General features: G+C 39.8%; 1 protein-coding gene, 1 long non-coding RNA gene and 1 pseudogene across 9 annotated transcripts; all 3 read right to left on the bottom strand.

Annotated features, from left to right (window-relative positions):
- Nucleotides 1-30,411: 30,411 nt before the first annotated feature.
- Nucleotides 30,412-40,731, bottom strand: LOC144582890 (uncharacterized). 2 transcript variants are annotated; one of them, XR_013536425.1, is made up of 3 exons: nucleotides 40,578-40,731; nucleotides 37,392-37,512; nucleotides 30,412-34,307 (listed from the first exon to the last, which is right to left on the bottom strand). It is a non-coding gene; the product is annotated as an uncharacterized LOC144582890 (long non-coding RNA). The 2 variants fall into 2 exon arrangements; XR_013536426.1 differs by lacking the exon at nucleotides 40,578-40,731 and adding an exon at nucleotides 39,844-39,904.
- Nucleotides 40,732-117,867: 77,136 nt separating this feature from the next.
- CDK8 (cyclin dependent kinase 8) lies at nucleotides 117,868-265,953 on the bottom strand. 7 transcript variants are annotated; one of them, XM_035302394.3, is made up of 13 exons: nucleotides 265,310-265,953; nucleotides 181,955-182,030; nucleotides 169,923-170,033; nucleotides 164,916-165,056; nucleotides 140,467-140,524; nucleotides 138,010-138,141; nucleotides 129,374-129,517; nucleotides 126,882-126,951; nucleotides 126,006-126,078; nucleotides 122,574-122,671; nucleotides 121,771-121,849; nucleotides 121,494-121,652; nucleotides 117,868-119,151 (listed from the first exon to the last, which is right to left on the bottom strand). In XM_035302394.3, exons 1-13 carry the CDS (start codon nucleotides 265,435-265,437, stop codon nucleotides 119,026-119,028), a joined length of 1,395 nt encoding a protein of 464 aa, XP_035158285.1. In that variant the 5' UTR covers nucleotides 265,438-265,953; the 3' UTR covers nucleotides 117,868-119,025. The 7 variants fall into 7 exon arrangements, with proteins under 7 accessions (XP_035158285.1, XP_035158286.1, XP_078231332.1 ...); XM_035302395.3 differs by having other exon boundaries at nucleotides 121,494-121,649; XM_078375206.1 differs by lacking the exon at nucleotides 129,374-129,517.
- Nucleotides 265,954-281,117: 15,164 nt separating this feature from the next.
- Nucleotides 281,118-286,293, bottom strand: LOC144582761 (52 kDa repressor of the inhibitor of the protein kinase pseudogene; annotated as a pseudogene).
- Nucleotides 286,294-288,358: the final 2,065 nt, after the last annotated feature.

Raw genomic sequence — 288,358 nt, 5'->3', positions numbered from 1 at the left:
TTTTATTTGACAAGTTCAAGGTTGCTTGGAAACAACTCGCAGAAGAAATGGAAAGCCCATATCACGTTTTTCAAAAATCCAAAAATCTAATTGAATTTATTACTCATATAGGAATGCTGGTTTTAAAATTCTATTTTTAGATAGCCTTCAGAAAGTTAGCTCCACTTCACTTGAACTAATGAAACTTACTGGAAATGACTTTGTCAATCTGCAAGTGTCTCAGAGGTCTCCTTAATTTTTCTGTTCAGCAGACAATGCCAGGAAGGAAACACGGGACATCATCCTTCCCTCGAGGTGCTTCTTATCTAGTTGGGATTGCTGGTACCATCACTAAACAAGAGTTAGTAGATGAAAAGAGCCCAGGAAGAAGTGAGTTAGGGGGTATGGACAGGCACACACAGGGATGTGAGCACATATTGACCACCACCTGATGGCTGGTGGGAAACTCAGGATGGGTGAGGGGCTGAATAGATGGATGGAAGAGCCAAGGTCATCGCAGACAAAGGAAATGCATGAGCTCATAAGCACCAGTGAGTGGGGTGGGGACGAAAGTGGAGGCTGAGGACAAGAAGTTTGGGTTGGCCTGGGAGGTTCCTAAAGGAAAGTAGAAAGTACGCTTGGAATGTCATACCAGGACAAGTGATGGCATGTCAAACAAACACCTGGGGTTTTCACTGACCAGGCACAGTGCAGAGCCCTGGAAAGTTTCTTGGAATGCTACATGATCAGATGGCTTATGCTGGAGTGGACCATGAGGAGGCCATTGGGCCAGAATGTCAGAGTAGTCAGTGAGCCGGACCAAGGAAAGAGCAATGAGAACAAAAAGAGGCAGGGAGATTGAGACACAGTGGCAACTGCTACCATGCGTTACCGGCTAAGGCTGCTGCAAGGCCCTGTTCAGGAAATCTCTGGGGTTCACTCGGGTTTGGGAAAACCTGAGACAGTCCTCTCAGACAGAAAAGGAGGTGAAGAACCAGAAAATAACCAGGACAGAAGGAAACAGAGCTTTTCCAGACATGGATTCTGCCATTTTGGACACTTCTTAGCCCCTCCTGCCTCTTCATCTTTAACTTCAAGCATACCATCCATCCATCCCTTGAGCCTGTCAGTGAATAAATATGTAGTAAGGGTCCAAAACAAGACAGAAGCCGTCCTGGCCTGTCTGAGCCACTTCACTGACTGACGTTTCCTCTGCAGCTCCTCCTCGGATCCTGCCCTTCTCTTGCCAAGGCTGGCATCTGAGGCTTAATTCCGAGGGCTTTTCTACTTTGTGTTGATCCTGGCTTTCTTATATAGTTATTTGTGTGATTCTCATCACCGTCAACTTGAAAGGAATTTTCAGGGCTAATTCTCAGGGCCACAAGCTTTGAGGATTGGCCACAGCAGGCTGAGTATCCCCCCAGCTTGGTGACCTGTCCCACTTCTGTTCCACCTGGTGGAAGGAATCATCCTTCTAAAGCAACCACCAAGGCTGTTTCTCTTTGTAGCTGCCTCAATAGTTCACAGCGGCCTCTCACAGTAGTTTGTAGTTTGTTATTAAAGGTTTAGACTATGTCAGCAGTTCTGCCTCTTGGGTGTTCTTCTGTACACACACTTATCCTGGTTCCATGGGTGGTTAACTTCCAACATCATCCATAGCTTCCATTCGGGGTTTACCTCCAAGGTGCCTGATCTGATGCTAGATGCTTTACTTTATTTGCAGGTATCAGCACAACGAAGGAAATGGCAGAGCAAGAATTTTAATCCACTGCCCCCCATTTTTTTTTTTTTTTTTGATATGGAGTCTCGCTCTGTTGCCTAGGCTGGAGTGCAGTGGCACAGTCTCAGCTCACTGCACTCACTACACCCTCACCTCCTTGGTTCAAGTGATTATTCTCTCTCAGCCTCCTGAGTAGCTGGGATTACAGGCATGTGCCACCATGCCTGGCTAATTTTTTTTATTTTTAGTAGAGGTGGGGTTTCAACATGTTGGTCAGGCTGGTCTCCAACTGCTGACCTCATGTGATCTGTCTGCCTCGGCCTCCCAAAGTGCTGGGATTATAGGCATGAGCCACCACACTCAGCCTAATCCACCATTTTAAGGGTGCTCTTGTAACCAGAGGATGGGAGCAGGTTGCAGGGATGTTCCAAAGACATTCACTGTTCCCCAATTGGATGTGTTTTCCTGAGTCCCTGGGCATCACTCACCCAAGAATGGGGAGAGAGCCCTGGTGGCATGGTGACCTTGTTCAAGTAAGTATTGGACCCAGAGAGTTTTGCAGAAAAGTGATTTATTAGGCAGAGAGAGAGAAAGCGAAAGAGAGAGAGAGAGAGTGAGAGAGAGATAGAGAGAGAGAAAGAGAGAGAGAGACAGAGAGAAGGCTCCCACTCTGCTGTGGGAGGGGATCGCAGAGAGGGAAATCTGTATAGGTAAGGGAGTAGGGGGAATTTAACCCTGGAGTTGCTTCCACCCCATTTAAGTTCTCGTCCAGTTAAAGGAGTTCTTCCAAACTTCCACTGGAGTGATTGATCTTTGACTCTGATGCTGGATTGGCTGCCTGGCTTGCAAAAGAGACCCTCCTTCCAGGGCTTTTGGTGGGCTCTGGAAGGAAGCTCACCTGGGCTGTCTACCCTTCCTGTGTGTGTGAAAGTCAGACAAAGAACTCTAGTTCCCGGATGGGGACATGAATGAAGGCAAGTTGGGCATGTCTCTGGGAAATTTCTGCCTTTGAAACCAAGCCCCTTGTGGACCTGGGAAGAGAAGTTAACACAGTCCCTCACCCTCTTCTCATTTACCTCTAAGTCATCAGTTACACCAGTTTTCAGCCGAGAATATCCCTGAAACTCTTGAGCGAAATGTTCCTGTCACTGCTCACATTTCATTTCTTCCTTGACGTCTTCCTATGAGGAAACAATGTCAGCGAATCAGGAAATGACCTGGAATCAGAACCTTTTTAGTTGGAAGGAACCTTAAAGATCATCTCTTTTCACCCACTCTTTTCACAAATGGGGAAACTGAAGCCTCCAAAATTAATTTGCTTTTTTCCAAGGCCACCAGCTATTGGGTGATGAAAGGGGCACTAGACGCCCATACCCCTGCCTCTGCCCCTGGAGAGAAGCAGATGCCGACCTCTCATCAGAGGCAGTTGGGGGCTGGGGCAGACCCTGTGAGATCTACCCATTCTTCCCACCTCCCTGATCGCTTGGCATTATTTATGTCTGATTTCCCAGCTAGTGCTTGTTGGTTGTGAGAATAAGTTTAAACGAGGTTTTCTGCCCAACTGCAATCTGGCTGACCTTTCTGCAACTTGCCTTCTCCAGATCCAGAAAATCTTTGAAGGAAAATTTACAATGAAGTTGACGTCTTTTAAAGGTTAGAACCTTGATTTTAGTTCCAAATCATTGCCATTTTATCTCAGCTTTGAAAATTTTCCAGATTTTCCATTTTATGAATACACTGCTGTCAAAACTACATAAAGAACCTAGAAATTGGTGTTAGAATTAGTCTGTATAACAACTAATGGAAATACTATGTATGTTCACACCAAGATATCTGCAAAGATGAGCGAAGACAACGCCCTGAACAGGGATTTTTTCCCATCTTCTCTGTAATTTGAGGTTGCGTGGTTAAATACTAAACAACCCACAGCTGCAAAAAGGAAGTTGAAGATAGTCTATAATTTTGCATGAAACACAACTCCAGAAAGGTTTGTGATTTTCGATAACAGCATTGTGACTCTGATTCTTTCCTTCTGTTGTGCTCTCCCTTTAACACAAGTCATAAAGGAGTCCGTGTTTTGAGGAATCAGAACCTCCAATGCAAGAACCGAAGAATGTTTTACTTGTCCACAGGCTGCAATTTTGCCATTTTAGATGCCTAAGACATTATCACCAAATGCTTCAGCAATAGCCTTAAATTAAGCCAAGGTGAGAAGGATATATTTTTGGTGGTCTTTCACTATCAGTAAATGTGCTTATATAATCAAAAAATTGTGTGGGCAGAAAGGTGGTCTGAAATGTATCAGGGCACAAAAGAACTTGGCATTTAAAAAATACCCAAACAGGCCAGGCGCAGCGGAGTGGCTCATGCCTATAATCCCAGCACTTGGTGAGGCTGAGGTGGCAGGATCACTTGAGGTCAGGAGTTTGAGACCAGCCTGGTCAACATGGTGAAACGCCATCTCTAATAAATATACAAAAATTAGCCAGACATGGTGGTGGTGCACACCTGTAATTCCAGCTACTCAGGAGGTTAAGACACGAGAATCCTTTGAACCTGGAGGCAGAGGTTGCAGTGAGCTGAGATTGCACCACTGCACTCCAGCCTGGGCAACGGGAGTAAGACTCTGTCACAAAAATAAATAAATAAATAAATAAAAATGAAGGAAATTTTATGGCCTAGAGTTTCTAATGGAAAAGACGCCAACAGTTAAAGAGGTTTCAAAATGTTTCCTTCACTTTGAAATTCCAGGGTTAGGCTCCACTACAGCTGCCGGAGATGACTTGGCATAGGTGACTGAATTGAGGAGCTGAGCCATCAAGGGCTAATGATGCTTCGCGCATGCATGTGCGTGAAGGTGGAGGCTAGAGACGGGTCACACGGCTTCCCTGAGCCAAGGACAGAGACTAACCCCTCAGGGGTTAGAGATGCTGTGGCAAGCACAAGGGAGTGCATGTTTTTCTTCCAAACTTCCTTGAGATTCTGATATATCTTGAAAGGGAAAAATCCTAAAAAGGTGGAGGAAATGAAACTGCAGAGAGTGAGCTCAGGGAAGCAAGAGAGAGCCGTCCTCCTCGAGTCCCTGCTCTCGGCTAAAGATCATATGAGTCCTGCGAGCTGGCCATGAAGGGCAGATGAGAAAGCCTGGCGGAACTCTCAGGAGGCACGAGGGATGCCTGGGAAGGCTCCTTTGAAACTAGAGACCCAGGGAGTTGCATTTCAAGATGAAAAAAATTCTCTTCCTCCATTCATCTTTTTAAAAAGAATATCAAATCACCCACCACCACCCCAGACAGTCCAGAGCCAATTAAGCTGCTTTTCTTCCTCTTCAAAGCCCAGGAGGAAAGAGACCTTGAATTTAAATATCTGTCATTTCTTCCCCTTTTATTCAGATGAGTTAAAAAAAGAAAACCCTGCTTTAGCCAAAATGATAGGGAATTCCCCAGACAAGAGGGTCTAGTTCATGTTTATATTTTAAAAGCCTATGCTATTATAATAGAACAAAACTCTTTAATCTGGTCTTCAAACTGCAAGAAGCCTTATTTTAGGAAGTTCATCATGTAAAATTTCTAGTGGCGGAGGTTTCTATTAGTCTAGGGGCTGCAGTAACAAAGTACTGCTACCGGGCGGCTTAGGTCAATTTATTAGCTCACAGTCTGGAGGCTGGAAGTCCAAAACTAAGGTGTCTGCAGGGTCTTGCTTCCTCTGACACCCTCAGGGGAGGATCTCTTCATGTCTCTTTGCTAGTTTGTGGGAGCTTCAGGTATCTTCTGGCATTCTCCGTGTGTGTGGTGTGTATGTGTGTCCATCCTTGTGTGTGTGTGTGTGTGTGTGTGTGTGTGTGTGTGTTTGAGACAAGGTCTCACTCTGTTGCCCAGGATGGAGTGCATTGCCATGAACATGAAAGGAATTTCCAAGGCTAATTCTCAGGACCACTACAGTCTTGATCTCCCAGATTCAAGTGATCCCCTGCCTCAGTCTCCCAAGTGGCTGGAACTACAGGCGTTCACCACCGTGCCCGGCTAATTTTTAAATTTTCTGTAGAGTCAAGGTCTCCCTATGTTGCCCAGGCTGGTCTCAAACTCCTGGCTTCAAGAGATCCTCCTGCTTTGGCCTCCCAAAGTGCTTAGATTATAGGCGTGAGCCACCATACCCAGCCTCTCCCTGTGTTTTCACTCTGTCTTCCCTCTCATGTTTGTGTCCACATATCCCCTTTCATAAGAATGCGTTGTTTAGGATTAGAGTCTACCCTAATGACCTCATTGTAACTTGATTACCTCTTTAAAGACCCTACCTATCTCCAAATGAGACTACACTCTGAAGAATAGGGGTGTGGAACCCAGTCCAGCCCCTCACAGTATGTTTCTGAGCCTGTAGATGGGGAGTCTAATACTGCAGGCTGCCACCCTAGCTGAGAAGTCCTAGCTGCCCCGAAGGTGGACCCTGAGCATTTCTGGAAGCACTGCTAAATCACCCCAGACCGAAAGCTTCAGGAGGCCCTGGGTCTGTCCACATCTAACCCTTGCTCACAAGGTTTGAACTCAACCTATGGAGGGTTGCTTTCTCTTCCTAGGGAATCCATATTCAATGTTAAGAGAAAAATTAGTAAAAAAAGAAAATGGTGCTCATTACCTTCTACTTGAATATGGCACATTAAGCACCATCTAGTTTTAATCCCTTCTTTTCCCCCAACGCCACTCAGATGACAGTAAGGTAACTTAAAATATTTAAAAATCATTCATTAAGAATCCAACTGTCTGCCATTCTTGAAAAGGAAAAACTCTAGAGACAGTAAAAGGATCAGTGTTGCCAGGGTTTGGGAAGGAAAGAATTAGTGAACAGGCAGCTTACAGAAGATTTTTAGGGCAGGGAAACAACTCTGTATAATGTTACAATGGTGGGTATGTGTCAATATACGTTTGTCCAACCCCAGAGAATACACAACACCAACAGTGCACCCTCATGCCAACTGTGGACTGTGGGTGATGATGACATGGCACTGTCGGTTCACCAATGGTAACAAACGCACCACTTTGTAGAATGTGGATAACTTGGAGGCTACTGGGAGCTCAAGGGTATATGGGAACTTTCTGTTTAATTTTGCTGCTAACCTAAAACTGCTCTAAGAAATAGTCTAGGCCGGGTGCGGTGGCTCATGCCTGTAATCCCAGCACTTTGGGAGGCCAAGGTGGGCACATCACAAGGTCAAGAGATCAAGAGCATCCTGACCAACATGGTGAAATCCCATCTCTAATAAAAATACTAAAATTAGCTAGGCATGGTAGTGTGTGCCTGTAGTCCCAGCTGCTTGGGAGGCTGAGGCAGGAGAATTGCTTGAACCCGGGAGGCGGAAGTTGCAGTGAGCCGAGATTGCACCACTGCACTCCAGTCTCCCAACAGAGTGAGACTTCTTCTCAAAAAAAAAAAAAAGAAATACTCTATTAATTTAAAAATATTAATTAACTCCAAAGGCAAGGAGGGAAATGTCAAAAGACATCTTTTTTATTTTTATTTTTTTCGTGACAGAGTTTCACTCTGTTGCCCAGGCCAGAGTGCAGGGGTGTGATCTCAGCTCACTGCAGCCTCTGCCTCCTGAGTTCGAGTGATTCTCATGCCTCAGCCTCCCAAGTAGCTGGGATTAGAGATGTGTACCACCACACCCAGCTAATTTTCTATTTTTAGTAGAGACAGGGTTTCACCATGTTGGCCAGGCTGGTCTCGAACTCCTGACCTCAAGTGATCCACCCGCCTTGGCCTCCAAAGTGCTGGGATTACAGGTGTGAGCCACTGCCACCAGCCTCAAACAATATCTTGAAGGCTCAAAGTAGATGGAGGATTGTCAAGTGAGGGAAATTGGTGATGTAGGACATTTCAGCCTAACTGTAGGGGGCAGGGATGCTGACAGAAGTCTCTGCCTGTCTGCTTCCCCCCAGTGCAAGGGGAATGGTGACAGCACTCACTCTACCTTAGGATGTAAGGAGTCTGTCTGCATGGAGCATTTGGAGAAGGGCCTGGCATGGAGGCAGCTCTCATGCATGCTATAGCTGTTTTACCAAACTGGAACTTTCTCTCCCTCTCCTGAGGCCTTTTCTCAGTCTCTCCTGCTATCCCTCCTGGAGATGGGGCAGGACAGGCATAAGCCTGGCTTCCCAGAGCCCTGATTGCTGAGCCGGGGGCAGAGGCTAGAGATGGGTTCTCATCATTTCATCAGTTGACACTCACTTCTAACATCACTTCATCCCACCCCGAGTGGCACTTGGTGTCCCTGAGATCCCATGTCCATCTTGGGCTCTCTGGAAGGTGAGGGAAAAGGGAGCTAGAGCATAACTCTCATTGTGTGAACTTTCCACGAACCACCTGCTCTCGACCCCAACACTAACACTCCTTGCCTTTCAAGGGACCTGAAGAGGCCCCCCCAAATCCTGGCCTTCTCTGCACTCTGGATTGCGCAGCCAGAATCATCCTGCCTCTTCAGCTGCCTTTCCCCCTCGAAACTCTTCATTTGGTGAATAAACCATCACCTGCATATATCAAAAACCCACAGACACTAAGAAGGTGCCTCTCTGGAGATGCTTTGGCCTTGCTGCCACCCCAGACCCTCATCTCCTCATCCCCTGCACGGAACTGTTAGGTCGGATTTTGCTTCTTCTTGGTCTGTTCTGTTCCCTCAGTTGCCTTCAGAGGGAGTGAGGTTTCAGATTTTCCCACTCTGCTAGATTTGTGTCTACTCAGCTCATCTTCCAAATCTTGGTTGAAGTATTTTGTCTTCTCCTTCTGCCGTGTTCCCTTCTTCTGCATTTGTACTTAAAAAAATCGTTTTCACGATTTTTGTTGCTTGGTAAAGTTTTGCAAAGGAATGGAGAAAAATGTTTGTCAAACCAAACGTGAGTCTGCTCACCCAGTGATCAGAAAAAGCCAAACACAGGCACTAGGATTTGTGGCAAGAGAAAGTGAGGAACTTCTTAGCACATGTTTGGTCTCAGTCTGAGGTCTGTGCAACTGTGGTCGGCATTTTCCATTGGGCGAGGCTCCTGGTTTTTGTAAAACAACTCCAGGACATACATCAAGATGTTATCTTTAGTTTCTATAAGGAACCAAATGTATTGGGACTGACTTATGTGAGTGGTTATTGTTTAAGTTATGATTATCTTCTTGTTTAGCAGGTTATTAATTTGCTTCTCTAACTGCTGGTTGCAGGGTTAGCCTGGAATTTCCCTTAGAAATTTAAAATCTTTTCTTTATTTCCATGCTGGGGTGGAGGGAAGCCCAGCAGGCCCCTAGGAAGGAATCCCTGCTCCATGTCAAATTTCCTGGAGATTTCATTCTTGCTCTTTCATTTTCTCTTGAAGGCCTCATAAATGATAAAATATAACTTACTGAAACATACACAAAGCGTGTGTGTATAGTTCACACCTGTATGTGTATAGCCCAAACACCCAATGAATCATCATACAGGTCCCAATGCAGAACACAGTTGGTCTTCCGGGGTCCCCCATTGTCCCTGGCTAGTCACAGCTGCCTCCCACTAGGAGGCACCTCTGGAAGGAAGCCACTGATGGGCACATAGGACTCTGAACTACTCTTCTTTTTTTTTTTTTGAGACTGAGTCTTGCTCTGTCATTGAAGCGCAATGGCGTGATCTCGGTGTACCACCACCTCCGTCTCCTGGGTTCAAGCAATTTTCCTGCCTCAGCCTCCCTAGTAGCTGGGATTACAGGTGTGTGCCACCACGCCTGGATAATTTTTGTATTTTTAGAAGAGTCAAGATATCACCATGTTCGCCAGGATGGTCTTGAACCCCTGACCTCAAGTGATCCACCTGCCTCTGTCTCCCAAAGTGTTGGGATTACAGGTGTAAGCCACTGCACCTGGCCGACTCTGATCTACTCTTATAATTTCATGTACATTTATAATTATTCCAAAATATATGTACGTAATATGTGACATGCGCCTTGAAATGTGATTTGACTTTTATACTCTTAGTGAGAGTTAAAACATAGCAGTCCCTCTTATCCTGGGTGGGTTGCAGGGAGATGCTTCAAGGCTCCCATTGGATGCTTGAAACCACAGACAGTACTGAACCCTATGTGTCCTCTGCATGAATCTCTTTTTCCTTCTTCACAATTTCACGGATAGAAGATCTGTTCTTATTGTAGATCTTAGCAACCGCAGCATAGGATTTTTTTCTTGCCTTATTAAGTTGAGAATTTTTAACTTTTCCCTTAAAGGAAGCACTTTATGGCTTCTCTTAGGCATGAATTTGCCAACATCATCACTCTTGTGCTTTCAGGCCATTATTAAGTAAAATAAGGGTTTCTCAACACCAGCAATGTGATATTGCAACAGTTGATCCTAAATGACTCACAGGCAGGGAGTATAGCCGGCGTGGATCTGCTGGACAAAGGGAGCCATGTCCCATGAGGGATGGAGTGAGATTTCGTCACGCCATTCAGAATGGTGTGAAATTAAAAACTTGTAAGTTGTCTATTTCTGGGATTTTCCATTTAATATTTTCAGACTGAGGTAGATCACAGGGAACTAAAACATGGAAAGCGAAACTGAGGATAAAGGAGGCTCCTGTAAATTCACCAATCAGAAGAGTCATTTGGAAAGGCAAGTGTGTCCTTTGTGCTTCTTCTTTGGAAAATATGATCACCATAGGTTTGTTTTCTTTCTTTTTTATGGACTCGCAGTCTGTTGCAGTGGCATGATCTTGGCTCACTACAACCTCTGCCTCCTAGGATCAAGCGATTCTCCTGCCTCAGCCTCCCAAGTAGCTGGGATTACAGGTGTGCACCACCATGCCTGGCTAATTTTAGAATTTTTCATAGAGACGGGGTTTCACCAGGTTGGGCAAGCTAGTCTCAAACTCCTGACCTCAGGTGATCCACCCACCTTAGCCTCCCAAAGTGCTAGGATTACAGGAATGAGCCACCATGACCAGCCTCACCATAGCTTTTTAAGAAAAGTAGGCAGACAAGGAAAGGAAAGGAAGATAATTCAAAAAGTATTTTAAAATTGTATAATTAATAAAAAGCCCTATAATGTAAGTACTATAATTATCTCCATTTTAGTGATGAGAATATAGAAGCATTCTGAGAGTTGCCCAAGTCCCACAGCACATGGGTGGGGAGGTGGCCTTTGTTCCCTTGCTATTACTCAAATGGTGGCACCTGATCACTTCCTCAGAGATGCTTTGCCTCTTGACCCATCTAAAACCGCCTTCTCCTTTCCTTTTCTTTCTCCTTAGCCTGACTTATATTCCTCCCTGTGTTTATTAGCAACTGACATTGTATCATACAATTACTATGTTCTTTTTATTGGTTATCTCCCTCTCACCAAGTATAAGCTCCATATTTTGTCTGCCTTATTTATCTCTGATTCCTAGTGCCCAGAAAAACACCTGACATTTAGCAGGCACTCAATAAGTTCTGAGTTAATACATCAATAATAAAACGTATTTTAAAAACGAATGTGCCAGGCACAGTGGCTCATGCCTATAATCCCAGCACTTTGGGAGGCTGAGGATCACTAGGTCAGGGGTTCAAGACCAACCTGGCAAAGATGGTGAAACCCTGACTCTACTAAAAATACAAAAATTAGCCAGGCTCAGTGGCAGGCACCTGTAATCCGAGGTACTTGGGAGGCTGAGGCAAGAGAATTGCTTGAACCTGGGGGACGGAATTTGCAGTGAGCCGAGATCACACCACTACACTCCAGCCTGGATGACAGAGTGAGACTCTGTCCAAAAAAACAAAACAAGACAAAAACCAACAAACAAAATCAAAGGAATGCACGTAACCCTTAAGGGAAAAACAGCTCTACGAGAGTGTCCTAAATAGAATACCTTCCCACTTAATTTAACACTATGGCCAGGAAATAAGTTATCTTCCTAATTATTTTTTTCAAAAGATGAGAAAACAATAAAATTGTGGCAGGCAACATAATATTAACAGTGCATCTAGCATTTCCTGTTAGATTCATGCCCTTAAGAAGTCAGTAATTTAATAAGTGTAACAGTTGTCATGAAAATTACACTCCCTGTGAACACTCAGCATCTGACTCTGCGTATTAGAATCCGCTCCAGCCTTTGGAGACTGTGGTCTCCCGTGTTCCAGCACTGTCAATGTGCCTCCTGCCACAAACCCCGAGAACATGGCACACACTTTGGGAAATGTATTTAGCAGTTATCTCGGTTGGTTAGAACATTCCCAAAGTGTGGTACAGGTAAGAAAATCTATTACTTTAAAAGAAATATATTATCTGTACTCTAAGAAATGTACCTGGCATTGTCGTGAGTTGGCCCATGGAAGCCTGCGGATGTCACATTGAGAGCATCTGTAGGATAAGGCAACACGGAAAGTCGTTTAGAAGTAATCAATTTTTCAAGTAGTACTGAACTTTGAAGTCATTCTTTTCACACCCCAATCCTTCTAACACCTCCCACCTCACTGCAGCAGAGTGAGAGGAGTCATTTCCAGACAGCAGTTGCCACAGAACGGCACTGTGCTTGTGCAGTGTGGGCCTCTTGAAGCTCCCACTCCAGAGGGGCTAATCTAACCTAGTGCGGCAGAGCGAGGACCCTCTGTCGGTCTCTTGGGACAAGTTGCTCAGCGTCTTTGTTCCTCCATTTCCTCATTGTGAAATGCAGATAATGGCAAGTACTTACCCAGTGGGGTTGAGATGAGTATTACATAAGTCAATCTCTGCAGACACCAAATAAACATTAACTGGAATGGAAGCTTCCTGAAGGCAACGATTTTGTCTCTTCTGTGTACTATAGTAGCTCAGTGCCTAGATCGGGGCTGGCATGTGGTAGGTGCTCATTTAAATATTTGTGGCATGAATGAATGAAACATTCTAGCATAGCATGGATTTGTGCAGCCACAGCATAGAAAGAGCAGCAGTTATATTTATAGAAATAATGAGGAGAAATTAACAGGTGATATCTCAATTTAGGCAATCACAAAGGAGGAATTCTGCCTACAATTGGCAAAGCAATCCTGTTATAAAGGAGTTAGCGTTCCATTGCCAACTGGCACAGGATTGGAATAATGCACAGCACATAAGAGAACCAGAAGCAGGGAGACAAATAGAGAAGACAACCAGGCAAAAACCTTTCTTCTGGTCACTCCTGGATGAAGCTACTGACTTCTTGGTGATGAGGGATGAAATGTTAAGGCCAACGTAAGGTTCCAGTTTCCCTAATATTTGAGGACAACCAGCATGCCATTGCTTCATCTTCGTTTTCCAATCTGCTTGCGCCGTCTCCTTCAGCCAGTCCACGTGATGTGATTTTCAGAGTTCTCGCTACCCATGACATCTCATCCTTATCTACTTCCTGGCTGTCTTAACATACAGTTCTGAATGGGAAAGTCAGCATGCTACCCAGCCAGTGCAGGAAACAGCAGGAGTTCTAGAAACTGTGCTTTTGTTCATACCCCCTAGCATGCAGTAGCTGTTACAGCAACCGCTTCACACGATTCACACTGAGCTCCTCATCAGCAACTTGCCCTGAGTCAACTGAACTACCAAATCCTCTGCACGTGGGCTTCTTTCATGTCAGAGAGCTGCCTGCCAGGTCCAGGAGAACTAAGTATCTTAGTGAATCAGTACAACATTTTTTATTTGGAAAGTCACATTCATATTTTTCCATTATAAGAATATAATTATGTAACTGAAAATTTTGAAAATAAAGAAAAAAATTATCTATGACCCTGCCAGCCTATACAGTCACTGTTAATAGCATTTGATTTTATATTCTGATTTTTTTGATTTTTTTCTTTTTGAGATGGAGTCTCGCTCTGTCACCTGGGCTGGAGTGCAATGGCACGATCGTGGCTCACTGCAACCTCTGCCTCCCAGGTTCAAGCAATTTTTCTGCCTCCGCCTCCTGATTAGCTGGGACTACAGGCGTGCGCCACCACACCCAGCTAATTTTTGTATTTTTAGCAGAGACGTGGTTTCACCATGTTGGCCAGGATGCCCTCGATCCCTGGACCTGTGATCCACCCACCTCAGCCTCCCAAAATCCTGGGATTACAGGAATGAGCCACCTTGCCCGGTCAATATATCCTGATTGTTTTTAGTAATTTTGACATTTTCTCATTATTTGTTTTTAATTTAATTTTATTTTTTGAGACAGTTTCACTCTGTCACCCAGGTTGGAGTGCAGTGGCATGATCTCCTTGCAACTTCCGCCTTCTGGGTTCAAGCAATTCTCATGTCTCAGCCTCCTGAGTAGCTGGAAGTACAGGCACCCACCACCACACTTGGCTAATTTTTTTATATTTTTACCATGATGTAAAGGATGTTTCACCATATTTGCCAGGCTAGTCTTGAAATCCTGGTCCCAAGTAATCTGCCAGCCTCAGCCTCCCAAAGTGCTGGGGTTACAGGTGTGAACCACCATTCCTGGCCTTCTCATCTTTTGTCATGGCTGAATAATATTCCCTGCCATGTAATTCACCATTATCCCATCGTTGAATACTGAAAGTGTTTACCGTCTTTTATGTTAAAGAGTAGTGCTATAATAGACATAGCCATGAAGGTAGATTTTTCAGAATTTAGGTTGATTTACTTTGGTAAATTCCCAAAGGCTTACATACCCTGGAGTAAGGAAGAGATACACCTTTTTACTAGAGACCAACAGGCTTAGCTGTTTGCTGAGAAAATCAAGTTACCCGCTTCCAAACAAGCCCTAAAGTAATTCTTACTATTTAAAAGTGTTTTTAAATAGCGAACATTCTTAGAAAAGCTAACGATCAGGCAGCATTAAACAAATGTGAAAGCCAAGCTCTGTGGCTGCTTGTTTGAGTAGGCTGCTGTCTCCATGCCTGCCTCCCAGTGAATGGAGTGAGGGAATTGAAGTGCCCTTTTCCGTCATACACTCTGAGATCTATGATCTATATTTCATGTCAAGTAGCAGAGGAAGTAGAATTGATAGATCCTATAGGTCTGGCTCCCTACGTAGCCCTCCCCTGCTTTATTATAGAAAGCCCATTTAAATGACTGTCAGCATAATTGATGAAGGATGGGATTGTTGTGGACACTGTTTTGCCTGCAGAGGCATGAAAGGCCTGGGAGTGCCCTTTCCCTGACCCGTACGGTTCTCCCAGATAGTTCAAGAGGTCAAGAGGCAGGATGCTCATGAGCCCTCACCCCACATGGGTTGGTGGGAAAGCTGGGCTGCCTGGAAATGCTCATTCCTCCCAACGCCAACATCAGGAATGGTTTATAATGACTTGGGAATTCCTTCACTGAATGGCTATGGAAATAAATGTGCCAAGATCAAGGTTGGGGAACGAACTCAGCATGGTTTGTTCATCTAAGAATAGGAACCCGCCAGCTCCCTTCTCCCTCCCAGTCAGGCCTTTCATCTGGGGCATCTAGTGCCTCCTTCCCCCAAACCTCTTGAGCTCCTTGACACTGGTCCCTTTGCAGATATCTGTTTTCATGGGAGGAAATGGCTGGGCCTCCCAGTCACAGAGGTCAAGCACCCTGGGCTCAGAAAGCTCTGAAAGAGGCTGGCGGGATGGGCTGCACGTGGGCAGCCTTCAGGCACCAGAAAACCTGAGCGCCTCAGGATGTACAGACCACTGGCAGCGCTGTCTGCTATCCTGCAAACTGTCCTGCCCTTTGCATTTCCCGTCTCTTGAGTTAGGAGCAAAGAAAGGCAGGCCGGAAGCTGGCACAAGGCACAGCCACAGGATAGAAGGCTGAATTCTTCCAGCTGGGCAGCTGTGTACAGTGCAGCCCAGATACTTCCTGCTCTTTCACATCCTCCTGACAAGGGCCTTACCATGGAGCCAGGGCTAAGGGGAAGGATGCTCAGGCCAGGACCCCACCCTTCTGATATCCATGTTCTATCCTCACCCAGGGCTCCTTCTCTCTGAGCCAAGGGGCCTGCTCCTCTCCAGGCAAGTCAGCCACCCCAGACTGCCACACTGGAAAGCAGCTGACCCCCAGGGCGTCTGTTTGGGTATCTTCTAGAAGGGGAATGGCATCCAGTCAGCCAGAATGACTAGAGGATCCGGTGATTCCCAATCTGCATGCTAGGCATACAAGGAGGGAGCATAAGACCGGTCCGCATATCTTGCCTGCCATCCTGCCTGCCTGCAGCCACTTCTGTGGGGTCAAGGCATCAGCTGTGACCACCAGAGGCTGTGAATCTCACCTCTGCTGAACTGCCAGGCACTTCTCCCCCTGCCCTGGGCAAGGCCTGACACAGGGAAGCAGTGTAGAGGTGTGGGGCAAGCTGGCGAACTTTCTTAGCCAAACGGCCACTTCACTCACTTCATGGGACAGTATGTGTCCTAAAAAGACACTCTACATCATTTGCAGCAGAAAAACCTTTAAAAAAATTTTTTTTTTTAAACTTTTTTTTCTTTTGAGATAAGGTATCTTTCTCTTGCCCAGACTGGAGTGCAATGATGCCATCTTGGCTCACCGCAACCTCTGCCTCCCAGGTTCAAGCGACTCCCCTGCCGCAACCTCCCAAGTAGCTGGGATTACAGACGTGTGCCACTACCACCTAGCTAATTTTTGTATTTTTAGTAGAGACAGGGTTTCACCATATTGGCCAGGTGGGTCTAGAACTCCTGACCTCAAATGATCCACCCACTTCGGCCTCCCAAAGTGCTGGGATTATCTTTGCTGCATCTTCTTAACATAAAATAAAGGTGCAAATCAGAATAAGACAGATTGAGCACTAAAGTGAGCGTGTTATTGTATTTCTCTTCTTGTAGGTGAAGTAAGCACTAAATGCGCTAAACATGCTTGTGTGCAAAGTACACGCTCTCAGGTCTCACTGACACATACAGAGTGCTCACCGTGGGCTGTGCATGCTTGTGCATGAATAGCTCATTCAGCCTTCAGGAAGGCCCAGGGAGGGGCATATTACTGTTCCTGCTTAAAGATGAGGACATGGGAAGATGGGATAATTGGCCGGTGTCACATAGTTGGTGATTAGTTGAGCTAGGATTCCAACCCAAAGTGTCCAAAGACTTTTTGACACTCAGGTTCTGGGCTTACTGCACAGGTATCACCAGGAAGTGTGCAGCCTGCGCCCTTCCAGCAGCGTTGGGAGGTGGCAGGGAACCAAGGGTAGCAGGTTGGACTAGAAAATTCAGTTCCTCTTTGCTTTTAACCTGCCAGCAGTTTTTTTTGGGAAAATCACTCAGGCCCTCTGGTTTGAATTGCATTGTCTGTGAAACGCATTTCAGGCCCTCTGGTTTGAATTGCATTGTCTGTGAAACGCATTTCATAGAGCATTGGCCTTAAAGTTCTTTTCTAGCTGTAACAGCCTGCGAGTCTGCAAAACCAGTCGTTAACTGCATGACAGACTGACTCCTAGAGAATGTGCACGGCCCAGCAGCTCAGACGGTTACTATGGAAAGAAAGAAAAACAGCATGGCTGCTGCTTCCTGCTCCTGACCGTGAGTCTCAGTTAATGTTATTATAATAACAGAGCTGTCAATTCCACACCTCTGTGGACTGTCGTGTCTACTGTCAGGGGTGCTGAAAGACTCTGGTGATGTAGTCACTCCTTGTGGGGGGTCCTTCCCCAGGGAACACCCATCAAAGAAAAACACTGCGTTTCACTCAGCTGCTATTAATATTTACAGCTTGAGGCCCTCTCTCCCTAAGGCTCCTTGCTTTCGAGATTCTGCTTGCATTCGACAGACATTACAAGTTCCCAGCAGAGAGGAAATGCAAGGCGCCTGCTGCACTCATTACACTAGGGCCATGCTGGGAGGGCAGATGGGCTCTCATCCCCAGAGGACCTGAGGTCCAGCAGCACGTAGGGGCCTGAGCTAGCTGGCACCGGCACCCCCTCCAACCCCCACTTGGGCTAGTCAGGTCTAGAAATGGCATCTGCCTTCCAGTTGGAAGAAGCAAATGTGTGCCGGCATTGCCCCATGTCACTTTGGGATACATTGATACATTGACAAGTCTTCTAGAAAAGTTATATTCTGTTGTGGATGCAGGGCAAGTGAACGGATGCAACTTTGATTTCAAAAGTGGCTCCACTTTTGGAAAAGTGCTATCAATTTTCACTCAGTTCTTGCCACCAGAGGGGAAAGGCCCAGCCTCCAGAGCTCCACGAATTCTGCTGCCTGTTAAGTTACTCACAAATTGGCGGGCTATCAGGGGAGAGTTGGGGTTTAAAGCATCTCTTATTGGCTGCCAGCCACAGTTTCACATACAATTGGAATTCAATATTAGCAATGACTTCTTGGAGACAGGAAGTGTCTGAAATTGCTCTGTCTAGAAAAATGAGAGTCGATGGATTTCTTAATAAATATGTAGAGTGAGGACTTCTGTGAATCCATGCGGACTAACACTGAACGGTACTTACATCGAATGTGTTCTTGGTTTTCCAAAGCTAATTTAGATCAACTTGTAAACCCGATGTTTTCTCGTGAGAGGTGGAATTGCCAGGGCTTGCCAGAGCCAGCTCTTGCTGGGAAGCAAGCTAGTGCAGCTCTCAAACTCACCCACTTTCTCCCCAGAGCCACTTGGTTATCTTGGAGACAAAACTAAAGCTTCTGGTGGGAATTGGATTTTATTTATTTAAGACTAGTGGAGGACCAAGATTGGAGGGTGTGTGGCCAGATTGAGTTCCTGTTCTATTGCAGGTACTGGTACCCCTTCGACTTAGTTCAGAGATGGCACTAGAGTGTTGTCATTACCATCCTGCCAAGTGTCCTGGGGGGTCTTGGAGACAGGGTCCTGGAAAGAAGTGGATGATGTCTAAGGGATGTAGATGACGATCTCTGTGGGATGTAGACTGTCCTTGGGTGATGAAGGTGAAGGAGTTCACACCTCAGGCAGAAGAAACGGCATACTCAAAGGGTCAAACACAGGACACAGCACAAAAGGAGTGGGCAAGCGATGAACGGGTGTGAGTTGGGGAGGAGGGGTTGGCTGCAGGCGGAGGTGGTTGATAGAGCAGGAGTAAGGCAATGGAGATCTTGGAAGCTGTATGAGAGTCTGGACTTTATTCTAGAGCAGAGTTTCTTGGCTTTGGCACTACTGACATCTGGGGCTGGATAATTGTTTGCTGTGAGGCAGGCAGGACGTTGTCCTGTGCATTATGTGATGTTCTGCAGCATTTCTGCCTGGGCCTTCCACGTGCCAGTGGCACCTGCCAGTCATGACAATCAAAAACATCTCCAGTCACTGCCCGGTGTCTCCTGGGTGATGAGGTTGCCCCCTGTTGAGAATCATTGCTCAGGGACAATGGGGAGCCACTGAGGGGGTTTGAGCCACTAATAGCAGGAACTCCGAAGTCTTTGTTGCTACAGCCATTTCCTCTTCTCCTTTGTCTGAGCTTCTCATGAGCATCAAAAGTTGTGGGTATTTTTCAGAAACTGGAACTATAAAACTCCTCTTCTGATGAATTGGTATGTTTACTTTCATAATATAAAAAACCCTATCCATTTCCCTCTTTGCTTTGGTGGCTAGAGAGCTTAGAACTACTGTTTCTACTCAGTTACATGGGCCTCTGGATTGGTGTGAGGCTGAGTTGCCTACCCAGTCCCAGCAGTTTGCAGACATCAGTCAAGTGGGGGTGGGAGGCGAAGTCAGATGCCACAGCGCCTGGAGGCTGCACCTCTCTGTCTTCCCTCCAGAGGGCAGCAGGTCCTCAGCTCCCACTGTGGGGCCACTGTAGAATCTGGATTGTTCAAACAACACAAGAAATCCAGATTTCTATGTAAAACCTCCCAAGTTTATATACAGGCAGTAAATTCAAATGTTCAAATGTCTGTAAGACAAGGACCAGGCCAAATCAAATTGTCTTGATTTTCTGCTCAAGGGCCAATTTGTGACCTCTTTTTTCTTTTCTTTTTTTTTTTTTTTGGACACAGAGCCACTCTGTCACCCAAGCTGGAGTGCAGTGGCACAATCTCAGCTCACTGCAACCTCCATCACCTGGGTTCAAGCAATTCTCATGCCTCAGCCTCCCAAGTAGCTGGGACTACTGGTGCCCATCACAACATCCAGCTAATATCTGTATTTTTAGTAGAGATGGGATTTCATCATGTTGACCAGGCTAGTCTTGAACTCCTGACCTCAGGTGATCCACCTGCCTTGGCCTCTCAAAGTGCTGGGATTACAGGCGTGAGCCACCGCTCCCGGCCTCCTGTATGTGGTCTCTTGATGGGTGTTGTTTCGATTTTTTAAAAATCACACACACACACACACACACACACACACACACACACACACACACACATAATTTCATTTATGGCTTTGATTTTTTCTGGTTTGCTTTTGTTTTCATTGTTTTAATTTCATTTTGGGGGAGGAGTAGGGGATTGTGCTAGGGTATCTTCTATTCACTTCCCCAGATCCTTCTTGCATCTTCCTCCACTATGCTCTCTGTGTCCTGGGAACAATCAGGCTCTCACTCTGGGACTTATGTGGAGAGGCCCTGCCAGCCTTCATGGGTGGGAAGTAAGTGGGGCTGGAATACAGATTCCCCAGCTCTCTCCCTGCTGGTCCTTCTGCAGGTCCTGGCTCAGGGCAGATAGCCTTGCCTCCAGCCATCCTCTCCAAGCCCTGGAGTCTGCTCCTGCTCCTGGTCCTTCTAGGGTGGGTGAGCTGCGGAGCTGCGGCATCTTCATCCTCACCCTGTCGGTTTTCCTCAACCTTGTCTGGATCTTTATGCAGAGCCCTTTTATTAAACTTCCCTCGATTATCTAACTTGAGGGTTTTGTTAGCTTCCTACCAGGGCCCATGGTTACTAAAAATAAGTAATGCAGTGCAGAACACAGGAAAGCTGGAGGGTTGTTTATGTGAGCAAAACATAAATAATAGACTGGTCTCAGAAGATGTGTATTGGCTGTAACAATGGGAACCATAACTGTATCAACAGGGAAAATGCCTAGATTCCCATTCATCAGATCAGACCTGCTTCACGTGACATGAATTCGAACCCTTGACTTAAAGTAGCTCATGCCATTTTCATGTAAAAGTATATTTATCCTGCAGAAAAAACAACATGGAAAGTGTGCCCTAGAGGTGAGGAATGTCTCAGGAGCCTCACTTGCCTGTGCTCATGATTGCTGATTTTCTGTCTCTTTTGCTGGCTTCTCTTTGGCCTCTGGCTCATGGAGTGCAGTCTGAATATTTCTAGGCAGCACAAAGTAGGGGTTAAGAGCAATTGCGTTTAAGTTAACATTTGTGCTGCATCTCACCTCTTATCATTTTTCCTGTATAGCTGTATAATTCCTTCTAAGTTTCAATGCCCTCAAAATGCAATCTCCCAGGGTGGCAGAAAGGATGAAAAAAGCATATGTAAGGAAAATACTTATTGCTCGTGGCACAGGGGGTGCCCAGTAACTGGCAGAGATTATTAACACATCAAGCCCTGTTGCCCAGAAAGCTGTTAATTGTTAACAGTTTGTGTGTTAACGTGAACATCTGCCCATTTACGGTATGCAGTGAGCTTCATTTGGTGCAATGACCTTGAAGCAATGCAAAATTCTAATTTGTTCTCTGGATCCTCAGAGAAAGATGGGGTTAAATTCAATCTGGTGTTGAGTGTATTCTTATTGTTGAAAATTCCTATCCTATTATCCATCCTCAGTCCTTTGCACTCCTCCCACGTCACGTTTCTTGGAGATTGCTGATAGGGGTTCTGAGACGACATTTGCAAATCCCATCAGCAGTCTGCGATTACAATCCCTCTGCATCTGGAGACCAAAACTCATTTAAAGCAGCGTGTTGCTTCCTCTTATCCTTTTCATTGATTTGGGGCTTCAGTTTTTATTTTATGTGCCAGTTTCAGTGAGAAGCTCATTCTCCCAATATACTCTTAACTTGCCAGGATAACAAATTTCACCTTAAAATCAGTATATCACTTGCTGGGATCAGAGGGCCAAATGTGCTGAGTCAGAAAAAAGGAAGACCCAATAAAGCCAATGCAGAGTAAAGGGAAAAAATATCCAACCCTCTCTCGGTAGCCATTGCTAACTTTGTATCCAGTGTGAGACTCGATTCTCTCTTAAAACTTGGATCATGCACTCTTCCTGCAAATATGAATAACTCTATCCTTTAGCCTCTTATTCAGGGGCAAGTTGGTACAGTCACAAACCCGGATTCTAGGCTGCCACTCTGTCGTTACATGGTGCTCAGTTCCTCAACTGTGTGACTAGTAAGCAATATCTTAGCTGGCATTTGTTGCATATTTAGTACACGTCAGCACTTTACGAAGATTGTCATGCAATCCCCAAACAAACCCATGAGATGGAAGCTCTTGTTATTGTCACTTTACTGAGTGTGGCCGGGATGGAATCCAACAGTCCCAGCAGTGTCTGATGAGCAAAGTCCCCTCTGCATTGTCTTCTTTTTTTTTTTTTTTTGAGACAGAGTTTCGATCTTGTTGCCCAGGCTGGAGTGCAGTGGCACAATCTTGACTCACCATAACCTCCGCCTCCCAGGTTCAAGCGATTCTCCTGCCTCAGCCTCCTGAGTAGCTGGGATTGCAGGCAGGTACCACCACACTCAGCTAATTTTTGTATTTTTAGTAGAGACAGGGTTTCTCCGTGTTGGACAGGCTGGTCTCAAACTCCCAACCTCAGGTGATCCACCCGCCTCAGCCTCCCAAAGTGCTGGGATTACAGGCCCGAGCCACCGTGCCTGGCTTGTATTGTCTTCTTGGAGAGACAGAGCATGGCCTGGAGAAGGGCTTGACAGTCAAATCAGCACCCTGCTGACCCGCAAGGAGCAATGTGTAGGCTCAAGGGAGGTGGTTCTTGATGGAAAACACAAGACACCAAGCCAGGTGCAGCAGGACAGGAAAAGAGGGAATGAGCATAAGATGTGGGGGAAGGGTGCTCCCACCTCCCCGGGGCCCTACCCCACCTCTGATGACCAGGAGTCTACTTTCCAACTCTTGAGTTCAATTGTGTCCATGTTTAGTTCCCCCATATGAGTGATGGTTAATGAGTGCAAAAATATACTTAGAATGAATAAGATCTATACTTTATATCACAACAGGGTGTGGATAGTTAACCACAATTTATTGTATATTTAAAAATAACTAAAAGGCCCAGCACAGTGGCTCATGCCTATAATACAAACATTTTGGGAGGCCAAAGCATGTAGATCGCTTGAGTCGAGGAGTTTGAGACCAGCCTGGGCAACATGATGAAACCCCGTCGCTACAAAAATGCAAAAATTAGTCATGCATGGTGGTGTATGTCTGTGGTCCCAGCTACTCAGGAGGCTGAGGCAGGAGGATTGCTTGAGCGCAGGAGGCAGAGGTTGCAGTGAGTTGAGATCACACCACTGCACTCCAGCCTGGGTGAGAGAGTGAGATCTCATCTCAAAAAAAAAAAGAAAAGAAATGATAAATGCTTGAGGTGATGGACACTCCAATTGCCTGTTGTGATTATTATGCATTGTATGCCTATATCAGAACAATTGCATGTACCCCATGAGTGTATACCCCTATTATGTACCCATAACAGTTAAAAAATTTTAAAAGAGTATTCCCAGTAAGTGAGCCGCATGCACAAAGACCTGCAGGTGAGAATGACACGTCCAAGACTTCAAGAAGCCTGGCATGGCTGGATCTAAGTGAGTGAGTTAGGCCATGAGATAAGAGAAATTGGCAAGGGCTGGTCTTTGCGTGTTTTGGTCCTTGGTCAAGATTTCTGATTTTAATCTGAGTGTGATAGCAAGTCATTAAGATTTTGAGATAAAGAGTTATATGATAAGGTTGGTATGTTTAAAAGGTGATTCTAGCTGCTGCATCGTGGAGATCTGTCTGCAGGTGGCGGGGGGTGGGGACGGGGGGAGTGGGGAGGCACTCGGAAGCACCATCGCAGACAGTGAGAGAGGATGATGGCTTGGACCGCGTGCCATTGTCCGAATCAGCATCTGAGAGTCGCGCAGGCAGAACCTGCTGATGGATAATGTGATGGTTAGTATTGTCAAGTTGATTGGATTGAAGGATGCAAAATATTGTTCCTGGGTGTGTCTGTGAGGGTGTTGCCAAAGGAGATTAACATTTGAGTCAGTGGGCTGGGAGAGGCGGACCCACCCTCAATCTGTGTGGGCACCATCTAATCAGCTGCCAATCCGCAACGAGGATAAAAGCAGGCAGAGAAGAGTGTGGAAGGATTAGACCGGCCAAGTCTTCCCAGCTTCATCTTTCTCCCATGCTGGTTGGATGTAGTTTCCTGCCCTCAAACACTGGACTCCCAGTTCTTCAGCTTTTGAACTCTTGGACTTACACCAATGGTTTGCCAGGGACTCTGGGCCTTCAGCCCGAAGGCTGCACTGGTAGCTTCCCTACTTTTAAGGTTTAGGGACTCAAACTGGTTTCCTTGCTCCTCAGCTTGCAGGCAGCCTATTGTGGGGCCTCACCTTGTGATTGTGTGAGTCAATTCTCCTTAATAAAAACCCCTTCATATATATATATATATATATATATACGTGTGTGTGTATGTATATATCCTATTAGTCCCGTCCCTCTAGAAAACGCTAATACAGACAGGATATGAGATATGAGGGAAGAAAATGATCAGTGGGGATCTCAGGGCTTGGGCTGAGCAACTTGGTGACTGAGGGTATTATGCACCAAGGTGGGGAGGAGCACTTGTGGGGGCAACAGCAAAAGAGTTCTGTTTGGAAAATGTGAAGTTTACAATGGCCATTAGACGCTCAAGTGGACCTGTGTGAACTTTATATGTCAGCCTGGCTGGGTCATGGTGCCCAGATATCTGGTCAAACACCATTCTGGATGTGGCTGGGAAGGTAATTGTTCAAAGATGAGATTAACATTTGAGTCAACAGATTTCGAGTAAACCAGATGGCAGTCTGTAAAGTGAACGGGTCTTATCCGATTAGTTGAAGGCCTTAAGAGAAAATGACCAAGGTCTCCCAAGAAAGAAAGAATTCTGCCAGCAGGCTCCCTCCAGACTCCAGCAATGTCACCTCTTTCCTGAGTCTGCAGGCTGCTGGCCTGCCCTCAAAATTTCAGATGTGCCAGCCCTCATAATCATATGAACAAATTCCTTAGAATAAATGTCTCTCCACACACACATGGACACACACACACACACACACACACACACACACACAATTAGTTCTGTTTCTCCAGAGAACCCTGATTAGTACAACATTCTAAAACCCAGAGATAAGAGGCTAGAGTTAGGAAATTTAGGATTCATCACCATATAGACTAGAGATAGTTTAAAAATTTCCAGCAGCCCTGTTTTAAAGAGTAGAAAGAATCAAGAGACATTAATTTTAACATATTCTACTTAGCCTAAAATGTTAACACTTCAGCATGTAATTAATACAAAACCATTACTATTTTACATTATTTTCCCATTTGAAGCTGCCAACGTTGGGTGTGTTTTCACAGTGACAGCACGTCTCAGCTGGACCAGCCTCATTTTAAGCGCTCAGTAGCTAAATGTGACTGGCAGCTGCCATATTGGATAGCTCAGAGCCAGATGGTGTTGAACCTCTGGGGCTGGGCAGGAGCATTGCAAATGCGTGTGTGGGTAAAGGAGAGCAGAGAACAGAGCCAAGACTGAGCCTAGAACTCTCAAATGTCTAGAGGCTAAGAAGAGAAGGAGGATCCAGCACAAGAGCCTGAGACCAGTGTCCAATGAGGCAAATGAGGAATGAGAGTATGGAGCCTAAAAGCTGAGAGAATGCATAGCACCAGCGGCCTATGAGATGCAGGTAAGAAGTGGCCATTGGATGTGACTACCTAGAGGTCACTGGTGACCTTGACAAGAGCAATTCAATCGAATAATGAGATGAAAATCTGATGAAGAGAAGGGTGGATAAGGACATGGAAAGCAAGACGGCAGCCAGCTCCCTGGAGTAGAGGGGACTGTCGTGGAACGGAGCAGAGCGGGAGTCCATGGCTGGAGGGAGGGGGGACTTGAACATGGTGGGGGCTTTTTTTGTTGTTGTTGTTGTTGTTTTTTTCGAGACAGAGTCTCACTCTGTTGCCAGGCTGGAGTGCAGTAGCCCAATCTCGGCTCACTGCAAGCTCTGCCTCCCGGCTTCAAGCAATTCTCCTGCCTCAGCCTCCTGAATAGCTGGGACTACAGACATGTACCACCACGCCCAGCTAGTTTTTGTATTTTTAGTAGAGATGGGGTTTCGCCACGTTGGCCAGGATGGTCTCAATCTCCTGACCCTGTGATCTGCTGGCCTCAGCCTCCCAAAGTGCTGGGATTACAGGTGTGAACCACAGCGCCTGGCCATTTTTTGGAGATGGAGTCTCATTCTGTCACCCAGGCTGGAGTGCAATGGTGTGTTCTCAGCTCACTGCAACCTCCACCTCCCGGTTCAAGCAATTCTCCTCCCTCAGCCTCCTGAGTAGCTGGGACTACAGGCATGTGCCATTAAACCCAGATAGCTAATTTTGATATTTTTATTACAGAGAGGGTTTCGCCACATTGACCAGGCTGGTCTCAAATTCCTGACCTCAGGTGATCCACCCGCTTCAGCTTCCCAGAGTGCTGGGATTACAGACGTGAGCCACTGTGCCGGGCTGGACACGGTGTTTTAAACAAGAGGTCCTGTTGCACTGTTAGAGAGGAATTCAGTCCGGAAGGAGAAATGAATGGTGCAGGCAAGAGAAAGGATCAAGAGTGGAAGAGAAGCCCCACTTAGGCTTAAGCTGGTGTTGAGGTGAGATCCAGGACAGTGCTTGGGTATGAGAGCTGGTGTGTCCACGTGGTGCTGGGAGGATGGGGCAATGCTCTCCTGAGGGGTGAGCATTCGGAAAGGGAAGGGAGGGAAGAAAGGTGTGATCCAATCTTCCAGAAGGTGGCAAAGAGAAGTTATTCAGTGAGATGGTTCTTGAACCTGGACACCTGTTAGAATTTCCTGGGGAGCTCTTACAATATATGAAAGCCTGGGCCCTACCACAGACCAACTGAAGCAGGATCTCTTGGGTTAGGTTTTTAGGAAACTGTAGGGTGACCAGCTGCACTGTATGAAATTGAACCTGATGCCAATGAAGTGTTTTCTACTGAAATTAACATAACAATCTCCAGGAGACAGAGCTTTGGACAAAAATCCCTCTGGTCCAGACCAATTGAAGGAGAGGCCATGGTGGCCCCGGCATTCAGATCTACAGAGATAATTATTTCCATCATGTGAGGTATAGAATAGAGGCAAAAACAGTATCATCATTGTAGCCTCTAAGGGTTACCATTCGCCCTGCTGTGAGGAACCCAAATCAGGAGAGGAGGGAATAAATTCAGAAGTAACATTCCCACACTGTGCCTAGGAAACTCTGCTAAAGGCTATTCCTGGGAAGAGGGGGCTGTGTATTAGCAAGAGCCTGAGGACCAAAGGGAAGGAGATTAAGGAGTGGTTACCTGGTAGACTAGGTATTCCTCTACTCATATGTTCACTCAACATTCGGGGTGTGTTTATTGAGCACTCACTTACCATGTATCGGGGGCAGTTCTTATGAAATGCGAGAGTTTTTCAGCATGGGGCAGTCCCTGTGTGTGTCAGCTGTTCAGCATTCGCCATCAGAAGAAAATTGTCAGGGACTCTCCAAGGAAAGATGAGAAGGTATCGTGGGCGGAAACAGCATAGACAGATAAGAGCGGAGCTGCAGTATCTTCATCCCGATCTGAAGTGGAATCAAATCATCCTCGGAGATCTCAGTCTGCCCACCCATAGGGAAAGGAGCGAGAATGGCCAGGAACCCATGCTGGGGATGCTCCGGCCTCTTCACTCCTCCATAGCGCCATGTCTACTGTGTGCCAGGTATGTGCCAGGATTGGAAACATGAAGCGGACATGGAGCTTCAAGGAGCTCCACCCTTCAAGGAGCTCACAGCTTAGTAGGAAGAGAGCCAAAGAGGAGCTGCATCTCAGACAGCAGTTAGGTAGATTCTCAAGTCAACATTAAGGAGAAAATCAAGTCTAACCAAAATTACCTTGGGGAGAAAGAATTCCCCAGGGGGACGGGAGGCTGGCATCTGAAATACAGCCTCTCGTAAACACAGCGCAGCCAGTTTTCCTGCAGCACTGGGACAGATGGCCGTCTCTGTGGCTGAGCACCAGAGGAAGCACTCCGCCTGGCTTGCGTTTCGAGGTCATGTTGTATGAAAAAGATGTATTGTCACTCTAAACACTGGTGTTCGAGATGCTCACACCTCGGAGAGACTCAGAACTGGATGCAAACGTTGGCAGATCCGCTCTCTGGGGCATATGCTTATTGTGGGGAAGGGCTGGCAGAACCACACACTTTATTTACAGTGTTTTTCATTTAAAGTTTTCTCTGAGCACCTACAGTTAAATTCGCATAAGGCAAATGTGCATGTAACGGGACTCAATGGAGAAAAGGCAATTAGGAGGACACTGGGAGTGTGACATCCTTGCAGAAGGAGGTGAGACTTAGGACGGGAAGATGCCACAGGGGCCAGCCATGTGTGTGAACACTGAAGCAAGAGGAATAGCCCCACCTGACTTCTCCCTCATCCTCTGCAGAAGACCCCACCCCATGAGGACCCTCTAGCGATCTTGTGAGGAGGGAGAGGAGGCAGAGCCCCTTCAAAAAAGGGGCTGGGCGCAGTGGCTCACACCTGTAACCCCAGCACTTTGGGAGGCTGAGGCAGGTGGATCACAAGGTCAGGAGATCGAGACCATCCTGGCTAACACAGTGAAACCCCATCTCTACTAAAAATACAAAAATCAGCTGGACGTGGTGGTGCATGCCTGTAGTCCCAGCTACTTGGAAGACTGAGTCAGGAGAATCACTTGAACCGAGAGGCAGAGGTTTCAGTGAGCTGAGATTGCACCAGTACACTCCAGCCTGGGTGACAGAGTGAGACTCTGTTGTTGTTGTTGTTTAAAAAAAAAAAAAAAAGGTCTCAGGGCCCTGCCTCTGCATTCTCTGTATGGTCTCCTTCCCTGGAGACCTCACAGAAGACTTAGCCCTGGGCCTCTTCCTAAAGTGAAACCAGATGCACTGCAGGGAGGTCCCAGGTGGAGCGTTGCCCTCATCAGTTCTGTCCTGGGTCCTGGAAAGGGCTGGGCCTGCCTGTGCGATTCATGAGGGCCTGTCATCGCTGCTCCCTGCTTATCTTCTGAGCTTCCCCCTCTGACAAGCCATTCCCTCCCAGCCCAAGCCTGGAGTCGCCTGCTGGCCTGGTCAGCCTCATCTAACTTTTTTGCCGAAGAAGAGGATAAAGAGATTCCAGCGGCCGGCTGGTTTCCCAGGCTGTGGCAGGCCTTGTCCATTTGGAGGACATCTTGCCTTGTTTGCCCACTGGGGCCCTCACGTAGACAGACCCTTGCTTGGGTTTGTAGTGAGGTGGACTTCCAGGAACACGTCACTGCCCAGCTAAGGCACCAGAAGTCCTACAGGTGGAGAGAGACTCCTGGGATGGCTGAGGATGCTCACAGCCCACCTGACTTCTCCCTCATCCTCTGCAGAAGACCCCACCCCAGGAGGACCCTCTAGTGATCTTGCAAGGAAGGAGAGGAGGCAGAGTCCCTTCAAAAAAGGTCTCGGGGCTGGGCGCCGTGGCTCAAGAGTTATGACACTCTGGGGGCTTACTTCTCTACACCAACCACCCTACACCATGTGCTCACGAGGAGAGAGAGGTTTACTCTTTATGGCTGCTCTCAACCTCGAGTAGTCTCATGTCACTGCCCATTCTTGCAGTGACCTCCACTTAAGAGGAGGGGGCAGAACACAGCCCACCTCCCATCCTAGGGAAGCAGGGGCCGTCTACAGCCTGCCCATGGTCCAGACTATCCAGGTGGCACAGACCCTTTCTTGTGCTTGTTTGTATCTGATTTTCATGTTTTCGTGCCTGACAAGGGGAAGTGGTATGTATATAAGTGGCACATCAAACCGTCTGGTAATTCTTTCTAAATGGAACTTTCCGACCATTTTTACTTCCGGAAGTCCCATGGATCCAAACAGACAAACAACAGAAGAGCAAAGGGAAATAAATGGCTATGAGTGTCGTCATACAAGGACAAAGTACAAAGCTCCTTGAAAAGTCCTCGAGGCTTCCTGCCTCAGACCTTCCCCGGCTCTGTCCCCACACATCATCCGCTGATGCAGAAGTCACCCTGCCTGTCTTTAGAAAGAGAGAAATCAGGATCAGCACTCATCCACCTTCTCTGCTAAGCCCCTAACCTCCTGCTCCTCACTTTTTCTCTCTTTGGCCTGTGCCTCATGTTTTATTAATTTTTATTAAATGTCATTTCTGGTTCCCATCACCTCTGGAAGCTTGCTTTTGTCTGGCCACCACCAGAACAAGCCAGGGAGGGAGGCATCCTGTTCCCACAGCAGCACCAGGTTATCCGTTGAATGAATGAATTCAAGTATGCTGCGTGCCTGGGTTAATAGTCATTGCCCTGGGGAGGAGCATGAGCACGTCAGTCCTCAGAGATTGAGATTGTGGCTGAGGTGGTGGAAGCTGTGTAATGCGGAGCCAGAGTGCAGCTGGCTGCGGTTAGAGATCCCTGCCCTGGACCTCACTCCCAGCCTGCACTCCCTCCCCATCCTCTCACCCTGGACACGCACATGTTGCCTGTGTCTTACAAGCCAGAGCAAAAAGAGAAAGCAGATATTAACCCAACTAAGAAACTAAAAGGAACAGCAACAAGAAAAGACATTAAGAAGAACCAAATGTAAGAAGATTTTAGAGGGTAGAAATTTGTTTTTATGAATAAATGTATTCAGGTAGGTAAAAACTCAGATGTAGATGATAAAGGGTGTCAGCTGCAAGAAACTGCAATGATTTATAAGTCACACTGAAAGGAATGAGGAGAATTTTAAAGACAGAAGACAGAAAGTTAAGGGAAAAATTCTAGACAGCGACAGGAAGGAATTTAAGGCAGTTAAAAATGGATCAAGTACAGGCCAGAGGTCTTAAAGAATTAGAAAACTAAGTAAAGTCAGCAACTTTCTATGTAAACTAATAAAATATTTTTAAACAGTGTAGAAAAGGAAGGCTCTGAAGGCTATTAACCCAGGCAGGCGACATACTTGGAAGGTCACTGCAAATAAGATGTTGATACATTACAAGCCAGCAGTAGGGGATCCTGGAGCCTCCTCAGGCTGAGGTCACTGTGGTGGAGGGTCCCTAGCAGGCCTCAGCAGAGCCCAGGTCCCCGACCTTACACCTTGCCTCAAGCAGGAGGACACTGTTGTCTCTGCTCCTTCTGAAGTGCTGGTGAGGCCTGGGGGTCCCTGTCTTCAAAAAGTGCTGCCCTTCCAGAGCCTGGCTCAACCCTCAGAGCTTGTGAGACTCATGCTGGAAGTGAGAGCTTCTCCCCTCCTGTGACACCCTCTGCTCCCTCCCACTGTGGCACAAGATGTGTGACCACACACGGGTTTCCGCACACTCCTCGTTTGGGGCACAAACAAGGTAGAAGGCTCTTAGGGGCTTCAGAAAAGAGTAAGAGGAAAAAAAAAACAGATGACAGAAGACAGAAAGAACATTTCTGTATGAATATTTCAAACTACTCACAAGCTACTAGCCCACTCGGTTGGCAATAGCAGTGTGTCCATCGTACAGCGAGGAACCCTGAGGCCTGTGACCCATTTCCCACCCGCTTTACCCGCCACAGTACCGCGCGCTGTGCTGGCTTCCGTGCGTTCGCATCTGATTCTCAGTTTTCTTTTTTTCATTGAAGCCATATTTGTTTTCTCTTCAGCCTGCTGATTTCTGGCCCATCATCAATTCTGACTGGTGCTCAGCTCAGCTTTCCTCTTGATATGTGTGTGTTTCACAGACTCTCTGTATCCCAAACAATAGAGGGATGGAATCTCCAGCATGAGATTTTAAGTGCTGCTTCCATTTTGTCCACCAAACAGTAAGAAAGTCACACAAACAAAGACTTCAGTGGCTTTCCCAGGAGACGGCAATCTCCATAGATGTAACTGCACAGTCGTTTCCATGAGTGGGAACAAAGACACTAAGTCCCTAGTTCCCTGATGATTTTTCAAGAGACAAAGTACATACCTTCCCGGCAGAGAGCAGAGAAACCACTAAGTCAGTCCGTGGGGTTATGTACATCATCAGCGCTTTGGCAGATACTCACAGCCTTCTAGACCATGGCTCCTGCCCTGTGGAGGCTGTCATTGGATCAGGTAGATCACACGAGGTGGCTGACCAGTGGGTGCAGAGATGCCGAAGCAATGAGTCCAGGGGAAGATCGAGACTCACCTGTGACCATGGGCGCAGGTGCCTGAATGCCTGCTCCTCACTCATAAACCAGAATTCATCATGACACCCACCTCTGAGGGGACATGTGTGTGTTCACTGGGCTCATCTATGTCAAGCATGACTGGCACATGGTGTTCACCCAATGAAGGAGGGGTGTGCAGAAACCCACGTGATGTTACTAAACAGCACAATGTTCTCTATTTCCAACAATTGTTTATTTAGTGAAACTGCTTAGGTTATAAAGGGTTAAAAATCAAGGCTCATAAAAGTCCTAAGGACCGAATTTTCAAATAAACACTTTAGAAGTTTGCCCTCTGGTGGACATAGGGGAAAATGCAAACAAAGTCAGGGAAATGGGATGGTCTAAGTCACATTTCCTGTTTGTCTGAGGTTCTTCTCACCCAGAAAAGAGGGAAGCCACTATTGTGGGCTGGACTGTGTCCCTCAAAGCTTCATGTGTTGAAGCCCTAACCCCTAGTTCCTCACAATGTGACTGTATTTGCAGGTAAGGCCTTTAAAGAGGTGACTACATTAAAATGAGTCTGTGAGGGTATGTGGGCCTTGATCCAATCTGACTGGTGTCTTTTTTTTCTGAGATTGAGTTTCGGTTTTTGTTGCCCAGGCTGAAGTGCAGTGGCGCGATCTCAGCTCACTGCAACCTCCACCTCCCGGGTTCAAGTGATTCTCCTCTCTCAACCTCCCGAGTAGCTGGGATTACAGGTGCCCACCACCATGCCTGGCTAATTTTTGTATTTGTAGTAGAGACGGGGTTTCACCAGGTTGGTCAGGCTGGTCTCAAACTCCTGACCTCAGGTGATCTGCCTACCTCGGCCTCCCAAAGTGCTGGGATTACAGGTGTGAGCCACTGCATCCGGCCTGACTGGTATCTTTATTAGAAGAGATTATGGCCAGGTGCGGTGGCTCACGCCTGTAATCCCAGCACTTTGGGAGGTCAAGGCAGGTGGATCCTTGAATTCAGGAGTTGGAGACCAACCTGGCCAACTTAGTGAAACCCCAACTCTACTAAAAATACAAAAATTAGCCAGGCATGGTGGCATGCACCTGTAATCCCAGCTACTCGGGAGGCTGAGACAGGAGATTCACTTGAACCCAGGAGGCGGAGGTTGCAGTGAGCTGAGATCATACCACTGCACTCCAGCCTGGGCAACAGAGTGAGAATCTGTCTCAAAAAAAAAAAAAAGAATTACATAGAGACCCCAGGGGCCTGTGCACAGGAGAAACGTGAGGATGCAGTGAGACGGCAGCCGTCTGTCAGGCAAGAGTGAGGCCTCAGAAGAGACCAACGCTGCAGACTCCTCGATCTTGGACGTCCAGCCTCCAGCACTGGGAGACAATCGATGTCTATTACTGAAGCCCCCAGGCGGTGGCACTGTGTCATGCGAGCCCTAGTGGACTAATGCAGCCACCACTCAGGAACAAGCTTTCCAATGACAAGGAAGTTAAGCATTCAGTGCATCATCAAGCATCTATTCTTTAAACTTGCATCTAATCCATGAAGGGGCCTCTTTGCGGTTAACCGCAGTCTAATTGAGATGAAACGCACACTATGCATCCATGTGAAAGGGACGGGGCCTCATCATGGAGCTTATTAGTAGCACACTGTTGATTCAAAATGAGCATTTGATCACCTGTCTGCCCCCTCTGGATTCCTAGTAGGACGTCTTTATTTGTTAAAAATTTTAGTTAAAAAAATTTTAAAGCTGTCATTTGTTTCTTATTGCAAAACTTATATACAAATGTAGAAAATGTAGACCAGGAAATAAGAAAATGAAATCTAATGCGTCTCCTGCAATCAGAGCCGATCATGTTAACATTTGTTATTTCTTATTCACAGTGCGGTATCTTTTTTCTTTCTGTGACTATAGATGTATAGTTTTGGTTCATCTACAAAAATGGGACTGTCTTATACATATTGGTTTTAACTTTTTCTCCCCAATAATCTGTCACAAACAACTCTCTACATCATCAAATATTGCTCTACAGCACCATTTGTATGCCTTTTAATCTCATATTGCAAGAATACATCTTAATCCTCTATAGATGGATATTTAGTGCTTTTCTAATTTTTATTACTATCATTGCTATTGCAGAAGACAGTGTCACGATGAACAAGTTGGCAGTCTTTGCTTATATCCATGATTATTTTCTTGGAATACTAAATTTTGATTTTTCATATTTAAGTTTTATCACTGGTAAATGAGGAGAAATCCGTATATTCCCAAGCAATACATGATCTAAACCAGACAGTTAGCAGAAACAGAGCGATCGTTGGCGAGGTCTGAAAGTATTCGCCTTTTAGACTGAATTGTGAGGATGATGGTGATTCATGGAGGATGGCCGGGATCGGCAGGGAGGACGTCCACGCCTTTCCATAGCTCGGCTGAAAATGAGCTGCCAGAAAACAAGCAAGGACATATAAAGTAAAGAGAGCTAAGGAGTGGAGAATATGCTTGTTAAAAGGAGTGAGAAGGCCGTGTTTTGAAAGCTGCTATGACTGGCACGCAGAGCGCTCCCGCTCCCAGCAAGGCTGGCTGGCATGCCTGCTGTCCACCGTGTGCTGTGTATTTGGAATATTTGGCTGGTTTGCCACCATTGCCCAGAGCCCCTGCCACTGATACATTGCAGGAAAATAAGAAGTCTAACACTAGACTTGGCAAAGCATGAAAAGGAGGCAGAGCTGCCGACAGAAGAAAATTCCTCACACTGTACAAAGTAAAACAAATAAATTCGAGTGTTCTGTTTCCATCTCTGATCGCTTCATTAACATGGAAAATTCAAATTTATCTGTAATGAACATATATCCAGGGTGCCCAGCCTAGGACATTTTTTTATCTACCACTTTTGCCAGAGAGGAGTCTGTGTCTGTGTGTGTGTGTGCATGTGCACATGTGTGCTTTAACTGTATTCACTCTTAGAAGAGTGAAGCTTTTTGTATCAGAACTGGGCCAAGACTTCTATAGTGAAGATCACACAAGTGATTAGAAAAGTTTCTTAGGTATGCAAAGCAAGCACATTCTAGGAGAAGGTTTCAAACCACCCATCCCGGGGCCTGCCTTACTGGCCTGGTCCCAAGCCTCTTCTAGCATGATGCCCCTCAACACTTCCTTGCCAGCCTCTGTGTCTGTCTGTGAACCCTTTTGGCGACTTGTGGTAAACTTTTGGCCCCTGACACTTCCCTCCCCAACTCTGAACACAAGCCTCTAGCACCTACTTGCTTATGGGAGCCTGTGTGGGTCCTGTTGTCCCTGGGCCCTGGCCCCACACCACTCTGGCACGGTAGACCAGCAGACAGGTTTACAGTGCAAGAAACACAATCCTCAGAATTGGATTGGCCCTGAATCCAATTTTAAGAGATTGATGTTGCTCTATAATCCCTCCATGGCATTCAGGATTTTGGACATCAGGTGGGGAATGTAATGGTGAGCACAGAGATGTTTCCTTGAAAGGAAGGACTCTTGCCTGAGAAGGAAAGCCTGTGTGGCTGCCTCTGACCCAGCTGGTCATCTTGGGATGGGTGCTGTGGTCCCAGGAGGCTACGTGGAGCAGGTCACCACCACCATCATCATCATGGAAGACTTTGGTGACATGAAGCTCAAGTCCACAGCTCAACGGGGACCTGTGATGAGATTGGATACCCACGAAGAGCGAGAAGCAAATTAAAGCCATGACGAGATACTAGGACACACTCGCCAGGATGTCTAAATAAAAGTCACGGGACCAAGTGCTGGCAAGGATGTGGAGCAATAGGAAGCCTCATAAATTGCTGATGGGAATGTATCGAAAGGAATGGCAAAAATCACTATTACTTTTGCACCAACCCAGTAAGTCAATACAACCATTTTGGAAAACTTGTTGGCAGTGTTTATCGACAGCTGATTGTATGCATATTCCACGACTTAGCAATTCCACTCCTAGGACACACCCATGTAAAGTGCATGCATTGTGCACCGAAAGACATGTACAAAATTGTTTGCAGAAGCACAGTATATAATTGTCCAAACCTAGAAACCCATTTGCCCATGAAAATTTGAATCAGCCAATAAAAGGCAGGATAGTCTCATAATGGAATGCTATTCATCTGTGGTTCTCAAAAGTGTGGCATCAGCCAGCCTGGGCAACATGGTGAAACCCTGTCTCTAGAGAAAATATGAACATTAGCCTAAAGTGGTGGCATGCACTGATAGTATCAGCTCCTCAGGAGGCTGAGATGGGAGAATTGTTTGAGTCTGGGAGGTCGAGAATGTGATGAATCATGATTGCACCACTACACTCCAGCCTGAGCAACAGAGCAAGACCCTGTCTCAAAAAATGAAATGTGCATCAGCGTCACAGGGCAATCTGTTAGCATACCCTGGGATTTCATCTCAGAACTCCTGGCTCGGAAATTCTGGGGCTGGGGCCAGCAATCTTGCATTTCAGCCAGCTCTCAGGTGATTTTGGTGCAGGCTAAAGTTTGAGAACCTGCTATATAGAAACAAGACTGAAGAAACTAAAACTCCAAGCAATAATATGAATCTCTGCCATAATGTTGAGCAAGAGATGTTAGACTCAGAAGAGTGCACATTGGAAGATTCCGTTTATACGAAGCTCAAAAACAGGCAGAACTCTTGGTGCTTCTAGAAGTCAGTTATGGGTCAGGCCTGTGAGGTGCCTAGAGAAAAATGCAAGGGGCTAGATGTGCTTGACCTTAAGAGGGGAGGCCTCCTAAACTGTGCACCCCAGGTGCGTCACCTTGTCCCAACCTTGGTCAGAGTGGTGATTATTCTGGATGGTGTGGGCTAAAGACTTCATACACACTTGATGGTGAGCCAGCCAGGGTAATTCGTGAGGACATCCAGGCATTACTATTGTTCTGTGTCTCCATCTGGGTGCTGTGTGCACCAGGTAAATATTCTTCAACCTGTACACATATGGCTGGTGCACTTTCTGTATATAAATACAGAGTAAACTTTCAATAAGATTAAATACATATCCAATGGAATGATGCCCTTATGCCCTTATTTCAGTGATGAATGGCCTTGGAGTCATTGCTTTCAGGCCATCATGGGTCGTGTGTGTGTGTGTGTGTGTGTGTGTGTGTGTGTGTGTGTGTTTTAATGGGCTTAGAAAATAGAAAAAATAATTCAGGGTCAAATCTGGTAGATTATATATAAGATTTTTTTCTTTTTCTAAAAAATGACATGGGATTTTCAATGTGACTTAAATGGAATCTAAAGGCCATTGCCAAGAGAAGGGAGTTTCAAATGTGCTCTGATTGTGGGAAAAGCTTTGGAATGAGAGTATAACCTCCCAAGGGGCTTCTCTGAGGGGCCCCTCCATGAAGCCTGAGATTTCTGGCACAGGCACTAATAGACCAGCCAGTGAAATGTCCCCACCCAGTACCACCTGCATTCTCAGAAAGTGGTGGTTTCTATTTGACTCAGTACTTTTATTGGACTTCATGCCTTGGTCAGCTGTATGGATGGCTTGTCTTACCTGTGTCGTTGAATGCAAAGGGAAACGTCTCCCAGGCCGTGCTGTGAGCAGCTGGGCTGGAGTCAGTGACAACACACAGAGGAAGCCAGATCTCGGGAATCCAAAGCATTCTGTGCAGACTCTGAAGGAAACAGGAACAGATAATTCTAGCACCTCCCCGCTGAATGTGGGGATGACTGTGATGGAGGAGAGGGCTGTTGGCCAGAACAAGCTTCTGCTGACCCCTGACACTGGCCCCGGGGCAGGCAGTGGTTGATTTCTGAAAATAGTTGCCTCTGGAAGCAGAGCGACAAATGGCTCCCGAGCTCTGACTCTGAATGAAAAAGCCTGAGTGGCACAGCAAAGCACCACAGTGTCCTGTATGATGGAAGAGGGCTGGAAGGAAGAAAGCTCAGCCCAGCCTGCCCGCTACCCTCCCTAGGTTCTCACCTACCCTGGGACAGCCCCCACCCGTGACCCCGCTGCTGACCCCACCAAGGCCAGCAGGGACGTGGTGACCCAGTGCTCCTGCACAGGAAATATAATGACCTAACCAGGCCTGGCAGAAGGACTGGTCAATTTGGTGAGTGGCCAATGGAGAATAGCTCTGTCTCTCTCAGCATTACTTCACTGTCTAAACTCCCCTGGAATTCTACTGGATACCTAAGTATTTCAACAAATGTGCTATCTGCCTCTTCCTCTAAAGAAAGTGACTGCTGTCATTCAGTTCAGCTTCCAGCTGCTTATATGAGGAGTCAGCCATGGTTGCTCTGTCTGCCAGTCTGTGTAGCAGGGGCTACCTCCCTCCACCCACGGATCTTCATCCTCACCCAAGCCCCACCCCTCCCCTGGGGTGTGGCCACAGCCTCCTTTGTTCCCCTCCTTGCCCCCTTCCCATCCCACCTCTCCTCCAAGAGAAACCAGAGCTCCACCAACACAGCAGCTGGATAACGGCCCTCTTGAGCCCATGCCTCCTGAGCCCAGCCCTGCAGCTCCTGTCACCTCTCCGTTAACCATGTGTTTATGATGCTTTGGCCCCTTAGGCTCTGCTGACCCTAGAGAGGCTGCCTCTCCCCAGTTAGCCAGGTCCTACAAAGAGCAAATGACAGTGCAAGCACCTTTCATATGCAAAGCATTTCAGCCAGAGCTCACACTCCGCCACCCCACTGGGCTCCTGGCCACTGTCCCCTTGCCCTAATCACCCCAGGGCCAGGTACCAGACAAGTAGAAATGTTAGATGCCCAAGGCCTGCCGAAATTACTCAGACCAGCCAATCCTAAACTTGCTTACGATGCCTTGCCTATTGTTTTCTGTGAAAATCACAATCGAAGCTCCCACCCATGTTTCCTTTTACTCCCTCGGTCTCCTAACCCACCTTGGTGCTTCCCCAGGGACCCCTACGGTGTGGAGGGTCCCAGCTGACTTTTCTTTGACAGTCATCTATCTGTTGGTCTTGCCGTTCTGAATAATAATGAAACCTACATTATGAAACATCCTCAGAAGGGAAAGCCAAGGTCTTCATGTGATCTCGGCTCTGCTGCCCACTCCAGAAGCCACTGGTCACATGTGGCTATTGAGCATTTGAAATGTGGCTGGTCAAAACCGAGACGTGCTTTGAGTGCAAAATACACCCTGAATTGACCAGGTGTGGTGGTTTACACCTGTAATCCCAGCACTTTGGGAAGCTGAGGTAGACGGATCACACGGTCAGGAGTTCAAGGCCAATCTGGCCAACATAGTGAAACTCCGTCTCTACTAAAAATACAAAAAATTAGCCAGGCATGGTGCTGTGTGCCTGTAATTCCAGCTACTCGGGAGGCTGAGGCAGGAGAATCACGTGAACCTGGGAGGCAGAGGTTGCAGTGAGCCGAGATTGAGCCATTGCACTCCTGCACGGCTGACAGTGGGAGGCTATGTCTCAAAAAATAAATACATACATATATAAACACACTGGATTTTGAAGACTTAACACAAAATAAAAAATAATGCAAAATAGCACATCAATTAGTTTTTATATCAACCACATGTTGAAATAATAATATTCTAGCTATATTGGGTTAAGCAAAACACATTAAAATTAATTTGTTTCCTTGATTGTTTTTTAGTACAGCTACTAAAAAATTGAAAATGACTCATGTGGCTCCTATTCTTTATTTTTTTTTTGAAGCTTACTCTGTCTCCCAGGCTTTGGCTCACTGCAACTTCCGCCTCCTGGGTTCAAGCCTTCTCCTGCCTCAGCCTTCCAAGTAGCTTGGACTATAGGCACCTGCCACCATGCCTGGTTAACTTTTTGTATTTTAGTAAAGATGGGGTTTCACCATGTTGCCCAGGCTGATCTCAAACTCCTGAGATCAGGCAATCTGCCCACTTTAGCCTCCCAAAGTGCTGGGATTACAGGCACAAGCTGCCGTGTCTGACGTTCCCATTCTATTTCCGCTGGACACTGCTGGTCTAAGCATCCTCCCCGACTCACCCTGCTGCCTTTCTGTCTCCTCGTCCCTGCTCCGTCTCTCTCACTCCATCTGCTGCACACTGCCTTTTTTGCTGTGCCTTGCATTCCAAGGCAGCTACTGTCTCGGGACTTCTACCTGAGCCCTTCTCTCCAGCTGGAGTGAAACTCCAGATTTCAGCGAGGCTGGCTGCCTCCCTCCCCTCCTGTCTTCACCGCACCGTCACCTCCTCAGCAAAGCCTGCCCTGGCTTACCACTCTAAAGAGTCCATATCGCCCACATTCCTTGCTGTCTCTCTGCTTTATTTTTCATGCTTAAAATGTATCTCTAGCTAATATTTGCTCATTTATCAAATTATCTGTGTCTCCACCAGCATGAAAGCTCACAAAGGCAGGGATTTTTGCCTCTTTTGTTCTCTGCTGCATCCTCTGTGCCTAGAAAGAACAGTGCTTTACACACGGTCACACTCAATAAATATTTGTTGAATGAATGAATGCAGAATACAGGCTTTTACCATCAGAGTGCTCATTTCAAGTAAAAGAAGTCAAATATATGTGACAGATAAAAACAGTGCCGGAGGCATTGGAAAGCAGGTGAGTAGCCTTCAGGGAGTAGAGAACCAGGCCAGTGGAGCAGGACAGCCACAGCAGAGAGGCCCTCAGACCCAGTCTGACCTGCTGCAGTCAGCAGAGGTAGGAGGAGAGCAAAGCAGGCTGCAAAGAAGAGAAGAGAGCATTTTCATTTTCTTACAGCTTACCAGAAAGTGTGTGGGACTTGCTTCCTGAACTCAACCCTTGGTACTGTGGCTTGATTCTACGAGTGGGATTTGATGCAGTGATGAAGAATCGGCCTGACTTGCAGGCCAAGTGGCCCAGAGGATTCCTGCAGAGTCTTAGGCCCAGTCCCGGAATGACTGATTAAAATTTGCATTTTAACTACATTCCTGACAAATCCCACGCACGCTGCATACCAAATTGTAGTGCGTGCCATCAAATAGAGGAACAGAAAGACAAAATGCGGTATATGCATATAATGGAATATGACAGAAAATTTTTCTTCTTTTTTTTTTTTTTGTGAGACAGAGCCTTACTTTATCACCCACGTTGGAGTGCAATGGTGGGATCATGGCTCACTGCAATCTCAACCTCCCAGGCTCAGGCAATCCTCCACCTTAGCCTCATGAGTAGCTGGGAAGGAAATTCTGCCACACACTAACTTTGAGGGTATTGTGCTAAGTGAAATAACCCAATGCAAAGGACAACTTTTGTACATTTTCACTTAGATGTTGGAACTAAGCTGGCAAATGCATAGGGACAGAAAGTAGAATGCCGGTTGTCAGGAGCTGGAGGGGTTAGGGTGAATGGAGGATTGCTATTTAATGGATTCCAAATTTCAGTCTGGGAGGATGAAAAGAATTCTGTAGTTGGATGGTGGTGATGGCTGCACAACAGTGTGAATGTACTTAATGCCACTGAAGTGAACACTTAATGGGTAAGATAGGAAGATTTATGTTACACACACACACACACACACACACATTTTTGAGATGAAGTTTCACTTGTTGCCCAGGCTGGAGTGCAATGGTGCAATCTCAGCTCACTGCAACCTCCACCTCCTGAGTTCAAGCGATTCTCCTGCCTCAACCTCCCAAGTAGCTGAGATTACAGGTATGCGCCACCATGCCTGGCTAATTTTGTATTTTTAGTAGAAACAGTTTCACCACATTGGCCAGCTGACCTTGACCTCCTGACCTCAGGTGATTCACCTGCCTCCCAAAGTGCTGGGATTATAGGTGTGAGCCACCACACCCGGCCATGTTATATATATTTTACCATGATAATAAAAAGTGTGCTCACAAGTCTCCTGTGCTGTGGCCTGAGAATCTGCATTGCTGAAAGGTTTCTGAGTGGTGCTGGTGTTGCTGGTCCCAGGGTCACTGCATAGCAGACTCAGGTCAGTACTTCCACCTCACAGCATTGGGATCCATTGTCAGGCCAAGGTGAAACTTCGTGTCTTCTGTTCCCACAAGCTCATTGTTCTCAGTTAATACCAGCTTGGACCATAAACACCAGGACCTCCTGCGCTCTACCCTCCACTGGATGAGTGACCTCTCTTCCTTGAAGGCTCCGTTGAGTTAACCTGACTTCAGCAGCACCTCCACCCGGGTGCCCACACAGGGATTTGTCGGCCGCATGAAAGGGAATATTCCCTGAGCAGAGGTTTGCAGAGCTTACGATATAGAATGCTCATACAGGTCAATGAAGAATGAGAAACACCCTAATGTGAAAACGGCTAAGAGGAGTAATAAAGAAGCATTTAATAAAATAAGAAATACAGGCTGGATGCGGTGGCTTATGACTGGAATTCCAGCACTTAGGGATGCCAAGGTGGGAGGATCACTTGAAGCCAAGAGTTTGAGACCAATAGGGCAACAAAAAGTAAAAAAAAAAAAAAAAAAAAATTAAACTTCTTTTTACTTTTTGTAGAGTAAATACTTTTTTTACTCTACAAAAAGTAAAAAATTAGCCAGGCATGATGGCACGTGCCTGTAGCCCCACCTACTGGGGAGGCTGAGGCAGGAGGATCACTTGATTCCAGAAGGTTGAGGCTGCAGTGAGCCATGATTGTGCCACTGCACGTCAGCCAGGGCAACAGAGTGAGAACTTGCCTCCAAAAAAGAAAAAAGAAAAAGAAAAGAAAAGAAAATGGCCAATAAATGTCAAAAATGAAAACTAATTAGTAATGAAACATGGAAGAAAATAGTAAGAATGCATTTTTTACAGAGTGGGTTGGAAAACAAAATAGAAAGAATTGTAACCAGTGCCAACTTCAGTATGAAGGAAGTGATGCCAATTCTCAGATTAAATGGACCCTAGATCAGTACATGTGTGGAATGATTTGGTAATATGTATCAAGAGCCTTAAAAAGATAGGTACTCTTCAAATAATTCCACTTCCAGCAGTTTGTTCTTTGGAAACAAGCAGACACGTGCACAAAGACACATGCACAAGATCACTCGCTGCAATGTTGCTTATAGTCGCAAAACGAATCTTAGCTTCCTAGTTAGTAAACTTACTATAACTCTGTAAAAGAATATTAGACAGCCATTTTAAATGATTCTGTGGATGAACATTCTGTCTGTACTTATTTGGAATAGTTCATGTTTGAGCTGAAAAAGCAGTTTAAAGAGCCATTTGTTGCCGTCTTCATGTCCAGGAGTACACTCCAGGAGTACCCAATGTTTAGCTCCCACTTAAAAGCAAAAACAGACAGTATTTGGTGTTCTGTTCATGGGTTAATTCTCTTAGGGTAATGTCCTCCAATGGCTTCCATGTGGCTGCATAGGACATGATTTCTTTCTTTCTTTTTTATGGCTGGATAGGATTCCATGGTGTCTATGTCTCACGTTTTCTTTATCCAATCCACCATTGATGGATTGGAAAAATTCATAGTTACAAATGGAGAATAAATCCACCGTTGATGGCATCTATGTTGATTCCATGTCTTTGCTCTTGTGCTGTGACAAACTTGCCATACATGTGTCTTTTTGGTAGAACTATGTGTTTTCTTGTACATATATATCTACTTTTAGGGGAGGAAAGGAGGGAGCAAGGGTTCCAAAACTAACTGTTGGGTACTAAGCTGACTACCTGAGTGATGGAACATTTATAGCCCAAACCTCAGCCTCACATGTTATACCCAGGTCTGGCACATGTACCCCCTGAATCTAAAATAAAAGTTCAAAAATAAAATAAACAGAACCATTCATATATATGAACTAAATTTGTTCTAAAAGGATAGATGACACATATTTTTACATAGGGAAAAGTCTGGAATCTATGTCACAGTGATTGTCTTTGGGTAGAAAGATTGGGAGTTATTTTAGGTCTATTTCTGTTTGTTGCTTATCCACCATTACCTAATTTTTCTACAATGATTATGCATTACTAGAGTTTGGTTTCTTTAAAACAATATATCCCACATTGGCTCATGAAAAGAGCATGCAGAAGAAACCATAGTTACCAAGAGGAAATATGTGTATCAGGCTGAGGTCTTGTGTAACATGGGATCATGCAGGTAAACCAAAAAGACAATGATTGGACTGAATGGCAAGGGAAGAACCATTCAGGGAAGCAGCAATACTTTGGAAGTAGAGGCCCCGTGTTTACCAAGCTCCAGGCACCACATGCGAGCGAGGACTCAATGAATTTGCAAACAGCACACTGCTGTCGGCAGAAAGCTGGCTTCCCTTCTGCCAGGCGATGCTATCATTTCATCGACACTGGCCAGGCAGCAGCTGCGGGGCTCAGCACTGGACCATGTTCTCTCATCTAACCCCAGTGATAACCCTGAGAGATGAGCATGGTACCCTGTGGCACAGGCTGGCTAGTGGGTGCCCGAGCCTCTATTTGAGATTTTCAAGAATACAAAGCATTGTTATTAGCTCTAGTCACCGTGCTGTGCAATAGGTCTCTTGAAATTACTCCTCCAAGGTGAACTGAAATGTTGTACCCTTTAACCAATGTCTCTCCAACCCCTGACCTACCGCCTCTAGCAACCATTGCTCTATTCTCTCCTTTTATCAATTCCGTTTTTTAAAACTCCACGAGTGAGATTATGTGGTATTTGTTTCTATTCCTGGCTTATTTCACTTAGCGTGATGTCCTCCAGGTTCATCTATATTGTCACAAATGGCAAGTTTTTTTTTTTTTAAGACTAAGTAGCTGAGCACCATGGCTCACACTTGTAATCACAGCACTTTGTGAAGTTGAGGCAGGTGGATCACTTGAGGTCAGGAGTTCGAGATCAGCCTGGCCAACAAGGTGAACCCTGTCTCTACTAAAAATGCAAAATTAGCCGGGTACAGTGGTGCATGCCTGTAACCCCAGCTACTTGGGAGGCTGAGGCCAGAGAATTACTTGAACCCAGGAAGTGGAGGTTGCAGTGAGCTGGGACCATGTCACTGCACTCCAGCCTAGGCAACAAGAGCAAAACTCTGCCTAAAACCAAACCAAAACAAACCAAAACAAACAAAAACTCCATTGTGTATATACACAACCGTTATTTATCCATTCGTCTGCAGGTGGTCCCTTAGGTTGATTTCCAATCGCAGCCACGGTGAACAGTGCTGCAGTGAGCATGGATGTGCAGACAGCTTTTTTACAAACTTATTTTCCTTTGCTTTGGGTATACTGTTTACCCAGTAAAGGGATTGCTCGATCAGAAGCCTGAATTTGAATCTTGTCTTCTTGATTGCAAAGACTTCCTCTCCCCAAGACCCTTCACTCCCTCTCCTACCTCCCTGTGTGAGCAGAGCCTCCTCAAATAAGAGAGGGGCACCTTCTCCTGGCAACAGGCACACAGCAGGACACTGACCCTTCCAGGCCCTTTGTCCCTTTGCCTTAGGGGCCATCGAAACAGGAACTTGTCCCTGTAGATCTTGTTTATTTTTGCCACAATCAAAAGGGTTTGATTTTGACAGTAGAGCCCCCAAATGTTCCCACAGCAACCTGGCCACATCCCAGCAATGTTGTGAGAGAGCCACAGTCCAGCCAGGGGTGAGGTCATGGTCACAAGGTGGACACCTGTGGGCGGGAAGCTTGGCGGGCACAGGTTTCCTGCAGGGATCTGTGTGATCCCCGCCTGCCCTGCCAGCCACACAGCCCTTCAACCAGAAACAATGGGAATGCCAGGAAGTAATTGAGAGCAATACTGATGTGCATTTCTTTTATATGTATATATATATATATTCTTTTTTAATTGTGTTTTAGGTTTTGGGGTACATGTGAAGAACATGCAGGATTGTTGCATAGGTACATACACAGCAATGTGGTTTGCTGCCTTTCTCCCCATCACCTATATCTGGCATTTCTCCCCATGTTATCCCTCCCCAACTCCCCACCCCCTGCTGTCCCTCCCCTAGCTCCCCCCCACAGACCCCAGAGTGTGATGCTTCCCTCCCTGTATCTATGTGTTCTCCTTGTTTAACACGCACCTATGAGTGAGAACATGCGGTGTTTGATTTTCTGTTCTTGTGTCAGTTTGCTGAGAATAATGGTTTCCAGTTTCATCTGTGTCCTACAAAGGACACGAACTCATTGTTTTTTATGGCTGCATAGTATTCCATGGTGTATATGTGCCACATTTTCCCTATCCAGTGTACCGTCAATGGGCATTTGGGTTGGCTCCAAGCCTGCTATTGTAAACAGTGCTGCAATGAACATTTGTGTGCATGTGTCCTTATAGTAGAACGATTTATAATCCTTTGGATATATGCCCAGTAATGGAATTGCTGGGTCAAATGGAATTTCTATTTCTAGGTCCTTGAGGAATCGCCACAGTGTCTTCCACAATGGTTGAACTAATTTACACTCCCACCAACAGTGTAAAAGTGTTCCTATTTCTCCACATCCTCTCCAGCATCTGTTGTCTCTGGATTTTTTAATGGTCACCATTCTAACTGGCGTAGATGGTATCTCAATGTGGTTTTGATTTGCATTTCTCTAATGACCAGTGATGATGAGCATTTTTTCACGTTTGTTGGCCTCATGTGTGCATTTCTTCAGTGTGGAGTTCAGAACATCCGGGGTCTCAGTGCAGGCCTGTGCAGTGGCTACCCCTGAGCTCCTGGGTGTGGTTTCATAGGGTGCAATGAGAAGGCCTATAAGGCCCTGACTCCCTCCAACCACCCTCTGCAGGAAAACTAGAATAATCTATTTGGAACCCAAACAACAGCTCGTAGTATCCAGAACTCAGTTTTTTTGAGTAACCTCAACAATGTTGAACGCAACCAAGAGCTAGATCCGAAGCAGAGAAACAGATTTTCTGGTTTTTTTTTTAAAGTAACTTTATAAAGTGATGAATGTGTTAATTGATGGTGGTAATTAGCTGTTTATTTATTTTTGTTTTTATTTTTTTTGAGATGAAATCTCACTCTATTGCAATCTTGGCTCACTGCAACCTCTTCCTCCCAGGTTCAAGCAATTCTTCTGCCTCAGCCTCCCTAGTAGCTGGGATTACAGGCGTCTGCCACCACGTCTGGCTGATTTTTTGTGTTTTTAGTAGAGACAGGGTTTCACCAGGTTGGTCAGGCTGGTCTTGAACTCCTGACCTCAAGTGATCCACCCACCTTGGCCTCTCACAGTGCTGGAATTATAGGCATGAGTCACCACATCTGGCCAGTAATTATTTCTCATTGTAGACACATATGAAACATCACATTGTACACCTTAAAAACATATAATTTTTGTCAATTATATGTCAATAGAGCTGGAAAAAAACATTTAAAAATTAAAATTAAAAATATTACTCACTGGCAAGTGAATCAGTCTCTCAGAGCCATTTGCTCTTCTCTGTTACACCCTCCAAGTCAGTCTGGTTACCTGGTGTGACAGTCAATTTTATGTGTCAACTTTCCTGGACCAGGGAGTGCACAGATATCTTGTGAAACATTATTTCTGTGTCTGTGAAAGGACGTCTTTTTGGATGAGATTGACAATTGACTTGGTGGACCCAGTAGAGCAGACTGTCCTCTCCAATGTGTTGGTCTATTCTTATGCTGCTAATACAGACATACCTGAGATGGGGTAATTTATAAAGAAAAGAAATTCAATGGACTCACAGTTCCACGTGGCTAAGGAGGCCTCACAATCATGGTGGAAGATGAAGGAAGAGCAAAGGGATGTCTTACATGGCAGCAGGCAATAGAACGTATGCAGAGGAACTCCCATTTATAAAACCATCAGATCTCGTGAGACTTACTCACTATCATGAGAACAGCACAGGAAAAACCCACCCCATGATTCAATTGTCTCCCACTACGGGGTTCCTCCCACGCCACGTGGGAATTATGGGAGCTACAATCCAAGATGTGATATGGGTGGGGATGCAGCCAAATCCTATCAGTGGACATCATCCAATCCATTGAGCATCTGAGTCAAAGAAAAGATGGAGGAAGGAGGAAGTCACTCCTGCTTTTCTGCCTGACTACCTGAGCTGGGACATCTCATCTCATCTTTGCCCTCAAACTGGGGCTCACACCATTGGCTCCCCAGGTTTTCAGGCCTTTAGACTCAGACTGGATGACACCATAGCTTTTCTGAGTCTCCAGCTTGCAGATGGCAGATTGTGATTGCGTGAGCCAATTTCTCACAATAAATCTCTCTCTCTCTCTTACACATGTAGCTCCTATTAGTTCTTTCTTTGAAGAACCCTCACTAATACATCTGCTTTCCCAGCCAACAGAAGGTAAGAAGATCTTGTGAGCAAAGTGGATGGCTCTCCCAGCCCCCTCCTATGGGGCCTGTGCACCTGTCCCTTATGCCCTTGCTCCTTGGAATATTGGCTGTTAGACACTCACAATGCCCCCTTCTCAGAGAATTGTCCTTGGCAGAACAAAATATAATTTGCCCAAAGGATACAAGCAGCCCCATCCCCACCCCAGAGAAGCTTGCAGCCAGGGACTGACAGGGAACGAAAGCTCGGCTGCCTGACTTAAGGGGAGTCAACTGTGGATGCAATTCATGGTCCCAAGCTCCGGGTGCCACCCGCCCCCAGCTGAGATGCATGCTTGAGGAGGTTTCCCCTGTCTGGCCTTTCTCCTGAGAACATGTCCTCAATCAACCATGGGCATCAGAATTCTCATCTCGGCTCTGCTTCTAGGAAGCCTGAGCTGGAGTGGAGGGGTTGAAGGAGAGATGTCCATGCACCATTAGCAGAGGCACCACCACCAACTGTTTCCACGTTGGCTGCTGAGTGATCCAGCCTGCACTCACACCAGACAGCAGGTCCACCCCAGAGCCCACCAACCAGCTCCTCATCTTGAGTTGGCCCACTGGCCTCCATCCCATGAACAGCAGCTGCCGTCGGCCACCCTGGTTTCCCATGGCTCCTGCTGGTCCTGCTGTGCTCTCTCCAACATACTCTCTTCAAGTCCCCAGAGAAAGCACATGGAACACGTCACTGCCTGGCTCAAACTGCCCAGTGACTTCCAACCGATTTGGAATGCAGTCCTGCTTGACTCACGGACACAAATCGGCATGCCAGGCCCCTGCCCACCTCACACTCTCACCTCCCTGCCATCTTCCCCTGCATCCTTCCTGGCAGCCCCATACCCTCACCACTCTGTGGGCATCTAGAACCATCCCAAGAGTGTCTTGAATAGTGTGGATCTCGGATACCCCAGGCATGCTGCCTGGAAAGCTCCCTGTCCATTCTTCGGGGTGTGGTTGGGCATCGTGTCCCACTAGAAGCACCCTGGGTCTCTCTGTGTGCCTCCTGGTGGCTCACGTCCTCAGTCAGAACAAGCAGTTGAATCCTCAGCATCCCCAAGCCCAAGAGGGCAAGAGTCCGAATGCTTCTTTCATAGCTGCATAATGGGTGCTCAGTAATAATGTGTATGACACAGGAACAAACTGACAGCTCAGGGCCTGATATCAAGTACTCAGAAAGAGTCGCCGTCTGGGGCCACCTCGTGTAGGACAAAGAGCCCTGGCCACTTGCTCCCATGGCTCCTAAAAGCTGTGCTGCTGCAGCATCCAGAACTATCTATTCTGACACAGAAAAGGAGAAACTAGCAGGTTTTCTGGGAAAGGCAGATTTTAACTGGACATGTTCCAACTCCCTGTTGTGGTTGCTCTGGCCTCTTTAAACAAGCAGGGAGGTCGTACCTCAAGCTGATGGTTCCCTCTGTCTGAGACACCCCTTCCAGGCACCTGCATGGCCTGGGCCCTCACTTCCCTTGCCTTTGAGGTGACTCAGATGCCTCTCAGTAGGACCTTCTCAGCCACACTATTTAACATCTCCACTCTCCTGTCCGATGCTCTGCAGCACCTGATCCACTTCTCTGCTCTGTTCTCCTGCACGGCGGTTCTCCTCCTCCAACGCAAATGTTATTTGACTTATTTGTCTTGTTTGCCGTCTGTTTCCTGGTAGGGTATCCACTCCAGGGCCTAGAGCTTGTGTTTTCTGTATTGTTCAGTGCTGTATCCCCCCTCAGCCGAGTGTCTGGTACACAGCAGGTGCTCAGTAACTGTGTGTTGAATGAATGTATAAATGGAAGCAGTGACATCTAGCTGAGGACATACAGTCAGGGTAATGCAAATGTTCAGGCTAGATTCAGGAAGTATGCGGCCCAGAAGCAGAAGCGTGGAAGCTGTGCTGGGCAGGTGGCCTGATGACGGGGAGAGCTTCATGAAGACAGAACCACACAGTCCTGGCCTGCTGCCTTTGCCTTCTCTCTCAATGAAAATGACCCTAAAACCAGAAGTGGAGTAAGACCTCAGTAATGGTATCAATTAGTTCTGACTCACTCATGAGGGAAGATAAGTCATATTTTTTTTATTTTTCACAATCCCACTTGTTCAAGAGTTAGCAGGAAATCCAGTCTCCATGATTTGGGAAAGGCCTCTTCCCCACGGCATCATTCTAGAGTCCCTGGAGGGTGGTGCATAGCAGCGCCCTGCAGGCCACTTAACAATGTCTCCTTGTCCTGACTCAAGCCAGCCATGAAACAGCGTGGGGCTCCCCAGGCAAACCTCTCACTGTCTTCCGGCCCTGGCCAGAGAGGCCAATCTTGAGTCCTGGATATCTGGAAGGTGTGGTTCAAAAAGAAGGAGGAGACAGAGTGGCCTGGGAGTGCTCCATCAGTTCAGACAGGCGGGCCCATGCAGGATCTCCTGGGCAACTGGGAGGCTTGCTGGAGGCACAGGGGCATGGCAAGGGGTTTGTGAGGTATCCCAGGGAATGGTTTGAGGCAAAAGTAATGTGAATATTCAAAGGGAGAAGGAGTAGAGAAGAAGGAGGATACCAAAAACCACAGAACAATGAAAATGACCTTGAGTCCTTACAAAAGTCTGGATTATATTAACCAAAACATGGCATATTATCAAATATTAACATCATGTTTCATATATAAGGAAAGGAATGAATGATTCTGGGAAATTAACTTGTATTCGATTGATGTCACACCTCATTCCATTTCTTGCTAGCCTAAAATGCAGCATAAAAGAGAGTACCCTAATTTTGGCAAGAAGATTTTCACCTTCTAGATATTTGCCACTGTAGAGAAGTTGTGGAAATGTGCCACATACGTCACACTTGCCGCACACCAACTGCGTTTGGCTAGACACTGGAGTCACGAATATGAATAAAACATGGACCTTCCTTAGAGAACCTCAGCCTGGTGAGTGAGACAGCTATATAAAAAGGTAATTAGGATACACTTTGATAAATGCTGTAATTGAGTCATTTAGAAAGTGCTATGTGTGGTGAGACAACCGGGTGACTTTGTAGCTGGTTGAGGAACATTAATTATTCAACATCAAGGTGGAAGAAAATCTCTACTCCCTCACCACAAAGCTTTATATCAGTTCTGTGTTGTGCAAATCCCTTTGAAGACTTAGATGAAGATACCAAAGTCATGTTGATCAAATTTGCCAGTGATGCCAACTTGTGAGGATAGCTCATACATTGACCATGCATCAAGATGCAGGAAGAACTCCGAAACCTAGAAAAGGTATGTCAACATTAAAAGGTAACGTTTGTTAAGGAAAAATGTAAAGTCATCACTTACTTTCAGATATGATTTTTGGAGAAGTTCTGGAAAGGGTTCTAGAGGATTTAGACGTCTGCAAGTTCAACATAACCCAATCTGATTAAAGGACTACTAAATGGTGGAGGAGCCACCTTGGGGCTGCTATAACAATGTGATGTCCAGAACAAAGAGGGTGTTAGTTCTGTGTTAGCCGCACTCTGTTCTGCACTGATTGGATGGCTTCTGGATTCGTTACTAACTGAAGGCACTCCATTTGGGTGGCAAAGTCCAGAGACCACAAAAATGGAGAAGCAATTAAAGCCCCAACAATCGGGGGCCATCCGGCTCCATCTGGCAGCAAAGGAGAAGCATCAAGTGAGATCTGTCCCTCTGTCACTCCCCTGCTCCTCCCCAGAACCGAGGGGACTGTGCTGATGACAGCCCTTGCCCACAAACTAGTGGGATCTAGAAAGTTTCCACAGCTCTGTGGTAAGGGTTCTATGCCATACTCTGGCACTGTGGTCAGAACTCCCTTTCTTCCCTCTATGATAAGGACTGGTTGGCTTCCTTTTGCAAGTCTCTTGGGTATTTTAAGGTTTCCCTGATGTCAGCTAGTGCCTGGTGCTGGCTTCTTGCCCTTCCCTTCCAGTCCCCCATCTCTGAAGATGTGGCTCTGTGCCTCCATCAGTCGCAACACTGATGGAGTCCCTTGGACAAGCTGGCCATGCACCAGGAGTGCTCTGTTTCTGCACACCTGTCCTTTTCCACCTGCCCCAATCTCTGCTTCCCTTGGTTCTTGATGGCTACTGGATGAGATATGTCAGCTTTCATTTGATCTCTAAATGGCCGTTTCCCTCCTGCCTTGTACTTGCTCCAGCCAGTGCCCCAACACATGAGAGCATGTGTGAAATATACATACACCCACACATGCATGCACAAACACACTGATTCCCCTGCCCTGGTCTGTAGTCCTAGCCCCTCAAATCCAGAGGGCTTTGATTTGCTGTGCCAGTGCATAAACCAGGGCAGACAGGTAATCATTGCTCTGTGGCAATATTCAGCTTTGTAAGAGAAAGGATTAATGTTAAGACTCCTTGGCTCAGGAATATTGTGGGAGGGATTTCTATGTTTGTAGGGAGATGGACCAGGACAGCATCCCCAAATCTGGATGTTACATCATCTGGTTTAAATGTAGATCCCAGGGTCCACTCCAGACCTGCTGTTATGGTTTGGCTCTGTGTCCCCACCCAAATCTCATCTTGTAGCTCTCATAATTTATGGGAGGGACCTGGTGGGAAATAACTGAATCATGGGGGCAGGTCTTTTCCATGCTGTTCTCGTGATAGTGAATAAGTCTCATGAGATCTGATGGTTTTAAAAATGGGAGTTTCCCTACACAAGCTCTCTCTTTGCCTGCTGCCATACATGTAAGATATGACTTGCTCCTCCTTGGCTTCCACCATAATTGTGAGGCCTCCCAACCCTGTGGAACTATAAGTCCACTAAACCTCTTTCTTTTGTAAATTGCCCAGTCTCGGGTATGTCTTTATCAGCAGCGTGAAAACACTCTGATACACCTACTTATGTGAGAATTCAGAATGGTGGGCAGGAATCTGTATGCTCAGCAAGGTTACCAGATTTTTTGATGCAGTTGGTCATGAGACTGGCATCTCAGATCCACTGGATTAGAGGATCTTGCCTCTAAAGTAAAGATCACATTTGTGCTTTTCATTATGATGATTCTAAGAGGTTGAGAAACTGTTCAAAATATTAGAGTTTAAAGGGCTAAGTTTCAAAACTCATTCCTCAACACCAAGTCAGGACTGCACTGTTCCTCAGATTCTAGGATGTGGCTGCTGCTAGGGACTACTTCCTGCTCCAGCTGGAAGGTCAAGTGCACAAGCCAGGTCTTTCTCAAGCCTGAGTTCTCAGAGCATTTCAGGCTGAATTCCCTGGAGCACTCGCATGGTCTTGCCTTGTGACGCACGCTGGGCAATTGGCCTCTGCAGATGTCTGGGAACAGCTGTGAGCATCTGCCTTCCTTTGTGACCTGGTGAGGTCCGAGGTGAACCCCTGGTGTCAGGCCAAGAGCCAGCACATGGCTAAAGGACTGTGATTGTGCCGGAGACTGGACCTCATTTCCTTTGGGAACTCAGCCTGTTCTCCTCTCTCTCAGTGTCTGGCCTCAGTTTTCTTCTCCCTAAAGCAGAGACTTTGGATTCCCATTATTAAGTACTTGACATTAGCATCTCTCCATATTTACAGATGTAATACGTAAATATCTTACATATTTAAAATTATCAATAATGTGTACCAATATAATGTGCACAAGTGTGTGTGTGTATATATATCATTTATCTATCTACCTCTCTATCTGCAATGTCTGACATTTATCTATCAATTCCTAACTCTTCTATCACGGGTGTGGACTCTCTCTGAATATATCACCTTGACACACATGAAATGTTTCTCACATCTAAAAAGTGGCTAATAATAATTAGCATGATCTGTAGTCACTGTAGAGCAACTGTACTTTCTAATATTACATTTCATCTCATGATACACTGATAAGATACAAATAAATGTATGCAAATAAGCCAGAACACATTTTATTAATGCTGGATTAAAAGGGACAGTCTTTTACTGAATGAGCCCAGAGCAATTGCAGCAATAGCTGCAGTAACCTACAATTTGGGACACAAAGAGGACAGGCAGAGGAGGAGGCATCCAAGAGCTTAGATGTCCCTGGAGCACTTCATGGGAATGAATGTGCATTCAGAAGTTCAGAAATACCACAGCAGCTGCTCAGAACTATTGATGCCCATGAAATTCATCCACCATAAATCCAGGGCCTTGAGAGGATTTGTGCATGAATTTGGAGGTCAAACGAGGATTTTCTAATATCAAAGGAACTCACCAAGTGAGTCAGAGACTCTCTGGCGTTTGTGAAAAAGCAAAAACAAGTGCAGGGTCCTGCCAGTTCACCATCTGCGGGACAGTGAACACCCTGCCAAGAGCTCTGGGGTCCCAGGGGCCTCCTTGTCAACAGACAAGATTACATTCTCTTCTCTCCCTGCTTCCACCAAAGAGATGGTGTGTCATAGGATGGATCGGTGTGACATTCTGTCAAAGGCATCACTTATAGATGAGGAGTCAGAAGAGTAGAATCCCTGGCCCAGCTTGTCTTTGAGGCTCCTTGGCTGGCTTTGACAACCATTCCCTCAGCCCAGGGCAGTGCCCAGCCCCACCCAGGTTATCTCACCCTTATTCTTCAGGAAAATCAGGTTTATATTTGTCACCAGTTTGTGAGTCATATCTCATATCAGATGGTTAACAGGGTCAGCAATGAGAGTGTGGCACTTCATGACTGCACATTAAATGGGGTGTGTTAGGGATGTGGAGAGATGGGTGTGGACAGAGCCAGCCATCTAGTTACTGCCTTGGTCCCCCCACAAGGTGCAATAGGAGGATCCTCAGAAAAGATCCTGCCCCTAAAATATCTTTCCCAACAGGGGACTATGGTGCCTGAGTTCCCACCATTACTTACTTTTTTTTTCAGTTAAATTACTTCATAAAGCTATGGATCAACTGGGAGGAGTAAGGAATTCCATGAACAGTTGTCTAGTCCCAATTAGTTTATAAGATTAGTTAAGCAGATCTAGCAGAGGCGGAGGACAGTTCAGCTTATGGGGGAGGGAGTCCGGACCAGAGTGTGGCTTGCAGGGCAGCCCTGTGCCCATGCAGAACAAGGGCATTGGCAACTAGCTGGGGATGGGGGAGTGTGGAACTGGTCAAAATAGTCTACAGGTCTCCACAATGAATAATTGTCATAATGAGTGATGCCAAAGTCAACTCTACTTCAAGTTCTGTCCTTTAAAATGAGGTGAAGGAAATAAATGCAAGCAGAATTGGTCCAAAAAGCAGCACAAAATCATCCTGAAAAACAACTTATTCTCATCACCGGAAATCATTTGCTGATTTTTAGGCTCAGGATCTGGACACAAACATTCCACAGATTCAATCTCTGCCTCCCCAAAGCCTGTCAATCTAAGAGAAACACAGAAGTAGGACACAGAGAGCAGGAAAAAGCATCAAGATATGAATGGGCGGTGAGATATTTACAGCCAGGGTAACTCTGGAATGCACAGCTGCAATCCTCAGTGCAGCTGGGAAATGGAACTGGGGAGGTCCATCCATCAATCCCTCCTTCGTTCGGTCCGCAGTGCTCACTGAGTGCCAGCCATGTGCCAAACCCTGCACTGAGAATGTGAGGTGTGGGAAAATGAAAAACAAGATCCTTACTCTCAAGGAGGTTACCATGCAGAGGGAAGCTAAGGCGTGCACACGCGCACACACACATGTGCATGGAGAGGTAAGAGCACAGCAATGGAGTTAGACAGGCTACCAACAGAATCCAATTTCAAGATGCCACTCTGAGCCAACATTTCCTCTTCTGTAATAAGGGGGTAGTATCATGCACCTCACTGGGTCATATAAACACTGAAGTTGATAATAAAAAGTCCTAGTGCAAGAATGGACCTAATCAGTGTTCATTCCCCTCCTTTCTTCCACAGATGACTGCGATGCAAGGAAGAAGCTGATGGGTCACAATGCACGTCAGTGATCTGAAAGTTTAAAGAATGGAGGTGCAATTCTTTACAGCTGAGAGAGGCGGGGCCTCAGGAAAGAGTTCACAGAAGAGGTGGCATTTGAACTTGGCTTTGAAGATGAGCAAATCTGGATGTGTAGAAACAGAAGAGGTGGAGTGACAGGCAATGCTGGGAGGCGATGAGAGATCATGCAGGGGGGAGGGGGGCCTGGAGTGCCAGGCTAATGTGGGACTTCAAGTGTAAGCAAAGGGGTTTCACCAGGAAGATAACAGTCAAGCAATACTTTAATATACACATCTTATAGCTGGTTTCTTACCTATTGAAGAATTCTGAGCAATTCTAGAGTCCGGCAGGTGTGACAATAGGCAATGATAATCTACACTATGGTGATGAAGATGGAACAAAAGGTATATGGAGAGGCACCAAGGAGGATGTGTGGGTGAGAGCATAGAGAGTTAGTTGCTCTGTGTAGCCTTAGTGACAGGAAGAATGGTGGCCTCTGTAGACAGAAACAGGGAAAATACAGATGACAAAGATGATACTGAAGGTCATGCTGGCAGATTCTATCCTGGGTTACTCAGACTTCTGAGAAGAGAGCGCCTGCAGGCAACTGAGGATCTAACTGGAGCTCAGAGGAGAGATTCCCATGCAGAAAGGCTTGTGAGTCATCAAGGTGGATGGAGAGATGGAGAGAAGAAAGAGGGCTGAGGACAGAGCTCTGGGACATGGACATTGTTGGGTGGAGGAGGAAGTGGGAGAGGAGGGGACAAAGAAGCTGTAATGAGAGAGCCAGGAAGACTGGAGAACACAGTGTTGTGGAAGCCAAAGAAGGAGGAGCTCCTGGCAGAAGGAGGAGGTGGCTTAGGGACCAACATGCAGAGAAGTTAGAGAAAAGGAGGAGCACATGTGTAGTTTTGCAATTCAAGGTCTATGGATGATACCTCTCTTACATTCTTATTCATTTTTGTCCTTGAAAGTTTGTTTTTGCTTTTGCGTTTTTGCATGGATTATTTCTGCAATAACGATGACAAGATTACTAATGACCTTGCAGAGCTAAAAACCAGATTGTAAATGTCTCAGGGGAGATTGCAAGGTTAGGAAGTATAAGCAATGATTGTAGATTGCTCTTGAAGAAGTTGCACAACAAAGAAGACAAAGATAAGTAGTGGTAAGCCAAGGGAAGATTTCAGTCGATAATGTGCTAGAAGCTGCCTGCCTTTGAGAAAACTGATTATGAAATTTCCAGGAATTCTATGAGCTACTTGTTAAACTGGCTTGAAATATGCCCATGATTGGAGTGTTTTCACTACAGAAATTGGCAAGTGCTACAGCCACCTCCCCCTCATGCCTAGGCAGTTGTTACACACTTACCAGCACATCACTGTTTCTAGGCTGGGTGGTTGAATACCATGGACTGGAAGGGATTGAAAGGTGGATGGAGATAGAGGGATATGAGGTTGGGAGAGGGGAAGGGAAAAAGTTCCAAGGTTCAGAAAGTGCCAGATGTCACTGTGTCAGGTGGGGATACTGAGGTTGGGGAGCATAAGTGATTGTGAGGGCAGGATGTGGAAAGCATCATTGCATGGGCTCGGGTGATGGAGTTATTAACCCACCTGCCTCAATTGAGCAACAACTCCACATCTCAGTAGCAGAAAGAAATTAGGTCAGAACTAAAGAAAATTATGCTTGAAGAAAAATAAACTTTTAATCACTTTATCGAGGTATGACTGGCATACAGAAAGCTGTAGACATTTAATGTATACAACTTACTGTGTTGGAGATAATTATACACCATGAAACCATCAAACTGTCACCACTATGGATACCATAAACATATCCGTCAACTCCAAAAGTTTCCTCCCATCGTCTTTGTTTTTCTTTTTCAACTTTTTTGGTAAGAGCACTTAATATGAGATCTACCCTCTTAGAAAGATTTTAAGTATACAACACAGTATTTCTAATCATAGACCTTATAAAATAGATCTCTGTATCTTATTTATTTTGCATAACTGAAACTTTTTATCCTTTGACCAACACCTCCCATCCCCTTATGACCACCATTCTACTCTCTGCTTCTATGTGTTTGTCCATTTTAGATTCCACGTATAAGTGAGACCATGCAGTATTTGTTTTCTATATCTGGCTTACTTAGCATGTCTCCAGGCTCACCCATGTTGTCCTGAATGTCAGGGTTTCCTTCTTTTTAAAGGCCAAATAATATTCCATTGTGTTTGTGAGTGTCTCTGTATATATATACATATATATACACCACATTTTCTTTATCCATTCATCTGTCAATGGATATTAACATTGATTCCATGTCTTGGCTATTGTGAATAGCGCTGCAATGAATATGGGAATGCAGATGGCTCTTTAACATTCTGCTTTTGTATCCTTTAGATATATACCCAGAAGTGGGACTGATAGATCAAATGGTAATCCTATTTTAAATTTTTTTGGATGCAGAGTAGGTGTATATGTTTATGGAGTATACAGGGTATTCTGATACAGGCATACAATGTACAACAATCACATCAAGGTAAATGGGGTATCCATCACCTCAAGCATTTATCTTCTTTGTGTTACAAATAATCCAATTATACTCTTTTGGTTATTTAAAAATGTACAATAAATTATTGTTGACTAGTCATGCTATTGTTCTATCAAAATACTAGATCTTATTCAAACTATATTTTCTATCCATTAATCATCTCACTCCCCACCCCTTCCCTCCACTACCTTTCCCAGCCTCTGGTAACTGTCATCTACTCTCTATCTGCATGAGTTCAATCGTGTTAATTTTTGGCTCCCACAAATAAATGAAAACATGTGAAGTTTGTCTTCCTGTGACTGGCTTTTTTCACTTAACATCATGTCCTCCAGTTCCATCCATGTTGTTACAAATAACAGGATCTCATTCTTTTTATGGCAGAATAGTATTCCATTGTGTATATACCACATTTTCTTTATCCATTCATCTGTTGATGGACACTGCAGTTGCTTCCAAATCTTGGCTATTGTGAATAGGCAGCAATAAACATGGGAGTACAGATATCTCTTTGATACAGTGATTTCCTTTTTGGGGGGTATGCACTTCCCTTTCCTTGGGGTATGTTCTTAGCATGTACTTTAGTATGTATTTTGATATTGCTGGATCATATGGTAGCTGTATTTTTAGTTTTTGAGGAACCTCTCAACTGTTCTCCATGGTGGTTGTAATGATTTACATTTTACTACAGTATACACGGGCTCTCTTTTCTCCACATCCTCACCAGCATTTGTTGTTGTCTGACTTTTGGATATAAGCCATTTTAACTGGGTGAGATGGTATCTATCTCATTGTAGTTTTAATTTGCATTTCTCTCATGAGCAATGATGTTGACTACCTTTTCATGCCATTTGTATGTCTTCTTTTGGAAATATTTATTCAGATCTTTTTCCCATTTTTTGATTGGATTATTAGACTTTTTCCCATAGAGTTGTTTGATCTCCTTATATATTCTGATTATTATTTCCTTGTCAGATGGGTGGCTTGCAAATATTTTCTCCCATTCTGTGGGTTTCTTCATTATGTTGATTGTTTCCTTTGCTGTTCAGAAGCTTTTTAACTTTATGTGATCACATTTGCTTTGGTTGCCAGTGCTTCCAAGGTATTACTCAAGAAATCTTTGCCCATTCCAATGTCCTGGAAAGTTTCGCTAATGTTTTCTTGTAGTAGTTTCACAGTTTGTGATCTTAGATTTTAAGACTTTAACCCATTTTAGTTTAATTTTTTTATGTGATGAGAGATAGGGGTCTAGTTTCATTCTTCTGCATATGAATATTCTGTTATTGCAGCACCATTTATTAAAGAGATTATTTCTACTCTAATGCATGTTCTTAGCACCTTTGTCAAAAATGAGTACATTGTAGATGTATGGATTTATTTCTGGGTTCTCTATTCTGTTCCACTGGTCTATGTGTCTGTTTTTATGCCAGTACCATGATGTTTTGGTTACAATAGCTCTGAAGTATAATTTGAAGTAAGGTAATGTGATTTCATCAGTCTTCTTCTCCTTCTCCTTCTCCTTCTCCTTATTCTTTTTTCAGGATGGCCTTGGGTATTCTGGGTCTCTTGTGGTTCCCTATACATTTTAGGCTTTCTTTTTTTCTATTTCTGTGAAGAATGCCATTGGTATTTCAACAGAGACTTCTTTGAATCTGCAGATTACTTCGAGTAATAGAGACATTTAAACAATATTGTTTCTTCCAATCTATGAACATGGAATATCTTTTGTGTCTTCTTTTGTGTTTTCTTCAATTTCTTGCATCAGTGTTTCATAGTTTTCATTGTAGAGATCTTTCACTCCTTTGGTTAAGTTAATTCATGTTTATTTTATTTTATTTGTGGAAATTTAAATGACATTACTTTATTGATTTCTTTTTCAGATTGCTCACTGTAGACATGTAGAAATGCTACTGATTTTTGTATGTTGATTTTGTGTCCTGCAACTTTACTGAACATGTTTATCAGTTCTAGTAGTTTTTTGTGGAGTCTTTAGGTTTTCCCAAATAGAAGATAATACCATCTACAAACAAGGATAATCTGATTTCTTCCTTTTCAGTTTGGATGACTTTTCTATCTTTCTCTTGTCTGATTGCTGTAGTTAGGACTTCCACTACTATGTTAAATAACAATAGTGAAAGTGAACATCCTTGTCTTTTTCCAGATCTTAGAGGAAAGGCTTTCAGTTTTTCCCCATTTTGTATGATACTAGCTGTGTGTGTGTCATATATGACTTTTATTATGTTGAGGTATGTTCCTTTTATACTCAGTTTTTTGAGAGTTTTTTTTTTTCATGAAGGGATGTTGAATTTTATCAAATGCTTTTTCAGCATCAATTGAAATGATCTTATGGCTTTTGCCTTTCATTCTGTTAATATGATTTCTCACATTAATTGATTTGCATGTGTTGAACCATCCATGTATCCATGGGATAAATCCCATTTGGTCATTATGAATGATCTTTTTAATGTGTTGCTGAATTTGGTTTGCCAATATTTTGTTGGGAGTTTTTGCATAACTGTTCATCAGGAATAATGACCTGTGGTTTTCTTTTTCTTTTTTTGATGTGTCTTGTCTGGTTTTGGTATCAGGGTGATACTGGCCGCATAGGATGAGTTTGGGAGTATTCCCTCTTTCTCTATTTCTCAGAATAGTTTGAGTAGTATTGGTATTAGTTCTTCTTTAAATGTTTGGAAAAATTAATCTGTGAAGTCATCAAGTCCTGGGCTTTTCTTCACTGGGAGACTTACTATGGCTTCAAATCTTGTTACTTGTTATTGGTTTGTTCAGGTTTTGGATTTCTTCATTGTTCAATCTTGGTATGTTGTACATGTCTAGAAATTTATCCACCTCTTCTAGGTTTTCCAATTCATTTGACATAGTTGCTCATAGTAGCCTCTAATGAGCCTTTGAATTTCTGCAGTCTTGGCTATAATGCTTCCTTTCTCTTCTCTGATTATTTGTCTCTTATCTTTTTTTTTCATAGTTCACTTAAAGGTTTGTCAAATTCGTTTATCTTTTCAAAAAACCAACTTTCATTTTCTTGATCATTTGTATTGTTTTTCATTGCAATTTTATTAATTTCTGTTTAGACCTTTAAAAAAATTTTTTTTCAACTGTTATTTACAGGGAATACAAATGCAGGTTTATTACATGGGTACCCTGCACTTGGGCAGTGTGCATAGTGCCCAAAAGCTAGTTTTTTTGTTTCGTTTTGTTTGTTTGTTTCTTTGAGACAGAGCTTTGCTCTTGTTGCCCAGGCTGGAGTGCAATCGGCTCACTGCAATCTCTGCCTCCCGAGTTCAAGCAATTCTCCTGCCTCAGCCTCCTGAGTAGCTGGGATTACAGGCATATGCCACCATGCCCAGCTAATTTTGTTGTTGTTGTCGTTGTTGTTAGTAGAGACAGGGTTTCTCTATTTTGGTCAGGCTGGTCTTGAACTGCCAACCTCAGGTGATCTGCCCACCTCGGCCTCCCAAAGTGCTGGGATTACAGGCATGAGCCAAAAGCTAGTTTTTTGCCCCATACCCCTCTCGCTCCCTCCCTGCTCTAGAAGACCATCATGTCCATGGTTCCCATGTTTATGTTCGTGAGACACAATGTTTAGCTGTCGCTTATAAATGAGAACACGCAGTATTTGATTTTCTGTTCCTGCATTAATTTGCTTAGGATTATGCCCTCCAGCTCCATTCATGTTGTTGCAAAACATAATTTAATTCATTTTTATAGCTGCATAGCATTCCATGGTATATATGTACCACATTTTCTTTATCCAGTCCACAACTAATGGGCACCTAGGTTTATTCCATGTCTTAGCTATTGTGAATAGTGTAGTGATGAACATATGAGTACATGTGTCATTTTGGTATCATGATCTATTTTCCTCTGTGCTCTGGTCTTTATTATTTTTCTTCTACTAATTTTGCTTTTCTAGTCCTTGAAGATGTATCATTCAGTTTATTTGAAGCTTTTTTTCTTTTTTAACTTTATTGATGTAGGCATTTATTACTATAAGCTTTCCTCTTCATACTGCTTTCGCTGTATCCCAGAGGTTTTGGTATGTTGTGTTCCTGTTTCCCTTTGCTTCAAGAAGTTTTTTAATTTTCTTCTTAATTTCTTTGTTGACCCACTTGTCATTCAGGAGCATATTGTTTAGTCTCTATGTGTCTGTGTATGTTCCAAAATTCACCCTGTCGTTGATTTTTTGGTCTATCCATTGTGATCAAAGAAGATACTTAAAATAATTTCAAATTTTTCAGATGTTGTGTGGTCTATCCTTGAGAATAACCTGTGTGCTGAGGAGAAGAATGTGTATTCTGCAGCTGCTGAATGAAATGTTCTGTAAATATCTAGTAGGTCCGTTTGGTAGAGAGTGCAGATTTTTTTTTTAAATTTGTTGATTTTCTGTCTGGATAATCTGTCCAATGCTGAAAGTGGGGTGTTGAAGTCTCCAGTTATAATTGTATTGGAATCTAGCTCTCTCTTTAGCTTTAAAACTATTTGCTTTATATATCTGGGTGCTTCAGTTTTGGGTGCATATATATTTACAATTGTTATATCCTCTTGATGAATTTATCCCTTTATCATCATGTAATGACCTTCTTTGTCTCTTTTAATCATTTTTGTTTTGAAATCTATTTTGTCTTACATAAGAGTAGCTACTTCCACATTTTTGCTTTCCATTTTCATGAAATACCTTTTTCTATTCCTTTATTTTCAGTCTACGTGTGTCTTTATAGAGGAGGTGTGTTTCTTGTAGGCAATAGATCAATGGATCTTTTTTACAAACCCATTCAGACACTTACTCTGTCTTTTGTTTGGAGAATTTAGTCTATTTACATTCAATGTCATTATTGACAAGTAAGGACTTATTCCTGCTATTTTGTTATTTGTTTTCTGGTTGCTTTGTGGTCTCCTCTTCCTTTTTTCCTTTCTTCCTGTCTTCCTTTCAGTCAAGGTTATTTCCTCTGGTAGTGTGTTCTACTTTCTTGTTTTTATTTTTTGTGTATCTATTGTATGCTTTTTAATTTGAGGTTGCCGTGAGGAGTGCAAATAATATGACCTGTTTTTTTAAGTTAAGGAAGATTTAATGCTGACTGCATAAACAAACAAATAAGCAAAGATAGAACTAATAAAAGCTACATTTTAACTCACCCCCCTACTTTTCCTCTTTTTGTTATTTCTATTTATATTTTATTACACTGTTTATGTCTTGAAAAGTTGTTGTAGATATTATTTTTAGTAGGTTCATCTTTTCAACTATCTACTCAGTATATGAGTAGTTTACACACCACCATTACAGTGTTATAATATTTTGTGTTTTTTCTGTGTATTTACTATTATCATTGAGTTTTGAACCTTCAGATGATTTCTTATTGCTCATTAATGTTCTTCTCTTTCATATAAAAGAACTCCATTCAGCATTTCTTGTAGGACAAGTTGATGCTGATGAAATTGCTCAGCTTTAGTTTTTCTGAAAAAGTATTTATTTCTTTTTCATATTTGAAGGATATTTTTGCTGGTTATACTATTCTAGGATAAAAAAGTTTTATTCCTTCAGCACTTTAAATATGTCATACCACTCTGAGATACTCCACTGTGAAGTCTGCTTCCAGATGTACTGGAGCTCCTTTGTATGTTTTTTGTTTCTTTTCCCTCATCACTTTTAGATTCTTTATCTTTAACCTTTGGGAGTTTGATTATTAAATGTCTTGAGGTAATATTATTTGAGTTAAATCTGCTTGGTGTTGTATCACCTTCTTCTATCTGAATATAGATATCTTTCTCTAGGTTTGGGAAGTTCTCTGTTATTATCCCTTTGAATGAACTTGCTACCCTTATTTATCTCTCCGCCTCCTCTTTAAGACCAGTAACTCCTATATTTGCCCTTTTGAGGCTATTTTCTAGATCTTATAGGCATGCTTCATTCTTTTTTATTATGTATTCTTTTGCTGCCTCTGACTGTGCATTTTCAAATAGCCTGTCTTCAAGCTCTTCTGTTTGATCAACTCTGCTATTAAGAGATTCTGATGCATTCCTCAATCTGTGATTTGCATTTATCAGCTCCAGAATTTCTGCTTGTTTTAATCTCTTTGTTAACTTTATCTGATAGAATTCTGAATTCTTTCTCCATGTTATCTTGGATTTTATTGACCATTCTCAAAACAGCTATTTTGAAATTTCTGTTGAAAGGTCTGCATTGTTCTGTCTTTGGGACTGATCACTGTGCCTTATTTAGTTCATTTGGTGAGGTCATGTGTTCCCGGATGGTCCTGATGCCCAGGTATTTACTGTAGTCTTTGCAGTCTGGGCTTGTTTGGACCTGTCCTTCTTGGGAAGACTTTCCAAGTAACTGAAGGGATTTGGGTGTTTTGATCTAAGTATTTGGTCAATGCAGCTATGCCTGCATTACGGGGAAACCTAAGCCCAACAATTCTGTGGCTCTTGCAGACTCACAGAGGCACCGCATTGGTGGTCTTTTGTGTAAGCTATGTGAGAGTTGTCTGGATTACCAGGCAGAGACTCTTGTTCTCTTCCCTAACTTTCTCCCAAATGGGTTCTCTGTCTCTGTACTGAGCTGCCTGGATCTGGGAGAGGGGTAACACGATCATCTCTGTGGGCATCACCAATGGGACTATACTGAATCCGACCTGAAGCCAGCACAGTACTGGTCTCACCCAAGGCCCACAGTGACCACTGCCTGGCTACCACCTACACCCACTAAAGGCCCATGGGCTCCACAGTCAGCAAGTGGCAAGCTCAGCCAGTCTTGTGTCCTTCCCTTCAGGATAGCAAGCTCCTCCCATCCTCAGATGGGTCCAGAGATGATATTCAAGATCCAGAGCCTGGAGTCAGGAACCTTAGGAATCCACCTGCTGCTCTATTCTACTATGATTGAGTTGCAAGATAAAGTTCTTCCCACTTTTTCTTCCCCTTTCCTCCAGCAGAGGAGTCTCTCTCTATTGGCACCACCGCCCTGGCCCACAGCAAGCAAGTACTGCCTACCTACCACTGATGTTCACCGAAGGCCAGGGGCTTTCCAGTCACCTTGTGGTGAATGTCGTTGTGCCTTGATCGCTCCCTTTAGGGCGGTGGACTTTTGGCCTAGGGAAGATACAGAATGGCCATCCAGGAGCCAAGGCCTAGAACTAGGGACTCTAGGAACCTGCCTGGTGCTCTACCCCACTGTGGCCAAACTGGTACCCGAGCTGCAAAACAAAGTCCCCTTTATGATGTCCTTTCTTTAAGCAGAAGGAGTCTCTCCCCATAACCACCACAGCTAGGAATGTGCTGGGTCACACCTGAAGCCAGCATGGCTCTGAATCTCACCAAACATCCATGGCGAGTACTGCTTAGCTAACATTGCTGATTATTCAGGGCCCAGGGACCCTTTCTTTGGTCAGCAGATAATGAATCCTGACAGGACTGGGTCCTTCCCTTCAAGCCAGCAGGTTCTCTTCTGACCCAGGGTGTGTCTAGAAATGTCCTGAAATGACCTAGAAAAGGGGCCTAAGGACTCTGCCCAGTGCCCTATTCTACTGTGGCTAAGTTGGTATCCAAAATGCAAAACAAAGCCTTCTTCACTCTCCCTTCTCCTCTCCTCAAGTAGAAGGAAAGCATCTCTTCTGCAGCTGTGAGCTGCACTGCCTGGGGTCAGGGGAGGGGTGCAGCAGAGCTGGTGCCTCACTAGTTCATGTGCATCTCAAGTCCACTGGTTCCAAGCCCAGCACAGTACAAGGACTTGTCCAGGAGTTGCAGTCCTTGTGGCTTATTCTGCCTTTCAAGTTTATTTAGGGCCCCAGAGCACTTTAGTCCATGGTGATGGGGCTTGCTGGAACTCAGTTTCTGACTGCTGGGATGGGCAATTCCCCTCTGACTAGAACTGGTCTAAATGCTCCCTCCATGGACATCAGCTGGGTTCTGCCCAGTGTCGCTTTGCACTGTGACTGGGCAGCACTGATTTCCATTGCAAAGCTCCATAATCACTGTGCCTCAAGAACACACACTCTCTCTCTGCACCACGCAGCTACTGCCAGGAGATGGAAGAGGTAGGTGCAGGCAATCCAAGATTGTCTTTCGTACCCATTGTAAACCAGGTAATGTGATGACTCACCTGATTTTTGGTTCTCATGAAGGTGCTTTTTTGAATGGATAGTTGTTCAATTTGGTGATCCTGTGAGGAGGGAATGATCGGTATCCCATCATCTTGCTCTGCCTTCACCTAGAGATCCCGATTTTTAAGCTTTTGAGGAAGCTTCAAGTTAATTTCTATCATGGCTGTACCAACTTATGTTTCCACCAACAGCGTACAAGGGTTCCCTTTGCTCCACTTCCTTGCTACTTCCTGTTGTCCCTTGTTTTTTTCATCAATGGGGTGTTACCTTGTTGTGGTTTTAATTTGCATTTCCCTCATGAGTAGTAATATCAAGCACCTTTTCACGTACATATTGGCCATTTGCATGTCATCTTTGGACCTTCACCCATTTTAAAATCAGGTTTCTTCTTGCTACTGAGCTTCAGGAGCTCCTTATCTATTTGTGATATTAACCTTAACCGATATATGGTTGTGAATATTTTCTGCCATTCTCCAGGCTGCCCTTTCAACTTGCTAACTGCTCCCTTTGTTGTGCAGGTCTTTTTAGTTTTATGCCATCCCATTTACCTATTTTGGTTTCTGTAGCCTGTATTTTCGATGTCATGTCCTAGAAATCATCGTTCAGTTCAATGTCTACAAAAAGCTTTTTGCCCATGTTTTCTTCGAAGAGGAGGAAAAGTGATTTTCAATGTAGCTAGCAAACCAAGCCTTCATTACAGCGTGATATTTCTTTGGATTGTTGTGCTTAATGCCTTAGAAAGTTCTCCATTGCCAATGTCAAGGCTTGATGGGTGATGACTCACAATGTTACTAAAACCACCCAGTTTATCACCCAGCAGAATAGTTCAATCATCCAAAATGAAGACTGGACAAGAGGACACATCAAGAGTGTGAGCAAATGAGACCCTTAAATATAACACACTCTATTTTCTTATGTAGGAGAAAATGAACAGTCCAGCTAGACATAGCCACACGCATCTGAATGGGAGGTTAAGATTTGAAGCTTAGTTCCGGGGAGACTATAACCCTAAAACCATATTTAAAGCTTATTTTATCAAACAAGATACATGAGATTTGCTCTTTCCTGATACTTCTATGCCAGGCTTTCAGGATTTTTATGTAATTGTATAAAGAGTTACAATAAAAGTTCATTTAATTCCAAATTAAACACTTCAAATTGTTGCTTTAATTTGAGTATCTGTGGAGGTTCACACACACACAAGAAGAGAAAATACAAGGAAAGGTAGGAGAAAAAGAAAAAAGAAAAAGAGAGAAATACATAGAAAGAAGGACAGCAGAGAATATGTTTGACTAATTCTGGGGCCAGGATCCAGGTTTGCTTCAAGAGCATTCTGTGATTACCCACTCAGGTCTTGCCATTGGACACAAGGATTTTCACATCAATTCAGGGTTGCTGTAAGAGAGGGCTCCCAGCTGGTTCCTATGGTTAAGACAGCAGTCCCACAGCGTCCTTTGTAAATATCAGAAATGTAAGACCTACTCCCAGACAGACACCTCAGGAAAGCCATCTAAGGGCGGCTGAGGACACTTGCTGCCATTCCCTTTCCATCAATAGCGTCTTTGACTAACTTGTTTGGCCCTCTGCTGCTGAGATTTCCAGCAGGAAACTCTTTGCAACTCTATATAATACCTCATCTTCCCCCTAAATAAAAACCTGCTTTTCTTTCCTTTAAGGATAAACAGTAACATCAGTGAACAGGGGGAGGGATTACAGTCCCCAAAGTAAAACAGAGCCCAAGATCTTGGACTCAAGGTCAGAGAAGGGCTAAGCTTTTTGATTGAAGGTTCCAAATAAGGAGATTTTCACTGCTATAGCTCAAAGTAAATTGACTTGGAAATGTGATATGCCATGAAAAGAAACTAAAATGACATTAGAAGGAGAGGAGTAATCATCTCATCAGAAGCTAAAATAATGGGAGGTGGGTAATGAGAATTTCTCAGTATGGCCCAGGCACTGTCCCAAGGGAGGAGGTAGGGAGAGTAACATAGTGTCTGGTCTGCCTGGCACACTTACTGTGAACTATTAATTTGGTATTCTGGTTTATAAAGTGGTGTGAATCGCATCACAAGAATTTGAATAGCTTGAGATTATAAGAGCCATTTCTGAACCTATTTAAAAACAACCCAGCAACAAAAGTGATCGTTAAGCTATACTGAGTCTTGACTGCGTGCTGGGCTCTGTGGGAAGAGCTTTGTATACATGATCTCACTTAAACTTCAGAACAGCACTATTTACACCATCCCCACCCCCACACCCATCTCCATTTCATAAACAATGAACTCAAGGCTTAAAGAAGTTAAGCAACTTTAGCAATAGTAAGTGGCAGAGCTGGGATTTGAGTCCGGGATTCATCTGGCTCCAGAAAACACTCATTTAATCACTGACTGAGACAGTGGAAGTGGCTGAGATGCTGAGACTCAAAAGAGCTGAGTCAGTAGAAGCAAGAGACCTTCACAGGCCAGGGTTTGGAGCCCCCTTCAGCAAACGAGGCTCTGTGTGACCTGGGACAAGCATTTATTTTTTCTGAGCCTTGGTTTCCTTGTATGTAAAGTAAGCGTAACTAACAGTATCTAACTCAAAGGTTATCAGGAGGATTAAACAGAACAGTACATGTAGGGTGCCTGCTCCTATGAAGCTGGGCTGGCAGAGCTCACTGGGTCTTCCCAGCAGTCCCTGGGATTAACTTGAAGGAAGGCGGATCTCTTCCTAAGTCCTTTCAAGAGCATCTAATTTTTTTCCACAATCTTTTACTTCTCTTTTGCAGGTAAATCATCTCATTTAAGTATTTATCCAATTTAATCTATAAATATGAACATGATGACTATCTTAGTTTCCTGGGGCGTGCATAACACAGTCCCACAAACTTGGTGACTTTAAACAACACAGATTTACTGACCGATGGTTCCAGAGGCCAGAAGTACTAACTCAGTGTCACTGGGCTGAGATCAACGTGTCCGCTGAGCCAAGGGCCTTCTAAGATTCTAAAGGAAAGTTGTGCCTTAGGCTGAACCAGCATACCTTGGCTTGTGGCCCCATTACTCCAAGCTTGGCTTCTGTGGTCACATTGTCTTCTCTTCTGGTGTGTGTGTATCTAAGCTCCTTCCACCTCTCTCTTATAAGGACACAAGAAATGGCATTTAAGGAGCACCCAGATAATTCAGGATAATCTCCTCATCCCAACAGCCTAAACTGGATCACATCAGCAAAGACTTTTTATTCCATGTAAAGTAACGTTTACGGGTTCTGGGGGTCACGGGCTGATATCTTTGGCCATGATTCAGTCTGCTACAGTGATTTACATATGCCCTGCTTCTCCTGGGATAAGGAGGCCGAGAATCTGAAATCAGCATCTCCTTAAGTATTTATACAAAGCCCAGCAGTGCCCAGTGTTTGGGGTTACACAACACAAACAAGGGATCCAGCCCTTGTATTTGAAAGCTTGAAGATGAGATGAAGACATAAAATAGCTCCAGAAAAATTCTGTAGCAATCTACGAATCAGGTGGCAGAAATTAAGTCCAGACTTAATTCAAAAGTGTAGAAGAAAATCAGTGCAAGAAAGAAAGACCATGATGCACAGGGGGAACAAGAATATTTAAATGAGAAGGCCAGTTTTTAGCTAAACTTGCAAGGATCGGATGTCAATTGTTTAAGAGGAGTGGAAAAAATATTCGAATGAGAGAGATTATCAATGACAGAAGTTGAGAAAGAAGTAGAATAACCTAGCTGTAGGACAGTGAACAGTGAAAGGAGAAACTGACCAGCTACTGTGAAGCTCGTTCATAGAAAGCCTTGACCATGAGGATAAATAATTTAGATTTTAATCAAAAGGCAACAGGGGCCACCTTTGGTGGCTCACACCTGTAATCCCAGCACTTTGGGAGGCTGAGGTGGATGGATCACTTGAGGACAGGAGTTTGAGACCAGCCTGGCCAGCATGGTAAAACCCACTCTCTAGTAAAAATACAAAAATTAGCTTGGTGCAGTGGCATATGCCTGTGATCCCAGCTACTTGGGAGGCTGAGGCAGGAGAATTGCTTGAACCCAGGAGGCAGAGGCTACAGTGAGCCGAGATTGTGCCACTGCACTCCAGCCTGGGTGACAGAGCAAGACCATGCCTAAAAAGAAAAAAAGGCACAGGGATCCATGGCAAGTTACTGAGCTGTTACATGCTCTGCAGTAGAGAGACTGGAGTCAAGAAAGCCATTAGGAGACTTTTTGACACGATCCAAACCCAGGTAAGGGTAGTAAAGACAGAAACAATGGAAAAGGTAGAATCCGAGATACAATTTACAGAAAGTGTCAGAATAAAAGATTAACAGAGCCAGAAGGATGACAATGCATCTGGGGAGGAAAGGTAAGGAATGAGGCTGCTCTCTCCAGGAAGAGCCAGTATTTCCCGTTCCAGACACTCCTTTCACATTACCAAACTCTGGGAACTTTGGAAGTAACACAATGGCTACAACGTATCCTGTGGCAACTCTGGGACAGGGAGTTTATAGACTTTTTTCCCAATTATGGAATGCATTCTTGTGGGCTTTGTATAGGTAATAAATTGCCTAATTTGCTCTAAGTCAGAAAACAATGAATTCTAGAATAAAGACACGAGTCCCAGGCTGTTTGACCCCAAAATGTCTCTCCACTACTCATTCTCTTGTTTGTTCATTTCCCCCTTCCTCCCTTCCACCCTCCCTCCCTCCCTCCCTCCCTCCCTCCCTCCCTCCCTCCCTCCCTCCCTTCCTTCCTTCCTTCCTTCCTTCCTTCCTTCCTTCCTTCCTTCCTTCCTTCCTTCCTGTTTCAACTAGTAATTGAGAACGTGCAATGCTCTTGTCACTATTTTAGGAGCTAAGGCTATAATGTGAAAAGGCTCAGTTCTTAACTTCAAGAGTTTACAGTCTAGTGAAGAGACAGGTGGGCAATTCTACGGGGATAAGATCATTGCTTTAAAGAAAGTATGAGACAACATAGTAGGAATGTAGCAGAAGGAGCCCCTAAGTATGCCTGGGAGAGCCAGGAAGAGCTTAAGGAGGAACATTTGGCTTTGCCTGACACTTGAAAAATGAGTAGGAGTTAGTCAGACAGAAGTGGGGAAGATTCCTTCCAAAAAAAGAGATAGCATGTGTGGAAAGGTATGAAAGAGTCAGACACATGTAGGGAAGTAGGTTCACAGGAACTTGCTAAAGGGCAACCCTTGCGGCAGTGACGGGAGGGGGTCAGGAGGAGCTGGGACAGAGACAAGGGCCTGAGCGTGGAGCTCACTATAAGGTGCAGACTCCATCCCATCAGTCCTTTCATTCTGAAGTTCTGTTATTTCACAAATAACTGACGTGCTCAACTCTTTATCTCAATGCAGTTGAACAAGTATCTATTCAGAGACATTTTGGGATAATTTTTGCCCTTTAAAGAAAGTCTGTAGGTAAAACCTTTGTCCTTCAACTAACCACAAGCAATTGCTAATTCCACCAAGTGACAAATGTCCTAAGAATGCTCTTCAGCCTCCCAGGCAGGAATCTTTTCCAGGCAAGATCTGTGTATAGAGGCTCTGGTTCTTCCTCCCCCAAGGCATTGGCAAAACTCATCACACTCTTTTGCATCTGAGACTCCTGTGCCGCCACATTTAGTTGCCTATAGCCTTGAGGCCAACAAACTCCACCTGTACCTCAGCCCTGCCATCTTCAATTACCAGCCAAGATGTTGGCCTCATGCTGTCCTCACGTCCCCAGTCCATGCCATGCTTCCTTCTCCCCAGTTTCCCAGAAGCAGCACCCTCCCTCCCTCCCTCCCCATCTGGGCCCTGTTATAACCCAGATCGATTATGCCATCATCTTTAAACACTTTCACCTCCTACTCTTGCTGGAAACCCGGCCAAGCCCCAAGAACATCTCCCACCCTGTTTCTCAAGTGAGCACCCCATTTTCCTTTATGCCCCAAGCATCTTTGAACCCTCTGCTGCCAGCAGCATACTTGCTCCCTGTTGCTTTGTTCAGGTCATTACTCTGCTACTCTTTGGCACAAGCCTCTCCTTTGAAGTCCAGGCCACACTCACCATACATACAGCTGATGTCTTGTGATCTTCTTGTCTTCCTTTCCCCATTTACTGAAGACTTTGACATGTTGTTCACAATACTCCTCTTTTTTTTTTTTTTTTAGATGAAGTCTCACTCTGTCGCCAGGCTGGAGTGCTGTGGCGTGAGTTTGGCTCATTGCAACCTCCACCTCCTGGGTTCAAGTGATTCTCCTGCCTCAGCCTCCCGAGTAGCTGGGACTACAGGTGCTCGCCACCATGCCCAGCTAATTTTTGTGTTTTTAGTAGAGATGGGGTTCCACCATGTTGTCCAGGATAGTCTTGATCTCTTGATGTCGTGATCTGCCCGCCTAGGCCTCCCAAAGTGCCAGGATAACAGGTGTGAGCCACCACGCCCGGCCAGTGCTACTCTTTACCTGCATCATCTTGGGGACTTTAACATTTATGGGAAGACTCATGCACTGTCCTGTCCTGGCCACCATGACTTTCCCTCTCCTTCACTTCACGCCCCAGTCCCATGGCCATAGTTTAGATGTTGGCATCGCCTAGAACCTCGTCCCTCTTACAACTTATACTTGAGCGTCCTACTCTTGATCACAACCTTATATCAGCCTGCTCTGTCAATCCATCTGCTCATCATGCTCACAGAGAGCCCTGTGCCTCTGGTCTCTGTCTCTCTCCCATCAATTCTATCACCATGACTCCACCTTCTCTTCATGCAGCTCAGTTCCTGGAGCTCCTCATTTTTCTCCACTGTGTTATAAATCTGGAGGGGTCTCATCACCTGGCGTTGTATCAAATTTATGTCGTACATTGTGATGTTTCAATATATACAATGTGTAGTGATCAATCAGGATAATTAGCATATCTATTATCTCAAACATTTATCATTTATTTGTGTTGGGAACATTCAGCATCCTCTCTCCTAGCCATTTGAAATATATTCTGTATTATTGTGAACTATAGTCACTCTACAGTGCTATAAGACACTGTAACTTATTCCTCCTATCTAGCTATCATTTTGTATCATCTAACAAATCTTTCCCATCCTCCCTTCCCCCTACCCATCCCAGACTCTAGATACTCTTCAATGAGATCAACGTTTTTAGCTTCTATGTATGAATCAGAACAGGCAGTGTTTAGCTTACTGCTCCTGACATTTCACTTAACATAATATCCTTCAGGCTCATCCATGTTACTACAAATGACAAGATTTCAGTCTTTTTTAATGGCTGAATAGTATTCCGTTGTGTGTATATTCCACATTTTCTTTATCTGTTCATCAGTTGTTGCACACATTCCATATCATGGCTAACGTGAATAGTGCTGTAATAAACATGGGGTGGAGATATCTCTTTGGCATCTGACTTCCTATTTTTGGATAAATGCCAAGTAGTAGGATTGCTGGATCATCACGTAGTTCTATTTGCAGTTTTTGGAGGAGCCTCCAGTCTGTTCTACATAATGACTGTACTAGTATACATTCTCGACAGTGCCTAAGAATTCCCTTTCCTAGGCATCCTCACCAACATATGCTCTGTTTTCTTGATGCTAGCCATTCCTTTTTTTTTTTTTTTTTTTAGACGGAGTCTCATTCTGTCATCAGGCTGGAGTGCAATGGTGCAATCTCAGCTCACTGCAACCTGCACCTCCTGGGTTCAAGCAATTCTTCTGCTTCAGCTTTCAGAGTAGCTGGGATTACAGGCACGCGCCACCACGCTCAACTAATTTTTTTGTATTTTTAGTAGAGGCAAGGTTTCACCATGTTGTCCAGGATGGTCTCGATTTCTTGACGTCGTGATCTGCCTGCCTCTGCCTCCCAAAGTGCTGCGATTACTGAGATTTCGGGCACAAGCCACTGCTCCTGGTCTTCTTCTTCGCCTCTCTCTCTTTTTTTTTTTTTTTTTTTTTTTTTTTTTGAGACATTCTTGCTCTGTCGCCCAGGCTGGAGTGGCAGGATCTCACTCACTGCAACCTCTGCCTCTTGGGTTTAAGCGATTCTAAAGCCTCAGCCTCCTGAGTAGCTGGGATTACAGGGGTGCACTACCACACCAGGCTAATTTTTGTATTTTTAGTAGAGAGAGGATTTTGTAATGTTGGCCAGGCTGGCTCAAACTCCTGGCCTCATGTGATCCATCCACCTCAGCCTCCCAAAGTGCAAGGATTATGGGCATGAGCCACCGCACCTGGCCAATGATAGCCATTCTAACTGGGGTGAGATGATATTCCATTGTGGTTTTGATTTGCATTTCCCTCATGATTAGTGATGTTGAGAATTTTTTCATATATTTATTGGATATTTGTATGTCTTTTGAGAAATATCTGTTCAGATCATTTGCCCATTTTTATTTGATTTTTTTTTTTTGCTGTTGAGTTGTTCAAATTCTTTGTGTATTCTGGATATTAATTCCCTGTTGATTGAATACTTTCCAAATATTCTTTTCTATTACATAGCTTGTTTTTTCACTCTTTTGTTTCCTTTGCTTCACAAAGGCTTTTTACTTTGGTATAATCCCATTTATTTATTTTTGCTTTGGTTGCCTGTACTTTCGAGGCTGTATTCATAAAATTTTTTCCCAGACCGATGTCCTGAAGCATTTTCTCTGTTTTCTTCAAGTAGTTTTCTAATTTGGGGTCTTAAATTTGTCTTTAATCCACTTTGAGCTACTTTTGTTCATAGGATGAGAGATGTGGATCTAGTTTTATTCTCCATATGGATACCCAGTTTTCCCAGCACCACTTATTGAAGAGACTGTCCTTTCCCTTTCAATAGTGTGTGTTCTTGGCACCTTTTTCAAAAATCAATTAGCCAGGTGCAGTGGCTCACGCCTGTAATCCCAGTACTTTGAGAGGCTGAGGTGGCTGGATCACAAGGTCAAGAGAATGAGATCATCCTGGCCAACACAGTGAAACCCCGTCTCTACTATAATACAAAAATTAGTTGAGCATGGTGGCGCGCACCTGTAGTCCCAGCTACTTGGAAGGCTGAGGCAGGAGAATTGCTTGAAGCCAGGAGGCAGAGGTTGCAGTGAGCCAATATCATGCCACTGCACACCAGCCTGGTGCCTGGCAAAAGAATGAGACTCTGTCTCAAAAAAAAAAAAAAAATCAATTGGCTGTAAAAGTGTGGATTTGTTTCTGAGCTCTCTATTCTGTTCCATTGGTCTATGTGTCTGTTTTTATGCCAGTACCATGCTGTTTTGATTACTATAGTTTTGTAGTATATTTTGAAATTGGGTAGTCTGATGCCTCCAGCCTTGTTCTTTTTGTTCAGAATTGCTTTGCTGTTTGGAGTCTTTTGTGTTTCCATACAAATTTTAGAATGTTTTTTCTTTTTCTGTGAAAAATGTCATTGGTATTTTGGTCAGGATTGCATTGTATCTGTAGATTACTTTGAGTAGTATGATCATTTAAAAATTTATTTATTCTAGTACTTAAACCTGGACTGTAGTCTTTCTATTTTGTGTGTGTGTGACTTCCTTAATTTCTTTCATCAGTATTTTATAGTTTACCTTGTAGAGATCTTTCACCTCTTTGGTTAAATTTATTCCTAAGTATTTAATTTTTTGTGACTATTGTAAATAAAAATACTTTCTTAATTTCTTTTTCAAATTGATTGCCATTGCATATAGAAATGCTACTTCTTGTGTCTTGATTTTGTATCCTGTAACTTTGTTTATCTGTCCCAAGAGGGTCTTTTTTTTTAATGTATATAAATTTTAGGCTTTTCTATATATAAGATCGTATCCTCTGCATACAGAGACAATTTGATTTCCTCCTTTCCAAGTTTAATCATTTTTCTTATTCTTATTTTTTCTTGCCTAATTGCTCTGGCTAGGACTTCTAGTACTATGTTGAATAAGAGTGGTGAGAGTCAGCACCCTTGTCTTGTTCCAGGTTTTAGAGGAAAAGCCTTTGGCTTTTCCCCATTCAGTATGATGGGTTTGTCATATATGGCCTTTATTGTGTTGACGTACTTTTCTTCTATACTTAATTTATTGAGAATTTTTATCATAAAGAGATGTTGAGATAGATGTCATAACAGATGTTGAATTTTATCAAATGCTTTCTCTGCATATATTGAAATGATCATATGATTTTTGTCCTTCATTCTTTTGTGTACCAACGAGTTTTATCATTTCATCTGTTTTCATTATATCATCTTTTTGCTTCCAGATGTAGGTTTTCCTTAAGCATTTCTCATAAGGCTGAACTTGTGGTCATAAATTCCTTTAGTTTTTGCTTATCTGATAGAGTTTATTTCTCCTTCATTTAAAAAATAACTTTGCTGAGTATAATATTCTTGGTTGACAGGTTTTTTGTTCAGTAGTTTGAATATATCATTCCATTCTCTCCTGGCCTGTAAGGTTTCTGCTAATAAATCTTCTGTTAATCTAATGCAGATCCTCTTGTATGTGACTCAATGTTTTTCTTTTGCTACATTTAGAATTCTTTCTTTGTCTTCAGTCTTTGACAGTTTGGTTATAAGGTGCCTTGGAGAGGACCTGTTTGGGTTGAATATATTTGGGAGATATTTGAGCTTCCTGAATCAGGATATTTCACCTCTCTTCAAAGACTTCAGAAGTTTTCAGCTATTATTGTATTACATTGATTTTTCTACACTGTTTTCCTACTCTCCTCTTTCTGGAACTTCCATAATGCAAATATTTTTCCACTTAATGGTGTCCCCTGAATCTTGTGGGCTTTCTTCTTGTTCTTTCTTTCTTTCTCTGTCTTCTTTTTTTTCCTCTACCTGAATTTTTTCACAAGACTTCTCTTCAAGTTTAGAAATGCTTTCTTCTGTTTGGTCTGCTCTTCTTGAAGCTCTCAATTGTATTCATATTTTAATCATTAAATTATTTAGCTCTAAGGTTTCTATTTGGTTTTGTTTTTAATAATAGCTACCAGTTTGTTAAATTTCTCTTTAAATTATAAATTGTTTCTCATTGAATTGCGTACCAGTACTGTCTTGTATCTCACTGACTTTCCTTAAGATTATCATTTTGAAATGTTTTATGATATTTTGTCTCTTTCCTTATGATTGTTGTCAGGAGAAGCACTGTGTTCCTTTGGAAGTGCCATGTTGCCTTTATTTTTCATGTTTGATGTTTTCTTCTGCTGATTTCTATGCATTTGATGAAACAGTTGCCTCTTCAAATTTTATGGAGTAGGTTTCATAAGGAAAGACTTATTCTTATATATGGGTCTTAGGGTGTTGGTTGGGTAGAGTGCATTGACTTTGGATCTGGGTGGATGCAGTAGTGTGATTTCCATGTAGTTTCTTCAGTTGTAATCCATGCTAGTAATGTTGTGAGTATCTCAGTGGCCTAGACTACAAGAGTTTGGGGGCAGTGGTGGTGGAGATTTACCAGGAGTGGAGTGTGCTCACTGAGCTGTTTCTTAGGCTGGGGTTGTATGCATGCACATTGTGGGTTGGCCAACTTGGGGCTTGGCTTGCTGGTTTGGGAGCTATGGCCATGTTATTCTGGCTAGCTGCACAGGTGTGCAGATGCTTAGCAGGCCAAGGGACATATCTGGCAGGGTGCTACCATTGGGCTATTTCTCTGACCCTGGGCCGGGTACAAGGCTGCTCAGTTGGCCTGGAGCATATCTGCCAGGGAAACACATGTTCACTAGGTGGTTTCTCAGGTGCCAGGCATGGGTACAGAGAGGCTCAGCCAGTCTAGGGGCACATCCACCCTGGGTGGGCCCGTTGGGCTGTTTCTCAGGCTCTGGGCAGAGGCCTGCAACCACTTAGCCAACCTGTAAGCATATCAGCTCCTCAGTGGCATGAAGTCCTCACCTACTTGGGCCAAGGGCATGTGGCAGTTTGGCTGGCTAAAGTGTGGAACTGTCCTGGGTAAATCCAGTAGACTGTTCCTCTGATTAGAAATGCTGGTGATGGGAGTTGATTTTCCTGCTGTACAGGACTAGAGTCATAGCTGATCCTGTACAGATAATCATGTGGCTTGGGTAGGGGCATTGCAGTCACCCATGTGGGCTTGGTGGAAGGAAAAAGGAGCTCTAGGGCTCAGGAGGTACAGTAGCTACAGGCCCTAGGGCTGGCACACTCCAGAAGTAGCTCTGATATCAAGATAGTGCTGTGCTGTAGCAGCTTGGCTCCAGGTGGGTGGGTGAGAGTTGGGAGTGTACACTTGTGCTTTTAATCTGGAGAAGTGTAGCTGCATGAATTCCTAGCAGAATTCCTAAGCTGGGCTTAGGGCTTGCAAGGACTCTATGATTCTTCTGTAATAAGGACTACAGGTGTTTGTGGTGACAGTGGGGGCTGGTGGGGCTCTTCTGCTTATCTTTTTCCTGCAAAGGAAGTCCCTCCTGACTTTGGGCCAATCCAGGCAAAGGAGATGAAGAAGTAGAGTCAGGGTGCTTCACTCCCTTTTCTATACTGCCCTTGGAGTCTTCCAAATGCCCATAGGTACCTCTCCACTCCCCTGCTACACTCCACCACTCTCCCTTTGACAGTCTACTTGAATCTTAGTTGTTATTACTTTCTCCTTTATTGTTGGGGAGCGAGTCCAAGGAGCCTCTAGCTAACCATCTTGCTGATGTCACCTCTTATTTCTCAGTTTCTTTTAAGGTTTCCCATCCTCTGCTTATCCCTTTCATAATACATGCCCTCCTCGCCACGCTGTGTGATTGCCTTGGGATAGCTCATGCATTCCTTGGCTTTGATGCTATCTATGTGTGGATCACCTTGAACTACACATCCAGTCTAGATCTCTCTTCTGAATTTTGTTATTGTGTATTTGATCTCCTTCTGGATATTCCACTAGAATGGACCATAGAAAACTCAACATGCCTCCAACTGAACTCATGCTGCCCTCCCAAACCCGCTCTTCCTTTGCATTCTTGATTTTGACAAATGTCACCTCCAGCCACCCAGTCACCCATGCCAGAATCCAAGAAGTCATCTTAGACTCTTCATCATTCTCATGCAGCACCCTCAAGCCCCTCTGTCCGGTTCTATTCTTCTTTAATAGCTCTCATAAATCTCCCCTCTATAACACTCTACTCCACAGGACAAAAATCATCGTTTATCTTATATAAATGACTGTAACAGTCTTACAGCTGGTCTCTCAGCTTTCAATCTGGCTGGCACCGCCCTTTAATCTGCCTTCCTTTTTGCTTCTAGAGTAACATTTATAAGACCTCAAATTGAATATGTATATTACCGCTTAATCTTTTAGTTTCTCTTTATCTATAGGATAACACCTTAACATCTTAGTACATGGTATGCGAACCTTCAAGCTCTGCCACCATCCACATGTTCATCTCTGGACACACTCTTCCTGGAACCTTATGCGTCAAGCAACCATTTGCATTTCCAGGAATATGTTAAGCTATTTAGAGCTTGCAAGGCTTTATTCTGCTCTTGCTGCCTAGAATCACTTTCTCTCCTTAATCGATTGGCAAATAGCTTCCTATCTTTTAAGACTTGGCACAAATGCCACCTAGCCTACTGTGCTGCCCCTAGTTAGAACCAACTTCTCTATCCTGTATACAGATCTCTGTCACAACATTTGCAATGCTTTATTGCACTTTTTGTTTTTCCAAGCATGTATGGTCAGAAGCATGTCTGATTTCTCTTGATATTCCCAGCCCAGTGCCTGGAACACAGATGCCTTCAATAACTTGTCAGTTTCTTGAATTTTAATAATTTATAAACATAATTCACCATTCTTGATTAAACAATTCAGTGGGTTTTCAAAGATACATGTAGTTCTGTGCTATCACTACAGTCATGACAGAATATTTTCATCACCCCCAAAATTTCCCTCAGTTCCGTCTGTTTTCAACCCCCTTCTCCCACCCCCTGGCCCTTGACAGCTTCTGATCTGATTTCTACTAGTGTGATTTTTGCCTTTTGTAGAATTTCATATAAATGGAATCAAATAGTATGTAGCCTCTGTGGCTTCTTTCATTTAGTATATTGTTTTGGCAGTTCATTCACGCTAATATGTATATTGCTAGCTCATTACTTTTTCTTTGAGTTTTCTTTGAATATTCCTTTGTATGGATATACCATACTTTGTTTATACATTCACCAGTTGATTAACATTTAAGTTATTTCTAGTTTTTGGCTGTTATAAACAGAGCTAATAAGGAAGTTTTCAAATAAGGCATAGTGGACATATGGCAAGAGTGGAATTTCTGGATCGTATGGTACGTGTATGCTGAACTTTAGGAAAGAGGCCAGACTGCTTTCCCAAGTGATCATAGCACGTTTCATTCTGATCGTCAATGAGTTGATGAGTTCCAGTCATTTCAGTCTTTGCTACAGTCTTTTTAATCTTAGTTTTTCTAGTACATGTGCAGCAGTATCTCATATTCATGATGGTGAGCATCTTTTCATGTATTCATTTGCTGTACATATATCTTTGTTGGTAAACTGTATGTTTATATCCTTTGTCATTTTTTTTAAGTTGGGGCTTTTGTGTTCTTTTTATTGAGTTCTGTGTGTTCTTCATATGTTGTGGATACAAGTCCTTTGTCAGATGCATGTTTTGGAAATAATTTCTCCCAGCCTATGTCTTGCTTTTTAACTTTTTTGGCACTGTTTTTGGAAGAACAGAACTTTTAAATTTTGTTGATCTCTAATGTATCAATTTTTGCTTTTTGTGTCCTATTTAATAAATCATTGCTTAGCCTATGGCCACTAAGATTTTTCTCCTATGTTTTCTTCTTATAGTTTATGTATAAAACTTTTAGAGTTCTTTTATTTATGTTTATGCTCCATTTCTGAAAAGATCAGCCTTTCTGCATTTAATTGCCTTGGCAATCTTGCCAAAAATCAAGTGGCCATATATATGTGAGTCTATTTTGGAATCCAATATTCTATTTCATTGAACCATATGCCTATATTTACACTGATACTACACTATATTGAGCACTGTTGCTTCATAATTAGGTAATGTGAGTTTTTCAAGTTTGTGCAGCTTTTTCAGAACTGTTTTGACTAAGTTTCTTTGCATTTTAATGCAAATTTTAGACAACTTGTCACTTTCTATAAAAAAGCTTGAGGCCGGGCGGGGTGGCTCATACCTGTCATTTCAGCACTTTGGGAGGCTGAGGCAAGTGGATCACAAGGTAAAAAGATCGAGACCGTTCTGGCCAACATGGTGAAACCCTGTCTCTACTAAAAAGTACAGAAATTAGCTGGGCGTGGAGGTGCGTGCTTGTAGTCCGGGAGGACTTGGGAGGCTGAGGCAGGAGAATTCACTTGAACATGGAGGCAGGGTTGCAAGGAGCCAAGGTCATGCCACTGCACTACAGCCTGGGTGACAGAGCAAGACTCTGTCTCAAAAAAAGAAAAAGGCTTGCTGGGATTTTGATTGGTATTGGTTTGGCTTAAATCTATACATTAATTTGGGAATAATTGACATTAATATTTGTTGAATTTGTGAACTTCCACATACAAGGTGTTTACGCCCATTGTATTTAAAGTTTATAGAGCATATTCACAAATATTATCCTATTTGATCCACCTAGGTGGATCAAAGAACCCTCTAAGGTCAAAGGGAAATGCCAGCTTCACGTTGCAAAAGAGAAAATGGAATCTCAAGAGACTTGACCTAGGTCAACAAGTGGGTATGTGGTGGCACCACTTGGCCTGGCTTTTACATTTTACTTCTACGTTTATGTGATGCTTGCTCCTGTAAGCATTGATCTGGTGTATCTAAAATGCTGGCATGTAGGTCTAAGCAGAGAAGATCTGGCGATACAGCAAATCCAACTCTACATTCTCAATGCTTTCTTTCACTTGGGGAAAGACTCATCTAGCGACTCAGTCACCCCTGCTGAATTCAGACTAGCTCTGGGGTGTCCTAGCTCAGTGGCTTGAATGTTCTTGGGCATCACCAGCAACCAGGAAGCTTTAAAAATGCAGATGCTGCTTAAGCCATGCCCCCAAGATTTTGATTTAATTATCCTGGGTATTAATATATGTAAAAGCTCCCAGGAGACTATTCTACAGCCAGGTTTGAAAACTGTGATTCTGAGCCTTTCAGTGGCAGGAAGAGCAGAAAGTAAGAAGAGAGATTTCTTAGAATTTTGCAAGGAGAGATCAGTCTCTGGGTCGAAGATCACTGACCTCATGGAGGGAGGGAAGATGAGAGAGCCAGATGACAATTCCTTAACAGAATCAGGAGGTGATGCTAAAAATATCACAACTCTTCTCTGGGGACTGATCCCAATTCCTCTGAAAATATACTTACCCTGTAATAAGAAATTCAGTTCTCAAAGAGTCAAAATAAATTCATAACAGGAAAGGATTAGAGATTATTTTGCCCAATTTTCTGACTTCAAAGATAAGAAAACTGAGGTCACAGGAGCTGACAACTGGGTCAGTATTATCAGTATGGACAGAGCCAAGACTGGAACTTCAGTCCCCACAGGGGTTCTTTCTATCTTTCTGTCCTAACGGCCATCCGTAGACTTTCTTATTTTATGTGAAGCCAACTAGGATGCAGGCTCGTGGGCCATTCAGGCCACAGGATCCCAAGCCTTGCTGCATCAGAACCACTCGAGAGTTAAAAAGACTCCTGGGCCCACCAGAGAATCTAAATCTTTGAGGTGGAGACTAGGAATGATTCCAACCATGCATGTCTCTTCTCTCACTCCTTCTGCTACCTGATCTCTGGTCTGTTTTGTTTAGTGTTTGCGAGCTGCACCTCCAGAGAGGCCTGGCACTTGGGGCTTGGCAAATCCTAAGTTAGTGATTATCTATGAATTTTGCTTATGAATATATCGAGGCCCCCATGCAGAAGTGGGAGTAAACAATACTAGATTTATGAAAGCTAGATTTTTTTTTCTTATTTCCACCAGATAAGATACAAACTTAAAACAACAATCATTTTAAGGCCACAGAAAAGCAGATATCACCACAAAAAGAGCAGATTTGGCCATGGCTCCTGGGCATCTGCCCCAGTACTATGTTGAACGGGAGTAGTAAGAGCACACATCCATGTCTTGTTCCAATTCTCAAGATGAATGCTTCCATCTTTTGCCCATTCAGTATAATGTTGGCTGTGGGTTCGTCATACTTGGCTCTTATTATTTTGAGGTATGTTCCTTTCATGCCTACTTTATTGAGGGCTTCTAACATAAAGAGTTGTTTAATTTTATCAAAAGCCTTTTCTGCATCTATTGAGATGATCATTTGGTTTTTGTTGTTAATTTTGTGTATGTGGTGAATCACACTTATTGATTCATGTATATTAAACCAAACTGGCATTCCAGGAATAAAGCTTACTTTATCATAGTGAATTAACTTTTTGATCCACTGTTGAATTCATTTTGCTAGTGTTTTGTGGAGAATTTATGCATCTATATTCATCAGAGATATTGGCCTGAAGTTTTCCTCTTTGTTGTGTCCCTACAAGGCTTTGGTATCAGAATGACACTGGCTTCATAGAATGAGTGGAGGAGGACTCCCTCCTCCTTGATTTTTTGGAATGATTTCGGTAGGATGGGTATTAGGTTTTATTTGTATCTCTGGTAGAATTCAGCTGTGAATCCATCTGGTCCGGTGCTTTTTTTGGTTGGAATGCTTATTATTGCTGAATTCAATTTCAGAACTCATTATTGGTCTGTTCAGAATTTTAATTTCTTCCTGGTTCAATCTTGGGGACTGCATGTTTCCGGGAATTTACCCATTTCTTCTAGGTTTTCTGACTTGTGTGCATAGAGGTTTCTGACTTGTGTTTATAATAATCCCTTTGGATTTTTTGTATTTTTGTGGAGTCTATTAATTTGAACCATTTTTTGATAGAGTCTTTAGGGCTTTCTAAATATAAGGCAATATTGCCTACAAACAGAGAATATTTAATTTCTTCATTTCTGATTTGAGTGCCTTTTATTTCTTTCTCTTGTCTAATTGCTCTGGCTAGGACTTCCAGTACTATGTTACTAATGGTGAACAATCCTTTCGCTGTGCTACTGAATTCAGTTTACCAGTATTCTGTGGGGATTTTTGCATCTATATTCATCAGGGATATTGGCCTGCAATTTTCTTTTCTTGTAGTGTCCATGTCTGGCTTTGGTATCAGGGTAATGCTGGCCTAGTAAAATGAGTTTGTCAGTTCTCTCTCCTCTTCAATTTTTTCTGGAAGAGTTTGAGACAGATTGATATTAGTTCCTCTTTAAATGTTTGGTAGAATTCAGCAGTGAAGCCATCAGGTCCTGGCTTTTATTTTTTGGGATATTTCTTATATTTGATCAAATCTTCTTATTCATCATTAACCTGTTCAGATTTTCTATTTCTTCATGATTTAGTCTTGGTAGGTTGGATGCGTCTAGGAATTTATTCATTTCTTCTAGGTTATCCAGTTTGTTGGCATATAATTGTTTACAGTAGTCTCTTATGATCTTTTGTATTTCTGTGGTATCGCATATAATATCTCCTCTTTTATTTTTATTTAGACACTTTTTCTTTTGTAGTCTAGCTAAAGGTTTGTGAATTTTTTTTTACCTTGTCAAAAAAAAAAAAAACCTCTTACTTCCATTGAAGACTTTTCTACTGTTTTTCTAGTCTCTATTTCATTTATTTCTGCTGTTATCTTTATTTCCTTCCTTCCTTCTACTTAAGGCTTAGTTTTTCTTTTAGTCTCTTTTGATATAGGCATTTACTGTCATAAACTTTCCTCTTACAACTGCCTTTGCTGCATCCCATACATTTTGGTATGTTAAGTTTACATTTTTATTTATTTCAAAATATTTTTAAATTTCTATTTTAATTTTTTATTTGACCCATTTGTTGTTTTGGAGCATGCTGTTTAATTTCCACAGATTTGCATATTTCTAAAATTCCTCCTATTATTGATTTCTAGGTTAATACCATTGTGGCTGAAAAAAATACTTGATACATGTTTATTCTTCTTAAATTTGTTAAGGCTTGTTTTGTTGCTTAACATATTATCTGTTCTACACAATGCTCCATGTGCACTGGAGAAGAACATACATACATTCTTTTTCTGTTGAATACAATGTTCCGAATATGTCTGTTAAGTCCATTTGGTCGAAAGTGTAGGTCAAGTTTCAATGTTTCCTTATTGTTTTCTGTCCAAACGATCTGCCCATTGTTGAAAGTGGGTTATTAAATCACCTACTATATATTGCTGTCTAGCTCTCTCTTAAGGTCTCTTAACATTTCCTTGATGTATTTAGGTGCTCTGATTTTTGGTGCATATATATTTACAATTGTTATAACTTCTTGATAAATTGATTGCTTTATCATTATATAATGACTTTGTCTTGTTTTACAGCTTTTGACTTCAAGTCTATTTTATCTGATACAAATATAGCTATCCCTGTTCTTTTGATTTCCTTTTGGATGGAATACCTTTTTTCCATTTTTTAGCATTCAATCTATGAATGTACTTAGAGGTGAGAGGAGTCTTTTATAGGAAGCATATAGTTGGGTCTTTTTTTAAAAAAATCCAGTTGGCCACTCTATATCTTTTTATTAAAAAATTTAATCAATTTACATTCAAGATACTTATTGATAGATAATAACTTAATACAAATTCTTTGCTGTTTTTCTAATTGTTTTGTAGATTCTTTGTTCCTTTCTTCCTCTCTTGCTGTCTTCTTTTGTGATTAGATGACCTTTTTTCTAGTACTATGCTTTAATAACTTACTCTTTATATTTTGTGTATCTACTATAGGTTTTTTGCTTTGTGGATCCCATAAGATGTACATAAAACATCTCATAATTATTACAGGCTATTTTAAGCTGATAACAACTTTACTTTGATTGCATAAAATAACTGTATTTTTACTCCACCTCCTTTACGTTTTGTGTTTTTGATGTCACAATTTACATCTTTTTTATTGTATATCCATTAACAAATTATTGTAGCTATTATATTTTTAATAGTTTTGGCTTTTAACCTTGATACTAAATCATTTATATACCACCATTCCACTACTAATGTATTCTGAATTTGACTATGTGCTTAGTTTTCTTTTTCTTTTCTTTTCTTTTCTTTCTTCCTTAGAGATGGTGTCTCACTACATTGTCCAGTCTGGTCTTGACCTCCTGGACTTGAAGCAATCCTTAGCTTCCTGAGTACATAGGACTGCAGGTACATGCCACCATGCTGTGTGCTTACTCTTATCTATGAGTTTTATACTTTCATATGTTTTTGTGTAACTATTAGTCTTTTTTTTCTCAGTTTGATTAGAGATTATTTTACCCAATTTTCTAGTAAGAAAACTGAGATCACAGGAGTTGACAACTGGGTCAATATTGTCAGTATGGACAGAGCCAGGACTGGGACTCAGCGATCCTGGGTCCCCACAGAAACTATTTTCACCTTTCTGTCCCAGTGGCCATCCACAGACTTTCTTACTTTATGTAAAACCAAATGGGATGCAGGGGCTAATTTTCTGGCTTGTGGGCCATTCAGGCCACGGGCTTCCAAGACTTCCTGCATCACTATCACCTGGACGTTAAAAATGCAGACTTTGGGCCCACCAGAGAATTTAGATCTTTGGAGTGGAGACTAGGAATGATTCCAGCCATTATGTCTCTTCCCTCGCTCCCTCTGCTTCTCAATCTCTGGTCTGTTTTGTTTAGTATTTGCAAGCTACAGCTCTGGAGAGGCCTGGTACCTTAATTCCTCTGGGATTCCCCACCCGCTTCCATCCACAGAGAAGTAGGTGGACCCTGTGGCCTCAAATGCAAATTGCAGGACATGTCACAGTGAGTGGCAGAGATCCACATGGAACAAACCAGGAAGTGGGGTTGGAACTGAGGGAAGCTGAGGATGCTTGTGGCTATCCTGTCACGCAGGAGGTGTGGGCCCTGGTCCCACATCTATAGAATCTGTTTCAGAGAATCTCAGAAGCTGAATCCAGCTACTCTGAGGCTTCCCAAACCCTAAGGTGGGTCTGTTTCTTGAACTCTCCAGTGTTTAAGTATTAACTAAAGGGATAGCTTTCAATAAGAATATTTTCATTTTAGGAAAGGAATGATAACATGCCTTTGAATAGGAGCTAGTTTAGCGCCCCTAAACTGTCATTAGGCTTGCAACACACACTCCCTGACTTGCCCAACTCTCTCTCTCCCTCTCTCTCTCTCATTGCATTTCTGGAACCTAACATGATGTCTGGTGCATAGCAGGTCTCAGTGAACAAATGAAGTTTTAAGAGCTATCCTATTAAATTGTAATCTTGCATCTGTGCCTGGAATTGTTTCTTTAGAGCTCTAGCCAACTCTTCGGGAGAGCACCCCCTCAATCCACATAGCTGGGGTGCTGGCATCTCAGGACCTGATGGGCCAGGGTTGTCATCTCTCTTCCTATAGAGACTTAATCAAGATGTCTGTCTTCCCTGAGACATCTGGTGCTGCCACCTTGTTCAGTGGCTGTACTTGTCCCTTAAATGTATCATCTAAGCCACTCATTAGGGAAACCAGTTATTTACTATGGATCCAGGAGCCTCAGGCACTCTACCCTTGAGGACTGGGTTTCTGTGAGTACCTGCACTCTCCCAGGTCTCTCTTCTCCGCGTCACACACTGTGTGGGCACTGTCCCCTCACGACTGTCTCCCCTGGCCAGGACAATAACAGCTGCCTATGTCCCCCTTTGGAAGTGTTCTGAATCCTTTCTTGCCTGCCCATCTAATTTCCCAGGCAGGGCTGAGCAAGTTCCTTAGCTAGCAGGCTGGCATGACACCAAACCCTTTCAGCACTTAAAACTACTTTCTCCTGAGCCACAGCTCAGTGGCAGCTCACCTGGCTGTGTGATTACTCTTTGGACGCCTGCTTCCTCCTGTCCCTGGGGATGGTAAATAAATCAAGTGCTTCCTGGTGGACTAAGAAAGTGGGTTCTGTTTAAGGATAAGAGCATCATTTAGACATAATCAAAGATGCAGAAGAGACTTTGGCTTGGACTAAAACAAATCATTTCTAAACCAGTCATTGCTATCTGAATGTGGTAGAACCTCTTTCCATTACAGGACAAGGCTGGGATTGTGCAGCTCTTAAATAAATAAATGAGCTCAGAAATGAGCATTAAGAGGGCTTTGCAAACAGGGAGTATTCTTGGAATGCACCACTGAGAAATAAATGTCACCTCTGTCTTGATGTAGAGTGGGAGACTTTCATAAACTCTTAGGGGCATGAAATAAACACAGAAGTTAAAAGATGAAAAAATCACAAAAACAAAAAGGCATGTGAATGCATTTTTAATCACCTACTGATGATTAAAGTAATCTACTGATACAGTTTGATTTCCAACTAGTATCTGATAATTATCAATGAAAATTTCATTAGAGAATACTTTTCTCCAGAAAAGAAGCACATGTGTAAATAATTTGTACTTGTGGATAAGGGATCTCATATCCAGCTTGCTGGTGCTTTTGTTGAAAACAGTCAAAAGTTGAGGCCGGGCGTGGTGGCTCACCCTTGTAATACCAACACTTTGGGAAGCTGAGGTGGGCAGATCACAAAGTCAGGAAATCAAGACCATCCTGGCTAATATGGTGAAAGCCCGTCTCTACTAAAATATAAAAAATTAGCTGGGTGTGGTGGTATGTACCTGTAGTCCCAGTTACTCCGGAGGCTGAGGCAGGAGAATTGCTTAAACCTGGGAGGCAGAAGTTGCAGTGAGCCGAGATTGCACCCTTGCACTCTAGCCTGGGAAACAGAGCAAGATTCTGTCTAAAAAAAAAAAAAAAAAAAAGTCAGTCAAAAATGGCTTAAATATCCTTATGGATATTTACCTGCTTGTGTAACTTGAAAGTTCAGAGGTGATCAGACTTCAGGGCATAGATCCCTGTCTGGTCCCTGGCTTCTTGTGGTCTCTCTGCTCCTCCATCTTCCTCCATCACCTTAATGAAACGAGGCAGCTTCACTCCCTCACTGTGGGGGTGGAGATGCACATTCTAGAGGCTGATGGGCCCAATTGGAATCCTGGCTCTGCTCAAAAGCTGTGCATCTTACACACAGTGTGAACCTCTTAAGCACCAGGTTTCTTATCTGTAAAATGGGAACAATCATAGTGTTGATGTCCTAGGATTGTTGGATTATATGAGATGGTGAGATGGTGGCTGGTATACAGCAGGCACTTCATAAGTGTAGGAGCTCATTCTTGGTCTTTGTGGAACTTACTGGATGCCACCCAGAGCTAGGCACTATGCTAGCTTCAGGAGATGAGAGTAAGTGGAAAGACAGAGGAGTAGCCAGACTGCTAAGACGCAGTGCGGTAGGGATCCTACCCCTAACAGCCTCACCCCTGCAACAGGGGCTGGACTGCAGTGCGGTAGGGATCTTACCCCTGACAGCCTCGCCCCTGCAACAGGGACTGGACTGCATGCGGTAGGGATCCTACCCCTGACAGCCTCGCCCCTGCAAGAGGGGCTGGACTGCAGTGCAGTAGGGATCCTACCCCTGACAGCCTCGCCCCTGGCAACAGGGGCTGGGCTGGAGATATGTCAGATCCACACCTTGTAGATAATAGATAAGCAGGAGAAAATGCTATGAAGGGGACACTGGCTTCCAGTGTCACTCAGGGTCTTTAGACTCGTTTATGTAAAAAACAGATTGGGTTACAGATTTCATTTCAATTAAAACCAAGTACTCTAATATCATGAGAAAAAACAGAGTGCTGTTGACTCCCTTTGAGAACGTGTGTAGTGCAGAGCCTTCTGAGGGCACAGGAGTAGAAACATGATTTTCCTAGTCATGATTTTGGGATGATGTTAGGGCAAGTACTTAACTGTGCTTAGAAATGTCCAATGCTGATCACGAGGTCAGGAATTCGAGACCAGCCTGGCCAACATGGTGCAAACCCGTCTCTACTAAAAATACAAAAATTAGCTGGGCATGGTGGCGTGTGCCTGTAGTCCCAACTACTCGAGAGCCCGAGGCAGGAGAATTGCATGAACCCAGGAGGCGGAGGTTGCAGTAAGCCAAGATTGTGTCACTGCCTTCCAGCCTGGCGACAGAGCTAGGCTCCGTCCTGGAAAGAAAAAAAGGAAAAAAGAAAAGAAAAGAAATGTCCCATGCTTTGAGTAGCTATCAAAAATCAAAAAGGCTTTCCCTGGGGAAGAGAAAAAGCAATCGAATGTATTTAAAATAACCATACAGCTGAAGACATCTGACCCTCTGAAGTTTCTGTTTGCACCTCTACTCCCGTCTCCCTAGCACCTGCCATTCTTCCTTTGAGTTCTGCTCATTTTTCGGGAGGCTGGGAGGGAAACCAACGAAAAACTGTAGCCATAACGTCATCTTCCCAGACTCATTCATTTAACCAATATTTATCTACTAAGCGTCCCATCTCTGCCAGCTGCTGTGCCTGGTGCTGTTGGGGCAGGTGGGGGGAGGTACGAGGCTGTTCCTGCCCCCCAAAGCTCCCAGAGTGGGGGTGGTTATCGGCAGGTGAACGAAGGTGTTTTGGCTCATGTGAGTCCTGTCACAGACCCCCTTAGAGGTTCAGCTTACCCACGTGGGTGGGGACTGGGGCCCTGGGCGGACGACAGCCTCAGTTCCAAAAGTTACCTGCCTGCTTCCATCTAGTGCTCCCCATTCTTCCTATTTTGTGAGGGAAAATCTGAGACCCAGAGAACTGAAGCCATTTGCCCAACTCTGCCCCAAGAGCCCAACTCAGGCCAGGACGCAGTTCCATGCTCCCTCCTCCAGAACACACCATTTCCCCAGACAGGGAGCTGATGGCCCAGTTTCAGTCTGACTGTAACCCACACAGCATCACTTTTTCATTCAGTATCAAAAACCCTGAAAGAAACCATGGTATACAGGACATCTTTTCAGGTCAGGCATCTTTTCAGGTGGTTCGGGAGTTACCAGGTGAGAGAGAATGTTACGAACATCATGGTTCCGGGTGCACCTGCCCTTGAGAATGGGGCGGGGGGTGAAAAACAAGTGCAAAGGAAATAGCATTGTGAAATGAATCTTTCAAAATCCTCTTTCTTTAAAAATGCTTGACTTAGCACACATGAGCTTTGCTTGCCTGTAAAAATGAGTACCGAATGTGGGAGAGGAGCTTGACTGCAGGGTGGACTCAGCTCTGGTTAATGTCAGTGCAGGGCTGCGGGCCCTGGCAGAGAACCTTCTGGCTTGGAGAGAAAGAAATGCCCTGGAAAGGAAAGCAGGGATGTTCTTTAGGGACAGGAATGTGTTGGGAGAAAGGCCTTTTAAGCCAGGGTATAAAGAAGTTGCTAGACCTCCCCATTGCATCAGCCTGAAAGGCAGTGAGCACTCTGACTTCCTGGGAACCCGTGTTATCATCTGCCAGCAAGAGCAGCACAGCTGCCTTTCTGTCAAAAATAAAAAATAAAAGTCACTGAATTAAAAAGAAGGCAGTGCATATTTTTACCGTGTGGAAAGGATATTTTCAGCACATCTGGGCGAGATCTTAAACTCACCAACTGCTTCATCTAAGATGCTCAAGCTTCCTACGGATGTTTTATTGCATTACTTTCAAGTTTTATCACTTTATTTCCAATTTGTATCCTTAGGGGCAGAACAAAAATGATTTTCTGAATCATGGGAAATGATTCAAGCTGGGGACAATTTGATATTAACTGAGGACATGCAGGAGCCACAAAGCAACTTAGCACTTTCTCATATATTCTAAAATGCAATCAAAAGTGGCAAATGGTGATTTTTTCTCCCCCTAATTTAATAAAATGACAGAACAACTTAAGTTACTGAAGATCTGACACTCCACCAGGATTCTGAAGTACTAGGAAAATTGAATTACTCTTTCTAAATAATACAGAAGGGGAAAATGAAAGTATTTGAGTCTCCATACCTAAGAATAAATGAAGGAGACATGTTTAGTTTTATGAAGAAATTCAGTCCTTGAGATTTCTGGCTTTTTTCCCCTTTCACAGTCAATTCAACTAAAGGGAAAGAAACATTTCTTCCGAGATACTACAATTTGCCGTTTAAATGGCTTTCCTGCTACATGTGGCCTAGGAAACCTGCAGTCTGTGAAGGCAGGGTGGCCGTGATAAAGACGACATTGGCCTTTGAAACATGCTGATATGGCCAAAAGAATGAGGGGCATACATCTGAAAATGTGCAAAAAGAAATGAACATACTTACCTTGTTCAAAGTTGTGTTAATGAGTGCCATGTTTTAATTCGTGATTTATGCTTTCATAGCATACAGAACTGGTAAACCCAATCTTCCAATATTTTGGTCCCTGAATTAATCACTACCTCTCACTTAGGAAAAATACTTGCAAATATATTCAAGAGTGCTTATGGTATTACATTCTTTGGAAGAAAGTGAAAGTAAAAATTACTATATATGCCTAAATACAAAGTAAATTTTTTTCTCCTATTATTATTTTTTATTTTTATTGCATTTTAGGTTTTGAGGAACATGTGCAGAACATGCAAGATAGTTGCATAGGTACACACATGACAGTGTGTTTTGCTGCCTTCTTCGCCTTCACCCACATTTGGCATTTCTCCCCAGGCTATCCTTCCCCAGCTGCCCCCCACGGCTGTCCCTCCCCTATTCCCCCCAATAGACCCCAGTGTGTAGTACTCCCTTCTCTGTGTCCATGTGTTCTCATTTTTGATCACCCGCCTATGAGTGAGAATATACGGTATTTCATCTTCTGTTCTTGTGTCAGTTTGCTGAGGATGATGTTCTCCAGATTCATCCATGTCCCTACAAAGGACATGAACTCATCATTTTTGATTGCTGCATAATATTCCATGGTGTATATGTGCCACATTTTCCCAGTCCAGTCTATCATTGATGAGCATTTGGGTTGGTTCCAGGTCTTTGCTATTCTAAACAGTGCTGCAATGAACATTTGTGTGCATGTGTCCTTATAGTAGAACGATTTATAGTCCTTTGGATATATACCCAGTAATTGGATTGCAGGGTCAAATGGGATTTCTATTTCTAAGGCCTTGAGGAATTGCCACACTGTCTTCCACAATGGTTGAACTAATTTACACTCCCACCAACAGTGTAAAACTGTTCCTATTTCTCCACATCCTCTCCAGCATCTGTTGTCTCCAGATTTTTTAGTGATTGCCATTCTAACTGGTGTGAGATGGTATCTCAATGTGGTTTTGATTTGCATCTCTCTAATGACCAGTGATGATGAGCATTTTTTCATATGTTTGTTGGCCTCATGTATGTCTTCTTCTGTAAACTGTCTGTTCATATCCTTTGCCCACTTTTGAATGGGCTTGATTGTTTTTTTCCTGTAAATCTGTTTGAGTTCTTTGTAAATTCTGGATATCAGCCCTTTGTCAGATGGGTAAACTGCAAACATTTTTTCCCATTCTGTTGGTTGCCGATTCACTCTAGTAACTGTTTCTTTTGCCATGCAGAAGCCGTGGAGTTTGATTAGGTCCCATTTGTCTATTTTGGCTTTTGTTGCCATTGCTTTTGGTGTTTTGGTCTTGAAGTCCTTGCCTACTCCTATGTCCTGAATGGTTTTGCCTAGATTTTCTTCTAGGGTTTTTATGGTGCCAGGTCTTATGTTTAAGTCTTTAATCCATCTGGAGTTAATTTTAGTGTAAGGTGTCAGGAAGGAGTCCAGTTACTGCTTTCTGCACATGGCTAGCCAGTTTTCCCAACACCATTTATTAAACATTTATTAATCCTTTCCCCATTGCTTGTTTTTGTCAGGTTTATCAAAGACTGCATGGTTGTAGATATGTTGTGTTGCCTCCGATGGCTCTGTTCTGTTCCATTGGTCTATATCTCTGTTTTGGTACCAGTACCATGCTGTTTTGATTACTGTAGCCTTTGTAGTATTGTTTGAAGTCCAGTAGTGTGATGCCTCCTGCTGTGTTCTTTTTGCTTAGAATTGACTTGGCTATACGGGCTCTCTTTTGGTTCCATATGAAGTTCATGGTGTTTTTTTCCAGTTCTCTGAAGAAAGTCAATGGTAGCTTGATGGGGATAGCATTGATTCTGTAAATTACTTTGGGCAGTATAGTAATTTTCATGATATTGATTCTTCCTAACCATGAACATGGAATGTTTCTCCATCTGTTTGTGTCCTCTCTCATTTCATTGAGCAGTGGTTTGTAGTTTTCCTTGAAGAGGTCTCTTACGTTCCTTGTAAGTTGTATTCCTAGGTATTTTATTCTCTTTGTAGCAATTGTGAATGGCAGTTCATTCTTGATTTGGCTCTCTTTAAGTCCGTTATTGGTGTATAGGAATGCTTGTGATTTTTGCACATTGATTTTATATTCTGAGACTTTGCTGAAGTTGCTTATCAGTTTCAGGAGTTTTTGGGCTGAGATGATGGGGTCTTCTAGGTATACTATCATGTCGTCTGCAAATAGAGACAATCTGGCTTCCACCTTTCCTATTTGAATACCCTTTATTTCTTTTCCTTGCCTGATTGCTCTGGCTAGAACTTCCAGTACTATATTGAATAGGAGTGGTGAGAGAGGGCATCCTTGTCTAGTGCCGGATTTTAAAGGGAATGCTTCCAGTTTTTGCCCATTCAGTATGATATTGGCTGTTGGTTTGTCATAAATAGCTTTTACTTTGAGATACATTCCATCAATACCGAGTTTATTGAGGGCTTTTAGCATAAAGAGCTGTTGAATTTTGTCAAATGCCTTCTCTGCATCAATTGAGATAATCATGTGGTTTTTGTTTTTGGTTCTGTTTATGTGGTGAATTACATTTATAGACTTGGCATATGTTGAACTAGCCTTGCATCCCCAGGATGAATCTTACTTGATCATGATGGATAAGTTTTTTGATGTGCTGTTGCAATCAGCTTGCCAGTATTTTATTGAAGATTTTTGGATCTATGTTCATCATGGATATTGGCCTGAAGTTTTCTTTTCTTGTTGAGTCTCTGCCGGGTTTTGGTATCAGGATGATGTTGGTCTCATAAAATGATTTGGGAAGGATTCCCTCTTTTTGGATTATTTGGAATAGTTTCAGAAGGAATGGTACCAGCTCCTCTTTGTGTGTCTGGTAGAATTCTGCTGTGAACCCATCTGGACCTGGGCTTTTTTTGTGTGGTAGGCTCTTAATTGCTGCCTCGACTTCAGACCTTGTTATTGGTCTATTCATAGTTTCGGCTTCTTTCTGGTTTAGGCTTGGGAGGACACAGGAGTCCAGGAATTTATCCATTTCTTCCAGGTTTACTAGTTTATGTGCATAGAGTTGTTTGTAGTAGTCTCTAATGATGGTTTGAATTTCTGTGGAATCTGTGGTGATTTCCCCTTTATCATTTTTTATTGCATCTATTTGGTTGTTCTCTCTTTTCTTTTTTATCAGTCTGGCTAGTGGTCTGTCTATTTTGTTGATCTTTCAAAAACCAGCTCTTGGATTTATTGATTTTTTGAAGGGTTTTTCGTGTCTCTATCTCCTTCAGTTCTGCTCTGATCTTAGTTATTTCTTGTCTTCTGCTAAGTTTTGAGTCTTCAAAACTCTAGCTCTTTCGATTTTGATGATAGGGTGTCAGTTTTGGATCTCTCCTTGCTTCTCATATGGGCACTTATTGCTATATATTTTCCTCTGGAGACTGCTTTAAATGTGTCCCAGAGATTCTGGTATGTTGTGTCTTCATTCTTGTTGGTTTTGAAGAACTTTATTTCTGCCTTCATTTCATTGTTTATCCAGTCAACATTCAAGAGCCAGTTGTTCAGTTTCCATGAAGCTGTGCGGTTCTGAATTAGTTTCTGGATTCTGAGTTCTAACTTGATTGTACTATGGTCTGAGAGACTATTTGTTATTATTTCAGTTGTTTTGCATTTGCTGAGGAGTGCTTTACTTCCAATTATGTGGTCAATTTTAGAGTAGGTGTGATGTGGTGCTGAGAAGAATGTATATTCTGTGGATGTGGGGTGGAGAGTCTGTAGATGTCTATCAGGTTTGCTTGTTCCAGGTCTGAGTTCAAGCCCTGGATATCCTTGTTAATTTTCTGTCTGGTTGATCTGTCTAATATTGACAGTGGAGTGTTAAAGTCTCCCACTATTATTGTGTGGGAGTCTAAGTCTCTTTGTAAGTCATTAAGAACTTGCCTTATATATCTGGGTGCTCCTGTATTGGGTCCATATATGTTTAGAATCGTTAGCTCTTCTTGTTGTATCGATCCTTTTACCATTATGTAATGACCTTCTTTGTCTCTTTTGATCTTTGTTGCTTTAAAGTCTATTTTATCAGAGATGAGAATCGCAACTCCTGCTTTTTTTTGCTCTCCATTTGCTTGGTAAATCTTCCTCCATACCTTTATTTTGAGCCTTTGTGTATCCTTGCATGTGAGATGGGTTTCCTGGATACAGCATACCGATGGGTTTTAACTTTTTATCCAATTTGCCAGTCTGTGTCTTTTGATTGGTGCATTCAGCCCATTTATATTCAGGGTTAATATTGTTATGTGTGAATTTGATACTGCCATTTTGATGTTAGCTGGCTATTTTGCCCATTAGTTGATGCAGATTCTTCATTTTGTTGATGCTCTTTAGCATTTGGTATGTTTTTGGAATGGCTGGTGCTGGTTGTTCCTTTCTATGTGTAGTGCCTCTTTCAGGAGCTCTTGTAAAGCAGGCCTGGTGGTGACAAAATCTCTGAGTACTTGCTTGTTCACAAAGGATTTCATTTTTGCTTCATTTATGAAGCTCAGTTTGGCTGGATATGAAATTCTGGGTTGAGTTCTTTTCTTTAAGGATGTTGAATATTGACCCCCACTCTCTTCTGACTTGTAGACTTTCTGCCAAGAGATCTGCTGTGAGTGTGATGGGCTTCCCTTTGTGGGTAACCTGACCTTTCTCTCTGGCTGCCCTTAGTATTTTCTCCTTCATTTCAACGCTAGTGAATCTGATGATTATGTGCCTTGGGGTTGCTCTTCTTGCAGAATATCTTTGTGGTGTTCTCTGTATTTCCTGCATTTGAGTGTTGGCTTGCCTTGCTAGGTGGGGGAAATTTTCCTGGATAATATCCTGAAGAGTGTTTTCCAGCTTGGATTCATTCTCTTCGTCACATTCTGGTACACCTATCAAATGTAGGTTATGTCTCTTCACATAGTCCACGTTTCTTGGAGACTTTGTTCATTCCTTTTTGCACTTTTTTCTCTAGTCTTGGTTTCTCATTTTATTTCATTGAGTTGATCTTCGACTTCTGATATTCTTTCTTCTGCTTGATCAATTCGGCTGTTGAAACTTGTGCATGCTTCGCAAAGTTCTCGTGTTGTATTTTTCAGCTCCTTCACTTCATAAGTTGTCCATTCTTGTTATCGTTTCCTCGAATCTTTTTTCAACGTTCTTAGTTTGTTTCCATTGATTTAGAACATGTTCTTTTAGCTCATGAAAGTTTCTAATTACCCACCTTCTGAAGTCTGATTCCGTCATTTCATCACACTCATTTTCCGTCCAGCTTTGTTCCTGTGATGGTGAGGAGTTTTGGTCATTTGTAGGAGGTGTGGTGTTTTGGTTTTGGGTGTTTTCCTCCTTTTTGCACTGGTTTCTTCCCATCTTTATTGGTTTATCCACCTGTCATCTGAGTAGTTGCTGACTTTTCAATTGGATCTCTGAGTAGATGCCCAGATTATTGATTCTGAAGTACTCCTGTTACTTAGTTTTCCTTCTAACAGTCTAGCCCCTCTGCTGTACGACTGCTGAGGTCCACTCCAGGCCCTGCTTGTCTGGGGTCCACCTGTAGCAGCTGCAGAACAGTGAGGGATGCTACCAGTTTCTTCTTCTGTTATCTTTGTCCCAGAATGATGCCCGCCAAATGTCAATCTGATCAGTCCTTTTTGAGGTGACTCTTTGGATTATACAGGGGTCAGGGAGCTGCTTGAAGAGACGGTCTGTACTTTATAGGAACTCAAGTGCTGAGCTGTGAGCTCCGTTGTTCATTCAGGGTTGTTAGGCAGGTACGTTTAAGTCTGCTGCAGCAGAACTCGTAAAACCCCTTTTTTTCCTCATATGCTCTGTCTCAGGGAGTTAGGGCTTTCTTTATGAGTATCCAATGCACTGTCCTGCCCAGCTAGGAGGCAGTCTAGTCACTATTTGCCTGCCAAGCCTCCACCCTGCTGCCGTGGGGTCCGCCCTGTTGCCGTGGGCTCTGCCCTGTTGCTGTAGGCTCCACCCTGCTGCCGAGTGTAATTCCCTGTAGTCCTGTTTATATGGGTGTGGTTGAAACTGCTGCAGTGATGGTGGCCCGCCTCTGTATTGGCGGAGTCTCTCTGTTATGGCGGGTTGCCTCGGCAATGGCAGGCTGCATCAGCAATGGGAGTGTACCTCAGTAGGGGCAAAATGCCTCGGTAATGGCGGATGCCCCTCCCCACCGAGCTGCACTGTCCTGGGTTCAGCTGTGCCCACAGTGAAACTCTCAACCCCAAGCGTTTTGAATCACCATTTTGTTTGTCCCTGTGGAGGTGGGACCTGCCACGCCTGATCACCTGACTCCCTGCCTCAGAGCCCTTTTTGTTTTTTTTTTTTCAGTTGAACAGTTGACTCTCTCCCAGGTGTTTTAGTCACCTGCTGATAGGGCACCGGGATCTGTGTGATTTCCCGTGCAGCAACCCACTGTGCCGGCTCAAACATCACTTCCCAGGAATCTCCTGATCTGGCTCACTGTCCAAGTCCCATTTAATCAGATGGATATGCTAATCTGCCCTCCCAAATCTCAGATTGCCGGTTTAACAGGGCACCCAGACCAGTGTGTTTTGTGGGGAGTGCCGCTGCACTGCGGCGCCGGCCGAAATGGCCACGCCAGCTGAAACAGCTGCGTTGGCATCCCGTGTCTGTCCTACACCTGAGAATTTCCCGTTCTGTGGGCAACAAAGGTCCGTCTGGAAATGCGGCTTGCACTCACCCTCTGCGCCTTGAATGAGAGCTGAGTTGCTCCTACTGCACCATCTTCTTTTTCCCCCTCTCCTATTATTATTATTCAAAACAGGGGGAAATCACTGACAAGCAACATCTTAATGCATTGGTTATAAATAGGTTACAGATGGGTTAGTTGAGGAAGACACAGTGATTTTTAAAAAATAGGGTTACCAGTTTTAGCAAATAAAAGCACAGTTGCTTCAATTTAAATTTCAGTTAAACCACTTTTTTTTAGTATAAGTATGTTCTGTGTACTATTTGGGACATACTTACACTAAAACACTTTTGCTGTTTGTCTAAAATTCAAATTTAACTGGGCTCCCTGGATATTATCATGCAACCCTAGTATAAACTGACCTGGAAATGCTAGTTTTGGATGAATATAGTGGTCACCTGATGGAGCAGATGGTTTGAAAAAGAGAACAAGAGCTGGGTGCCATGGCTCACGCCTGTAATCCCAGCACTTTGGGAGGCAGAGGCGGGTGGATCGCCTGAGGTCAGGAGTTCGAGACTAGCCTGACCAACATAGTGAAACCCCGTCTCTACTAAAAATACAAAAAATTTGCTGTGTGTGGTGATGGGCACCTATAATCCCAGCTACTTGGGAGGCTGAGGCAGGATAATCATTTGAACCCAGGAGGCAGAGGTTTCGGTGAGCCAAGATTGCTCCATTGCACTCCAGCCTGGGCAATAAAAGCAAGACTCCGTCTCAAAAAAAGAAAAAAGAAAAGAAAGATAAGACATCCAGCAGGTTTAGTATTTAGGAGTTATTCTTGGGAGTGACATACACATAATTACAATTTGTTGGATGTACTGTATTGAAAACAAACCTTATAAAAATCACTTACAAAGCCACAGAGTAAATGTTTTACATATGGTGATGGCCAAATGAAAAAAAAAAAAAAAAGAAAGACACAACTAGCTGTTGCCTGAAATGTGAACGAATACTTTCTGCCTGGGTAAAATGTCCAGCAACATACACGGAAAGTCAAATAGTGCTGGACCTCAAGCAACTTTGATGGCACAGAAATGACAAAATAAATTATTAAAGTCAAAGATGCCGATGAGAGTTTGAATGGAATAATTCCAGTGATTCAGCAAGAGTAGGGGAAGGCAATACTCTAATGTATTAGTTTATCTAGTGTGTAATTATATATTTGTAACTTACTTGAATATTGTAATGTAGATATTTAAGCATTCTGTCTCCAGCCCTATTTTTTTCTTCTTTCTTCTTTCTTTTTTCAATCTTCTCATTGGGAAACCAGCGGCTCACATTATATACCAGACTGCCTAATGGTTTGGCCACATATCTAAAAATTTTTGGACAAAAGATTGTGCAATTATGGACATCATGTCCATAAATCTCAGGACAATGTTTTGATTGGCAGATCAGGATCAAACTCAGGTGTACCATGATAATAATAAATTTGTGAGCCAGCTTAAAGTTGTCACCCATTTAACAAATTGTCACCAGCTGTAACTCCCACTGCCAGCCAGGAGGGGTAATGGGACCTGATTTACCCTGCTCCCCTTAAACAATTAGAAAATTGGACAAAATATATTGAAAAACAGTTTTCAGACACCAGACAAAAGGCAGCACAGTATTGTGATTCCTGAGAAACAGTGTGTGTTTTATTATTGCATGAACTTACCACTTAAAAGCAGTTTGCAGGCTGCTGTGCAGGGAGGAAAATTCAAATAAAACCCAGTGTTCTTTGTATGTTGAACAGTTCAAAGCTCAGGTGGCTGGAATTTAACGAAAGGTGTGTTGGGGAGGAGGGAGTTGTGGCAGAGAAGTGGATGAGGCTCTGGAAACACGTGGAGCCTTTGAGTACAGATCTGTGCATGACAAGAAACTATCTGAGGTCAGATAACTCTGAAAAAGAGGAGACAGAACATTCCTAGAGTTGAAACAAAGTTTCTACCAGTGAAGAGTTGTAGCTGGGCCATCTGCCAGAATTCTCAGAAGAATGTTTCTGTAGTAGTGGGCCTTCATCAGCCCTGGACTAAAGGCTATTCTGGACCTGACACATTAGGCTTAGGAGCAAGCATCAAAAGGATACAGCTGACTCCACATAATTTAACAGCATGCTGTAACAAAATCCAGCACTAAACAAACACAACAAGACGCAAAATCCAGCACTAAACAAACACGACAAGACACAGCAACCAACTTGGCAAAATTCATGATGCCCAGCATCCGATAACAAATGTTCAGGTGGCCAGGAGCAGTGGCTCAAGCCTGTAATCCCAGCACTTTGGGAGGCCGAGGAGGGTGGATCACGAGGTCAACAGATCGAGACCATCCTGGTCAACATGGTGAAACCCCGTCTCTACTAAAAATACAAAAAATTAGCTGGACATGGTGGCGCGTGCCTGTAATCCCAGCTACTAAGGAGGCTGAGGCAGGAGAATTGCCTGAACCCAGGAGACAGAGGTTGCGGTGAGCCGAGATTGTGCCATTGCACTCCAGCCTGGGTAAGAAGAGTGAAACTCCATCTCCCCCCCCCCAAAAAAAAAGTTCAGGCATGCAGAGAAATAGAAAAATATGGATCCTGAATGAAAGAAAACTCAACCAGTAAACCTGGATTCAAAAACAACAGAGATACTAGAAGGTGGAGATAAGGATGTTTGAAAAGCCTATATTCAGATACACCTTTGAGATATTGTGGGTTTGGTTCCAGATAACTGCAATGAAGCAAATAACACAATAAAGGCAGTCACATGAATTGTTTGGTTTCTCAGTGCATATAAAAGTGAGGCTTACAGGCCAAGGCAGGAGGCTGGTTAGAGGCCAGGAGTTCTAGACAGCCTGGGCAACACAGTGAGACCCCATCTCTATGAAAAATAATATTACCTGGGCATGGTGGCACACATCTGCAGTCCTAGCTACTTGGGAGGTTGAGGTGAGAGGATTGCTTGAGCCCAGGTGTTCCAGGTTGCAGTGGGCTATGATCACACCACTGCACTCCAGCCTGGGCAGCACAGTGAGACTCCATCTCTAAAAACAAGAAATTATGCTCACACTATACAGTAGTCAATTAAGTGTTTAATAGCAGTATGCCTAAAAAAGCAATTTACATACCTTAATTTAAAAAGAATTTATTGTTTAAAAAATGTTAACGTTCATCTGAGCCTTCAGCAAGTCATCGTCTTTTTGCTGGTGAAGATCTCACCTTGATGTTAATGGCTGCTGACTGGTCAGGGTGGTGGTTGCTTAAGATTGGAGTAGCTGAGAAAATTTCTTAAAATAAGACAGCAATGAAGGTCAACTCTTCCTTTCATGAAATATTTCTCTTTAGTATTCAATACTGTTTGGTAATATTTTACCCATATTAGGGGCTGGGCACTAGTAGCTCATGCCTGTAATCACAGCACTTTGGGAGGCTGAGGTGGGTGGATCACCTGAGGTCAGGAGTTTGAGACAAGCCTGGCCAACATGATGAAACCCTATCTCTACTAAAAATACAAAAATTAGCTGGGCAGGGTGGCACGTGCCTGTAGTCCCAGCTACTCGGGGAGTTGAGGCAGAAGAATCACTTGACCCTGGGAGGCAGAGGTTGCAGTGAGCCGAGATTGTGCCACTGCATTCCAGCCTGGGCAACAGAGAGAGACTCCATCTCAAAAAATATATATATTTTACCCATAGTAGAACTTCTTTCAAAATTAGAGATAACTCTCTCAAACCCTGCTCCTGCTTTAACAATTAAGTTTATGTAATATTCTTTTTTTTTTTTTTTTTTGGAGACGGAGTCCCGCTCTGTTTCCCAGGCTGGAGTGCAATGGCACAATCTTGGCTCACTGCCAACCTCCCAAGTTCAAGCAATTCTCTTGCCTCAGCCTCCTGAGTAGCTGGGATTACAGGTGACCACCACAGGGCCTGGCTAATATGGTGTATTTTTTGTAGAAACAGGGTTTCTCCCTGTTGGTCAGGCTGGTCTCCAATTCCTGACCTCAAGTGATCCACCCACCTTGGCCTCCTGAAGTGCTGGGATTATAGGTATGAGCCACAGCACCTGGCCTATGTAATATTCTAAATATTTTGTCCTTATTTCAACAATGTTCACAGCATCTTTATCAGGAGTAGGTTCCATGTCAAGAAATCACTTCCTTTGCTCAATCGTAAGCAGCAGCTCCTCATCCATTCAAGTTTGATCATGAGATTGCAGCAATTCAGTCACATCTTCAGCCTCCACTTCTAATTCTAGCTCTCCTACTGTTTCCATCACATCCATAATGATTTTCTCCACTGAGGTCTTGTACCCCTCAAATTCCTTTATTGAAATCAGCTTCTTCCAAATTCCTGTTAATGTTGATATTTTGACCTCCTCTTATGACTAACTAACGCTAATGACATCTTGAATGGTAAATCCTTTCCAGAAGGTTTTCAATTTACCTTTTCCAGATCCACCAAAGGAATCACTACCTACAGTACCTGCAGCCTTATGAAGTGTATTTCTTAAATAATAAGACTTGGAAGTCAAAGTCATTCCTTGATCCCTAGGCCGCAGGATAAATATTAAGTTAGCAGGCAGGAAAACAATATTCATCTCCTGTATACCGCCATCAGAGTTGTTAGGTGACCAGGTGTGTTGTCAATGTGCAGCAATATTTTGGAAATCTTTTTTCTGAGCAATAGGTCTCAATGGTGGGCTTAAAATATTCAGTAAACCATGCTGTAAACACATGCGCGGTCACTGAGGCTTTGTTGTTCTATTTCAAGAGCACAGGCAGAGTTGCAGCAAAATTCTTAAAAACTATAGATCTTAGGAATGGTCAATAAGCATTGGAATCAACTTAAAGTCACCAGTGCATTAGCTCCCAGTGGTAATCAGCCTGTCCTTTATGCTTTGAAGCCAAGCATTGATTTCTCCATCAATGATCTTATCTAGATCTTTTGGATAACGTACTGCAGCTTCTCAATCAGAACTTGCTGCGTGTACTGTTATGTTCTGAAGATGGCTTCTTTCCTTAAATATCATAAACCACCTCTGCTGGCTTCAAAGTTCTTCAGTAGCTTCCTCACCTCTCTCAGCCTTCACAGAATTAAAGAGTTAGGGTCTTGCTCTGGATTAGACTTTGACAGAGGGAATGCTGTGGCTGGTTGGATCTATCCAGACCACTAAAACTTTCTCCATATCAGCAGTGAGGCTGCTGTCTACTTTCTTGTCATTTGTGTGTTTACTGGAGTGACAATTATAATTTCCTTCAAGAGCTTTCCTTTGAATTCACAACCTGGCTAACTGTTTGGTGAAGAGACCAAGCTGTCAGCCTATCATAGCTTTTGACATGCCTTCCTCAGCAAGCTTAATCATTCTAGCTGTTGATTTAAAGTAAGAGACATGCAACTCTTCCCTTCACTCAGACACTTAAAGGCTATTGTAAGGTCATTAATTGGTCCGATTTCAAAATTGTCGTATCAGGGAACAAGGAGACTGGAGGATAGGGAGAGAGACAAGGGAATGGCCAGTTGATGAAGCAGTCAGAACACACACTGTATTTATAGACTAAATTCGGTATTTTTTGGAAACAGTCTCACTCTGTCACCCAGGCTGGAGTGAAATGGCATGATCTTGATTCATAGCAACCTCTGCCTCCCATGTTCAAGCAATTCTCCTGCCTCAGCCTCCCAAATAGCTGGGATTACAGGTGGCCACAAGTACACCTGGCTAATTTTTTGTATTTTTAGTAGAGATGGGGTTTTGCCATGTTGGCCAGGCTGGTTTTGAACTCCTGACCTCAGGTGATCCACCCACCTTGGCCTCCCAAAGTGCTGGGATTACAGGCATGAGCCTCCACACCCTGCTTACATTTGTTATATGAGCATGGTTTGTGGTGCCCCAAAGCAAGTACAATGTAGCATCAAAGATCATTGATCACAAAGGACCATAACAGATAAATAATGATGAAGAGTGTGAAGTACTGTGAGAATTAGCAATACGTGACACAAACTGAGCACATGCTGCTGGGAAGATGGCACTGGTACACTTGCTTGACACATGGTTGCCACAGACCTTCAATTTGTAAAAAATGCAACACCGCCAAGGCACAAAAAGCAAAGGGCACTAAAGCAAAGTGTGCCTGCATTCAGGAAGGCAGATAAGCATGAGCAAGAGAGATAGAAAGAGGGAGAGGGAGACCCCTAGGGAATTTGATGGCATACAATAGAAACTATCCAAAGTAAAACACACTGAAAATAAACATGAAACAGAACAACAGTGAGTTGTGGCATCATATCAAGGGGTTTAAGGTACATGCAAGTGGAGTCCCACAAGGAGGAGGGGACAGAACATTGGAAAAAACAATGGCCAGGTGTGGTGGCTCACACCTGTAACCCCAGCACTCTGGGAGGCCAAGGCGGATGAATTACCTGAGGTCAGAAGTTCAAGACCAGCCTGGCCAACTTGGCGAAACCCCGTCTCTACTAAAAATATTAAAATTGGTCAGGCATGGTGGTGCACACCTGTAATCCAAGCTACTCAGGAGGCTGAGGCACAAGAATTGCTTGAACTCAGGAGGTGGAGGTTACAATGAGTAGAAATCATGCCACTGTACTCAAGCGTGGGTGACAAGAATGAAACTCCATCTCCAAAATAATAATAATGATAAAAATAGTAATAATAATAATGGCCAAGGAGGAAGGATTGCTTAAGGCAAGGAATTCAAGACCAGCTGAGCAACATAGTGAGGTCCTGTCTCTATAAAATTTAAAAAGTTAGCCACGTGTGGTAGTATGCACCTGTAGTCCCAAGTATTTGGGAGACTAAGGTGGGGGAAATTGCTTGAGCCCAGGAGACTGAGGCTGCAGTGAGCCATGATCCTGCCACTGCACTCCAGCCAGGGTGACAGAGTCAGACCCTATTTCAAAAAAGAAGAGAAATGTTAAAGGAAGTTCCTTGGACAAAAGAAAAATGAATATTAATCCTTTAGATCCCTTGATATTTTCCCACAGTTCACCGGTGTTCTGTTTATTTATTTTTAATATTTATTTTCAGTGTGTTTTAAAACTTTTTTCAATAGTGTTTTGTAGTTTTCTGTGTCTAAGCCTTTCAACTCCTTGGTTAGATTTATTTTTAAGTACTTAAATGTTTTTGTTTTGTTTTTTTTTTTTTTTGAGACAGAGCCTCACTCTATTGCCCAGGCTGGAGTGCAGTGGCACAATCTCTACTCCTTGCAACCTCCACCTCTTGAGTTCAAGCAACTCCCATGCCTCAGCCACCCAAGTAGCTGGGACCACAGGTGAGCACCGCCATACCCAGCTAATTTTTGTATTTTTAGTAGAGACGGGATTTCGCCATGTTTGCTAGGCTGGTCTCAAACACCTGACCTCAAGTGATCTGCCTGCCTCAGCCTCCCAAAGTACAGTGATTACGTGAGCTACTGCACCTGGCCCCATTTAATTCTTTTAAATGCTGATAGGACTCAACTTGCTTTCCTAATCTTTTTTATTTTAATTTTTACCACTGGCATATAGAAATACAACTGACTTTTGTGTGTTGACTTTGTGAGGGCACGAGACTTTGCTGTATTTGTTTATTAGCTCTAATTGCTTATGGATTCTTTAGAATTTTTTACATATAACATCACATCATTTGTGATTAGAGATAGTTTCCTCTCTTCCTTTTCAGTTTGATTTTTAATTTCTTTTCTTGTCTAATAACTCTGACTAGAACTTCTGGTACAATGTTGAATAGAAGTGGTGAAAGCAGGCACCCTTGTCTTCTTCCTGATTTTAGAGGGAAAGCCTTCAGTCTTTCACCCTTGAGTATAATATTGGATGTTTTTAAAATCATCTTTAGGTATTTTATCATGTTAAGGAAATTTCTCTCTAATCCTGGTTTTCTGAGAGTATTTTTTTTAATTATGGAAGGGTGTAGGATTTTGCCAAATGGCTTGTCTGCATCAATTGACTTGATCATGTGGTTTTCCCCTTTTGTTACATTAATCTGATGTATTACGTTGATAGCTTTATTTTGAGCCACACTTCGAATGAGGGGGCATGAAAATAGATAAAGTGCAGAGGACATTTTGAAGATCTGTTATTAGACATGTAAATGTTTATAACTGCTATGTATCTGGTTATATCAATACGTTTATTAATATATATTTTTCTCTAATTTTTTAAAATTTAAAGTCTGTTTTATCAGATATTAGTATAGCTCCACCAGCTATTTGCATGTACTATTCTTTTCCATCCTTTTACTTTCAACCTATTTGTGTCACTGGGTCCAAAGTGAGTGCCACAGACAACATATAGTTGGATTATGTTTGTAAAGTCCAGTTTTCCAATCCCTGTTTTTTGATTGGAGAATTTAATCCATTTGCATTTGAAGTAATTCCTGATAAGAAGGACTTCCTTCTGACATATTGCTATTTGTTTTCTACATACCTTATGACTTTTAGCTCCCTCATTTCCTGTAATACTGCCTTCTTTTGTATTTAGTGAAAAATGATTTCTTGGAGTGAAACTTTTATTCCCTTCTAATTTCCTTTTGGGTATACTCTACAGCTGTTTTCTTTGTGGTCACATGGGGATTACATTTAATGTCTTAGAGTTGTAACAATCTAATTAAGTTTATAGAAATTTAACTTTTAAGTTCACTGATTCTTCTGCTTGCTCAAATCTACTTTTGAAACTTTCTAGTGTGTATTTTATTTCAATTATTGTACTTTTTGGCTTCAAGATTTCTTTTTGTTCCCCTGTAAAATTTCTCTCTATTGATACTCTTATTTTGTTCATACATCATTTTCTTATTTTTGTCTGTCTTCCTTGAGCTCTTTGAACCCTTAAGATAGTTATTTTAAAGTCTTTGTCTAGTAAGTCTAATGTCTGAGCTTCACATCTGTTTTGTGTCAACTTATTTTGTTCCTTTGAATGGGCCGTAGTTTTCTATTTCTTTGTATGCCTTTTTGTTCGGTTGTTCATTCTGAAAAGTGGACATTTGAATCTTATAATGTGGAAACTCTGGAAAACAGATTCTCCCTCTTACCCTGGGTTTGCTGTCTTGTGATTGTTGCATGGAGTATTTGTGCCAGGAACCAGCTTGAGGTAAAAGCTTAATGTCTTCTCATGTCTTTTCTGAGCCTGTGTCTTTTCCTAGGCATGCATACTGGCTTTCCACATTTCCCCATATACATGCTTGTTGCTGAATGTCCAAAGACAGACAAACAGGCATAGTTCCTTTAAATCGCCTGGAAGCTGCTTCGGCTGGGAGGAATTCATACAATTACACCCAAACTCTTTACTCACTAATCAGTGATCAAACAGCAATCATGTCAGAACACAGAAGCCCACTATTTGAAGAAAAAGATCATTATTGCCCATTGTAGCAATGAAGCTCCAGCAAGGTGTGCCGGAGATGAGAGCCGCCATTCCCCAGCTGCCTGCCGCTACACTGATAGCTGATATCAACCGCAATTTCCCAGCCACACTGTTCCCTGGAAGTTTCAAACGTTCAAATAAACTGAATTCCAAAATGGTTACTTGAGACTGTTTCTGCCAGTACAACTGTTGTACTGGCAGAAAGACAGGTGGATAGATTCCTGACAGCTTCCAATTCTACCGTCTTCCCTGGCAGCACCTCCCTGCAGACTATATTGTAACAAAGAGCAAGAGAGTTAATATAGCTTTGGGGTAAGAGAGGCTGTACTAATGTCCTTCCTATGTAAACATGTTTTTGATATTCCTTATAGAAGGGAATAATGTGTTTGCCACATCAAAAGCCACATACAAAGGGCTAGGGGCTATGTTGATCTGTTTTAGAAAAGATAACACAACTGGCAGAGCAGCTGTACTTGGAGCTGTTACTTGGTTTAGTTTACACTGTTTGCATTGGTTTACCATCCATTCTGGTCCTCTGACTTCCAAGCACACCTCAGGCTGATAATTGGCTTACCTAGGCTTGTCATATTTTTTCCAAGTCTTTCAAATAAGTTAACAAAAGCCAGCCAATTCCATGTCTTTTAAATATCATTGCTTTCATACTGTTCAAGCACCCGACATCGCATCATGTTTCCCCTTCCACCTTGAACCTCATCCCAAACCAACACAGGGAAAACTCTGGTAATTTTGATGCCATTTCCCACCAACAGCAAATTCTTTATTGCTGTTTTTGAGGATTCACTTAAATACACATTTTCTTAGCCTGGATTCCACCCCCTAAGCAGAACATGAGACGAGGATTGTATGCAGGTGGTCTGAGTGCAAATGCGAGCTTCCGGAGCAGTAGGATGAGATGAGGAAGAGAACAAGCAAGGGGGAAACCAGTACAAGGACGCTTTATTCAGCTGGCCAGCCCAATGCACAACGGGTGCTCCATTCTGCCGGCACCTTCCGAAAAAGCCTTATGACATGCATCTCTAAACTGTTCTGCTCTGGGAATCAAAGGAGGTAGCATCTGCCCATTGACTCCTTTAATCCATTGGTCAAGGGTAACGGTATGGGCTTTAGCTCCCTGTTATATCCTGATTGTGCATTCCTGAGTTCAAAGTAGATTCCTATGGACATTCCACACTGAAGCACCAGAGAAGCTCTATGGCAGGAAGGGATACATACTTGATGTGGGCCCAAGGCAGAGCATTTGCCCAAAGCTAGTCAGCAGAGCCTGTGTAGGACTAGCCACTGTAGCAGTGGCTGCAGGAAAAGGGGGACTCAGAGGGATGTACGAGAGGAATCCAGTATAACTCGACAGACACAGTGAAAACCTTTGATTAATACTAAATCAGAGAAAACTGCTAGTTGTCTACGTAGCATATTTTCTGCCAGTGAAGAAACTCGAGTGGCAAAACAATCACTGCATATTCGTCAAGCTGATTTGGGGGCCTAATAATTTCGCATCCATTTTTCAATCCATTAGAACTGTTGAAGTGTGCTTTTAACAGATACAGTCAGTAACAAGTAAAATACAGATTACTATACTTTGTAGTATAAATGGAAAAACACACTTAAGAAATCACCTTACTTATAAATAAGACAGCTCTCTGGCAGCCTCCAAGCTTACCAATTTCATCCCTGACGGTTGCTTTACAGGACCAATTTTGCAATCTGGAAATTGTGGCCACTTTACCCAGTATAACCATCACAGCTTATTACTTTCTCTGGGGCCTGGAAGCTGAGGACCGAGGTTCAAGTCTAGATTTACCAGTAGCTGAATTTGAGCAAGGAAAGCATCTCTGAACTTTATTTTCCTCATCTGAAAAATGGGGAACATAATACCTGACGCAAAAAGTTTTTGTGAATAATATAACACATGTAAAATGCTTGGCACAGTGCCTGGCACAGTACTTTCAGTTTATCTGGGATAAAAAAGTTAATTATGAAACTTTGAATGTGATTTACAGTTTGTTTTACACAGTGCCGTTCAGCATTTCTGTGACTCAGTGAAAGTCAATTATGATCCTTATTATTGACAGGTGCTTGGAAAAGTGGGGTGACTTGACCAAGGTCTTACATAAGTAACAGACAGGGCCAAGGCCTAGGATTCTGATTCCAAACCCAGCGTTCTTTCTGATGCTTCACACCAATCCCCACCTCCCCAGCAAAACCTTTCCCACCATGCTGTTCTCTTCCCAGAAACAGACAATAAACAAATACCCAAACAAAAAAATACACAAGCATAAAAATGTTAGGTAGAGCACTGCCCTAAGGACAGGTGAAGTAGGAAAAGCAGACACACTGTGGCTGAGGGAAGGGCGGGGAGGGAGGATTCTCTGAGGAGGTGCCATTGGACAGATCTAAATGAACTGAGCGAGCCAGACGGAATCCAGGGCGAGGGGATTCTGGGCAGAAGGCACTGCAAGCAAAGGCCTGGAGACAGGCATGTACCTGACATTCTGAAGGAAGAGCTGGGAGGCGGTGGTAACGAGTGCAGTTATTGGGTGGGGGAGTGGTGGGAAACGAGAACAGCGAGAGCTGCCTAACTGGAATGTTTTAGGCAGTGCTGAGGAATTCCGACTAAGTGTGATGGAGTCCACTGAAGACACTGTTATTTTTAAAAAACTTTATTTCCTGAAAATTTTCTTTTTACTAGGTTTTCTTTTTTCTTTTTCTTTTTTTCGAGATGGAGTCCCACCCTGTCACCCAGGCTGGAGTGCAGTGGCACAATCTCGGCTGACTGCAACTTCCACCTCCCAGTCAGTTCAAGCAATTCCCCAGCCTCAGCCTCTCAAGTAGCTGGGACTACGGGCTTGTGCCACCATGCCCGGCTAAGTTTTTGTATTTTAGTAGAGACAGAGTTCCTCCATGTTGGCCAGCTGGTCTCAATGTGACCTCTTGATCTGCCTGCCTCAGCCTCCCAAAGTGCTGGGATTACAGGCGTGAGCCACTGCGCCCAGCCTAAAATGAAGACGTTCTTATAAAGGTTCACTAGTGTGTGTGGGAGAGAGACTACAGAATGGCATGAGGGGGAAGGCAGGGAGGCTATGTCATACTGAGGGATGGTGGAGTCCAGGGAGCAGGGATTAGCAGCTCTCTCCTGCTTGGAAGTAGCTGGGCCAGATGGTGAATTCGGTTCCATAGCATATGAAGCAATGCAGGCTGTGGCTTCAAGCATCAGGCCATTTACAATGGCAGGCGTGAAGCACCTGGAGCATCCACAGGTTCCGGCTCGCTGGTGTGTGGCCACCTCCCCACAACGCAGTGACCAATACTACACACCCGTGACTGATTCTTGCGTGCAAAGCTCCTATGTGCAAATTTCACGTATTTCAAATATTTCATATTTCTGTTCATATTTCTCATCTCAAATATGAGGTTGTTGCAAAAGTAATTGTGGTTTTTGAAATTTCTTTTGCACCAACTTAATATCACTTCTTTGGAAACTTGATTATGCTGCTTAAAACTGGCCCTCAATGACATTGTCGTTCACCTCACCTTTCTTCCAAAGATTTTAATCAAAATGTGACATTATTGTTATTCTCATCTACTGCTTAACTGATTATCATCTATCACTGAAATATACTCTGCATGAGGACAGGAAAGGAGCCCTCCCTCTCTGTCCTCTGTTGCAGCCACAGCGCCCAGGCCAGTGCTCGGCGTATTGTAGCTATGCAATACATGGAATGAAAGAATGAATAACTTCAGTCCTTTCTAACACTAGGGAGCATCCTGAAAACCTCCCGTATCTATCATGAGCAGTGTTTGATCTCTGAAACCTCAACCTCTGGTGGATATAATGTCCCAAATAATATACACAGAGCTCTCTCACCCCCACTTGATTTCCAGGTACTATTTGGATTCTGATGGCACGCCTACCCATTAGAGAGGCCCTCTCGGTACTGATGAGAGCATACATTCATTCACATACGTAATTCAGTAAAGTGATCAAGCCAGAGCATGAGACCTATTTTGGAAATTACGCTTCAATGCATGAAGTGGCCATCAATTTGTTCAGCCTTGGTAGATACTTGCTACACAAATCTCTTGTCAATTCGAGGTTATGAGCTTGACCACATTTTTCACTCATCCTTTCACATTGCCATGGTATTATTTTAGCATGTCTTGCCAGGTGGGGTGGCTCGTGACTGCAATTCCAGCACTTTGGAAGGCTGTGGCAGGTGTACTGCTTGAGGCCAGGAGTTCAAGACCAGCCTGGGCAATACAGTGAGACCCCCATTTCTACAAAAAATAATTTTTAAAAAATCACCTGGGCACGGTAGTGTGCACCTGTAGTCCTAGCTACTCAGGAACCTGAGGCAAGAGGATCGCTTGAACCCAGAAGGTTGAGGTTACAGTCAACTATGGTTGCACCATTGCACTCCAGGCTGGGTGACAGAATGAGACCGTCTCTAAATATTACTACCACTACTACAAACAATAATAATAAGCATGTCTTGCATTTTGATTGCCCTAAATTTTATCAATGAGTCATATCCTTTTTGTACAACAACTGTAATTATTTTATTTATAGTCTTTCAAAAAACAGTATATATTCTAATCCATTGCATGCATTTAGCTCTTTTCAGAAAGTTTAAAAAAAAAACGGGAGGCCTGTGTGTTGTTATTTTAAAAGGGGGATGTAGCCGGGTTTGTGAAACAAAGTGGACTTCAAATATCTTTTATGCTGCAAAGACCAACTAATATTTAAATGCTCATTATTTAAGTCAGAGTCATTTCAGTGATTCCCAAGGCTAAAGAGAATAGGGAATTTGTTAAGCAATAAATCTGGATTATGGTTAGCATTATGATTTTCAAGATTTTTTGCCTTGTAGGGAAGAACACTGAAAAAGGCCTCTATGCTTGGAGGGGTGTGGTGTGTGTGTGTGTGTGTGTGTGTGTCAGTGTTTGACACAGGGTCTCATTCTGTTGCCCAGGCTGGTCTTGAACTCCTGGGCTCAAGTGATCCTCCCACCTCGGCTTCACAAAGTTCAGGGAAAAGGTAGAAGAACATAGATGTAGATAGAAATACAAATAGTAGCACTGATAAATGTGGAGGAGGTCAGTATAAAGTAGGGGCTATTATCAGATTGCAAGTATTTTGGAAAATGTCAACATAACTAATTTCTATATTTAAAAAGTATCCTACCATCCATTGTTCCTGTTCTTGAACTTAGAAGTGGAGATTAAACATTTTCTGGCCAGGTGTGGTGGCTCACTCCTGTAATCCTAGCACTTTGGGAGGCTGAGGTGGGTGGATCATTTGAGGTCAGGAATTTGAGACCAGCCTGGCCAAAATGGTGAAACTCCATCTCTACTAAGAGCACAAAAATTAGCCGGGCGTGGTGGCGTGTGCCTGTAATCCAAGCTACTAGGGAGGCTGAGGTAGGAGAATCACTTGAGCCTGGGAGGTGAAGGTTGCTGTGAGCCAAGATCATGCCACTGCATTCCAGTCTGGGTGACAGAGTGAGACCCTGTAGCAAAAAAAAAAAAAAAAAAAAAAAATTCTAAAGAAAAAAGTTCTCTTTTGGGTAAGTTCAGTTCGAGATTCAAGATAGTATTTGACACCCAACAGAAAGTCATCCATTCATTCAGCACATATTCATGAGCACTGCTGTAAGGCACTCTTCTAGTCACTGGGACTATTGTAAATAAATAATTCCCTCCTGGAGTTTCTTTTCTAGTGGGAGAGAAAAACCAGTAAACAAGTAGACAACTCACTGATGCTCAGTGCTGTGCTGGAAAACCAAGCAGGTACTGGGGAGGGGAGGCAGGCGGGCTGTGATTTTTTTTTAAGGTGGAGTCTCCCTCTTGGCCAGGCTGTAGTGCGGTGATACCATCTTGGCTCACTGCAACCTCAGCCTCCTGGGTTCAGGTGATTCTCCTGCCTCAGCTTCCTGAGTAGCTGGGATCACAGGCATGTGCCACCACACCGGGCTAATTTTTTTTTTTTTTTGAGATGGAGTCTCACTCTGTCGCCCAGGCTGGAGTGCAAATGGCATGATATCGGCTCACTGCAACCTCCACCTCCTGGGTTCAAGCAATTCTTCTGCCTCCTGAGTAGCTGGGATTACAGGCACCCGCCATCACACCTGGCTAATTTTTGTATTTTTGTAGAGATGGAGTTTAACCATGTTGGCCAGGCTGGTCTTGAACTCCTGATCTCAGGTGATCTGCCCGTCTTGGCTTCCCAAAGTGTTGGGATTACAGGCGTGAGGCACCGCGCCCGGCCGCTGGGCTAATTTTTACATTTTTAGTAGAGATGGGTTTCACCATGTCGGCCAGGCTGGTCTCAAATTCCTGACCTCAAGTGATCCACCCGCCTTGGTCTTTCAAAGTGCTGGGATTTTAGGCCTGAGCCACCATGCCTGGCTTCAGGCTGTGATTTTTAAAGCGGAGAGGGAGAGCCTCTCTAAAGATGAGATTTGAGCAGACCCCAAAATATTGTCAAGAAACTTGCTGGGGAGAACACCGGAGGCAGATGCAGACAGAAAGCAAGAGTGAAGGCTTTAAGACCAAATATGCTTGGCACACTTGAGGGTCAGCAAGGAGAGTGGTGGAGTGGGAGTGCAGTCACTGGGAAGAGACGGACAGAAGCTGGGACCAACCAGGGAAGGGAGGCCAGGACACTACGGACTTCTGGGTACAGCAGGGGAGGGACGTGAGCAAGGAGTGATGTGATCTCCATGCCCAAGGCTCACTCAGGATGCGCTGTGTGAAGACTAGAAGGGTGGAGGTTACTGGAACAGTCTAGGAAAGAGGCCCGTGCCTTGCTAGAGGGAGGTAGTGTGGGTAGTGAGGACAGAGCGACTCAGGATGTTTTCAAGGAAAAGCTGGCAGGATTTGCATATGGAACAGATGTCCTGTGTGAGGAAGATGGTGCCAGGGCTGCCGCCTGGCCTGGACAACTAGAGGGGGGCAGGCGCTCCTTCCACCTCCTCTAAGCTAGTTGAGTCTGTAGGAGGCAGTGCCTGGAGGCTGGAGTCACCTTTCTGGGAATGAGTCAGACAGGACAGGGAGGTCTAGATTAAAAGTCTGGGAATTATCAGTCTATCGAAGTCATAAGCCTGGATGGCAGCACCCGGGGCACAAGTGTAGATTGGGAAGCCAGGTCTGAGGTGGAACAGGATACTCCTGCTCTCAGGGAGCTTCCATCCCACTGGGAAGAAACAGAAAACTGGCGAAAAGATGTCATCAGTCAGGTCTAAGGGTTATGTAGAAAAGTAAAGCCAGGGGATGGAATAGAGTGCTGGCAGGCATGTGGGTGTGTATGGTACTTGTCACAGATCCAAGTAAATGCAGGAACCAGGTGCTTGGGGAGAACGCCAGCTGGGTGTACACTCAGTCACCTCCATGTTTAATGACAGGACAGGAGACGGAGCAGGATAACTCAGGGAATGGGACAGACAGACAAACAAAAATCTGAGAACTGAGACTTCAGGCTCTTGGACTGTCAGGGTTTGCTTTTGGAAATTCACATAGAAAACTCATGTCAGTAGAGTACCCCTCTCTCCAAGCCACTTTGCTGCTGATGTTTGCTCAATCTTTAGACCAGCCTGAAGGTGCGTGACCCTAGAGTCGTGTGTATTTGTGTGTGTGTGTGTGTGTGTCTTAACATATATTCCTCAGACCACTAGAGCTTATTAAAAATGAAGTTTTCAGGCGGGGTGTGGTGGCCCATGCCTATAATCCTAGCACTTTGGGAGGCCGAGGCAGGCGGATCACGAGGTCAAGAGATCGAGACCATCCTGGTCAACATGGCGAAACCCCATCTCTACTAAAAAATACAAAAATTAGCTGGGTGTGGTCGCATGTGCCTGTAGTCCCAGCTACTCGGAAAGCTGAGGCAGGAGAATTGCTTGAATCCGGGAGGTGAAGGTTGCAGTGAGCCAAGTTCATGCCAGTGCACTCCAGCCTGGTGCCTGGCGCCTGGCAACAGAGCGAGACTCTGTCTCAAAAATAAAAAATCAAGTTTTCATGTTCCATCCTAACTCTAACCTTGGGGACTAGATACTAAAGGGAAGAAAAATACTCCAGAGGATTCTCATATTCACTAAGCTTGAAAACCTCAGCTTTAAAGGCAAGGAAAAAAATTTGAAAACAATGAGAAAGGATTGGAAATAAGAAGGCACAGTAAGAGGTAAAAATAACAGAAATCAGCTGGGCTGCATGGCTCACTTGAGGTCAAGTGTTTGAGACCAGCCTGGCCAACATGGTGAAAGGCTTTCTCTACTAAAAATACAAAAATTAGCCAGGGTGGTGGTGGGTGCCTATAATCCTAGCTACTTGGGAGGCTGAGGCAGGAGAATCTCTTGAACCCAGGAGGCCGAGGATTCAGTGAGTGGAGATGGTGCCATTGCACTCCAGCCTGGGCGACAGAGCGAGACTCTGTCTCGGAGAAAAAAAAGAAAGAAAAAAAGAAAAAAAGCCCAAACCAAACGATGAAGTAGGGGAGCTCAGAAGGAGAACTCATAACCAGATCCACACATCCTGAGAATGCACTGAGGCGAGGACTTAAAATGGAAACATTTCAGCTCCTAGAAACTCCCCTTACTGTATGATTATGCCTATCAGGATGGAGATTCCTCAGTTATTTTGTTTTTAGAATGTTTTTATATTATTGAGTTGGATTTTTAAGAAAAATGTTAGTGTTTTCCCTAATCTGTATTTTCTGAAGGAGGAGGAAAATGAATTATTAGGGATATAACAATCACATCCTTCTCAGTACAACACAGAATAGATGAAGAATTATTCCAGGGATTGAAGGCTCACCTTCAATCTTCCAATTAGATAGTAGTATCTTCCAATTAGAAAGGTGTCTGTGTTTCATATCTTACATTATGGGACCAAGTATAACAGGAAAAAGGATCCATATCTAAGACTCCAGTCACTACTCCATTGTGGAAACAGACACACAGGTACTATAATGAAGAGTGAAGAGATTCCTTCAGAGGCCACTTGTGAAGGCATATTTTAAAATTAAAACAAAAACTCTTTGTATATATAAAAAATACAGCTGACTCCATATTTTGATTTATGAAAAATAAATTTATTACATAACACCTTGTTTTTAACAATGTTCAATTATTTTTTATTCAGAATACTTGTGTCATTCATGTAAAATAGCTTGATACAGTACATTGTATGTTATAGGGTTTTTTTTTCCTCAAAAATTCTAAGGCTCTCCTATTCCTTCTCCTTTGCTGAAGTAAGGGCACCCTAAACAACGTGCGAACAAGTTTTCAAAAGGAAAATTAACTGAACAGAATTTTAATAGCACTACACCAACCAGCTTTAAAATCAGGACGAAAATATTTGAATTGGATGCCGCACCTTTTTAAGGAAGTTTTCATTCATGCTTTTTTCATCTTAAAGCATGCTCACAAATCAGCAACACCAACAGGAAAAATAAAACACTGTCTATGACAATCATTTTAGTTTGTTTGCTGAACCAAACAGGTTTATATCAATGACAACATATTTAATTACTATCAAATAGCAGCTTTAATACCAGTCAAGTCATAGATTGAAAATAAAAACAAACTTTTAAGTTGGAAGTTAATCTTTGGGAGTTTTGAAACCTTTCTGGAGAAACTATGTGGCTTTTTGTACTTTCAAAAAAATCCAAGCAATATTCTTGGTCAGAAAACACTGATTAATGTAGAAAATGAATCAACCCACTGATAAGACACTAAAAAGAAAGGTGTACCAAAATAATCTCATGTTGAATCTTGGTTATTCTGTTAACATATACTGTATGTTTCAAGTACCAGTTAAACTTTGTGTTTGTGTGTGTACTATTGGTCAGATAATGTTGTTACACTGAAAAAATTCACCACATACAAAGACAAATGCTTGCCCCTAGCACATTCACAGCTTCAACTGCTACAGACTGTCACTGAAAAAAATGCATTGGTCAGTCTGAACCATGTCAAGTAAACTATGGAAGTAGCAAATCCACAACACAAACTGTGCTAGCACTTTCTTTTCAAGTCTAACTCCAAAATAGGTACAACTTGGAAGCCACTACCCCAATCTGTGAAAAGTGGTGGAACTTGGCTACTGGACATTTTGAAGATGTGGTTGTACAGTACATTCTCATGGCCCATACCAGGTTCCCGCCGAGAGCTGCACAGTCAGCCCTGCAGCATTCGCAACAGTGCATGGACAAGATTCCAATGCAGCTCAGTACCGATGTGTCTGATGTGAGTACTGTGGAGGCTGCTGGGAGGTAGCTGAGTATCCCATGCTGCTCTGCGGCTGTGATGTGCTTGGTCCAGGGTTGGGATAGGCAGCATGTGGATTGGAACGCTGCAAAGGAGATGAGGGAGAAGTGTGATTCAGGTGCTTCTAGGGGGCAGTTCAATCCCAAGCAGCAAAACTTGTATGTGACTGAAGCATCATTATATTTCAAGGAAGAAAGGATGTATAGATTTTGTGCTACATACTAACTTTAGAATTAAAGACAGAAACCCCCAATCTTTTTAACATCCTCTTCTCTTGAGGAAGGTCAGAAATGTTGCCAGTAAATAATATTAAGCCTAAGCTTATTACTATGCTGTGCAAATACATTTTTTTTGCTACAGCAGTAAGCCCTTTTCATGCTGTTTTGTATCTACCTGGTAAATTTGCTTAAGATGTTTACACAAGAAACTCAATGATGTATATATACATAAACAATTCAAATCTTATTTCCATGCTTTCTTCAGTAGAAACCCCCCCAACCCACACATGACTAAAGAATAAAAATGAATGTAAGAGAAGGTGCCAAAGAATCCATTTCTTTGGCATTAATACATGTTTATGCCCTTAAAACTATTTTTTTTTCTTTTGAGACAGGGTGCCACTCTATCACCCAGGCTGGAGTGTAATGGTATAACAATTGCTAGGATTATAGGCATGCACCCCCATGCTCAGCTGATTTTAAGAAATTTTTTTGTAGGAACAGGGTCTCGCTACGTTGCACAGGTTGATCTCGAACTCCTGGCCTCAAGTGATCCTCCCCTCAGCCTTCTAAACCACTGGGATTATGGGCATGAGCCACTATGCCTGGCCCCTTTAAACTACTGAATCTTATTTTCTGCTACAAGTTTCATACAAAGGTAAAAATATAATCACAGACATGTAAGAAGAATGATGTTCTCAATTCTAAAATGGCACAAAGAGAAAGAATGTGATGGTTTGAGGTTCTCTAATTTGATCTGTTAGATTTTTATTCCCATTCTCACACCTCTCTCTCATTCTGTTTGCTCCCAAGACAAACACTATAAAAGAGTAACCAGAATTTATTACTTCTCTCTTTCAAAGCATATTTAATAAGTCATATAATTCCAAATTCTGCCAACCCTAGCAAAAGTAACATTTTTAAAAAGATTAGGCACATAAAATCATAGTCAGAAATACTATTTTTAAAATCACCCACACAAGACTAACCACAACAATCACATCAGCAAAGCAGCACAGCATCATTTTCTCGGTTCCGGAAGCAAAGGTCAGAGCACTGCTCTGCTTCATTCTAAGGATGCCGTCACCTTAGAGTGCAGACACATTCATGAGCCAAGAGAGATATGCTCTTCCCATCCAGAAAGGGAGAAAAAGATACCAGAATAAACCACTCCCACAGATGTCTGCCCTTAATGTCCTTGTTTAGCTAACTAGGAGAGAATTACAACTCACACAACGATTTCTGTGGTGTGATGGGCTGGACTTCTTCCCTAATCAAAGGAAAGAGTTAATACCTAATTCTGAAAGTACAGTAATGGACACTGGGGACCTTCCTTATCAGTTTCATAACATCTCTCTCTCTCTTTTTTGGTATGTAAATAATTCTAATTGGTCAAGTTTTCAGTATCCTTCCAACACTGAAACCCAGTGTAGTTGGGAATATGGTGAGAACAAGCAGAAGACAAAGGGAGGTGGTATACAATTTTCACAACATAATTGACAATTCCATGATAGGATCCATAAGCAGGCAACAGAACAGCCTTTGTGGTCAGATGAAAGTATGAGTCCTCCATCTACAACTGGCTTGCTGGGGGGTCCATGTGTGGAAAGTTATTTAACCTCTGCAAGCCTCAGTTTCCTGAAATGCCAACAATACTCACCTCCCAGAGTGATCTCATTTAATCCTTCCTACAGTTTCAAATTGATTATTATCCACAGTCTAAAAACATGGAAACTGAGAACATCTGAATCACTTACTCAAGGATACAGAGAAGTAAGTGGCCAGACTGGGATCTGAAAGCCTATGTTCTTAATCACTGTCGAATACTGTTTCAAAACAATAGATACCAAGCTCCTACTGCGAGCTAGGTGTTAAGACACTTCATGTCTAATTTGACAACAGCTGCAAGTTAGGTTTTACTAGTCTCATTTTACAGATGAAAAAACTAAAGCCAGGAGACACTATCCGACTTGTCCAAGGTCACACAGTTAATAAATGGCATATTTGATCATTCCAAGTCTGGTTCAAAAGTCTAAGCCCTTGCTACTATACCACTGTCAGTACTTTTCCATGCCAATAACATTTCATGTCAATGTACTTCCCTCAGTATACAGATGTCAGTATTGCTCAATCAAATCACATTTTCCCACGATCATAAACCCGTATGTAAACACTGACATGCAGTCAATACAAAATAAACTTGGAATACCTGATAGTCTGAGGTCATGATAAGTCCACCTGAGGTAGTGGTAGGAGGAACAACTCTCACTTTCTTCAACGGGGGTCCCTGTGTGTGACTGCTGTCTTGATTCCCTGGGTGGCCAGTTCCATTAGTGTGGTTATTGCCCTGCTGCTGCTGCTGGTTCTTCTCAATTGGTTAAACAGAAAAAGTTCAGCTCAGAGGGAGAACAAAATGCACCCACAACGGAAAGCATCATGGAGTCATTCACGAAACCAGAAGCTGCCAAAGGTACTTTCATACTTACTTTGTCTCCTTTGTCATCAGGTTCTTCTTCCGTTAAAAATTCTCGTTTTGGGTAAGGGATTTGACAACCGGCAAAAACGCTGACAGTAAGAAAAAGAGAAAAACCGTTTCTGGTATACTCATCAATATTCAAATGCTTCATTTAGGAGATTCTCATCTCAATCTTTTAAGAAGAACTTTGTCTCCATATTTGCAAATATAAGCACCTTTCATGCAGCTGTGACAGAATGTCTCTTTTCTTTGTAACTAGTAATATTACGGCAGGCTACTTGAGGGCTTGAGCTGTATACAAATGATTAATAATCATCGAGTATGATTCAGCTTTCTTCTTTTAGCCCAGCATTACTCTTTTATTACTACAGCCAAAGTAAAGATTCTAGCTGAAACATGTGTCACAGTTCAAAGACAATTTTTGTTTTACCCTTCCTACTACATTTATTAATAAACAGAAGATGGCATAGGGACACATTTGGGAATTATATTTGCAGTTTGGGAACATGAAACTAACTGCAGGCAGGAAGCAATCTCGGTGTGATGAAGCATGCATTACTGTAGCTGCCACTGAATAGCTGGGTCACTGCTGAAACTAATGTAACCAGCATTTCCTAAAGCAAGAGATGAACAGGAATGCCTCTTAGCCAGAAAGCCCCTAAATGACACTTTAATCAGCAGAGCTCATTTTTGCTTGTCATAAAGGATTTCCTTGGGTTCCCATATAAGAGGAGGAGCAACTTAGAGTTGACAACCAGAAGAAAGCATACTTCAAAAACTCCATTATGCTGGTGAGTTAACTTGACCACTTACTCTGATGTAGGAAGTGGGTCTTCTAAGAAATAGGGATCCTGCATAGCCTGTTCTGAGGTAATTCGCTTTATTGGGTCCATGGTGAGCAACTTTTGAAGCTGAAATCACAAATCATAAAAACATGACTGTACTGCTTCTCACAGTTACCTTTCAGCATATATGTGAAGGGGATATATAGATATATAGAAAATACGATAATTTCTATAACATGTGTGTATACATGTGTGTGTACGTATACACACACACACACACACACACACACACACACACACACACACACATATATATTTGAGACAAAGTCTTGCTCTATCGCCCAGGCTGGAGGGCAGTGGCATGATCTTGGCTCTCTGCAACCTCCGCCTTTGGCTTCCAGCAATTCTCCTGCCTCAGCCTCCCTAACAGCTGGGATTACAGTTGCATGCTGCCATGCCTGGCTAATTTTTGTATTTTTAGTAGAGATGGGGTTTCACCATGTTGGGCAGGCTGGTCTTGAACTCCTGACCTCAGGTGATCCACCCACCTTGGCCTCTCAAAGTGCTGGAATTACAGGCATGAGCCACTGTGTCTGACCTTGGGAATATGTATTTCTAGTGAATAACACCAGAATTTGGAAAATATTCATTCCAATTAACAACAAAAACTTCTAGTTGTTAAATTTAATGTAGTAATTCACACTTTAGTCATTCCAATATTCATAACCTCACTTGTTTTACTCTTGCTTGTGTTTTCTGACTAAACAAATGCTCCCTGCCCCCAATTATCTAAATTACTTTATCCACTTGAGAACAAGACCAAAATTCTTATATTTTCTATTCTTTTTCTATTAAGGAAAAAAGCTGCTGTTACACAAACAATACACTAACACATGTAGTGATTCAGATTTAGATCCAAGTTAATTAAAACTGAATTAAATAAAAAAGTCAATCTCCCCATTACACCAGGCACATTTCAGGAGCGGAATGTGGCTACTGGCTCCACTATTGCATTGTGCAGATCATAACAGAAAGTTGTACTGTGCAGTGCTGTTCTAGTCTAAATAAAAGCGGTGATACACAGCTTATAAAGTACAGAGTTGTGTGATGAGTGGAGACTCTGAAAGTCGACTGCTCCATTCAAACCCTGATGCAACATTTATCAACTGAGTGGCAGTGGGTAAGTTACTTCACATTTTTGTTACCTTATTTGTCAAATGGAGATGAAAAATGTACCTATTGTTTTCAGGATTAAATGAGTTAATACATGGAGAGTAATTATAATGGTGCCTAGAACAACGAAAGTACTATGTAAGTGCTTGCTGTTATTAGTATTGCTATAAAGCCACATGAATGTGAAGATTCAGTATTTTTTAGTTAAAACATGGTGCATTCAACTGGATTCTAATATGTGGTCTCTTAGTTTATACTCTGATCTAATGCAGTGGCTTTCAGACTTTAGGATGCATCAGAATCACCTGGAGAACTTCTTAAGACAGCCTGCTGGACCCCTCCTCACAGAGTTTCTGATTGGTAGATGTGAACAGGAGGCAAAAGCCTGCATTTCCAACGTGGTTCTACATGATGCTATGCTGCTGGACTGAGAGTGCACTTTGAAAACCAATGAGCTAACAGACGCATTAAGATTTGAAAGAGGCCAGGCGTGATGGTTCACACCTGTAATCCCAGCACTTTGGGAGGCCAACATGGGCGGATCATCTGAGGTCAGGAATTTGAGACCAGACTGGTCAACATGGTGAAACCCCATCTCTACTAAAAATACAAAAATTAGCTGGGCATGGTGGCGCGTGCCTGTAATGCCAGCTACTGGGGAGGCTGAGTCATGAGAATTGCTTGAACCCTGGAGGCAGCAGAGGTTGCAGTGAGTCAAGAATGTGCCACTGTACTCCAGCCTGGGTGACAGAGTGAAACTGTGTCTCAAAAGAAAAAAAAAGACTTAAAGAGAGATGACAAATTTTAGAGGATAGAAAGATACAATATATTTTAAGATGCAGATAAAAAGAATGGTGAGATTAAAATTTAATTTTAATGATCTGATATTTCAGAGAAAGCACAGTTTTATTTTTAGGGAGGAAAGGCCTGAGTTTGCTGTTTAAAATACCAAATAGTTTTAATGGAATTATAACAGGGCTTTCATAAGGGACTACTGAAGATTACTTCCAATTAAGATGGGTCACCCTGGTAAAAACAAGCAAATAAGCTACAAGGAAGGTATATCTCTAGAGTTTTAGTGGTGATGGTAGGCAGAGTTGTCTTAGACTATAATGAGTAGCAGGGAATCAAGGAGAATAATAATTCTCCTAAGTCATGACTTCTAATCTACTGCCACTATCATTATTTTATTAGAATCAGTAAGTCCATAATTTTGAAGGATCTAACTTAAACCTCTAATTTGGGTCCTACTATAAGTACGTTGTAATAAACCATTAATTGGATAATAGATTGTGTGGTAATATGGTAGGTTAAGGATGACTTTTTAAATTGCTAAGATATGAAATACATGATATAAAATGTGAACTGGGGTAATAGTAAGTAGAAAATATAGAAGGAGAAGCAGTAGGAGAAGGAGAAGAAAAAGGAGAAACAGAAGTAGAACAAAAGAAATGTTTGCCGAGTGGCCTGGTTGCAATAAAGGAAAGTTTTAACTTTTCAAGGTGAAAGAATTCTCATTTAAGAACTTGAGAATAAGAATTAAAAAAATTTCAAGTCAAACAAAATATAACCTGCTTCCCCAAACTCCCCTTTTATGTGTTATAAACATTTTTCTGAAAACATAAAACTGAAAAACATTTTTAATTATTATGCTGTAACAATGGAAATTTTATTATAAACAAATTTAAGTTCCTAATTGTGAATATAATTTCATCACAAATTACCTTGTTAGTGCATGGATTCAATTAGATTCTAGGTTAAATCATTTTTCCATTACATATTGATAAATATGGTATCTGTCATAATCTTCCAGAAAAACCAAATAGCACATATAATCACTGAAGGACTGTTAACATTTAATGTTATAAGAGGTATTGTGGAAGTTAAGAACTTTGTAAAGTCTTTCAAAGAGCTAAAATACAAAACAATCTAATTATTTATCAACTGTGAGACTATTTTCTTCTTGATACTTCTATGATAATTTTAAAAATTTAAAGTAACAGATGAGAAACAATACATATAATTTTATAAATGTTTTGACAGATTTCTTACCATCACTATCTTTAGAAAATCTAATGTGCCCAAACATTAGTCTGTCAAACCATGATATGAGTTTGGAAAAGAAAATATTTTGTCTTTATTGGTATGCACTAACAAGATCTCTGCATTTATCACGAAAGCAGGCTGAGTGCTAAGTAACCATATAAATTGATCTACAAAAGCCTTAGTTGGGCTAGTCAATTAGGGCAAAAAATATATTTCATTAATACTGTCATCTAAAGCTTACCAAGTGGAATGCTTTACTATCTGGTTTAACTTTATGTTTTTCCATATACTTGATAAGGCTGCAGTTGGTATACCTGAAAGAGAAATACTATGAAATAGCTATATTAGACTTGAGGTTAACTTTACATTGGCTTAAGTCCTTTTGATGAGAATTATTTTGATCATAACTGATATAAAATATAGATTGAAAACAGTATAAGCATAAAATGAGTAGAATTAAATCATTTTATATTTCATTCAATATCCGTAATGGTCACTTTTGAATGGATACCAATGATTAAATGTAAAACAATTTCACAAATAGACACTAAATAGCTTGTTTTTTTTTCACATGAATTATATTTTAACAATTATTTTAAATAACGCCTGGGTCAAAAGTTTAATTCAGACTTAGCAGTAAGTGTAAAGTAAAATACTTTTGTTCTAGGTATATAAACTAGACTCTCCCAATCCCTGGCTTTGCACTGTAAACAGGTAAAATGTTCATCTTCTCTGTTAAAACTTGCTTAAAATTACTATAACCTATATTGGTAAGCAAGTGGCTATTAGCAAAGTTTATTTTAGACTTTTATTTATTCAGCTGTGATACTTCTCACTAATGCCTAGCTTCCAAAACGTAGTAAATATGGAAAGAAATAAATTTTTTTCTTATATCCAAATCAGCTGCTAATATTAGTCACTTTTGCATATAATCATTTAAGCATTTTAAGAAATGAAGACTGCCAACATGAAAAATATTTACTAAAGTAAATAAGTAAAATGATTTATTAGAGTAATCTTATATTGAGTATTTTATTATGTTGAATATTCAGTCTTACATTGGGTATTCTGGTAAAGCAAAAATCAATAAAGGGTCTATTTTTTTTTTCCAACTTACGTATTTCTTCTGAAATCTTTCATTAATGTTGAATGTTCAGGCATCTTTTTTATATCTTCCCAATCTTTATCTGTGAAATACATTGATAAATTTTTATGTTGCCCAAGTTCCTATTCTAGAGAATTTTTAAAAAGGTTATCACCACATTCATTACATTTCTTATACATTCAACCTCCACAAAGAAAGCTCAGATTTCAGACAAATGTTCAGTGACAGCAAACATCTTGAACTATAAACACAATTCCTTATCCCTTGTATAACTTTCGATGCCTGTTTATCTTTTTAAATTTTAAACTGCCTACTTTCTGTGTTTTACTATAAGCTGTCTCTATCACTAGAGACGAATGAGTTATAAATATTTCTATTTCTCTTATTAAATAGTCCTATTTCTATTAGTAAAACCACTTATTTTCCCTTTTATACCAAATTTCTTGGTTAAATCAGCAACTAATTTCTTCAATGAGAAATCTAAGATCTTCCCCTCAGCAGCTTTAAACTATACTTTTTTTTTTATGATGCAGCCCTCCTTTCACCTTCCTAAATATATTTCTTTACGTAGACAATCAATGTAAGCAGTAATAACTATCTGCAGTAGAATAGGGCAGGATATAATTAGTATATTAATAAGTCAGCTGGTACTTTGGCTAGTCTCAATAACATTACCCAAAACAACCCCAGCTCCTAAATATGTTAAGTACAAAATGTTTCGGCTGCTTTTGCTGGCATCAGAGTTGCTCAAACAATACATGCTATGTAACTCGTTTTCTTCATCACTGCCAATGGGTCTTTCTGAGAGTCTACTAGGTGCACAGCACTGTAACCGGCAGCTTAACAGCAGCTTTAGCTTTTAAATGGACTTTAGAGGCTTGCTTTTCTTTGAATTTGTAAAAATATTTGGCAACTATCCTCCAAAGACATCACATACTGTAAAGTAAATATACACTTACCCTCCTAAATGGAATTTTCTCCTTAACTATTTCCTGGCTCCAATTTCTCAAGCTAAAAATCTTGAGATAATCTTTTCGTTTTCCCTCACTTATACACCTCCTATAAAACATTTCCATCTGCCTAAAGGGTTCCCCATCCTTATTATCACTCTCACTCTGTCTGCAGCACTGCTACAGCTGGTTTCTGATTTCAGTTGCCGCTTTTTAACTGACTTTTACCTACCACTGCCTTACTAATCTTTCTAAAACATAACATAAATCACGTCTCTGTACTCAAGAACTTACGGATTCTCATTCTTTAGCTATCAGATCTAACCTCTGCTGCCTGCTTTTCAAACTTCCTTTATAAACCATCCTAACCCCTGAACCACACATTAAGACTTGCGGATAGACGTCCTCACTTCATCCACTCCCTCACAGAAGCTATGCCTTGCCCGTGGGCTCAGAAATGGTAGACACATTCAGAAGCAGGAAGGAAAGATAATTCTTCTGTCTCCACTCAAACCATACCTACTTTTTAAACATTCTACATACAGCAGTACAATGTAAACTCCAAGAGGGCAATAATCATGTCTGTTATATCATTAGTAACTTTTTGCTTAAGATGGTGCCTGGCACATGGCAGGTACGAAATAAATATTTACTGAATAAAATTCCCATCACCACAGAGGTCTTCCCCAAACTGTGACCAATTTTGGAGAAAGGCAGTATCTTTGTAGTTACTCGGGATTGACCGATAATTAACACCCTTACAAGGGAATGTAGAATTAAAACTCTCAGATATTATCTGTATTAGTCTTGAGTTACAGTGACCTGAGAAATATTCCTAATAAGAAACTACTAAATACTTGACTAGCCAAAATTTAGGTGTTTTAAACGAATTCCCATTATTTTGGACCTCTGAGCAGTTTTTGGTGACTACAGTTCTGTAGTGTAACTAGGGATTGAGATACAGTTGGAGAGATCTAACGTCAGGGATGGGATACATGTAAACCATCTCTGCTGCAAGACAGCAGGCTAACTCACAGTGGAGTACTATGACTCTCACCCGCACTGTGACTGTTCTAAGAGAAGATGAAAGTGCTACTATTCAATATAATGTAATTCTGTATAGTGCCCTAAACAGAAATAATGTTCAAAATTTATATTTGAATGCCATACAGAGGTAGTATTATATTTACTGACAGAAAAAAATTTCTACTACTGAATTCATTTATAGTTTCTACTACTAAGAGCTAAAGATACCTTTTTAATACAGATATTGTAAATATATTATCATTTCAAATATCAAACAACAAAACAAAAAAGCAAAACGAAATGAAACAAAAATACAATCCTCAAATTCAGGAAACTCATAAATATTTTCATGCCAATATGTAAACTCTCAAATTTTGCTGTTTCTAAGTATCTCTGATAAATGTAGTCAAAAAACAGACTCAAATAAGAGTAGCTTTCATCAGCTAAAAATATATACCTCTCCAACGAAGACATCTAAGTTCAAACAACAGTGATTTAAAAACAAAAACAAAAACGTATAATGTGTACCTGCAGGAAATCCCATTACATTGAATATTCTGTCCAGCTGGTCATGGTGATAAGGATTACTAGTTTTGATGTCCTCTTGTCGACAGTGAAATATTGGTTCTGACGTTAGTAGTTCTGCAAATATACACCCTATAGCCCAAATATCTTTAAAACAAAAAGAAAAAAAAAAGAAAGAAAAAAAGGCAAGGAAAAAAGAAAAAGAAAGGTGGAAAATAAAGTAGTTCTTTCCAAAAGAAAATGCATTTTTATTTTCTTGGGGAGTGTTTTTTTTCTTTCTTTCCCTAGTAACTCATTTGAATTCCTAAGCAATTATTATCACTAACAACCACGAAACATTACTGTGAGTATATATTCCCATGCCACCCACCCCAATTTTTCATTCTGTATATCTCCATACCACCCAATGGTTTCACCATAGGCCCAATTAAATGTATTGGCTGGATTTTTGGTGAGTTTTCAATGCCCCAGATGATACCTTTTCTATGAAATACAGTAAAGCTGCATATGGAGCAAGGGAACTACAGCCAAAGAAAACTAAACAAAAACAAACAGAAAACCCAAACAGTCTTTGAAATTGGGCACTTGCCTAACACAATCAGCATAATTTTTTTGAGAAAATATTTTTTATTTTATTTACTTGCAATTTGCAAGGTCTAATAATTACCCTCTCATGTTAGCACTAATGAGTAAGGTGGTATCCGACCAAGAGACAATGCCTGACCTCAAAAAGTCTAATAATTAACAGCATTTCTACTTTCACAAAGTTTTTCTTTCAAAGTGGTTCTTGATGCTACAGCAGTGTCAGATTTTACAAATTTAGTTATTTAATATGAAGGACAGGAAATAAAAGCAAAATATTACTGTTAAAATAGGTTATAAATTTGGCCAGGCGCGATGGCTCACGCCTGTAATCCCAGCACTTTGGGCCAATGTGGGCAGACCAATGAGGTCAAAAGATCAAGACGAGCCTGGCCAGCATGGTGAAACCCCGTCTCTACTAAAAATACAAAAATTAGCAGGGTATGGCGGCACGTGCCTGTAGTCCCAGCTACTTGTGAGGCTGAGGCAGGAGAATTGCCTGAACATAAGAGGTGGAGGCTGCAGTGAGCAAAGATCGTGCCACTGCCCTCCAGCCTGAGCATCAGAGCGAGACTCAGTCTCAAAAAAAAAAAGAAGGGTCATAAATTCAAATGAATTATTGACAAAAGCCAGGCAAATGGGTTTCTCTGTATACAACAAAGTAAATTCCTTTCATTCACAAGATACAGACTTAACTTTCATTCCTATTAAATGTGTACTCAAAAGAACTATTAGTATAGGTAAGATCTACTTGCCAATTTAGAATTTAAAACTGAAAATACTTAATTTCTGCTCTTAACAAGTCCTACACTAAGTACCCATAGCACACCCTCAACACACGGTTTTTGACTGACCTCACCAACACCTGTGACAAATATAAAAAACCAAAGCGGACAAATAAAAATTACTATTTTATCAAAGCTGATTATTCAGATATGTTAATAACTGTCATTTAAACCGGAAATGAGAAAAAAACTACAATGAGAATTCCTAAATTCCAACACTGGAATAGAGACATTTAATTCAACCTAAAATTATACACATTTACATTTCAAAGTAACAAATTACTCATCTATTTACTTAAAGATTCACACTTTGACTGTGGCAAGTGATTTTAAAAAATGACATTGTATTTACATATCAGAGAACCAAGCCTAGCCAATGCCACCATATGGAAAAGTTTCATCAAGAAATACAGGCCAACCTATTTTGGTTTTGGCATCAAAACGTAAATGGTAAAATGAATTCATTTGTGATTATTCTTTCTATATGGGTGTGCCCTGTAAATCTCACCTTTGATAATCAGTGGCCACATGGGCAGCTAAGTAGGATCATAAAAAGGAATGAGGAATTGGATCGCTTTGCATGTTTAAAATTTTACTTGAAGCACATCCAATAAACACTGTAACAATTTATCTGGTTAATAATTAAAAATTCCAAAGAAGAAAATAAAATATGTAGAGGAAGATGAAAGGTAAGTAGTTTAACTATAATAAAAACTATACTGCTCTTAGCTGAGCATAGTGGCATATGCCTGTAGTCCTAGCTACTCAAGAGGCTGAGGTGGGAGGATAGCTTGAGCCCAGGAGTTTGAATCCAGCCTGGACAACATAGTAAGACCCCATTTCACAGAAAAAAATGTATGCAAAGCTACACTGCTTTTAAAAGAAAAAGTCAGGTCATTAGGAAAAATAGTTTATTGAACCTTGCTTATCTCCCATCTAGTAACTCTTTTTTCTCTATATCTGTTATTCTTTCTCACCTTTATCAATTTTACCATTCTTCCTTTCTTCAAAATTCTGACCTATACATTAATCATGAACTTTGAGTCAGCTGATCAGGCTATTTCAGATAAATTTCTAATTCTTGTAAATAAGTTTCTCCTTCCTACCTTGTCTTTTTCTTTCCAGATTGTGCCAAATTAATAGAAAGTCTCTTTAGTGTTCACTTGTCTGTCAAACTCCTTACAAAATGACTTTCCAAATTAAAAACATATAAATTTCATCTACTTCTCAAAATGTGTGATGCTCATAGGTAGCTACTGAGCTAGCCAGGCAAAGGAAATAGTAGGAATTGGCATGCTACATAGACCAAATTTGGGAGGAGAATAAGAATTTGCTCAATAATATTTGAATCAACAAGTGTATTAATAGCAAGCTTCTTATTCTGATAAAAGGGAAAAAAATTCTCATTTTCTCTATTTTAATGTATATTTCCCACTTTGCAGAATGCCTCACATTTAGTGGCCATTCAGCTGTTTCAGGACAAACACCTGAGCCTGAAAGTCCATACTTCAGTAAGACTTTTAAGACTACTTTAGTGGCACTGAATTAGAGATTGATACTCCTTTTTTAGCTTTCTCCCCAAAGTAAATCAGACAAATAAACAAAAAAACAAAAAACACTCAAAACTGAATTAAACTTTGTTCCTGGGATTACAATGTTTACTAACTGATTATTTCCTCTCTTTGGTTTAGTGACTCAGCTTGCAGTTCTGTACAATGGAATAAATGACCACAGCACTAAAATCTTTGTAGTAGAGGGGGCACATGTGATTTTGATGTGTTCTGATCAGATTTTCTTCCCTATGCTTTTGTTCCCTCTTAGTAGCTTCAGCAACAGATTTAACCCCTTCACTAAATGGAATGTATTCAGCAAATTACATATATATGTGTTCAACTAGAGAGGCTCTTCTATCACCTGCTCACAATTCAGCTATCAGACAGGGAAGTCAAAATGCTGGGGAAGTTCTCGGTAAGCAGCTTTAATGGTGGTGTGAGAAATTTGTTGAGCATTTTACTCAATCTTTAGGCTACTTTTGCAGGAGACAGGAGGAATGGAATTGGGTGGGAGAGGCTGGTATTAAGGAAAAGGTTTCATTTTGTACTTCCTTATTCTTACTTATTTTGAGACAGAGTCTCACTCTGCCACCCAGGCTGAAGTGCAGTGGCATGATCTGGGCTCGCTGCAACCTCTGCCTCCTGGTTCAAGTAATTCTCCTGCCTCAGCCTCCCGAGCAGGTGGGATTACAGGTGCCTGCCCAGCTAATTTTTATATTTTAGTAAAGATGTGGTTTCACCACGTTGGCAAGGCTGCTCTCGAACACCTGACCTCAAGTGATCTCCCTACCTCAGCCTCCCAAAATGTTGGTGTTGTATGTAAATTTTTGGTGCTGCAAAGTAAGTAGCACTCGAATATAAATTTTCTCAGCAAGGCAATTTACTTCTATAGAAGGGAATGTCTCACAGATGGAGCAATGGCGAGTGCACACCTGGACAAGGGAGGGGAAGGGGTTCTTATTCCTGATGCAGGTAGCATCTACTGCTGTGTCGTTCCCCTACTGGCTCGGGTTAGACCACACAGTCTAAGCTAACTCCGACTGGCTATTTTAAAGAGAGCGGGGGTACAAGCCAGAGAGGCAGGTTGGGTAGCTTGGCAGGAAGAACAGTTACAGAACAGGTCAGAGCAGGTGACTAGGGGTGACTCAGGCATGACTCAGGTCAAAGCAGGTGACCCAGGGAACAGATGTGAACTACTGATTAGAACTGGTGGGAAAGTTGTTTACTGAAACTAGAGGCAAGGGGGTGAAGAGAACCAGAAAGTTAACTTTAAAATGGAGAATTAAGAATAAGAGAGCTGAAATGTCATACTGATTCTTTGAAGAGAAACTTGGAGTTCACTGTATCTAACACTGGGATTACAGGTGTGAGCCATTGCACCTGGCCTTATTTTTAAAAACCTAAATTAAAAATGGCTTGTGTATATTATAAATTTTGAAACAATGTTTCAGTAGAAGAAAGTGTTGTCCAAGACTGATTTTGGGCAAGTAGGTGTATGCTAGCCGAGAGCGTGGGCTGGGATCACCACTCCTAAGAAAATGGCACTGACCCTGGTTTAAATCATTTGCACCCAAGTCAGTTCCCTCTGTAACTTCCCAACCTCAGAAGGCAGCTGTTTTTATTTAAAAGCTTAGAACTTTTTGGCTGGGTATGGTAGCTCACACCTATAACCCTAGCACTTTGGGAGGCCAAGGTGGGCAGATCACTTGAGGTCAGGAGTTTGAGACCAGCCTGGGCAACATGGTGAAACCCTGTCTCTACTAAAAATATAAAAATTGGTTGGGTGTGATGGCACAAGCCTGTAATCCCAGCTACTTGGGAGGCTGAAACAGAATCGCTCGAACCTGGGAGGCAGAGGTTATAGTGAACCAAGACTGCACCACTGCACTACAGCCTGGGTGACAGAGTGAGACTCTGTCTCTAAATAAATAAAAGCACAGAACTTTTAGAGTTGAGGGAGATCTAAGAGATGACTCAGGCGAAATTATCATTTTCAGAAACTGAGGCTAAGCACTAAATGCATAAACACATCCCCAGAGTGCGGGACTAAATGACTGTATGCATATATTTGTACTGTCTTCTCAACTGGATTGTAAATCTCTTCAGGGAAAGGCCCATAATTGGAATTCATATTTGTTCCACCTAAGTTTTAAAAAGTTTACAAAGTAGTTACCAAATAAGTGCTTATGTTGGTGAGGAGAATGAGGGAGGAAAATATGAAGAAAGACCTTCTCTCTCCCAAATCATATAGCCATTGGGACAAGGGAATCTACCTTCTTAAGTGCTGGTAGTTTAGCTTTGTGGCACACACCCTACAGTAGAACCGATGGACTGTAGACTATCCTAGTAAATAAAAGGTTACATAAATCTTAATGCTTCCAATAAAACATAAGCCTCTCAGGAAAAATAAGAAGATAATAAACAATGAGCCAGAGTCACAAGTTTCTGTGATAGTATGCTATAGCTGATTTTACTCAATTTAAATCAATTCAAGTCTCAGGTGTTCAGTGAACAGGAAATAAGATTAGGCAATCACTTTCTTGTTTATATAGTTTGTTAATACGCTTTACTAAAAGTAACACTGCTTTTAAATATTCATTTTCCAAGTGGAAAAACAGCTGTGTATCATATTAGTTTATATATGACCTTAAATGCATTTAGAGTATACTTGCAAAAAAGATAGCCAAATATGTATTTAGGTGATAACATGTATTCCAAAATAGAACTAAAATAAATATTCCTTATTCTTCCTTTTAACTGACTTAAAAACTAAATATTAATAATTTTGTATTTATAGAAAAGTTACAAAGATGGTACAGAGAATTCCCATATCTAACTGACTTTTCTGTAAAATTAAATGTGACCTTAAAGCATGTATGAAGATTAATGAACATAAAGAGTTTTGGAAAAAACATACTGGATTCAAGATTAACATGGGGGAAAGATCATAAACATTGCTTCTTTTCCCTTCGTGAATCTATATTTAATTGACAGCAAAGTAATAAAAGTGTAAATGCATAGTAACAAGAACAGGAGGAGCCTGTCAGAGACAAGATTCATTCACCCATTGAACAAAGAAAATTGAGTTCTCACTAGGTACTAGTAGGCACTGGCTTACAATGGTGAACAGTGAGGTGAGGTCTATCTGTTTTAGTGGATTTTAGATACGCTTTGAGTCAATGAAGACAATAAGGTGGAAGGAAGTGTGAAGGTGGAGGTAGGGTACTATGTGATCCAGGAAGTTCTCTCTGAAGAGGTACTATTTTCACTAAGGTCTGAATGAAAAGAATAAACTGGCCATGTGGACGCTAGAAGATGGAAAGCAGACAAGACAGTTCAGAGGTGTCAGGACATAGTGCTGTTCCTGAGTGGAAAGCAGACTTCCCTTACAATGCTGCGAAGATTTTGTTCTTGGAAATACCAGCTACAAAGTCTGTATTTGAACAGGAGGAGTTAATCCTCCTCCCTACTCTCTATCATCACCCTGGGGCTGCCAGGAACATATAGCATGGGTCAAAAGTTGGAGGATTCTTCCCTGAAGACTTTGGCCTCAGAGGAAAGACTTGGGCCTTCTGGCATTTAGAGGTTACGCCAGGCAATGGTGGCTCTCTGCTGGATCACCCTAAAGTTCTCACACTATAAGCCCCATGATTTATACAAAGTTCTCAAGCAGTTTTAGTAACCTGATTTTTAAATACAAAGAGACATGCAAGGGTCACCAAACAGCTGAAGAACACCTGCTACATGGAAGAGGAAGATCAAAACATACAAATGAAAAGAGTGACTATAAAGAAAACAGAGAAAATTATTCTGAGATTACTGCAAAGTACAAACAAACCAGCAATGTTATCACCATCTTCATAGATATTAGGTTTTCCTTTCTACTAAAAGTACAAGATACTATGAAGAAGTAATAATCAGAGAACAAGAAGAGGTTTTTAGAAATGGAATGACAAAGGCAGGAAAACATGAGAAGAAAAGTAGTGTAGGATTAATCCAATAAATTCAACATCTGATGACACTGAGTTGAGGAAAGAGAGAAACAGAAAACACTGAGGATGAACTCAAAGGACCATTTTCCACAGACACAGGATATGAACTTCAAACTGAAAGTGCCCACCAAGTGGTCAGGATATCACTGTGAAATATAAAGGTGAGAAATCCTATTTGTTTCCAGAAAGAAAAAAACCCATGTGATTACCAATGACTGGAAACAAGACTGGCAGAAGACTTCATTAGCAATACTGATGCTAGAAGACAATGGAGGGGCGTCATGAAAGTTCTGAGAGAAAATTCTTTTGTACCTAGAATTGTAAACCCTAGCCAGCTAGCAAGTATGATACCGGCATTTTTCAGAAATACAAAAACTAGAAAATTTACCCCTAAAATACAGTTTCAAAGGACTTTACATGAAAACATATTATAGCAAAATAGGAAATGAAATCATGAAATCAGGAAAGCAATAGATCTAACTCATAGGAATGAAAAAAGGAAAAGGCAGAATGAAATGGTAGAATATGCCTGGAGACCAACCAATCCAAAATAGAAAACTTCAGGATGAAATTATCCGGTAAAGGAAAAGTGGGTTTAATAACATCCTGGAGGATATGGAACAAGTTGAGGGAACCATAAAGATACAAAACAAAGGAAAGAAGGTAGAGCACACAGAAAGATTACTTGGTGATAACGCAACCAAATAGAATGAAGCAGAATCAGGTATCAGTAATGGACAGGCAGTGGTAAAAGGCCTGGTGGCTGAGCATTCAATTCACAACAATTTGTAAATTAAGTATAAACAATTGTGGGAATTATGGTTAGTAAACAAAAAAATGTAAACGTTGACAAAGTGATGACAATGACGATGACATTACTAATGCTGCTTATAGATTGAGAGGTTGGTAGGGGAAGAAGTCTAAGAACACTCATTTCCTCATTCCTTGTAATAGGGAGGTAACTAATATTACCAAAAATAGAAAAGTAGATTAAAATGTCCTAAAGTGCTAAATTTTTTTCTGAACATCCTTCCTTTAATTTTCGGGGGATCTTTTAGAAGTTAGTATTTCTTCTGGTAAAGGAAACATTTGTCTGAAGTTAAGAAGTTAAAGGACTTTGAAATTGTACTGTTTTATAAATTAAATACAAAACTTTTACTTTAAATAGAATGCATTAATATGATCCCATTTATTTACAAAGATTTTTGATATCTATAGTTCTATGCAGAGAGAGGAATATGGAATGATATACCCCTATTGCTACTGCTTGTATTTCTGGGTAGTAGAATTTTGGGCTAGGCTTTGCTCTCTATTTATTTATTTATATTTTTTGAGACAGCCTCTCCCCCTGTAGCCCACGGTGGAGTGCAGTGGCGTGACCATGACTCATTGCAGCGTATGCCTACCAGGCTCAAGTGATCCTCCCACCTCAGCCTCCTGAGTAGCTGGCACTACAGGTGCATGCCACCATGCCCCACTAATTTTTTTTAAACTTTTTGTAGAGACATGGTCTCACCAGTTTGTCCAGGCTGGTCTCAAACTACTGGACTCAAGCAATCCATCTGCCTCAGCCTACCAAAGTGCTGGGATTTCAGGCATGAGCCATCATACCCAGCCTGTTCTTACTTTTATAATTTGCTATGCTACTTAATTTATAAATATATAGGAATGTGTGTCTTTTAGAGAAACTTTTAAAAATTCATGGAATTTTAATTAGTTCTACTCACCAATAGCTTTGGTATAATGCCTTGCTCCAAGAAGTAGTTCAGGGGCTCGGTACCAGAATGTAACAACCACTGGATCCAAATCTGCTAAAGGCTTCAAAGGTGAATTAAACAATCGGGCAAAGCCCATGTCGGCTGTAAAAAAAAGAAAAAAAAATCAAGCTAAGTAAATGTTTTTTACAAATATAACCAATTAGTCTAATTTACCATCTTATTTAGTAAGATGAAAAATGTTCTGAATTCTAGGGAAGAAGCCCATAAAACATCTTATCCATTTTAGTTTGAGAGCTCCATTCTCTTCAAATTAGTTACCCAGTTCTTCAAACGGGTTATAGTCAAGCTCTGCTGCCTGAGGTCAAGGGTGACCCTGCTTCTCTGGGCAGAATTTTTTTTCCCATCTGTCACCCCACCGTTAGGGACAGGGTTGTTGAGCTGTATTTACATTCTTAGTACTGGTCACAAGCACCAGGAAACGGGATCAGTTAGAGTAAAGCTTTCCATTATTTGCATCAACAAGCCTGTTCACTGGTGTAATCAGAAGTTGACTATGCAATATTTTAACACCATTATCTTCCCCATTACTTGGGTTGAATTTCACTAAATTTTAAGGAATCACAGTATTTTTTCTGAAAAGCTAGATAAGACTTTAAAGGTCATCTAATTAAATCACCTCCTTCTTCAGATGAATAAGGTTCAAGAAGTTAAGTGATTTGACAAAGGTCACAAACTCATACCTCAGAGCTAGAACTGAGATTAGATACAGTTTGTCATGGCATTTAACACAGTTTAACATGTAGTGTAGTTATTCGGGCATGGCTGCTTATCCTGCTATACCATAATCTTTTAAAGGCAAAAACTGTGTCTCTTTCGTATCTATTCCTAATAGTATCATGTACAGTTGTCATTACACGTACCTTTTGCCTAATACATGCTGAATGATCATTATTCATACCACCTATTCAAAAATTTCAAAATTCACCCACCATTTGATAAGTTTAGTCCTATTCTCCTAATTCACATTTTTAAAATAAAGCAGGCCTTACTCTAATCAACTTAATTATGAAGGTTAAAAAAAAACCCCAAAGTTGGCAAATAATTAAAACTATGAATAAGATTACTAAATACTGATTTACAGAAGAACTAGTATTTCTTCTTAAATGTGAATGCTTTAAGACAGCGTTGCCCAAACCTGCCAACGTGATATACATTACATAGAAGTATAATTCCAAACTAGATTGTTTTAGTGTATTACATAAATTTTCCCTAAATTATACAGTAAAGAACACTTTTGTAATTAGTGTTTGGCTGGCTCTTTTCTATTTTGCATGCTTTGAACTTACATTTGAATTTGATGCCACCAAAATGGACTGGAGAGACTCCTCTAAAAGCACATGTAAAGACTACAGGCATTTTTGAGGTCACTAGGGTGAGTGCTGACTGGGCCTGCTTCTCAAGGAAAGCCAAACTTGGAGTACGTTAAGGCACATCTTGTTCTTGTAACTAAACATTTACAAAGTTTTATCAAAAAAAGAGTATTTTAAGAGTCTAATTAGAAGTGGAAAGTGAGATTTGGGGGGTTTATAAGGAAGAATATTAGAAAGGTTAAGAACACACATGTGTTTCTTTGTTGGTGAAGTGACACAAATCAGCTGTTACTTCCAATTTATATTAACTCTTGTGATGAGAAGTTACTACTAACTTCATTGCAATCCTGCTGTCTTTAAATTAATACAAGTGAGTTAAACATTTCTTCTACACACACACAAAACAAACTAAATATATGTGACAAACACAACTTGGAAATGACAATGAAAAAAATAATCAGATTAAATAAATTTAGTTTTATCCTTACAGATTATCAGACCAGAGTGGGTAAAATTTTGCTTTGATATGTAAGAAAACACAGCTATCAGAAAATATGTACAGAATGCCCATTAATTTTTTTCCCATCAGGCAAAGGCCTACTACAAGACAGTATTGTTAGAACTTAAGGTTCTGTACCTATCCAGCCCATGGTTTTCCCTAGAGTTTGTATTAATAACTCCTAATCTAGACGAGGTCAACAGAAGCATATGTGCTCATCTAATCTGACTCAAGTGAACATGACTGATGGTAGAATTATTAGCATGCTGTATGCCCTTGTGACTAAAGGTGAGGCTGGCCTCTAACAGGGATAGAAGCCACTCACCTCTACAGGCTATTTTTAATGAAAGCAGAGGTTTCTAGGAAACCTGCATGGTTTGTTTCATAATTAGAATGCTTCAGTCTTTAGAAGAGTCTGACACCTTTCAAGAGTGTGAAACATTTTTCACTTTTATGCATACTCTTTAGAAATTGCTTCGATCATATGGAACTACATGAATATATGCATATTATTATAGCAAAAATTAGAAGTGATACAGCTGCCTGCAAAGGTTTTAAAAGAGTGCTACACTGTGACTTAGCAAAGATATAACATACCAATTTTTACTCTTCCTCGCTCAGGACCTTCACCCATAACTAAAATATTAGCAGGTTTCTGTGGAAACAAAATAGTGTTTTTTTTCAGTAGACAGTAGTGGTTTTTTTTTAAATAGACAATATGCCAATATAACACAAATCCACCTTTTAAAAAAAATCTCATTTACTCAAAAATTAAAACCAAATACAGGAAGTCCCCAAAGAAACTGTGCATGTATATATGCAAAGCGATATGCAAATTTCATGAAGGCCCAGATATGGCAGTGCTTTTCTCCACAGAAGGCTGAGGCTTTTCTTGGCCCTCTTATCAGTCTGTTTTCACTACTGGCAAGCATCTCACAAAGTCATGTTGTGGTTCCTTCTCACTCTTTCAAGTACATAAAATGTCTTGCTCTGACTTTAAAGGACAAACGAATCAGGAAAGATGATTTAATAACAAGTAGCAAATTAATTACAGGCAAGGTATCACCTGAAATCCTTTTTTGGAAATGGCAAAGTATGCACCTACATTTAAATAATGAATTATTGAGAAATTTAATGAAGTACTTTAGAAACAAGTTAGTTAAGTCATAGGAATTTTTCATGACAGGAACAGTTTTGAGGTTTTCATTTTTAAGTGAAAAAGTAAGCTAAAATTTAAAGTAAGAGTTTATGAAAGTAAATATTTCAGTTTTAAAATCTTTAAGAAACATACTGATTGTCACCTACAGTCTTTTATGGTGGTAACTACTACACTAATGAATAAAGGCTGCCCTTTCTTCAGGAAAGGGAAGGAGGAACAGAAGGAGTAAGGAGGGGATGAGGGGAGAGAAAGCGAAGAGGGGAAGAAAAAGGCAACTGGTTTATTCTTTACTCACTCTACTATCCTGCTATCTACTTAATTTGACTTTAATCCTACCAGTCTGCTACATAAAAGTGAAACTAGATTAGAACATTTCTTCGAATATTGACACAAATCATCTTAAAATCAAAGACTGTAATGAAGTCTGTTTATAGTGGTAACCATTTCACAGGCTTCCCTAACCATATAGAGTCATGACCCCTAAGCTATTACTGCCAACGTTTAATGTGTAGTATACTATTCTATCAACTACCAAAGATCACCATTTTTTTATTTCAAATAAAAAAAAAAAAGGTATTGCTACAATAGCACCATATACAACTCAGAGGTTAAAAACTCCTACAATTTTTAAAGTTGAGTCCACTAGGCATCAGAGAGGTTAAATGACTTGCCCTAAATATAAAGAGCAAGACTGGGCAGCAGCAGAGTCTACCTTGTCTTTGAATAGTCTGGGACTCGTGTCCTAATTTATCATCCTGGAATTTTATGTAGCAATTTTTGGAATTAACATGTACTGTCTAATAATAATAATAATAATAATAATGGTACTGATGTTTTATTCACACACAAAAAAATCTCAGAATCTCTCTCACTAACCCCCCTACCTCCACACACACACACACACACACACACACACACACACACACACACACTCCTGACCACAACACTAACAGCATTTCCTAGGAGCTACACACAGGTGCTACCCAGGACAAAGAGAATTGCTTTCAATCACCACAGTAATCAATCAAGACAGTCTCTGTGGTCTCTAAGGGCCCAGCCTACTTCAGAGAGAAGCCAGACTTCTGAGACAATGCAAAATGTTGAAGGCAAAGAAAGGCTTTCTACATGGAATCAGGTAGCATTTCTATTTGGCTAAGGGGAAAAGGCTTGCTCCCAATTCACAATGTGGGCTCAGGAAGGAACTTCCATGTTTATGCTAGAACTCTCTTCTCATCGTTCTTCAGAGCAGGACTCCCTAAACACCTGTTGAATATACTCCCTTCTCTTTAACCCCATTTTGAATCTCTTTCCATCAAATTTATCTTCAGTTCTGCTACCACGGTCATCTTCATAAAAGACAAATCTGATTATGTCACTCTCTTGCTTAGAACCTTCCACAGAAACATGGAAAATTATTACAAGAACCCTAGGTAAAAACAGCAGAGAAAATTATTACAAGGACCCTAGGTAAAAATAGCAGAACACAAAATGATATATAGACTGTGATTAGAACTAGGTAAAAAAAGTTCCTATGAATAAAGATTTGAAGAACAAAAGTATACAGTGGCAGACGTATGAATGAACCTTTTCAAAAATGTCTTTGCTTTTGCTATGCTTGATTAAAATTGGAAATGACAATGAAAAAAAAATCAGATTACATAAATTTAGTTTTATCCTTACAGATTATCAGACCAGAGTGGGTAAAATTTTGCTTTGATATGTAAGAAAACACAGCTATCAGAAATATGTACAGAATGCCCATTAATTTTTTTCCCATCAGGCAAAGGCCTACTACAAGACAGTCTTGTTAGAACTTAAGGTTCTGTACCTATCCAGCCTCATGGTTTTCCCTAGAGTTTGTACTAATAACTCCTAATCTAGACGAGGTCAACAGAAGCATATGTGCTCATCTAATCTGACTCAAGTGAACACAACTGATGGTAGAATTATTAGCATGCTGTATGCCCTTGTGACTAATATTATTAAATATTATTATTAATAATATTATTAACATATTATTTCGGTCAGGTGGCTCATGCCTGTAATCCCAACACTTTGGGAGGATGAGGCAGCAGGGCTGCTCAGGTCCAGGAGCTCAAGGCCAGACTGGGCAACACAGCAGAACCCGCCTCAAAATAATTTTTTTTGAAAAAATTAGCCATGGTGGCACAGAAACTCAGGAGGCTGAAGTGAGAGAGTTGCTTGAGCCTGTGAGGTGGAGGTTGCAGTGAGCTGTGATTAGGCCACTGCAAAAAAAAAAAAAAAAAAAAAAATGGCTAGGCACAGGACTCACACCTGTAATCCCAGCACTTCAGGAGGCCAACATGGGCAGGTCATCTGAGGTCAGGAGTTCGAAACCAGCCTGGACAACATGGTGAAACCTCATCTCTAGTAAAAAATACAAATATTAATGGGGCATGGTGGCACGCATCTATAATCCCAGCTTCTCAGGAGGCTGAGGCAGGAGAACTGCTTGAACCTGGGAGGCGGGGCCTGCAGTGAGCCAAGATCAGGCCATTGCACTCCAGCCTGTGTAACGCAGCGAGCACTGTCTAAAAAATAGAACACCAACTTCTACCTTAACTTTGGTCCTTCCTCACCCCTGCATAAGATCCAGTCCTTGTGATGGGATGCAAGGCACCTGGCAGGCTGCTTCCCATCATCTGCAGCCCTGCCTTCCCGCTTCCTGCTGCTCCTGCTGGACGCATGTTTTCATTTTTTCAGAATTCTTTGAATAGACTGTAACCTTTCACAATTATGTCATCCTTATGCCATTTTATGCCCCTAAGGACCTTTCTTCTGCATTAAAATTGGATTTTTCCCCTCTCCCTTAATGACAGAAATAATACACAAACATTTTCTCAAACAATTCAAACTACACAGCTGCACACAATTAAAAGACCCTTTTACCACCCATCCCTCCTTTACCCTACCCCAAATCCCTCTACCTTTTCCAGAGAAACAAGTTGATTAGTTTAATTACTGTGATTGATTTTTCTAACACTGGAGTGTTCAATCCTAAAAGATTCTTTCCATATCTGGCAAAAGCACAATGTATACAAGCACATGTCTCTCCTCTGACTATCTGAGATGGAGAGGTAAAGATCTCACTCTCACACCACCTTTTTTTCACCCTCCCTCTTTTTAAACACATTTTCTTACTCATTCAGCAGCTGGGACACAGACCTGAAAAGCCCTGGGATGGACGTTATTGGCTTGGCACTAGACAAAGGGCAAAATCCTCTCTTGCTTTTCATTTCAGGTTTCTTTTATTCTAGACTTACTGAACTGGTCGAGTTCTAAATCTAAGTTGAGAGTTGGGGGAGATAAATAGTATCAAAGATACTAAGGTCTGGCCTTAGTATTAGAGTTTGGGGTCCAAGCTCCAGTTAATATTTTTTAAATTACTTTGCTTTGTAACTCAGTGCCTATTGCACCATCTGAAGCATCTCACTTTTATCCCAACACTCTCTTGAGTGAATTCAGATTCAGTTTGGGCATGCTCTATATAGTCATAAACAAAAGACAATGGTCTTAAGTGTGTTGTAATAGCACTGTTTAGAGATAATGGGTCCCTCCTCATGTTAACTTTCCATTTACACTGCATATGCCCCCAGGGAATGACAGTATGATTTAGTAGACAAATCAAACTCTACATTTCTTCTTTTCTGAATGTAATCTAACGGGAATCTCAAGAGAAAAACATAGGAAAGGTCCTAACGATAACTACTTTTGTCATGGGTTCTGTTTCGTTGTTTAATCAGTATTAAGGACGATGACTTAAAAAGACCTGATGAATAATTTTTGTTTTAGTACTTAATGCCATGTTGAAACTAATTTCTTGATAGGTATTTCTTTCCTTTTCTTCCTTGTCTATCAGTAGTAGAATTTGGTAGCAGTTTTTAAGCTCTCATGCCAAAACTTTAGTAGTTGGTCTACATGAAGTGATTAGAGGTAACTTTGGTAAATAATCTCTGATTTTTTATATACTATCAAACATAATCGCCTTAAAAGAACATATAGAACTTTGCTGGTGACCTTCTGATGAGGCGTATACTCTATTAAACTGTTATCTGTTGCCATGGACATCAGAAATCTACATGACTTAAAAGTATTATAATACCATGGAAACATCTTCAAATACAGCAAAGCCATACACAGAAATGATGATAGATCATCCTTGATTGCCAGCTGAAAAATGATATAAATCGAGACACTACTATTTGAAGCCATGGTTTCCTTCTCTAATTGTTGTTTTATTTCTCCCAGGCTTTTCTTCTTGTTTCTGCTGCTGGACTCCCAAAACACTCATTGTTATTTCCTAAAGCAGATGTTTGTACTAGAAGAACAACCATTCTGGCAGAAGCTTTCTGTTCTCCAGCATCTGTCATGCTGGAGGAGAGTACACTGATGATTTTGGCATACAGCAAGGATAGCAAATTGGTTTCATTTTAGGAGCCAACTCTGATGGAAAAATAAAGAATCAAAAAGCTCTATCTTGAAAAAGACAAGGACTGGGTTGATGAAGAAAATGCCAGCATTTGTCAGAGCTATCTGACATAGGCACAGAAGTGGAGAATGGTGGCCTATCTGTCAAGTTAACGGCAAGACCTTTATTCTAGGGGTGAAATGAAGTCTTCATATATTTACTAATGAAAATTGAAGATTGAGTCAACAGGAAAAGTTGATTCTTGATGGATCTCTCTATTAAAATAAGACAATGATCCATACGAAAATACTGTTAGTGCTTTTCTCTGTTGTTTGTCCAGAATTAAACTTCCACAAACTTATAAATAACACAGCCTGGTGGCAAACTTTTTAGTTACTCTATGATGTTTCTGTACAATGCACACTGAAGGGACTGACTGACACATATCTCACATTTCAAAAGTTCTATGAGATTCATAAGTAGGCAGCAAAGTCTTAAATGGACATATTCAGTAAGTTTTACAAACTGTTTTACTTAAATCATCTAAAAAGTTAAGTGATAGAGAAAAATCTGGAAATCTAGTGAAGATATCTTTACAATACAGTTTTTCATCTTTTTTTCAAGGCTATGAATTTTCTACCTCTAATACTAAAGTTTACTCCAATATTACTGAACACCTTTAAGCTCAAGGAGAAATTACCCACTTCTAGTAAAGTTGTTTCCTGCCTTCCTCTGTTTAAATTTGAAAAAAAGCATAGAATTCTTAACCAATTCTGTGTCCTGATAAAAACAACATGGATGTTACTTAAAAACACCTAACTTCATCCTATACAGTAAACAGTTCATGTACTACACATTCATTCACATGTTTACTGAATTAAGAGGCAGTGAGAGTCAACAAAGACACAAACTAGCCAACAAACAAACAGTCCCTGCCCTTTAAGAGGTCATACTCTAGGCTAAATGGGTGAGATAAATTCAGGAAAGGGAGAGCTTCGCAGACATGACTACTTGGCATGTGAGGAAGAGAGTGCCTCCAGGACTCACTGAGATCCTGCATGCAAAAGCCACAGAGCTGGGGTTGCACCGTCTGTTGGGGATAAAGGGAGCACTCAGAGTGTGCTACACATTGGCAGTATTCAAATACCATAGGGATGTTAACTAGTTTTTGGCTTATGGAGTACAGGCGGGTTCTTTGACTGTCATCTTCAATGCAAATCAAGGTATTTTATGAAACAAGGACTAACTTCACAGGAGTAATAGTGCTAAGAAGAAATGACATTTTCTTTTTATAACTCATATTTTCCTCCAATCCATTCTAATACCCTTACCTTTTGCTTTCACCTATTCCTATTAAGACAAATTTAAATTAAAATGGTATTTCACCAATGGTAAATATCATCAAAAATATTTTAAATAATATACACAGTTCAGATTAGTTTTGTTTTTTTTTTTTTTTTGAGACGGAGTTTCGCTCTTGTTACCCAGGCTGGAGTGCAATGGCGCGATCTCGGCTCACCGCAACCTCCGCCCCCTGGGTTCAGGCAATTCTCCTGCCCCAGCCTCCTGAGTAGCTGGGATTACAGGCACGCGCCACCGTGCCCAGCTAATTTTTTGTAATTTTTAGTAGAGACGGGGTTTCACCATGTTGACCAGGATGGTCTCGATCTGTTGACCTCGTGATCCACCCACCTCAGCCTCCCAAAGTGCTAGGATTACAGGCTTGAGCCACCGCGCCCGGCCTCAGATTAGTTTTAAGTTGATATCTTTAAAATCTAAGGGTTTTTTTTTTCCTCCAGATATTATGGGGTTTTGAGTTTTTAAATTACAAAATTCTTAAACTGCCTATTTTAGTCAGCTGGGGCATAGCACAGTAGTTTAAGTGCTAAGAGATCAATATGGGACAGAACCTTCTATTTTCAATAACGCAAAGGTCATGTATTTCCTGTAGCAGAGCCTAGCACAGGCAATATTACTTCCTTCACAATGGAACACGGGTGCACAGTACAAAAACTGTATGGTAATAAAAAATACACTTTTTAATTTCTGGGCACAAATACAACTTCTAATAAAGAATGTGTGCACATATTAATATTTGTGTGTATATTTTTTAATAGATGGAAATTGATATTTTCAAATCTGATTTATTAATTGCACTTTTACGAAGTTGTAAAATTTTATAACATAGTTTAAACAAATTCTAATGAGTCAAGTAAGAAAGAAGAGATAACTAAGTTGAAGACTAGAAGGCTGAATAACATCAAGGAGATCAAGTTCATCTTAAAGGAGAAGTATTAAGGCACAGAGACAGTATCTTAAACCTCTTAGCTTTCAAAACAGTTCCTTTCTTTATTATGAATTTAACTTGATTTATTTAAAAAGTGAACATAGCTTACATTCAAATCTGAAAATCACTCTAATTCCAATTATTATTCGAAACAATTTTAATTTATAGCTTTGGTAGTACAACAAAACTAACTTTGCTTTGTGTACTATCTTCCCAAGTATTACTTCCTTGACAAATTTAGATGTTTGTCAAGTTAACGGCAAGAACCTTATTCCAGGGGTGAAATGAAGTCTTCAGATATTTAGTAATGTATCAAGGCAAATTGAAGATTGAGTCAACTATACTCTTCCGTTAACAGACACTTGGTTATGCCACTCCCATCCCCTACTTTTGGCAGTAACCCTAACAAAGTTCCCACTGCCACTGTAAAATTATGCTCCCCGCCCATCCCCAAAGCCCTGATACATGCACCATATAATTTCCTTGGAATAAAATCTCAAAAGTAGAAGTATCAGATCAAATCATGCTAATAGATTTATTGTTCTAAAACTGGACCTAAAAAATTTTTTAATGTAATAATATCTCCTATAAATAATGTTTTATCAGTTTACAGAGATCTTCATTCTGTTCTATAGCCATGGATGCTCCACTGTATGGATATTTTATATCACAGTTTACTCAGTGTCATATTCTTGTATCCTTACGTGGTTTCCAATATCTTGTAATGAGAAACCATGCTGGAATGAATTAATCTTGTGCATGTATGTTCACACTGTGTGGTATATCTTTAGGATAAATTCCTAAAAGCAGAATTGCCATGTGGAAAGATGCATGCATAGGTAGATTTGTTATCAACAAATTTACCTCCCCAGGTGTTGAATCATTTTGCCCTTCCATTTGCCATATGAAAGGGTGTCTATATGTTAACAGTGGTAGGCTATATTTTGGTGAGTATGGACAGTGAGCAGGCAGTGAAGCTGGCACCATCTTCCTATTCATCAACTCCAAAACACATACACTTTGGGTTTCCAAGAGATTTTCTGTGTGTGTTTTGTTTTCTAAGCTTCAAAGATAATATATACTCAATGGATAAAACTCGTAATATGAAGAAAAGCACAATGAAAACAAAATAATCTATAATGTCTGAACTAACCATAACTTTAAACATTTTGGAATATTTTTGTCTATTTTTCTCTTTATAAAATTTAAAAGGCATTGAACTAAATATATTATTTGCATCCTTCTCACTTAATATTATATCATTAAGATTTCTAATCTGGAAATTACTCTTCTAATAGAATCTTTACGAAATTACTTTTCTGATATGTATTTACCATAATTTATACAGCTTATTTCCTATTAAACATTAAGGTTGTTACTAGGTCCTTAAATTTAAAAAACTGCCTTGAAAACATTTCTATATGCATCCTAAAATCAAAATTGCTGGGTAAAGATTATAAACATTTTTAAGGTTTTTTTGATACATATTAATGGATTTTATAAATTCAACATTATCACTTACAGAAATAACGCCATCAAGTACAATAAAATCAATCTGTAAAACCAAAAGCAATGTGCATCTCACATCTATATCATATAATTTTATTAGCTTGAAATATAATGTAACATAAATATTTTAATTTGCATATCTTTCATCGGTAATCATGTTATGACTTACTCTGTAGTTTTGTTTTATTGACAAGGTTTTTGTTATTGAGCTAACATATTCATGTTGATTCTCTATATTCTAAATAGTAAAGGTATATTCGATTATTTTTTGCCATTTTCCTAACATACTGCTTTTCTCTTGCTACTAAATCTTACATTTACATTTCATATTCTATAACAGTATTTTAACTAGAGCTTTTATATTCAGCCTATTTATTGTATCGTTGGTTATATTTGTCAATTCTTAGGAATTTACCACCTGCCATAGCTGGAATAAATATGCTAATTTTCTTATATACATTTAATATACTGTGATCTACATGGACTAGACAATAGTTTAATATACAAGTAATAATAACAAAAATTTAATTATAGCAAGAAAATTCTTCTCTCTACTTACTGATGATAACGAGCAAGGACCTTCTTTATTGTGAAGTAGCTTCTGAATTCTTACAAGTTCTCATAATAGCATGAATCTATTCATAAATTTTTTTTATACTTCTGATACTTAAAAAAAACACACACCTTTTTTCCCCTCCAGAACATAACACATGCTATTGTAGGAAAGTTAATTTTTAAATACAATTAAGAATATATAATTAGCTACTCAAATTTAACTATATTTTTGATAAATTTTCTTTCTTTTGTTGATATATTTATACTGTATTTTATTTCCAGTATTTTATAGTCTGCTTTTGTCTGTAACACTAAAACATTATTTAAACTTACCAAAAAAAAATCTGTAATGACTACATAACAGTTCATCTATTCTAAGTGTCATAATCACTCAATGAAACAATTCTCTAGTTGTTAGACATGTAAATATTTTACAATTTGTAATTAGTACCATTAATTCTGTGATGGCCCTTGCACCACATTCTTTATAGTATCTTCAGGAAAGTTTGTTAAAAGATTGTTAGATCAAAAGGAATGAATATTGTTTTAAAATTCTTTATAATTATTGCTTTCTAGAAAGGCAATTGTATCACAGCAGTTAGTGTTCCTTCATTCATTCAACATACAGAAGACCAATTATGTATCAGGCCCCATTCTTGTCATGTCATAGTGGGTAATAAAACAGACACTGTATCTATCACATAAGGAAGCCAGACATTAGAAAATGCAAACAAATATGTGTAAAAAAAACCTACCAATTTTGATTAGTACAATGAGAGAAAAAGAGAATTAAAATAATGGGGGCATTAGTGTGTACAGGATGATGGTGAGGGAAGTTCTCTCTGAGGTGACATTTAAGGACTGAAGGATGAGAAGGAACCAACCAGAGGAAAGGGTTACTTATGTATGTAGTACCTAAGCAGGTATGGTCAGGAGAACTTTTCAAACAGAAGCTAAAAGAAGACGACTCTGAAGTGTTAAATACCTGGGTTTATTCAAGAAGGTATTTGTAGGTATGGCATAATTCACAGGGGTACACTGCCAGGAAATGTCATTGCAAAGACAGGTAGGGGCCAGACAGTGTAGGGTCTAGTTGCAGAAAAAATGTTCCTTTTATCTTTGAAAGGAAATTTCACTTAAGAGTTTTAAAGAAGGGAGTGATGGTTTGACAAGAGCGACATGAATGTCAGTTATATGTCAAGTCCCCTACACAGATTAATTTTACAGATGAGATGACAAGGCCAAGAAGGCCTCAGATGAACTGAGAGAGTTCCTATTAGCGGTTCGTACTGGCTCATCAGTAGCAGAGCTAGGGTTCAAATGCAGGCAGTGTGGGTCCAGAATCTGCCCTCTTAACTACTGCATTATAATGCCAGTGCACTGTCAACAACTGAGCACTGCCATTTGATAGGAGAAATGGCATCGCCTAAATTTCAACGTATAACTTTACTAATAAAATTGAACTTTTAAAAAATAAATATTTACACACACAAACTATGTATATTAAATTAACTATATCATTTGTGGTCTGACTTTTGGTTAGTCTTGGTGTTTTTCTAAATGGCTTTTACGATTTATTATTATTTCTTTTTCTAATATGTTCTAAAAGTTTTTCTGTTTTCATGTGCCTTTCAAACAACTGGTTTAAAGCGATATAATTCTGCCTATTTGTACAATTTCACGTTATTCTAATATTGGGGTGCTTCAATTTGCAAAGAATGCATATATTTCACTCAAAAGTCTCTACTTTCAAACTCTAAATAGCACATTTTTCAATTAATGCTAAGAAACAAAAATTTTAGTTTTCTATTATTGTGTTCTGAGAGATTAATGCAGACTTGTGCCTTTGCCAATACTTACCATGCATATCTTTATTTCTAATACACATTGAACTTTCCTAGACTCTTTTTTGAGTGGTTATTTGAAAAATATACTCTTATATATCCCTAAATACCACATAACCTATTACATTACTATAATCTATAATTTTTGCTCATTCTTTTTTTTTTTTTTTTCTGCCGCCCCAAGTTGGACTGCAATGGCGCAATCTCAGCTGACTGCATCCTCTGCCTCCTGGGTTCATGAGATTCTCCTGCCTCAGCCTCCTGAGTAGCTGGGATTACAGGCACACACCACCATACCCAGTTAATTTTTTGTATTTTTAGTACACACACCACCACACCCAGTTAATTTTTCGTATGTTGGCCAGACTGGTCTCAAATTCCTGACCTTAGCTGATCCACCCACTTCAGCCTCCCAAAGTGCTGGGATTACAGGCATGAGTCACTGTGCCCGGCTGCTCATTCTTTTTTTAAAAAATTTTGTCATAATCTGATAGAAAATGTCAAGGTACATGTATTTCTATTTCTTTTTGTACAATTGCCAAACTGAACAGACTGTTAGTTCTTCACTGTATTTTTACTACTTTAATCCTTCTGCTATAATAAAATATGTCACAGTCTTTTGAAATAAACTATATCTGACACTATGACAATAACTTCTATATTCCAACAGACACAGGAGACTTCAGACTAGTTCTCCAACTTTCTCCTTCCCCTAAATACTGAGGAATACGATGGACTTCTTCAGAAGATGAGGAAATACAGTTAGGTGATTAAGAATAAGGCTGAAAAAATCAGGAATGCCATTAGCTATTAGTCATGTAACCTTAACCTCCATTTCTTTATCTATATAATATGGATAAAAATAATGAAAACCTAGAGTTGTCAGACAGACTAAATGTAACTAATATACATGAAAGGCTCTAACACAACACTTGATATATAAAAGTCCTAAATACATTACAATGATAATTAAGATGGCAGCTCACACAATGATTCACTACTGGAGTGATTCTTAAGTAAAAACTCTTGGGGCTGGGGGTTCAGGGGATGGGATTCAGTATGACTGGATAAAGTCCACAAGATGAACTTTCAATACCACGCATGAGATGCACCTAACTGCCTCTGATCACTTTCTAGCTTCTAGTCTATGCCTAAAAAATAAGCAACATTTTTTAAAAAAATTAACAAAAATAAACATTTCTTTCAGAAAATCAAAACATAAAAAAGTATATGAAAAGTAAAATGTACCTGAAATCCTACCTCACAAAGTTAGATCATTACAAACATTCTGTTGGACATAACTCCAGATTTCTCTGAACCTTTATTTCTTACAGGTAATATAAATATCTTAACAAGGCTCTTTTGATTCCTGTTTTTGTTTACTCAACAGTGAATAACTCTCTTGGCCTCCTTCTATGTATACATATAGAAACTGGTTTAACAGTTGGATAGCACTATTGCATTTGTCCTACTTTACTTAATGAATCCCCTATCATGATTGTTTATTTCTGAACCAGAACTGTTTCAGAACACTGTTAAATAACAGTGGTGCTAGAACATTAGAAGTATATAAAGGCTGCTGATTTGGGATATAAGAAGAGACAGGGGATATATACTTTTGATGCTTGGAAGTTTCCTTTTCTTATTTTATTAAGAATTTCAACCAGAAATGAACACTGAATTTCACCAAATATTGAATTTTGTGTTATATTTATGACTACTAAGATAATCACAGGGTTATCCACTCAGCAATATTAATAAGATGAATTTTGTTAACAGGTTTCCAAATATGGAATCATCCACACAAAATGCACTTCACTGACTTAAAGCTTAAGATCACCCAGGTCTTAAGTGCTAATATTTTATTTAAGATATGTGCATAAATATACACAGGTGGGGGTCCAAAGTGGCTCCTGCCGGAGGTTGTGGCGCTTGCGAAGGCAAGGTCATGAGTTCAAGGCTAACCTGAGCAACATTATAAGCTCAAACTGATTGGCAAAAAAAAAAATATATATATATATATATATATATATATACACAGGTGATACTGGTTTAGGGTTGTAGGCATTACCTTGATGAGGTCCTATGTCAGTGTTATGCTTTCTTTCTATAAAGTTATTAAAGAAATGTTCTTTCTTTCACACAACTCTAGAACAATTTACATAATGTAGGATTATTTGTTTGAGGGTCAGAAGCAACAGTGAAACTATTTGCATTCTGTACATTTCTCAGAGGTAGCCCTGTGACAAATGTCTTAGTTACTGATCTGTTTATTGACCTTTTCTAGGGCCAGTTGTGGTAATTTGTACTTTATTTTAAAATGCTTACTTAATCCAGAGTTCTACAGAACATCTAAATAGCATAACAATACTAAAGAAATTGAAATGATAGTAAAAAATTGTCCAACCTCACTTCAGTGCACCAGAATAAGAGTTTTACACATAACTTTTACTAACTTTCTTTTTTTATTTTTGAGACAGGGTCTTACTCTGTTACCCAGGCTGGAGTGCAGTGGGGCAATCTTGGCTCACACAACTTCAGCCTCCCGGCTTAGCGATCCTCCCACTTCAGCCTCCCAAGTAGCTGAGACCACAGGCATGTGTCACCATACCTGACTAATTTTCACATTTTTTGGTAGAGATGGCATTTTACCATGTTGCCCAGGCTGATCTTGAATTCCTGGGCTCAAGCAATCCTCCCACCTCAGCCTCCCAAAGTGCTGGGATTACAGACATGGGCCATCATGCCCAGCTGACTTTTACTAACTTTAAATAACTTCTATTATATAAACTATTCCAGAGACTAAAAGCGTCTTCTGAGGCTAATATAATCATGATAACAAAACAGGATATAGGTAACATACAAACAGAAGATTATCGACCAATCTGATTTGTGAAAAACAGAAAAAAACAAAATACTAGCCAAGGGAATCTACTGGTGAACGAAAAAAAAAATCATGACAGTGGAACCCTCCCACTGCAAGGAGGGTTCAATGTTAAAAACAAAAGAAAACCTTATAATGTACTACATTAATGAATAAAGGAAATGACCACATGATCATCCCAGAAGAGGCAGAAAAAGCATTAACTATTATTGATTTAGAAACAAACAGCCAGGTATAGAAGGGAACATCTTTAACCTTATCCTTAACTAAATCCTCAGAGCAAATGTCATATCTAACAATAAAACTTAAGAATTCTTAAATAAAGAAATAAGTCACCTCTATCATTTTATGTGCCACTGTATTAGTGAATAAGTCCTAAGCATTATGTGACAAGAAAAAAAAATGCATTTCATGGATTCCGATTTTTACTTTTCTCTTTAAATCTTAGAATTTCTGAAAGCGAGATACGTCTCATACCCTCTGTGGTATGACAGTGAAATTGGCTGCATGTCTTCTTTCTTAGTGGTACATAAAATAATGGTGCAGCTTTCATTGCAGTAAAAAGACATCATACTGTACAATATGTTTAGGAAAGACTTTGAATGTATCAGTCTCCCAGGTGGGAAGCTATTGAGGAATTTTAAATGGGAATGACATGATGTGATTCGCTTTTTAGAGAGATCATTTTGTTTGTACTTATTAGATCAAACAAACACAAGACAACAAGAGAGGAAAATCACTGGGGAGTTTCTGCAGTAATCCAAGTGGCCTGGATTAGAGTACTGGTGACAGAAACGGTGAGAAGTGAGGCCATGAGGCAATTACTGGAGTCTGAGAAATTAGACTGTGTAAAATGTAAAGTCCAGCTAGGGGTAGGACAAATAGATATTAATGAAATGAACAAGGTGAATCTCTCCAACTAGCAATCCTGATGCCCATCTGGGTAATCCAAATCTGTTTCCTTGGCAGTGGAAAATTCTGAAATCTCTTTGTTAGATGGCTAATGATTTATTGGATTCATCCAGGGACACTAGACTAGAAGAAGTCTAGAATCCCTGTCACATCTGCCCTTTCTTTCATGGATTCTCTCCCTGAAAATAAGCACTACTGTTGACTCTTCTTTGAGAAAAGATGCCAGGCAGATGATAAAGGCCAATTGCCAATTGTGCTTTATTCAAATTTGAGTTACAATAAGATCTCATTATACCTGGATTTTAGACATGTTTTGAAGAAAGAGCTGACAAAAAATCCACTTATTCATTCACTAAGTTATTTATGGGCATCCAATATGCGCCGTGTGACATTCTGGGTAGTGATGATATAGCAGAAAACAAAATAAATAAAGCTCTTAATCCTTATGTACTTAATATTCACAGGACAACTTGAAAAGTGAAATGTACTTAATGAACATTTATTATGTGCCATAGTCTTCATATCAATCTTTACCCAAAGGAAAAACCAAATAGGTCTGGCACTATTTTATAGATGAGAAAAGAAACAGAGAGGTTAATGTTTCCCATGGTAACATAATTAAGTGGAGGAACTGATTTAAACAAACCTCAGGCCCACTATAATAGGGGCTTAATTTTTCCTCTTTGGCCCATGATGATAAAGAAAACATTACTCAAGGATAAATAACTCAAGATTTTCTATCATTCCCTACCATGTGCAACCCTGTCTTATTTTTCTTCTTAATTTCTCTTTTTGTTATTCTTTACTTTGCTCTACCTTTTATTTTTAGTTTTCCCTTAGCCCCTCCTTCAGCATGAAGGTTCAGACATTTGTTTTTTTGTTTGTTTTCTTCAGACAACATTTGATTTTACCCTCTAGTATTAACCAGAGAGGGGGAAAAGAGAAGACTAATCAAAGAAGAGAGGGCCCAAAGAATGAATATTATGAATTCCAAATTTCTGACTCTACCTTCTAAGGATTACAGCTGTGTAACAATAAGTTTACTCTAAGAAGACAGAAAGTTAGCCATGATGGAAATATTAAGCAGTGTCACAGGAGGGCTGTCTGCCTGGATATTACCAAGAATTACTATAGCAGCTAAGAGACTGGAATAGTCTGTCACTGCTAAGACGCCTTCCAACTTTAAGGCATATTAGTCTGTGAAATTAGGGAAAACAAAAAATGATCTTTATTTCAAATGGTTCAAGGTGTTTACAAAAACAGATGTTTAGACTAATGAGTTTTTAAAAATTAGCAGTCTATCTTCCCACCTTCTATGTTTTTGTTAAATAGGCACTGACCTGAACTACAAGCCTGTCTGTGATTTGAAAAGACTGGAAATTAGAATAGAAATTGATTTTAGCACTTCATACATCTATTTGACAAGAGAGAGTTAGGAATCTTCAGAATGCATACCTACTTAGAGTATTATACTTTTAGTAAGATAAAAATCTGGAGGCAAATTATATATAAATAATAAAAAGTAGACATAAGTCATATAACAACAAAGTGATCACTATTAAAAGGGAAGGTAAAATCCAGTTGTATTGGGGGAGTAGAAGTAAACAAACATTTTTTTCAATAGTTAATTCAATAACGGTCACTGATTTTACATCTAACTGTATTGAGGGAATTTCTCATTATATTAAATCTTAAGAAAAAATTTCCTGTATGTTGAGTCAAACAACATGTATAAAAATGTACATAAGATCTTGAACTTCTGGGTTGAACTGATTTTTGAAACATAGCTTGCTGCTTGTGCTTGTTTTTGTAAGAAGACTTAACTTTTGTTCTCTTATTTGACCATTTCTCATTTGCTTGTATCCAGTGAAGAGATACAGTCCTCAAACTGAAGAAGACTTAATGAAAGCTTTATGTGACCAAGGGTGCCAATGACTTAAAACAGGTTGAGATAACAGCATTAGCTAAGAGAAAATCTTATCTAATATATTCCATCTTTAAAAATTCAAGTACTTTTGCAAATCTTCAGAAGTCTGGCAAGTAAGTCTAAAACCTGACCTTTATTACAAAGTTAGACTGGAATATTAATTTCTATGTTTTTTTCACAGCGCAATTCAGAGTATTCTGAAACCCTCTTTGGAAAAATCATTTCTTGTTATTCTAATAAGAGTGTATTTCTGTTTTGCTAATGTGAAAGTCTAAAGCTCAAATGAGGAAAACTGAGAGGTCACCATTATTATCATATTAAATCAAGTAATAGCTTATATCAGATGCAGGCAGAGATATAAAAAATTCTTGTCTCCGAATCTGTCCTGGTTTTTGAAAACACACTACTGTGGCTAGTAAATTCTGTTTATAAAAACAGGAGGAGTTATGTAAAATACATAATGATATAGCACATCAATTACGTTACAAATGGAGAAAAACTTCGATAACCCTTTACTTCCAGTCAATTTCCAGGAATGCAGAAAAACACGTTAGAGAAACTATTTAATTAAACAAAATCTTGATGAGATAATTTAAAACAACCATTCTTGATTGGTTAGATGCTTAAGTAATATGCAAACCAAAGGATATATTTTTATTATCAACTTGTAACCTACCCATGTAAACACATATGCTATTTGCAATTGTGACATTTAATAAAATGACGTGGGCCACTTTTTAATTTATAAATAATAAAACAGTACATTGTGAATGCTCAATATTAAAATTAAGCAAATGGAGCATGTACCCAAAAGCCAAAAGGGTTGTTAATAATCAGTTTACAAAAGGAAAACTGCCCAGTTGGTCATTTAAGTAAGAATACTGCAGAATAAGCATGACAGTCATGATGTTAACTAAAATTAATGCAAATCTCATTTAAATTTGCCTTAATCAGTTGTTACCAAACCCACATTTTATTTGCAAGCCTAAATTTTATGGTTGCAATCTTAGGTGTTTTATAAGCTACCCAATTAAACAAATAAGTTACAATTAGAGCAAATGCTTGGAGTTTCCAATAAATGAAGCAAATCTGAAGTCATGAGCAATAATTAAACCCAACAATTTTATTTTCTCTAAAAAAGCTGTTTTAAAGAAATATGCTTAATATGTTCCTAGCTCTCATTTCAAGGAAGCTACTACAGAACAGAGAAGGGAAAATAGTAGAACAGAGGTCTAGAATGCAGACTCCTCTCCTTCCCACTGTTGTATGAATTTATTGCTCTGCCTCTTTCAGTCTATGGGTAATTTCAGGGTCCTTTCTGCTTAGTTTTTCTTTTCTAAAGAATTTACTGATGTCTCTTTTTAGAAAGAAAGTATATGTATGGATTTTTTTTAAAAATAATGATTACTCTTAACCAACATAAAATATGCTAAAACCGCATTGAATGTTGCATTTGAGCTTTAATAACATATCAAATAAACATTTTCTTCAGATTTATGGTCCAGATTAAAACACTGTTTCCCTCTGATTGTAACAATAATGTATGTTAACTACAAACTATTCCAACAATTTGAAGGTAAAAAGGAAGAAAGTGAAACTTTCCCGAAATTCTACTACCATTATATAATCCCTCCTAACTGCTATTCAAAATGATTTTATTACCAATGTCAAAAAGTTTACATAAAACATTAAGGTTCTATAATTTGGGACTGAGTATTTTCTAGTACAATGGCTTCCAAACCTTTTTGAACATAACCAACAGGAAAATGTAATACTACATGACACATTTAATATCACATGACAATAATGACAAATATATATAACTGAATCAAAAGTTTCATGAAACAGTAATTACCCTTAACATATATGATGCACTGTCATATTCTAATTCATTAAAAACAACAACAAAACTGATTTTGTGTGATTTCCTGATTGGTTTATGACTTATAATCTGCAATTTAAAAATCACTGACCTAGAGGAAAAATCCTAAATTCGGTAGTCCAGCTTTGCCACCTCTGAATAACCATAATAAAATCTGAGGAGCTCTTTACTCAGAGTTGAGCAGACAATAAGAAAATGCATCTCAAACAAAAACAAAAATGTCATATAACCATGAGCAAACATTAGTATCAGTAAGTAAAACACATTAGGTGTTTTTTCACTGACACTCAAATAAAAAGAATCAGATCCAAAATGCTTTAATAATTCATCATGCTATCATCAACACACAATAAGATGCCTTGATAAAGTGTGCCCTATGAAACTGAGTTTGAGTCACTGGCTCACTCCAAGATTTTAACCTTATTTAATAGTTGCTAGGAAAACAACATATCCTTCACAAGGACATAAGAAGTCCCACTAAGTGATTCCAAATTACCCAGTATAATTAAAATAGACTGCAGGACAGCAGCACTATCAGATTTAAAAAGTAATAATATATCAGGCTGGGCCATGTAGTTTGTGTCTGTAATCCCAGCACAGCACATCTCAACTGAAACACTCCCAAAGGAAGTATCTAAAGATTATCTAGAAAGTTTTACTATGACATTAAAAAACACTATTTTGAATCAGTTAAGGGCAGGAGTGGCCAACTAGGAGATGACTGCAATAGCTCAAATATTCCACATTTCTATACAACCCTGTAATTCAGCTTGAAAAAAACCCAAACTACAATGAGAGGTTAGAGTATATCTCACTTAACATTATGTGCCATTTAACAAAGCAGGACTACGATATACACTGTGTGATTACTAGTTCCAAGTTAACTACCACTACAATAAAAACATTAAGGAAACTATTAAAATGAAATTCTGGATATCAGGTATTAAAAACACAGAAAACATTAATGACCATATGAAAATTTGATATAGATTGTGATGGTTGATTTATGTTACCAGCAGCCCCCAGCTTCTTAAGCCTTTGGCCTCAGACTGAGAGTTATGCCATCAGCTCCCTAGTTCTCACGTCTCTGGACTTAGACTGAGCCATGCTACCAGCTTTCCTGTTTCTTCAGCTGGCAGATGGCATATCATGGGACTTCGCAGCCTCCATAATTGCATAAGCCAATTCCTCTAGTAAATGCCCTGTTATCCATCTATCCATCTTGTCTGTCTATCCATCCATCCATCCTACTGATTCTACCTATCTATCTTACTGATTCTGTTTCTCTGGAGAACTCTAATACAAAGACTTTACAAAAATTAATGGCTACTGGGCCAGTCATATAACTACTATTCTACTTTCACTTAATTTTCTTAGAAAATACATCAAAACCAAGTCTTTAATATTTAGATGTTGACTTAAATATAAATCATTCCTATGGTCTAACACAGCTTTATGAATACTTTCAACAAAACACAAAAAATACAGCCAATAGTAAGTGTATTAGAAATTAATTTACAAAATTGCTGTGCACGGTGGCTCAGGCCTGTAATCCCAACATTTTGGGAGGTCAAGGCTGGAGGGTCTCTTGAGCCCAGGAGTTCAAGACCAGCCTGGGCAACACTGTGAGATCCTGTCTCAAAAAAAAAAAAAAAAAGGAAATTACTTAAAAAAATGAAAGCAGCCCCAAAATAAGCAACTATATGAGCTAGAAATTAGAGATGGTCTCCAAGTTACAATGGTGTGATTGTAATTTTTTGTCTTTTAAGATGATGTGAGAGCAATATGCATTCAGTAAAAACTGTACTTCCAGTACCGATACAACCACTCTGTTTTTCATTTTCAGTACAGTATTCAATAAATTACATGAGATACTCAACACTTGATTATAAAGTTGACTTTGTATTAGATGATTCTGCCCAACTGTAGGCTGAGTAAAGTGTTCTGAGCAGGTTTAAGATACGCTAAGCTAATCTCTGATGTTTGGTAGGTTAGGTGTATTAAATGCATTTTAGAATGACAGTACTTTCAACTTATGACGAGTTTATCGAGATGTAACCCCAATGTAAGTCAAGGAGCATCCATATATATATATATATATATTATGACAAGTAACAGACTGGTCAGTTAAATGCAGTGTAAAAGTGAAATATAAAAGTTTCATGTTCCAAACAGTTGGTATGTTTAGAAGAAGGTAGGCATTGCCATCATATTTGTAATTAAATAATTTATTCAGAAGGAACCTTAAGATGTTTTTGAATAAAAAGAGGGATGTGTATGAACTAAGATAGTAATGTTCCAACCTTAAGACTAAAGAAAAAAATTAGGAAAAAGAAGTGACATGAAGAGAATATTAGAACAAATAGAAAAAGGATCAACAAATAGGTTTCACTGGGTGAAATAAAAATACTGCATAGAAGAAGAATAAAAGAGATCAATAGGTCATTATCATTAGTTGAATGGTCTTTGAACTGACTAATAAGAGCTGAGTTCTTTTGAGTAGTAAGAGGGAAGCAGCTGAAAGGATTTAAAATGCAGTATGGATGGGAGAAGCATTTGTTTACCATTTCACTGCATTAAATCATAGTAGAAATAAAAGGGTAGTAAAAAGAAATGCAAAAGGTTACGCATATGTCTGTAGATATGGATAAGCATTAGATAAAATCAGAAAAACCTTGGGAGCCACTTTGTTTCTGTTACAAATAAGCCAGTTCATTCATTCAACAAACATATGCAATATCTATACACAAACTGTGTATTTTGTTAGGCACCGGGAGGGATACAAACACAGAGTAATCCACAGTCTTTGCCCTCAGGAAATTATAATCAAATAGATTACCATATTACCAAAACTAGTAAGTGCCCCATGGGTGGTTCAAAGTAGCTGTAATAGGATTTTAGATGTAAACATTCTCATTTTCAGCTAGGGTGACTAGAGAGAGCTTTAACTTCAAGTTATGAAGATGAAGGGAAGGAGGATTCAGGCAGGCAGGGCACCCTCTGGGTTGGCTGGAAGATAAGCTTAAGGAGTGAGATAGGGAAAGCAAAGTGGAATTTAGCTGGACTACAGTATTGGTCTCCACTTAGATTCACAAATACCAGCATATCTGACAGTGTGTTTCAATTTTCTTTTCGTAGAGACAGGGTCTCACTTTGTTGCCCAGGCTGGTGTCTAACTTCTGGCCTCAAACAATCCTACGTTGGCCTCCTAAAGTGCTAGGATTACAGGCATGAGCCATCATGCTTTGCCTCAACTTTTTTCATTCATCACAAAATTCTTCCCAGTAAAAGAAATATTAACTGACTGAAATTTATTTCACAAACTGAATGAGAAAAGCATTCCTATCTTTTTTAAGTTTTATAAAAAACAGTTTAAAGTTTTACTGAAATCAGTTCTACTGAGAGAGGCCAGGCCGGATGCAATGGTTTATGCCGGTAATCCCAGCACTTTGGGAGGCCAAGGCGGGTGGATCACTTGAGGTCAGGAGTTTGAGACCAGTCTGACCAACATGGAAACCCTGTCTCTACTAAAAATACAAAAATTGGCCGGGTGTGGTGATGCATGCCTGTGGTCCCAGCTACTTGGGAGGCTGAGACAAGAGAATCAATCACTTGAACTTGGGAAGTGGAGGTTGCAGTGAGCTGAGATCATGTCATTGCACTCCAGCCTGGGCAACAAGAGTAAAGACTCCCATCTCAAAAAAAAAAAGAAAGGCCAGATATCCACAGTTAGTGAACTTGTCTAGTGCTCTCAAAATGGTCACAACACGGGCTTCAGTAGTGAAAACCTACTCATGCCCTTCCCAATGTGTTTTAACCCTATCTAGAAAGGAGGACTAGATACCACTGCCAAATCAAACCTGGGCTTCTATACAAACAGTATCAATACAACTTCGATGCATCATGTCTTGTTACTTTACTGGGCTAAGAAAAATCACCAAACTGAATCCAATCAGATTAACAGACCAAACTTTTCCTTATTACAAATCACTTAAACACATTTTCTCCCAATTCCTTTTACTGTGGTAAAACACACGTAACATAAAATTTATCAATCATTTTAAGTGTATAGTTCAGTATTAAATACATTCATAATGTGCAACCACCATATATCTCCAAACTCTTTTCCTTCTGTAAAACTGAAGCTCTGTATCCATTAAACAATAATGCCCAGTACTTGCCCCTCCTCCCAGCTCTGGCTTTCTGTCTCCATGAATCTGACTACTCAGGTACCTCATGAAAGTGGAATCATACGGTACTTATCGTTTTGTGACTAGCTTATTTCACTTAGTATAATGTACTCAAGGTTCATCCTTATACATATGTCAACATTTCCTTCCCCAGAAAAATTTTTTAAATTTTTTTGTTGTTGTTGTTTGAAATATTCTTTTTTTTTTTTAATTGCATTTTACGTTTGGGGGTACATGTGAAGAACATGCAAGATTGTTGCATAGGTACACACGTGGCATTGTGATTTGCTGCCTTCCTCCCCTTCACCTATATCTGGCATTTCTCCCCATGCTATCTCTCCCCAACTCCCCACCGCCCGCTGTCCCTCCCCTATTCCCCCCAACAGACCCCAGTGTGTAGTGTTCCCCTCCCTGTGTCCATGTGTTCTCATCATTCAACACCTGCCTATGAATGAGAACATGCGGTACAGACAGGGTCTTACTCTGTTGCCCAAGCTGGAGTGCAGGGGCACAATCACAGCTCATTGCAGCCTCAAACTCCTAGGCTCAAGGGACCTTCCCACACAGCCTCCTAAGTAGCTAGGACCATAGGTGCATGTTACCACACCCAGCTAACTTTTACTTTTGTGGAGATGGGGTTTCACTATGTTGCCCAGGCTGAGAACTTCCTTCCTAAGATTGAATAATTCTACTGTATGTACATACCCCATTTTGTTTACCCATTCCCTGATGGACACTTGGGTTGTTTCTACCTTTTGGCAAGCTACTGTGAATATTGCTGCTATGAACATGAATATACAAATCCCTATTTGAGAGTCTGCTTTGTGTTATTTTCGGTATATACCCAGAAGAGGAATTGCTGGATCATATGGTAATCTTATTTTTAATTTTTTAAGGAACTGCCACAGTGCTTTCCACAGCAGCTGTATTATTTTACATCCTGTTTTATATCCTGTTATATAGCTTCTGAACAATGTTCTTGAGAGTTGATATCATATTACTACATATATAATTATCATATGTAGCTATTGTTCAAACACTATAAACATCAAAACTTTAAAATTTAATTTTCAGTTGGCAGGAAGGTGTTCATATTTTAAAATGTACAAATATGGTAAATGAGTCTTTCCTTCAGAAACTAAACAATTTGAAAGATGGGTATCTGAACCATCTAATAATCAATGTAAAGCAAGCCAATACTTTATATAGGAACTTAAAAGCAAACAGAAGCTTAGGAAAACAAACGTGTCTTCTTTCACTTCAAAATAAATATCATCTAGTGTATGTCAGAGAAGCAGAATGCATTATATAAAAACACATTACTAGGCCATGTTTTGAGAATGTAGCAATTCTCGCTACCTCTATAAGGTTTACAGGCCTACATATAGCACTGGTATCTGCAGACAACTAGAAAAGTATCCAACTGTAATGCATCTTTCTAGTCTAAACCAACTACACATCAACTTACCAAATCTCTGTGCAACACCCAGTTAGCATGCAGGTAGTGAATACCATCTAGGATCTGATATAATAGTGACTTCACCATTCCCCGAGGTAACTGAACTGGCTTCTTGTTTGCTTTAGAAGCTCTGTGAAACTTGATTATATGCTGAAAGAAAGAAAAAATACCACCAGAAGCTTAAAAAAAAGGAAAAATTAATTTGATGTATAATATTTTCCTAACAGAAAAAGAAACACTCAGGAAAATACAGTTTCATATTCTACTGAATAACATAAATAACTTTAAAATTCCCTAATAACTGAGGCTAAAACTCCATTTCCTAAGCATATGGTAGCATTTCAGGAAATAAATTATCACAATAGGGAATTAGGAAATATTGTGTATGTACGTATTTATTTAGATGGAGTCTCACTCTGTCACCAGGTCGGAGTGCAGTGGCATGATGTCAGTTCACTGCAATCTCCGCCTCCTGGGTTCAAGCAATTCTTCTGCCTCAGCCTCCCAAGTAGTTGGGATTATAGGCGGCTAATCTTTTTTGTATTTTTAGTAGAGACGGGGTTTCACCATGTTGGCCAGGGTGGTCTTGAACTCCTGACCTTGTGATCTGCCTGCCTGAGCCTCCCAAAGTGCTGGGATTACAGGTGTGAGCCTCTGTACCCAGCCTGTGTTTTCATTTTTAAAACATAATTAAAAATCAATTACTTTCAGAGTATACTTGATCCCTATTTATCTGGTAGATAAAATGGAAAAAAAAAAATAGAACAAAGTTCAAGAGATACTTCTGGCTAGTTGACATGGCATAGAAGCGGAACCTATTTATGACATAGGTTATAAAGAAAGCAAGTGGGGAGATGCTTCAATAAAATACACGCAAGCACAAAGAAATGATAAACCAGCTCACAATGGAAAAATGTAGAAATATAAAAGATTCTAAGGAAAAAAAAGCTTTCTATGTATAATGTTTTTGGACATCCAGCAAAACAAAGCACAACTTTATACTCAGAAAAATTACTTTATAAATAAATGTGCAATTTTTTTTTAACTTTCAAATGCTCTTGATAGGGCTCATTATCTTAATTAGATTCACTCTTAAATTGCAGGAAAATCTGTAACTTGGGGGCAGTCAACTATGCCTTGCACACCATTGTGCATACCCCTGACACCTAATATTGCACAGAGCAGACCCTTGGCCAATATCTGTAAGTAAATATTAAGCATACTCTTGAAATTAGTAAACATAATAAAAATAAGACATTTAACATTATAAATTAACATTTTCACTTGCTATTTTCTTATGATATATAGAATATGACACAAATAAGGAATAACTAATGATGACTGAGTAAAGGTAAAAATATATAGCAAGTATCTATGAGAAGGTAAAGTGTAGCAGTTTGCACATATGTAGCAAGATTAATCTAAATTATTGGCATTGATCTACTGTAATTTTCTCCTCAGCCTTTTTTTCAAGGTATTTAATGGCAGACAAACAAAAGAGTTATAATTTAATAATCTAGACTATTTTGTCACCTGTCCTAAAATATGATGTGACATTTCTTTGGCTCTCTCCAACCTTAATAAAAATAGGTAAAGATAGAGTACCTTAAAAAAATATTAAAACCCTCCCAGAGTAAGAATGAAAGGAACAAATATGTAGGAGAGGTAAGGTAATTATCAATTCATATATATTTCTTCAACAGTATTACAGGTGGCTTTTTTTTTAACCAATGTTTTAAAATGATAAGAAACTACAGTGGGGCAACTTCCTACTGTCATTTTCTTTTCTTTTTTTTTTTTTATTTGAGACGGCGTTTCACTCTTGTTACCCAGGCTGGAGTGCAATGGCACGATCTCGGCTCACCGCAACCTCCGCCTCCTGGGTTCAGGCAATTCTCCTGCCTCAGCCTCCTGAGTAGCTGAGATTACAGGCACCCGCCACTATGCCCAGCTAATTTTTTATATTTTTAGTAGAGATGGGGTTTCACCATGTTGACCAGGATGGTCTCCATCTCTTGACCTCGTGATCCACCCACCTCGGCCTCCCAAAGTCCTGGGATTACAGGCTTGAGCCACCACGCCTGGCCTGTCATTTTCTTTATATTCCAGGGCTACATAACAAATGCGAAGTATACATACCATGAAATATCACCAGCACCTAAGTGATTTTTAAAAACAACTATTTTTATTGTAGCTGCCTTGTTACCCTCTGCAGCTTAACCCCTACCAAGTCACTTCAACATTCCAATTAAAATAGATAAAGGAGTAGGTTTCAGTAGGCTAAATTATTATTTGTTTTTTATGAAAATGAACATTACAAATATTTATTTGGCTTAAATATTAAGATGATGATAAAGCTAATGAACTATTTATATGCACTATACAATATTACATGCAATATAATTTGCTAAAGTATAATCACTGAACCAACATGTAAAATTAAATATTACAAACCAGTGGCCAGAAGTCATATTGAGTGAAACATTAGACTATCTTCTATGCTCTACTGTGGTTTATCACAAATCCTGTTTATAACCATCCTGGAAAATGCCTTAAGTTTAAATTATGACTTTATGTTTTATGAGGCTCAGAATGGTGAGCATTCAATTTAATATGGGCCACCCTGATTTAACAGGGTTGATTTGATTAGATTTCATTTAAAGTAAAAGAACAGAATATTAGACCCAAAGATTTAAAAAAAGAAGAAAAAATAACCAGCATGAACCTTGGAAAGAGTTTCATAAAAGAGAGAGAGAAAATTTCATGTATATGTAACAAAAGCATGGCCATGCTAATTCAGTAAATACAGATTAGTATGCAAATCAATACATGTTTAAAGATATTTTAAATTATCATTTAAAAGCAGTTCAGAGGAGTAAAGTAATAATTAATTAACACAAGGTAATGTTAGAGGTTTGGTTTACTGGTTTCTTAAACTACATTCTGTATTAACAGATAGATGTTCTTTCTACAGATTGATAAGAAGGTAAATTTTGTGAATATGTTTCTGATATATATATATCTCAGAAAGTCTTGTCCATAAGGTAATGTTTCAGATTTTTTAAAAGCATAAATGTTACACTGAATAAAAGAGCAAATTTTATAGTTACCTCAAAGTTCCTCAAATACCAATTTAAAAAATAATCTGTTTAGTAAACTGCAAAATACTGAAGCTGGTGTTTGTATTTCAGCTACTTAGACAAGATAAATTTAAGTTCTTATTTTATAATAATTTTTTTCAATAGAGCATAATTTTCTGCATTGCATTAGATAAACTAATAAACTGGCTGGGCTCAGTGGCTTATGGGAGGCCACTTGGGAGGCCAAGATAGGCAAATCACCTGACATCAGGAGTTCGAGACCAGTCAGGCCAACATGGTGAAACCCTGTCTCTACTAATAATATAAAAATTAGCTGGGTGTAAGCAGAGATGGCACCACTGCACTCCAGCCTAGATGATAGAGTGACATTTTGTCTCAAAAAAAAAGATGAACTAATAAACTGTAATAACTTGATTTTGTGAAATCTTCAAATATTTCATTGAGTCTGAATATATATTCTTTTTTTTTTTGGAGATGGCATCTTGCTTTGCTGCCCAGGCTGGACTATAACAGTGTGAACAGGACCCACTGTAGCCTCGATTTCCTGGGCTTCAGCACCATGAGTAGATGAGACCACAGGTGTGTGCCACTTAGCACAGCTAATTTTTTTTTTTTATTTTTTGTAGAGACAGGGTCTTGCCATGTGGCCCAGGCTGGTCTCAAACCCTCAGGTGATCTTCTTGCCTTGGCCTCCCAAAGTGCTGGGCCTACAAGGTGTGACCTACTACACTTGGCCTAAAACTATTCTTATCATGGGTCAGAACACAAAAAAAATAACTAAAAGTCATAAGAGATGTTAAAATTTATTTCCATACTAATCTCATCTTGTAATAAAGCTCTCATCCATAAAGAATTCTTCCAATATAAGATAATGCCCAATTCAATTATGTAAAATGCAGTCATGTATCACTTAATGAATACATTCTGAAAAATGTATTGTTAGGTGATTTTGCAGTCGTCGAAACATCACAGAGTGTATTTACACAAACATAGATGATAGACTCTACTACAAACCTAGGCTATATGGCAGAGCCCACTGATCCTAGGCTACAAACCTATACATCTTACTGTACTGAATAAGGAAGGCAATGCGACAAAATAGTAATTAAGTGTATTATCTCAACATATGTAAACACAGAAAAGGTACAGTAACAATATGGCACTATAATCTTATGAGACCATCATCACATATGCAGTTCGCAGTTGACAGTAATGTTATATGGTGCATGACTATACTAAATTAAATTAATGCCAATGAAAACAAGAATTAGAATATTAAATCTCAATTGTGAATAGTTAATAATAATAGTTTCCTATATTTGTATGTCTCATTAATAAAATTTTTCAAATACAAGACTGTTCCTCAGAAAAACATTGTAAAAAAAAGGCAAGAAAGTATAACCTTTTATAGATGGGGTAAACTACAGCTTCAAAGCCACTAAAAGATTTGCCTAATGCTGTATGACAAATATCAGTAGAACTATTAGATCTCTCCAAAGATAGTATATTGGTCCTCCTTCATGAGGACACCGCGTTCTCACTTTATATTCTCTTTATACGATGGAATAAAAGAAAATGTTACTTTTATATTTTAGAGCAAAATTTCGTAGTTTTTACAGTTACTTTTTATTTGGTCAAAAACCTGTATGAAGCAATACTGAATACTTGTTGAACACTCTTTAGAGTCCCTTGTTTTCTTTAGTATCTGTTAAAAGATCAAAGTGACAAGACTGAAGAGTAATAATACAAATCCAAATACTCTAGCTTTGGTAATGCCACCAACCACATTCTGTGAGGTTACTTTTATTTTAAAAACATAAGTCTCATAATAAGCAGAACACCTAATTGTTTTTAGTTACTCTTAACAATCCCTGACTGGAACCAATCGTTCAAGTCTGCCAACAATTCACCTTACCCAGAGGTCATGTTCAGCGTAGTCAAACAGAAGCCACACCTTCCTATCGGCATGAGAGAGAAACACCTTTTGAAGAGAAATGACGTTTGGATGCTTAAGCTCTCGAAGTAACTGCAAAACAAAGGAGATCCATTAACAATTTCTGCCACAAAATAGTGTTAAAAAACCCACACCATTTGTAATTCAAAGGCAATATAAACCCCAGGAGATCAATCTTAAAAATCTAATAAGCGCCCATACAATTTTGAGACCAATGCTTCAGTAACAAATGAGAAAAAATCTGTGAGAAAAAGACACTGAACAGGTATATCTGAGTAAATCTATTTTGTTGTTGTTTGGTTGGTTATTTTGTTTTAATTTTTTGATTGTCGTAAAATATATATAACATAATAATTACCATTTTAACCATTTTTAAGTGTACAATTCAGTGGCATCCTTTAAGTAAATTCACAGTGTTCTGCAATCAACACCACTATCCATTTTGGGCTTCTTTTTTTTTTTTTTGTCATCCCAAACAGAAACTCTGAATCCATTAAACCAGTGGTCTCCAACCTTTTTGGCATCAGAAACCAGTTTTGTGGAAGACAATTTTACCACGGACAATGGAAACGGACAACGGGGTACAAGGGGGTGGTGGTGGATGGTTTTGGGATGAAACTGTTTCACTTCAGATCATTCACTAGGCATTAGATTCTCATAAGGAGCACAAAACCTAGATCCTTCACATGCGCAGTTCACAATAGGGTTCGAGCTCCTATGAGACTCTAATGCCACTGCTGATCTGACAGGAGGCAGAGCTCACGTGGTAATGCTTGCTTGCCTGTGGCTCACCTCCTGCTATGCAGCCCAGTTCCTAACAGTACCAGTGCTGGCCCAGAGACCCCTGCATTACACAATAACCCCACTGCCTTTTTCTCCAGGCCCTGGTAATTTTTACTCTACTCTCTGTCCCTAAGAATCTTCCCAATCTAGGTATTTCATGTAAGTGGAACCATACAATATGTATCCTTTCATGCCAGGCTTATTTCACTTAGCCTAATATCTTCATCCATGATGTAGCGAGTATCAATTTCATTGTTTACAGGTAAATACATTCCACTGTAAGCATATGTATACATATCACATTTTGTTTATCCATTCCTTTATTGATCTTCATGGGTTGCTTTCACCTCTGGTTATTGTGATTAATGCTGCTATGAACACTGGTATACCACTACCTGCAGAAAGTCCCTGCTTTCCATGCTTTGAGCATAAACCTAACAGTGGAAAACGCAGATCAAATTATTGCTCTATGTTTAACTTTTTGAGAAACCACCAAACTTGCAGCTGTAGTATTTTACATTCCCATCTGCAATGCATGAGGGTTCCAATTTCTTTATATCCTCACCAACACTGGTTATTTGTCCCTTTTTGTCCTTAAAAATTAACATATATCCTAATGCGTATGAAGTAGTATCTCACTGTGGTTTTGGTTTGCATTTCCCTAGTGACTAATGGTGTTGAACATCTTTTCCTGTGCTTACTGACCACTTGTAGATCATCTTTAGAGAAACGTCTATTTAATAAGTCCTTTGCCCATTTTTAAATCAGGTTGTTCTGTCGTTGCTGCTGAGTTGTAGGAGTTCTTTACATAGTCTAGATACTAATGCCTTATCAAATACATGATTTACAAAACTTTGTCCCATTCTACGAGTTGTCTAGGCTTTGACATCACATAACAATTGAACTTAAATCTGTAGTTTGTAATCCCTTTTAGAAAATATCAAAGATTATTTGCAACATTAGAAGATGCAACATTCATTAACACCAATGATAACATGAAAATTAAATTTTGCAACCCTATAAGATACAGTACCTAATTTCAGGCATTTAAATTACATAGTAAAGTTGATTAAAATTTTGTAACTTTTCATAAAATAACAAAGAACAGAGAGAAGCATCCAAGGAGAGCATATTTTCATGGGTTTGTGCTTTCTCCTCTCATAAAAGAATATTATTTTATTTAAAATCTTTTATCTCCTTATTTTATAATAACCAAAGTGGCCTAACAATCCATCCAGGAAAAAGCACCCCTACCCCTGCCAAGCAAAAGCAAAAACAACTTCAACAACAAGAAAAAGTCTCTCATGAAGCCCAATACAATGTCTTTATCAGTTAAAACAAGTTTCAACAGTGCCTTCCAAATGTGCTCCAAATACTGGACAGTCAGGTGAGAAAATCAAGATCTTAAAACTTGTAACTTCAATGCCTTTCATAAGAATACTGCCACAAAAATAAGAATCAATGTAAAGTTAACACTATACTGGGGGCTTTGAAATGAACTTCAGCAAAGACTGTAAATCAATTAAATATTCAGTCATATATTAAAGATTATTCTCTGGTGTGATAATTATTTTATTCAGGAGCAAGATTATAATATTATATTATTTTATTCAGGAGCAAGGTTATATTATTTCTGCTTTTAGAATAGAATTTTCAAACTTATAAGACTTTGGTGATTATATTATCAATCTTCAGAAACCTAAACACTAAAATTGACCATTCCCTAATTAATAAACAATGCAAACAATCTGACAGGGAAAGTCTAGACTTTGATAATCCTGGATCTCCCAGCTGGCTCAAAGAGGTAGTTTCAATTCTAGTTCAGTGGTTTTCCCTGTTATCTCAAAATCAGAACACAGTCCTAAGCTAGATAGCGATCTCAAATTCTTTCTAGTAATCGGCAGGGTGTACATTATAAGAAAAACCAACAAATTCCAAAGTGTTGGCAAAAGATCTCCACAATTATTAGGAACCTAGATATAAAGTTATTCTTAGTGTCTCCTGAATTTCACCTCCAATGAAAGGCTTCATTTCACTCTTGTATTCAAAAAACTGCAGCAACCATTTGATTAAGCTCTTCTCCCAGACGTCAAGTATGTACATTCTAGGAAGTGGTAGAATCAGCAATTAATGAAATAACTTTTTATTTTTTTGAGACGGAGTTTCGCTCTTGTTACCCAGGCTGGAGGGCAATGGAGCGATCTCGGCTCACCACAACCTCCGCCTCCTGGGTTCAGGCAATTCTCCTGCCTCAGCCTCCTGAGCAGTTGGGATTACAGGCATGCACCACCGTGCCCAGCTAATTTTTTGTATTTTTAGTAGAGACAGGGTTTCACCATGTTGACCAGGATGGTCTCGATCTCTTGACCTCGTGATCCACCTGCCTCGCCCTCCCAAAGTGCTGGGATTACAGGCTTGAGTCACTGCGCCCGGCCTGAAATAACTTTTCAAACACAAAGCCGGTACTTTTAACTACTATGGTCTAATACAAATACCTACCAAGAGCTAACATCCTAGAGGAATGGATTATGTCCAGATTATGTGTCTTTGTAATCCAGAGACACATTAAATACATCCCAGGTAGTAAATTTGACAATGGTAGGCACTGTGTATTTATTCTCATGGCTGCATGGCCAGCTCCTAGCATATAGACTGGTACCACAGAGGCCCTTATTAACTATTTGGTGAACACAAGAATAAATGATTGTGTAAATTAACAAAAGGCACAACTAAACTAAAGGAGGTCATACAACCCACTCTTTAGTTTCTGATCTATGAAGTAAGGTCACTGCTTTCTTTATAAAATCAATCTACTTTGTGACCAGGGTGAATGGCCCACACCTGTAACCTCAGCACTTCCAGAGTCCAAGGCAGGCAGATCACTGAGGTCAGGAGTTCAAGACTAGCTTGGCCAACACGTTCAAACCTATCTCTAAAAAATACAAAAAATCAGTTGGGTGTGGTGGCACACACCTGTAATCCCAGCTACTCGGGAGGCTGAGGCAGAAGAATCACTTGAGCCTGAGAGGTGGAGGTTCCAGTGAGCTGAGATCACGCCAGTGAACTCTAGCCAGTGTGACAGAGCGAGACTCCATCTCAAAACAGAAAGAACAAAAATATTTCTACTTCTTTAAATATCAATTGAAAAAAATTTCATAGGGCCAGGCATGGTGGCGCTCACGCCTGTAATCCCAGCACTTTGGGGGGCCAAAGTGGGTGGATCACCTGAGTCGGGAGTTCGAGACTGACCAACATGGAGAAACCCTGTCTCTACTAAAAATACAAAAATTAGCTAGGCACATGCCTGTAATCCCAGCTACTGGGGAGGCTGAGGCAGGAGAATCACTTGAACCTGGGAGGTGGAGGGTGCTGGTGAGCCGAGAGCAAAACCCCATCTCAAAAAAAAAAAGGTTAATCTATCTGATTAACCAGACAACAAGTCTCTGAGAGTAAAGACTTCATACTGAAAGTAACTACCGCCAGAGTTGTGAAAGATAGTGTTATGGGCTGAACTGTGTTCCCCCAAATTTCATATACTGAAGCTCTAACCTCCAATACCTTGTAATGTAAATATGCTGCACAATGATGTAACAGTCGATAACAGACAGCATATACACTGTTGGTTCCGTAAGATTATAATGGAGCTAAAAAATTCATATCACCTAGTGACACACAACCTTCATAATATTATAGCACAATGTGCATTACTCATGTGTGTAATACAAGTATTACATGTGTAAATACACCTATCACATTGTCAGTCTCATACAAGTCTAGCAAATATCATTATATACAGCACACAACATTTGACAATAAGAAACGTCTCTATAACTGGCTTATGTTTTTATTACATTATGCTTTTTATCATTAGAGTACATCCCTTCGACTTATTTTTTAAGTTAACTGCGTAACAGCCTCAGGTCCTTCAGGAGCAGTCTGAAAGGTACTGTTATCATAGGAGATGATGGCTCCAGGCAAGTTATTGTCCCAAAGACTTTTTCCTTTCCTTCTTTTTTCTTTTTTTGAGACAGAGTCTCTTATCACCCAGGAGGAAGTACGGTGGCACAATCTTGGCTCACTACAACCTCCACCTCCCAGATTCAAGCAATTCTCATGTTTCAGCCTCCCAAGTAGCTGGAACTACAGGTGCACACCATCACAGCCAACTAATTTTTTTTTTTTTGGTAGAGACAAGGTTTCGCCATGTTGGCCAGGCTGGTCTTAAACTCCTAGCCTGAAGTGATCTGTTCACCTCGGCCTTCCAACGTGTTGGGAGCCACCACGCCTGGCCTTCCTGAAGACTTTCTGTTGGGCTCAGATGTGGAGGTGGAAGACAATGATATTCATGATCCTGACCCTGTATAGGCGAGGCTAATGTATGTGGTTCTTAGTTTACAAAAAGACACAAGCATTCGTATGTTATTGCAGCACTACTCACAGTAGCAAAGACATGGAATCAACCTAGATGCCCAGCAACAGTGGACTGGATGAAGAACATGTGGTACATATACACCAAGGTACATCCACAGCCATAAAAAAGAATAAAATCATGTCTTTTGCAGAAACATGGATACCCTAAACAAATTAACACAGGGACAGAAAACTAAATGCCACATGTTCTCACTTAAAAGTACAGGCTAAACATTGGATAAACATGGACATTAAGATGGCAACAATAGATACTGGGAACTAGGAAAGGAGGGAGGGTGAGGCAGGGGAAAGAGGAAAAACTATAGGTATTATGCTCCATCTCTGGGTGATGAGATCATTCACACACCAAACCTCAGTGACATGCAATTTACTCATGTAACAAACCTAGACATGTACCCCCGAACCTAAAAGTTGAAAAAGTAAAAAAAAAAATGACTTTTAAAAATAGAAAAAAGCTTATATAATAAGAATATAAATATTTTTGTACAGCTGTACAATGAGCTAAGTGTTATTACAATAGTTAAAAAAAATAAGTTTGTAATGTAAAAAAGTTACAGTAAACTAAAGTTGACTGAAGAAAATAAAATATGTTTTATAAAGTTAATACAGCCTAAGTACACCGTGTTCATCAAGTCTACAGTAGTGTACAATAATGTCCTAGGTCTTCACATTCACTCACTACTCACTGACTCACCCTGAGCAATGTCCAGACCTGTAAGTCTCAGTTATGCTAAGAATCCTATACATATAGATGTACCATTTTTTATGGTTTTTTTTCGGTGGGTGGCTCTCGAAGAAGAAAGAATCTGGGGTGAGTGCATAGAGTAAAGTGGAAGCAGGGTTATTAAGGGAGTAAAGGATTAAAGAATGGCTACTCCATAGGCAGAACAGCCCATTTTTTGTTTATTCCGTATTTTTACTGTACCTTTTCTGTTCCCATATTTTTACTGTACTTTTTCTGTGTTTATTCCATATATTTACCATACTTTTCTATTTAATATGCTCAGAGATACAAATAGTTACTATTGTGTTACAGTGCCTATAGTATTCCATATAGCAACATGCTATATAGGTTTGCAGCCTAGAAGGAATAGGCTACAAACAGCCTGGTGTGTATAGGCTCTACCTTCTAGGCTTGTTTAAGTACACTCTGCGATGGCAGGACCTGAAATTGCCTAGTGATGCATTTTTCAGAGCATAGTCCAGTAATTAAGTGATGCATGACTATATTGGAGATAAGGCCTTTAAGAAGTAATTAAGTTAAAATTAGGTCTTTAGAGTGGGCCCTAATCCAATCTGACTGGTGTCCTCCCAAGAAGAGATGATGAAGACATAGAGACACCAGGAGTGTCTCTGAAATGACCATCTGACAAGACAGGAAGAAGGAGGCTATCTGCAAGCCAAAGAAAGAGGTCTCAGAGGAAACTAACCCTGACAGCACCTTGATATTAGGCTTCTAGCCTCCACAACTGTAAGAAAATAAACTACTGCTGTTTAAGCCACCCAGCCGGTAGTATTTTGTTAGGGCAACTAAAGCAAACCATAACAGTGAGTAACTATTACTACTGAATAAGGAAAACACCTTTGTTGTTGGTGGTGTTTTGCTGCTGCTGTTGTTTATTTAGGGAGACATATTAGGAGACAGATAGGTCACTTTGGAATTAAAAGAGAATGGCCACTGAGGATTGGTGATGGAACTGAGAGTCTCAGTGGACAATTACCTTTAAGTAAATATTTACATTGAAGAAATTCCGAAAGACCTAAGACCTATGCTGCATTTAGCAGGGGTAACATTTGCTAAATGCCTACTACATACCAGGCACTGTCCCATTTTTACAAATGAGGAAACTGAAACAAAGAAATCAAGTAACTCGTTTTAGGTACCAAAAGCTAGTGAAGTGGCAGAGCCAGGGTAGGAGCCCAAAGAGTCTAGTGAAGGTGTTAACCCTTATGCATTCCTCTGTGGCTGACGCTGATGCTGAGAGTAGCAGGTTGTCCTTGGTGATGAAAACTTCAGCACTGCATGACCCTATTCAGAGCCAAGAACACACAGACCCTGGTTTTCAATACTGTAGAAGTTATTTTTCACCTTTTTGAAGATTTTGTGTGAAAATATTTTGAAAACAAAAGGTTTAAAGATACTCATAAAATAGTTTCCATCACAGAAACCAACTATGTTTTCCCAATTCTGCTAGGAGAGAAAACAATCTTACTTTCTGAGTATTAAGATTGCTGTTTTGACTACAGAATTCACCATAAACTTAATTTATTCCAACTGTTACAGACAATATCACATTTCATTTGAACTTCTATAGTTCAATACATATAGTACAAATTACATAAAAAATAAATACTTAGAACTGCATTTTGTCAATAAATATCACAATGGTGAGAAAATGCGTTTAAAAAACCTAATATTCACCAAACTATATTGCATTTTTAACATTAACATTTCATAATGTAGCAAAGATTAAAAAATAAATTCTAAATGTATGAGTATGATGACAGTTGACTTGAAATCACTGCTAAAAACATAGAAAAACAATTCCAAAATTATTTTAACATGTTTAAACCTGTGAAACCTTTTTCAACCAAATACTTGGAAATTGATAAAAACTGAGGTATGCTTAGATTAAAGTGGAGGTAAGTAGAAAAGTAAAGTCCAGAGCTTTACCTCTGCTCCCACATCCCAACTACATGTAAGGCAGCTTTGTGGAATACTGATGATCCACTTATGTGCAGTTTGAAAAATGTCTACAATAATGGAATTACAGCTCACAGGATATTTTGAAAATGTATAAGACAAACCACTTACAATAAAATGAAAATGAAGATATGCAATGCTCTTTGCTTTTAGAAGAAATTCTCAGAGTTCCTCCCTCCCTTCTCCCTCCCTTCTACACTTATGGAGCAAGGACTATATGCCAGACCTAGCACACCCTGGGGAAGAAATGCGTTGCAGTTTAGAGTTGAGAGGGAACAGATAACAATGTACGTAACCAGATACACAGATCAAAAAACCCCTTTGTAATTACATTTGTAATGAGTGTTATACTAAAGAAACAAACTGGGTATAATCTGAGAGTAACAGAGGTGAATGCTGGAACACAGGACTTCTTTGAGGAAGAATTAATAAATGCAAAGGAGGAAGGCTTGATAAAAACTTCCCAGAAAAAATGAGAATTATTTCCTTTTTAACGTTTTCTCACAGAAATTTCATAACTAAATAAAACAGAATATTAAAACAAACACCTATGTACCATTAGCCACTCAAAAGGTTATTTTATTTATACTAATATCCACTCCTCCCACTCAAACTTGGATTATTTTGAAGTAAATCACAGATATTATATCATTTCACCTATATTTCAGTATGTATCTCTAAAATATAAGGTCTCTTTTCTCTGACCTCAATGAAAATAAATTAGTAATCAGTAAAGTAAGCTATCTAGAAATACTTCATTTAAAAATTAAGCAATACAATTCTAAATAACTTACAGATAAAAATAAAAAATCACAAAGAAAACTGAAAATATTTTGTACTAATTAACAGAATAAGAGAAGAATTATATAGTTATTGTTATCTATGTAGAAAAAAGCATTTGATAAAATTCAGTATCATTTATGAAAAAAATTCTTAGGAAAGTAGGAACATAACTTCCTAAACTTGATTAATGGCATCTATGAAAAATCTGTAGCTACCATTATACTGAACAGTGAAAGTGGAAACATTTTCCTCACAGTTGGGAATAAGTCAAAGATACCTGCTCTCACCACTATTCAACATTGTGTGAGATGGCCTAACCAGTTCAGTAAGAGGAAAAAAAAAAAAAACAAAAGCATAAATATGGAAAGAAGTAAAAGTACTCCTATTCTCAGATGACATAATTATGTAGAAAAAAATCCCAAGGAATCACCGAAAACCTACCAGTTAATTTAGAAATGTCTCAGGATATATACTACACTATATATATATACACATTTAGAGTATACATATAGATAGATAGGTAGATAGATAGATAGATAGATAGATACTCTAAAAAAAAACCAAAAGCATAAATATGGAAAGAAGTAAAAGTACTCCTATTCTTAGATGACATAATTACGTAGAAAAAAATCCCAAGGAATCACCGAAAACCTACCAGTTAATTTAGAAATGTCTCAGGATATATACTACACTATATATATATATATATATATATATATATATATACACACACACACACATTTAGAGTAGATAGATAGATAGATAGATAGATAGATACTCTAAAAAAAAAAACAAAAGCATAAATATGGAAAGAAGTAAAAGTACTCCTATTCTTAGATGACACAATTATGTAGAAAAAAATCCAAGGAATCACCAAAAACCTACCAGTTAATTTAGAAATGTCTCAGGATATATACTACACTATATATATATATATACACATTTAGAGTATCTATATATATATATATACACATACACTATATATACACTATATATATACTGTATGTACACATACACATATATATACATACACTATATATAGTGTAGTTTATATTTATATGTATATATAGTGTATATATATATATACACACACTATATAGTGTAGTTTATATCTATATATATAGTGTATATATATACACACACACACACACATACATGTGTATATATATTTTTTTAAGTAATTATATAATTAAAAATAAAATGGTAAGTATATCTTTCTGCTGGCTTGAAAGTCTTAATACTATTATTCTTTGAATTGATCCAAATTATAATCTCAACAAGTAAAAAAAGAAACTAATTAGCTGATGTAAAAATTTAAATGATAATGCTAAAGAACCTAAAATATCACAGACAATCCTGACAGAGAATAAAGCTAGTGGCTTTACTCCACCTGGCTTCAAGTCTTGCTAGAAAGGTAGAGTTATCTATTGGTATAAAACTAAACAGAGAGAACAATGGAACAAAACAGAGTCCAAATGTATAAATGTATAATTTTTTTTTTACAAAGATGCCAAAGCAATTCTATGGCAAGGAATGTTTTCCAAAAATGATGCTACAATTGTACATTCATATGGGGGGAATTCAAACTCTGTATCATAACACAAACAAAAACTGACTATCTCATAAACTAGAAATAAAAACACTATAAAGCTTTTAGAAGAAAATATTGGGAAATACTTTCACAATCAGTGGGTAAAGATTTCTTCAGTCACATACAGAAAATAGCCATAAGAGGAAAAATTAGTAAGACTTCATAAAAAATTAAAAATTTCTGCTCCTCTTAGATTGAAGAACCATGATCAAGTACATTAAATGTAGGCTCTCATGCTTCTTTCTGTGCTTGAGTACATTTAGAGTTATCATGATACATGTAAAGATAATCATGTCTGTTTCTGAACTGAGTTTTGTTTTTTGTTTGTTAAAAAAAAACATTTTGTTAAAGACTAATAAACAGAGAAAAGCATGTGAACAATAAGTACACAGCTCAATGAATTTTCACATATAAAACCCGTATAACCAGACCCAGAGCAACATCAAAGAATTGCGAACACCCTGAAAGCGCTGTATTCCCTCCAAGGATAATCAACATCCTGCCTTCTAACACACTAACCATATTTCAATGGCTTTAAATTCTTTAAAACTGACTAGTATATACAGAATAGATGATGAAAAACTGACCATTAACATACAGATACCTGGTCTCAAGACTGAAAAGTATGAAAATTTTATCAATTAAATGAACCACATTTTCCAGCATGGTCTATCTTTAGTTAACAATATCCTCCATCTCACCCTTATTCTTCCCTCATGGATGTAACTCTTACATGTTTTTCCAAACCTGGAACTTTCCTTGATTTTCTACTTTAGCTTAGATGTACATCCTTCTCCATTCTCAGTTACTTCTATCACAGTACTTGACACACTGTTCTTAGATTTATGACTCTTTTTCCTCCACATAGTGTAAATACTTTAGGCCAGAGACCCTGACCGACTTGCTCTGTTTATTTTTACCTACTTGAGTTGGTTGAAGACTCATTGGTACAGAATCTGCTAAACTTGCAAAATTGTTTAAATCAACATTTCCAGGTCATAATAGACTATTATGGGTAAATATAATAGAAGGGCTGAGAGCAACAAAAGCAAAGATTATAATATGTATCCTAGAATATTCTGGGTAAAGCTAGAAAAGACAAATTTGGACTCACAGTTTTAAAACAGTAAAAACTGAAGTAAAATCTGAAAAAGTAATGCTCAATTTAAACGTATGGATAATTATTAAGTAATGCATTAACCCAAAGACTACTTCTCTTTGGAATCAAAATGAGATTCTACTCACAATATGGAAAACTACGCTACCAAAATAAAAGGGCATAAATGTTTACATACTCAAATGAACAGATACAGCAATAAAAATCAAATAATACAATCTCATTTTGACATAACTACATTAATAATCTCATTCTATTAAAATAAAAATATTAATTTTATATGGACTAACATGCCACTTTTACTGCTCTCAATGAAATAACTGAACCCTTCATTGTTAGTGACATTTACTGGGAAAATATGTATTTATATAAACAACTGAAATTTACTTTACCCAAAATGAAGAGTTTATATAGACAGAGCTACATTTCCCCTTTACATCTCCTTAATAAATATTTTTTCTACATATAGCTGATATAAAAAATATTCACTAACTTTCAATTAATGTGACAAATACAATATAGAGCCTTATATAGTTGGTACTCATAAGTCAGTTAATAATGATGATAAAAAGAACTTCACTTACTGCTATTTCTCTACATGCCGACATAGAGATCCCAGTTCCTTCTATTTGTTTTAAAGCATAGTCTTTATCATCCTTCCTGTAAAAACAAAGTTATTTTAATATATATAACTCTATGTGCATTTTAATAAAATATACATAAATATAAATCACATGTTTAATATACATTTGACATCATTCAATATAATCACACAGTGTTGTACAAGGAAAAGCTTTTTAGATAACCTAGTTCAGTCCCATTATCTGATGAGGGAAGTTAGCTTCAAAGGAATAAAAAGACTTTTCCAAGGCTCCAGTTACTTGTGGAAGACATAGATTGAGATACAGAGCTTCTGATTCCCAGTAGTAGATTCCTTCTGCTCTAATATATGAAATAAAACTTGCCTTCTAAAACCTATTCAGATATTAGTGGGTCAAAAGAGTTAAGAAATGAATGTGTCCCTAAGGCACAAAATGGTTATAATTTAAAACATGTTATAGTAATCATGATAATTTGATAATAAATAATTCAGGTCATCTCCAAAGACTTTCAAAGACACTCATGCAACATGTGTTTATTGAACACTTACTATGTACCCAGAACTGTGCTAGGTACTGAGGATACAAAAGGTTCCTTCTTTTAGAGAGTTTTCTCTGTCTACTGGCCTAAAAAGATAAGTAACCCACCACAATACAATATGATAAGTGCTATGATATGGCAAGTGCAATGGAAAAGGTTACTCAAAGGGGACTTTGGTGGAGGACCAAGCAAAGACTACTCAGAGGAAATGCCACCTAACTGAGGCCTAAATGGGTGTTCTCAAACCTTTTGGTCCCAGAATCCCATTATTCTCTTGAAAATTACAGTGGACCCTGACGAGTTTTAGCTTATTATATCTGTCATAATATGTACCCTATACAAATTTAAAAATCAGAACTTTTAAAACTACAAAATATGTATCCACTAGCCACCAGAGCAATGGAATGGCATCATCACATGGTGAATCACCTCTGAAAGAGATCCATTAGATACTCATTAGAATGAGAATGAAAAAAGCAAATAATATCATCATATTATTACAAAAATAGTGTTGATCTTGCAGACCCTCTAAAAGGATCTCATAGACACCCAAGGGGCTCCAGGATAACACTTTGATAACGTGTGTGTGTGTGTGTGTGTGTGTGTGTGTGTGTGTGTGTGTGTCATTTAAGAGAGGAGCAGTCACAGGAGGCAAGAGAAAATAAAGCATTTGAGGGAGATGGGATGCTGTATAAAACTGAAGATGAGACTGGGGATAAAATCAGAAACCACAACATATGAGTCTTTTCACTCCAAGGACAACAGGAAGGGCTCCTTTAAAGGTTTTTTAAATTATTACTAAACAAGAGAATATCAATTATATTTTATCTGGGAAATTTATCTTTGGCTGCCTCCTGAATGCCTACTGAGAGTAAATAAGGACAGGAATCAGAGAGAACAGTTACAAGCAATTAGTATTAAAATTATTCAGTGAGAGATGATGATAGCTATTGCAGAATGGTGGCTACTATAGAGAACAGACAGAGAGATAAGAAGTAGAGTCCTTCATGATTGACTATTGTAGGAATAAGAAATTAAAGATAATTATTTCTGCCACAGGCAACAAAGTAATGACAGCACTATTCACTGAAATAAAAAACCAGGTAGAAGGAAAAGCTTTGAGAGAACAGGTAGGTGAAAGCTCCATCTGCACAGGCTGAGTTTTGGGGACCTGTGAGACATCTAAGTGGCACAGCTCCTGGCAAGCAGAGTAAACAGTAAAACTCAAGAGCAGGCTGAAGATACAGATGTACTGGAATCAGCAGGACGCAGTGACTGAAGTCATGAGAGTAGGCTGAATGAGAGCAAAGAGAAGGACTGTTAAGAAAAAGATTTGCAAAAAGGGCACAACAGCAAATAGTATAGAAATCTGCAGAGAGGTCTCGTAAGGTAAGAGCTGAAAAGTATCTACTAAATTTAATGATGAAGTCAACAACAAATACTGGAGTAGGCAAAACAGTTGCAGTGATGTGGTGGCAGGGTCTATATTGTAGAAGGCTGAGGAGTGAATGAGACATACGTAAACTAAGACAACATACGTAAGCAATTCTTTGAAGGGGAAAAATAAGCCACGTGCTGGAGTAATACACAAGGTTAAAGAATTATTATTTCTCTCTCTTTTTTTTTAAAGCTCTGAAGTGATCATCTTTGATTCCAAGGAATTATTATTTATTAAGATGGAAGAACTTGAGTATGATAAGCACTGGCAGAAAGAACTCAGCAAAAAGAGCTGATAACATAGGAGAGGAGAAAAAAATCCAGAGAGCAAGCTTTCAGGGTCTTTGCTCTCTGGCTTGAAGGAGAAACACCTATTTCACCATAATAGGAAGGCAGGATAGATAAAGGAACGAATACAGATTGAAAGAAGTTGGTTCTGAGGCAAAACACTGGGGGAGTTCCCATTTTGATAGTGTTCATTTTTTTCTGAAAGTGCCAATGAGGTCATATACTAAAAGGAAGGGCAGAGGTGATAGGACTGGAGATTTCAGTAGCATGATAGCTTAAGTGAATAAATTAATAAGCTTTTATAAAATCAATTAATTTAAGTCAATTTAATACTTTATTTTTAAATTATTACTAAAGCTTAACATTGTTTTAACAACATATTTTATACCAAATCCTTACTTGGAAAAACAAATCCCAATTACAAAATTATTTTTCTAGAAAAAAATTTGTTTTATGACAATCGGTTTTACCTCATATATCTAGTAAAGCATCATGGGTACTCACTATATGAAAAAGACATTAAGAGTGTCTGTGCTTAATGTTCACTAAGTCTGAATGGTTTCTGAAAGAAAGAAGAAGTTAAGGATACACAAAACAAATCTGGAATCAGAATACTCTATTAGACACTTTCATGGGCAGGGTTATTGATTTAACCAGATGGTCAATTTGAGGATATAACACATTCTATTAAATCTACTGTTTAACAATCATATCCTAGAACTGAACCCCCTACTAAGAAAGAGAGTGGTGGGAAAGAAAATAATTTAAACTAAAGATTTACCCATTCACCTCCTTAATATCCACCACTTTCTCTTATTTAAAATGCACAAGGTGCTATATGACAATTTCTTCTGTGAACTAAAAAAAATTATAATATTCAATCAGTCTTCTCCCCTACTCCAAGTAATTACATGTTTTTTACTTTATAAAAGTAAATTATTAGAAAGAAATGTGCAATAGAGAAAATTAACACCAAATAAATTACAAGTGATACTTGATTATAAAAAAGGCAACCTCCTCTTGAAAATTCCCTAATATAATTACAACATAATATAATAGTGCTGTGTGGTTTACATGGCAAATTTATCTCTCCATCCACCCATTTTTTCAGTAAAAGACACAAAGGAGATTAAAAAGATTTCTTCACTAGTGTCTGGGGTAAGTAGTCAGATTAAATGAATGGTTACAACACAGACTGAGTAGCCATTATCTGAAATGCATGGGATGAGAAGTGTTTTGAAATTCTGATTCGAGAGATTTCAGAATATCTGCACATATATAATGAGATATGTTGCGAATGAGATCCAAGTTAAACACAAAATTCATTTCATGTTTCATATACTCCACATACACACTGCCTAAAGGTAATTTTATATAATATTTGAAATAACTTTGGGCATAAAACAGTTTATGTACACTGAACCATCAAAAAGCAAAAGTATCACTATCTCTGCCACTCCTGTGAACAATCTGTAGTTGTTTGGCATCACCATCATTCATGACTCTGAATTTACATGATGCTGATAACTAATTATTTTCTTACACTTAAGTACTTAATAGTAAAAAAAAAAAAACATGGCATATCAGCTGGGCGCAGTGGCTCACATCCGTAACCTCAGCACTTTGGGAGGCCGAGGCGGGCAGATAGCCTGAAATCAGGAGTTCAAGGCCAGCCTGGAGAACATGGTGAAGCCCCATCCCTACTAGAAATACAAAAATTAGCTGGGCTTCGTGGCATGTGCCTGCAATCCCAGCTACTTGGGAAGCTGAGGCAGGAGAACCTCTTGATCCCGGGAGGCAGAGGTTGCATGAGCCGAGATCGCACCATAGCACTCCAGCCTGGGGGATGAGAGCAAGACTCTGTCTCAAAAAAAAACAAAACAAAATAGAAGGCATATAATTAATATTGTGAAAAAAATAATGTGTTCAGGGTAATGCTAAGCAGCACAGTAGCATCACCAGAATACCTTTTCTCCCTTAAGGACAATGAATCAACAGTGTGTTGTGCGCCTGCATTTGACTACAATCTGTCACATGAAATTAGATGTGGAATTTTCCACTTTTGGCATCAGGCCAGTGCTCAAAAAGTTTCAGATTTTGTAGCATTTTGAATTTCTGATTTTTGGATTAGAGGTGCTCAATCTGGATAGTATACTAAGCACTACAGAAAGAGACAATGCATCCTATCTTCAAGGTTTGAAGCTGGATGAAAGATGGCTTCAGAAAGCCTATTTACACTAGATTCTGAAGACATAAGAAATTTGATAAAAACACGTAACAAACTAGGCACAGAAGGAATATAGCTCAAAATAATAGAGGTCATACATGACAAACCCAAAGCTAACATCATATGAATGAGAAAAAGTTGAAAATTTTTCCTCCAAGAACTGGAACAAGACAAGGATGCCCACTTTTGCCACTCTTATTCAATATAGCACTGGAAGTCCTAGACAAAGCGATCAGACAGGAGAAAGAAAGAAAAGGCCTCAACATTCAAAAGAAGTTAAACTGTCTCTCTTTGCTAATGATACGATCATAACATATATATATATATTATATGGAGTCTCACCCTGTTGCCCAGGCTGGAGTGCAGTGGCATGATCTTGGCTCACTGCAGCCTCCGCCTCCCGGGTTCAAGCGATTCTCCTACATCGGCCTCTTGAGTAGCTGGAATTATAGGCACATGACAGCATGCCTGGCTAATTTTTGTATTTTTGTACAGACAGGGTTTCACCATGTTGGACAGGCTGGTCTTGGACTCCTGAGCTCAAGCGATCCACCCACCTCAGCCTCCCAAATGATCTTATATTTAAAAAACCTGAAGATTCCACCAAAAACACCTCTTAGATTTGGAAAATAAATTCAGTAAAGTTGCAGGTTACAAAATCAACGTGCAAATGTCAGTATTGTTTCTGTATACCAAAAATGATCTAACCAAGAAAGAAATCAGTAAGTCAATCTCACTTAAAAAGCTAAAACAATTAAAATGCCTAGGAGTAAATTTAACTAGGGAGGTGGAAATCTCTATAAGAAGGGCTACAAAATACTGTTAAAAGAAATTAAAGATGACACAAACAAAAGGAAAAACATCCCAGGCCCATGGATCAGAAAAATCAATATTGTTAAAATGACCATACAGCCCAAAGCAATCTACAGATTCAATGCAATCCCTATCAAAATACCAAGGTCATTCTTCACAGAATCAGAAAAAATAATCCTAAAATTCATATGGAACTAAAAAAAAGAGCCCAGATAGTCAAAAGCAATCCTGAACAAAAAGAACACAGCTGGAGGCATCACATTACCTAACTTCAAAACACATTACAACGCTATAACCAAAAGAGCACGGTATTGGTAAAAAAACATGTAAGTAGCCCAAAGGAAGAGAATGAAGAACTCAGCAATAAAGCCACATATTTCGAGCCCACTTATCTTTGACAGAGCTGACAAAAACTAATCTCAGGGGAAAGGACACCTTCTTTAATAAATGGCGCTGGACAAACTAGATAGCCACATGCAGAAGATCTAAACAAATAATTTATGACTAAGACCTCAAAAGCACAGGCAAAAACAAACAAACAAAAAACAGACAATGAGACTTTATTACACTAAAAAGCTTCTGCACGGTAAAAGAAATAACAGTGAAGAGACAACCTATTGAACAGAAAAAAATATTTGCAAACTATTCATCTGAGGGAACTAATGTCCAGAATATAAAAGGAACTCAAACAATCCAACAGGAGAAAACATAATAATCCCATTAAAAAGTGGGCAAAGGACAAGAATAGATATTTTTCAAAAGAAGACATATAAAGAGCCAACAGATATATTTAAAAAATGCTCAATATCACTAATCATCAGAGAAATGCAAATCAAAACCACAATGAGATACCATCTTTTCCCAGTGAGAATGGCTTTCATTAAAAAGACAAAAGATAACAGATGTTGGTGTGGACAGAAGAGAAAAGAGAACTCTTACACATGGTGGGTGGGAATGTAAACTAGTACAGCCACTATAAAAAATGGCATGTCGTTTCTTAAAAAACTAAAAACAGAATTACCATTCAATCCAGCAATCCCACTACTGGGTATCTACTAAAACAAACAAACAAAAAAACAATATATCAAAATGATTCCTGCACTCACATGTTTATGGCAGCACTATTCACAAGAGCAAAGGTATGACATCAACCTAAGTGTCCATCAACAGATGAATGAATAAAGAAAACGTGGTATATATACACTATAGAATACCATTCAATCACAAAAAAAGGAGGGAAATCATGTCATTTGCAGCAACATAGATGAAACTGGAGGTCAACATGGTGGAAATAGCTTAAGTGAAATAAGTGAAGCACGAAAAGATAAATATCACATGTTCTCACTTAACCTATGGGAGCTTAAAAAAATTTTTTGAACATGTAAAAGGAAGAGTGAAAAACTAGATAACAAACACTGGGAAGATAAATGAGAGGCAAAAGGATGAATAAAAAGTGGTTAAAGGGTATAAACATAGAGTAAGATAAAAGGAATAAATTCAGCCGGGCATGTTAGCTCATGCCTGTAATCCTAGCACTTTGGGAGTGAGAGGCGTGCAGATCACTTGAGGTCAGGAGTTTAAGGCCAACCTGACCAACATGGTGAAGCCCTGACTCTACTAAAAACAGAAAAATTAGTAAGTTGGTCATGGTGATGTGCAGCTGTAGTCCCAGCTACTAGGGAGGCTAAGGTGGGAGGATCACTTGAACCCAGGAGATGGAGGTTGCAGTGAACTGAGATTATGCCACTGCACTCCAGCCTGGGTGACAGAAACTCTGTTTCATAAAGAAACAAATGGAATAAATTCAATATTTGATAGCAGAGTGGGATGATTATAGTTAACAAAAATATACTGTAGTTGGATGACAGACATCCTGAGTTACCCAACTTGATCCCTACGTATTACATAGATGTAACGACAAATGTTTGCATGTAACTAATAAATTTGGGTGCACACGTACACGTGCACACACACACACACACACACACACCACACACAGGCTTAAGAAGTTTTTCAGGAAGAAAGGGAGGCACTGGGAACACAAATCAGTAGTTATATGAGACACCCCAAGAAGTGGAAACAGTATATACAAAGTTACAGAAGCATGAAAAGGGTCAGCAGCAAGTAGTTTAATACCACTAAAACTGTCACAAAATAAATGGCTACCAGTGACAGCCCTGAGGACAGGTGAGATTTTAGAAATAGGTGGCCGGGCACAGTGGCTCACGCCTGTAATCCCAGCACTCTGGGAGGCTGTGGCAGGCAGATCACCTGAGGTCAGGAGTTCGAGATCAGCCTGGCCAACACGGTGAAATCTGTCTCTACTAAAAATACAAAAAACTAGCCAGGCATGGTGGTGGGCACCTGTAATCGCAGCTACTCGGGAGGCTGAGGCAAGAGAATCACTAGAACCCAGGAGGCAGAGGTTGCAGTGAGCCAAGATCGTGCCACTGCACTCCAGCCTGGGCAACGAGAGCAAAATTCCATCTCAAAAAAAAAAAAAGAATTAGGCAAGGTAAGATGGGGAATCTTTTATGCCACCTGTATCAAAAGAGGTATGTAGAGTGTGCAAAACAAGTAAAAAGAAAATAAAAGAATAAAGCTGACGGAAAATAGTTGTGTGAGAAAACCAAAAATAAGAAGATACAAACATGATGAAAATTCACCTTTAAGAGGTGGGAGGAGTAGGATGAAAATATAAAATGGCTGCAAAAGATTGGTTAAAAAAACTGAGCAGTGTTATGGTAAAAGAGCGTATAGAATACACAAATCAAACTACACTGCTTCCTAAAACTCAAACTATGGTAAAGAGAATTTTTGAAAGATATAAGCCCAATAAGGATAAAAACTGAGAAAGAAGATAGCACAAAAATGTGGAAATCAGAAAGCAAATAGACAAAAAGTAGCTGATTAAGAGGATTCAAGAAAACAAAATGAGAAGCCAACAGTGAAGAAAGCCAAGAACCAATTAGATTTACATAGCAAAATCATGCAATGGCATAGACTATGAGATACTGCTAGAAGCAGAAATGGCTGAATGGAAGATAACGTGGAGGAGATATCCTAGAATAGAATAGTAAGACAAAGTGAGCAAGGCGGAAAAGAAAAATAGGAAAATCAGAGGAGCAGTTCAAGGAACTCAAGAAAACTTCCAAATTGAAAGATAATTTCCAAAACTGGAAGGGTCTACCAAAATCCCATCACAATTAAATGAAAATAGGCCTATCCCAAGATACAATATCTAGATATTTCAGAAAAGTAAAGACAAATAGTACATTTTACATTTTACAAGCTTCCAGTGGAGATAGGTAACAAATCACTTAGAAAGGGATCAGGAATCAGCCAGGCACCACTGTGACTCACATCTGTTAACCCAGCACTTTGGGAAGCCCAGGCAGGTGGATCATAAGGTCAACAGATGGAGACCATCCTGGCCAACATGGTGAAACCCTGTCTCTACTGAACATGCAAAAATTAGCTGGGTATGGTGGCGCATGCCTCTAGTCCCAGCTACTCAAGAGGCTGAGGCAGGAGAATCGCTTGAACAGGGGAGGTGGAGGCTGCAGTGAGCGGAGATCACGCCACTGCACTCCAAAAAAAAAAAAAGGAAGGGGATTAGGAATCAGGAGACCTTTGGTCCTCTCAAAATGAGTTTTGCAAGCTAGATGTTCTAGACTAGCTATGCATTGTATAAAATCATTATATATTGATTATATTGTCAACAGATGTGGTTTAGGGTTTAAGCTCTGTGTAGGAGTCTGTTCTGGAGAATTAAATTTTCAGCTGCAATGATAGGAAAATATTCTAGAATAGCCAACCAGATCAAGAAGCTTGTACCAGAATGTCAATCAGTACACTACTTCTTTCATGGAAAAAGATATGCTTTAGGGAAAACAAAACAGCTGAAATAATCACTGTGTTTAGTCATGCAGTAAGAACTGTGAATTACCTAAAGGCTAATGGTAGGTCTAAGATTTAATTATCTTATATATGTGATAATGTGTAAGATTTTAAACAACTGCCATTGCATGCTGAGATACGGATGGTTATTAACAGGGAAAAGTCTGTGAGAATGCTAGATTATGACATAAAATCTTAGTGACTGTGCAAGATAATAAACCAGTTTGGTCCGAATACTTTAGAGATGTGAAAGGAACAGCCTAAATTGCTTCAGTGTGATATCTTTGGTATTTTTAATGACCACAGTATTTCCAACTAGGGAAAAAAAGCAAAAGGTCAAAAAAAAAAAAAAAAAAGATGGCTCTGAAATACATATTCTTGGGCCTTAGCCATATTTTAAATCATTTTTTTTTTTTTACAATTCCCTTCAGCTCTCTGAGACACCCTTGCCTCATCTGTAAAATGGGAATAATAATAACATTCACCTTTATAGCATTGTTCTAAGGAAAAAAGTGTATAGCAGAGTGTTTGGCACATATGATAACATTCCATAGATGTAAATTCTTCTTTCTTAGTTTTGACTAATCTTCCTTTAGTCTGCTTTTTCTAAGACTGTGGTGACAATTAGGCAAGAAATCTAGTGAACACACCAACTATAGTAGGTTTGATAAATGCTAGTTATGGCCAACTCCAGAGGCCAGGCAGCAGGTTTTCTTCTCCCCATCCCCCTCACTACATAATACCAACCCAAAAAGACTCCTAAGAAAGTTTTTCTTTCAGGATCTAGAAACAAAACATTTTGAGCTGATGCCAAGAATGCTCATTGCCGTCAACTTTGTCATAAAGAGGTCAGCCTTGGGTTTCAAATTCTGCCACTGAGTATTGGACTCCTTGTTCAGTGCAGTAGAAGTTTTAAGGGCAGCTAAAATCAAAGCCAGTTCTTTCTTCATATTGTTGGGTTTTAATAAGCCCAGGCACATTATCATCCATGTTTTTGAAATGACAACCAAGTCTTAGGTAAGAATTGCAAAAAGAGAGGTTTTTGTAAAGTCCTTTACTTACTTTTGCCCAAATGCATTTCTTTTCTTTTCTTTTTTTTAAGAAAGAAAGAAAGAAAGAAAGAAAGAAAGAAAGAAAGAAAGAAAGAAAGAAAGAAAGAAAGAAAGAAAGAAAAAGAGAAAAGGGGGAGAAAGAGCAGGAGTCTTGCTCTATTGCCCAGGCTGGAATGCAATCTAGAAATAGGTATTAAAAACCTCTTTTATGCTGATGATTGTGCTTAACAGCGGAGACAGGAAGGAATAAGGAAAGAAAATAACAAACAGCCAACCAATATTTCATTTAAATCTGTGAAATGCTGTGCAAGTGCTGAAGAGTGATTTACTTCCATTTATGTGGTCACTTTCAAAATAGGTGTAATGTGAGTCTAAAAAAAAAAAAATGTATGTTCTGTGGACCTGGGGTGTAGAATTCTATAAATATTCACTGAGTTTACTTGTTCCAGGTCTGAGTTCAAATCACAAATGTCTCTGTTAATTTTCTATCTCGTTGATCCGTTGAATATTAACAATGTGGTGTCAAAGTCTCCCGCTATTAGTGTGGGAGTCCAAGTCTCTTTATAAGTCATTGAAAACTTGTCTTATATATCTGGGTGCCCCTATATTGGGTACATATATATTTATGATCATTGACTCCTATTGTTGCATTTATCTTTTTATCATTATGTAATGTTCTTCTTTGTTTCTTTTAGTCTTTGTTACTATTGTAGTCTATTTTGTCAGAGACAAAAGTTATGACTCCTGTTTTTTTGTTTGTTTGCTTGTTTGTTTGTTTTGTTTTTCTTTCCTCTCCATTTGATTGGTGAGTCTTCCTCCAACCTTTTGTTTTGAGTCTTTGTGTGTCCTTGCTTATGAGATGGATCTGGATACAGAGTGCCGATGTGTTTTGACTTTTTATTCAGTTTGCATGTCTGTGTCTTTGATCGGGGCGTTTAATCCATTTGAATTCAGAATTAATATTGATATTTGTGAGTTTAATATTGTCATTTAATGCTGGCTGGCTATTTTGCCCATTAGTTGATATAAATACTTCATTATGAAGATACTCTTTATCTTTTGGTAAGTTTTTGGGATGACTGATACTGGTTGTTCCTTTCTGTGTATAGTGCTTCTTTCAGAAGCTCTTGTAAAGCAGGCCTAGTGGTGATGAAATATCTGAGTGCTTGCTTATTCATGAAAAATTTTATTTTTCCTTCATTTATAAAGCTTAGTTTGGCTGGACATGAGATTCTGGGTTGAAAATTCTTTTCTTTGAGGATACTGAATATTAACCCCTACTCTCTTCTAGCTTGTAGGGTTTCTGCTGAGAGATGTGCTGTAAGTCTGATAGGCTTCCCTTTATGGGTAACCTGACTTTACTCTCTAGCTGCCCTTAGAATTTTCTCTTTTATTTCAACCCTGGTGAATCTAACAATTATGTGTCTTGGGGTTGCTCTACTTGAGGAATATCTTTGTGGTGTTCTCTGTATTACCTGGAGATGAGTATTGTCCCAACTTACTAGGTTAGGGAAGTTTTCCTGAATAATATCCTGAAGAATATTTTCCAGCTTGGATTCATTCTCTTCATGACATTCAGGTACACCTATCAAATGTAAATTAGGTCTTTTCACATAGTCCCATATTTCTTGGAGACTTTGCTCATTCCTTTTTACTTTTTCTTCTCTAACCTTGTCTTCTTGTTTCATTTCATTAAGTTGGTCTTCGACCTCTGATATCCTTTCTTCTGCTTGATCAATTCGAGTGTTAAAAACCTGTGCATACTTCTCGGAGTTCTCATATAGTATTCTTCAGTTCCATTAATTCACTTATATTCCTCTCTAAATTGTCTATTCTCGTTAGGATTTCATCAAATCTTTTTTCAAAGTTCTTAGTTTCTTTACATTGGGCTAGAACATGTTCTTTTAACTCACAGAAATTTCTTATTATCCACCTTCTGAAGCCTGATTCTATTAATGGAATGCTCTCATTTTCCATCAGGCCTTGTTCCCCTGTTGATGAGGAACTGTGATCCTCTGTAGAGGGAAAGGCATTCTGATTTTGAGTATTTTCAGCCTTTTTACACTGGTTTCTTCCCATCGTTGTAAATTTATCCACCTGTCGTCTTTCTAATTACCAACTTTCAAATTAGGTCTCTTAGTGGACGTCCAACTTGTTAATTCCCAGGGCCGAAATGTGAGCAACCCACTGTGCTGGCTAAAACAGCGGCATCAAGATTCTTAGTGCTTTCCTGTCCGGGAGTCTCCCATCTGGCTTCCCTCCTGAATCCCTTCTTCAATCAGTTCCAAACGTCGGCCAAAAGGGAAACCAGTCCTGTTTACTCTGCACCAAGAACCGCTGCGCCAGGGCACCAGCAAAACCGCAGAGCTGGCCGCAAGAGTCACGCTGGTGACCCGTGGGGCTCCTCTGCTGGGAATCTCCTGGTCCTTGTGCAAAAAAGATTCGTCTGAAAGTGTGGCGTCCTCTCATTCACTGCGCTTTCACTGGGAGCTACAAGCCTGAGCTGCTAGTGGTCAGCCATCTTGGATCTCTCCTTAAATCATTTTTTAAAACAATTAAAGGTCTTAATAATTATTGTTCTTGCTTTTTTTTTTTTTGAGACAGAGTCTCACTCTGTCACTCAGGCTGGTATATGCAGTGGCATGATCTAGGCTCACTGCAACCTCCCCCTCCTGAGTTCAAGCGATTCTCCTGCCTCGACCTCCCAAGTAGCTGGGATTGCAGTCACCCACCACCACCCCTGGCTAATTTTTGTGTTATGTTGTCCAGGCTGGTCTCAAACTCCTGACCTCAGGTGATCCGCCCGCCTAGGCCTCCCAAAGGACTAGGCTTAGAGGCATGAGCCACTGCACCCAGCTAATTGTGCTTTATTTTCAAAAACTGCCTAGAACTATTTCTTACCTTGGATATCAGGACTTAGGTTAACAATTGTATCATTTAAAACTCTTCTAGAGTTAGATCCCAAATTCAGAATAACAAAGCCAATAAAATGCATTTTATGCCTAAAACATCTTTAAATTTCCTGGAATGGTCATGAGGTAACACAAAGATTTACTCCTTTACCTTAAAAAAAGGAGGGATAATAGAAGTAATTAGATTTGGTCAATATTCCTACAATGTTATTTAATGCAAAACTATAAAAATTCTTATTTCTAAATTAATTTGGTAAATCACAAGAGAAATTTGGGCTCTATAAATCAATTATATGCAAATAAAATATGAATGAATATATCTTCAATGGTTATATACTTTAAGTTGAGAAAAGGCAAACTCATGCTCATAAACAAAAATTGGTACAATAACTACTTCATTTGATGTTTGTTTCTAGATTTCAACATCCTTATTCAAAGAGCCATGTAGATTTGTCAAAGTCCTCACCATTCGTAGTACGTTCTAACTCCCTGCACAATTACTGACTGAATCTGTGTATTATATGCCAATAGATGATCCAGCCTTTTCTATTCTAATAATTCTAGTTAAGACAATACTTATCACTGATGGAAACAACTATTTTCCTTTGCTAGGTACTTAATCAGCTGTATATGGTCTTAGATTCGGTGTCTGGCTATTTTTAAAGCATCATTAGACAAAGACTGCACTTGAACATGCTCCAGTGACTTTGCCAGATTCTATTAAGAACTAATGCAGCAGTAAAATGCCTTGGCTCTGTACCTCTGAATTACAGCACCACAACAAATCCTCAAATTACTAAAGCTCTGTCCCAGCCAGAGACCCCAAACTGAAGATTCTTAAGAATCTTCCAGAAGATGATCTTAGAGACAGATATGGCTTCTACCCAAGACTTTTGGATCAAGAAGAATGAAAAAGACAGCTTCTGCTCAGGGCCCATGGAACAAGGATCTAGATGACCAGAACCATAGATTATCATGCTCCACTTGCATGCTTTTTTGTGTCCACGCTATTTTCTTTCCTCTAGTTTAAATTTCTGAATTAACAGGCATTTGTTAACTCCAATAATGATATCTATAAGACCTTACCATTAATATTGCTTTGTGCATTCCTAGTCACTCTGTGTATGAGTCTACTGTCAGTTTACAATTTGCTCATGATTTTACTAAAATATGCAATCAAACCAATGGTTGAGATTGTAGCCACTTTCTTTTGGGTACAACTCAGCTTACTCTAGTTCCTAGGCAATTACATTCAACTACTAAGCAACTCTTTAAATAGTAAACTAAAAATAGTGAACAGGACAGATACCCTTATGATGTCATACTTAGGAAAGTTTCTGTCAACACCAAAACCACACTTAGGGACCTTGGCTCTTGACTTAGAAGTGGAATATAAACTCTGTTAATAATCTCTCAGTATTTGTCAGTGTTAAATTACTCAAATGTGACCTCCAGAATCTTAAATGCGCACAGCCATTTTTGGTTCAGATGACTCAACAGCTAACCTTAAAACAATAACAAAAAGTATACATAAAAAACTGACTTCCGTCCAACAACAGCTGAGGCTGTCTTAATAACCTCCTATCTCCTAGCAATGGTAAAGATCTAGATTTCATTGAACAATTATCTGAATACCCTGAATCTGGCCAAAAGGAGGGACTGAGCAAGTGAAATGAAGCCCCACTGATAATCATATGATTTCCCTAACAGATCAGTAGCATGGCCAGTGGCAATGGTCCCCACTCAGCTTCGCTCCTCCCAAACAGAATGGGGAAGCACCTAATAACTGACCTCACTTCATGACAGTATCCAATCCAGATCTGGTCTACTTCCCCTAGTCTTTCCTTAGAATCATTCAGCCCAAACCCAATCCCTATAAAGCACTTGCTCTTTTCTTACTGAGACACCTCATACTTCATCTGACATGAGCTCTAACTTGCTAGAGCAGGCTAATAAATTTTGACTAAAGGTGCACTCCTGGTGGTATTTATCATTTATCATGCCCAATAATCTTACACAAGATTTCAATGCATCACAGCAAATTAAACAACCCTTTCTTTTAAATGAGGTGAAAACTGAAAGAGCACATTCTAGCTAGCTACATTTTCTTTAAGGTTCCTTGCCATATTAACACATACTGCTCTTTTGATCATTCTGACAAATAAAATACACAAGGTAACTTTTTGGTTAATGACATAAGTTTATTCAAAAGATTATTAGAACTATTAATTCTAGATTTGCGGGAATTTCCTGGCAATTTGGGGGGAAGTTCCTGTGCTTGGCACTGTTATAATCTCTGAGATAAGGCACTGAAGAAGATAGATTCAACAGGAATTACTTTCAAGTTTCTTGGCAGCTCCATGTGCCAAGCTCTAAGAAGTTACAAGGCTTCTTATAAACTTAGCAATGAATACCTCTCATCTGCATTATCTCATGAAATTCAAGCCAGCTTTATACTTCAAATTCATCTTTACCTTGTTTGGAGAAAACAGCTAGCAGAGCTTTAAAAAAAAAATATTTGCCTTGGAGTTTGAAAGAAACACTTGGTCTTTTCCTGTCTGTTTCAGTTATAAAATTAGAGTACATTATCAGAATCAGAACGTGGAGGTTTTCCACTAAATTATTTATCAATCAGTCTTTCTTAAACTATCTTCCCAAAGTCATCTGCCTTAACATCTGCACTTACTGCATCTTCACTTCAAGAACTGTATTTTTACATTGTCATTTATAATCATTCTTTTCTCCTTAACATTCATGCTAGAAAATACAGGCAACCCTAAAAACAAATTAATGTACAAGAATACTTTTGTACCCAAATGGTTAGTATTTCCTGCTATTTCATATATCTACCTAATTTATTTCTATTTGGCCTGAAACACATTTTTCTTAAAAGCACTATTACATTCAGGCATGTGACTGCACCTGAACATTTCTGAAGTGTTCATGTTATACTATACCAAGTGTTATTATAATTAAGTACTCAAGAGTGATATGCTAATAAGGCACCCTAAAAATGTCTTTGTCTCCTTGACTTTTTTCTATCTCTTTACCAATATAGCCACCAAATATAGAAAGTTACTTTCTACCCATCAACGATACTCAGTAATTGTAAAGAATATTTTATGAATGCTAGTTGTTGAAAAAAATCAGATGAGATCTAAACTCATTATAACTCTGCCTCTCACTTGGAGAGTCTTTACTGCACCATTAGCAACACAGTGTTAAACCTGCCTGAGTTTATAAACAAAAATATCTGACCACAAGCTTTGCTATTTAAAGAAATTAATATACCTTCTCATTCTTGCACTCTTTATCAACTATTTCCAGAATCCTTTAAGACTAACATTTAACATTACTTAATGGTTCTCTTTTAAATTGATAAGGATATGGAGGAATGACTACCATTCCACATGCCTTGCTACTAAGAGTATAAACTTGTACAAACATGTTAGGGACCAATCTGGCATAGTGATTAAGTATAGCATGTCTATTTCCTATGCCAGCCAATGTGCCTGCTGATTATAAACCACCGGAAAGGTTTCATATAGCTGCAAAAAGTAGCATCTTTGCAGAGGCAAATAGATAGAAGTATCACTGGAAATAGATAAGTAAGTAACCTGTGGTATATGCATCTAAAGACACATTTAAAGGGAATACATGGTCAAAAGTCAAGAACTGAATGTGTGTATGTGTACATATGAGTAGAAAAATTTTATTTAAAACAATGAGATTTACACTACAGAATTATTTATATAAAATAAATAAATAAATTTTGCTATTTTCAGTATACAAATAAGCAAGAGGAGTGATAAACTCAGGGAGTGATAAACTCACCTTGGCTTCCTAATAATAGTCCCAGATACAGGTATGGTGTTTCGCATGAATTAAAAACTGGCAAGAAGAAACTTGCCACGTTTTCCTGTCTCCTTCTACTTACCACCCACCCCCAATTACACATAAGATAGAAGTGGATTAAGGTCTCACTGTAGTTAGGTAAATATGTTAACATCCTACCAAAAGTGAAATAACCACACAGAAAAGATCAGTATATGTCACAGTGGATGGGGCTGAATGAATGGGAGCATCAGCGGCCAGCAAATCTCACAAGGCAGGGTCATTTAGGGTCATCGAGCTTCAGTCTTGTAGCAGTGTTAATATTAACCTTTTCTATTTGAGAATTTCATACCATTCTGTAAAAAAAAAAAAAATACTCTAATAGATTTATAGGCCCTAAGTTTTCCTAATTCTTGAACCAAATTCAGTGTTATTTGAGGGGAGGAAACCACGTCATTTCCCAAGTCAGAAAAACACCATTGCCTCTAACTTTCCAGAATACCAAAAAGCCCATTTCTCTGCAAGTGAATGGGACTCTTCAATCAATGGGACTTCCTGGCAGGAAGACCAGGAATAGGATTTCTATAAGATGATGACATTTAGCAAGCAGTTTTCATATATCAAGATACTAGGCATTTAAGATACATGTTGAAGCCAGCACCACATATGCTCTGAAATTATTTATATAAAATATGTATTTTACGTGTAAGTATGTATAATAGGGTATTCATATATGCTTTTTCTATACATATATGTATACACACATAAATATATAAAAAATAGCATTAATATGTATACATATATACATTTACATACCTGCATATAGACAGATATAAAGCTACATAAAGATATACATATATATAGATGAGAAAGAGAAAAGAAGAAGAGACAATTTCTTATTATACTTAGGTCACTGACTGCCTACAGTACTGTTTTTAACTTACAAGGCCATTAGAACAATTTTATAGGTATTTCATAAAGAAAACATATCATAGTTATATAGTTTACACAGCTTATTACACTGTCACATTTTTTCCCATTTCTTAATTGTGGTAAAATATGATTAAGATAAAATTTACCTTCTTAACCATTTTTAAGAGTACAGTTCAAAGGCATTAAATACCTTTATAATGTGTACAACCATCGCCACCATCCACCTCCAGAACACTTTCATCTTGTGTAAAGAAACCAAAACCACTAAACAATAACTCCCCGTTCACCATGCACCCAGCTCCTAGCAACCATCATTCCACTTTCTGTCCCTATGATCTTAACTATTCTAAGTACTTCATGGAAGTGGAAACATACAGTATTTATCTTTTTGTGACTAGCTTTTTTAAAGCAAAACGTCCTGATTCATCTAGGTTGTAGCATATGTCAGGACTTCCTTCCTTTTTAAGGTTTACTAACGGTCCTTACACATTTGCTCATCTATTTATCCTTCAATGGGCACTTAGGTTGCTTCTATGTTTTAGCTATTGTGAAAAATACCGCTATTATCATGCAGTATTTATATATTTGCATGAAACATGCAAAGAGGAATTTATATCCCTCTTTAAAGGTTTCCTTTGAATTATTTTGGGTATATACCCAGAAGTGGAATTACTGAATATAGTAATTACATTTTTAAGACACTACTATGCTGTTTTCCACAGTGGCTATGTTATTTAACATCGCCACCAACAGTGCACAAGAGTTCCAATTTCTCCACATTCTTGCCAACACTTGTCATTTTGTTTTTGTTTTCTATAGCAGCCATTCTAATGAGTGTGAGGTGTACCTCATTGTAGTTTTAATTTATATTTTCCTAATGGTTATTGGTGTTGAGTATCTCTGTATATACTTCTTAACCACTGATGTATCTTCTTTGCAGAAATGTTTATTCAAGTCCTTTGCCGATTTTTAAATCAGGTTGTTTTTTAGTTGTTGAGTTTTAGGAGCTCTTTATATAGTCTTGTTATTAATCCCTTATCAGATATGTAATTTCGAAATATTTTCTCACATTCTGTGGGTTGTCTTTTCACTGTGTTTACAGGGTCTTTTGATCCAAGAAAATTTAAAATTTTCATGAAGTTCAATTTGTCCATTTTTAAAATTTTATTGGTGCCATATCCAAGAATCAAAACTTTTGCCCTATGTTATCTTCTAAGAGTTTTACTGAGTTTTTTTAATTTTTAAGAGATGGGGTCTTGCTTTGTTGCTGAGGCTGGAAGGCAGTGGCACAACCACAGCTCATGCCACCTCGAATTCCGGTGCTCAAGCGATTTTCCCAACTCAGCTTCCTGAGTAGGTGGGGCTACAGGTGTGTACCATGACCAGTCGTTTTTGTTTTTTTTTCATTTGTTGTAGAGACAAGGTCTCATCATCTTGCCCAGGCTGGTCTCTAACACCTGGGCTCAAGATATCCCTCCTGAGCCTCTGAAAGTGCTGGGATCACAAGCATGAGCTACCAAACCTGGCCAGAGTTTTACTGTCTTAGGTTTCACATCTATAACTTTAATCCATTTAAAGGTAATTTTTGTATATGGTGTCAGGTAGGATTCAACTTCATTCTTTTAAATGTGGATATACAGTTTTCTCAGTACCATCTGTTGAAAAGGCTGTCTTCTCCCCCACTGAATAGCCTTAGCATCCTTATCAAAAGTCATTTGAACATATGTGCAAGAGTTCATTTCTAGGATCTCTATTCTACTCCATTGGTCTACTTTTCCGATTTTATGCCACTACCATACTATTTTGATTACTGTAGCTTTGTAATAAATTTTGAAATTGGGAAGTGTGAGTCCTACAGTTTTGTTCTCCTTTTTCAAGACTGTTGTGACTATGTGGAGTCCCTAGACTTTCTCTATGAATTTCAGAATGGGTTATTTTTTGTTGTTGTTGCACTGAATCTATAGATTAATTTGGGTCCTGCTGACATTTTAGCCATATTAAATCTTCCAATTCATGAACATAAGATATGTTTCCATCAATTTATGTCTTCAGTTTCTTTTAGCAATGTGTTACAGTTTTCACTGAACAAGACATTAAGTCTTTTATTCTTTTTGATGTTTTATAAATGGAATTTCTTCATAATCTTTTCACATCGTTATGTTACAATCCAGAAATGCAACTGATTTTTATATATTGACTTTCATTTTGCTACTTTGCTCAATTCATGTATTACTCACGTGTGTGTGTGTGTGTGTGTGTAATCTTTAAGATTTTCTATATATAAGATCATATAGTCTGCCTTTTAATTCTTTTACTTGCTTAATTGCTCTAACTAGACCTTCCAGTACTATAATGCATGTGATAAGTGGTAAAAGCTGGCATCCCTGTCTTGTTCCTGGTACTAGAGGAAAAGTGCTCTGTAGGAAAAGTGCTCAGTCTTTCACCATTGAGTATAATGTTCATTGTTAGTTTCTCACGTATAGTTCGTATCATGTTGAGGTAGTTTCCTTTTATTCCTAGTTTGTTGAGTTTTTATGATGAAAGGGTGATGAATGTTGTCAGATTTTTTTTTCTGCATCGATTAAGATGAACAAGTGTTTTTCTCTTTAATCAGTTAATGTGGTATATTACAACAATTTATTTTCATATGTTGAACAATTTATTTTCATGAAATGTTTGCATTTCAGGAATAAAAGGTAAACATGGTAAATAAATAAAATAATTTGGTCATGGAATATAATCCCATTAATATGCTGTTGAATTTAGGTTGCTAGTATTTTCTGAAGAATTTCTGCACAATGATCACAAGAGATATTGGTCTGTAGTTTCCTCAGAGTGCTTGTGGGGCTTTGGTAATGGGGTAACGCTGGCCTCATACAGAATGAGTTAAGAAGTGTTTCTTCCACTTCAATTTTTTTTTTTAAAGTTTTAGCGGAACTGGTATTGGTTCTTAAATTGCTTGATAGAATTAACCAACGAAGCCACCAGGTCCTGGGCTTTTTTAATCAAGAGCTTTTTGATTACTGAGTCAATTTCCGTAGTTTTATGTCTAGTCAGATTTTCTATTTCTTCATCATTTAGTCTTTGTAGGTTTTATGTTTGTAGGAATTGGCCCATTTCATCTAGGTTATCTGCTTTATTGGCATACGATTATGTTCACAGTACTCTTATAAATAAAAGTACTACTTAGTGTTTCGGTAGAATCAGTAGCAATTCCCCTACTTTCTTTTCTAATTTTATCAACTTGAGACTGCTTGCTTTTTTTTTTTCTTGGTCCACATAGCTAAAGGTTTGTCAATTTTGTTGATCTTTTCAGAGAACCACATTCTTGGGTTTGTTATTTTCTGTATATGTTTTATTCTCTATTTTGTGTATCTCTGCCCCCTACTCTTTTATTTCCTTCCTTTTGCCAGCTTTGGGTTTAGTTTGTTCTTCCTTTTCTAGCTCCTTAGGTTGTTGGCTTGAGATTGTTCTTGTTTTTAAGGTAGGTGTTTATAGCTATAAAAGTACCCCTTACTACTGATTTTGCTGTGTCCCATAAGTTTTGGTATGTTGTGTTTTCATTTTCATTTGTCTCTAGGCACTTTCTAATTTATCTTGTAATTTCTTCTTTGGATCAATAGAAGTTTAAAGAGTGTGTTAATTTCCACAATTTTATGAACTGTCCAGTTTTACTTCTGTCTCTAATTTCTAACTTTACCTCATTGTGGCTGAAGGATACATTTTGTATGATACCTATCATTAAAAATATATTGAGACTTGATCTGTGCCCTAACATATTGCCTATCCTTAAAAATGTCCCATGTGTACCTGAAAAGAATGTGTACACTGTTGTTAGGTAAAATATTCTGTAAATTTATCTGTTAGATCTAGTTAGTTTACTGTGTTAAGTCTTCTATTTCCTTACTTATCTTCTGTCCATCATTGAGAGAAGGTACTGAAGTCTCTAACTTCATTATCACAGAACTATCTCTCTCTACCAATTTTCTCCTTTTATGCATCTTGATGGTCTGTCATTAGGTGTATAAATGCTTATAATTGTTATATCTTCTTGTTGTAGTGAATTTTGTACTAATATATAATCTCTTTCTTTGTCTCGATTTAATTTGGAAACATTTCAGCCATTATTTCTTCAAATATGCTCTCTCCCTGCTTCTTCTCCTTCTGTAATTCCCACAATGCCTATGTTGGTCCTCTTGATGGGAGTCCCAAAGGTCACTTAGACTCTGTTCACTTTTCTTCAACCCTTTCTCTTTCTGTTCCTCAGACTTGATACCATTTCAATTGTCCTTTAGGTTTTTAGGTTTTCTATCTCTTAACTGACATTTCCATTTTGTTTCTAGATGTTTTGTTGTTGTTGTGCATGTGTGTGTGTTTTTTTTACTTTCTCCACATCTTCCTTTAATTTTTTTAAGCATGTTTAAGATAGCTGTTGTTTTTAAAAGTCTTTGTCTAGTTGACTTTCCATCAGGTCTTTTTCAAGGAATATGTCAAAGATCTGATGGTTGTAGATATGTTGTGTTGCCATCTATGGCATGATAGAAAACTAACATCTGCAACAGCTCTCAGAGATCTTTTCCTCAGCCTTCAAACTCTGGATTAGCAAAGTGGTTGGAGTGGAAGTAACACAACAGTCCAGAGGTATCTGCTTCCATGCTTAGAAATTCTAAACCTTTGTCCTATCCCCTCTCAACCCAATCATCTGGTCATTAGACCCTCAAAACTTGCCAAACTCTGTGGTTCACCACTTATCCAACCTGAATATCATTTTCTTTTTCTCCTTTATTCCATCTGTCTATTTAGTTATCAAATCTCTGTTCTCCAACTTATTGCCACCCCTTGTCCACATTACCTCCTTTCTGAGTTAAAGGAGTAGACATCTAGGGCTGGGCGCGATGGCTCAAGCCTGTAATCCCAGCACTTTGGGAGGCCAAGGCGGGTGGATCACGAAGTCAAGAGATCGAGACCATCCTGGTCAACATGGTGAAACCCCGTCTCTACTAAAAATACAAAAAAAAAAAATTAGCTGGGCATGGTGGCACATGCCTGTAGTCCCAGCTATTCGGGAGGCTGAGGCAGGAGAATTGTTTGAACTCAGGAAGCGGAGGTTGCGGTGAGCCGAGATGGCGCCATTGCACTCCAGCCTGGGTAACAAGAGCAAAACTCTGTCTCAAAAACAAAGGAGTAGAAATCTAATAGGCCTCCTTATCCCCAATTCCACCTTATTTCAATTCACTCACAACAATTACATCAAGTCACTCTCCTCATATCAACAGCTCATGACATCAGTCAATCACTCTGAAGTTCATTTACTCATCTGAAAAGTGATACAGGACAGTGGATGATCAAGTATCACTAGATATTAACATATACTATAGAGATTAAATATGATAACACATGTAAATCTCCCAGGCATAGCTTGATACATATCCTGAAAATGTATGAAGTAAAATGGATTTAAGTCCTATATCCCAATTAAACTACTAGACATTATTGATTTACTGTTCTACCTGCACCTCAAACTTATATCTAAAACCCAAGCACGTCTTCCCTACTTCCCTATTTATGTTAATGATAGCCTCTATTTCACATTCAACTGGACATTAAAGTTCAGAAACTTTTTATCCATTTCTTAAGAATTGGTTTGAGTCAACAAAATTATCAATTCTTCATCTCTTTTCCATTTCCTTTTTACTTGAGAGTCTCATGTGTAGTGGGCCTCTTCATTCTTAGTACTCAGCACATAGTATTAAGTACATATACACACCTATAATGTGCTAAGTATTATGACTAGTGATGGAGATAAAAAGAAAAAACTCTACCAAGCCCTTGCCTTTAAGGCAGTCACAGTCTAAGTGAAGAGAATGAAATAAAAATAATAGATGGTACAAATTCATGTTCCAAAGAAACAATAACCAATCTGACCTGGGAGTTAACTGGATGGAAGGTGAAAATAATGAGTCAAAAACAGCCAAGTAATTGGAGAATTTTCAGGAGAAAATGAGCTTGATAGAACAGCATTTATATAGAAATATCCAGTGAAGAAGTAGAGAAATGAAGACTAGAGACCAAGAGACAAACTGCAGACACAGGAATCAACTGTACATAAGTGACATCTGAAGCTATTAAGGGAAATTTCTAAGGAAATTTATTGAATGTACAAAGTGCTGAGTACCAATACAATAGTATGCTCACATTCGGGAAACATAAGGAAGAATCAAAACAAGAAGAGCACAGAAACAAGAGGACACACAAGGAGGAGCAGACCTTAGAAAGGACACACCCCTTCAGGAAGCAGTGACAAGATTTCATTGTTACAGAGTTTAGTATCAGATGCTACTGGTTAACTACGCGATATCCATTCTTCCTGATTATTTATAGAATGCTGATTTTGTCCAGATGTATCTGCTTTTACCTAATGTAACTATGTGCCTCAAAAGACAATGGGTCAGACTGACCCAAAGATAATCTTACTACCTTTGCCTCTGACTGGTTAAGAAACAGGCTATGAACCAATTCTGGCCAATGCTGATGAGATAAAAGGAAGCTGACTTTCTCAGGAAACACATGGCCCCAAAGTCTGTGGTAAGTATTTTATATCCATGAGAGGGATTTGTTCTCAGGATGAAGTTGATGCTGAGGAAAACAGATACAGAGAGGAAAAGAATCTGGAATCTTAACGACATCAATGAGGTACTGTGGCTAGAGCAATGTAACTAGAAGTTGCCTGAAATCATGCTTAATGGTTTTGTGAGATATTAAAATCTCCTTACAGCGTAAATCACTTTGAATCAGAATTTTCTATTATTTGCAGCCAAATGTATCCTAATAGACAAACAATGACTTAACAAATATTTTTTATTCATTTGGGAAAGAGAAAGAAGAACATAAAAGAGAAAGAAGTAAGAGTAAGTGGAGAAGAACAAAAAGATACAGTAAAGAAAAAAAAATGAAAGATCATTCTAAAATTATGTTACAAAGAATTAAGGTGAAAAAAGGGCAGAATGAGAAAAATCTGCTAGGTGTTCCCATTTTATTTAAGTAAAATATACCGTGAGTCCATTTATTCAACCATTTTTATGCACAGCTACCATATTCAAGATTTTGTTACAGATGTTAAAAATATGCAGTCTAAAAAAAAAAATCTGCAGTCTATAAGACACCAGCTTCCTAAGGCCAAAAAAAAGAGGTTGGTACTTGCTTAAGTGGAACAAAAAATCAAGCTGAAGCACGGTGAACAGGACAAAATGATGAGAAGTGATGCTGTGGATGGGTGGGGAGAAGGGCAAAGCACAAATAACCCAGGACTTACAGGGCATGTTAAAGATTTTTGGGTAATCATAAAATGTATTGCAAAGCCAACGAGAGATTTGATCAAAGTAACTTTGAGAGACCACAACCAGCTACTATGTGGAGAAAAAACTGAAACTGAGGGAAATATGACGGGGGGCAGAGGTCCCCAACCCCCAAGGCCGCAGACCAATAAGAGTCCAGGGACTGTTAGGAACTGGGCTGCACAGCACGAGATGAGTGGCAGGTGAGAGAAGCTTCATCTGTACTTATAGCCACTCCCTATAGCTCACATTACCTCCTGAGCTCTGTCTCCTGTCAGATCAGCAGCGGCATTAGATTCTCATAGGAGAATGAACTCTATTGTGAACTGCATGCAAGGGGTCCAGGTTGTGCGCTCCTTATGAGACTCTAATGCCTAATGCTCTGTCACTGTCTCCCATCACCCCCAGATGGGACCATCTAGTTGCAAGAAAACAAGCTCAGGGGCAAGTGCACAATAAATGTAATACACTTGCTGAATCCACCTGCTGCCCCCATTGGTCCATGGAAAAACTGTCTTCCACAAAACCAGTCCTGGTGCCAAAATGGTTGGGGACTGCTGACATGCAGGGAACAAGTTAAAAAACTTATGGCTCACAAACACCACTGCACAATTTCATTCATATGAGGTACCTATAGTAGTCAAATACATACAGAGAGCAGATGGTGGTGGTGAAGGAGAGAAGAGAAAGGTGAGTTAGTTAATGGGTAGATAGTTTCAGTTTTGCAGGATAAAGAAAGCTGGAGACAGACAGTGGTGAGAGTTGCACAATGATCTGAATGTACTTAATACCACTAGGCTGTACATTTAAAGATGGTAAAGCTGAGTGCTGTGGCTCATGCCTATAATTCTAGCACTTTGGGAGGCCGAGGCAGGTGGATCACTTGAGGTCAGGAGTTCGAGACCAGCCTGGCCAACATGGTGAAACTCCATCTCTACTAAAAATGCAAAACCTTAGCCAGGCATGGTGTCGTGTGCCTGTAATCCCAGCTACCTGGGAGGATGAGGCAGGAGAATCACTGAAACCTGGGAGGTGGAGGCTGCAGTAAGCCAAGATCACACTACTAAACTCTAGCCTGGGCAACAGAGTGAGGCTCCATCTCAAAAATAAATGAAAGAAAGAAAGAAATAAGAGAGAGAGAGACCGAGAGAGAGAGAGAGAGAGAGAGAGAGAGAGAGAGAGAGAGAGAGAGACAGAGAAGGGGGGGGAGGAGGAGGAGGAGGAGGAGGAGGAGGAGGAGGAGGAGGAGGAGGAGGAGAAAAAGAAAAGGAAAAGAAAGAAAGAAGGAAGGAAAGAAAATTTTACATTATGGTCTTGAACTCAGAACAGGCATCTAGGCTGGGATGTAAATGTGACATTACTCAGCACATTAATGGTATGTGGAGCCTAGAAGTGGGGGATAACACCTAGGGAGAGAATGTAAGAAGAGGAAAAGAGGGTCTGGAATTCAGGCATCTTGTGATCCAGCTATGAGGAACTCAGCATTTACATTTAGGGTAGAAGAAGGAGTTCTCATAGAAGAATGAGAAGAAAAGGCCATACATATAAAATAAAAAGCACTAAAGCATAATAATTCAAAAGCTAAAAGAAGAAAATATTTCAGAAGAAAAATGGTAAAATATAAAATGATGATGATAATGACAGGAGGTATTTACTAAATACTATGTTCCTAGCACTGTTGTAAGTACAGGAAACTGCTGATTCTTTTATATCTTACAACAATTCTATAAGAAAACTTCTTAATTTGTCCCCCTTTTACAGTTGAACAAATTAAAGTCTAGAGAAGGTAAGTAACTTGTTCAAGGTCACACAGCGAGCAAACCAGGCAGCTTCCAGAACTTGAACTCGTGGCCATTATGTGATACTGACTCTGTAAGTGTCCAATGAGTTTATGATGACATTAGCAAGTGCAGATAAGTGGAGTAAGGGAGGCAGAAGCCAAATTAGAGGGGGCTGATGAGAAAATGGAAAGTGAGGAACTAGAAGCTGTATGAACAAACAGCTCTTCTAAAAGATATGCCTGTAAGGAAAGGTGAAAGATAGGGTGGTAACTTGAAAAAGATTCAGTGCCCAGAAAAACTCTGGTTGTTAAACTTGTTACTAGAGGTAGAATAGCAAACTGAAATATCTACCAAGATCAGGAATGTAATTTATATAATACTAACAGTGACCAAAACTTATGTACATTTATAATATGCCAGGTACTCTTGAAAGCATGTCTTATTTATTAATGTATTTAATGCTGATAATAGCCAAGCGGCTCATTTGCAGATGAGAAAACTGATGTAAAGAGAGGTCTGGCATTTGGCCAGCTAGATGGGATTTAAGCCTGTCCTGAGTGCCCTCTATTAGAGAAAGGGTCAAAGCATGTGATAAGGGGGCTCTGGTGTCTGCCTATACCTCCAACTGTGGTTGGTACTATCCAACACAGCATTCTGAGAGACGGAAATGTCCTAGTCTGCTCTGTCCAACACAGTAGTCACCAGCCTCATGGCAGTATGGAGCACAGGAAATAAGGCTTGTGTGACTAAGGGACGGAACTTTACATCTTAATATAATTTTATTTAAACAGGCACATTTAGTTAGTGACTACTGCACTGCACACAGCACGACTCTAGAAAACTGTTTGCAAATGTACCAATTCTTTAAGAATAAGCAAGAAATAAAGATTTTAATGGGAAATCCAATTTTAAAATGCTGGTTCCTTTAAAAACAACAACTGTATATCTGCTTATCAAACAATCCAAATGTCCATCAAGAGGAAAATAAATTTACAAGTTAAAATGGAATTGATACCAATAAAATGAGTACGTACAGCTGCATGTATCAACATGCATATCACAAAAAACAATGTGATATTGTTAACAAGTGCTAACACTTTTAAGTTGCAGAATAAGTATCGTTAGATACCATTCTTATGAAGTTTAAACATGTACAGCAATGCATGTCTTCTAGGGATACATACGTCTGTACATGGTATAGAAGTATAAAGGCACTCATGTAAAATATAACACAAGCATGTTGGTTACTTCTAGGGCAGGAGATCTACATATGTTGGTTTTCTGCTGCAGCTGTAACAAATGAGCACAGACTTGGCTGAAAGCAACACAAATTTACATTCTTATGGATTTATGGGTATAAATACCCATATTTAGGGTCTCACTGAGCTAAAATCACAGTACCAGCAAGACTGCATTCTCCTCTGGAGTCCCTAGGGGATAACTGATTTTCCTGCCTTTTCCAACTTTAAGGATGGCCACTACACCTCTTTGCTCATGAATCTCCTCCTCCATCTTCAAAGCAAGAAACAGTGGGTCAAGTTCTCACATAATATCACACCACCCTTGCTTCTGTTGTCCTACCTCCTTCTCCAACTCGTTTATCTCCCTCTTCCACTTTTAGGCACCCTGGTGATTATGTAGAGCCAACATACATAACCCAGAATAATTTTCCTCTTCTGAGATCAGCTGATTAGAAACCATAATTCCATCTGGAACGTTAATATCCCTTTGCCATATTCAAAAACTTCAGGGATTGGGACATGGTTGGGGGTGGCGAGGTGTATTATCTCCTCTACCACAGAAATGTATTTAAAGAGCCATAAATTTATAATGTTTTATTCTTCAAGTAGGCAATAAAGGTGCTCATTGTGTTCTTAGTATGTCTTTCTATATGCTTCAAATGTTTAAAGCTTTTAATATGAGTTTCTCTCCTAAGGCAACTTTTTAAAACTTCCATAGAGTACTAAAATTTCAGTAACATCACTCAAGAGTAATAACAGAGGCTGGGCACGGTGGCTCACTCCTGTAATCCCAACACTTTGGGAGGCCAAGGCAGGCAGATCACTTGAGGTCTGAAGTTCAAGACCAGCCTGGCCAACATGGTGAAACACTGTCTCTACTAAAAGTACAAAAATTAGCCAAGCGTAGTGGTGGGTGCCCGGAGTTCCAGCTATTCAGGAGGCTAAGGCAGGAGAATCACCTGAACCCAGGAGGCAGAGGTTGCAGTGAGCAGAGATAATGTCACTGCACGCCAGCCTGGGTGAGAGCAGAACACGACTCTAACTCAAAAAAAAAAAAAAAAAAGGCAATAAGGGACAAAGGGAGGGAAGTAATGAAGAATCAAGGCCTTGGCCCTTGGCCCTGCTTCAATCTGAACAGATTCTTTTTTCATTGCCTTTTACTTTTCTACAAAACATTTTTAAAAAGAAAAAGGATTCAAATTACTTTAAATAAATGAAAAAGTAGAATATCACTAGCATTAGACTATAAGCAAAACTATAATTAAATAAAACTTATTTATATGCTACAAGAATTAAATAAGGTAACTCAGAATTTGATGAGAGTCAAAGAAATATGCTCAGTCCCACAAAAGAGACGATTAAGGAGCTGATTGATACCTCTAATACCCTTGTAGGGCTCAAGAGATAAAAAATTAACAGTCCAGAGGCCCGGTGCGGTGGCTCACGCCTGTAATCCCAATACTTTGGGAGGCCAAGGCGGGTGGATCACAAGGTCAAGAGATCAAGACCATCCTGGTCAACATGGTGAAACCCCGTCTCTACTAAAAATACAAAAAATTAGCTGCGCATGGTGGCACGTGCCTGTAATCCCAGCTACTCGGGAGGCTGAGGCAGGAGAATTGCCTGAACCCAGGAGGCGGAGGTTGCAGTAAGCAGAGATCGCACCATTGCACTCTAGCCTGGGTAACAACAGCGAAACTCCGTCTCAAAAAAAAAAAAAAAAAAGTAACAGTCCAGGAACCACTAATGCCAGGGAAGATACAGGAAAAAAAAATGCCAGGAAATGCCCATGGACTTTTGGTTGAGACCCTGAAGAGCAGTCCTCTAACAGTAATATGAACAAGAAGTATACTGACTCTGGCAGAGGCTGCAGTTCATCTTCAAATATCAAAGCCTAAAAACAGACTGATACAGTCCTAGATTGCTAGCTCTTTCAGGCACCACATAAAAATGCTTATTGTTGAGAGATATCATTTCCTTAGTATCAAGTTTTTTTCAAGAAAAATTCCAAATACAATGTCTAAAACACCATAAAAAAATAACCAGGCACATGGAGAAGACAACTAGCAAAAACCACAAGTAATAAAGAGACTCATAAGGGCTCGAAATAGAGGAGCGGTCTTTACTGCATATTACATATTTACATATAATATTCCTCTTCATAGTATGTTAATATGCATATTCATAATATGAATATATATTACACAATATTCAATGTGATAAAGATGAAATTGTAACAGAGTACCTCAAGATACAACACAGACTTTTGAGAAAAAAAAACTAAAACTGCAAAATATAGCAACTGTATTTAATAACACAACTGATGAGTTTAAAAGCAAATGCTGTACAGTAGAAAAAATGATTAACCAACTGGAAGAGATACTGTAGGAAAATATCCAAAATATTAGAATGACAAAATGATAAAAACCATGAAGCAGAGGATAAGAAACAATAAACAATACTGATAAAAGGGCTAATATATATATATTGAGTGTATAAAGAGAGGAGAGAGAGACAAGAAAGAGAAAGGGAGTATAATCAATATTTAAAGAGACAGTGACTCAGAATTTTCTAAATCTAATGACATCAAATTACAGATTCAGAAGCATTATGAATAATAGCAACATAAAAAAATCACACTGGGTACTTCTTAGAAAAATTATTTTAAAAAGTAACCAGGAGAAAAAATACATTACCTGAAAAGAAACAGTTAGTTTCAGCTGATTGACAGTTGATTTATAAATGAAAACAACAGAAATCAGAATGATAAGAATATCTTTAAAATTCTGAAAGAAAACAATTGCTAACCTAGAATTCTACACCAAGAGAAATATCCTTCAAGATTAAAGGTGAAATAAAGACATTTCAGACAAACTAAAATAGAATGTGTTAACAGTACCACACTAAACAAAACACTAAAAGGTATTCTTCAGTCAGAAAAAAATAATTCCAAAAGGAAGCATGATAATTCAGGAAGAAATAACAAATTGTAAAAGCGAAAGTGAGATTAATACTGACTATATACAACAGTGATAATATCTTGCAAGTGACAAACACACAGAATTAAAATATAGTTGTCGGGTCAAGTGCAATGGCTCATGCCTGTAACCTCAACAATTTGGGAGGCGGAGGAAGAAAGAACACTTGAGGCCAGGAGTTCAAGATTGGCCTGGGCTACACAGTGAAACCCTCATCTCTATAAAATAATAATAATATTATTATTATTATTATAAATTTTTAAATTAAAACATTTTTTTAAATTAGCTGGGTGTGGTAGTATGCACCTGTAGTCCCAGCTACTTGGGAGGCTGAGGCAGGAGAACCCATTGAACCCAGGATTTTGAGTTTACAGTGAACTCTGATCATACCACTGTACCCCAGACTAGGCAAGAGAGGGAGAGACTGTCGCTAAAAATAATAATAAAATAAAATAAAACAAAACATAACTGTCATATCAAATCAGGGCTGGAGAGTAAATGGAGTTAAAGTTTGGAAAAAGGGTATATGCACCAATTAACATTAGTCACAGGTAAATTGAAAAAAATGCATGTTTTAGTTTCTCGAAAAAACATTAAAGGAGTAGCAAGAATACAGAGCATCCAAGTTAATAGGAGGAGGAAAATAGAATAATACACACTAATACAAAAAGTAGAAGAAAAAACATAAAGCTGGAGAGATAGATAACATGAAAGATTTAAATGAAAAAGTAGGTAAAATAAATAAAATGTTCATTAGACTTAATTTTTAAAATCTAACATATATTGCATGGAAGAGATAAAAATAAAAGGATTTCAAAAGAGTTTAAGCAAGAGGAGAAATGGTACATCACAGCAAACATCCAACCAACAGAAATCGAGTGTAGCTGGGTTAATAACAGTCAATGTAACATTTAAGGAAAAAGGCATTACTAAATTGTCAAGTTTATAATGATACAATTTTAACTAAATTTGCCCTGATACCTATAAAAAAATTACTCGACAAATGCAAAGTACACATGCTTTTTAAACATACAAAACATGTATAAAAGTTGGCCATATTCTAGATCATAACAGCAAGTTTTAACAAATTTCATGGAATTGAAATCATAAATGTTTTCTATGTAATATCATAAATGTTCATATATGTTCTCTGGCTGGCCAAAGTGAAATTAAGCTAAAAATCAATAATAAGAAGCGAAATGAAGAAATATATGTCTAGGAAAGGCACAGTGGCTCACACCTGTAATCCCAGCACTTTGGGAGGCTGAGGCAGGTGGATTACTTGAGGTCGGGAGTTCAAGACCAGCCTGGCCAACATAGTGAAACACCATCTCTACTAAAAATACAAACATTAGCCAGGCTTGGTGGCAGGTACCTATAATCCTAGTTACTCAGGAGGCTGAGGCAGAAGAATTCTTGAACCCAGGAGGCAGAGGTTGTAGTGAGCCAAGATCATGCCACTACACTCCAGACAGAGCAAGACCCTGTCTAAAGTAAGAAAGAAAAACAAAGAAAAAGGAAAGGAAAAGGAAAAGGAAAAGGAAAAGGAAGGAAGGAAGGAAGGAAGGAAGGAAGGAGAAAGAGAGAGAGAGAAGGAAGGAAGGAAGGAAGGAAGGAAGGAAGGAAGGAAGGAAGGAAGGAAGGAAGGAAGGAAGGAGGGAGGGAGGGAAGGAAGGAAAGATAGATTTCTAGATAATCTAAGCATCAATAATAAAGATATCAGAATGAAAATTCAGAAAAAAATGTGGGAAAAAATGATAATGAAATTACTGCAAATAAAAATGTATGGAATGCCACTAAAGCTATAGTTAGTAAAGAGAAAAAATTAAACTAAAAGGAGATAAAAAAGAAAAAATATAACAGCCAAAGATATACGTGCATACATAAAACATAAAGGAAACACAATATGCCTGCATACATAAAATAGAAAAGAAATATAAAATAAAAAGGAGCAACAATTCTAAACACTGACTCACTAAAAATACCAACAAACCAGCTAGGCACAGAGGCTCATGCCAGTAATACTAGCTACTCAAGAGGATCGCTTGAGCCCAGGAGTTCGAAGCAAGCAAGATCCCAGCTGTAAAAAATGAAATGAAACAATAAACCTCATAAACTTCTGGATTAAACAAGGACTATGCAATTTAAAGTACCCATAAAACGCCCCAGTAGAATTTTAAATTAACAGTTAAGATACGGGCATGCAGACATCAAACTTGTAACTTGGCTTAGGAATGTTTCTTGGGGATACTCTCCACCATCAATATCTCTCTCCTAAACTATAGCAATGATCTATCTTATTTCTTATCTTCAGACTTGTCCATCCAATCTACTCCCCATTCAAGCCAGAAGAACCTTTCCAAAAGTGAAAGATAAGACAATCATACATGATGAAAGACAAAGCTGCAAAAAAGCACCTATAGGAAAGGGTTAGACTGACTGTAAAATACCAAGAACAGAAACTTAGTCCTCTGGGTCCAAATTTACCTTAGCTGTTCTATCTGTCCCATAAAAAGACCCTTCCAAAGGAACTGTGAACTCTTAGGAATAATCCCAGGCTCCCAGATCCATATCAATTGGTTCCTATACAGGAATCACAAATGCAAAAAATTGGAAAAACCCTATGGGTGAAACCTTGAATTTCATAGGAAACCAAAGAGTTTAGAAATACTACAGATGTTGTAAGTTTTTGGAAGGCTAATTCAAAATTTCTCTTTTGGAAATAGACTGAATTCTAATTCAGTTCTTAAGCAAATAAAGAAGGCACTCATTGCAACTAGTGTGTTTTATGGGTACTTTAAACTGCATAGTCCTTGATTAATCCAGAAGTTTATCAGGTTTATTGTTTTGTTTTGTTTTTTAGAGCTGGGATCTTGCTTGCTGTGTTGCCCAGGCTCACTAACACCTGCAGACAGCATTCAGGAGATTCTGAAGCAGATGGGGCCACTCTCTCTCCTCGCTTTCTGTGAACCATCTTAAGCCAGAAATAGAGAATGTAATACGCAAACAAAAACCAGAGTGGGAAATAGCTCCACAAGACTACCAACTTCTCACTGAACAAAAGCGGGATAAGACTCAGAATACACTGATGGCATTATACATTGTAACAACTAGATGCCCACATTCCAGTTATGAATTACCAGAGCAAGAAGTCTCTTGATGAAGACACTTGAAAATACCATCACATCATCAGGAAGGGAATCGGAATAAAATAATTCTACTGTTAGATAAGAGGGTAATCAAATGTGAAATTCTGGGGAATGTCCCATCCTATCCTTAAATTCACAGGAAGAAATTTCTTCAAATATTAAACGACAAGCTTGCAGACTCTGTATTGATACCAATGCTCTAACATCAACTTTAAACTCTAGCACTGTTAGAGACAATGGAGCCAACAAACTACTCAGATGGTGGCATCTCTCATAATGCTCAGACATCCCCCACATACCACCCTTAAGTCTCATCCTCAGGCCTCTAACAGAGGAACATTCTTTCCTCCTCTGTGATATCACACCAGGCAATTTCATAGGGAGGAATTAATTATTATACCAAAAAAATTAATTACCAGATTAAATTTTGCCTAATGGCGATTTCCTTGAAATCCCCAAGGTCACCCCTATTCAACAATGAGGCCATAGCTAATTTGGACATTGATTACTAGTGTTTCTTAATTTACATCAAGCCCACATTGAACATCTCTAGGAAATTTGACTTTTTGTAGGCCAAAAAATAAATAAAGTCTATTGATAATGGCAGATTTATTGAAGTTGAACCCATCAAGGCTCAGACTGACTCACCCAGAGCCTTATCCACCCAAATTTGAATAATACTCTCTAGTTGCATAACTGAAAACGACTAAACCTAACAGCTAATACAGAAAGGACTCGTTACCTCATACTTATCTTTGCAGTACTCCTATCTTCCTAATCAAAAACAAAAAACAAAAACACCACAATGTAAAGGATACAGCTTTGTTAAGGATCCCAGGGCTATAAATAGACTATTAATCTCTCTCCCCACCCCAACCTTCCTACAGAACCAAATTCAAATATTATTTTATCTTCACCACCTCTGGAAGCTACATATTTCACACTTGTAGACCTGTGTCTTAATTCAGTGTCTTTTTAAACCAAGATAGTCAATACCTGCTTGCTTTGGGAAAATCAAAAATACTTCTGAACAGTTATGCCCTAGAGTTTACTGAAACACTCCACTTTTTCAACAAGTCCTCAACTAGTATCTCAAGGATCTTAAATTTCCCTGTGTTTCGACTCTAATCTAATACCTAGATAACCATTTTTTGTGTCTGAAAAATAAGTAGGTTTCAAGACTGATGACATTTTTCTACTTTAACTCAGACAGGACATAAGCAAAGAGAAGTTATAATCTTATTCAAGTATACAGTAGTCCCCCGCCCAAACCATGGTTGGCTTTCTGCTGTATCAGTTACCTGTGGTCAACCATGGTCAATCTCAGTCTGAAAATATTAAATAAAAATTTCCAGAAACAAACAAGTCATAAGTTTTAAATGGCGTGCCATTCTGAATAGCATGATAAAATCTCATGCTGCCCACCTCCGTCACCCCTAGAATGTGACTCATCCGATCGTCCAGCCTACCCACACTGCATACTCTACTTACCCATTAAGCCTCGTAGTAGCTGTCTTGGTTATCAGATCAAAAAAACATATTTATAGTCACAAAGTTCATGGTTTCAGGAATCCACTGGAGGTCTTGAAAGGTAACTCTCCCAGGGATAGAGAGAGACTACTGTATTACCCAGTGCATGATTATCCTAAGGAGGTATGCCTCTTACTCTGGACAGACAGCACACTATTCAGACCTTTCTGAGGTATGTAACTAGGAAAATCAGGAAGATTCCTTTATCTCATTAACTACTGAAGGTAGTGGGTCCCCATTTTTCTCTAATTATATAATTATTAAAGGATTTAACCAAGTTCGGCCCATGGCTCATTTCTGCACTGACCATGAACTAAGAATAGTTTTTACATTCTAAAAGAATTGTTTTTAAAAATTAGTAACAGATACTATACATGGCCCACCAAGTCTAAAACATTTACTATCTGGCCCTTCACAGAAAAGGATTTGTTGACCCTTGCTACTCCTCTACTCCTTAAAAACCAGAAAACTACTGTCAGTAAACTATGTCCTAAATAGACTTACCAGAAACTCCTCTAAAAAATTCAGATTCAATCTTGGTTGTTGATGGGTCATGATTTTCAGATGAAACAAGAAAATATGAGGCAGGCTTTGCTGGAATAGATCTCAACTAAACTATGTCCTAAATAGACTTACCAGAAACTCCTCTAAAAAATTCAGATTCAATCTTGGTTGTTGATGGGTCATGTCTTCAGATGAAACAAGAAAATATGAGGCAGGCTTTGCTGGAATAGATCTCAACTCACACCTATAATGAAACCCCACGCTAGAGGCAAGCTATGCCCAGATGACTGAAGTCTCTACACTCAGCAGAGCTTGTCAGTTAACACGTAGCTAGTGGTGAAAGGTTAATACAGTCACAAACTACATATTGCTGTTTTTGTCAACAAAGAACCACACATACCACAGTGGTGTCACAACTGCCTACACAGTACCATGTAGAGTACAGGTTTGTAGCCTAGGAGCACTAGGCTCTACCATATAGCCTAGGTGTGTAGCAGGCTAGCCCATCTAGGTTTATGTAAGAATACTACTCCGATGTTTGCACAATGACAAAATCACCTAACAGTGCATTTCTCAGGCTGTATCTTCATGGTTAACTGACAAGTAACTATATATAGAAAACTGAGAATGGATCAGTTTTAATAGTAGTTATGATCTGGGGAACCACAATGCTTTAATAACTTAGTAACTCCTGCCCAGGAAGATTAAGTCTTAAATAATCTACTTGGATTCAGGAACATCGCCAAAATATATTTATCTGAAAAACAGACCACTCATTACCCTTGCCCAGGACAATGACTCATTCAACAAAGTTCTTCAAAGACTCTTTACTCTGTAAGACTCACTTAAAACCCTTGCTGATTGTCATGATCCTGCCATATTCCAAAGAGGCCTTTGCAGTGAAAAGATCTGCATTAAACCAAACCCAAAAGCCTCATAAATATTCCTCTTTTGCCTTCCTCTCTGAGACACTACTAAGATTTTTGAAAGGCAGGAGACTCCCTTATTATAATAGGGAATAAACTAGGTGTTGCTTTATTAATTAGATATTTTAGTCAATTGTTTGAAAAGCCCAAGAGAAAAAAATCTACACATAACCAAAGTCTAAGGGATCTCAAAAAATGGGCCTGTTCCCTACCTAATCTCCCTATAAGCAAGGACCTGACACTACAGACAGATCATTCAGTCAGTGTTTTCGTGCTTTATTCTTAAGTATTAATACATTTCCAAAATCACCATATTTAAGAAAGACCTTTAAGAAGAGACCAAAATAGCTTGGAAGAAACAGAGACAATGCACAAAGAAGAACATTAAAACATTATAATATTAATTTTCTGTCTCGTTGATCTGTCTAATATTGACAATGGGGTATTAAAGTCTTCCACTAATATTGTGTGGGAGTCTAAGTCTCTTTGTAAGTCATTAAGAACTTGCCTTATGTATCTGGGTGCTCCTGTATTGGATGTGTGTATATTTAGGATCCTTACCTTTTCTTGTTGCATTGATCCTTTTACCATTACGTAATGGCCTTCTTTGTCTCTTTTGATCTTTGTTGGTTTAAAGTCTATTTTATCGGAGACGAGCATCACAATACCTGCTTTCTTTTGCTCTCGATTTGCTTGGTAAATCTTCCTCCAACCCTTTATTTTGAGCCTTTGCGTATCCTTGCATGTGAGATGGGTTTCCTGGATACAGCACACCGATGGGTTTTGGCTTTTTATCCAATTTGCCAGTCTGTTTCTTTTGACTGGTAGGTTTAGCCCATTTACATTTAGGGTTAATATTGTTATGTGTGAATGTGATACTGCCATTTTGATACTAGCTGGCTGTTTTGCCTGTTAGTTGATGCAGTTTCATCATTGTGTCGATGCTCTTTACCATTTGGTATGTTTTTGGGGTGGCTGATATTGGTTGTTCCTTTCTATGTTTAGTGCTTCTTTCGGAAGCTCTTGTAAAGCAGGCCTGGTGGGGATGAAATCTCTGAGTACTTGCTTGTTCGTAAAGGATTTTATTTCTCCTTCAATTATGAAGCTTAGTTTGGCTGGATATGAAATTCTGGGTTGAAAGTTCTTTTCTTTAAGGATGTTGAATATTGGCCCCCACTCTCTTCTGACTTGTAGGGTTTCTGCCGAGAGATCTGCTGTGAGTCTGATGAGCTTCCCTTTGTGGGTAATTCGACCTTTCTCTCTGGCTGCCCTTAGCATTTTCTCCTTCATTTCAACCCTGGTGAATTTGATGATTATGTGCCTTGGGTTGCTCTTCTTGAGGAGTATCTTTGTGGTATTCTCTGTATTACCTGGACTTGAATATTGGCCTGCCTTGCTAGGTTGGGGAAGTTTTCCTGGATAATACCCTGAAGAGTATTTTCCAGCTTGGATTCATTCTCTCCATCACATTCAGGTATACCTATCAAACGTAGATTAGGTCTTTTCACATAGTCCCATATTTCTCGGAGACTTTGTTCATTCCTTTTTACTTTCTTTTCTCTAATATTTCCTTCTCATTTTATTTCATTTAGTTGATCTTCGACCTCTGATATCAGTTCTGCTTGGTCAATTCAGCTGTTGAAACTTGTGTATGCTTCGTGAAGTTCTCATGCTGTGTTTTTAAGCTCCATCAATTCACTTATATTCCTAAGTTATTTATTCTCATTAGCATTTCGTCAAATCTTTTTTCAAGGTTCTTAGTTTCTTTACATTGGGTTAGAACATGTTCTTTTAACTCAGAGAAGTTTCTTATTACCCACCTTTTGAAGCCTGTTTCTGTCAATTCATCACACTCATTCTCCATCCAGCCTTGTTCCCTTGCTGGTGAGGAGTTGTGATCCCTTGTAGGATGAGAGGCGTTCTAGTTTCATGTATTTTGATCCTTTGTGCACTGGTTTCTTCCCATCTTTGTGGATTTATCCACCTGTCGTCTTTGTAGTTGTTGACTTTCAGATTGGGTCTCTGAGTGGATGTCCAGTTTGTTGATGATCCCTAACAAGCTACCAATGACCTTCATCAGAGAACTGGAAAAAACCACCTTAAACTTCATATAAAACCAAAAGGGAGCCCGCATAGCCAAGTCAATTCCAAACAAAAAGAACAAAGCTGGAGGCATCATGCTACCAGACTTCAAACTACACTACAAGGCTACAGTAATCAAAAAAGCATGGTACTGGTACCAAAACAGAGATATAGACCAATGGAACAGAACAGAGGGCTCAGAGGCAACACCACACATCTACAACCATCTGATCTTTGACAAACCTCACAAAAACAAACAATGGGGAAAGGATTCCCTGTTTAATAAATGGTGTTGGGAAAACTGGCTAGCCATGTGCAGAAAGCAGAAACTGGACCCCTTCCTGACACCTTACACTAAAATTAACTCCAGATGCATTAAAGACTCAAACATAATACCTAACACCATAAAAACCCTAGAAGAAAATCTAGGCAAAACCATTCAGGACATAGGAGTAGGCAAGGGCTTCATGACCAAAACACCAAAAGCATTGGCAGCAAAAGCCAAAATAGACAAATGGGACCTAATCAAGCTCCACAGCTTCTACACAGCAAAACAAACAGTCATTAGAGTGAATCGGCAACCAACAGAATGGGAAAAATTTTTGCAATCTATCCATCGGACAAAGGGCTGATATCCAGAATCTACAAAGAACTAAAACAGATTTACAAGAAAAAAAACAAACAAGTCCATTCAAAAGTGGGCAAAGGATATGAACAGACATTTTACAAAAGAAGATATACAAGGCCAACAAACATATGAAAAAATGCTCGGCTGGGCATGATGGCTCAAGCCTGTAATCCCAGCACTTTGGGAGGCCAAGGCGGGTGGATCACAAGGTCAAGAGATCGAGACCATCCTGGTCAACATGGTGAAACCCCATCTCTACTAAAAATACAGAAAATTAGCTCAGCATGATGGTGCGTGCCTGTAATCCCAGCTACTCAGGAGGCTGAGGCAGGAGAATTACTTGAATCCAGGAGGCGGAGGTTGCAGTGAGCCGAGATTGCACCATTGCACTCCAGCCTGAGTAACAAGAGCAAAACTCCATCTCAAAAAATAAATTAAGGAGACCGATCCAAGATGGCTCATCGTTAACATCTCAGGATTGCAGCTCCCAGTGAAAGCGCAGAGAACGAGAGGACGCCACACTTTCAGACAAATTTTGGTCGCTCACGGAGCAGAAGATTCCCAGTTGAGGAGCTGCACGGGTCACCAGCGCGACTCTTGTGGCCGGTGCAGCGGTTTCATCGGCACCTCGGCGTGGCAGCTCTCAGAGCAGAATAAACAGGACTGGTTCCCCTTCTGACCGAGGTTTGGAGGAGCCACACGGGTCACCAGTGTGACTCTTGTGGCCGACACAGCAGTTGTGCCAGCACCTCGGTGCAGCAGCTCTTGGTGCAGAGTAAACAGGACTGGTTCCCCTTCTGACAGAGGTTTGGAGCTCCGGGAAGGCAGAGTCACCTATACGGACTCAAGAAGGAAGCCAGACTAGAGATTCCCTGGCAGAAAAGCACAATCATTTTTAACGCCGCTGTTTTGGCCGGCACAGTGGGTTGCTTATATTTCGGCCCTGGGAATTAACAACTTGAATGTCCACGCAGAGACCTAATTTGAAACAAAACAACAGGTGGATAAATTTACAATGATGGGAAGAAACCAGCGTAAAAAGGCTGAGAATACTCAAAATCAGAACACCTCTCCCTCTAAAGAGGATCACAGTTCCTCATCAACAATGGAACAAGGCTTGACGGAGAATGAGCACATCCCAATAACAGAATTACTCTTCAAGGAATGGATAATAAGAAACTTCTGTGAGTTAAAAGAACATGTTGTAGCCCAATGTAAAGAAACTAAGAACTTTGAAAAAAGGTTTGACGAAATTGTAATGAGAATAGACAACTTAGAGAGGAATATAAGTGAATTAATGGAACTGAAGAATACAATACAGGAACTCCGACAAGTATGCCCAGGTTTAAACACTCGAATTGTTCAAGCAGAAGAAAGGATATCAGAGGTCGAAGTCCAACTTAATGAAATAAAACGAGAAGACAAGATTAGAGAAAAAAGGATAAAAAGGAATGAGCAAAGTCTCCAAGAAATGTGGGACTATGTGAAAAGACCTAATTTATGTTTGATAGGTGTACCTGAAGGCGACAGAGAGAATGAATCCAAGCTGGAAAATATTCTTCAGGATATTATTCAGGAAAATTTTCCTAACCTAGCAAAGCAGGACAATATTCAACCCCAGGTAATACAGAGAACACCACAAAGATATTCCTCAAGAAGAGCAACCCCAAGCACATAATCGTTAGATTCACCAGGGTTGAAACGAAGGAGAAAAATACTAAGGGCAGCCAAAGAGAAAGGTCAGGTTACCCACAAAGGGAAGTCTATCAGACTTACAGCAGATCTCTCAGCAGAAACCCTACAAGCCAGAAGAGAGTGGGGGCCAATATTCAACATCCTTAAAGAACAGAACTTTCAGCTCAGAATTTCATATCCAGCCAAACTAAGCTTCACAACTGAAGGAAAAATAAAATCTTTTATGAACAAGCAAGTACTCAGAGATTTTATTACCACCAGGCCTGCTTTACAAGAGCTTCTGAAAGAAGCATTACACATAGAAAGGAATAACCAGTATTAGCCTTTCTAAAAATATACCAAAAAGTAAACAGCATCAAAATAAAGAAGAATTTACATCAACGAATGGATAAAACAGCCAGTTAACATCAAATGGCAGTAATCCTAAATTTAAATTGACTAAATCCCCCAATCAAAAGATACAGCCAAAACCCAACGGCATGTTACATCCAGACCCGTTTCACATGCAAGGATACACAAAGACTCAAAACAAAGGGATGGAGAAAGATTTACCAACCAAATGGAGAGCAAAAATAAATTAAATAAAATAAATAAATAAAAAGCAGGAGTTGCAATTCTCGTATCTGATAAAATAGATTTTAAAGCAACAAAGATATAGTGGTAAAAGGATCAATGCAACAACAAGAGCTAACGATCCTAACACCCAGATACATAGAGACTTAGACTCAATGAGACAGAAAATTAATAAGGATATCCAGGACTCGAACTCAGATCTGGAACAAGTAAACTTAATAAATATTTGTAGAGTTCTCCACTTTAAATACACAAAATATAAAGTCTTGTCAATACCACATCACACCTACTCATAGGTTTAAATGAAACATTGACTGGCCATTATTAATACCCATTTTTTTTAGAATACAGCAACATTTCCGTTCTCTCTCCCTCTTTTTCTTCCTCTTTCTTCCTCTCCTTCACTCCTTCTTTTTCTTTCCTTCTCTCAAAAAAAGAAAAAAAAGAAATCAACTTGTAGACCTCTAGACCCAGGTCAGCAATGTCTCTCTCATTGCTGATTTCCTTCCTTCCCTTCTCTCCTTCCTTCCCTCCCTCCCTTCCTCCCTGCCTCCCTCCTTTCCTCCCTCCCTCCCTCCTTTCCTCCCTCCATACCTTCCTTCCTCCCTCCCTTCCTCCTTTCCTCCCTTCCTCCCTTCCTTAAAAAAAAAAAAGATTTAAAAAAATTAATTAATAAAAATGCTCATCATCACTGGTCATTAGAGAAATGTAAATCAAAACTACATTGAGATACCATCTCATGCCAGTTAGAATGGCAATCATTAAAAAATCTGGAGACAACAGACGCTGGAGAGGATGTGGAGAAATACAAACACTTTTACACTGTTGGTGGGAGTGTAAATTAGTTCAACCATTGTGGAAGACAGTGTGGCGATTCCTCAAGGACCTAGAAATAAAAATTCCATTTGACCCAGCAACCCCATTACTGAGTATATATCCAAAGGATTATAAATCGTTCTACTATAAGGACACATGCACACGAATGTTCATTGCAGCACTGTTTACAACAGCAAAGACCTGGAACCAACGCAAATGCCCATCGATGATAGACTGGACAGGGAAAATGTGGCACATATACACCACGGAATATTATGCAGCCATAAAAAAATCAATGAGTTTGTGTCCTTTGTAGGGAAACAGACGAACCTGGAAACCATCATTCTCAGCAAACTGACACAAAAACAGAAAATCAAACACCGCATGTTCTCACTCATAGGTGGGTGTTGAACAATGAGAACACATGGACACAGGGAGGGGAGCATCACACATGGGTCTGTCAGGGGGAAATAGGGGAGGGACAGCAGTAGGGGTGGGGAGTTGAGGAGAGTTAGCATGGGGAGAAATGCCAGATATAGGTGATGGGGAGGAAGGCAGCAAATCACACTGCCATGTGTGTACCTATGCAACAATCTTGCATGTTCTTCACATGTACCCCAAAACCTAAAATGCAATAATAAATAAATAAATAAATAAATTTTGTAAGGCTATGGCTGCCATAGACAGTGATTCCTCTGATGGACCTAGGCCAAAGCAATTGAAAACCTTCTAGAAAGGATTCATCATTTTAGATGCCATTAAGAAAATTCATGATGCATGAAAGGAGGTCAAAAAAATTACATTAGCAGGAATCTGGAAGCTTATTCTAATCCTCATGGCTGAATTTGAGGGATTCAAGATTTCTGCAGAGGAAGTAATTGCAGATGTGGTAGAAACAGCAAGAGAACTAGAAATGGATCCTGAAGAAGCAGTTGAATTGCTGTCATCTCAAGATAAAATATGAACAGATAAGGAGTTGCTTCTTATACATGAGAAAAGAAAGTAGCTTCTGGAGACATCATCGACTCCTGGTGAAGATGCTATGAATATTGTTGAAATGAAAACAAAGGATTCAGAATATGCCATAAAATTAGTTGATAAAAACAGTAGCATTTTGAGAGGATGGATGTTAATTTTGAAAGAAGTTCTACTGTGGATAAAATATCTATCAAACAGCATCACATAGTACAGGAAACTTTTCTGTGAAAGGAAGAGTCAATAGATGTGGCAAACTGTTGTCTTATTTTAAGAAATTGCCACAGCCACCTCAACCTTCACAAACCACCACCCTGATCATTCAGCAACCATCAACATCAAGGCAAAACCTTCTACCAGCAAAAAGATTACAATTTGCTGAAGATTCAGATGATCAACATTTTTTTAGCAAGAAAGCATTCTAAATTAAGGTAATGTAGCTTACTTTTTTAGACATAATGCTATCACACTCTTAATGGACTACAGTATAAAGGTAACTTCTGTATGTACTGGGAAACCAAAAAACTCATGTGACCTGCTTTACTGCAATGTTCATTTTAGTGTGGTGGTCTGGAACTGAATCTACAGTATCTCCAAGGTATTCTTGTACTGTGCCCAAATTGATGCTGTTGTTGTAATAGCTTATGTCTGTCTTTACAGCCAGAACTGTCTGTTTGAGAGTCTCACAACTACCAAGCTATCTTTCTCTTGTATAGTCTCAAGCCATAGAATAACACTAGTTATATATTAAACATAAAATGTTTAATGAGCTTATGAATTAAGCAAGTGTGATGCTTCATTTCACACTTTCCATATTTTGCCAAATAGAAGTCTCCCAAACAACTTTATGTATACTAATAAAATTGTAAAATTAAAGATTACAATAAATAAATAAAACATTATAATGAACAAAGAACCTGAATAAACATTTTCCAAAAGACTTTGAAATTGTCAGCAGACATATGGAAAAATGCTGAGCCTCACTAATCAGGGAAATGCAAATTAATGCCACAATGAAGTATCACTTCATACTTATAATGGCTAATACCAAAAAGACAAGTGTTTGTGAGGATGTGGAACAAAGGGAGGCCTTGCACACTGTTGAGAATGGAAATTAGCACAGCCATTTAAAAAAACAGTCTGGAGGTTTCTCAAAAAAATTGAAAACAGAACTACCACATGATCCAACAATACTACTACTGGGTATACAGGATATGAATTCAGCATGTTGAAGAGATATCTGCACTCCCAGGTTCACTGTAGCATTATTCACAATAGCAAAGATACAGAATTACCTAAGTATCCACTGACAGATGAATGGATAAAGAAAATACGGCACATAGGGCAGGGCATGGTGACTCACGCCTGTAATCCCAACTACTTGGGAGGCTGAGGCAGGAGATCGCTTGAGCCCAGGTGTTTGAGGCTGCAGTGAGATATGATCCTGCCACTGTTCTCCAACCTGGACAACCAAGCAAGATCCCAATCTCTGAAGAAAACAAAAGGTATAGAATATTATTTGGCCTTTAAAAACAAAGAAATATCGTCATTTGCAACAACATGGATGAAACCAGAGGGCATTATGTTGTTATGTGAAATAGGCCAGCACAGAAAGACAAATACCACATGATCTCGCTTGTATGTGGAATCTAAAAATGTGGAACTTATAAAAGTAGAGAGTAGAATGGTGGTTACCAGGGGCTGAAGGAGGAGGGGAATGATTGGAGAGAGGTTTGCCAAAGTATACCAAATTTCGATTAAGCAAGAAAAGTAATTCAAGATACCTATTATAGAACAAATGGACTATAGTAAATAATGTATATTTGAAAACTGCAGAGTAGATAAGTATAAGTGAATGCAAAGCTCAACTTAGCTAATCCATAATGTAATACAGTAATACATATTTCAAAATGTTGGCACCATAAATATATACAATTTTTGTCAATTAAAACTGTATTATCACAAAAATTTGCTACACACATTCCAAAACATGTTGACAACATAAATACATACTTTTTTTTTTTTGAGACAGAGTCTCGCTCTGTCGCGCAGGCTGGAGTACACCAGCATGATCTCGGCTCATAGTAACCCCCGCTTCCCGGGTTTAAGCAATTCCCCTGCTTCAGCCTCCTGAGTAGCTGAGACTATAGGCGTATGCCAGCATGCTCGGTGAATTTTTGTATTTTAGTAGAGACAGGATTTCTCCATGTTGCCCAGGCTCATCTTAAACTCCCAAGATCAAGTAATCTGCCCACCTCGGCCTCCCAAAGTGCTGGGATTACAGGCATGAGCCACCGCACGTAGCCAATATATACAATTTTTATTTGTCAATTAAAACTGTATTATCACAAAGAGGTAAGCTATTGCATCTGTGAAACATAAATAAGGTTATGAAAAAGAATATTCAGATGACAAATTATATATACATATAAAAGCAGAAATAAAAATTAAATACAAGGGTTGAAAGACAAAGTTGAAAACTAAGAATCTAGAGAAACATAAAGAAAATTAAAAAGAGTAATTATCAAATAATAGCAGTTCCTAAAATTGAAGGACAAGTACTTTCTAAATGAAAGTACCCAGTCCTACATCGCAGGACTGAGAATAACAAATAAACTCTACAAATGCATATAATCATAAAAGTTCAGAAAAATGGAGATTTAAAGTGAAGAAAAAGTTCTTAAGCTTTCTAGAAAACAAGTAAGTTATACACAGAGATCATAAATCTCAATCACACTGGAGTTTTCAACACTGAAGTTGTAAGAGAATGTAACGGTCTATTCAAAATTCTAGGATTTTAACAAGGATTTCCAACCTAGAATTCCACATCCAGCCCAAGTATCACTCCTACTTTGCCCCAATATCCCTTCTTCTCTTCTTCCTTTTAGTAACAGATCCCCTCTAGATAGAGCTGAGCTAACAACCTAACTAAATATTATATTTTCCTGCTTCCTGGGTGACTTTTAATGGGCATAGCTGTATGACAAACTTGACCAATTAGATATGAGCAAAAGTGATGTGAGCAGATTTTAGTTCATGCCCTTAAAACAAATCTGCAGGCCCTCCATTCTCTCTCCTTTCTTATTGGTTGGAATAAGAATACTGGGTGATGGTAAGCCAACTTAGAGCAGATAAATAAAGGAAACCCCTAAGGCAGTTCTTAACAAACAGATACATCACTTGGATCCAGGTTTGGGCTGGTCCTGAGATTCTGCATCTCTCATAAGCTCCCAATTGATGCTGCTGCTCTTTCTGGCAAGTACACTGAGTAATGAGGCCTAGGAGAAGAAAACTGTGTAAGAACAAGGCAGAAGGCACCTGCACCCATGGATGACTGAAAAAAATGTTTTCATTGTTTAAGCCACTGATACACATACACACACACATTTTACTTTCCAAGCTGACTTTTTCATTTAAATACATGAAATAACTGTCTTTCCCTAAAACTTCTCAAAATATCCTAATTTTCTTTGTTTTGTTTAAATATATCCTATGAACCTAATATATGAATCTGATGTGTGAAATATAAAATTATAAATTAATATAAAGCTGAATAGATGTTTTTTAAACATGTAAGGACTCAAAAATGTGCCATCCATTCACTGCCTTTCAGAAAACGACTCAGAGAAGTATGGCAGTAAAATATGGGAATAACCCAGAAAGATGATGGAGACCTAGAAATCAAACTCCAACAAAAGAGAGAGGTAAGGGGAATATCCAGGATGAAGGTATGTGGAAGTCCTAAGACTTCGTATGAAGATGGGGGAACAAAGTTTGCACATATGTGAGGATGGAGAAAACTATGTAACAGAATCAAATCATTCATATTCTGTGATAGCAAATTGCAACAGATTACTCTAAATTTAAAAATGGGAGAAATAATACCATGTTATGCTGAAATTATAGAGAAGAAATATCCAAGATTTGAAAGTGCTTGCTTCTTATAATCAAAATTCATGAGGTAGAAAGAATTGGGGCCAAAGCTTTTGTTTTTTGTTGTACGTTTTTTTTTTGAGATGGAGTCTCTCTCTGTTGCCAGACCGGAGTGCCGTGGCATGATCCCAGCTCACTGCAACCTACACCTCACAGGTTCAAGCGATTCTCCTGCCTCAGCCCCCCAAATAGCTGGCACTACAGGCATGTGTGACCATGCCATAATTTTTTGTATTTTTAGTAGAGATGGGGTTTCACTACGTTGGCCAGGATGGTCTCAATCTCTTGACCTCATGATCCACCTGCCTTAGCCTCCCAAAATGCTGGGATTACAAGTATGAGCCACCACGCCCAGCCTTTTATCATAAATTTTATGGTGTAATTCTACTTTTTAACATCTGAACATAAATTGATTTTTTTTTAATTTTGAAGAGTTGGCATTTTATTGTTTCTATTCTAATTCTGATTCATATGTCTCCCAATTTCAGAATTCCACCAAAAGACTAGGTAACAAGTCTTTCTTTATGTACACACATACATATATGTATAGTCATGTGTTGCTTAGCAATGGAGATATATTCTGAGAAATGTATCACTAGGCAATTTCACTGTTGTGCAAACATCACAGAGCGTATTTACACAAATCTAGATGGTATAGCCTACTGTACACAGGGGCTATATGACATAGCCCATTGTTCCTAGGCTACAAACCCATACAGCATGTCACTGAACACTATAGGCAACTGTAACACAGTATTTGTGTACCTAAACATAAGCAGGATTTTTTTTCCGCAAACCCATGCTGTTGACTGCTAAATGTAATAGCCTGATCATGACACTGAATACACGCCTTCCTTAAAAAATGATTTTCCTTTAGAAACCCAAATACCAATATAATTATGAAGTATCTCAACTGACTTCAATGTTAACTAATCAGTGAAAAGAATGCAAAAAGAAACACATTTAAAGTAACCGTCAAGAAATCCATTCATAGGGACCCAGGAGAAAAGGGGTGTGTGTGTGTGTGTGTGTGTGTGTGCGTGTAAAGTGTGAATGAGCATGATTTTCACAAATCAGAATTATACTGCTTTCAAAACAACTTTAACACTTTTTAATATAGAGTTATACTCAAGTTATCTCTAGAAGAATACACATGCTAAAAATTAACAACTTCCTGGATCTAGTTTCTTTAATTTTGCTACAAATAAGAAATCACATTTTATACAACATTTGGACTGCCATTCATACATGATAAAGTCAAAGTTTATAACATTATTTTTAGATCAAATATTTGTGACTTCCGATCTAATGCAACACAGTACTCATAAAATCTAATCAGTTTTACTAAAAATGTTTGGTACATTAAATCATGGTAGAAATATCTTAGGTCAGAAATAAAACCAAGAAGATATTTGCAAAATAATTAAGATTAAGAAGCAAATTTCAAGATTGCTAGATAAAAGGTCTATGTATAAAAACCAACTGTATCCTTACATACTAGCAACAAACACATAGAAATTTAAAGTAACAAACTATAATTTACAGAAGGATATAAAAACAAACATCAAATATCTATGTATATATTTAATAAAAGATGCTTAAAAGCACTACACTTAAAAACTACAAAAGCTCAGCCAGACGCAGTGTCTCAGGTCTGTAATCCCAACACTTTGGGAGGAGGAGGTGGGAAGATTACCTGAGGTCAGGAGTTTGAGACCAGCCTGGCCAACATGGTGAAACACCATTTCTACCATAAATACAAAAATTAGCCAGGTGTGATGGCACGTGCCTGTAGTCCCAGCTACTCAGGAGGCTGAGGCAGGAGAATCAGTCAAACCCAGGAGGGAGAGGCTGCAGTGAGCCAAGATCGTGCCATTGCACTCCAGCCTGGGTGACAGAGTGAGTCACTGTCTAAAACAAACAAACAAAAAACCTACAGAAGCTTGGGGGAGATGAAAGTCCTAAATAAATGGCGGTATACTACGTTCATGGGTTGGTAGGTTTAGTACTGTAAAGATGTTAATTTTCCCCAAATTATCAATAGATTCAAAGCAATCCCAATCAAAATCCCAGTAGTGTGTTTATGTGGGGGGGAGGGGGAGGGATGGGTTAGAAATTTATAAGCAAATTCTAAAAAAAGAAAAGAAGAAACAAGTGACTAGGGTGATTTTAAAGAACAAATTGGAAGATTTATGCTACCTATTTATTACAAATTAGACTTATTATAAGGTTACAGTAATTAAGACAAAATGTAAAATAAATCTTGACCCCTATCTAAAACAAGATGCAAAAATCAATACCAAATGTAGGGTAACTTTAAATGTAAAAAACTAACCTTACAGTAGGCAACAATTTCCTAAATAACACAAAAAAACTCGCTGCTGATAAAGTGATAATAAGTTACACCAAAATTAAGAACTTCTGCTCATTAAAAGGCAATATTACAAGGGTAAAAACACAAGTCCCAGGATAACAGAAAATATCTGATATATATATATTTTTTCCAGAATATAGCACTTTATAGTCTTAAAATTGAGATTTCCTATCATTTTACATGTCATAAGGTATTATTACCTTTGACCAACTTCAATCATTTACTTTTTTTAATAATTATTTTATCTATCTATCTATTTATTTATGTTTCTACTTCAGTAGTTTTGAGGGAACAGGTGGTGTTTGGTTGCATGGAAAAGTTCTTTAGTGGTGATTTCTGAGATTTTGGTGCACCCATCACCTGAGCAGTGTACACTGTACCCAATATGTAGTCTTTTATTCCTCGCCCCACTACCATCCTTCCGCTCCAAGTCCCCTTTTTGGTTTTGTTGTTGTTGTTGTTTTCAGACAGAGTCTCGCTCTATCACCCAGGCTAGAGTGCAGTGGCATGATCTTGGCTCACTGCAACCCCTGCCTACCAGGTTCAAGCAATTCTGCCGCAGCCTCCTGAGTAGCTGGGATTACAGGTGCCCACCACCACACCTGGCTAATTTTTGTATTTTTAGTAGAGATGGGGTTTCACCATGTTGGCCAGGCTGTTCTTGAACTCCTGACCTCAGGTGATCAACCAGCCTCAGCCTTCCAAAGTGCTGGAATTACAGGTATGAGCCACTGTGCCCCGCTATCGACTATATCACTCTTATGCCTTTGCATCTCCTAGCTTAGTTCCCGCCTGTAAGTGAGAACATACGATGTTTGGTTTTCCATTCCTGAGTTACTGAACTTAGAATAATGGCCTCAAACTCCCACCCAGGTTGCTGTGAATGCCACTATTTTATTCCTTTTTATGGCTGAATGGTATTCCATTATATGTTGTATACACACACACACACACACACACACACACACACACGCTTTTTTTTTTGCAACTGCGAAGTGTGCTGCTATAAACGTGTGCAAGTATCTTCTTTAAATAATGATTTCTTTTCCTTTGGGTAGATACCCAGTAGTGGGATTCCTGGATCAAATGGTAGTTCTATTTTAGTTCTTTAAGGAATCTCCATTCTGTTTTCCATAGTGGTTGTACTAGTTTAGATTCCCACCAACAGTGTAAAAGTATTCCCTTTTCGCTACATCTACAGCAACATCTGTTGTTTTTTGATTTTTTAAATTATGGCCATTCTTCCAGGAGTAAGGTGGTATCTCCTTATGGTTTTGATTTGCATTTCCCTAATAATTAGTGATAGTGAGCATTTTTCATATGTCTGTTGGCCATTTGTACATTTTCTTTTGAGAACTGTCTATTCATGTCCTTTGCCCACTTTTTGATGGGATTTTTACCTTGCTGATTTAAGTTCCTTGTAGATTTTGGATATTGGTCCTTTGTCAGATACACAGGTTGTTTGCTTTGTCAAAGATCATCCGGCTGTAAGTATTTGTATTTACTTCTAGGTTCTCTATTGGTCTCCATTGGTCTGCACGCCTATTTTCATACCAGTACCATGCTGTTTTGGTAACTATGTTTGAAGTTAGATAATGTGATGCCTCTAGATTTGTTCTTTTTGCTTAGTCTTGCTTTGTCTATGTGGGCTCTTTCCTGGTTCCATATGAACTTTAGGATTGTTTTTTCTAGTTCTGTGAGGAATGATGGTGGTATTTTGATGGGAATTGCATTGGATCTGCAGATTGCTTTTGGCAGTATGGTCATTTTCACAATATTGATTCTATCCCTCCATGAGCATGGGATATGTTTCCATTCATTTGAGTCATCTATGATTTCTTTGAGAAATGTTTTGTAGTTTTCCTTGCAGAGATCTTTACCTCCTTAGTACTTTATTTTATTTTTTGCAGCTGTTGTAAAGAGGGTTGAGTCTTTGATTTGATTCTCAGCTTGGTCACTGTTGGTGTTTACCAGTGCTTCTGATTTGTGTACACTGATTTTATATCCTGAAACTTTACTAAATTCATTTATCAGATCAAGGAGCTTTCTGAATCTTTAGGGTTTCCTGGGTATACGATCATGTTACTGGTGAACAGCGGCAGTTTGACTTTCTCTTTACCAATTTGGATGCCCTTTATTTCCTTCTCTTGTCTGATTGCTCTGCCTGGGACTTATAGTACAATGTTGAATGGAAGTGGTGAAAGTGGGCATCCTTATCTTGTTCTAGTTCTCAGGAGAAATGTTTTAAACTTTTCCTTAGTCAGTATAATGTTGGCTGTGGGTTTGTCACAGATAGCTTTTATTACGTTGAGGTATCTCCCTTCTATACTGATTTTGCTAAGGGTTTTTTAATCATATTATTAAATGCTTTTTCTGAAACTATTGATACAAGCATATGATTTTTATTTTTAATTCTGTTTATGTTATTTAATTGATTTGTATGTGTTAAACTATCCCTACATTCCTGGTATAAAACCCACTTATTCATGGCATATTATCCTTTTGATAAGCTATTGGATTTGGTGTGTGTGTGTGTGTGTGTGTGTGTGTGTGTGTGTGTGTGTGTGTACATATATGTATTTTGAAATGAAGTTTTGCTCTTGTTGCCCAGGCTGAGGTGCAGTGACGTGGTCTCGGCTCACTGCATCCTCTGCCTCCCAGGCTCAAGTGATACTCATGCATCAGCCTCCTGAATCTCTGGGATTATAGGCATGCAGCACCACGCCTGGCTAACTTTTGTATTTTCAGTAGAGACATGGTTTTACCATGTTGGCCAGGCTGGTCTCAAACTCCTGACCTCAGGTGATCAACCCACCACGGCCTCCCAAAGTGCTGGGATTACAGGCATAAGCCACTGTCCCTGGCCTCTTTTTTTTTTTTTTTTGAGGATTTTTGCATATATGTTCACAAAGGATACTGGTATATGGTTTTCTTTTCCTCCCTCCCACATCTTCCTTCTCCCTCCCATCTCCTTCCTTCTTTTTTTCTTTTTGTTGTTGTTGTTACTATATCCTTTCCTAATTTTTGAATTAGGGTGACACTGGCTTCACAGACTTATTTAGGGAGGATGCCCTCTTTCTCTATCTTGTGGAATAGCTTTAGTAAGACTGACACCAATTCTTTTCTGAATGGCTGACAGAATTCGGCTGTGAATCCATGTAGTCCTGGACTTTTTTTTTGTTGGCAGTTTTTTCATTATTGTTTCAATCTTACTACTTGTTACTGGTCTGTTCAGTGCTTCTATTTCTTCCTAATTTAATCTAGGAGAATGGTATATTTCCAGGAATTTATCTATCTCCAGATTTTCTAGTTTGTGAACATAAAGGTGTTCATAGTAACCCTGAATATTTAATCTTTTGTGTTTCTGTGGTATCAGTTGTAGTATTTCCCATTTCATTTCTAATTGAGCTTATTTTGATCTTCTCCTTGGTTAATCTCACTAATGTCAATGTTGTTTATCTTTTCAAAGAAAGAGTTTTTTGTTTCATTTATCTTTTGTATTTTCTGTCTGTTTCAATTTCCTTTAGGTCTGCTCCAATCTTTATTTCTCCTGGTGGGTTTGGGTTTGATTTGTTCTTGTTTCTTTAGTTCCTTGAGGTGTAATCTTAGATTGTGTATTTGGGCTCTTTCAGACTTTTTGATGTAGGCATTTAATGCTATGACCTTTCCTCTTAGCACCACTTTTGCTATATTCCAAAGGTTTTGATAAGTTGTGTCACTATTATTGTTCAGTTAGCAAGAATTTTTTATTCCACTTTGATTTCATTGTTAAGCCGAAGATCACTCAGAAGCAGATTATTTAATTTCCACGTATTTGTATAGTTATGAAGGTTCCTTCTGGAGTAGATTTCCAATTTTATGCCACTGTGGTCTGAGAAGGTACTAGATATAATTTTGACTTTGTTACATTTATTGAGACTTGTTTTGTGAACTATCACATGGTCTATCTTAGAGAATGTTCCGTGTGCTGATGAAAATGTATATTCTGCAGTTGTTGGGTAGAATCTTCTGTAAATATCTGTTAAGTCCATTTGTTCTATGGTATAGTTTAAGTCCATTCTTTGTTGACTTTCTGTCTTCATGACCTGTCCAGTGCTGTTGGTGGAATATTAAAAGTCCTCCACTATCACTGTGTTGCCATCTATCTCATTTCTTAGGTCCAGTAGTAATTGTTTTATAAATTTAGGAACTCCAATGCTAGATGCATATATATTTAGGTCTGTGATGTTTTCCTGCTGGATTCTTTTACTATTATATAATGTTCTTTTTTGTCTTTTTTAACTTGTTCCTTTAAAATTTGTTTTGTCTGACATAAGAATAGCTATTACTACTAGCTTTTGGCTTCCATTTGCATGAAATATCTTTTTTCAGCCCTTTACCTTAGGTTATGTGAGTCCTTATGTGTTAGGTGAGTCTCTTGAAGACAGCAGACATTTGGTTGGTGGATTTGAATCCATTTTGCCATTCTCTGTTTTGTTTTTGGGGTTTTTTTTTTTGTTTTTTTTGTTTGTTTTGAGACGGCATCTCACATTGTCACCCAGGCTTTAGGAGGAACACTGAGGCCATTTCTAGTCAATGTGAGGTATTGTTTTATTCACCATGCTAGTTGTTGCCTGAATACCTTTATTTTTTCATTGTGCTATTATTTTATAAGTCCTGTCAGATTTATGCTTTGAGAAGGTTCTATTTTGGTGTATTTCAAGGTTTTGCTTCAAGATTTAGAACTCCTTTTAGCACTTTGTGTAGTGCTAGTGTGGCGATGGTAAATTCTCTCAGCATTTGCTTATCTGAAAAAGACTATCGTTCCATTTATGAAGGTTAGTTTTGATCAATACAAAATTCTTGGCTGACAATTATTTTGTTGGAGGAGGCTAAAGATAGGATCCAAATGCCTTCTGTCTTATAGGATTTCTGGTGAGAAATCTGCTGTTAATCTTACAGGTTTTCCTTTATAGGTTACCTGATGCTTTTGCCTTTGCTTTCACCTTTTGATAACCAGATGACTATGATGATCTTTTGTGATTAATTTCCCAGGTGTTCTTTTAGCATCTTGTATTTGGATATTTAGATCTCTTGTGAAGCCAGGGAAGTTTTCCTTGATTATTCTCTGAATAGCTTTTCCGAACTTCTATATTTCTTGTCTTTTTCAGGACCACCAATTAGTGTAAGGTTTGGCCGTTTAATATAATCCCAAACTTTGAGGAGGCTTTGTTCATTTTTTAATTCTTTTTGCTCTTTGTCTGATTGGGTTAATTTGTAAGCTTTGTGTTTGAGCTCTTAAGTTCTTTCTTCTACTTGTTCTAGTTTATTGTGGAAACTCCAGTGCATTCTGTATTTCTTTCTTTCTTTTTTTTTTTGAGAAGGAGTTTCGCTCTTGTTACTCGGGCTAGAGTGCGATAGCACGATCTTGGCTCACCGCAACCTCCGCCTCCTGGGTTCAGGCAAGTCTCCTGCCTCAGCCTCCTGAGTAGCTGGGATTATAGGCATGCACCACCATGCCCAGCTAATTTTTTGCATTTTTAGTAGAGACGGGGCTTCACTGTGTTGACCAGAATGGTCTCGATCTCTTGACCTCATGATCCACCCGCCTCGGCCTCCCAAAGTGCTGGGATTACAACATTCTGTATTTCTCTAAATGTGTTTTTCAGTTCCAGAAGTTGTGATTTCTTTTAAATGATATTTATTTCTCTGGAATATAATATTTATTTATTCTCTGGAATAAATATCCCTATGAGATTTGTTTCTCTAGAATAAATATCTTCTGGAGCATTTTTCATCCATGTCCTGTTTTTTTTTTTTAATTTCTTTAAGTTGGTTTTCACCATTCTCTGGCATATCCCTGAATAGCTTAATAATCAACTTTCTGAATTATTTATTTCACAATTGAGAGACTTCTTAGTTTGGATCCATTGCTGGGAAGCTAGTGTGATCTTTTGGGGATGTTATAGAAACTTGTTTTGTCTTATTACCAGAATTACTTTTCTGATTCCTTTTCATTTGGGTAGAATATTTCAGTGGAAAAATCTAGAACTCAAGGGCTGTTGCTCAGTATATTTTGTGCCACATTGTGGTCCCTTGATGTGATGCACTCCCCCTTAGATATGGGGCTTCCTGCAAGCCAGACTGCAGTGATTGTTATTACTCTTCTCAGTCTAGCCACCCAGTGGGGCTACCAGGCTCTGAGCTGGTGCTTGTAAATGTCTGCAAAGAGTCCTGTCATACACTCTGTCTTCAGGTCTCCCAGCTGTGGATACCAGCACCTGCTCTGGTGGAGATGGTAAGGTAGTGAAGTAGACAGTAGACTCTGTGAGAGTCCTTGATTGTAGATATGTTTAGTGCCGGCTTTTTTGGATGCTGGTTATACTAGCAGTGTTGTCACATGGAGACACTCAGGACCACTGGTTGGCCAGCATGTTGCAGGCAGTAGAATGAGCTGTTGTTTTCTCCTTCCTTGGAGCAGGGTTATTCTGTCATGAGTTGCTGTAAAGTTGTGAGTTCGTTGGCCTCCAGTCAGAAGGTGGTAGTTGTGAGAGAGCACCAGAATTTTCTGCCTGTCTCACAGAATTTGAAGCAGCCTGCTGATTCTTTCAAAGGATCTGTGAGTTCTTTCCGTTTTTTTACTACACTCCTGCGGTGGTTCCTGGAGCAAAAAATCCACGGTGTGAGTCTCCACACACTGTTCTGTCCATCCAAGTTAAGAGCTGCAGGTCAGCCCTGTCTCCTAACCAGCATCTTGAACAATCATGCCAGAAGGCAAAGAGGAATCAGGCATGTCTACATGGACCAAGAAGGAGGAAGAAAGATGTGTTTATATTTTATATTCAACAAAACAACAAGAAAAGACAGTAAAAAAACAGGCAAAGACTTGAACAGGAATTTCACAAAAGAAGATACTTAGTGGCCATTAATCATATGAAAAGATGCTGACATTCATTAGTTATCAGTGCAACAAAACTAAAACCACTTTGAGGTGCCACTGTATATCACTGGAATGGCTTTAATCATAGACAAGTTACATCGAGTTCCCATGTTGAGTCACTATGAGCTACTTACTGTTATGAAGCCCTGGGACCTGTCTAGTTGTTAGTGCCCCCATCTATGTATACCAAATCCTTATCAATTCAGCCTTCTGAATGAGACTAGGAGATTCCAGAGAGGAATGGGCAGAGTGTTTATAAGGTTATAAAGTCACACAAGGTTACTTTTAGTGCTATTTCATTACAGTATAGGTTAAATGAATACATAAAAGCTTATTTAAGGTTCTAAGCCACCAGTTATAAAATAACCCCTAAGTATTCTCATGGAAAATTTTACACATACTTATTTAACAAACTTTAATATATAGCCATGTGGAATTACAATGTAGTCATTAAACATCATGTTTTGAAAAATGTAGTATTTAAAGACCTAATGAGAAAATGAAGAATGTATAATAAACACCTATATATCCTTCATCTAGATTGTTAACATTATACCACATCTTTACACACACACACACACACACACACACACAAATTTTCTTCTGAACCACCTGAAAGTAATTTGTAGCAAACGTTTGATGTGGTGATGTTACAAGAAAACAGAAGTAGGCTTTCCTATGGTCAGGCGTGGTGGCTCATACCTGTAATCCCAGCACTCTGGGAGGCCAAGGTGGGTGGATCACCTGCGGTCAGGAGTTCGAGACCAGCATGACCAACATGGTGAAATCCCATCTCTACAAAAAAATACAAAATTAGCTGGGTTTGGTGGTGAGTGCCTGTAATCCCAGCTACTCGGGAGGCTGAAGCTGGAGAATCACTTGAACCAGGGAGGCGGAAGTTGCAATGAGCTGAGATCACACCATTGCACTCTAGCCTGGGCAACAAGAGTGAAACTCCATCTAAAAAAAAAAAGAAAACAAAAGTAATTTGTAGACATCATGCCACTTCACTCCTAAATACTTCTTCTGAGAATAAGGATATTTTCCTATGTAATCAAAGTATCATTTATATAACACCCCCAAAAATAACATTTTATAAACTCATCTGATACATAATTCATACTCAAATGTTACAAATTGTTCCATAAATGTCTTTTATATGAGTTTTTATTAAATCAAAATTTACTGAACTTAATTTTTATTAATCCACTGTATTTGGTTGGTAAGCCTCCTTAGTCTTTTTTTAATTGACTCTCCCCACCACTACCACAAAGCTTTTCATTATACTGACTTTCTTGAAGAGACTAGGCCAGTGGTGTTCTAAAACAGCAAAAATTCTAGATCTGTCTCATTGTTCCATCATAATTAGGTTTAAATTAAACATTTTTTGGTGGAACAACTATACTAGTGATTTTTTTTTCTTACTGAATCCCATGGAAGGCAAAAATAATGGGCTGTCCCACTGTTCATGATGCTAAGATTCATCATTCTATTAAGCTGATGATTGCCAGATCTCTTAATTACAAAGGTATATTTTCTCCTTTGAAATTAGTAAATAATTTGTGAGGTGATACTTTTAAACCAATGAATATTTAATTTCCCAACAAACTTTCACCATCAATGATTCTTGCCTGAATTGATTACTACACTGAGAGTTACAGAATGGTTTTTCTGATTTCATCATTCCGTCTACATTTTATCAACTGGCATTCTTCTGTAAAGAACAACCCCCACCAGACCTTTTTTACTATCAAGATGGACTCATGAATTCTTTACAGGACAAATTATAATATACAGTCCCCTTCAGTATCTATGGGATACATTGGTTCCAGGACTTCCCAGCAGATACCAAAACGCACAGATGCTCAAGTCCCTTACATAAAATGATGTGGTATCTGAATGGAACCTACACACACCATCTCATGTATTTTAAATCATATTTCCATTGCTTATGATACTTAACACAATGTAAATACTATGTAAATAATTGTTACATTGTTTAGAAGGAAATGACAAGAAAAGTCTATACCTGCTCAGTACAGACACAACTACAGATCACTTTGGATCGGTGGTTGGCTGAAGCTGCATATGCGGAACGCACAGATACATAAGGCCAATTGTATATTCTGTCAAATGTTCAAATTATCCTAAATCTAGCCAATAAAAACATCTCCAAGTCAGCGTCTATTACTTTTGGAAGAATTTAACATCTTTGAAGACAAAATGTCACTATAGCACAAACAGAATCGAAGGCCTAAATAATTCAATCAGGCAAACAACATAAGAAAATTCAGGAAGCTTGCTCTGCACAGCTTCCTGTTCTTCCAAGTTTTATCCCGTCTCTTAGTTAATGGCACTGCCACTGTTGAATCAATTACTCAAGCCAAAAAATGAAGAATAATTCTCAACACCTCCATTTCCCTCACTACTAGTTGGAAAGGAACATAGAGTGGTCAGAGGATTCGAGAACTATTACTTTCTAGCTCATGCCCTTCTATACTGTCTATATTTCTTCCATGATCATTTCATTTTTAAAGAGCATTATTTTATAAATGTAAAACAAGGCTATGGTTCATCAACTTTTAAAGGCAAAACAACCACCTCCACATTTCAGCAAAATTTCTTGTCCTTTTTCTAGATTTATAGCCCATTCAGGTCTATGTTCTCCAACAAATAGTGGTTCCTGACACTTTATTATCAGAACTGGTAGGACCAAACAAGTCACCTAGTCCAAACATCCATCTAATACTTGAATTTCTTCCACAACAACTCCACCAAATTGTCATTTAGGACATGCTGAAACCATGTGTAGAAAGAACAAATTCCCCTTTTTCCATTCCATAATCTGGGCTACTTTGTTCAAAGTTCCTCCCTGTGTTTAGTACCAAAATCACTGGTCACAGTTCTATACTTGAGGTCACAAAATAGTTCTGTCCCTATTCTACATAACAGTAAAGCAAGTATTTGAACTAGCACCCATATAATAGAATATGCTTATGCTGCCCCTTAATTTATACCTCAGAAGGCTGAGGATACAACTTTAAAATAGCTTAATTCCATTGAGTACCTAATTAGGAATCTACCATTCATGAATACAGCTAAACTTTCAGAGAAGTTAATTACATTTTCAGTTTCAAAATAAAATGCTTCTATCCAACTGTCTTATTTCAAGACTGGGGGGGCGGGCGGGGGAAGAAACATCAGACAATAGTTAATCAGGCTGAGATTTAAAAACAATTTCAACTTAACTATATGATCACAGTCTTCTATACTGCAAATTCAACCCTTTACCTTCGAAGTTGAAACACCCAAACCATCTTAGTTTATATACTATGGTACCTTTCTCCTAGTCATTTAGTTTGCCTTTTTCCAAACCTACTCTAGTTCTTATCTTCCTATAATGTAACAACACTTGTCAAAAGTAAAAAGGTATGATGACTTTGCACAATAGTAGCATGATATTTTTTACTTTGTTTTGAACCAGTATCCAATAAGTACAGTTTACTGAGCCGGGCTTGAATACCTAAATCTAGCCAGAGCACTAACAGCCTTAGTGGGCTTCAATATTTGAAATGGGTCATCTGGCCATTTGCAATCAACAAGTGTAGTTTATTAATACAATACTTACTATTTACCCTGTACTAGCAAATATAGCAAGTCTCTTAGAGCATGAGTTTTTATAACATAATGTTGATAATAACATCAGCAATTAAGGGGAAGTCAGCACACTAAAGCATTATTACAATGCCAACTAGAATAAGCGCAGTGTTAAAAATAATAATAATAGTTGCATCAAAGAATAGGCACACAGATCTGCATTGTTTGTGTGTTCTTCTAAAATAGAATTGTTTTGTTTACTCAAGGATTCTTTTATTCTTTTGTTTACCACTGGCAGTTGTGAACAGATCTACAAGTAAAACTGGATGGTCAAGGACAAAAGTGATAGGAAAAGCCAAGAACCTTCTGAGTATGTGGATGGACTCAAGGGTAAAGGAGGAAAAACATGATTTGTTTTTACTGAACTTAGTCAGCATGTTTATTATTTTGAGAGTAAAGCTACTTAATACCTATATTAGTCCTATAGAAACTCTCCAGTAGTCTTTCTCCAATGAAACTGCTGTTTTCATGACAGATTTTTCATAATAAGAGATTTAGCAGAAAAATAACCATGACATTACAGCAGAAACAACCACAGGCTGCTATCTGCAAACAGACATATTTAGGATAATCACCTACCACTAAGTATCTTAAATTCTTCTTAAAAATATAAGTCAGAATAATCAGGCACTGGAGAAATGGGTAATCACAAATGACTGAACAAAAGAGATTAATTAAATAAATATATTAAAGTACATGTAACTTATATGGCCTTATGAGAGCTTGAAAACTTGTTTTGCATGCATTGTCTTATGTTATAAAAAAATCTCTGTGGATGAATTCATCTTACAGATGAAAAATCAGAAGTGCTCAGAGAGACTGAATGAATTGCTCAAGCTCAAAGAGCTCATAAATCATATATGTCAATCCCAAATCTAACAATATTAAAAAAACAAAATTTAGTAAGGACTCTTAATTAACAGAGAAATACTAGAAATATTCCCATTTAAAAATTAAAAGACAAAAATATCTCCCAACACTGCCAGTAAAAATGTAGTTACTAAAAAGTTATTTAAAAGTTACAGCCAATGCAATAACACCAAATTTTCTCAAGGTGAAGAACTAGAAGAGAATAAAACTATTACTATATAACATGAATAGCTACCTAGAAAACCCAAGAAAGCAAGCTAAAAACCAGCACTAAAAAATGTAAACTACCTCAATAAGAAATGCAGAAAGTTAATATACGGTGGGTTAATGAGGTTTTCTTGAACTGTCTCTACTTTTGAGTACATTTTTAAAATTCTGTAATAGTTAAAAAATATGCAGAGGGTTGCCAGATTTAGCAAATGAAATACAGGATACCCAGATAAATTTGCATTTCAGATAAACAATGAAAAAAATTTTAATGTCGCAAATATAGCATGAGACCTACAGGTGCACAAACCTGTACACAACACTACTAAAATAAATGAAATAAAATTCCTTGTAATAGACAATATGTAGAACCCATATGAAAACACTACAAGGCTTGATCAAGGTTAAGATAAAATCTGAATTAAAAACATAACCATATTGCTGAGTATGGAGAGTAATTCATCTATACATTTAGTACAATTCAACCCAAATCTCAAAATATTTTTTAGACTTTGAGTTGCTGATTTTAGAGCTTACCTAGAATAAATGGAAAAAAAAAAACTGTAATTTGTTTTTCAAAGAGCAACATAAAAATTCCAATCTTACCCCAGATATTATAAATCTTTATTATAAAAGACTGAACAAGGACAGTAACACAGGAATAGACAGATCAATGGACTCGCACAGAAAGTCCAGAAATAAACTTCAAGTTGGGAATGTAGGGTAATGATAAAAGTAGCATTTCAAATCAATTGAGAAAGAGTTATTCAACAGCATTAAAAGGAGTAGAAAAAATAAAGTTAGAATCTACCTAAAAAGTTTTAACAAATAAATTTTAAGATTAAATAAAACTTTAATTGCAATTTTAAAACCTATAAAAAGTTATTTGAAAATGTGAGTAAAAGGCATATAATGGACAAAAGTCAGAAGCAATAAAAAAAGATACATTTGATTGCACATTTAAGAAGTCATAAATATAAAAACAGACAAAAATTTGAAAATTCTTGCAACATGAATAAAAAGATGAACATCCCAATAAACAAAGCACTTAACAAAAAGAAATTTTTAAGAAAATGTAACAGAAAAACAGGCAAAATATGATTAATTCACAAATGAAATCAAATGGTGAATAAACACCAAACTAAAAATGTAAATGTTAAAACAAATGTAAATAAACCCAAAATTCCATAGGTTTCCTGTCAAATTGCAAAGATCAAAGAAAACAGTAATAAAACTATTGTTCAAGGAGGGGGCAAACATTACTCTTGTTCATTATGAAAGACATTACAAATTAGTTGAAAATTGTCTGAGTCAGAAAATCTGGCTTCATGTAACAAAAACCTTAAAAATAGATCCAGCAAACACACTTATAAAAGTCTTTCCTAAGGATAAAATCACGGGTGTCTACAAAGATGCAGCAACAAAATTTTAAGTGCAATGAAAAACTGAAACTATGTAAATATTTTTCAAAGTACAGTCATATAATACAATAAAGACATTAAAATTTAATAGAAAGATTTAGAAAGATGATTAATAACATAGAATATATAATCTATGCAGGTTTCAAAACAATATGCACAGTATAATTTTAAAACATGCCTTAAAAAAGTCTGTGTAGCCAAATTAAGGTAAATTTTATTTTCTTATTAGACTTAATTTGTATTTTCTACAATTGATAGTTATTCTGTAATTTAAAAGTATAAAACATTAAGCTTTTTTTTTTTTTAAGTAACACCTGACAATAAGGAGAAGAATAAAGGAAAACACCATAGTGGATGAACTCTGAAGACCTAGCTATTTAGTACAGAAGCCAAATGCACAATATATGTATATTTTTAAAGCACCTGGAAATGACATACAATGGCTAACATTTTACAATAATGAGTTTGAACTGCATAGAAAAAGCTAAACTGTGTTCCCAGCATGCCATACGTGTATAGGTATAATTTTTACTACATAATACAGAATAAATCACTTTCATCCACAATAATTAAGATTTGGTGAATAAAAAGTGAATCTGTTACCCAAAACACTTTAATTACCTGAAACTATACATACATACATACATACATACATACATACATACATTTTTCTAACATATCCAACATTATAATCTGTTAGCGAAAAATAATACCAGATGTAAAGTTTAAACGTCATGAACTATAAAAAAGTCAAAACGACCTTGGAAAAGAAAAAGTTCTAAGACTTATACGTCCAAGTTTCAAAACTAACTACAAAGCTACAGCAACAAAGACAGTGTAGTATTAGCTTAAGGACAGACATATTGAGAGACCAGAAAAATAGCCTGTATTTATGGCCAACTGATTTTTAACAAAGTATGCCCAAACAATTCAGAGGCTAGGACAACTGCATATCCACCACCAAAAGAAAGAAGTTCAATCCCTTAGAGACCTAAATCTAGGAGTTAAAACTATAAAACTCTTAGGAAAAAACATAGAAGTTTTTGTGGCCTTGGGTTAAGCAATGTTTCTTTAATATATAATACCAAAAACACAACCACAAAAGCAAAAATAGACACACTGCACTATACTAAAATTTAAAACTTCTGTGCTACAAACAATACCAACAAGAAAGTGAAAAGACAAGCCAAATGCAGTAATGCACCATGTAATGATGTTTCACTTGAGGACACACAGCATATAGGTTGTCCCATAAGATTAAAGGAGCTGAAACATTCCTCTCACCTAGTGACACTGTAGTCATTCTAACTTCATAGTGCGACACATTACCGGTATGTTTGTGGATGCTGGTGTAAAGAAACCTAACGTGCTGCCCATCATGTATAGCACATAGAGTTATGTATGATACATAAAACTTGATAATAAATGACCATGTTACTGGTGTGTGTATATGCTATACTATGCTTTTTATCATTAAGAATGTACTTTTTTCTTCACCCCTGAAAGGTCAATAAAAAGTAAAGAGTATACTCTCCTTCAACTTATTTTTTAAAAAGTTAACTGTGAAACAGCCTCAGGCACGTCCTTCAGGAGGTATTCCACAACAAGGCATTATCATCACAGGAGATGACAGCTGCATGTATGCACTACCCCTGTAGACCTTATAGTGGGACAAGATGTGGAAGTGAAATAGTGATATTGATGATACTGACCCTGTGTAGGCCTAGGCTAACATAGCAAACATGTTTTAAAAGCATGAAATAAAAACATTTTTTCCCCTTTTTCTTTAAAAAAAAAAAAGAAGAGTGTGGTCTTGAACTCCTGCCTCAAGCGGTCCTCTCACCTCAGCCTCCCGAAGTACTGGGATTACAGGCGTGAGCCCCTGCACCCTGCCAAAAACTTTTAAAAATAGGAAAAAGTATATAGAACAAGGATATAAAAAAAGGTTTTTATATACCTGTACAATATGTGCTTCAAGTTATTTGAATCAGAAAGTTTAAAAAAACTGAAAAGTACACAACTACAGTATGCTAAGGTTAATTTTTTATTGAAGAAAATAATTTAAATAAATTTAGAGTAGTCTAATTGTAGAGTGTTTATGAAGTCTACAGTGGTGTAATGTCCTAGGCCTTCACATTCACTTAACACTCACTGACTCACCCAGAGCAACTTCTAGTCCTGTAAGTTCCATTCATGGTAAGTACCTTATATAGGTATACCATTTTTTATGTCTCTGTCTTAAAAAAAAAAAAAAACACGGTCTCACTCTGTCCCCCAGGCCAGAGTACAGTGGCACAATTACAGCTCGCCACAGCCTCAAATTCCTGGACTCAAGCAATCCTACTGCCTTGGTCTCCTGAGTAGCTGGGACTACAGGCAAATGCCACCAAGCCCAGCTGATTTTTCAGTTTTTTTGTAAAGATGGGGTGTCAACTATACTGGCCAGGCTGATCTCAAACTCCTGTGTCCTCAAGCAATCCTCCCACCTCAGACTTCCAAAATGCTGGAATTGCAAGCATGAGTCACTCTGCCCACCTCATGTTTTATCTTTTATTCCATATTTTCACTGACCTTTTCTATATTAAATGTATTTAGATACACAAATACTAACCACTGTGTTACTACTGCCTATAAATAGTCAATACAGTAACATGCTATACAGGTTTGTAGACTAAGCATTGGCTACACCATAAAGTCTAGGCGTGCTGTAGGCTATACCATCTAGGTGTCTGAGTACGCTCTGTGATGTTCACACAGTCAGAAAGTTGCCTAATGCCGCATTTCTCAGAAAGTATCCCTGTCATTAAGCAACAAACAACTGTATTTGCAAATCATATATCTGATAAGGGTTCAGTATCCAGAATATACAAAGAACTCCTATAACTCACTAATAAAAAGACAAACAACCTAATTTAAAAATGAGCAAGGCATTTAAATATATTTTCCCATAAAGATACACAAATGGTCAATAACCACATAAAAAGATACTCAACATCATTAGTTACTAGGGAAATACAAATCAAAACCACAATAAGACACCATTTAATAGCCATTAAAATGTCTATTAACAAAAAAGCAGAAAAAAGTGTTGGCAAGAACGTGGAGAAACTGCAACCCAGTTGCATGGCTGGTGAGAATGCAAAATGGCGTAGCAGCTGTGGAAAACAGTTAGGCGGCTACTCAAAAAGTTAAACATGACACAGTAATTCCACTCTCGGTTACAGTGAATACCTAGGAACTGAAAGCAGGGACTCAGGAAATTGTAGATTCATGTTCATAGCAGCATTATTTATAATAATCAAAAAGCAGAAACAACCCAAATCTACCAGCCATGAATGAACAAAATGTGATACATGCTACAACATGGATGAGCCTTGAAAACATTTCATTAAGTGAAGGAAGTAAGTCACAAAAAGCACATATTGTATGATTTCATCATTTATATGAAAGGTCCAAAATAGGCAAATGCAGAGACAGAAAGTAGATCCGTGGTTGCCTAGAACTGAGGATTAGAGGAAACAAGGAGTGACTGCTAATGGGTACAGAGTTTCTTTTAGAAGGACCAAAAATATTCTAAAATCAGATTGTAGTAATAGCTGTACAACCCTGTGAATATATTAAAAAGCACTAAATTGTATATTTTATTTTATTTTTTGAGACTGATTTTCACTCGTCACCCAGGCTGGAGTGCAATGGCGTGATCTGGGCTCACTGCTAACTCTGCCTCCTGTGCTCAAGCAATTCTCCTGCCTCAGCCTCTTGAGTAGCTGGGATCACAGGCACGCGACACCACGCCCAGCTAATTTTTGTATTTTTAGTAGAGATGGGGTTTCACCATGTTAGCCAGGCTGGTCTTGAACTCCTGACCTCAGGTGATCCATCTGCTTTGGCCTCCCAAAGTGCTGTGATTACAGGAGTAAGCCACCACACCCAGCTGATCTATATTTTAAATAGATAAATTGTATGATTTATGACTTATATCTCAATAAAGCCATATAAAAAAACTTTGTTAACTACAAATTTACATATCTTTTTGGAAGGTATTATTAATATTTCTCCATAAAGACAATTGGAATTTAATTTTCCTGCTTTGTAGACTACAACTAAATCAAAATTACTTTTTAAACACTTAACTATCAAGTTCTTCTGCTCTAAAAAAAACTAAGTAAGAATAAATAACTAATAGCAATTGTCATCTTACATTGCAAAACTTTTCAAGGATATAGTACAGAATTTCACTAAGAAAAAAAAAATCTAATTGCACTACATTCTGATTTGAAAACCAGCAAGCACACTTTAAGTTCAGTAAGTTCAGTTACACAAAGTGCAACAGAAATAAAGAAAAGATATTGCATGATCAAAGTCAAAGATTTTTTTTATTGCATTTTAGGTTTTGGGGTACATGTGAAGAACATGCAAGACTGTTGCGTAGGTACACACATAGCAGTGTGGTTTGCTGCCTTCCTCCCCAGAGAAATGCCAGATGTAAGATTTTTTTTAAGTGATATATACTTAGTATTTTTGGCTTGCATTGAAAATTTTATGTACTTAAGAACATCAAACTGAATCACCTTTTAGAATTGAATGGTCCCACACAAAAAAAAAAACCCCAAAGAGAAATAGATCAAGTAAGAGAGGTATGTGCTACTTTGATAGATTTCCTTAAGTTTTTCACTTACACACTTCTGAATTTAGCTTATGCCCCAGACTTAAAGGGGATCTGCGGAGGTCAGCTACTCTTGGCTATAAAACAAGACAATACTGACTTTCAGCTCCAGGATATCTGGTTTAAATTCTCAAGAAGAGCTGGACTCATTTGCACTAAAATAGATTTTTAGATAAAAAGATAAAATATATGTGTACTTCAGCTTCCTATCTATAAGGAGTACTTTCCAAAGTCTGTTAACCAGTCATTGCATCTATGAAGAATTATGTTTACTTGTATTTAAAACTTTAAAAGCTTCTTCGAATTAACAAAATACTTCAGAGGTATCTTACAATCACCTGGCTGCTTACCTAATTAATAATAATGATTACCTCTGTAAAACATGAAAAGTCAAGCAATTCTACTGGTAGCAAAAAGGGCTCCAGCCTGTCGTTCTATGGAGGCAAGCCCATAAGTGAACGCAACTGAGAAAAGCAACAATAAACAATGTCATAGCCAAAATCAGTATGAAACAGAAAAAGCAAGCCAAAAAGTGGGGTGAAAGGAAAAAAGACAGGAGTAGGAATGTCAGTGCTGGGCAGGGAGTGAGAGGACGACCAAGGCAAACCAACAAGAAATGGAAAGAGAGGTGATCTAAGCAAGAGTAAGACTACTACAGGTCAGTGCTCAAGAAACTGGACGGAGACAGAATACATCGAGGGCATCAATCATTTGTCACAAATTGTATCAACATTATCAAGTTGGATAAGAGAAATCTGATGAAAGTAAACATAAAATAAGATGTAAAAATAATGAAATAACTGTAATTTTAAATACCTATATGGCTCTGAATTTTTTTTAATCCCCACCAGTAATCTAAAACACATAGGATTAGCCAGGTGTGGTGGCAGAGTCCTACAGTCTGTGCTGTAGTCCTAGCTGTTCAGGAGACTGAGGCAGGAGGAACACTTGAGCTTAGAAATTCTAAACCAGCCTGGGCAACATGGCAAAACCACGTCTCTACAAAAAATATAATAATTAGCCAGACATGGTGACACACACCTGTAATCCCAGCTACTGAGGAGGCTGAGGTGGGAGGATGGGTTAAGCCCAAGAGTTCAAGGCTGCAGTGAGCCATGATTGCACCACCGTACTCCAGCCTGAGTGACAGAACAAGACCTTGTCTCAAAATAAAATAAAATACACTGGACTGTGTATGTGTTGGGGGCGGGGGAGGGAGCAAAGCAAAACTTCCAAAAAAAAAAAATATCTAAACAATTCTGACTTTACAATGTACTTAACCCTATGATTCAACATGTAATTACTAAATTTACTTCGATTTCTTCTTTCCAAAAAGTTTTGTTTTTGGAGTTTTGATGTGAGTGTAATTGGTGCAACATTTTTAGAGGACAAAGATTAGACCTCAAAAGAGTCTGGCCCAGGCCTGGGAAGAGATATTCTCCTAGGAAACTGACCTGCTTGCAGTGATGTGCTGGGGTTATTACCAGTTACTTTTCCTTGGCATGGTGATCAGTTTCTAGAACCATTGAAGGAAGCCAGGAAGGATAAAACTCAAACTCCCTGTGAATCTAGCAAAGGGAACTACTTCTCTTGCTTGATGGAAACCTCACTTCCTGCCAGCCTATCATCCACAGCAAACATCTCCATGGAGAACTTTGGAGCCTGGGAAATTCTACCTGCATCTGACAGCATGTTGTGTACAAAGACACATGCAAAGGACATTTATTGCAGTTCTGTTTCAATAATGTAAAAAAATGAAATATCCAGACTATCCAGACTCCTCTCTTGAACACTACATTTACGTATCTTCCTAATGGACATTTCTTCTCAGATGTTTAACAGGCACCAGTATATTATAAACACAAAACAGAACAATAAGCTGATAAAATGAATTGAGTTACAGGTGCTGATACAGATCTCCAAAACGTATCAACTAAAAAAGGCAAAGTATAGAATAATACATATTTTTCCCCCCACAGGCATGTATTATCTGCTCAAAAAGAATAAAGTACTGGGTCGAGTGCAGTCGCTCATGCCTGTAATCCCAGCACTTTAGGAAGCAAAGGGGGGCAGATTACCTGAGGTCAGGAGTTCGAGTCTAACCTGACCAATATGATGAAACCCTGTCTCTATTAAAAATACAAAAAGTAGCCAGGTGTGGTGCGATGTGCCTGTAATCCCAGATACTCAGAAGGCTGAGACAGGAGAACTGCTTGAACCCAGGAGGCGGAGGTTGCAAGAGCAAGCCATGAGACTCCAACCTAGGCAACAGAGCAAAACTGTCTCCAAAAAAAAAAAAAAAAGAATAAAGTAATAAAGTAAATTTTAAAGTCTATGCATACATGTATTTGCTTCTATATGCAGCTACACAAGGAGCCACTGGTAATAATTATCCCTAAAAAGTGGAAGCTGAATCTGAGGCAAAAGGGGGACTTAAGAATTTCTTGGATATCCTTATGTACAATTTGAATGTTTTATCAAGAGACTATATTAATCAAGAGACTATATTATCAAGATATATATTATATATATCAAGATAATATTTTGATATATATTATATATATCAAGAGACTATATTAATTTTCCCAACTAATTTTACAATGAAATACAGTTGTTGAAAGTATACGACTTTTGACCTGAAATTCTACTTCAAGGACTTCCTATCACGTGGGAGAACTGTTAGGCATATTTACTGATATCCCTTGCTAACTATAATGGCTGTAATTTAGAGATTACCTCAATATCTATCCCCAGAAAACTGGTTAACTGCATATTTATTAATATATGCATACGTATCATGTGATTCTCTGCAATAATTAAAAATGGTGATTTAGAGCTACATTTATTGACATGGAAAGATGCATAATATTTTTGAATGAAAAAAATGTAAGACCATAGAATTTATTAATGTATACATATATTCATAGAGTCATCCAGAAAGATAAGGAAAATATTGCCTCCTAATTGTAGAGTTAGGGTTTTAATTTAAGAATACATTTCTGGACTATTTGAATTCATCATAATGAATAGTCATTACTTTTATAATGAGAAAAAGAAAAAGCTATTTTCTTTTTTTAAAAAAAATAACTGTCTTGAATAGCATGCAGTAAAAAATAAATAAATGGCATCTACAGGTTTAGCTTCAGTAACACAGCCAGGAGAGAACCAGAAATGGCAGTGAAGCTTTTCATTGCTTTGCTCTGAATGTTAAGACTAACCATCAAAGTACCAAAAATGCTGAATAAAACCTACAAAGTGTGTTAGGACTTAAGCTTGATGTCCAAAAATCTTTAGCTGAAGTTTTATTTAATTTAAAGTATTTTATTTAACCCAGACACTTCATTATCTCCCTTGCCCTCTGAGCCACAGGTGACACTTCCTATCTCTGACTCCTAAAAAGACCCTCTTCCTGGCTGTTTTTCTACCTACAAGCTCCTAGTATTTCTCCAAGCTGCCCTATACAGCCAATAAGCTGCACACTCCACAGTTCTTGTTATACAAAAGGCAACCTTGGGTTTTCTCCTCCTTTCTAGACTCAATTCTTGGCCTCCTGATAGACCTCTCTTTCTTCACACTCTATACAAGGCCCTTTTTTTGTATACACTCTTCCTAGTCAATTTCATGACCACTGAAAGCTGCTACTTTAAGTACATACTCTATCCAGACTCCTCTCTTGAACACTACATTTACGTATCTTCCTAATGGACATTTCTTCTCAGATGTTTAACAGGTACCTAAAATTCAATATATGATAGCTCAATCATCATCTTCCACCTCAAGCTTATTCCTCTTTCTCTTTTGCCTATGGGAATGGCAATATCCAGCTGCCCAAGCCAGAAACCTGGGCATCATCCTTGGTTGTCACTCATTCATCTCTCATATCCAGTAAATCAACAAGTCCTATCACTTCTCCCTCCTCATCCCCTCTCTCACTTCTCTAACTCAAGTCACTAGCATCTCTCACCTGGTTACTATTACATTCTCCTAACCACAGCTTCCTATTGCCATTCTGATTATGTTACCAAGCAATCTTTTTTAATGAGAAATCTGAACTTATTACTATCTGCTTAAAACCCTACGCACAGTTCCCACTGCCTTCGGAAGAAAGTACACAGTCCATGACATGATTTACAACAATTTGCTTACTTCCCCAATTTGATTATTTATACCTCTCCCTCCACCCCTCCAAGATCTGGCACCAAAATTCTTTCAATTGTCTCACATATATCCCATCTTTCCTTTATATCTTTGTGCATGCTACTCAGTGGCAGCTCTAAAGAATAGCTTCCCCATACAACACACAAGCTCCCAAAATTACCTCAAATAAACAATTTAAGTTACAACTTGCTTACTACATATTACTGCACTCCCTCTTCAACTAAACAGCAGCTTCTTCCTCATAAAGTAATTCTGGAGCCATGAGTGCTACCTCTCTCACCTGCACTGTAACTCCTCAAACCCCACTAACTCTTATTTATTGCCCATTCACAATTTCTAATTATCTTTCCAGTCACAACTGAAATATACTTGAGCCCCCCAAGGGCAGATTAGGTACTACCATGGCAACCTACAATTTTCCCTACTGCAGCCCTTATCCTCCTATATTATAATTGTTTACTTGCCTGTGCCCCTCAAAAGTCTGTCAGTTCCCTCAAGAGTTATTAAACCATGGGCTGCTCACTGCTGAATCCACTAAATCTGGCACAGAACCCTGGCACAGTTGGGGGGAATGTAAACTAGTATAGCCACTATAGAAAACAGTACGGAGATTGCTTAAAAAACCAAAAACAGAATTATCATTCAATCCAGCACAGTTGGTGGGAATGTAAACTAGTATAGCCACTATAGAAAACAGTACAGAGATTGCTTAAAAAACCAAAAACAGAATTATCATTCAATCCAGCAATCAAAGAGATATTGGGTAGCTCTACCCAAAGGAAGAGAAATCAGTGTATCAAAGGGATACCTGCACATATTTATGGCAACACTATTTACAATAGCAAAGGTATAGCATCAATTTAAGTGTCCACCAGCAGATGAATGAATAAAAAAAAGGTGACATATATTCACAATGGAATACTATTCGTCCACAAAAAAGAAGGAAATCATGTCATTTGCAGCAACATGAATAGAACTTGAGGTCACTGTGTTAACTGAAATAAGCCAGGCACAAAAAGACAAGTATCAAACATTCTCATTCATACATGGGAGCTAAAAAAAAGTGAATACATGGATGTAGAGAGTGAAAAACAGATAAAGAGACTAGGAAGGGTCAGTGGGAAGGGAGGAGAGGATGAGAAGTCAGTTAAAGGGTGCAGACATATAGTAAGATAATAGAAATAAATTCAATGTTGATAGCAGAGTAGGAGTAATACACTTAACAAAAACGCACTGCAGTCTGGTGATAGACTTCCTAAATACCCGAACTTGATCGCTATGTGTTACATATGTGTAACAAAATTTCTTGTGTGCCCCATAAATTTGTAAAAATAAGAACCTAGCACATAAGAGGCATTTAGTAAACAGTTACCAAATACATTATAAGCACACAAACTTACAAAAAGAACTGCAGCTACTGGGAGGGGTGGCATGCTAGTCCCACCCACTTGAGAGGCTAAGGTGGGAAGATCATTTGAGCCCAGGAATTCGAGGCTGAAGTGAGCCATGATCACACCATGGCACTCCAGCCTGGGGACAGAGTGAGACCCTGTCTCAATAAAATTAATTAATTAATTAATTTTAAGGGGGAAAAAAAAAAAAAAAAAAAGAACAGCAGCTAAAGGGAAACCATAATACAATGCCAAATATTTAAATAATTTAATTTTACATTTTAAAAAAACCATCAACATTAAGTCAGCATTAAAAACAAATTCCAAGTATGTCTTGTTACGTGTTTGACATTTTCTTGGAAATCAGGCATAAACTTAATTTTTGCAAACTAAGTCACAGGATAAAGCACTGGGAGACTCATTTACTTAAGGGAGTCTTTCATAAAGTGAAGAAAACTCCAAATTTATCCCATATGAACTTAAATTTTCACATGACTTATAGGTTTTCTTAAAACAGAAGCCTTATAAAAAATAATTTTTGCTGGGCACGGTGGCTGATGCCTGTAATCCCAACACTTTGAGAGGTTGAGGAGGGTGGATCACCTAAGGTCAGGAGTTTGAGGTCAAGCTGACCGACATGGTGAAACCCCGTGTCTACTAAAAGAACAAAATTAGCCGGGTATGGTGGTGAATTCCTGTTGTAATCCCAGCTATTCAGGAGGCTGAGGCAGGAGAATGGCTTAAACCTAGGAGGCGGAGGTTGCAAGAAGCCAAGATTGCACCATTGCACCCCAGCCTGGGCAACAAGAGTGAAACTCCAGCTCAAAAAAAAAAAATGTTAATGCCTACTGCCTCTTTCCCCCAAAATACGACTTGTTTAATATAGGCCACATTAGCACTGCTTGACAAGTTTTCTTTTTATTCAGTCCCTTTAGTTCTCTAGACAACCTATAAACTCAAATGTCTAGAAAGACCCAGAGCAGGCCCTTAATCATAATGTAAAAATTCCTCTCTGGAGGATGACTATTTGTTAGAATTCATGGACTATAATAAAGTTATAAACTTTAAAGAGCTTGTCTAGTGAGATGAGTAACTGAGTTACCTTGAATAGAAGTTAAATAATTTTTTACTCATGTAACAAAAGGTAAATTTCAAATAAAACAATCATGCTACATAAACCAATAATTTTAAGCAAAACTAAATGCCAACAGTGATTCAGAAACTAATTATGTTTTCCTTAATTTTAGAAATACAGATTTTATCAGATTTAAAAGGATTCATTTTCAAGGTGTATTTCAAAAAAGTATTATTTCTAGTGACTCAATTTTCAAATACCTTGGCCTTCCACCATTTGAATTCAGCTTGCTATTGCCTTTGGATTTTGGTACTGTTCAGTGCTGTTTTGGGTAACAATATAGCAAGGCCAACAAATTTTGCTTCTCCTTTGTATTTTCACAGGTATTGCTTTTCTACTCTCCCATAATATGCCTCAAGTTCTTAATGTTAGGAAGTTTAAAAAAAAGATTTTCAAATATGAATTTCAGATACACACACATACAAAAATACTGAATACCTGTCAAAATTTGGCAATACGCCAGGAGCTGAGGAGAACACAATCACTGCCCTAGAGGAAATCTATAATTTTAACCCATAAACATTCACCAGAAAGACCCAAAGGACATATAAACATTAACCACATAAACACTGAAGTAGTTACATAACGTATCAATGAAGAACTAACTATGTTTTGCAGGGTTGACAGGTAAAGTGGGAATTATTGGAGTTGTACGTTAAGTAGTTAGGATTTCTGCGACTGTTAGTACATTTCAACTGAGGGAAAAAATTTTCCAATGCAAGGTGCTGCCTAAGAAAAAGGTCAGAGTGGTCTGAGTTGATGGAGGAGGAGCAGCTGCATGAATCTCTGTTTTAAAATCACTGCAATAGATTATGGTGTGAGCACTGTCCTGGAATAAAATAGACTAGTCAGGACTTGTAGACAAAGGACAAAGAACTTGGTCCTAAACTAGAGTCAATGTAAAGCCACTCAAAATTGGTTCTCAGCTGCTCTGGATATGACCCAGATATTCCACTCCCAGGTATATACTGAAAACATATGTCCACATAACAAGTCACATATGAATGTTTATAGAAGCATTATTCATTTTAGTTAAAAGGTGGAAACAACCCAAATGTCCAACTGATGACTGTATAAACAAAATGTGGTATATCTATACAATGCAATGTGATCCAACCATAGAAAGGTCTGAAGTACTGATACATGTACTACATGGATGAACTTTGAACACATTACATTAAATAAAGAAACACAAATGCAAAAGGCCACATGTTGAATTAGTCCATTTATATGAAATGTCCAGAACAGGCAAATCCACTGAGACAGAAAGTAGATTAGCACTTGTCAATGGCTGTGGAGAGAGGGGGATGGGAGTGACTGCTTAATGGGTGTGGGGTTTCTTTTTGGAGTCATGAAAATGTTCTAGGATTAGACAGCGATGGTGGATGCACAGCTTTGTCAATCTACTAAAAACCACTATATTGATCACACACTTTAAAAAGGGTGAATGTTATGGTATGTTACTTATATCTCAATTTTTAAAAAGCAGTTCTCAGCATTTTTTCTGCGGCAACACATCTGAAGAACATAACGTAACTCCATCAGTTAAGGCAGCTTACCACAGCAGGGACTGGTTTGGGGACTTTGACAATAACAATATTAAAGAATATTCAGAATCATGATACCATTAAGTCTTTAAGTATTAAGGTCCAAACAACAGGTAAAAGCCACCTTTTAGTGACATCAAGAGCTGCCTTGAGGTGATGAAAGATCGCTAAAGATAAAACATATCATAGTAATTTCTAAGTAACATGACCAAGGCTACATAATCTGGTGTGAATGAAAGGATTCACAAAGTGAATCCTCCTCCTGAAGGAGGAAAGGATAGTAGGAGTTTCATTTTCTAGCAGCAGCTAAGAACAGAAAAAGTGTAAAAAGACAACAAGGATTGGATCCAATAGTGAAAAGCACTACAAGAAAGATTAACACCAGCCACAGGGAATAAAATGTATTTATCAACACTGATTTGGCATATGTAGTTCCGATCTAACAAATGAATCACATTTCAAATGTCTGTAAACCAGAATTAGAACACATTCGCCCAGAGAAACTGTCAAAGTAGTTAAGTTTGCAAATGGCCTACAATAATTGTAATTTTTCATTCTTCCTGTTTTCCTAGCTGAAATCTAGTATGCCAGAAGCCCTGTCTCTACCTTCCATCTTTCCACACATCAGAGCCTCAACAAGAGAAATTCCATTATTTCCTAAACTCTAAGTAGCAAAAGAACTTCTTTCCCCCTCCAATTTGTTACCATCCATCAAGCTCAGCAGCAAAGAAAACTCTGACTCCTTACTGACGGAGGTAAGGCCACAGCAGAATCATCTGCCATCCAGAGCCACAGGCAAAACAGAGTGCTGCCATGGCAGTTTTACACATGAGAGAGTCTTAAATCAGAGACCCCTGGATTTCAGAGGCTGCTTGTCTTGAATGGCCAATGTTCTCATCATTGAAAACTGACATACACACAATTATGGTGTTCAGTGCAAACTCTGATAAATTTATCTCCACTGTTAAATAATGGGGACCTTGCCATGTCCAATGGGTGCAATGGAACATTTGTAGTGCATATATATACTACCATACGTACAGCAAGAGCTCAAAAAAATGCTGGCCAGGGAAAGCAAGGGGAGAAGAAAGGAATGGCAAGAAAAAAATAATACCCACAGAATTTCCTGGGGTCTGCAGAAAACACAATTAAAAAAAATCCCTCTTGGTCCTATTCTTGTTGGGATGTCTTTTTTAATGAGATCTTCCTTGTCTTCTATGATCCAAATCAAACACTGTAAAGTTTGAGGCTTTTCCTAAAAATCTTAGGCAGCTGGGGGTTTTCTTCTCTGTGTTGCCATAATACCTTGCATTAATTATTATAGTGCTTATTAAATTGCAACAATTTATTTACATGTTTGTTTCCCCAGTAGCTATCTCCTCAAATAATGGAATATTTTATTCATCTTTGCATTTCTGATACCTTGGACAGTGCTTGGCATATAGAAGGGTCCAATACTTGTTGAATGAATGAGTAACTGACTTCTTCAAATGTTCAAAGACACAGTAAAAGTAATAACTCATATAAAGAAATCACAAATGAATTGATTTGCTGGTGCTGCTACTAAAAAAAAAAAATGAAATCTAAGCATGAAATCTCAAAATGGCCTAAACAGTGGATCTGAATGCACTGAGTATCTAAGGAAGGTAACTTCAACCACATAGAGATAAGAAGTACACAGTAAACACAGTCATCCCTCAGTATCCACAAGGGGCAGGTTCCAGGACCACTCTCCAAAATCCCCAGATGCTCACGCTTCTAATAGAAAATGGTGTCCTATTTGCCCATAACCTACACGTATCCTCCTGCAAACTTTAAATCATCTCTAGACTACTTTTAACACCTAATACAATGTAAATGCTATGTAAACAGTTGTTACATTCTTATTCTTTTAGGAACTAATGACACACAAAAAAATCTGTACATGTTCAGTACAGACACAACTATCCTTCCTCCCCATACCCTCGAAAATTTTCGATCCATAGTTGGTTGAATCTACAGATGCAGGACCTGCAGATACAGGGTGTAAATTGTATTCTGCTTGTCCCTTTCTGTCACATTTTTAGAAGGTTATAAGAAATACTCTTTACTGCATACATGAATATTCCATTGATAGAAATTACATGTTATATTTGGCATTTCTGACATTTAAAGAAACATTTGAATCAAACTGAACTTACGATACAGGGTTCAATCATAGTCAGAGCAGGGGAAAAGGTAACGGGATGCTCCAATGCAGACTGAATCAGAAGAGTCCCTTTGTGCTGCCCACCAAATGAATGGTTCAAGGGAGTGGGAACAGGCACTATCCCATAAATCCTTAACATCTTAAGATAAATACAGAGGAATGGTAAGGTAGCATAAGACATGTTGGGTTAAGTAACTGATAGGTCTTTGGGAGTTACCAAGCTTTTTGGCAGTTGATAAGAACCAACGTTAAAGCATAAGACTAAAAAATATGGAAATTCAGCATCCTCTAAAGTAAAATGTTTAGTGGTTGTTTGCCTAATCCTGCAAAAAATATACCTTATGTTTATAACTTTTACTTCCTCATATCATAAAACTAGACAAGACTCTAAAAATTATCTGCTGAAACTCCCTTACTAAGGTCTTTAAGGGCAAATGACTTGCCCAAGGTCATACTGCTACCAGAAGCAGAGTCTGAATTCAAATTCAGGTTTCCAGGATTGCTCATCTAGAGTTCTTCCCACTAGCTGAAGTGCTTCTACATGGCTTCCATTAGAGTTTAGTACTACACATACACACATACGTAGATACACAAGTATGTTTGTTTATACACACGTAGACGCACCCATTTATCTACATAAACAGTGTTATTGCACTTGAAAAAACTCAGGCACTTCAGTTATACCCAGAAAGCATACCAGTTTATCAAAGCAAATATTAATAGTTCTACAAAGCATTTATGTTTTCTGAGTAACCCACTAGAAATCAAACTCCACAACTATCTTTATACTTATTTAATATATTAATTATATGAAGCATAATGGCTAAGAGCATGGGCACTGGAATAAAAAACCTACACCTAATCCTCTAATCCTAGCTGACATTTAGTTAGCTGTGTACCCATGGGCAAATTCGCTTACCTTTCTAAGCCGCAGTTTCCTCACCTGGAAAACTGAAAAATAACGAATTGACTTGATGTAATTCTTGTGAGGATTAAATAGGTGATAATCATAAAGTGCTCTGTCTAGGACCCAGTACAATTACTCAATAGTTTCCTCACCTGGAAAACTGAAAAATAACAGAATTGACTTGATATACTTCTTGTGAGGATTAAATAGGTTATAATCATAAAGTGCTCTGCCTAGGACCCAGTACTTAATTACTCAATAATTTAGCTATTATTGCCATTATCACTGCCTACTAATCTCTGGGTTCTCAGCAAATGTGCCCAAAGAAAGCTGGCAGTACATTTCTCTCTCTCTCTCCCTCCCTCTATCTCTCTCTGTCTCTCTCTCTCTCTCTCTCTCTCACACACACACACACACACACACTCACTCACACTCTCACTCCTCACTCATAATTATCTATTCTTTGGAACATAGACTATAACAGATTAAAAACCCAATTAAGAAAATTCCTTTTGTTTTTCTTTTTTGAAGAAAAACCACTTATCTCAAATTGATATTTTAAATTCTCCAAACATCCAGTGTATATATTGAAAGTCTAGAATTTAAAAATACAGATTGTGTTCTGTCTTCTAACGCTTTCCTATTCTTTAAAAGAAAATGAGTTTGCTTGCCTCAACTCTGCAGAGGAGATACAATCAACTCAGAAAAAAAATGAACCTCCCTGCTCCCCACTGAGTACCCATTTACTGTTCAGACACAAAGGACACTATCTCATTTATGGCAACACAAGTGAGAACAAATTAATCCCAAGATTTATTGTGTATTTCTTTAAACTCTATTAGAACCTGAAATTAACACAATTATAAAAGGTCCCTTTTCCCTACTACGCAATCATGCCTCAAGTAGTCAAAGAAATGCTATCTTTCAAGGTATTTTATTTCCTAAAACTTAATAATTTAAGCAGCTAACTCCTCTGATCTAAATTATTTTACCAATTATTCATGTTCTATGCTCACTGGGCAACTGAAAGGATACAGCATTTACATACATTCATTTTAATAGTCAAATATGTCTAAACCAAGCTTAGTTGTGTTATTTCCTTTTATGGTAAATCTCAGGTTATTTTTGAAGGTGTTACCGTCTGAGTTCCTAGAGAACAAATCTCAGCTGCAGAATATATAATGTAATTTGAAAGTAAATCAATACTAGAAACAAATTATTTGATCATCATCTTATTATAAAAGATTAAACGGCCACATATTTTATTTTACCAGGACTAAAATGTATTACATTACATTTCACTGACATAAGATCAAAGAACCTCATAAATACTATGCAATATTTTACCAGAGTGAGGTTATAAAAAAGAAGACTGACCGAAAAAAAATTCCTGTTTGTTTCCCTCTGGAAAACAAAAACTGTTTTAAGTAATTTTAAAACTCTCTTGACATCTGAGCCATTAAAAACAAAAAAGTTCATCACATAAAAAGAACCATTAAAGACTGATGGAAAACAAACCCCAAGGATTACAAATACTAAGTTCTTTTTTCTGTCACAGATGACTAAGATAATGTTCATACATTATACCTTCAACTATATTTAAATTCAAAGACGTTGAAATTATTCTTTCAAATTATTCTTAACAGCCTAAGTTAAAACCTGACCATAGAGATAAAAAATGTGCTTAAGTACCTCCTGCCAATACACAATATCATAGTTTTTTAATAAAACGTACAAAGTTAAAACAAATATGCATATTTTATTAGCTTACATTGGTAAGTTATGAAAACAGAACTGGCTTCTCTCACACAGATTAAAAATAATGTGAAGGCGCTAGAATTTTATATTAGCATGACAGTTTAGTCAAATGTACTGTAATGTCTAATCTCATGGGATTGGAGATTTTATTAATATGCCCAAAATTACATAATACTGGAGGAAGAGGAGATGGTTTAAAGGTTTTGAAAAATATTGTATAATAAGTTAACAAACATAATTTAAAAAACATATGTCATCACAGAGTAAAACTTCAACGATAAGTCTAATTAGACAACGAGTCAGCAGTATCTCCAGACGCTGATTTCTCCAATGTCACCAGACAATCCATCCGGCTAAAAAGTACTTTTAACGGTGGCTCAAGCCTGTAATCCCAGCACTTTGGGAGGCCGAGGCGGGTGGATCACGAGGTCAGGAGATCGAGACCATCCTGGTCAAAATGGTGAAACCTCGTCTCCACTAAAGATACAGAAAATTAGCTGGGCATGGTGGCGCGTGCCTGTAATCCCGGCTACTCGGGAGGCTGAGGCAGGAGAATTGCCTGAACCCAGGAGGCGGAGGTTGCGGTGAGCCGGGATCCCGCCATTGCACTCCAGCCTGGGTAACAAGAGCGAAACTCCGTCTCAAAAAAAAAAAGTACCTTTAAACACGTGCGGCGCCCAGAGTATCAAGTTTTCACATCTAAATCCCTACCTTCTGCCGATCTGTACCACTTTACTGTTGCATAAAAGCACCACAATACACATTCCAAATTAATCAGAACTCCTACCTTCCTCGTAGAGTCCATTTTAAATACTTTTAGAAAGATATCTCAGTAAATCTAAGAAAAATGTTGAATAAATACCCACTTTCTTTTTCCACATCCAGAATACTGAAGTATTTATAAATATGCGCCCCCCTCCCCCACATCAGGGAACTTCAGCTTTATGAATGGTTTGGGTTTTTTCAGTGCTGATGTAGTCTGAACATACTCTCCTACCTAATGTGAAATTTTAAGTGATTAGTTTAAACATCATATAGCAGGTAACTAAACTGGGATGTTCAAGTAATGCTACTTTGTATCTAATAAAATCCAAAAATTATACAATAAGCTTTGACTTTTCAATAATTTTCTATTCTGTCAAAGGCAAGAGACAACACCCATTTTACAAGAAAACCTGGAGTTAATAAAATATATTTTCCCCCCAACTAAGAATTGCCTTCTCTTTCGTCAATATTACAAGACATTCATCTACTGACAAAGAGAAAAAATGAACACTTCACTTGCCTGTTAAGAAACTAAATTGGAAGCATTACCAGTCATACATTTAATTAAGTTGTTACTAGGGAAGAATATTTAAAGCAAAGGGATTATTTAAAGTTCACTGCCAACCGCTAAATTTGGGGAAAACAGCCTGAATGAGATAGTACCTATGTCACTTGCCTTCTTCCCCACCACCCACCCTGCACCAAACCCCCATTGTTCTATGTAAAAATTCACAGCTAATAATATCTAAATAGCAATTGCAACATTCATGTTGCAGATGATCACTATGGGGAACTCTCTTCAGAACCACATTACTCGCTGCCTTCCTTCCCTCAAATAAAACCCAAATTTGATTAAAAATCGATCACAAACTGGTGGGGGAAAGGATCACAGCCTTCCTTCTAGACCGATGGATGACACTCCAGAGGCGGGTGAGGAAATCCCCAGATTACCATAATAAATCCACCAAAGGAAGAAAATCATTTAACCCGGCGTTTTAGAACGAATTTTTTCATAAATCAGCTTTGAAATCCTTGAAAAGTATACAGCCCATGGTGCAGAGGCTCCTCTTCCCTCTTACCACCAAAGCACAACACAGATGCGGCACGCAGGATTTCTTGTGGGTTTGGATCCCTCGTACACCACTTCCTCCCCAGACCCGGCTGGCGGAGCCAGATGCCGGCGTCGAGGAAGTCAGAACCCGGCACCCCAGCGGCCCGCTCTCCCTCCGGGCTACCTGCCTCCGCCTGCGGGAGCGCCGCCCGGCGCGGACACCGGCCCAGACACACACACTCACCCATCTTTCCTCTTGGCTTTGTAGACGTGACCGTAAGTGCCTCGGCCAACTTTGCAGCCCTCGTATTCAAACAGGTCCTCGACCCGCTCCCGCTCGCTGCTCAGCTTCACTTTAAAGTCATAGTCCATTGTCACAGCCTCCGAGGCCGGAGAGCTGGGTCGGGGGGTCGGGGGGGCAGGGGTGGGGACCGGGGAAGCACTGGCAGCCGCAGTCCCCGGGAACCCGCCCGCTCTACGCCCGCCGGCCGCAGCACCAGCCTGACTGATGCGGCAAGAGCAGGAGGAGGCCCCGCGAAAGCGCCGGGGACATCCAGGGGGACGGCGGGGCAGAGGCCGGCTGGGGGTGGAGGAACGGGGAGGATCCCCCGGCGAAGGAGAGTCGAGGGACGAGGGCTGGGGGTGGGGAGCGGTGTCTCTGCCCTTGTCCCCGCGGGCTCCCTGGGCGCCGGCTCCGCCGCTCTCTCCAGTCGTGCGTTCTGCTCCTGCTGCGGCGGGAGCGGCGGGGCGGCCAGGCGGGCTCTCGTCCTCTCACACGCGCACTCACGCCTCACGCTCTCTCACACACACGCTCACACTCACTCACTCACTCACTCTCCCATACACTCAAACAGAAAGGCAGCGCCGCACAACAGCCGGTACCTCCTCAAAGAGAGGAGGAGGGAGGGCACTCGCGGAACACGGCCGCGGCTGTCGCAAAAACGTCGCGAAGCCTCGGCTGCCTCCGGGCCACCCCCCAGCCCGCTCCCGCGGTGGCTCTCCACCCCTGCAGGCGCCGGCACCCTGAGGACCGTGTGGAGGAAGCGGGGGAGCCAGTGCCCAAAGCTGCCGCCAAACGCACCACGTGGGACCAGCCCCAGCAGTGGCCGGGCCCCAGACTACAATACCCAGAATCCACAGGCCGCTGCCGCTGCTGCCCCTACTACGACTCCGCCCCACACGGTGGGAATGTGGGAGCGTTGCATGACGGGACTCGTAGTCTAGGGTGGGATTTCATTTCAATCTCTTGGGGGAAATTTCTATTTCTATTTATTTTTATTTTTACAGATATCTTACTACAGTCTGATTTCAGCCATAAACTTAACCAAAGACATGCACCTGGGAAGGAGGGTAGTTTGCATTAGAAACACATTTTTTGTGCCACTCTGAACTCCATATTTTAAAGGGCACTATCATCATCTATAAAAGCTAATATATTTGTAAACAGCTTGCGGGCCAGCGTTAGGGTACTCTTGGTGTTCACAATCTGATAAGGGCTGCACAGTGATGTCAACATACTGACATTACAAACACCAATAAAAGTGAATCAATGACTAGTGTCCAAGCTACTCCTAAACATTGTTATTCTGGTGACAGATGACCATCCAAACCTTTCCCATCCATTTACAGGATGCACTGAGTACAGTACAGCTTTCTACGATACTGCCTATAAGAACACCAGTTCCTAGCTATGATTACAGAAAGGATCTAAAACCATGGGGAAACTAGTTTGTTAATAATTTTAAGGTAGCAATATGTCTGCTTCAGGAGTCCTGGTATCTTGTTACTAATCTATCATTTTATCTTATCCCTTTTATTGTCTGTTTTTTGGTTTCCAATTGTTACCATTTCCACTAAAGCTCCCCACTTCCCAAAGAGAATATGAACTTTGCACTTTATTTTTGTTGTTTGTTTGAGACAGAGTCTCGCTCCGTCACCCAGGCTGGAGTGCAGTGGCAGCATCTCAGCTCAGGTTCAAGCGATTCTCCTGCGTCAGCCTCCCGAGTGGCTGGGATTATAGGCACGCGTCACCACACCTAGCTAACTTTTTGAATTTTTAGTAGAGACTGGGTTTCACTGTGTTAGTCAGAATGGTCTTGATCTCCAGACCTCGTGATCCACCCGCCTTGGCCTCCGAAAGTGCTGGGATTACAGGGGTGAGCCACCGTGCCTGGCCCAGACTTTGCACTTTTAATGTGAACTTTGTAACACGTTTTTTCCACCTTTACTTTAGTATTTATCAAATTCCATTTTATTTTTTATTTGCTGTCCCTTGCTAGATCATAAGCTGTTATGGGAAGTCATAGTTGCATCTTCCATAACACCTAGTGTCATGCCTTGATCATGATGCACAGTAAACAGTTGTTAAATTAATGAAAAAATAAACATGTTTATCTCAAAAAGATTTATATACAAATGATGATAATGGTGATACCATCTTGTAAGAAGCCTCCAAAGGGCTTTCTCTTATATAATTTTCCTTGGAGAAAATTAGTGACTTCACCACTGTGTAAAATTAAATTGTTTTTACCTAGTATACTATATAATATAAGCTATTTAGTATTTAAGTATACTGGGTTTGAATCCTACATTATCATTTATTAGTGTGTTCTTGAAGCCTAGAATTTTTTCTTTGCAAAGTCCAAATATAAAAGGCCGTAGGTTAAAATAAGCACAAAACAAATGTAAGCTTTCATTAATGGCATATTATTTGTTTCCATTTAGTGATGTAAATTGGGTGTCTCTCTAGCAGAACCGCTCCTTTGCATCCTTAAAGAATTACATCATGTTCTAAATATGGATTTAGAAGAGACTCCTCCTTAGACAGTGTATTTTGTATTTTTTGAGGGGTGTGTCTTTTGTGCACATACTTATTCATAGATCTTGAGAAATGAAACTACCACATTGGAGGAAAAGTTTCAAAGAGGCATGGGACTCAGCTTGGACCTGCACTGTATGGGGTCCCCCTTCCCCGATCTCCGGTACCAACTACACCTGCTGTTCTGGAACACTAAAGATCTCAGACTTTTTTCGTTTGTTTTTTTGCCTTTGAGAGAGGCTCTGGCTATGTTACCCAGCCTGGAGCGCAGTGATGCGATCACGGCTTACTGCAACCTTGAACTTCCGGGCTCAAGCAACACTCCCGCCCAGCCCCCTGGGTAGCTGGGACTACACCCAGCTAATTTTCTTTTTCTTTTCTTTCTTTTTTTTTTTTTTTTTTTTTGTAGGGCTGGAGTCTCGCTTTGTTGCCCAGGCTGGTCTTTAACTGCTGGACTCAAGTGATCCTCCCCTCTCAACCTCCCAAAAGTGCTGGGATTACAGGCCTCAGCCACCCACCCAGCCTCAGACTTTTAAAAATGTACTTTTGTACATTGTTTTGGCTGGTTTCACTCTGGGTAAAAGTGAACTCTTCCTGAAGGAATTGAGTGTCCTCACTGTCAGCTGAGTATCCTGAATGTCAATCTTGACTATCAGTCTTTTCCTGGGTCAGGAAAAGAAGTGAACCTTGGACTAGGGAAGAGCAAGGTCTGCCTTTCTCTTTGAAGCTAGGGTGAGAGAGGCCCAGACTCTAGGTTGGAAGAATGTGGTGGTATGAGGTAAGCTGACCCTGTAAATTAGTATGAGGATAGGGAGCTGAGGAAGAGATAGCCACTAAGGGTCCCTTATAGGAGAGAATGGCTAATGCTAGGAGCAGTAACATCTAATATTCAGTTTTAAGTGTCTCCTTTTGTGTGTAGTAATTAGCTGCTGCTATCCCCAAGCTGTCAGCTTGGTTTTAGCTGTGAAGCTTGTGTTTGCATGTTTACAGGAAAGAGAGAGGCAGCAGCCAGAGACTCAATTATGCAGGATGGAAAATGGCCTACAGAGCCAAAGCAACGAGCTAGGAAGGGCTTGTAGCACATATTATTACTATTGCAAAAACTTGAGGAGTAGAATCTGCTTGGAATCAACTTCCTACAAATCATGAGATGGAGGTTCAGAATTATTTGAATGAATTGAGCATATCAGGGACATGGAGTTGTAATTTCAGTTTGATTTTCCACCCCAGATTATTCTGATGTTTCATATCTCTTTGCTCCATCATGACCTCTCCAGGGATATTGTAGAGCCTAGGACCCTCAGGGGTTCGTGTTCTAAACAATGCCCAAATAATGCCTATGCTTCTGCGCATAAAATGTGGTTTGATTTACACTTTATATTTAACATCACCAGTGTTAACTTGCCTCCCAAAAGCCAGTCCCACATTTCAACTACCTCTTATACTGCCTAAGGAGGTATTCTACTGTCATCTGAAACAAAACTTCTGAAACCGAACTTGCCGTTCTGTCCCCTGGACCTCTCAATTCCTGTGATTCGTGATGCCAGTAGATAGTCATTTGGTTGTTTACTGCCAGCTTTATTCATTTATGCCCTCATTATCTACACAACGTCCTTCATACTTGAGCCAAACATGCTATCCAATTCTTAAGGGCTTCCTCATACCATCTCTGACCTTTACAGTCCTACCCATCCCCCAAGTGCCTAATCTGGTCATAAAGCCTTTCCCAATTCTTCCAACTAGATATGACCTTTCTTTTTTTTTTTTTTTTTTTGGAGATGGAGTTTCGCTTGTTACCCAGGCTGGAGTGCAATGGCATGATCTTGGCTTACGGCAACCTCTGCTTCCTGGGTTCAGGCAATTCTCCTGCCTCAGCCTCCCGAGTAGCTGGGAGTACAGGCACATGCCACCATGCCCAGCTAATTTTTTGTATTTTTAGTAGAGACGGGGTTTCACCATGTTGACCAATGACCTTTCTTTACCATGAATCTCTACCCCAGCCCTGGCACCATTGCACTTTACTTGTAACTCATTATAGCTACCTTGTATGCTAATCATTTATTTAATGTGCTTAAAAAAAATCTGCCCCTTAATAAATTTAATGACTGAGTTTCTGCCTTAATCATCTCTGTATCCCCTACAGTGCCAAGCACATATTGGTCACATAATTATATTTCACTAGAATGTGTTTAATTGGATTGATTTCAATAAAGATTGAAATGGACATTCATAATAATAAAGGTGGAGGACATTCACTTTAAAACATTTAGCATCTTGCCTCAGTCTTGCCTCTAAACGTGCTATTTATAGCTGCCAAAGGACTGCGTGCTTCATGATATATTAATGTAAAGCCCAAGTGGCTTTTCCCTTAGTTAATCACTGTAGTCTCTACAACTTTGAATTCGACTTTCCCACTCAGTATTAAGGCATGCTTTCAATGGAAAGCATGTAACCTCTCATTCTGCAGGTGGCATGTTCATCCCACACATGTTAACCATCTACATGTGAACACAGTATTCAACCACAAGGAAGAACAAGTTAGATTAATCAACCCTAGAGCCTTTTTAAAATTTTTCTGTTTGTTTCACTTTGTCTTTCTGGCCTGATTTTTTAAAACTTTTCAAAGAAACTATTGATGCAAAAAGTTTCCCTACTAACTCTGCAAACATCCAGAATATAATTTAGACCTTTTAAATAACCAGAATAAAAAATAATACTTTCAAAAATATCCTACTCTTCTCCCCTTCACCATGTGGGTGTCATTTGCCCTTGTGGACTCATTTCCTTCATACAACGTGCCCACCAATAGTTGCTGAATTTTACATCAGACAATGACTATCATTAGTGAAGAATTGACTGTTGCTCAATTCTAAAAATCCCAAGGGCTCTGGTATGGCTGAGTCAGGCCTGTCCTAGGCCAATTAAACGTGGCCACAGGGACAGGACCATGCAAGAATGTGAGAGCTCCTTTATTAGGGTGGATAAGGAGATGGGGTAGGGAACTCACAGGAGGGAAAGTGCCCCTAAGTATTATCAAGGCAATAAAACAGGACAATGTGATAGAAAGTGGGACTAGGAGGAAATTCCTTTAGATTGGTAGATGGTCAAGGGTTCTCTGAGGAGGTGATGCTTAAGCAGAGACCTAAATGTTGAGAGACAAAATCTGCTGTGGATGAGGGAGCAGCGTAGTCCAAGCAGATTAAACAGCAAGTGCAAAGGCCTAAGCTGGGAATGAAGGCACAGAAAGAAAGCTTCTGTGACAAGAGTTTGAGTAAGAGGGGAAATTGGGTGAGGTGAAGACAGAGGTAGACAGGGACCAGATTATATATGGCCTCTTTGACCACAGTGAGAGGTTTGGGGTTTTTGTTTTGTTTCATTTCATTTTGAGATGGAGTCTTGCTCTGTCTCCCAGGCTGGAGTGCGATGGTGTAATCTCGGCTCACTGCAACCTCCGCCTCCTGGGTTCAAGCTATTCTCCTACCTCAGCCACCCAAGTAACTGGGATTACAGTCGCCTGCCACCACGCCCAGCTAATTTTTTTAAAAATATTTTTTAGTAGAGACAGGGTTTTGCCATGTTGGCCAGGCTGATCTCAAACTCCTGACCTTAGGTGATCCACCTGCCCTGGCCATTCAAAGTGTTGGGATTACAGGCAGTCACCACTATGCCAGGCCATGGGTTTTATTTTTAGGGCAACATTTCAGAAGGTTGTAAGGAGGGAAGTGACAAGATATGATTTATGCTTTAAAAAGAATTTTCTGGTGCTATGTGAAGAATTAATTGTAGGAGGCAAGATGGATGGATGGATGGATGCATGGATGGATGGTTGGACGGATGGGTGGATGTATGTATGTATGCATAAATGGATTAGATAGATAGATAGATAGATAGATAGATAGATAGATAGATAGATAGTTGGGTGAATAGATGAATGGATAGATGGATGGATGAATAGATGGATGAATAGATGGATTAATGGATAGCTAGATGAATGAATAGATGGATGAATGGATAGCTAGATGGGTGAATGGCTGGCTGGATGAATGGATAGAGAGGGAGGGAGATAGATGACAGGTAGGTATGTAGATAGATAGACAGAGATTTATAGAACTTGCAGATCAGCTGGATAGTAAGTAAAGAAAAAGAAGTAATTAAGATGACTCCTGAGGATGTTGCCACTTACTGAGATGAAGAAGACTGAGAGTAACAAGTTTAGGTGAAAAAAGGAAGTTTTGTTTTGGACATGTCATGTCAAACATGAGAAGCCTCAGAAATCTAAGTGAGCACATGTGGTGGGCAGGTAGATCTGCGAGTCTGAAGCTCAAAGGAACGAGCAAGGCTGGAGATAAGAATTTGGAAATCACCTGCAGTAAGAGTTGGTTAGATTGCCTGCGAAGTATGTTACCGTGAGAAAGACCCCCTGAGGCCCTCCAACATTCAAGGGCTGAGTATAGGAGAAGAGGCCAGAGGGTTATTTGGAACTCAGGGGATATAAAATCACCAAAGCCAAGGGAAGAACATGTTTTGAGAGGAGGGATGGGAAATAGCACTGAATGCTGCCGAGAAGTCAAGCAAGGTAAAGATCGTAGTGTTAAGCGTATCACAGTTTCTCAACCTGTTTTAAAATGGTTTCCCCCTTAAGGAGTGTGTTTCTTTTTTTTTTTTTTTTTTTTGAGCCCTTAAGTATCATATTTTGCCCTCTTGTAAGCAACATTGTCCCACTGAGAATGCATGATTCATTGATACATAAATGATTTTTGACACTGACAAGAGTAGTTGTGGCAGTGAAGCGGGGGTCGAAGCCAATCTGCATTGGATTGAAGAGTGAGTTTGAAGCAATGAAACGGAATCAGGAAGGTACATACGTTTATAGCAGAATGGTTGATAGAACTGCCTCTGTAATCTGGCCTCTGCACTTGAACCTACCCCTAACTAACAAGGCAAGCTGTTGTATTTATGTCTCAGTCTCCTTCATCTGTAAAAGTGGAAAAATAGTAACTACCTCATAAGGTTTTTGGAAGGGTTAAGAGAGTTAATAGCAATATATGTAAAGTATGTAGAATTGTGCCTGGTATTAATACATGGTACATGTTCTAAGTTAGCAGTTATTCTTCTGAATCACAGTATTAGCTGTAAAATGGAGATGAAAGATAGGACCTGCTGAATATAGTTCCTTATCAAAGAGGGGACTATCACAGGAGGTGAACATGAAATAGAAGGAAACATTAGTCAGGGGAGACTGGAGGTGTTTCACTGCTGATTAAATGGAACTACTTGAAAGAAGAACAGAGAATAATAGTTCTGCATGTCTAAAACAGGGAGAGGGAATGGTCCCAGGGCATAGGTGAAAGCTTTGCTGTTGAGCAGGAAGAGACACTTCCATGGGTAACAGGCAGGAAGAAGCAAAGGACAGCAATCCTTCTTACATATCTATTGCTGCCCTACAAACAACCCCCAAACACAATGGTATAAAACAACAACAACAGTTTATTATTTCTCATGATTCAATAGGTTGGCTGGACTCAGCCGAGTGTTTCTGCTGGTCTCATCTGACATTACTCACAAGGCTGTAAGCAGCTACTAGACCGGGGCTGGAGTGCCTAAGATGACCTCATATGCACGCATGTGGCCTTGGTGCTGGCTCTCGGCTGAGCCTCTCTCTACACGTGATTTTTCCTCATTCCGCTCAGACTTTCTTACCTGGTATTGACATGCTCTAAAAGGGCAAAGATAAAAGCCTTAAGGACTCTTAAGGTCTGGGCTCTGGAACTCACACATCACTTCCACCATATCTTGGTTAAAGCAAGTCACAAGATGAGCCCAGATTCAAGAAATGGGCAAATAGACTTCACTTCTTTATTTTACTTTATTTTAGAGACCAGGTTTCACCATTTTGGTTGGGATCGTCTGAATATCTTGACCTGGTGATCTGCCTGCCTTGGCCTCCCAAAGTGCTGGGATTACAGGCGTGAGCCCCCACACCTGGCCTCCACTTCTAGATAGTAAGAAGTGCAAAATATTGTGGCCATGTCTTTCTCTCTTTCCCAAACATGGATGCATATAAATCTGTAGATCTGGTAAACGTTGAAGCAGTTCCTTTTCAAATGCTTTTGGTTTCCCCTGCAAAGTAGAAGAAAAGTTCACCTGCTGTGAAGCAGGGGAAGGAGTGGAAAGAGAGAAAGCAATGATTGCATATCTGAAAAGACTGCAGGTTTAAAATAGTGCTTGAGCAGATTGGGAGAGAGAGCTGGCAGGATATCATCAGAGGACTTCTAGCCAATGTGTGGGGCCCATTTGCAGGTGCAGCCATGCATTTATATCAATATCCATTTGCCTTGTTGTGTGTTTCATCACTAGCACTCAACAGCTCAGGTGGAGGCTGGGCAAAGACAGATGTTGGATTCATCCAGGATTGGGGCCTTGCCAGCTGGGTATGATGAAAAGAAAATGGGGCGAGGGAGGTTAGGATCATTGGCAGGAGAGTAGTTAAAATGACAGACCATGACACTGAAATTGAGCAGGGAACGAAATGGTGACAGGATTTCCCCTTTTACCTTGTAATACTAGCTTGAAATTTTTTACCCTTTTCAAGATAATTTTTTTTTAAAAAGTAACCTCATTCCTTGCTTCCTTAAGATTGGTAGCGGCCGGGCGCGGTGGCTCAAGCCTGTAATCCCAGCACTTTGGGAGGCCGAGGCGGGCGGATCATGAGGTCAGGAGATCCAGACCATCCTGGTCAACATGGTGAAACCCCGTCTCTACTAAAAATACAAAAAATTAGCTGGGCACAGTGGCGCGTGCCTGTGGCCCCAGCTACTCAGGAGGCTGAGGCAAGAGAATTGCCTGAACCCAGGAGGCGGAGGTTGCGGTGAGCCGGGATTGCACCATTGCACTCCAGCCTGGGTAACAAGAGCGAAACTCCGTCTCAAAAAAGAAAAAAAAAAAAGATTGGTAGCAATACACTTTCATCAAATACATACTAAGACAGCTGAAATAATAATCTGAGTGATAGGTTTAAAATGATTTCTCCTTTTCTTGACTAGTAGATTCCTATTACTTTGACTGTCAAATCTCTCAGATTTGTTGTTGGTAAATTCAATCCTCACATTCTGTAAGTATTAAGGAGAAGTTAGCTCTTTAAAATGATATTTAGTACTGTAATTTGTACCTTTTTTTGCTAGTGGTCACCTTTTTAAAAATAAGCATATCACTTTATATTTTTTAGTTCAAAATATATTTTGCTACACAAGAGTGTAGCAGCTAATCTATAAGAACACAGTTTAGTTTTGTGTTCAGTTTTTCAAGGTTTAATATATTACTCTGGCTTCTTGCTTCAGTGTGTTTCACCCTCCATTTAGCTGGACAGTGTTACTCACGCCCAAGTGCTAGGAAAGCCAAGTCTTTTCTGGCTGGTTCCGGCATAAACATGTATCTCTCGTGAGCCACAGAGCTTTTTCTATCACACATAAACATGGCTAGGTCACCGCTGCAACAACCTGATACTTGATACCCAGGGCTATTTGTTTCCACGCAACCCTATGCGCGGAACCTCTGGGACTCTTCTCCCTTTACTAGCCTTTCCCCAGCCCTGCCTCACTACCCAAGGTCAGGTTCCATCAGACATCATCCTTCTCGCCCTGAAACCCTACATCCTGTTTACATTTCTTAATGTTTTATTTACACAATTCCTCTGTTTAAAAATCTTTAATGACCCTACATGATCTTCCATTGCCTACAGCTTAATTTAAACTCCTTCATCTAATATTTCATATCCCATATTTACTTTAGACTGGCTTATGAAAATACTTAAGGCAGGTTACAATAAAAATGTTAGAACTAAATTAATTAGCTCCACCTTGCTAAGTTTTCCACAATCTGAGCTTTTCTCTATTTCCAATCTAGTTGCTGACCGGTTTTTCATAGGCTGCTTCCTATCCAATGAAACAGTGGTTCTCAACCTCACTTGTCCATTGGAATTGCCTAGGGAATCCCCCTGGCAATCCCTTTCCCCACTCTTACAATTTTAATATATTTAATTGATGAAGATTACATATATTCAAGGCATGTAACATGATTCTTTCATATATGTATATGTTGTATAATGATTATGATGGTCAAATTAATTAATGCATCCATCACCATCCATGGTGTACCTTAGATCCTCAGAACTTGTTCATCTTATAACTGAAAGTTTGTATCCTTTGACCGACATCTCCCCATTTCCCTCACACCCCCACCCCCTGCCAGCCACCATTCTACTCTGTTTCTATGAATGGGACTTTTTTAGATTCTACGTAAATGTGAAATCATAAAGTATTTGTCTTTTGATGCTTGGGTTATTTCCCTTGACATAATAGCCTCCAGTTCCATTCATGTTGTTGCAAATGGCAGAATTTTCTTCTTTTTCGTAACTGAATAATATTCCTCTGTGTATGTATACACACCACTTTTATATACACACATCACTTTTTCTTTATCCATTCATCCATTAATGGACATTTAGGTTATCTTCATTACCTTGGCTATTTGTGAATAACAATGCAATATAAACATGAGAATCCAGATATCTCTCTGAAATACCAATTTTATTTCCTTTGGGTATATACCCAGAAATGGGATAGATGGATCATATGGTAGTTCTATTTTTAATTTTTTGAGGAACTGCCATACTGTTTTCTATAATAGCTGTACCAATTTACATTCCCACCAACAGTGTTCAAGAATTCCTTTTCCCCACATCCTTGACAACACTTGTCATCTCTTATCTTTTTGATAATAGCTATCCTAACAGGTGTGATGTGGTGTCTCTTAGTTTTGGTTTGCCTTTCCCTGAGGATTATTGATGTTGAGCATCTTTTCACATACCTGTTGGCCATTTGGATATCTTATTTAGAAAAATGTCTATTCAGGTCCTGTGCTCATCTATTAATCCAATTGTTGTTGTGCTTTGAGTTGTGTGAATTCCTCATATAGTTTGGATATTAAGCCCTTACCAGATATATGGTTGGTATATATTTTCATCCATTCCATAGGTTGCTTTTTCACTTTGTTGAGTGTTTCCTTTGCTGGCCAAAAGCTTTTTGGTTTGATAAATTCCATCTGTCTATTTTTGCCTTTGTTAACTGTGCTTTTGGGGCATAGCCAAAAAATTACTGACAAAACCAATGTCAAGGAGCTTTTCCCCTGCGTTTTCTTCTAGGAGTTTTGTAATTTCAAATCTTACAAAACGAACATACAAAAATGGGTTGTGTTTCTATACACTGACAATGAACTATCCAAAAAAGATATCAAGAAAAATAATCCCAGCTGGGCACAGTGGCTCACACCTGTAATCCCAGCACTTTGGGAGGCCGAGGTGGGTGGATCATAAGGTCAGGAGATTGAGACCATCCTGGCCATGGTGAAACCCTGTCTCTACTAAAATACAAAAAATTAGCCGGGAATGGTGGCATGCACCTGTAGTCCCAGCTACTTAGGAGGCTGAGGCAGGGGAATCGCTTGAATCCAGGTGATGGAGGTTGCAGTGAGCTCAGATCATGCTACTGCACTCCAGCCCGGTGAAAGAGCAAGACTCCATTTCAAAAAAAAAGGAAAAAAGAAAAACAATCGCTAGTTACAATAACATCAAAAAGAATAAAATACTTAAGAATAAATTTTTAAGAAAGGAGATGAAAGATCTATACACTAAAAACTATAAAACACTGATGAAAGAAACTAAAGACACAAATAAATGGAAAGATAGCCATGTCCATGGACTGCAAGAATTAATATCATTAAAATGTTCCTATTACCTAAAGCAATCTACAGATTTAATGGAATCCCTATCAAAATTCTAATGGCACTTTTCATAGAAATATTCTTTATCCTAAAATTTATATGGAACCACAAAAGATGCTAGATAATCAAAGCAGTCTTATAAGAAAAATAAAGCTGAAGAGATCAAAGTCCCTGATTTCAAACTATATTGCAAAGATGTAATAATCAAAACAGCATGGTATTAGCATAAAAACATACACATAAGCCAATGGAACAGAATAGAAATCTCAGAAGTAAGCTCATGCAGATATGGTCAACTCATCTTTGACAAGGGTGGCAAAAATACACAATGAAGAAAGAAAAATCTCTTTGATAAATGGCGTTGGGAAAACTGGATATCCACAGGCAAAAGAGTGAAATTGGAACATGTTTTACACCATATTCAAAAATTAACTTGAAATGGATTAGAGGTTTAAATATAAGACCTGAAAACAGCAACCCTAATGTAATTGATCTGATCACTGGGATTTTCAAAGGCTCCTGGTGATTTTAACATTAATTCAGAGCTGAGAAGTGCTACATTAGTTTGTTAATTCTCCCTACAGCATTCACTGCTTTTCCCATTAATACTATTCTTTTCTTCTTTACTTGTCTAACCCCTACCCACTCTTTGAAATCCAGCTCAAAGTGACCAAGAGTATAGGTCCCAGATCTCAACTCAAAGTGTCATATAGTGACCCAAACTCATAGATCCAACTCAGAGAGTACTATGGGATCTTTCTTTTCCACCCAATGCCAATACATTCCCATAGCATATACCTTGTTTACATTTATTTGGCTCTTGGCATATACTTATTTTACTTTCGTGTGTTCTTCCTGTCTCTTCAACGGGATGTGAAGGTGTCAAAGGAAAGGGACTGCATTTTACAGCTTTTTAAAAATCCCTGGACCCTAACGCAATGCCTTTCACACTATGTGTCATGTGTGTGTTTTGTGAGAGGTGATGATGGCAATGATGATGATGATGGTGATGATGATGTAGCAGATGCCTGTTTAGTGCTGTGACCCGTCCTCTTAAGTTTCCTTATTTCTTAATGGGGCTGCCCTGAGGCAACCAGAGCAGAGTCTACTTTTTTTGGTGGGGTGGGGACAAAGTCTCACTCAGTGGCCCAGGCTGAAGTGCAGTGGCATGATATTTGCTCACTGCAACCTCTGCTTCCTGGATTCAATCGATTCTCATGCCTTAGCCTTCTGAGTAGCTGGGACTACAGGCGTGTGCCACCACACCCAGCTAATGTTTGTATTTTTAGTAGAGATGGGGTTCCACCATGTTGAGGCCAGGCTGGTCACGAACTCCTGACCTCAAGTGATTTGCCTGCCTCAGTCTGCCAAAGTGTTGGGCTTTCAGGCATGAGCCACCGTGCCCAGCCTAGACTCTACTTTTTACAGACAAAGCTGAAGTGTTTGGGAGTTAAGCCACTCCCACCTTAACTTAATGACTATGGGTACAAGTATGAGTACCCTAGCTCACCAGGCCCCTGGTTGGGACAACACTGGGGTGACCTACACTGTCTCCTGTGTCCCCTCTGAGTTTGAGTCAGTTTAGATTTACCTCATTTGGGCTCATTTCCTTCTCAGCTCCATTCCTCACTCCCTTGCTGGTTTTTCCCAGGAATGCTTCCTAAGTAAATAGTTTTCACATAAATTATTGTTGAAGGTTCTGCCTATAGGGGGAGTGGCAGCAGGTAGCTAACCTAAAACAGATGATAGTAATATAATAAAAGTAATAGTAATAGTGGCTATTATTTATTGAGTATTTTCTACATGCAAGGCATTAACTAATCCTCAGAACTCAATAGGTACTTCAGTTATCCTCATTTTACACATGGGGAAACTGAGGCTTATAGAGGTTAAGTAATTTGCTCAAGGTCACACAGATAACAAAAGAAACGTTGAAAAAAGGAAAAGGAAAAACAAGGACAGTAGAAGCTCAAATCAAATAGAAGATTAATAAATGTCAATCAAATGACCACTTTAATAAGCCTTATGGGCTGGTTAAAAACTAAACCACCATGTGTACTTTTTCTTTGACAAAATAACTTTTGAGTTCCAATAAACAATTCACAAACTTTTGAAACACAGCAATTTGTAGGTTAGAAACTTCATTTCTAGTTTACTGTCAAAAAATCTACTTTCCTCCCTCTTCCTCACTCCTCCCTTAATACTTTCCTAATAGTATGTACCCCTGACCCCAGGAAGTAAAACCTGTATTTGGACAATTAATAACTTAGATCTAGGCTGGGCGCAGTGGCTCATGCCTATAATCCCAGCAATTTGGGAGGTCAAGGTGGGAGGATCGCTTGAGGTCAGGAGTTCGAGACCAGCCTGGCCAACATGGTGAAACCCTGTTTCTACTAAAAATACAAAACTTAGCCAGGCATGGTGGCTTATGCCTGTAATCCCAGCTACTCGGGAGGCTGAGGCAGGAGAATTGCTTGAATCTGGGAGGTGGAGGTTGGCGTAAGCAGAGATAATGCCACTGCACTCCAGCCTTGGTGACAGAGCAATACTCTGTTTCAAAAAAATCCAAAAAAAACAAAAAAACTTATATTTAGTACATATTAAATGCGTATATTTAGGCAAGCCTGGGAACTACCATGCATGCTTTGTCTCTAGGCATTCTAAATTACAAGCAATGCATTTTGGAATGAATTTACAAAATATACTATTCATAAGTTGAGAATTTTTACATAGTACCATTACTTTAATAACCTTATAAACTCATACATCTTTTTGAATTTTATGTTTAAATTTTACAGTAGTCTGATCTATTCATATATATAGTGACCCAAGGGAGGGGAAAAAAAGTAGATCAAAACATCTTTATTATTTGTCTCCCTCTCAGAAATGTAGTAAGGCAGCAGCTTTTCCATTTATAATTCGTGGGATCCTGTGCAAGTTATATAACCTCAACTTGGCTTTAGTTTTCGTATTTGTTAACTAGGAATATTGCCAAGATTGTAGGATGGTTTATGGGCTAGAGAGATTGTATTTAAACGGTTCAGTGCAGGGCCTGGCATATAGTAGACATTCAGCAAATTTTATCTGATAATAATTATAATAATTCTCCCCTGGAAGAGTTTTGGCCAGTCTAGCCTAGTGCCTTTGAAGTCTGTGACTTCTCTTGAAATAAACAATAAGCGGCCAGGCGCAGTGGCTCACTCCTATAATCCCAGCACTTTGGGAGGCCGAGGCGAGTGGATCACGAGGTCAAGAGATCGAGACCATCCTGGTCAACAAGGTGAAACCCCGTCTCTACTAAAAATACAAAAATTAGCTGGGCATGGTGGTGCGCGCCTGTAGTCCCAGCTACTCGAGAGGCTGAGGCAGGAGAATTGCTTGAATCCAGGAGGCAGAGGTTGCAGTCGGCTGAGATCATGCCATTGCACTCCAGTCTGGGTAACAACAGTGAAACTCCGTCTCAAAAAAAAAAAAGAAAAAGAAAAAGAAATAAACAATAAGCATTAATAAGAAATGACACAGATGAATGCCACTTACAAACTGAGCTTTCTGAACTATGGTTCATACATTTTTTGTCCTTTTTCTCTTTATTCTCACACCTGCCAACCCTGTGCCTCCAGCTTTATGTTCTTGTATCCTATTCTTCCCATTCCCAGCCAGTTCAGTTGCGTCTCTTCCAGTACATTATCTTTCATATTTAATTATTTTTTAAGATAGAGTCTTGCTCTGTCACCAAGGTTGGAGTGCAGGGGCATGACCTCAGCTCACTGCAACTTCCGCTTTCTGGGTTCAAGTGAGTCTCCTGCCTCAGCCTAGCTGGGATTACAGGCATGCGCCACCATGCCCAGCTAATTTGATATTTTTAGTAGAGACGGGGTTTCACCATGTTGGTCAGGCTGGTCTTGAATTCCCAACCTCAGGTGATCCACTCTCCCTGGGCTCCCAAAGTGCTGGGATTACAGGCATGAGCTACTGTGCCCTGCCTTGTTTTCTTTTTTTTTTTTTTTTTTTGAGATGAAGACTTGCTGTGTCACCCAGGCTGCTGAGTGCAGTGGCACAATCTTGGCTCACTGCAACTTCCACCTCTCAAGTTCAAGCAATTCTCCTGCCTCAGCCTCCCTAGTAGCTGGGATTACAGGCACAGGCCACCATACCTGGCCAATTTTTGTATTTTTATTAGAGATGGGATCTTACCATATCGGCCAGGGTGGTCTCAAACTCCTGACCTCAAGTGATCTGCCCACCTCAGCCTCCCAAAGTGCTGGGATTACAGGTGTGAGCCACTGCCCCCGGCCTATCTTTCATATTTAAAATGATGGTTTAACAACGCACTTGTGCACTATTTGCATAGGAGGTATTCATATTCCCACCTTCCCTCTGCTGCATGCCCACTCCATTAGCCATCCCATGATAGATACTTGCTGAGTTCCTTTTGTATGCTGTGCCTCACTGGCTGTTATGTAACAGCTGGTATGGTGTCTGGAACATGATGGGTCCTCATAAATGTTTATTCCATTTTCATTAACATTGACCTTCATACAAAATTGTACATCCCTGTTCTAATGTCTCTTTTAGTAAAATGGATATGCTTAAATGTAAACTCTTTTGTTAGAGCTATTTTTTATAAGTCTAAGTACAATTTGGTAATTTTTTTGAAAAGAAAATTTGTATTTTATTTACACTGAAATAAACAATACAAGATTGATTTTCTTCACTAAAAATAGTGGCTATTCTCTGGATTATTTCTAGGTAAACCACCAAATACTTGTATTTTGTAGATTTTTCAGATTTTGCTTATAAATCAAGATGAGGCCTGGGCACGATGGCTCAGGACTATAATCCCAACACCCTGGGAGGCTGAGGCAAAAGGATTGCTTGAGCCCAGGAGTTTGAGATTATCCTGGGAAACACAGTGAGACCACCACCACCTCCCCTCATCTCTCAAAAAAAAAAAAAACCAAAAAAACAAAACAAAAAACATTAGCCAGGCACAGCAGGCAGCATATGCCTGTTGTCTCAGCTACTTGGAAGGCTGTGGAGGGAGGGTCACTTGACTCCACAAGGTCAAGGCTGCAGTAAGCCACAACCACCCACTGCACTCCAGCCTTAGTAATAGAGTGAGGCCCTCTCTCTCAAAAAAAAAAAAAAAAAAAAAAATCAAGACAAGGCTGTAGATATACTCATGGAAAAAGACAGAGGAAAGCATACAAGTCAGTTGCCAGTATCCATGGCCTCTGATTCTATCTTGACCGTGAAACAGAAGTGTTCAACATGTACTTGCTAAAAAGTTTATGAAGATGTAGCATCAACAAAGGAATGCAGGCAGCAGCAAGCAAATGTAGAACAATGGTGGGCTCTTCCATTCAAACTTGCACTATAACTTGTTCCTTTAAATTCATTTGGTAAAAACACAATCTACACTGAAATTCTTGTTTGGCAAACTCACACCTTTCTCCGTCTGGTAATTCCCTTTACTGTACATTACAGATTTTTAGCTATATGTACGTAAAACTCCTAGCAGTCACAGATCAATCATGGGCTTCATTGTAACATTTTATAAAACTTTTTCTTTCCTCCCACACCTCCTCAACATCTATTTCTTGGAAGAACTGATAGCTCAGTACTCATCAGTTGGATCCACAGTAATAATAAATGTCATGTCTAAAATGACAATTAAAATAATTCAAGAGGCTTGGTGGGGTGGCTCACACCTGTAATCCCAGCACTTTGGGAGGCTGAGGCCGGCAGATCTTGAGGTCAGGAGATCAAGACCATCCTGGCCAACATGGTGAAACCCCGTCTTTACTAAAAATACAAAAAAAAAAAAATTAGCTGTCTGTGGTGGTGCACGCCTGTAGTCCCAGCTACTCGGGAGGCTGAGACTTGAAAATTGCTTGAACCCAGGAGGCAGAGATTGCAGTGAGCCGAGGTCACACCACTGCACTACAGCCTGGTGAAAAGGCAAGACTCCATCTCAAAAAAAAAAAAAAAAATTCAAGAATGCTACTAGCAGAGCTCACAGAGAGTGAAACCTGACAACTTCAGTGTCACTTTCTGGAAGAACAGATAGGTCCTCAAAACAGGAGAGTTCAAACAGGGCCCATTCAAATAGGCAGATTATTAATAGCTAAAGTATTCAATGGGAAGCCTATAGACAAAGATATTCACTGATTAAGTGGCCTACATACATCTTACAGCTTTTTTTTCCACTATCAACTGTAAGAGAAGCCCTATTTTTAAAGTCTCTTGGGGATTTTCAGCAGTTTCTGAATTATCTATAGGAAGCTGTGACTTAGTTGTATAGAGTTGATATATGTGTTTACCGTTAAATCTAGATCATGTTTTATGTGAAAATTTATGGTATGCAAAGCCAAGTTACTTGATTTTTAGTCTGTCGATGTGTTTGTCAAATATACTTTGAAATGCCTTTGTCCATTTTCATAGTGCTCGTTCTTAACCTTCATCACAGGAAGAATACATGAGACCTTCATCAGTGTGCACACATCAGTGCATACACATCCGCCTGATATCAGGCAGATTGAGGGCTTCGTAAATGGTGATGGAAGCTTTCTATCTTTTGCTCTGTGTTTCCATTTGACTGCAACAGTGAAGCTCAGCTAAGAGCGTGTTGGGATCAGGTAAGTCTCTTCCATACAAGGCATTCCTCTGACGTATTGAGTTTGAGTTATCCCATGACTGATGGTACCTGAGATTTGCCTTTAAGAGCCCTGAGGTGCTGTTCTGAGAATAGATCTCTCAGCTCCTGAAGAACATGTTCCACTGTTGGAGCACTTATGTTTCTTAACAGTAACTCTGAGGTTAGTTGAGATTCCAAGTTGCCTTGCTGAGCTCTGTGGAATTTCCCCAGGAGTTTCATTTGAATATCAAGTTGCCAAATTTGTGGCTTCTTCAAACCAAAATTCATGATGAGCTTCAATATTTTCCATCACTTCATTGAGTGCATGCAGTATGGCAGTCAAGCTATTGGCTGCAAAGAAGAAATCAGAGGTTTGCCCCTGGAGATTTTCCCCAGAGGCTCTTGTAAAAGATAGGACATTTTAAAGAACAACAAAAATAACAATGAAATCAAAATCTGCTGCTATACTACAGAGTACAAATGCCTGGCCAGCTCTACAGCTTTCCATCTAGTATTTGGGTCACTATTTATACCATCTAAAACAAGTGCTTACAGGAGGTCCACTGCAATTCAAAAGCATCATGCCTGCCTTTCCACAGAGAATGGCAGATTTCCTTTAATCCTTTACCCTTTTCTTCACTGTTCTGAAATAGAACAGAAATTACATTGTTTAGTTCTAAAAGCAGTTGCAGCAAACGATGGAAAAAAGAACAAACTTCCTCAATTGTTCCTATAACAATTGTTACAGGGATTGTTGTAGCAATTATTCCTCAATTCTCAATTGTTCCCATCATAGGCACTGATTTTGCCAACCACATATTTAAGGCACAGGAAGAGCAGAGTATGTAGAGATCACTTGAGGGGTTTTCTCCAAAAGTCTAGAAGCAAACAACTTCCATTTTAGAAGAAAATTCACGGGACACAGTGTAAATCTGGCCATAACAATACTCCATATTTAGTTCCCACTTCTAATTTGCAGGGTGACATTCCACAGCCAGAATTTCTGCATCTGCCTTATAAGGTGGGAAGCCCACAAATTCTACTCCCAGGTCATGAGATTCATCAACAAACCTCACCAACACCATAGGTGCTCTTTCCCTGGCTATGTCAGTGATAATGAAAAACAAGTGTAAGTCTCTCATGTCCCTGAGAGTTTCTTCCCAAATGCAGCTCTCACAGACTCTAGCAGCCTCTAGAATCTCACAGAGTCTAGCATCTGATTTGATTGTATTTAAAAAAAAAAAAAAAAAAGTGCTCAGGGCTGTTGTCTCAAAGCACTTTCTCAAGCCCTCTTCACCAGAATGTATTTGTACTCCAGCAGAGCATCAATGTTATGAGAAGTAAAGAGACCTTCTGGCACTTCATCAGCCTCAGGTCCATCCAGAGATATGTTTTGTTTTCCCATCAAAATCAAAATTTCAGATAGAGATTTTAGGTGTTCTTTATTTTCTTTACCTTTAGGGGTTAGAGGCAAAATGGTCGCATCCTTCCTTTGGCTGGCTTCTTCTGCACTGGGGTTCTGAACACAGCTGTTATTGGTTTCTTTCTGTTTTCATTCCTTTTCAGAAGTTTCATCAACTTTTTTCTGTTTCAGTGTCGTCATTTCATCTTTACTCAATTCTTTTCTTCATTTTCTCTGTCTACTGTGTGGACTGTTCAAATGGCTGGTAAGATCAAGTGTTGTTGGTATTGCATTATCTCAGATTTCCTATCAGGACTAGTTCTACAGATGGTAGAGGACTCAGAAGTGGTTGGCACCTAATTGAGAATGTGTATTTCTTTAATTAGATGTTTATCTTATCCGTTTGCTCTCTGACATTTCTCCACCTACTTTGTGCATCTGGATGAATCCTGTGGGAACCTGAGGAAGACCAAGTTGGACCATATGCTCTTTTGCATACATGTGTGGCCACCACAGACCTGCACTGTGGCCCTACACTGCCTTGGGAGGGAGCAAGGCCAGTTCTGCAGGGTTTGGCACCAGCAGAGAAGCTAAAACTAGTTTGGTAGCTCTTTTTTTTTTTTTTTAAATAAATAGAGATGGGGTTTCACTATGTTGCCCAAGGTCTTGAACTTCTGGGCTGAAGCCATCCTCCTGCCTCAGCTTCCCAAAGTACTGGGATTACAGCTGTGAGCCACTGCTCTTGGCCCTGGTTTGATAACTAACTTGTTTTTTTTGTTTTTTGAGATGAAGTTTTGTTCTTGTTGCCCAGGCCAGAGTATACTGGCATGATCTTGGCTCACTGTAATCTCCACCTCCAGGGTTCAAGTGATTCTCCTGTCTCAGCCTCTCAAGTAGCTGGGATTACAGGTGCCCGCCACCATGCCAGGCTAATTTTTTGTATTTTTAGTAAAGATGGGTTTTCGTCATGACGACTGGGCTGATCTCGAATCCCTGGCCTCAGGTGATCTGTCCACCTCGGCCTTCCGAAGTACTGGGATTACAGGCATGAGCCACCATGCTGGCCCCTAGTTTGATGACTTTTGACCTCCATTTTATATACACAAGGCAAAGACAAAAAAATAATAATATATAAATAAAATAAAAAAGTGAAATAATGTACACAAGGCAGAGATAATTACTTTTAAAAGCTAAAAGCCAGGAAAGTTGAGGAGTGTCTGGGATCTTACCTGAAGCTATTTGAGACCATAGGAGTGTTCTCTGTGGGTCATGCTCCCAGGGCTATTTGGGATCACTGAAGTGAAAAATTAGCTCAGATCAATTGTATTTATAAATGTGACAATATTAAATGTCAGCTTATAACATAATGAGGGGAAACTTGCACTTATCTCTCTACCTTTTACGATCACTTATTCACTTATTCTGTATTTATTATATGCCTACAATAGACACTGAGCCAGGCCCTGGAACTAGCTATAGGAGTAAGATGAAAAATCTACCACCATGGACATTATAGTCTCGTCCAGTGGTTCTCAATCTTAACTGCACATTAGAATAATCTGGGAGCTTTAAAAAAAAAATCACTGATGCCTGGGCACAATGGCTTACATCTGTAATCTCAGCACTTTGAGAGGCCAAGCTAGGTGGATCACCTGAGGTCAAGAGTTCAAGACCAGCCTGGGCAATATAGTGAAACAGCATCTCTACTAAAAATACAAAAACTAACTGGACATGGTAGCAGGTACCTGTAATCCCAGCTACTCAGGAGGCTGAGGCAGGAGAATTGCTTGAACCCAAGAGGTGGTGCACTGAGATCATGCCATCACACCTCAGTCTGGGCAACAAGAGCAAAACCCCATCTCAATAAATAAATAAATAAAAATTTTAAAAATCACTGATCCCCAGGGCCCGTACCAGATCAATTAAATCTGAATGTTTTGAGGATCAGGCCCATGGGTCAGTAGTTTTAATAGCTCCTTAGAGGACCCTAATATATAGCCAACAGTGTATATGCATGTATGTGTGGGTATATGATATATGTGGGTATATGATATATCCTTTCCTATCCCTCCCTTCACCCTAAGGCATACTGAGAACCTTAGAGAGGGGAGTACTCTATGTATGTTGGAAAATTCCTTTCCTTAAACAAGTAGAAAGGAAAGTATAATACCATCTGATAAGTGAAAGACACAGGTGACTGCAGGTTACTGTAAGATCGCATAGATGGAAAACCTAGCCAAGGCCAAGGAGATCAGTGAATCTTGTCCAAAAGGAGCGATAAGAGCCATGACTCCTAAAAGAGTTAGCCAGGCAAACCGAGATAGGGTAGATTTGTCCAAATAAAAGGCCTAAGCTCAGGCTGGTCTTTGGCAAATTCTTGTTCAGCTCTTTCCCCTTCCCTGTTCTTCCTCCCTCACTACTGAAAGGTCTCTCCTGGAGAGTACTCCACTGTAAGTCACTGACTCAGGCTCTATTTCTAGAGAGTCCCACCTAAGATAGTTGGTGCCAGAGGAGTTCCAGGAAGCTGGACAGACTTCTGGAGTTGCATCATCTACTAGACAATGGATCATGAGGACCTCAGTGGAGTATCGTCAGTTCCAAGCATAGCTGCCCAGGCTGCCTTTCGCCTGTGGTGGGCTGGAATATGATGCGGGTGAAA

This window comes from Callithrix jacchus, chromosome 5 (assembly GCF_049354715.1).
Source record: "Callithrix jacchus isolate 240 chromosome 5, calJac240_pri, whole genome shotgun sequence".
In the NCBI taxonomy this organism is placed as follows: Eukaryota; Metazoa; Chordata; class Mammalia; order Primates; family Cebidae; genus Callithrix; species Callithrix jacchus.
The sequence above is the reverse complement of the archived record's forward strand: the minus strand, read 5'-3'. Positions and strand labels throughout refer to the sequence as shown.

Bases quoted from the DNA above. Each gene is read 5' to 3' on its own strand.
- CDK8 (XM_035302394.3), bottom strand. From the start codon at position 265,437: ATGGACTATGACTTTAAAGTGAAGCTGAGCAGCGAGCGGGAGCGGGTC. The intron at 140,525-164,915 runs GTAAGTTGATGT...TTGTTTCCACAG, and splicing joins GGGTGTTGCACAGAGATTTG to AAACCTGCTAATATTTTAGT. The intron at 121,850-122,573 runs GTAAGTGGTCAA...TCTTACTGTCAG, and splicing joins GACCCACTTCCTACATCAGA to CGTTTTTGCCGGTTGTCAAA.